Genomic DNA, 208,512 nt, shown 5'->3' on the forward strand with positions numbered 1-208,512 from the left:
GAAAATCAAAAGAAATCAGCCAAGACCTCAGAAAAATAATTGTAGACCTCCACAAGTCGGGTTCATCCTTGGGAGCAATTTCCAAACGCCTGAAGGTACTACGGTCAACTGTACAAATAATAGTACGCAAGTATAAACACCATGGGACGACGCAGCCGTCATACCGCTCAGGAAGGAGACGCGTTCTGTCTCCTAGAGATGAACGTACTTTGGTGCGAAAAGTGCAAATCAATCCCAGAACAACAGCAAAGGACCTTGTGAAGATGCTGGAGGAAACGGGTACAAAAGTATCTATATCCACAGTAAAATGAGTCCTATATCGACATAACCTGAAAGGCCGCTTAGCAAGGAAAAAGCCACTGCTCCAAAACCGCCATAAAAAAGCCAGACAACAGTTTGCAACTGCACATGGGGAGAAAGATCGTACTTTTTGGAGAAATGTCCTCTGGTCTGATGAAACAAAATAGAACTGTTTGACCATAATGACCATAGTTATGTTTGGAGGAAAAAGGGGGAGGCTTGCAAGCCGAAGAACACCATCCCAACCATGAAGCACGGGGGTAGCAGCATCATGTTGTGGGGGTGCTTTGCTGCAGGTGGGACTGGTGCACTTCACAAAATACATGGCATCATGAGGCAGGAAAATTATGTGGATATATTGAAGCAACATCTCAAGACATCAGTCAGGAAGTTAAAGCTTGGTCACAAATGGGTCTTCCAAATGGACAATGACCCCAAGCATACTTCCAAAGTTGTGGCAAAATGGCATAAGGACAACAAAGTTAAGGTATTGGAGTGGCCATCACAAAGCCCTGACCTCAATCCTATAGAACATTGTGGGCAGAACTGAAAAAGCGTGTGCAAGCAAGGAGGCCTCAAACCTGACTCGGTTACACCAGCTCTGTCAGGAGGAATCAAGAGGAGGCCAAAATTCACCCAACTTGTTGTGGAAGGCTACACGTAACGTTTGACCCAAGTTAAACAATTTAAAGGCAATGCTACCAAATACTAATTGAGTGTATGTAACTTTCTGACCCACTGGGAATGTGATGAAAGAAATAAAAGCTGAAATAAATCATTCTCTACTATTATTCTGACATTTCACATTCTTAAAATAAAGTGGGGATCCTAACTGACCTAAGACAGGGAATTTTTACTAGGATTAAATGTCAGGAATTGTGAAATACTGAGTTTAAATTTATTTGTCTAAGGTGTATGTAAACTTCTGACTTCAACTGTATGTCACTCCCTTTGGTTCCTTCCCCAGGTGTCATCTGACCACTTCCGTATTGAGCGAGTCACTGGTACTTCCTGCTTTAGTTTTTGCTTGTAAGCAGGAATCAGGAGGATAGAATTATGGTCAGATTTGCCAAATGGAGGGCGAAGGAGAGCTTTGCATGGATCTCTGTGTGTGGAGTAAAGGTGGTCTAGAGTTGTTTTTCTTCTCTGGTTGCACATGTGACATGCTGGTAGAAATTAGGTAAAATGGATTTAAGTTTGCCTGCAGTAAAGTCCCCGGCCACTAAGAGCGCCGCCTCTGGATGAGCATTTTCTTGTTTGCTTATGGCCTTATACAGCTGGTTGAGTGCGTTCTTAATGCCAACATTGGTTTGTGATGGTAAATAGACACCATGAATAATATTAATGAGAACTCTCTTGGTAGATAGTGTGGTCTACAGCTTATCATAAGGTACTCTACCTCAGGCAAGCAATACCTCGAGACTTCTTTAATATTAGCACAAGCTGTTATTGACAAAAAGACACACACCCCCACCCCTCGTCTTACCAAACGTAGCTTCTCTGTCCTGCCGATGCATGGAAAATCCCCCAGCTCTATATTATCCGTGTCGTCGTTCAGCCACGACTCATGAACTCACGACTCATGAAACATAAGATATTACAGTTTTTAATGTCCTGTTGGTAGGATAATCTTGATGATCGTAGATCATCCATTTTGTTTTCCAATGATTGCACGTTGGCCAATAGAACAGATGGCAGTGGGGGGTTTACTCACTCGCCTACGAATTCTCAGAAGACAGCCCGACCTCCGCCGCCTTTTTCTCTATCTTTTCTTCATGCAAATGATAGGGATTTGGGCCCGTTCCTGAGAAAACAGTAAATCCTTCGCTTTGGACTCGTTAAAGTTATTTTCGGTCATAAAAGACGGTAGGAGCAACATTATGTACAAAATAAGTAAAAATATAAGTTACAAACAACGAGAAAAAACGAACAAAATAGCACAGTTGGTTAGGAGCACGTAAAATGGCAGCCATCCCCCCTGGCGCTATTATAGTCCTGTCTGCAGAGAATAATGGGAGAAACTCCCCAAATACAGGTGTGCCAAGCTTGTAGCGTCATTCCCAAGAAGACTCAAGGCTGTAATCACTGCCAAAGGTGCATCAACAAAGTACTGAGTAAACGGTCTGAATACTTTTGTAAATGTCATATTTCCGGGGGGGGTTTTCTTTGTTTATTTAGCAAAAATTTGGGAAAACCTGTTTTTGCTTTGTCATTATGCGCTATTGTGTGTAGATTGATGAGGGGGAAAACTATTTAATACATTTTAGAATAATGCTGTAACCTAACAACATGTGGAAAAAGTCAAGGGGTCTGAATACTTTCCGAAGGCACTGTATATGTAAAAAATAGGGACCACAATGGAAATAAGTCCCCGACTTTATTCTGCCAATTGACGAATGGAAAGAGACATGTTACAAAACCCCAAAAAGTTTAACAACATTCAGAGATTGTCAAGCCAAGCTTTGATACTGGGTAAGCCTACAAGGTAGGGAGGGATGTAATTTCTAATTGTCAAGATTGACAGTCTATTTATTGTGGTGTTGAAAACGCAAACCATGATATCGAAGTGCCCGAAGTCGGTATGCTTTGTTTATTGGTTGTGTGGTGCATTGGCATAGAAAATGTTGCATATATTTTATATAATTATAATTATAAATATGGCATCACACAAAGTCGTTCAAAATGCATACAAAGGAATCCCAAAAGTTACCAATAAACTTCATCCAAACAAGTCAAACAACGTTTCTAATCAATCCTCAGGTACCCTAATATGTAAATAAACTATAAAATTTAAGACGGAGAATAGTATGTTCATTACCGGAGATAAATAACGGAGTGCACGCCCTCATCCACGCGTGCGACAAGACTACAGTCAAAATGAGAGCCACCTAGTAAAACTACAGATTCTAGCTAATTTTTCAAAATATAAGCCTGAAACTCTTTCTAAAGACTGTTGACATCTAGTGGAAGCCCTAGGAACTGCAATATGGGAGGTATTCCTTTGATTTTCCCATAGACAGCCATTTGAATGGGTGCCAATTCTCCTCGGATTTCCATCTGCCATATCAGTTCTGTTACACTCACAGACATTATTTTAACAGGTCTAGAAACATCAGAGTGTTTTCTATCCAATACTACCAATTATATGCATATCCTAGCTTCTGGGCCTGAGTAACAGGCAGTTTACTTTGGGCACGTCATTCATCCGAATTTCAGAATACTGCACCCTGTCCCTAAAAAGATAAACATTATTTTGAGTTAATTCTATGAGGGAGGGTGTTAAATTTATTTTACAGGACAAGAGGAGGGTCAGGTTAAAATATTTTTTATGTTGGGGAGGGGGGTGCAATTATTTTCTGACACCTTGAGTTGGACCAGCCAGTAAATCTGTCCCTAAACCTTGAGAATATGAGGAAGAAGCATCAAGTTTCCAAGGTGATAGACTTCTTCATGTGTTTCTTATGAGTACAAGGTGTGTTGCTGCAGAACAGAGAATCATGGCATCAGCATGCTTCAGTTCAGCTGGTGCCTAGCCAAACTCGGCTAGCCGAACCAAACAAGTGTGCTCGCATACTCCCTTAAAAGACCTTCGCTTGAAAAACGATAGCAATAGTACTGTTTGTCCATTTTGAGACGCTGTAGCTCAAAATCGTCCGAATTAATCTAAAATAACTCAAGAAATATGTCATTAATTTGACGTTTAGTCAAGCAATTTCACATCTAACTAAGATGTTGGTGCAGTATTTCTCAATGAAAACAATTGCATGAAAACGAGTCATCTCTCGTTGAATGACAACAAAGACTTATTTTAAAATCCCTACAGTCGACCAATCACAGATGAACGTGCGTAGACTTCGGCTCGGAACTTCGGTTTGCCTTCAGAAAACAATGTGTGTGCCCGAACAGACGACAAAATCCTCACCAAAACATCACAAAATGTAGTCATAACAGTTTCAGCTGGGAAGCATGCGGAAGCCTTTATAGGTCTGGAGACAAAGAATGTACGAAGTGACTAGGAGTAAACCTGTAAGGTGTCATTAGCAAAAATCACCCCCAGTAGTGACAATGTGACATAAAAAACATTGACTTCAACATTTACAAGGAATCTAAGAAAATAAGTAAAAATTTACATTTTAAACAATTGTCATATTCAAAGTATACAGAAGCATAATAGGTTGATACTGAGTGAAATAATACCTTCCCAGTAAGTAAAATTATGTTGAAAACACATTTTTTCCGGACGTCAAAAATATGTATTTTTCAGACGTTGAAAATATGTAGTTTCCGGAGGTTGAAAATAAATATTTTCCTAACGTTGAAGTCAGGTACAATTTAGGTGCCGAATGAAAGGTGAAAAGACGTAGTTTCCGAATGACAAAAACGTATTTTCTGCACGTCTAAAAACACTTATATTCCAGACTTTGAAAATAAGTATTTTACAGAAGTTGAAACCAGGTGCATTTTTGGTGCTGAATGTAAGGTGAAAATACATATTTTTCCAGAAGTTGAAAATCATTCATTGATTCTAAAGCCAAATTTCAACTGCATATACAATGCATTCGGAAACTATTCAGACCCCTTGATTTTTCCACATTTTGTAACGTTACAGATTTATATATCCCATAATAACAAAGCAAAAACAGGCATAGAATATATATATTTTTTAAACTAAAATATCACATTTACATAAGTATTCAGGCCCTTTACTCAGTACTTTCTTGAAGCACCTTTGGCAGCGATTACAGCCTTGGGTCTTCTTGGGTATGACGCTACAAGCTTGGCACACCTGTATTTGGAGAGTTTCTTCCATTCTTCTCCGCAGATCCTCTCAAGCTCTGTCAGGTTGGATGGGGAGAGCTGCTGCACAGCTATTTTCAGGCCTCTCCAGAGATGTTCGATCGGGTACAAGACCTGCTGGGCCACTCAAGGACATTCATAGGCTTGTCCTGAGGCCACTCCTGCATTGTCTTGGCTGTGTGCTTAGGGTCGTTGTCCTGTTGGAAGGTGAACCTTCGCATCAGTCTGAAGTCCTGAGCACCCTTCCCCAAATCTGTTCTTCGACACAGTCTTATCTTGGAGTTCTACGGACAAATCCTTTGACCTCATGGCTTGGTATTTGCTCTGACATGCACTGTCAACTATAGGACTGTAATGGAGTGCGTAACTGGCTGCAGGGAAGTCAGGGGCAGGAGAGCAGAAATGGGTAGCAAACGGAGCCCTTTATTGATGCGGACAAAACCCGGCACTCAGAAAACTAAACACACACGGGTTACAATAACCCGGCGCAAACCAGCCTGGAGTACACATACATTTACATATAACAATTCCACACACAGACATGGGGGGAAACAGAGGGTTATATGCAAGACGAGTAATGAGGGAATGCAAACCAGGTGTGCGGGAAAACAAGACAAAACAAATGGAAAATGAAAGGTGGATCGACGGTGGCTAGAAAACCGGTGACGTCGACCGCCAAACGCCGCCCGAACAAGGAGAGGGACCGACCTCGGCGGAAGTCGTGACAAGGACCTTATATATGTAACGGATGTGAAATGGCTAGCTAGTTAGCGGGTACGCGCTAGTAGCGTTTCAATCCGTTACGTCACTTGCTCTGAAACCTAGATGTAGTGTTGCCCCTTGCTCTGCAAGGGCCGCGGCTTTTGTGGAGCGATGGGTAACGACGCTTCGTGGGTGTCAGTTGTTGATGTGTGCAGAGGGTCCCTGGTTCGCGCCCGTGTCGGGGCGAGGGGACGGTTTAAAGTTATACTGTTACATATAGACAGGTGTGTCCCTTTTCAACTCATGTCCAATCAATTGAATTTACCACAGGTGGACGCCAATCAAGTTGTAGAAACATCTCAAGGATGATCAATGGAAACAGTATGCACCTGAGGTAAATTTTGAGTCTCATATCAAAGGGTCTGAATACTTATGTAAATAAGGTATTTTTGTTTTTTATTTGTAATAAATTTGCAAAAAAAGTCTAAACTTGTTTTCGCTTTTTCATTATGGGGCATTGTGTGTATATTGATGAGGATTTATTTGTATTTAATTATTTTAGAATAAGGCTGTAAAGTAACAAAATGTGAAAAAGGACAAGGGGTCAGAATACCTTCTGAATGCAGTGTACATTCTCAATGAAATAAGCATTATATAAAATTAAAAACTTTCAAGCCTCTTAATATAGAGCCAACTGAAGATTGGAACAATATTGATAATTTCTCCCATCTGTCACATGCATTTACTGTTAGCCTTTTCAAAAGCTTTGAAACTGGCAGCAATGATGTTAATGAAGTCTAAACCATAGAATAAACCAACAGACCATTTCAACTACAATAACATTCTCAGTAATGGTTACACATTTTTTTTCTTGCTATGACTGTGATATGTTGCTTTATCTATCTTAGTTGAATGCACTGACTAAGTCGCTCCGGATAAGAGTGAGTGACCAAAATGTAAATGTAATTTTTTAAATATATTTTTTAAATGTAACTTTTATTTAACTAGGCAAATATAGTTAAGAACTAATTCTTATTTACAATGACAACATACTCCAGCCAAACCTGGACGACGCTGGGCCAATTGTACGCCGCCCTAGGGGACTCCCAATCACGGCCGGATGTGATACAGCCTGGATTCGAACCAGGTACTGTAGTGACGCCTCTTGCACTGAGATGCAGTGCCTTAGACACTTGCAAAGCATGCTGGGTATTATTTGAAAGTCAACATTTGGTCGGTGCGGACCAGAGACAAATCTGAAATGATCATAGCTGTCTACGCGATGTTTCACAAGTTTGAACAGCACAGTAGAGCACAGTACAGTAAAGTACAGTACAGTATGGTATGGCATGATACGGTGCAGGATAGTAGTTTTTCAGAATAGTTGAGTACAGTAGAGTACAGTTTAATTCAGTAAAGTTCAGTACAATTTAGTATAGTTCAGTAGAGTAAAGTATATTAGAGTAAAGTAGGGTACAATACACCACACTATACTTTACTTTTATTTATTTTACTGTACTCTACTGTGCTCTACTGTATTGTACTCCCCTGTACTGTACTGTATCGTACTGTACTATACTCTACTTTTCTTTAAGGTACTGTGTACAGTATTATGTAATGTACTGTACTCTGCTGCACTCTACCGTACTTAGGGCTGGGTGGTATACCGTATTTTACTATACACTGCTATTGATGAACGGACAGGTTTGGGTTTTTACTTTACCTTAAATAACGGTATTTGAATGTTAAATGTGATATGACGTGTAATGTCAATTTTTATAGTTTAGACAGCTACTTGAGTCATCCCTCTCCGCTCTCTCTCTCTCTCCATGCCGCTTTCCACAGAGACCTTGCCGTGCCCCCTATCACTCAAGGAGCGCATTTGTTGTTGCTTGACGACGAGACACTTGCCTTCAGTCTGCATGGTCAATGCAGCACATGCAAAACGTCAGTACAGCGACAAAGTGGAGTCGCAATTCAACGGCTCAGACACGAGACATATGTGGCAGGGTCTACAGACAATCACGGATTACAAAGGGAAAACGAGCCACGTCGCGGACACCGACATCTTGCTCACAGACAAGCTAAACACCTTCATAAGACATTTAAGCGTGTTAACCCTCGCAAGACGGCATCCCTAGCTGCGTCCTCAGAGCATGCGCAGACAAGCTGGCTGGAGTGTTTACGAACATATTTAATCTCTCCCTATCCCAGTCTGCTGTCCCCACTTGCTTCAAGATGTACACCATTGTTCTTGTACCCAAGAAAGCAAAGGATAACTGAGCTAAATGACTATCGCCCCGTAGCACTCACTTCTGTCATCATGAAGTGCTTTGAGAGTCTAGTTAAGGATCATATCACCTCCACCTTACCTGACACCTTAGACCCACTTCAATTTGCTTTCCGCCCCAATAGATCCACAGACGATGCAATTGCCATCGCACTGCACACTGCCCTATCCCATCTGGACAAGAAGAATACCTACATCAGAATGCTGTTCATTGACTATAGCTCAGCCTTCAACACCATGGTACACTCCAAGCTCATCATTAAGCTTGGGGCCCTGAGTCTGAACCCCGCCCTGTGCAACTGGGTCCTGGACTTCCTGACGGGCCGCCCCCAGGTGGTGAAGGTAGGAAACAACCCCTCCACTTTGCTGATACTCAACACAGGGGCCCCACAAGGGTGTGTGTTCAGCCCCCTCCTGTACTCCCTGTTCACCCATGACTGTGTGGCCATGCACGCCTCCAACTCAATCATCAGGTTTGCAGACGACACAACAGTAAGCCTGATTAACAACAATGACGAGACAGCCTACAGGGAGGAGGTGAGGGCACTGTGAGTGTGGTGCCAGGCAAATAACCTCAACGTCAACAAAACAAAGGAGCTGATCGTGGACTTCAGGAAACAGCAGAGGATGCACACCCGTATCCACATCAACGGGACCTCAGTGGAGAAGGTGGAAAGCTTCAAGTTCCTCGGCGTACACATCACTGACAATCTGAAATGGTCCACCTACACAGACAGTGTGGTGAAGAAGGCGCAATTCGGCTTGGCCCCTAAGACCATCAGAATTTTTTAGATGCACAATTGAGAGCATCCTGTCGGGCTGTATCATTGCCTGGTACGGCAACTGCACCGCCAGCAACGGCTGGGCTCTCCAGAGGGTGGTGCGGTCTGCCCAACTCATCACCAGGGGCACACTACCTGCCCTCCAGAACCCGATGTCACAGGAAGGCCAAAAAGATAATCAATGACAACCATAGCCTGTTCACCCGCCATCATCCAGAAGGCGAGGTCAGTGCAGGTGCATCAAAGCTGGGACCGAGAGCCTGAAAAACAGCTTCTATCTCAAGGCCATCAAACTGTTAAATAGCCATCACTAGCCGGCTACCACCCGGTTACTCAACCCTGCACCTTAGAGGCTGCTGCCCTATATACATAGACATGGAATCACTGGCCACTTTAATAATGGAACACTAGTGACTTTTATAATGTTTACTTACTGCTTTACTCATTTCATATGTATATACTTTATTCTATTCTACTGTATTTTAGTCAATACCACTCCGACATTGCTCGTCCTAATATTTATATATTTCATAATTTCACTTTTAGATTTTTGTATTGTTGTGAATTGTTAGATACTACTGCACTGTTGGAGCTAGGAACACAAGCATTTTGCTACACCCGCAATAACATTTGCTAATATGTGTATGTGACCAATACGTTTGATTTGATTTGACATGCAACAGCGTTGGTTGAAGTTGAATTGAACAGTATAAAACAATTAGAATGGAGAAAGACCCATTGAAATCACTTAGAATGTACAGTATGTGTTGCCACCGTAGGATCATGCACTACTCAAAGCACATTTTGAACTTTTAATATTCAAAAACATAAAATACTGTCAAACCGATTTTTTATTTTATTTTTTTATACTGTGATATTTTTGGGACATTTTGCCCAGCCCTAACCGTACTGTACTGTCCACATGTGAAACATGGATGTCTATGATTCGTCCAAATCTGAACCAAACATAGTACTTGCCATGTCTGACTTTCTCTGTAATTAATTTCCTGTTGTTGGGCTTTGCACCACAATCAAATCAACCTGCCTTATAATAAATGAGTTTGCGCTTTTGCTTCCTCTCTCCATGCCTCTGTCTTTCCTTAATGGACGACTACACACTGCAGCAGCAATTTTTCACTGTTCCTTTTTCTCCAGTAATGACCAATATTCCCATATGACCACTGATGAGGTTTCCTATGTCCTGAGTCTCTATCTGCATCGCCTCCCTTCACACACAAGAAAGCACGCACACACAAGCACACACTTGTAGACACACACCAAAGCTATCTTATCTGACGCAAAATCTAGGACACAGTCACCATCTAATGTACAGACCTCATATTTCCTGTATTAGTACCTCCTCCCAGCAGACGTGTACAAAGCAGCGGGCATTTCAAAGACGTGTGTCTAGAAACTCACCTACAGCTGCAGCACTGGTTACACAGGTCAGACCAGGTAGGTAATGACAGTGTGAAATGTGGCGTGAAACACATGGTGGCATTAGAGGCAACATGCTCTCAGTAGGTTGACATTCTCCCCCTGCATATCTAACCTCAACAGTCAAGCTTAAAGTTCATGAAAGTTAGAACAAAAAAAAATCTGAAATCATTCATAAAGTATTCATGCGTTACAACAGCATCGTAAGCCATTGGTAATAAAATTCCATGCTTGTAGGGACACCCCATTGTGTTATTTTATCATACACAGATGACTCCATATTTGTACATGATCACGCAGCTGCTGTCTGGAATGTTAAAATAATGTGGTCTCAGACTTTCAATGGCTAATCACAATAATAGAGAGTAGAGAGAGCCCCAAGTTAAATCATTTCCAACCACCACAGGGACTTCAGACCCTCTCTGAGCAAATTAAGATCCTCTCCATAAGGCCTTTGAGGAGTTGACACAATACCAACGACCCTGGTCCCTACTACAGCTGTCCAATTCCATGCTCTGTTTGGGGAGAAGTAAGACAGGCCTGAACTCAGTTTATTTGAAGTCATGTGTCTATGCTGTTTGAATTTAAGGTTGAGCAAATATGGTTAATAAAATGGTATTTTAAAACAGTAATACATGTCAATATGTTTATGAAAGTTATCACACAAAAATGTCACTTCTGTGATTATTTTGGCAGACGACCAGAGTAGTTAGTCTAACTGGTATGCCTAATGACAGTTATGACCTCTTGGCATTGTACAGTGTACACCTTCTCAGATAGCTGTGAATAGTCTGGTGGTTTGGGCTTTAGTCCCTTTACATTCATTATATTACATTGTCTCTTTGTGGCATCTCATACTGCCATTACAGCTGAGCCAAACAAAGGCAAGGAGAAAAAAAGAAAAAAAAACTCATTCATTGCATGATATGAGGGTTATCAAAGACTCCACAAAAGGCAATTCAAACACTCCCACAAAATCAGTCTCTAGTGGTTTCCAAAAGTATACAGTAGACAAATGCAACTGTTACGCTCCACTAATTACCTTGTTTTCAAAGTTCAGGCCTACTCCCCCATTCTGTCACCTCAGCTGCCTACTGCCTGTAAAGAGGATAGGAAATGCGGTTGTAGCGTATTTTAAACATGTTCACATCACTCACAAAGGGTATTAATGACACCGGCATGAATGTAATATGCTGCACTTTTCTTTTATAGCTCTACAGCATCCTGCACGCTCTATAATCAATGACATACACTAACATTTTCTTTAAATATAACCAGTGCTTCAAATGTCAATTCAATCAAGAAAGGTAATTTTATTGAAGGGGCTCAAGACTCATTGTGTTGTCCCACATTTCTATACACTAGTACTTTCAGTTCTACTCTGACTATATTTGCATAGTTTATGAGATAAGAAACAGTCACCAATGCTCAGCTACATTCAGGGCAAGCTGCGATATCCAACACAGCAGAGCAGTCATAGCAAGTGCTGTATTTTGTATTATTAGACATTACTTATTGTAAGCAGGTCAATAAACCACAAAACACATTTCCAAACATTTAAAATTGACTTTTATTGCTTAAAGGAGAGAGCAAAATGTAAAAGTCAGGGTTACAAAGGGACAGCAAAAAAATGGTTTTAGAAGGAATGTTGAGGAAAAAGGTTGAATGTTGACAGGCTGAAAATTCCTGATCCTAATACTTTAGTATTCTTCTCCCTCATCCTCTCCCTCCACGCTATCTGCTCCCACCTCTTCATAATCTTTCTCTAGGGCAGCCATGTCCTCCCTGGCCTCAGAGAACTCTCCCTCCTCCATACCCTCACCTACGTACCAGTGCACAAAAGCACGCTTGGCGTACATCAGATCAAACTTGTGGTCAAGACGGGCCCAGGCCTCTGCCACTGCAGTGGTGTTGCTAAGCATGCACACTGCCCTCTGGACCTTGGCCAGATCTCCACCAGGTACCACAGTTGGGGGCTGGTAGTTGATACCAACCTTGAAACCAGTTGGGCACCAGTCTACAAACTGGATGGAGCGTTTTGTTTTGATGGTGGCAATGGCAGCATTGACATCTTTGGGCACAACGTCGCCACGGTACAGCAGACAGCAGGCCATGTACTTGCCGTGACGTGGGTCACATTTCACCATCTGATTACATGGCTCAAAACAGGCGTTTGTTATCTCTGAAACAGTCAGCTGCTCATGGTAAGCCTTCTCTGCCGAGATCACTGGGGCATAGGTGGCCAGGGGGAAGTGGATTCGGGGGTAGGGCACCAAGTTGGTCTGGAACTCTGTCAGATCAACATTGAGGGCACCATCAAATCGGAGGGAAGCAGTGATGGAGGACACAATCTGACTGATCAACCTGTTAAGATTAGTGTAGGAGGGACGCTCGATATCAAGGTTCCTACGGCAGATGTCATAGATGGCCTCATTGTCTACCATGAAAGCACAATCAGAGTGCTCCAGGGTGGTGTGGGTGGTCAGGATGGCGTTGTAGGGCTCAACAACGGCTGTGGACACCTGAGGAGCTGGATAAATGGAGAACTCAAGCTTGGACTTCTTGCCGTAGTCAACAGACAAGCGCTCCATCAACAGGGAGGTGAAACCAGAACCGGTGCCACCTCCGAAGCTGTGGAAGACCAGGAAGCCCTGGAGGCCAGTGCACTGGTCAGCCTGGAGAGAGAGGGAGGAGACAAGATTTTCAATTTAAGGTAATTATTGAAGACAATAAGTATGCAGGATGTACAATAAAAACACTAAAAAGGTTATTGGAGATTCTCACCAGTTTGCGGATCCTGTCCAGAACCAAGTCAATAATCTCTTTGCCGATGGTGTAATGCCCACGGGCGTAGTTGTTAGCTGCATCCTCCTTCCCAGTGATCAGCTGCTCAGGGTGGAAGAGCTGGCGGTAAGTTCCAGAACGCACCTCATCTGGAGAAAGATATATGTAAGCTTTTCCCAAGACTAAAGAGATAGATCAAGGATATTCAGCCGGAGTCAGTGGCCCCCTATGGGTCTGCGAAGAAACTGCAGTAGGTCCACAAAAATATACAAATTTATTTAATTGTTTTTATGAATATTGCTGGCACAGAATAAACAGATTTTGAATTACATAAATACAGTAAAATAGAATATCTTCTTTCTAATGATTTCAACTTTATTCCTCAATTCCTAATATTGAGTAAATTCCACCCATTGGAGCGAATTACACACTCACTGAAGTATGTGACATAGGCATTGAAAAAGCACCCACGAGTACCAGTCGCAGCAAGTGCCACTGGTAAGCTTTCTTGACTGAATACATCTTTGCAAACACAAAAATGTCTTAGTCTATTTGCTAGAAAGGTAACTACAATGTTAGAGTTTAGTTTACACTTCCTCTTCCAATTATGTGTGGAGGTCAATTAATATCTACCAAATCTATTAATTTAAAAATTCTCCTTGCCATAATCATTCACCTGATGACAAGACATAATTTTTTTTTTAATTGCTAACATTTGATGGGGTTGGGGATTTGCCTGGGTGGGCGTCCCTAGGCAAGAAAAGGTTTAAGACCACTGAGATAGACCAATGTTAAAAGAAAGTAATTATTTCAAGACAAATTGATCTTACCGATGACAGTGGGCTCCAGATCTACAAACACAGCCCTGGGGACGTGCTTGCCAGCTCCAGTCTCACTGAAGAAGGTGTTGAAGGAGTCGTCTCCTCCTCCAATGGTCTTGTCACTGGGCATCTTGCCATCGGGCTGGATCCCATGCTCAAGACAGTACAGCTCCCAGCATGCATTGCCGATCTGGACGCCAGCCTGGCCCACGTGGACGGAGATACACTCACGCTGTGGGAAAAGTACAATCATGTCAAATTGAGTGCTCAGATATTGGGAGTTTTTCCTACAGAAACATATCAGGTAATAGAAAGAGAAACTCCTTTTCAATGATTTGCCATTTTGACTGTGTGGGCTGATGTGTATCTGTGTTTTCAAGTTATGCATAGCTTTGGCTCTAACACCAGCACACCCAGGTCACCTGACTCAGTGATTACATGCAGCTATGGGGGATAAAGGCCTGCTCCTGTTGGTGTCAGAGCAAGAACATGACCTGCAGGCAGTAGGTGTTGGAGTAGAGTAGCCTACTCTCAGCCCTGAATCATTGAAGGGTTTAGCCTTGAGTGATTACATGTCTTCTGAATTGAATCAAGATTTAGACTGAGAAATTTAAGGAGACACTTCCAGACCATTAGTGTATTTCATAGGCTACAACCACACACTTTGTAATAATGGATTTAAATATATACATTTGGCCTAATCAAACAATGACGAAGAATTTACTAATGATTTCAGTGTTATAGGCTATGGCAGTCCTTGCTCTGCTTGTCATCCTTTTAAAATGAAGTCACCATTCGGTGCGCTTGACAATGGGCGCGATTATAGCTGTCGTCTGTGGTAATCCCCGTTGCAAATGCAATTTAAAGTCATTATGTCAAAGATTAGCGATGTATAGGGAGCTGTATAAAATCCCTGATATGGCACAATTGTAACGATGTTATTTTCCGCGGTCAGAAAAGAATAATATGAAATAAGAATAGCCGCAATGGAAATGCAGATCGAGGCAAATATGGCATTTGAATTGGTACTGCCTTTTCCAACAAAACGAAATGTCGTCTTCCAAAAGAAAATGTGTAATACAGGTATTTGGACTATAGGGGGTTTACTATAGGTCTATAAACGGTTTAGAATCATAAACTAGGCTACATCAACCCGTACTTTCCTTTCTCTACACAACATGGGCAAACACCACGTGGTCTGATTTTCCCAGATTATTCTGGTATAATGTTCAGACACCTGCCCGCCCTGGCATTCGATTAAATTCGTACTGCTCATAACATTTCCCACCCCATGAACTTTCACGGGCGTTAGCCTATAAAATGCGAGATTGTGTAAATCACATGATTAAGTCATCTTAATTGTGAGAGATGATTTCCGATTTTACACTGTAGCCTAGCCTACAGTTATGATTGTGACCATGACCGCATTGACACAATGAAACCGCCCTGCTCTTCTGAGTTGACTGCGTGCCACTTTCCGCAATGCAACAATGTAACAAAGCAAGAAGGCTATGGTCAAGGAGCGAGCGGATAGGAGAAGGAAGAATAAGCGCCGCCCTACATAAGGAATAGAAGGCCTCTGAAGCTGTGGCGCAGTAGTAGAAATTAACGAATATTTAATCGACATATGTTAAAGGTCACTTTGATAGGCTAACACAAAGACAATAATATTATGCCATTTTCATGTCGGCTATATGTGTCAAATCGGATCATGTCTGATTGTCACTGAATTTCCTTTCTTTCCCCAAACATAATCATACAAATGAACGGTTTCTTAGACATTAGAAGATATAGGCAAGTTTCACGGTGTCATGTTTGATTGGTATTTCATAACCTACTTGTATTACGTGATGATGACACCACATTTAAAGTACATCACAATTCCAGCCATTTTCATATTCAAACTTACCATGTCTAAGATGAGGTGTTTAAAAGAGCAGTAAAGATAAAATAAGAAACCGTAGATTTACGACCAACTCTCACAGAGGGACCTTAAGGAGTCTAATGTGAGAAGTTTAAGCAATGTGTCAGGGTGGGGCTTTTTATACTGCTTATGACGGTCCACCACATTTGGGCGGGCTTTGGACACAAATTTACCACCCATCTGGCTAAAAGAGGCGTTCTTGATCGTTCTATTGGACCATTTGAACACGTAGGCGTACGTGAATGCCGATGACACGAAAGAAGGAAACCGTTAGGTTTATAATGTAGGCTACAACCAAAGTTCAAGGCAGTTAGGATAAGCACATTCCCATAGCATGATGACAAAGTATGCTACTGTCATACAGTCAAGAACGATATTCTAAAACTATTTTAGATATAAGATAACTGAAAACGATAACAAAGTAATCTTAAGACAATAGCCAACATATTTTTATGTCATCCTTAGATTTATTTATCTTATATGTTTTTGCTTTACATTTAATCATAATTTTGAGATATTTTGTGGAACTGCTTTTGCTAATGGCTTAATAGGCTATAGCCCAAGTAATTCTGCAGCTGAGAATCTTTCTATGGTGACTTTGTAGCCTGTAATTTGGAGGACACTGTTGTCATTTTGCTGGTCTCAAGGAAACACTTACTTTGCCCTAGCTTCTTTGAGACAAGACACTTGGGATAGGTGCTTATGTAAGACTAAAGACTTTGGGGAAAATAACGAATGAATATAGGCCTAGGCTATTTTAGGCACTTCTAATATTAGCCTATTGGTTTGGTAGGCTATAAGAAAATGTAACCTGGTATGTCATGGAAAACTGGAGTAGGCTGTAGCCTATAGGTTTTTTCCTCTATATTCAAAGATGTATAATACCTCAAACATTTAGTGCAATAGCTACAGTGGACACATTAGATACCAACACTGATGGCAACATTAAAGTGGGGTTTACACCATCTTTCAGTCCAAAGATGAATGGATATGCCATTAGCTCCACACACACACACACACACACACACACACACACACACACACACACACACACACACACACACACACACACACACACACACACACACACACACACACACACACACACACACACACATCAGCCACTTTGCTGAGTCATTAAAGTGGGCTATTACACAGTGATTCATGAAGAAAAGAAGCAGAAGGCATGATATTTTGGCCGGTGTAGGCCGTCATTGTAAATAAGAATTTGTTCTTAACTGACTTGCATAGTTAAATAAAGGTTAAATAAAAAATAAAAATAAATATTATATTATAAATGAAAATGTAACATGTTGTTTTGTGCTACACCTGCTTACAAAAACTACTATCATGATCTCCATATATGGTCATAGAATGAATAGGCCTTGCCCTAAAAATGCTAGATTACATAAGGCATGAAAAATGGATAGCATCACTGTTTTTGAAATATACACCAAAAAATGGACAGTGATTTGTCAGTAGAGTATTTCTGGTACAGTGTAGGCCTACTCATGAAACAGCAGATACTACAACCATGCCAAACCACAGGAGGGAGCCAGAACTTTTGATTATGAATATATTGTTTATAAAGCCTTGCACCAGTCCAACTAGCTTAGCAAACTGCTAAGGATAACAATTTGTCAAATTTCCTGCTAAGGCGAATATAACATTTCAAATGTCTCATCAGTATGAAAACTGAGCTTTGCCACATACTGCAAGCAAAATAAGTAATTGAACATTACAGAGACAGACATATAGTCTAGATAAAAGTAATGTTAGCAAAATAAGTATTTTCCTTGGGTATATAAACTTACTGATATCAATTTACTCAGTGCTCACTTATCTGGATGTGATTCATAACATTGTTACAGGATGTAATAACAGAGAAACAGAATAACCTTCATTGATGATTTTATTGGGCTCTCGCCACAAACGCACAGATGAAGCAAGGACATCAGCCTTTGTGAGTGAGCACATTTTAAAAGACTTGTGGACTACACCTTACCATCCTGCTACTTCATGATGCTGGTTGTTCAAGGCAGAATTATAGAAAAAAATAATGAAGTCATTCTTAGCTCTGGTTCACCTAGAACCAGGTGTGAATATGGCATAGGAATTAAGAAATATTTAATACTCCTCACCCTCCTCCTCTCCCTCTCCCTCAATGGAGTCGATGCCCACCTCTTCATAATCTTTCTCCAGGGCAGCCATGTCCTCCCTGGCCTCAGAGAACTCTCCCTCCTCCATACCCTCACCTACGTACCAGTGCACAAAAGCACGCTTGGCGTACATCAGATCAAACTTGTGGTCAAGACGGGCCCAGGCCTCTGCCACTGCAGTGGTGTTGCTAAGCATGCACACTGCCCTCTGGACCTTGGCCAGATCTCCACCAGGTACCACAGTTGGGGGCTGGTAGTTGATACCAACCTTGAAACCAGTTGGACACCAGTCTACAAACTGGATGGAGCGTTTTGTTTTGATGGTGGCAATGGCAGCATTGACATCTTTGGGCACAACGTCGCCACGGTACAGCAGACAGCAGGCCATGTACTTGCCGTGACGTGGGTCACATTTCACTATCTGATTTGCTGGCTCAAAGCAAGCATTTGTGATCTCAGACACAGAGAGCTGCTCATGGTAAGCCTTATCTGCCGAGATCACTGGGGCATAGGTGGCCAGGGGGAAGTGGATACGGGGGTAGGGCACCAAGTTGGTCTGGAACTCTGTCAGATCAACATTGAGGGCACCATCGAATCAGAGGGAAGCAGTGATGGAGGACACAATCTGACTGATCAACCTGTTAAGATTAGTGTAGGAGGGACGCTCGATATCAAAGTTCCTACGGCAGATGTCATAGATGGCCTCATTGTCTACCATGAAAGCACAATCAGAGTGCTCCAGGTGGTGTGGGTGGTCAGGATAGCGTTGTAGGGCTCAACAACGGCTGTGGACACCTGAGGAGCTGGATAAATGGAGAACTCATGCTTGGACTTCTTGTCGTAGTCAACAGACAAGCGCTCCATCAACAGGGAGGTGAAACCAGAACCGGTGCCACCTCCGAAGCTGTGGAAGACCAGGAAGCCCTGGAGGCCAGTGCACTGGTCAGCCTAGAGAGAGAGGGAGGAGAGATGTTTCAGATCATTATGGTTGTATAACAACAATAAATAACAGGCTGTACGATAAGGCATCACTAGATTTTCTTGGAGATTCTCACCAGTTTTGCAAATCCTGTCCAGAACCATGTCAATGATCTCTTTGCTGATGGTGTAATGCCCACGGGCGTAGTTGTTGGCTGCATCCTCCTTCCCAGTGATCAGCTGCTCAGGGTGGAAGAGCTGGCGGTAAGTTCCAGAACGCACCTCATCTGGATCAAAGAAAGACCTGTTAGCTGAAGAAGTCAAGACTGAGATAGCACAGTGTCATCATCATTTTTTCAAGACAAAGTGATCGTACCAATGACAGTGGCTCCAGATCTACAAACACAGCCCTGGGGACGTGCTTGCCAGCTCCAGTCTCACTGAAGAAGGTGTTGAAGGAGTCGTCTCCTCCTCCGATGGTCTTGTCACTGGGCATCTGGATCCCGTGCTCCAGACAGTAGATTTCCCAGCATGCATTGCCCATCTGGACTCCAGCCTGACCTACTTGAACTGATATACACTCACGCTGGTTGAAAAAATAAACAAGTATATCAATCATTAAAAATACAAATGACTTTCCAATTAATTTCCAAATTAATTTATAGGAAATCACAACCAGTCATAATGAGACCTTTGAAGTCTGAGTATGTTATTTTGGTCCGATTTCCTAGACAGAGATTAATTTTAGTACTGGACAAAAAAGGTATTTCAATGGCGATTCTCCATTGACCAGGGCTAATCTGAGTCCAGGAAACTGGCCCTTGAAGTCAGAATGTGTTCTACACAGTCACTCTTAATATCATAGCCTAGCACCTAGGGCCATAACTGCTGATATCATAAAAAAATACATTTTTGAAATGCCAAGTCAGATTTGGTGCCATTCTGCACAGACAATCACATCCCGAGAGACAAACAATATATATACAGTGTGCTAAAATGGTGTGGCAGATGTTAGCTTACCTCACTGAGTCCAAAATGAATAATTAAAGTAAGTGAAAATAATATTCTACACCATAATACATATCTACATTAAATTAATTTATCTTACATTTTAGAATTGTTCTATAAAATACTATTTATCTGATAAATTACACATAGTAGCCTATTATAAATATATTGCAACTGTATCACTTCACATAGGCCTAAATGAACTGTTTGGATTTGGCCAAAACATGCTTTTGCTTTTGTATGACTGAATTCATACCCTTTCCAAACGTTCTTAGGGAGTGGCTTGCTTTGTGTGGCAGAGCAGTTTGTTACAGATGCCTTTCGATTCATTTAGGATGTTCCTATAAAAAACGTGGGTTTGAACACTAAAAACCATCTTTCAACAAAACACAACATCGGAAACTCAGGAAAATATCAAATTCTCTACTACTAAACGCGCGTTTCTTGTAAGAATGCTAGAACATGCACGACCTACAATACCCATGACTTCTTTCTAGCCGCCCATAATCAACATTTCGAATATTTCATTCTAAATGTAACCACTGTCTCATTATGGAACATCTCACAATTTTTATACCCAAGTGTGCAAAACAATTATATACTACTATTTTTTATAACGAAATTAACGGCTCACCATTTTGATTCCTTTATGAGGAAAGAGATGATAGCGGCGTCGAAAAGATGTACAGTGAGTGAGTGCACTCTTCTCTTCCAGAAGCAGCAGATTCAATGCTTTCTCATTGAAAGAGCCAGGCAGCGACACACAGGCACAGTCCACTCCAGAATCGCGGACAAAATACAAAGCATGTTCGCAGATAATTACGTTGTTTTTAGTTGTATTACTATATTACTATAATAAGGAAGTCGAAATTGAACAGGCCTATGTAATACGCATTGTAGTATATCTCAATGAGAGTGAGATAAAGTTAATTGGTATTGACCAATTATTTAATTATGTGAATATGATTGTTTTAGTGTCGATGAAAAACATCCAGGGTTAGCATTATGTGATGTAGTCTCTCAAGCCATTACAGAGGTCTAAATAGCAGCAATGGACACACCCTTTATAGACGGCCTTATGCTGGATGACGCTGGACATAGGCCTATGAAAGATAAATCGCATGTAAAAAACTGGTGCTGAATGATCAAATCTACCCCTTCAAAACACACACAGACTGCATGCGCCACATACAAAATAGATTACAAAATAGAGTGTAAGTCAATGAAGGATTTAGTCCCACATCTCGAGCTTTGGGTGCTGAACTAAATTCTGTGCCAACAATACAGCCCTGTGCTAAAATGCTGAGTAGGCTATCTAGCACTACATTAGACCTATATATTGCCTCTGTCATTAGATGTCATTCAAAAAACATGAGCTGGCGCACACCCAAAATAATAGTTTGTGTGGAGGTGCTGACTAACATCAAATAAACTATAAACTGTCAAAATAAAGAAAGTCGCACACTCCATGTATAAACTCCCAGCAATGTAATGGGTATTTACCAACGTTTCGGCGTCACCCAGACCCGGAGGAAGGCACAGTGATGCCGAAACGTTCGTAAATACCCATTAAATTGCTGGGAGTTTATACATGGAGTGCGACTTTGTTTATTTTGATAGTTTATATTGGATGTCATTCAAACACAGTCAATTCATTGAGATGGAGAGGATGCAAACCAGTATAAAATCTCTCAAAATACTTATTCTTCATTCGTGACAATTTCACATATGCATATTTTAAATGCAAAAAGGGTCACAAAATATAATTCTATCGAAATAAAAATAAAAATGGAAAAGATGAGAAGTTGTGTAGATGCTTGACAGAAATGTTAAGGGCCAGACATTTAGAAGTGCCAGAGTTAATTACATCTATTACAACAGAGTATGGATTCGGTGTAACAGTATAACTTTAGTCCGTCCCCTCGCCAATACCCGGGCTCGAACCAGGGACCCTCTGCACACATCAACAACAGTCACCCACGAAGCGTCGTTACCCATCACTCCACAAAGGCCGCGGCCCTTGCAGAGCAAGGTGCAACACTACTTCTAGGTTTCAGAGCAAGTGACGTAACTGATTGAAACGCTAGTAGCGCGTACCCGCTAACTAGCTAGCCATTTCACATCCGTTACACTCACCCCCCTTTCAACCTCCTCCTTTTCCGCAGCAACCAGTGATCCGGGTCAACAGCATCAATGTAACAGTATAACTTTAAACCGTCCCCTCGACACGGGCGCGAACCAGGGACCTTCTGCACACATCAACAACGGTCGCCCACGAAGCATCGTTACCCATCGCGCCACAAAGGCCGCGGCCCTTGCAGAGCAAGGTGCAACACTACTTCTAGGTTTCAGAGCAAGTGACGTAACTGATTGAAACGCTAGTAGCGCGTACCCGCTAACTAGCTAGCCATTTCACATCCGTTACACTCACCCCCCTTTCAACCTCCTCCTTTTCCGCAGCAACCAGTGATCCGGGACAACAGCATCAATGTAACAGTATAACTTTAAACCGTCCCCTCGCCCCGACACGGGCGCGAACCAGGGACCTTCTGCACACATCAACAACGGTCGCCCACGAAGCATCGTTACCCATCGCGCCACAAAGGCCGCGGCCCTTGCAGAGCAAGGTGCAACACTACTTCTAGGTTTCAGAGCAAGTGACGTAACTGATTGAAACGCTAGTAGCGCGTACCCGCTAACTAGCTAGCCATTTCACATCCGTTACATCGGCACCAACCTCCTCCTTCTAACCCCTGCTTCACCCCTAGTCTGCCAGGCAGCCAGCCTCCGCCCCTCTTTGTTCAAGGTTTTGCAGCAGTGACGTCACTCCTCTGCAGTGGATCGAGTGACCGGTGATGTGTCACTGTGTTCAGTTACCAGCAAACACATGGCCCCTCAGCTGTCTTCCTTCTCCTCTCCCTGTGTCCGGAATACCCATTGACACACACACACACACACACACACACATCATTTCAACAATATTGGTCTGAGGGCAAAGGGATTAAGGAGGAGATGGGGGCTGTGTTTGAAAGAGACAGCTGCATCAGATTGTCCTGACTGCACTTCCCTGCCCGTCTGCCTGACTTGCATGCCATCCCAACTCAGCAATTACAGGCAGATGGACCACTTACACTTTCCTCCCCTTAAGGATTGTCCAGAACATAGATGAAACCCCATAAAAAAAAGATCAAGATGTCGAGCATGAATAAATAAATAGCCTAACTGCTCTTAGTGTATGTTAGCAGGTGCATGCCAATCTTATTTATCGTCAGGAAGTATGCTGTTATTAGGAAACAAATAAAAAAATATATATTTTACTCCTGAAACATGAGGAGACCTATACAATTAATCTATTGCCACCACAAGGCTTTGATGATAATCTATGGGAGAATATGACAGGAACAGTTGAATTTGAATCAATATTTTTTTTTTTACCTTTATTTAACTAGGCAAGTCAGTTAAGAACAAATTCTTACTTACAATGACGGCCTACTCCGGCCAAACTCTAACCCGGACCACACTGGGCCAATTGTGTGCCGCCCTAGTATGTGTATGAATGCTGAACAAAGAGAAACTCTGCATTTGTGGTAGGCCTAAATATGACAGAAGTCAATCCACATGGCAATATAAAAACCAAACTGAGTGATAATGATGAATGTGGGCTAGTGATGTTTATGCATGGCTTTGTGTGAGGCTCTGCAGGGTGTGTGGCAGACAATGGGCCATTGGTAACATCTGCTAGTAGAACCTGAATGTTGAATGTGGTGCCTTCTAATGGCTTAGCAGGGATCCAGAAGAGCTGGGTTTCCCTTGGTTATTTACGTTTACCCATGTAGCCTACTTAACTCTGCAGCAAGATGCTTAAAGGCTAGTCTCGAAAACCCGATCCTAGGCAACACAGTCTCTGGTTTCAATGATGGACTCTTTTGGCATAGAAGAACTACATCACTGCCTACGTCACTACTTTATTCGCTTGAATAAAATACAAAATAGTATCTAGGAAGATGGAGACCTTAAAGCTTATTTTTAATGAGGGTATTTCGCAAGTAGCTTGCAACAACTAACTTAACTAAAACTACTGCAAAGGTTTTGCCTGCAACTTTGGTTCTGGCATGTCTGCCTCGTGATTTGTTGGGAGAGTACCCGGAATAAAACATTTTCCCTTATCGACATAGGCAGTTACGTAGTTCCTCTATGCCAAAAGAGTCCATCTGTCACGCCCTGACCATAGATTGCTTTGTATGTTTCTATGTTTTGTTTGGTCAATGTGTGATGTGGGTGGGCATTCTATGTTGTATGTCTAGGTTGTCTGTTTCTATGTGTTTGGCCTAGTATGGTTCTCAATCAGAGGCAGGTGTCAGTCGTTGTCTCTGATTGGGAGCCATATTTAGGTAGCCTGTTTTCCTTTGGGTTTTGTGGGTGGTTGTATCCTGTATTGTATTCACCATACGGGACTGTTTCGGGTTGTTTGTTTTGTTGTTTGTTATTTCGTTCAGTGTTCTGTTTGATTGATTAAATATATCATTATGGACACTTACCACGCTGCGTATTGGTCCGATCCTTGCTACTCCTCCTCAGACGAAGAGGACGAAACCCGTTACACCATCATTGAAACCAGACCCTAGTCAATGACCACGTTTACATACACACAGTATTCCGGATAGCAGCTCATATCCCGCTTAAAATCTTATTTGGGATAAGCTGTTTACATGCACCTTTGATATCCCGCTCAAGAGTATCCCTGTATCCATGAATAAACAGAATATTCCTAATTTAAGTTAATATGGGTTAAATAAATATTAAGTATTAAGAACCTCTCACATGTAGCATAATATAATAATAACTATATAATAATAACTCCTGCAGTATTATGCATTTCTTGCAGTAAAATTATACAACAAATATTTATTTTGTATTGGGAACAGGAGTGGAGAAATATGATTTCTTTCATTCAGCATTGTGTTACAGCCTGAAATCAAAATATATGTAATTGCTTTTCCCCCTCACCCATCTACACACTACACACTATACAGTAATGACAAAGTGAAAACATGTTTTTATCATTTTTTGCAAATGTATTGAAAATGAAATACATTTTAAATACATTTGTTCACACACCCGAGTCAATACTTTGTAGAAGCACCTTTGGTAGCGATTACAGCTGTGAGTTTTTCTGGGTACCTTGATTATCCAACATTTGCCCATTAAGCTCCTCAAAGCTCTTGGCAAATTGGTTGTTGATCATTGCTAGACAGCCATTTTCTGGTATTGCCATAGATTTTCAAGTAGATTTAAGTCAAAACTGTAACTTGGCCACTCAGGAACATTCACTGTCTTCTTCGTAAGCAACTTCAGTGAAGATTTAGCCTTGTGTTTTAGGTTATTGTCCTGCTGAAAGGTGCATTCATCTCCCAGTGTCTGTTGGAAAGCAGACTGAACCAGGTTTTCCTCTAGGATTTTGCCTGTGCTTAGCTCTATTTCATTTATGTTTTACCCCCCAAAAACTCCCCAGTCCTTAACAATTACAAGCATACCCATAACATGATGCAGCCACCACTATGCTTTAAAATATGGAGAGCGGTACTCAGTAATGTCTTGTATTGGATTTGCCCCAAACATAACACTTTGTATTCAGGACAAAAAGTGAATTGCACTGCCACATTTTTTGCAGTACTGCTTTAGTGCCTTGTTGCAAACAGGATGCATGTTTTGGAATATTTTTATTCTGGACAGGCTTACTTCTTTTTACTCTGTCAATTGGGTTAGTCTTGAGGAGTAACTACAATGTTGTTGATCCATTATCAGTTTTCTTCTATCACAGCCGTTAAACTCTGTAACTGTTTTAAAGTCACCATTGGCCTCCCACTCCGGCAACTGAGTTAGGAAGGATGCCTGTATCTTTGTAGTGACTGGGTGTATTGATACACCAACCAAAGTGTAATTAATAATTTCACCACACTCAAATGGATATTCAATGTATTTTTACCCATCTACCAACAGGTGCTCTTCTTTGTGAGGCATTGAAAAACCTCCCTGGTCTTTGTGGTTGAATCTGTGTTTGAAATTCACTGCTCAACTCAGAGACCTTACAGATAATTGTATAGAGATGAGGGAGTGAGTCCATGCAACTTATTTAGACATGTCATTACAAAGGGGATGGATACTTATTGACTCAAGACATTTCAGCTTACATTTGTGTATTAATTTGTAAAAATTCCCAAAACATAATTCCACTTTGACATTATGTGGTATTGTGTGTTGGCCAGTGACCAAAAAATCTCTATTTAATCAATTTTAAATTAAAGCTGTAACACAACAAACTGTGGAAAAAGTAAAAAATGGTGAATACTTTCTGAAGGTACTGTATATGTTGACCATACTCCAAATGGCACTCCTTTCACTGCAATAAATGATGTGGCAAAATCTTGTGAAAACAACAAACAGGACCAATGCACTGTTTTCCAAGGCTGCCTGCTGCTTGCATCTCTCTCACCATAGGCCTCATGCCTAGGCACGCTGTCGAGATCCTCTCCTCTTCCTAATTTATTAATGTTGCTGGCTCAGCCCCCTTGCGATTCTACAAATACTAGCGCGCCACGGTGTTTAAGATCAGTTACTACATCGACTCTTAACTGTCGGATAAAGTAACTTCTCTCTCAACCGAAGAGAACATTATTTAAACTTTATTTATTTTTTAGATATTTCTCTAAAACTCATATCCATCAGTAAAAATGGTGAGTACAGTTTACATTTAGAAAGTAGTCTGTTTATTTATTTATGTTGTGTGTTCATCTCTCATTTTACTCATGGTGGTGCTAGCTACTCATCTACTCCATCAATGTCGTTACATAGCCTAACATTTTGTTTCATAGAGTATATGGCTACATTCATATTGTGGCTGGATTTTCATATTGTGGCTGAAATAAGTGGTCACTGATGTATTTGACCACCATAATATGATAGGATATGCTTCAAACTGTCGAAGAAACACACTATTGCCTATAGAACCTTATTTTCAGTTGTATGTTTATTACAAATTCATATAGTGAAGGTGCTCATGTCGATTCAATTGAAAAATTCGTTACATTGTGCTTTGTGAAAATGAAAGCTCGGGTGATTGACGTGAATTGATTCCAGTTACCTTTGGCGGGCTACGGACCGAGGACGATACAGACAAATGATCTTAGCCTTAATTGTCATTTGAATATAATTTGCTATTATAAAATACTATCAAGTTCAAGTTTGACTACCGAATATAAAAAAAGGCGTTATCGAACCTGGGATAGAAGAACATTCCAGATCTCATCAACCAAACCTCTGCCGCCTTGATTGACTGCGTTTTCATGATCGTGTGAGGCGCGCCCACCTTGAAATGTAGACTATTACGTTGAGAAGAGATTTATTCTGATAGTTAGCATTTTGACACATTCTGGTAGTTTAATATCTAGTACTATAGCCATCAATGTTAGGCTATAGTCTATAATATGCGGTATGCTATAAACTACTCTATGTACATTTGATGCGTTAATTTGATTTTGACTAGAAGGCACCGGTGGACGTTTACACATTCTGTTGGCCTCTCCATCAAATTCCAAATGGTGCGCATACATTAGCCTTAAAGCGATACAAGGCAAGGTGAATGAAATAGGCAGAAAGGGGATCACATTGATAAAATGTACCGAACAGTTCTAGAAACAAACCAACGTTACCAAACTATTACAGTTACTGTGGAACAGTTTAATCAATATTGACGTTCCAATGGCCATTTAAAATGATCTAACTCTTTATTTTCGGAGGGAAGTAGCCTATATAGGAAAATAACATGGTGAACCTTATTAGTTCATCAATGGGGGCTGGTGGGGAGCTATTTCGTCCTTAATTTCTGCTGGTGCATATGGTCTCCAGAAGGACACCTGATAGGGGGAGGCTAAGGGTTAAGATCTTTCTCTGAGGTGGTCTTTTTCAGATGGATTTGTGTATAGGCCATTGTAGCCAGCTGCACCCTGGTCTTTCCATGTTCATGTTTAGATTAGCTCTCCAGGCAGCTTCTTTCCAACCAGAGAGAAGCAAATTTGATATAACAGTCACCGGTTGAAGTGTACTCGCTGCACATAAAGGCTACTATTTCTATAATGGCATTACTGTTAAATCTATGCACTGTAGAATCTGTAGTGTATTCCATTTTGCAACATGAGATGTGAGTGATTTGCCCTAGAGAGCAAAATCAAATAGCCCTAGGGTTGGTGAAAATATCTGCAGGTAGTTCTGTACAATGACCTATAGATATTATAGAGCGCCATAGCTGTTGAGTGTCCCTGGGTGTATGCACATTATAGACAAATCTAAATCATAATTTTTTTATGGAAAGTGCACAAACCACCCCCTCTTGTGCAAAACCACAAACGGTTTCCTGCCAGTGCCCAGTTGCTTAGCAACGGAATTATGCTAGAAAATCCCTTTGGAACAGTAGGGTGTAGCTGGAGAGAGGAAGGGAAGGGGAGGAGTGTGAGGGAGGAGGGGGGATGGTTGCGTGATTCGTCATGGTTCAGCCCATGCTGCAGCTTTTGATCCTCTCTCCTGCAGACTTCAGTCTCAGGGCGGTACCTCTAAATGGCACAATTCCCATTTTTCCCACTTTCTCAATGCCATTTCTGCTCTCAGAACAGTGGGGATGATTGTGTGGAATAGCTGCAGTGCGGGAAAATGCAACCTTCTGAATTTCAGTTCACCCTTCAGGAAGAGTAGCTGCTGCTTTAGCAAAAGCTAATGGGGATCCTAATAAATTAGTAATATACTAAATGAAAAGATTGCAAGAATCTAATTTGCATTGGATTAGACATTATGGAGAGTGTATACTATTTTGATGCTATAAATGCACATGAGAACGCTTTGGTGACATCATTAACATTTACCTTGATTGTGTGCAGTGGGATCCAATTCAATTGCTCTCTCTCCTCTTTCTCCAGCGTGAGTGTATCTCCATCCACGTGGGTCAGGCTGGCGTCCAGATTGGCAATGCCTGCTGGGAGCTCTACTGTCTGGAGCACGGGATCCAGCCGGACGGTCAGATGCCCAGTGACAAGACCATTGGAGGAGGAGACGACTCCTTCAACACCTTCTTCAGTGAGACTGGAGCTGGCAAGCACGTCCCCAGGGCTGTGTTTGTAGATCTGGAGCCCACTGTCATCGGTAAGATCACTTTGTCTTGAAACAATGACGTTCTGTTAACATTGGTCTATCTCCTTAGTCTTGGGAAAAGCTAACAAGTATTTATTTCTCCAGATGAGGTGCGTTCTGGAACTTACCGCCAGCTCTTCCACCCTGAGCAGCTGATCACTGGGAAGGAGGATGCAGCCAACAACTACGCCCGTGGGCATTACACCGTCGGCAAAGAGATTATTGACTTGGTTCTGGACAGGACCCGCAAACTGGTGACAACTCTTATTAACATACACTCTACATCTCTGTACATTCTCTATCTTTATCCAACCATAATGATCTGAAACATCTCTCCTCCCTCTCTCTCTAGGCTGACCAGTGCACTGGCCTCCAGGGCTTCCTGGTCTTCCACAGCTTCGGAGGTGGCACTGGTTCTGGTTTCACCTCCCTGTTGATGGAGCGCTTGTCTGTTGACTACGGCAAGAAGTCCAAGCTTGAGTTCTCCATTTATCCAGCTCCTCAGGTGTCCACAGCCGTTGTTGAGCCCTACAACGCCATCCTGACCACCCACACCACCCTGGAGCACTCTGATTGTGCTTTCATGGTAGACAATGAGGCCATCTATGACATCTGCCGTAGGAACCTTGATATCGAGCGTCCCTCCTACACTAATCTTAACAGGTTGATCAGTCAGATTGTGTCCTCCATCACTGCTTCCCTCCGATTTGATGGTGCCCTCAATGTTGATCTGACAGAGTTCCAGACCAACTTGGTGCCCTACCCCCGTATCCACTTCCCCCTGGCCACCTATGCCCCAGTGATCTCGGCAGAGAAGGCTTACCATGAGCAGCTCTCTGTGTCTGAGATCACAAATGCTTGCTTTGAGCCATGTAATCAGATGGTGAAATGTGACCCACGTCACGGCAAGTACATGGCCTGCTGTCTGCTGTACCGTGGCGACGTTGTGCCCAAAGATGTCAATGCTGCCATTGCCACCATCAAAACAAAACGCTCCATCCAGTTTGTAGACTGGTGCCCAACTGGTTTCAAGGTTGGTATCAACTACCAGCCCCCAACTGTGGTACCTGGTGGAGATCTGGCCAAGGTCCAGAGGGCAGTGTGCATGCTTAGCAACACCACTGCAGTGGCAGAGGCCTGGGCCCGTCTTGACCACAAGTTTGATCTGATGTACGCCAAGCGTGCTTTTGTGCACTGGTACGTAGGTGAGGGTATGGAGGAGGGAGAGTTCTCTGAGGCCAGGGAGGACATGGCTGCCCTGGAAAAAGATTATGAAGAGGTGGGCGTCGACTCCATTGAGGGAGAGGAGGAGGGAGAGGAGTATTAAAGTGAATTAATTTGCCCTAGTCAAATCACAAGCAAGCTTATCACTGGTTACAAGTTAATATGGCTCAGCTTTCCTTATTAGTGTTGGAAATTGCTAGCAAGCACTGTCACACATCATAGATTGGGCGGCAGGTAGCCTAGCGATTAAGAGCGACCAGGTGAAAGAAAATGTGTCAATGTGCCTTTGAGCAAGGCATTTAGCCCTAAATGCTCTGGAAAATAGAGTCTGCTAAGTGACTAAAATGGAAATGCCATGATGTCCGTTTGCACCGAAAAGGAAAGGAAATGTGCTGTAGTTGTGTTCAGGGAATGTTATGGTGATGCAATGGTTTTACTTTTTACAGTTTTACACTGCAACTTTCTGTCCTCTTCTGACTTTGATATATAATAAATTACTTAATTTTTTAAAACATTTTCAACGAAATTCAATGGATCTTCATCAGCTTCACTCACCAGGACTTATCACAGTATTTCCCAAGAATAAATAATAATAATTATTATTGCAGTGTAATAACCATGTATGTACATATTGTTATATAGTTCTACAACTATCTGTTTGTGTAATTACACATAGGCAATTTATATGCATATAAAATCGCACACAATTTATATGCATATATTTGGCAATTTTTTTAAACTTGCAGCAACGTTATGCTCTTTTCCAGCAGCTTAACAAAATATTTCATGCAGCATTCTGAGAAATGTCAACAGAATCAAAACTAAATAAAATGAACATTTTAATGCAATAGAGTTGTGCCTTTCTTTTTATTTATCTCAAACCGACACATCATTGCATTTTCCCCATGGTTCTTTTTATATACATTTTTATCTGAAATACATAACGTAAAAGCAATAGCTTGTTCTTTATATTTAATCATGTAAATCATATCTTACTTCTGACATCAACTGGTTTACAATAAGAAGAGACAGCTTTAGTATTGAGTATTGATTGTGGTGACAATTAGAGGTTCCTCCTCTTAATTCGTGGCAATGTAACGATAACACCCAAAACAGTTCAATTCTGAATAGACTTCAAGACTCACATCAATAATAAACCACTCAACGCGCTTACATTTCTTGATCTATGGACAGGAAAATCAGTACTAGTTTAGTAAGGGCATGGAGGACAAAAGCAAGAATGCAAGCTTAGATAGGACTAGGAAAATGTGAAGGTATACCGGTAGTTGAAGATTCTTACATAATTTACATTTTAATGCTTATTTTTGGGGTGACATTATATATGTTATATCACAGTGCTGTGATTTTTTGGGCAATTCAAATTAGACCAGTTAACAAAGAAAATGTATGTGTTGAAAGGTTACAAGAGGCAGTCATTCATTGTTATGATTACATTCTAAGGAAGAGTGAGTAATAACAGAAAAAGCACAGCATAAATTGCTACATTTTTGTAAACGTTCATCAGTTTTTATTTTCTTAAATAAAAAAGTATGTGGGTCAAAATAAATATAATATTTTGTCACAAGTGATGCAATGGGAGAAACAAACACATTTATTTAGGCTTTTGGGGTTTCTTTTTTGTTCTGTGTTGAAAATGTATACATTTCTAAAACATTATACTTTTTATTAAAGTTACTTTCAGTGTAATGATACAGAATACAACTGCTTGTTCTTGTTGCATTTTGTCTCTGCATTAGGGTGGCTGTGTGTGTCTGAGTGATATTTAAGTGTTAACATGCATGAGTGTGTGTGTGCTTTATCAGTGCAGATGGTTATGAGTTTTCACACCACCCTTCCCTGAAGCAGTGGGCTTCTTTCTCCTGGTGACTGTCGGCTCAGAAGGTTCCACAGCAGCATCGGCACAGACGTGTTTCCAGAGCTTCCCATGCTGCCGCCAGTTGAGTCCTCCCTCAGTGGACGGTATTGGTTAAACCGCCTGGTTGAAAAACACAAGTTAGCTGCCATTCATGCTACAGTTAAAAAATAAAAAATAAGATGTGCATTATATTGTATAAAACCACACATAATATTTCAAAATGAATAATTTATTTAGATAGAAATGGCATGGGATATAATGTGGAATTATCTTCAGTGGACCACTATGTGTCAAATAGTTTTTGTGGATCATAAATCAATTATCAATTTGGAGAAACCAGGAAGTGTGTGACTTTGTTGACTTGTACGGTGGTTAGAACTGTCTTTCACTCACTTGTAGGTCAAAGCAATGGCACCAGCAACAGAGACAAGGACCATGACACCCAGAACCGCGGCCACAGTGCCTGTTGGGGAGGAGTTGGAGCCTGCAACCACAACACATTTCGAGGAAGGTATGGTACACTCCACGATCAGTGAAATGTCAAATGAAAAGGATTTTACAGTTCATAAAGTTATATGTACAGGTTCGTTAATTTCACTCACCCACAGTCACACTAACTTTAGCACTGGCCACAGCCAGACTAACATCATTGGCCAGGGACACGTTGATGCAGAACACTCCAGAGTCGTTGAAGAACTGGCGAATGATCATCTGACAATCTGGGGAGGGTGTCACGTTGTTACAGATGGTCTCCACAGGCGTGATGCAGTCTGCGTCCGAGATGATGGTGCACACTTCATTGGGCAGGCTATGTAATATGTAAAGAAAAGGTGGAAATATAAAGGTGATGGCAATGTTCAAAATACTAATTTCAATAGGAATGTGCACGGTCCCTTGGGTCCTGTTTCCACTGCTAGTTGGCTACTCACCTCCCCTGGCAGGTGATGGTCAGGTCCACAGCATTCTGCACAACCTCAGTGGCCAGAGACACCACGTTGGCCACCTGGGTGATCTCCACACTCTCAATACCCTCTGAGAAATGAGATCGGTTGAGAGATCATTATCAGCAACCATCACCTGCATTTTACATCTCAACTGTGACTGTATTGAAAATACTGTACATTTACAGTATCTGGACATATGTGGACTTACGGACAACGTCCACGGCGGTCGAGAAGGAGCCGTAGCGGTATATCATACAGTTGTCAGCCGCTGTAAGTTCAGGAGCCTGTCTTTTAGCCACAACAAGAGCCACCTGTGTCTCTGTGTCTGCCTCTATCTCAGCCTCTGCTGCTACCTCACTCTCCACTGGAGCAGTCACTGCTGCTGGTGCTGAAGAGGAACAAAAATACAGTAAGTTAATAATATTATGAAATGGCTCAAATCATGTTTTTGATTGTATACAGAATGACTAAGTAACTAAGTAACTGATTACCTGCAGTGGCATCAGCTGCAACCTCATTCACTGTCTCTACGACCTCTGCTTCTAGCTCTGCCTCGGCCTCAAGAGCAAGTTCAGCTGGCACCACCTCCACCACAGCTGCAGCCTCCGTGGCGGCAAGAGCAATGACGTTAGCTGTAGGGGCCACCGTCTCGACCTGGGCCACCTCTGTTGCAGCCGCAACCTCAGCCACCACCTCAGCATCGGCAGCTACGGTTGCCTCCTCCACGGGTGTAACGGTGGCTACAGCTGGGACCTGTGGGAGGACTGTGGCCGGCAGGTCCACTGTGGACTCTTCTCCCTCTGCAACTGGAGCAACTGAAGCAGCAGCGTTGATGGCGGGCATATCTGCAGCCGTCGCCTCTACCACTGCTGTTTCGGCAGCTGCAACTGCATCAGCATCAACAGTAGCCTCTTCAGTTGCTGGGGTGACGGAGGCAGCTGTGGCTCCCTCCACAGCTGGCACAGGGGCAGGGACCTCAATGGCTGCAGCAGCCGTGTCTTCTGCTGTGGCATCGGCTTCTACTGCAGGGACAGAGGCAGGGTCCTCTGTTGCTGGGATGACGGCTGGATCATCTGCTACTGAGGCAACCACCTCGACTCCCTCTGCGGCTGCGGCTGCGTCGTCAGCTGTGGGTTCTGCTTCAGCTGTGGCACCGGCTTCGACTGCAGTTTCGGCTGCGGCTGTGTCTGTGCTTTCAGCTATGGCTGGGTTTTCGGCTGCAGCTGCATCTGTGTCTGCGGCCTCAGCAGGGGCAACGTCAGAGGCAGGCACATCCAGGGCGATGTCAGCTGGAGCTGCCCTTGGGGTAGAGACCACCACAACAACGGCAGGAGCACCGGAGGGATCCATAGGCATCACTGGTTGAAAACACAAGAAGAAAGGCAACAGTTATGACTGTTATATACACTGAATATGCATTGACTTTTGTAAAGGGAAGATTGGACCCAATAAATGGATTCGCTGTAAAATAGAAAATCGATGTCTCTCACCAGTGGGGCTGGCAGCGGTGGGGTCTGCAGGTGTGTCACAGCCATTGGGGATGCTTGCCATCAGGACCACCTGAGGCCTGTATGTGCCGGTGTTGAGGTATGTATGTGTGACCTGGTGCTCCCTGGAGATGAGGGTGCCACTGTTGTCACCAAAGTCCCAGTTAAAGGTGACGTCTGAGGCGCTGAGGTACTGGCTGGGGTCGTGGAGGCTGATGCTAAAGGCAATGGCCCGATTCTGGATGAAGCTCTGGTCAGCCTCGTTCACATCGTTAATTTGAGTCAGCGACACTGTGAAGGGGATCTGGTCTGGGGAGGCACAAAGCAAAGGCAAAATATGTCACATCGTGACATCAATGCTGTGAATTCAAATTATTTCAAATTATCAATTGAAGTCAAATTAGGGTTGATTGAATATTGGTTTAAATAAGATTTTGTGCACTTAAACCCTGGTTCCAGCTACCCACCTGTGATGGAGAAGGTTGTGGAGGCATAGCCCAGAGGGATGAACTTGTCCTTGCCACGGTAGTGGTAGATGACTACCTCCATGTTGTAAGAGCCCAGGGGCACATTGTCCGTGCCGATGGTGAGAGAGGAGGAGGTCCCATCCGCCACCTGCCAGTAACGTCCTGGGATACAAAGCAGTGGTGTTAGTAGTTAGAAAAACCAGCAGCGCTTATAAAAATGAACAGCCTGATGATCAAATCTTCTGTTGACAAAACTCCCAAGAACATTAGCTGCTTCATTAGTCCTTTCAACCCTCTTATGAAAGGAATGATTTCACAGTGCACACTGTGCACAGCTTTGTAAATACCAGAAATCATTGTGTTATTGTATTAGCATTTTCTCACATGAATGTCTGTAAATGAAAGAGCTGTCCTTACCCCATGTCTTCCATACAAACACGTAGTGTGGTTTCCTGTCTGCTGTCCCATTGAAGGGGGTGCCATCAGGGAAGACTCCGCTGTACTCTCCTGAAGGACCAGAGACCTGGTCGGGATACACAGCCTGGCCTTGACGGTACTGTGTTCCTGTAGCAGAGGAACACGACACCCAGTTCAACATAAAAGGTTAGGGACACTAGAAAAAGACTGTATGCCTATAGGACCAACAAAAAAACTGTGGGATCAGTGGGGTATGGTATAGTGGTTGAATTTGGAAGAAGAGCTCACCATTGACAGTGCAGTTACGCGCCCACACCACCTGTCCATCAGGAAGCACTGTCTGGTTTGATGGGAAGCGAAGGTCGATGTTAAAGGTTGCCTTTGCGCCAGTCAGGGTGGGTGCATCATTTTTCACATCGAATGTAACTTCTCCACCTGATGACAGAAAGTGATAAATACATCAATAGAAAGTAGTTAATGTTTTTATATTAAGTGATTGATCTATAAAAAATGCAATAAAGTGAGAACCCACCAGTCCAACAGTCTCTGTATCGGGAGTCCCCATCCTTCCACACTGGATATATCCCTGAGTTCCATGAGCGGTAGCGTGTAAAACGTGTTTTAGGCTCTGTAAAAAGAAAAGTGTTTAAGTTTTAGGGTAATTTTCCTCTCGTTCTCCTAATTGTTTTTGTTGATCACACTTTGACATAGTGAACTTCTACTACTACATGACATGTTATCCATTCATATGAATCATATTATTGAGATTTTATCAGTTATTTAGCATCTCCAGTAGGTATGGTGAGGTATTGCCATTAGGTATCAGCAAAAACGCTACCGGAAAATCTGTTTGTAAGACCAGTTGATCACTGCAGTACTAAATCTAAACGTAAATCTGAGGTTGAAAATGCTCTTTTATTAGGACTTTGTCTAGACATTGGTCAGGATCAGGATCCTGGCACCCAGAACTCATTACCTACCAGGCTAATTAAATAGCATTTACTTTTATAATGTCTTTTGTGAATGTCATGCGAAGATCTACTACTCAGACCGACTCAAATGCTTATTGAAAATGTTGACAATTTCTACTGTTCTAAAATCTATTTATCTCCAAATCTACAGTATCTGACCCTTCCTTACTGAAATACAGCCGTGGCTATTCTATTTTATGACCACATGATTATACGGGGAAGTGTTCTCTGCCCTGTTGCCTACCCTGGGTAGAGGAAAAGTTATTATCATAACACTACAGTTTGGGATATGGGCGTATGATGGGGTGTGGACAAAGACATTTACCAACATTTTACTGAAAGAAGGACAAAAATAATTGTTTGACATGTAGATAGCGGTGGTGAGTAGTTCAGGTATTTCTTTGATGGTTGTGGAAGGGGGAGGAGGGAGCGAGGTGGGGGTTCCAGGTGGTGTGAGTCACACGGCCCCTGCAATCCCCCTCAATCCCTTTCATGTGACTGTCAGCTGAGCGCAGGCAGCTGTAATCCCAACTGCTGGAATGAGGGGAGCCTCTGTGGTGCTCAGACATCAGGGCGGCCTTATTCTCCTACTGTTGTTCCTGTGTGTGTGTATGTGTGTGTGTGTGTGTGTGCGTGCGTGTGTGTGTGTGCACGAGTTTGTTAAGGATTTAGGAAACCTCAACACCTACATTATCTTCCGTTATTGTGAGCCCCTTGTATTCCCCATATGATACTGTACAGTCACACTCAGCTTCAACAACCTCAGGAATGCAAATTCCAAAAGATCTAATTCATAATGACAAGCCATAATATCATTATCGTGTGCAGTCATTAATCAGATCGTCACACTTCAAACTGATTTCTGATGAAAACACCAGTATCTCCTACCAAGTTACCAAGTTAATTACAGTTTGTGATTTGGTTTGATATCCATCAGATGCAACACATTGCTAGATTGCTAGATAAACTTAGATAAAAAATAATACACTTTGAACTGCATGATTGACAGTGAAATTCCAACATTAGTACTGATGTTCCCTCTTGGAAAAATTGAGTTAATCTATTTTATTGTTGATAGCTGAGATAAAGTGTTCACCTTACTATTTAAACTCCAGGATACACATTAGAGTTTTAGGGCTTGGAGTGCAGATAATGTTTTACCAAATTGTTTGGTAATATGTGATACCAAAATGAACTGTATGATGAGCTCATGTCAAAACTTAGTGTGCGTTTACTCAGGATCTTCATTATGAAATTCTTCACACTTTAAATTTGAACTGATTTGCACAAATTATGTTGTTACTTAGAAGATTGTACTTGTATACTCTTTGAAAATGTTGTTATTTCAGACACTGGTAGTTCTGTAAATTCACCAGGTATTGAAACGCTTTACTATATGCAGATATATGTAGAGTATATATGCAGTGTATAGAGGAGTAATGCATAGATTATTATTAATCCTACAGTGTTCCAAAATTCCGGCTTTAGAGCTCAGGTTTCTACACAGACCCTGAGAATAAAAGAAACCATTCAAACTAAGTTGAAGATATTACAGAAATGAATGATATGAGAGAGACCACTGTTATTCACTATTACTGAATAATTACGTTAGTTGAGCTTGTCCAAGTTCCATTAGTGTGTAAACAACTATACAATTAATTATTGTTTCTTATTAATAACATGATGATTGACGGATCATCAGACAAGTTATATTGTACGTATTGATTAGTCAAATGTACGAGTTTATGGAATACAAAAAATGCAATTAGATGATATTTGGGGAAATATAGAACAACACAAACATTTCACTACTAAAGGGGATTGTTAGCACAAATGTCCTTTCACACGCAGCTGGAAAGCTGTGAACATTCTACATTATTTCTAATTACTCAGTGAGTACTTAGCAAGGCTCAGTGATAATCTCTTCCATTATTTCAATCCGTCCCACCTCAGCCCCATCTCTCCTCCAACACTGCACATAATTCAAGAAAGATGGGATGGAGAAACAGATATTTATCAAGTAGATATATATCAAGTAGATATTTTCATGCAGAAAATAATCCATATACTCACTTGCTCCTAAAGCTGCTGACAAGAGAGCCAACACTAGTACTATCAGTACAGTCTTCATTGTGCGTGGTTGTGTGTGTCCTTCTTTGCCCAGTTCCTAACCCTCGTCCTAGTCTTTAAAACCTAACAACACACCACCCGGAGAGATTTGTGGTAGGATGTCCGATTCCCTATAAAAGAGTCTTGGACCATAAATTACCATAAACTTGCCTCTCACCTCTGACATCATAGGAAGTCTACAAACCAGCCCCTCCCACTCTAATCAACTGTGTGAATAGACAGACACACACTTTGTTAGCAATGCTATTATGTTTTCACATGTTTAATTGGATAATTACAGTAGCTAAAGGGATTAACCTTAACTTAGTGATACCATCCACCCAGAAAACATATTTCCACATGCCAGAATGCATTTTAAAAAATCATCAGTAATGCCATCTTCCCACTGGATAAAGATGACGCATAAAACACTTACATTTATTTTGAAGAACTGAAGAAATTATCAGATTTTGGACATATTATTTTCTCTAACAAGTACAGAACGTTAGGTTTCCCATTTTCATCAGAGAGTGGGAACCTTCTGGAATTAGAGGCCTAGTGGTTGTGGTGTGAAAAAAAGCAATAGCCTCACAAAGTAAGGATGATGAGTGTGTTGGAGTGTTGTCTGAGGATACACAGCATCTGAGGGGCCTATTGCACACGTTACCTGAGTGCTGGAGCATGCTTTTTGCTACAGCCTGTGAGCACTGAGCAGGCTGGCTGTTTTTTTGCTGATGTTGTCCTAGCATATGGAGTTTGCAAAGGTCAAAGGCCTCTCTTTAGGAAATTTAATCAATGGGTGTGTCCCAATAATCTCCGCCAGATTCCATGACTCCAGCATTATACCATATGCTTTAATGTCACTTAATCTAACTTCACTTCAGTTAATAACTTTTCTCATCAATATCGCGTTTTAAATATGACCACCATCCATCATATTCTGACAGAGACTTTAAACAAATGTAATTTACTGTACTGTATGTAATGTCTGTTCCTTATGTGAAGGCCTGGAAGAATTCTCTCAGCTGTAGTCATGCATGCCTGCCCTGACGTCCGACCTTACAGCTGTGTGTGCATGGGGGTCACAAGATGAGTGTGTGGGGATGGCAAATCAATAGCATCCTTTTACTCCTCTCTTTCCCCATATCCTCCTTTCAGTGCCCTAAGCCTCATACCAAGTCAAAGTATCTACGCTCGTAGCAGTCCACACACGCTGGGAAACACTCGTGCTTGCTCTATATTACTGTGGAAGCTCATTGTCCTTCTTCTGCATTCCAGAGCGTTTCAGTCAAACAAGCCTGAGACATTATTGAGCTAATGGGGTAGAAATACAAAGGTCTCAATGGATGAGAACACCGGTCACAATGAAAATACCATAACCTTGGTTTGTGTGGGAAAACATAGTATTGTAATGACCCTGGGATTGATAAGCACGATTATCCTAAGGGAGCTAGCTTGCTAGGAGCAGTGGTAACGTGTCTGGCTCTGGACCCTAGGGTACTGGGATCAAATCCTTCTTGGAACCTCGTGCTACTCCCTTGTTTTGTTACAGCATGCTCAAAGGTTTAAAGGTTGAGTGAGTACAATTCTTCCAATACAATAAAGCAAAATACAGAATGTACTAAAACACCATAAAACAAAATAACATGCATGCAACTCACTAAATACTCAAATAAGGTTAAAAAACAAATCAACAAATTCTTCAGTTATGTATGGACACAGGTAGTGGTATGAGTAGGCCTCTGCATCCTTAAATCCTTTATACTTGGAAGTTCTCATTTTACAGAGAAAAGGGGTTATTAAAATAGAAGCCACATGTTCTTTTTTACACAAGGTGCATTCAATGGGATATATGTATGTAGCTGACAGATCTGACAGATCTTACCATTTGAGTTGCCTTACGTTGGTGGTGAGATTGTTCAACTGCACTACATGTGACCCCTCATGTGCTAACAACATTGCTAATGGCTCACTAAATTCTTCCCACAGAGCACCTGACCGACCACACTGCACAGCACACCACAGCAAAGATGCCACCATAGAACACTGGCTTATACAAAGCCCACACAAACCAGAATGAAACTAGCTGTGCATTTATGATGAGAGAAAAATATTTTTCACAAATTTGGTAAAATAATGTTTCTGAAGACACATTCAACTGAAGAGGCATTAAACTGTCTCTAACCTGGCTTTGTACAGTTACGGTATTACCATTTACACACAAATGAAGGCTACAATGGTTCATTTTCAGCACATGAAATTCAGCACGAGATGGAGGCCAGAATTTTGGATGCAGGTCACACATTGCTGGCCGTAACTGTCAACTATCTCTCGCTCTCTCTCACACACACACACACACACACACACACACACACACACACACACACACTTGGGACAAAAAGTTAATGAGCAAACACCTGAGGCATGTCAGGAATTTGAACATAAATAGGTTCAAATCAACAGGAAAAAGCGTGAAATCTTGTTTGATCATTGGAATAATGTTGCGCGTGAAAGTCTAGAGGTATAATGAGGCAACATGTCTCAGAGTGCAGACAATTGTCACAATGTAACCTGTGAGAGCAAGAGGAGGGCAATTCAATCATTATTTACCAGTTTCCAATGGAATGATGACATAAGCAGCAGCCAGATGTAGGACAGGCAGAGGGGACAGGTTCACAGAAGAGTAAATAGCATTAGCTACTTCCTTGAAAGCAATAACTTACAAATGTCTTGAGGGAAAATCAACATATGAATCTCAACTGGAGGTGATTATAGGCGCCTTAAATGTTTACTTTTCACAGAAATGCCAGACTGACAGACTGTAAAGAAGCGTTTCAAGAGCCAAATGCTGCATTCATAACCAAGTGGGAAGGTGGTATTTACCACTTATGACTGTGAAAAATCCAGTTGAACGTCCCTCCAATTTATAATTACTAACGTCTATCATCCCTGAGCTCTTTCTTCTCCCACATGCTTAACTCTGACGTCAACTACTAAGGAAATTACCTCGATAACAGAATTTCCGGCAGATAAATGTAACACAGCATTATCTATACAAAGATAAATCTATTAATATGGTTTTTGAACACTATAATATGTTTACAAGCATGAAAGCTGTAGTTTTAGTTCATAGTTGACGCAGCTTGTTTGCCATTAGCCAATCTGCGTTTCACAACAAGTTCAAAGCACGTCCCAGTCTGTAATCCCAACATGTTTCAAGCTGACCACCATTGTCCCTGTTCCCAAGAACGCCAAAGTAACCTGCTTACAGTTTTTTCCAACTGCTTACACACGTTTTCAAAACTGTCTCCTTTTTTCAAAACTCTACACACAATTCCCAAAACTGCACACACAAAATGCAAAATGCCTCACATCTCCTTCAAAATGTAACACTGCATTCAAAATTGTAACGCCCAGGGTGTAGTGGGTGAGAAGTCAGGTGCAGGAAGCAGAGCGTTCAGGGTAATGCTAACTTTTAATGCACCACAACGGTGAACATACGCCAACCAAAACAACTGCCCCAAACACGGGGGACTAAAACAGTCCAGCAAAAAACCCAAACACATGGGAAAACCATGACACACAGACGTGTACACATGTACATCGAACAATCCCGCACAACAAACACAGGTGAAACCAATAAACAGAAAAGGGGAAAAGGGATCAGTGGCAGCTAGTAGGCCGGTGACAACGACCGCCGAGCGCCACCCGAACAGGAAGGGGAGCCACCTTCGGTAGGAGTCGTGACAGTACCCCCCCCCCTGACATGCGGCTCCCGCAGCGCGCCGACACCGGCCTCGAGGGCGACCCGGAGGGCGAGGCGCAGGGCGATCCAGATGGAGGCGATGGAACGCCCTCAACAGTGACGGGTCCAAGATGTCCCCCACCAGTACCCAGCACCTCTCCTCCGGACCGTACCCCTCCCAGTCCACGAGGTACTGCAGGCCCCTCACCCGGCGTCTCGAGTCCAGCATGGCCCGTATCGTGTACGCCGGGGAGCCCTCAATGTCCAGAGGGGGCGGAGGGACCTCTGGAACCTCACCGTCCTGCAGGGGACCAGCTACCACTGGCCTGAGGAGAGACACATGAAACAAGGGGTTAATGTGATAATAGGAAGGGAGTTGTAACCTATAACACACCTCGTTTATCCTCCTCAGGACTTTGAAGGGCCCCACACACTGCGGCCCCAGCTTCCGGCAGGGCAAGCGGAGGGGTAGGTTTCGGGTCGAGAGCCAGACCCTGTCCCCCGGTACAAACACGGGGGCCTCACTGCGGTAGCGGTCAGCACTCCTCTTCTGCCGTCCACTGGCTTGTTTGAGGGATTCCTGGACGGCCCTCCAGGTTTCCTTGGAGCGCTGCAACCACTCCTCCACCTCAGGAGCCTCGGTCTGACTCGGATGCCAAGGTGCCAGGACCGGCTGGTAGCCCAACACACACTGAAACGGTGATAGGTTCGTCGAGGAGTGACGGAGTGAGTTCTGGGCCAACTCCGCCTATGGGACGTACCTAGACCACTCCCTTGGCAGGTCCTGGCAATACGACCGCAGAAACCTACCCACCTCCTGGTTCACTCCCTCCACCTGCCCATTACTCTCAGGGTGATAACCGGAGGTCAGGCTGACCGAGACCCCCAGACGCTACATGAACGCCCTCCATACCCGGGACGTGAACTGGGGACCCCGATCAGAGACGATGTCCTCCGGCACCCCGTAGTGCCGGTAGAGGTGGGTAAATAGTGCCTCCGCAGTCTGCAGGGCTGTAGGGAGACCGGGCAACAGGAGGAGACGGCAGGACTTAGAAAACCGATCCACAACCACCAAGACCGTAGTGTTCCCCTGAGACGGGGGAAGATCGGTCAGGAAATCCACTGATAAGTGAGACCATGGCCGTTGTGGAACGGGGAGGGGTTGTAACTTCCCTCTAGGAAGGTGCCTAGGAGCCTTACTCTGGGCGCACACCGAACAGGAAGAGACATAAAACCTAACGTCCCTAGCCAAGGTGGGCCACCAATACTTCCCCCGGAGGCCTCGCACTGTCCTCGCCACCCCAGGATGACCTGAGGAGGGTAGGGTGTGAGCCCACCGAATCAGTTGGTCCCGAACACCAAGCGGCACGTAATTACGCCCAGCCGGACACTGAGGAGGCGCAGGTTCCGCCCGTAACGCCCGCTCGATGTCCGAGTCCACCTCCCATACCACTGGTGCCACCAGCCTCGAGGCTGGAAGGATGGGAGTAGGCTCGGTGGACCGATCCTCCGTGTCATAGAGACGGGACAGCGCATCGGCCTTTGTGTTCAGGGAGCCTGGTCTATAAGACAGAGTGAACCTGAATCGGGTAAAGAACATGGCCCACCTTGCCTGACGCGGATTCAGTCTCCTAGCTTCCCGGATATACTCCAGATTCTGGTGGTCGGTCCAGATGAGAAAAGGGTGCTTAGCCCCCTCAAGCCAGTGTCTCCACACCCTCAGGGCTTTTACCACCGCTAACAACTCCCGGTCCCCCACATCATAGTTACGCTCCGCCGGACTGAGCTTCCTCGAAAAGAAAGCGCTGGGGCGGAGTTTTGGTGGCGTACCCGAGCGCTGTGATAGCACGGCACCCACCCCAGCCTCGGACGCGTCCACCTCCACTATGAATGCTAGAGAGGGGTCCGGATGTGCCAACACGGGTGCATCCGTGAACAGCGCCTTCAACCTATTGAAGGCTCTGTCCGCCTCTGCCGACCACCGCAAACGCACCGGCCCCCCCTTCAGCAGTGAGGTAATGGGGGCCGCTACCTGACCAAAACCCCAGAGGTTTCGGTAGTAATTGGCAAACCCCAAGAACCACTGCACCTCCTTCACCGTGGTAGGAGTCGGCCAATTACGCACGGCCTTAATGCGGTCACACTCCATCACCATCCCCGAGGTGGAAATGCGATAACCCAGGAAGGAGACGGCTCGTTTGGAGAACAAAACTTCTCAGCCTTGACGTATAGGTCATGCTCCAGCAGTCTACCAAGCACCTTGCGCACCAGAGACACATGCGCGGCGCTGGTGGCGGAATAGATCAGAATATCATCGATATAGACAACCACGCCCTGCCCGTGCAGGTCCCTGAGAATTTCGTCTACAAAGGATTGAAAGACGGCTGGAGCATTCTTTAACCCATACGGCATGACGAGGTACTCATAGTGGCCCGATGTGGTACTGATGGAAACTCCCATACACCTTCCTGAACACTCCTCTGACCACCACTGGAGAACCCCCTGTCTCCACAAAATCTTAGGATTGTGACTAGCCAGCCAGGGAATCCCCAGCACCACTGGAAACGCAGGCAAATCGATAATGAAGAGACTAATCCGCTCCTTATGATTCCCCTGCGTCACCATGTCCAGTGGAACCGTGGCCTCCCTGACCAACCCTGACCCTAATGGCCGGCTATCTAGGGAGTGCACGGGGATGGGAGAATCTATCGGCACTAGCGGAACACCCAGTTTGATGGCGAGTCCGCGATCCATAAAGTTCCCAGCTGCGCCTGAATCGACTAGCGCCTTATGCTGGGAAGAGGGAAAAAATCAAGAAACAAAACCAAGACAAACATGTGACCAACAGGGGGTTCTGGGTGAGTTTGGTGCTGACTCACCTGGGGTGACCGAGAAGTGTTCCGCCTGCCCTCTCGACTCCCAGACGGGCCCCCCCAGCACTGATCGGCCGTGTGTCCTATCCGACCACAGCTGGTGCAGGGGGAGCCTCCTCCTCCGGTACCCCTCGACACGGCCCCCCCTAACTCCATAGGAATGGGAGCGGGAGTGCTACGTGGTGGAACGAACAGGACCCTTTCCGAACGTCCGCGGGCAGCCAGCAGATTGTCCAGCCGGATAGACATGTCTATGAGTTCATCAAGGGAGAGAGCGGTGTCCCGACACGCTAGCTCCCTGCGGACGTCCTCCCGGAGACTACACCGGTAGTGGTCTATCAGAGCCCTGTCGTTCCACCCAGCCCCAGCGGCCAAGGTCCGGAACTCCAACGCGTAATCCTGTGCGCTCCTCTTCTCCTGCCTAAGGTGGAACAGTCGCTCACCTCTGGAGGGTGATCAAACACGGCACGAAAGCGGCGGGTGAAATCTGGGTAGTGCTCCTTCGCCGAGTCTGGGCCATTCCAGACCTTGTTTGCCCACTCCAGAGCACGACCCGTCAGGCAGGAGACGAGGACACTCACCCTCTCCGCTCCCGAGGGAGTGGGCCTCACGGTCGCCAGGTACAGTTCAAGTTGGAGCAAGAATCCCTGACACCCAGCCGCCGCTCCATCATAATCCCTCGGGAGCGCAAGACGGGAGCGCCGGAGCCGGAGGGGGAGGGAGGAGAAGGTGGATCTAGCGATGGAGGAAGCGAAAGTGCAGAGAGGAGACCACTCCTCTCCCATCGGTCCATTCTCTCCATCATCTGGTCCATCGCCGATCCTATCCGATGCAGGACGGTGGTATGATGGAGGACACGTTCCTCCATCGATGGGAGGGGGTTGGCAGCTGCTCCTCCTGACTCCATATTGAAGGTGTGGGATTCAGTAACGCCCGGGATGTAGTGGGTGAGAAGTCAGGCGCAGGAAGCAGAGCGTTCAGGGTAGTGCTAACTTTTAATGCACCACAACGGTGAACATACGCCAACCAAAACAAATGCCCCAAACACGGGGGACTAAAACAGTCCAGCAAAAAACCCAAACACATGGGAAAACCGTGACACACAGACGTGTACACATGTACATCGAACAATCCCGCACAACAAACACAGGTGAAACCAATAAACAGAAAAGGGGAAAAGGGATCAGTGGCAGCTAGTAGGCCGGTGACGACGAGCGCCGAGCGCCACCCGAACAGGAAGGGGAGCCACCTTCGGTAGTAGTCGTGACAAAAATGCCATAAACACATGTCAGAATGAAGCATTTGCATCAAATGGCAAACACTGCTTTCATAATAGTACATTTTTGGATATACCATGTAAACACTGTTGTTCTAAATCTAAAGCTCTTTGGTCTTTCATAGGCTTATATCTACATTTCAATACAATGTTCTACAGTGAAAGTAATCTGCTGAGAGGGGTAACAAGTACACTGTAAACACCAATGCAATGTAGAAACAGAAAATATTTATTAGGCCAAACATTACTGTTGTATACAGTAGCATACAACAAAACCATATACATATGTAAACAAAAAGTATATTCTTTAGAATAAGGTAAAGAACACAATTGTGTGTGTGGGGTCCTGGGGGGGCAGTCCAGGAATTGGTAGGGGGGGGGCAGTCACCAGTGCTAAGCTACGCTTCATCTCTTCTTCGGCCTGGGTCTGGCCACAATACTTCGTCCACATCACAAGATACGTTTTCTCTTGCCAAACATCGAGGGAAGTATCTCCTAGCATGGCATATCCAACCTTGGACAGAGGCAACCTCTATGTCCCCACATGCGTCCTCCATTGCCTGGAGAAGCGGCATGCGGGCATAGGGTTGGCGATCATACACTTTCCAGCGCCAGGCTGAGAAGAATTCCTCTATGGGATTTAGAAAAGGTGAATATGGGGGTAGGTACAAAACTACAAATTGTGGATGGGTGGCAAACCAGTTTTGGACCAGAACAGCCCGGTAGAAAACTAATATTGTCCCATAAAACCACAAATATAGCAGGCTCCTGATCTGGATCAGGGACAAGCATTGTGTAAATTGCATCCAGAAAAGTGAGCATATGGCCAGTGTGGCATTGTGATGGAGGACCCCGTTTTGAGTGATGGCAGCACACATAGTTATATTACCCCCACGCTGTCCAGGAACATTGGTAATTGCACGCTGTCCTATTACATTTCTTCTGCGGCGCCTGGTGTTGGGGAGGTTGAAGCCAACCTCATCCACATAAATAAATTAATGGCGAATTACATGGGCATCCAGCTCCAATACTCTCTGTAACAGACAAAAGGATATACAGATGAGTAAATATGGTATGTCTGAAGTACTGGAAGTAGTGTTGAATACATACCTCTACAAAGTCATGTCGCATATTCTTGACTCTGTCAGAGTTTCTCTCAAATGGCACCTTGTAAAGTTGTTTCATCGTCACTCGGTGCCGTTGGAGGATGCGTTGGATGGTCGACAGGCTTACAGCATTGATGTTGTTAAATATGGTGTCATTATTCAAGATATGCTCTCTTATCTTTCGAATCCTAATTGGATTGTTGGCCAAAACCATATATATAATTGCAGTCTCTTGTACATCTGTAAACAAGCGTCCTCGTCCTCCATGATGTCTTTGCCTTTCCACTCTGTACAGAATTCAATTACAGTATGTGTTCATCATAGGAACTGTAAACAATGTACAAAAAAATGTAGTACAGCATGATAACCAACCTCATTCATTCAATGCAGTGCAGTAAATGGATGGCTTAGAGTTACAAATGTTTATGCAATACTATGCAGTCATACGTATTTTACAGTACATTACTGTAATGCTAAAATAGTCATTAGATAGTTGCATACCTGTTCTCATTTCTGAAGGTTCGAATTATGGACGCTGTAAATCGACTCAAGTTGGGCTGGACTCTCAGTCCAGCCTCTCTCATGGTCAAAATGTGGTTGATCACATGATCAACAAGTGTTGCCCTAATCTCATCAGAGATGGCTCTCCTTCCTTCTCTTCTTTACCCTTGTCCTCTTCTTCCTCTTCCTCTCCCTCCTACTCCTCTTGCTCTCTGTCCATTGTTGGCATCCATTGTTCAAAACAGGTAATCTGACCTTTGACCTATTTATAGGCCTATACTACAGTAAAGCAGTGATAGTTAATGACCAGTTAAGCTATTAGTGTTTGCACATGTGAGGAGTGTGTGTGTGACCTGGTGAATAAGTGTAGCATTTTGATTGGTTGTGTTTGGAAAAGGAAAGCAAGTCACTTCCTGTTAGATTTTTGTGTTTTAGGTAGAGAATTGTGTGTAGTGTTTTGAAAAAAGTGTTTTATGCAATTGACAACTGAGTCAAAGGCTGAGAAATAGCTTATGGTTTTGGATATTTGGTGTGTAGTTTTGCACTTTGAGTGAGAGGTTTCAAAAATCGTGTGACATGAAAAGATTTTGTGTGAAAGCAGTTGGAAAAAACTGTAAATGACTATTGTACCTTAGCACTCACAGCTGTAATTATGAAGTGCTTTGAAAGGCTGGTCATGACACACATCAACACCATCATCCCAGACACCCTGGACCCACTCCAATTTGCATACTGCCCCAACAGATTCACAAATGAAGCAATCTCAATTGCACTTCCCAATGCTCTCGCCCACCAGGACAAGAGGATAAATAGCTATGTGAGAATGCTGTTCATAGACTTCAGATCAGCGTTCAACACCATAGTCCCCTCCAAGCTCATCATCAAGCTCGGAACACTGGGACTGAACATCTCCCTCTGCAACTGGATCCTGGATGTCCTGACGGGCCAGCCCCAGGTGATGTGGGTAAGCAACAACACCTTCGCCACGCTGACCCTCAACATGGGGGCCCCTCAGGTGTGTGTGCTTAGTCCCCTCCTATACTCCCTGTTCAACCACAACTACATGGCCATGCACGAATCCGACACCATCATCGAGTTTGCTACCACAATGGTGGTAGGCCTGATCACCGATGGTGATGAGACGGTCTACTGGGAGGAGGTCAGAGACCTGGCAGTGTGGTGCCAGGTCAACAGCCTCTCCCTCAACGTCAGTCAGATTTAGGAGCTGATCGTGGACTACAGGAAATAGGGGGGAGAGCACACCCCCATCCACATCGAGGGGGCTGTAGTGGAGCGGGTTGAGAGCTTCAAGTTCCTTGCGTCCACATCACTGAAGACTTAACCTAACGTAGCAGAAGTAAAATAAATGCCTGAAACTAGATCCCCCCCCTACATACTGGTCTTGACGAGGGAAAAAAAATGGAGGAGCTAAGAGTGGTGTCACCTTGCTCATGTCCAAAAGCAAAAGTCACGTCACAGGCTCTCTTTCCATTTCCCCTGAAAACCGGAACATCCGGTTGTTGGGGACTCGGCATAGGCTACTAAGGACTTAACGTGGTCCACACACACCTGCACAGTCGTAAAGAGGACACGACAGCACCTCTTCCCCCTCAGGAGGCCATAAAGATTTGACATTTGCCTTCCGATCCTCAAAAAGTTATATAGCTGCACCATTGGGAGCATCTTGACTAGCTGCATCACTGCTTGGCAACTGCACCGCCCTTGACCGCAAAGCGCTACAGAAAGTTATATACGGCCCAGTATATCACTGGGGCTGAGCACCCTGTCATCCAAGACCTCTATATCAGGCGGTGTCAGAGGAATGCCTGAAAAACTGCCAAGAACTTCAGCGATCCAAGACATAGACTGTTCACTCTGCTACTGTCCGGCAAACGGTACCGGAGCATTGGCTCTTGGACAAACAGGCTCTGAGACAGCTTCTACCCCCAAGCAATAATGCTTACCCGGACGATCTGCATTGACCCGTTCTTGCACTGACTCTATGCACATTTACAAGACTAAACTGTATATACACTCACTCACTCACACACACACACAAAACTAACACTTCATACAAACCCACACACACTAACACACACACATACACTACATAAGCACACACACACACACACACACACACACGCACACGCACACGCACACACACACACACACACACAGACGCACACGCCACACACACACACACACACACTTTCACCCTCATCATATAAAGCTGCTTCTCTGTTCTTTATTTTACTCTTATTATTATCTATCCTGGCCTTCCGAGTGGTGCAGCGGTCTAAGGCACTGCATCGCAGTGGTAGAGGCATCACAACAGACCCGGCTTCGATCCCGGGCTGTGTCACAGCCGGCCTCGACCGAGAGAATCTTGAGGTGGTGCACAATTGGACTAGCATTGTTAGGGGAGGGTATGGCTGACTGGGATGTCCTTGTCCCATCGCGCTCTAGCGACTCCTTGTGGCGTTCTGGGCGCATGCATGCTGACTTAGGTCGCCAGCTGTACAGTGTTTCCTCCGACACATTGGTTGCGGCTGGCTTCCAGGTTAAGCTCCCCAACTACCAATTTGGGGAGAAACTTTACCCCTGCCTTTATGTACACATCTACCTGAAATACCATGTACCCCTGCACAGTGATTAATTCTTGTGTATTTAAATTCTTGCTTAATTCTTGTGTATTTTATTCCTCTTGTGTTACTACTTTAGGGCTCATAAGTGAGTATTTCACAGTAAAGTCTACACCTGTTGTGACAAATAACATGTGATTTGGTTGCTATGGTGACCAGTGAGCTGAGATAAGGCGGAGATTTACCTAGCAAAGACTTATAGATGACCTGGAGCCAGTGGGTTTGGCGACGAATATGTAGCCAGTAAGTAATCCTTCTAACCCCCCCCCCCCTTAAAAGAGTTAGACGCACTATTGTAAAGTGGTTGTTCCACTGGATATCATAAGGTGAATGCACCAATTTGTAAGTCGCTCTGGATAAGAGCGTCTGCTAAATGACTTAAATGTAAATGTAAATGTAGCGAGGACCAGCCAACGAGCGCATACAGGTCGCGGTGGTGGGTAGTATATGTGGCTTTGGTGACAAAACGGATGGCACTGTGATAGACTGCATCCAATTTGCTGAGAATAGTGTTGGAGGCTATTTTGTAAATTGCATCGCCGACGTCAAGGATCGGTAGGATAATGAGTTTTACGAGGGTATGTTTGGCAGCGTGAGTGAAGGATGCTTTGTTGCGAAATAGGAAGCCGATTCTAGATTTAACTTTGGATTGGAGATGCTTAAAGTGAGTCTGGAAGGAGAGTTTACAGTCTAGCCAGACACCTAGGTATTTGTATTTATCCACATATTCTAAGCCAGATCTGTCCAGAGTAGTGATGCTAGTCGTACGGGCGGGTGTGGGAAGCGATCGTTTGAAGAGCATGCATTTAGTTTTACTAGCATTTAAGAGCAGTTGGAGTGGAAGGAGGGATGTATGGCGTTGAACCTCGTTTGGAGGTTTGTTAACACAGTATCCAGAGAAGAGCCAGATGTATACAGAATGGTGTCGTCTGCGTAGAGGTGGATCAAAGAATCACCCGCGGCAAGAGCGACATCATTGATATACAGTGGGGAGAACAAGTATTTGATACACTGCCGATTTTGCAGGTTTTCCTACTTACAAAGCATGTAGAGGTCTGTCATTTTTATCATAGGTACACTTCAACTGTGAGAGACGGAATCTAAAACAAAAATCCAGAAAATCACATTGTATGATTTTTAAATAATTAATTTGCATTTTATTGCATGACATAAGTATTTGATCACCTACCAACCAGTAAGAATTCCGGCTCTCACAGACCTGTTAGTTTTTCTTTAAGAAGCCCTCCTGTTCTCCACTCATTACCTGTATTAACTGCACCTGTTTGAACTCGTTACCTGTATAAAAGACACCTGTCCACACACTCAATCAAACAGATTCCAACCTCTCCACAATGGCCAAGACCAGAGAGCTGTGTAAGGACATCAGGGATAAAATTGTAGACCTGCACAAGGCTGGGATGGGCTACAGGACAATAGGCAAGCAGCTTGGTGAGAAGGAAACAACTGTTGGCGCAATTATTAGAAAATGGAAGAAGTTCAAGATGACGGTCAATCACCCTCGGTCTGGGGCTCCATGCAAGATTTCACCTCGTGGGGCATCAATGATCATGAGGAAGGTGAGGGATCAGCCCAGAACTACACGGCAGGACCTGGTCAATGACCTGAAGAGAGCTGGGACCACAGTCTCAAAGAAAACCATTAGTAACACACTACGCCGTCATGGATTAAAATCGTGCAGCGCACGCAAGGTCCCCCTGCTTAAGCCAGTGCATGTCCAGGCCCGTCTGAAGTTTGCCAATGACCATCTGGATGATCCAGAGGAGGAATGGGAGAAGGTCATGTGGTCTGATGAGACAAAAATAGAGCTTTTTGGTCTAACTCCACTCGCCGTGTTTGGAGGAAGAAGAAGTATGAGTACAACCCCAAGAACACCATCCCAACCGTGAAGCATGGAGGTGGAAACATCATTCTTTGGGGATGCTTTTCTGCAAAGGGGACAGGACGACTGCACCGTATTGAGGGGAGGATGGATGGGGCCATGTATCGCGAGATCTTGGCCAACAACCTCCTTCCCTCAGTAAGAGCATTGAAGATGGGTCGTGGCTGGGTCTTCCAGCATGACAACGACACGAAGCACACAGCCATGGCAACTAAGGAGTGGCTCCGTAAGAAGCATCTCAAGGTCCTGGAGTGGCCTAGCCAGTCTCCAGACCTGAACCCAATAGAAAATCTTTGGAGGGAGCTGAAAGTCCGTATTGCCCAGCGACAGCCCCGAAACCTGAAGGATCTGGAGAAGATCTGTAGGGAGGAGTGGGCCAAAATCCCTGCTGCAGTGTGTGCAAACCTAGTCAAGAACTACAGGAAACGTATGATCTCTGTAATTGCAAACAAAGGTTTCTGTACCAAATATTAAGTTCTGCTTTTCTGATGTATCAAATACTTATGTCATGCAATAAAATGCAAATTAATTACTTAAAAATCATACAATGTGATTTTCTGGATTTTTGTTTTAGATTCCGTCTCTCATAGTTGAAGTGTACCTATGATAAAAATTACAGACCTCTACATGCTTTGTAAGTAGGAAAACCTGCAAAATCGGCAGTGTATCAAATACTTGTTCTCCCCACTGTATACAGAGAAAAGAGTCGGACCAAGAATTGAACCCTGTGGCACCCCCATAGAGACTGCCAGAGGTCCGGACAACAGGCCCTCCGATTTGACACACTGAACTCTATCTGAGAAGTAGTTAGTGAACCAGGCGAGGCAGTCATTTGAGAAACCAAGGCTGTTGAGTCTGCCGATAAGAATACGGTGATTGACAGAGTCGAAAGCCTTGACCAGGTCGATGAAGACGGCTGCACAGTACTGTCTTTTATCGATGGCGGTTATGATATCGTTTAGGACCTTGAGCGTGGCTGAGGTGCACCCGTGACCAGCTTGGAAACCAGATTGCATAGCGGAGAAGGTACGGTGGGACAGTGATCTGTTTGTTCAATTGTCTTTCGAAGACTTTAGAAAGGCAGGGCAGGATGGATATAGGTCTGTAACAGTTTGGGTCTAGAGTGTCTCCCCCTTTGAAGAGGGGGATGACCGCGGCAGCTTTCCAATCTTTAGGGATCTCAGACGATACGAAAGAGAGGTTGAACAGGTTAGTAATAGGGGTTGCAACAATTTCGGGGGATCATTTTAGAAAGAGAGGGTCCAGATTGTCTAGCCCAGCTGATTTGTAAGGATCCAGATTTTGCAGCTCTTTCAGAGCATTAGCTGTCTGGATTTGGGTGAAGGAGAAGCGGGGAGGGGGAGGGGGGCTTGGGCAAGTTGCTGCGAGGGGTGCAGAGCTGTTGGCCGGGGTAGGGGTAGCTAGGTGGAAAGCATGGCCAGCCGTAGGAAAATGCTTATTGAAATTCTCGAATATCGTAGATTTATCGGTGGTGACAGTGTTTCCTAGCCTCAGTGCAGTGGACAGCTGGGAGGAGGTGCTCTTATTCTCCATGGACTTTACGGTGTTCCAGAACTTTTTGGAATTAGTGCTTCAGGATGCAAATTTCTGTTTGAAAAAGCTAGCCTCAGCTTTCCTAACTGACTGTGTATATTGGTTCCTGACTTCCCTGAAAAGTTGCATTTCGCGGGGGCTATTCGATGCCCATCGCAGTACGCCACAGGATGTTTTTGTGCTGGCCAAGGGCAGTCAAGTCTGGAGTGAACCGAGGGCTATATCTGTTCTTGGTTCTACATTTTTTGAATGGGGCATGCTTATTTAAGATGGTGACAGAAAATGTTGTAGTTGGGGATGGAAATTTCAGAATTTTTGTTGGCCTTCCTAAGCCAGAATTCAGACACGGCTAGGACATCAGGGTTGGCGGAGTGTGCTAAAGCAATAAATAAGACACATTTAGTTTTTTTTTTATTTATTTATTTTATTTTACCGTTATTTTACCAGGTAAGTTGACTGAGAACACATTCTCATTTGCAGCAACGACCTGGGGAATAGTTACAGGGGAGAGGAGGGGGATGAATGAGCCAATTGTAAACTGGGGATTATTAGGTGACCGTGATGGTTGAGGGCCAGATTGGGAATTTAGCCAGGACACCGGGGTTAACACCCCTACTCTTACAATAAGTGCCATGGGATCTTTAATGACCTCAGAGAGTCAGGACACCCGTTTAACGTCCCATCCGAAAGACGGCACCCTACACAGAGCAGTGTCCCCAATCACTGCCCTGGGGCATTGGGATCTTTGTTTAGACCAGAGGAAAGAGTGCCTCCTACTGGCCCTCCAACACCACTTCCAGCAGCACCTGGTCTCCCATCCAGGGACTGACCAGGACCAACCCTGCTTAGCTTCAGAAGCAAGCCAGCAGTGGTATGCAGGGTGGTATGCTGCTGCTGGTTTACCAGTGCTGTGATAAGATATTGTGTAAAACAATGAATGTGAAGAATGTATCTGCACTGTATGTGTGTTAGCTAGCTAGCCAGACAATTTTAGAGAAATTATTCCATAAATGTTTCTAATTAACTGCCAATATGCCAACATTCCATTCAATCAATGCAGAAAAGTTGTAAATGCAACATGTACTGATATTGTATCATATAAAAGCATTCACAGCTTTCCTAGGGTGCATTCTTAAATTCACTCTGCTATCTACTCCGATTTCAGACCACTCTCGTCTGAGCGTGCCAGAGCGCAGAATAACCAATGAATTTATGAAGGTGCAACACCTGTTGAGTATGACAGGTGTCAGTAAACGTCTGCAAAAAAAGTCATTAGATTTTTTAAAGCCCAGACTGCACTCTGCGTGCACTCTGGCAGTCCAGAGTGAATTTATGAACACACCCCAAGAAAACAAAATCTGAGACATTAATGGTCTGTTTACATATATTTTAGAGGCTATTTGTACAGAAAATGTGTAGAAAGCCTGTATAAACTGTATTCATAATTATATTACTATATTTTAGTTTGGCTATAATTCTATTACACAATTGTTGATACATCACATGCCTTACTTTTATTTCGCTCCACAAGTAAAGGCAGGAAATGCATTACCTATGCCTCTAATGCCATTCATTCCAATTAGACAGTTTTTTTTATTTCTCCCTGACCAAGATTGCTGCCATTTTCGCCCCATTCTGGAACTTTGAGGGATCGTGACATATTCCCTCTAATAATTTAATAGGATCTCTATGGCATAAACCCAGCTGATTCTCACTGAAAAACAGGGTCCAATCACAGAGTTTCCAAACCCAGAGGCGCAACATCGTAAGACTTCCGGGAATGCTCAAGAAAGAGACCAAACAGACCAGGCCGGGACTTGAGAAGTCGATGAGAGACATGAAACATTATTCCTAAATTGTTAATTTTCTCAAAATCTAAAGGCACAACCTAGATTGGAGAAGCAGTTTCTGCCAAGCGGCACTGTCTTTGGTCCAATGTTCCATCCATTCACCGTTCATTTCTTTCCTCTATGTGCGTCTCAGTTGTAATATTTTGATCATTGGGCTGTCAGTGATTGGTCGTATATTGAAAATTGGGCGGTTCTCTAGTTCATCCAAGGCGTGGCATAAACAACGCGGGAACTGGCGGGTTCTGTTACTTTTGTTTCGAGTCGAAAGTGTTACAACCCGCTCAACTGATTCCTTTTATTTATTGTGTGATAATCCTGATGGGCTCCTGCTCCAAGTTGTTCCTGGCGAAACACGTTGGAGGCAACGTTGCAAAGTTGCAGATTTATTCACAAAAGTTTAGTTAGTTCGCATGCTAACGTTAGCTTGAATTTGAGGCAGATACTGCTGTTAGCTAACGTTAGCTAGCTAACGTTTTTCTTTGTTTTAAAAAATACAGCGGTTTGTATTAGATGATAGCTCTCTAGCTAGCTAACCAAAACAGAACTTGTGTGACATGGAATCATTTCAGAAAGTGGAAAAGATTGGAGAAGGGACGTACGGAGTCGTGTACAAGGCAAAGAACAAAGTCACTGGAGAGACCGTTGCCCTCAAGAAAATCAGACTAGACACGTAAGTGGTGTCTGACTGACAGCTAGGTTAGCTGGCTATTGTTAGCCAGCTAATTGTCACCTTGGCAAGTAGCTGGCTCCTCCGTCGCTACCTAGTTGGCTATGTCGCTACCTAGTTACTTGACCTGAATTGATAACCAGTGAATCTTGAAAGTAGCCCATGTTATGCTAACTTATAGCTAACTACCTGGATAGCTTAGTTAGCTTTTAAAGCTTTGTACGACAAACAAGTCACTGTCTTCACAGCTACTGCTATCATATGGCATTGGTCACATGGACTGTAACGTTCTCATAAGTAGATCCAGCTATTTAGAACTAGAAATCACATCCAGACACATGTAGAAAAGAAAGGTATTATTAACTGCACCATGTTATACACATTACACAATGGATGGGCCCCATGCAATGTTCAAATTTATTTGGCTGACTTTGTGAGGAATGGGATGATAGTGTGATATTATGTTTTCTTAGGGAAACAGAGGGAGTACCAAGCACTGCCATCCGAGAGATATCACTCCTCAAAGAGCTCAGCCACCCAAATATTGTTGAGTATGTACCATTGAGCTACTTATGTTAAACACCAGCTTTCTCTGTTAAATTGTGATTACTTTGACATCTATGTACTTTCACACCGACAGGCTCCGTGATGTCATCCACACAGAGAACAAACTGTACCTGGTATTTGAGTTCCTACATCAGGACCTCAAGAAGTTCATGGACTCCTCCTCTGTCTCTGGTATCGCTTTGCCACTTGTCAAGGTATTCAGACTGCACTGCACACACAATTTGTTTAGACTGACCAAAAAAACCAATAGGCCTTTAAAGGAATGAGTGATGCATTTGGCAGACACTTTTATCCAAAGCAACTTAGTCACGCCTGCATAGCTTTTTTTCCTGGGTGGCCCCAGGAATTGAATGCACAACCCTGACATTGCAAGTGCTATGCTCCAATTGAGCCATACAGGACAACAGTGCCCCCACTGTGATTTGAGACATGTTTCAATCCCACTTGGGTCTTTGTCAGGTGGGCATATCATCTAGCTACTTTGCATTGTTATCAAGGTGAAAGACCCAAGTGAAAAGTACATGTATGGCAATTGTTTGAATGTTTCTGTATGTGTAATGTTGTGGTTTTGTTTTTTTACCAGATTGTAGCATAACTCTGTTCTGGATTTTGTATGCCAGTGCTACATACATTTTGTCACCTGAAATGAAAACAATATGGTAACCTATCAGGTTGTGTGACTGTCTGTCTCCCTATGAATCTAATTATGGTGTGTGTGCTGTGTGTTTGCAGAGTTACCTGTTCCAGCTGCTACAGGGCCTGGCCTTCTGTCACTCCCACAGGGTTCTCCATCGGGACCTGAAGCCCCAGAACCTGCTCATCAATGCCCAGGGGGAGATCAAGCTTGCTGACTTCGGTCTGGCTAGGGCCTTCGGGGTGCCTGTCCGCACCTACACTCATGAGGTGAGGCATACACCCACCATACACAATACATACACTACACTGTATTTTGCTGTGTGGTTTTTAGTTGGTCAATGGCTAGCAATATTAGTGTTTCACTTGTGTTATGATCCTGTGAGCATCTCATGATTTTTGAGCCCATGATAGGGAAACTAACATGTATTAACATTTCTCAGGTGGTAACTCTATGGTACCGAGCTCCAGAAATTCTCTTGGGCTGCAAATACTACTCTACAGCTGTTGACATCTGGAGTTTGGGGTGCATCTTTGCTGAAATGGTACATTTATTGTCTGGCTATAATATTTTGCAGCTTCAATATTTTATAAAGCAAGGTCTCACTTCATCTCCAAACTTTCCAATTCGTTCTTCAGATCACTAGGAGGGCCTTGTTTCCAGGTGACTCCGAGATCGATCAGCTGTTCCGAATCTTCCGTACCCTGGGTACTCCGGATGAGGCGGCCTGGCCAGGGGTCACCTCCATGCCCGACTACAAGCCCTCCTTCCCAAAGTGGGCCCGGCAGGAGCTGTCCAAAGTGGTGCCCCCTCTGGATGACGACGGGAGAGAGCTTCTTGGGGTGAGAACTCTAACCACATTGACCACTTTAATGATGTTTTGGTATTGGGCTAGTACCAATAAAGTTAATAAAATGTAATTACTTGAAATTAGTGCTCAGAGCTTCACACTTTGCTGTCACTGGCCGATTAAACATTTAATAGATTGTACCTTATTATGACATTTTCTTATTCTTCCAGCAAATGCTGGCCTATGACCCAAACAAGAGGATATCTGCTAAAAATGCCCTCGTCCATCGGTTCTTCCGTGACGTCACCATGCCAATGCCACACCTACGACTGTGAGACATGCAGACTGACAGGGACAATACATAGCGCAGGGTCTTTCCATGAGAGACCTCTGAGCATAAGGACTGCCCCAGCTCTTATCCACACCTGAATAGTACAGTCCAAAAGATGGGAGAGATCACAGGGAAATATGGGTGCCATTGCAAAAATCATTCCAGCAGCTAAAACCAGCATTTTATAAATTAGATGTCCTGTGAGTTTTTTTCTTTCTTTCTTTACAGCCATGAGTGCTTGTTATGTAGTGGAGAATGGATTGGAAAACTCCACAATTGTTTCAGCATTCGATTTGTATTGAAGGGGTTGTGTTAAGATTTTATCGAACTTGTTATGCCAATTTTATAAATGTTTAATGATTATACATAAAGATAAACTTGTTCCAATTCTTCTATTGTCTTTTCAATTAATGTAATTTTGTATATTTACAGGTACTATATGTGGGTTAACATTCACAATCCTGTGCCAACTTTTGGCAAGCTCTTCATTTGAGTTAGGTTAACATTGTGTGACAATATGAAACATATGGTCTGTGTTATTTTGAAGATTTTTCATCAACATATTAATTAGGAAGTTCTATAGTATAGCCACAAACAAAAGGGGGAAAATGAGGGTTAGTTACAAGTAAATTATCTTTGAACAATTGCAACATGTAGTGTTGATCCCATGTCTTGAGCTGAAATAAATACAAAAAATCACAGAAATGTTCCATATGCACAAAAAGCTTATTTCTCAGATTTTTGTGTACAAATGTGTTTATCCCTGTTAGTCAGAATTTCTCCTTCGCCAAAGCCCTTTTGTGGGGAAAAACTAACTCTGATTGGCTGGCTCCCCACTCCCCATGGCTGCAGCCCTGCCCAGCACAGGAGGTTTCTGGCTCCCCTCCCAATGGATGGCCCTGCCCAGCACAGGAGGTTGGTGGCACCTTAATTGGGGAGAATGGGCTTGTGGTAATGGCTCGAGCGCAGTCAGTAGAATGGTATCAATTACATCAAACATGTGGTTTCCAGGTGTTTGATGCCATTCCATTTGCTCCCGTCCGGCCATTATAATGAGCCGTTTCCCTCTCAGCAGCCCCCAGCCAAGTGAAATCCATAGATTAGGGCCTAACGAATTTATTTCAGTTGACTGAGTTCCTTGTATGAACTGTAACTCAGTAAAATCTCTGAAATTGTTCTTTGTTGAGTTTCTATTTATGTAGTATACGAATCACTTAGCTGCTGAGGGAATTACATTTTGATTTGTTAAAATCTAGTAAAGTATCGGCAGATGGCAGCACCACTGAACTTTTTCAGCATTTATACCGTTTCACACGAGAGTAGACAAGCTGCGTACAGCCAATCATCGGTCGTTTTAATACGCCTTTCAGTAAAGCGCAATTCCGCATTGGATATTTTGTTTCCGCTCCTACCCGATACAAACAAGATGGCCGACGTTGTTGAAATCCATAAATTGAAGGTGAGAAAAAAAGAAAAAAAAAATGAATACAATTCAATGTATACGGAATTATTCATAATCTAGCTTTATGTAAAATTGACAAGTGATTGAAAATATGCTTATTTTACGGTTTACAACGCCAGCTAATGTAGTTGTGCGGTAGTAATGCAGTGTGATATGCCTGCAAATGGAAGCTAGCTAAAAGTTATCGGCTGATGTGCTAACTAGTTTCAGTAGTTAACGAGATATATCTTTTGTCAAAATGGACTTTTCGTAGAAGGTTTAGGAGAATTTACGCAACAGGCTATGAGAATTAGGTTAAGGTTAGGAAAATGGTTAGGGTTAGCTAGCTAAATTGCCTAAAATCAACTTTTTTTAAAGTAAAAAAACGGTATCCCCATCTAGACATAAGCACATATTAACGTTAGTAGGCTTACGTTACTGTAAAACACAGAACGTCGTCAGTTTAACAGCTAGCTGTACGAATTAATTTAGCTAGCTAAATACATTCTACCTTGCAAATTAATACGTTCGCTAGCTAAGGTTAGTGTGCAAAGTTTGCTCTATAGTCAACTAGCTTACTTTTATTGGGCTCGTTATTATTGGTTGGATAGCTAGCAGTTATTAACATTATTATTGTCAAAACTGCTCCTGTAACACCGTATACGGCAAGTTATTGTACATTTCACTATCTGTACTTTAGGCCTAGCTTGGTCTGTTGTCAAATTGCTGCATTGAGTTGTGTGCCAAAACTGTTTACTCATGTGGTAGCCATGTGCCTTATTATAGCACTGATTTGGTTCGTTGGTTGTAGTTTACCTTTAAAAAAACAACATTTAATCAATGTTAATTTGCTACTGTATTATATGCATACCCTCTCCACTAACAAAGTGTTATACATTTGTTGACCCTAACTTCACCTTCAGTTGGCTGAGCTCAAGCAGGAGTGTGCTGTGAGGGGATTGGAGGTGAAAGGAAACAAAGGTGACCTTATTGGAAGGTTGCAGGCATACCTTGAGGAGCATGGTATGGTGGACTTGACTTTCTTGCATTAACACGCACTAATTTCTTAATAGCGCTGATTGTACAATTTAAATGTGTATTTTTTTTTTGCCTTGTGCGAATGCGTAATGCCCCCAGCCCTGTGAATGTTGACATGGAGGGTTCACTTCAGTTCCATCTATTACACTATTAGCAGCATGCATTGTCATGTTTAGGTGTCGGTCTGTGGTTTCTTGTTTTTGCATAATAACAAACACGTTCCCTCAGATCTACTTATTCTCTTGTTTTGTTTCTGAACTCACCTTAATTAAAAAAACTACTGCAATATAAGCCTTACTCTTTTTTGGATGGTATCATGAATTCTCTTGATTTTTACAATTAACTGAATCTTAGTTTGATAGATGTACAGTGCATTCGAAAAATATTCTGATCCCTTGACTTTCCACATGTTGTTAAATTGCAGCCTTATTCTAAAATTTATGAAATAGTTTAGTTTCCTCAATCTACACACAATACCCTATAATGACAAGGCAAAAACAGGTTTAGAATTTAACAAATGTATTACAAATAAAAAAAACTGAAATTACATTTACGTAGGTATTCAAATCTTTAGTCCGTACTTTGTTGAAGCAGCGATTACATCCTAGGGTCTTCTTGGGTATGACGCTACAAGCTTGGCACACCGGTATTTGGGGAGCTTCTCCCATTCTTCTCTGCAGATCCTCTCAAGCTCTGTCAGGTTGGATGGGGAGCACAGATATTAAGAGGTATCTCCAGAGATGTTCCATCAGGTTCAAGCTCTGGCTCAGCCACTCAAGGACATTCAGAGACTTGTTCCGAAGCCACTCCTGTGTTTTCTTGGCTGTGTGCTTAGAGTTGTTGTCCTGTTGGAAGGTGAACCTTCGCTCCAGTCTGAGGTCCTGAGCAGGTTATCAAGGATCTCTCTACTTTGCTCTGTTAATCCTTTCCCCTCAATCCTCACTAGTCTCCCAGTCCCTGCCGCTGAAAAACATCCCCACAGCATGATGCTACCACCACCATGCTTCACCGTAGGGATGGTGCCAGGTTTCCTCCAGACGTGACGCTTTGAGGCCAAAGAGTTCAATCTTGGTTTCATCAGACCAGAGAATCTTGTTTCTCATGGTCTGAGAGTCCTTTAGGTGCCTTTTGGCAAACCCCAAGCGGGCTGTCATGTGCCTTTTATTGAGGAGTGGCTTCCATCTGGCCACTCTACCATAAATGCCTGACTGGTGGAGTGCTGCAGAGATGGTTGTCCTTGTGGAAGATTCTCCCATCTCCACATAGGAACTCTGTCAGAGTAATCAGCGTGTTCTGAGTCACCTCCCTGACTAAGGCCCTTCTCCCCTGATTGCTCAATTTGGCCGGGCGGCCAGCTCAAGGAAGAGTCGTGGTGGGTCCAAACTTCTTCCATTTAAGAATGATGGAGGCCACTGTGTTCTTGGGGACCTTCAATGCTGCAGACATGTTTTGCTACCTTTCCCCAGATCTGTGCCTCAACACAATCTTGTCTCAGAGCTGCACGGACAATTCCTTCAACCTCATGGCTTGGTTTTTGCTCTGACGTACACTGTCAACTCTGGGACCTTATCTAGAAAGGTGTGTGCCGTTCCAAATCACGTCCAATCAATTGAATTTACCACAAGTTGTAGAAATGTCTCAAGGATGAACAATGGAAACAGGATGCACCCGAGCTCAATTTTGTGTTTCATAGCAAAGGGTCTGAATACTAATTTAAATATGTTATTTATGTTTTAGTTTTTTTAATACGTTTCAAAAAAACAGTTTTTGCTTTGTCATTATGGGGTATTGTGTCTAGATTGAATATTTTGTTTAATACATTTTAGAATAAGGCTGTGACAATGTGGAAAAATTCAAGTGGTTTAAATACTTTCTGAATGCACTATATGTAGCATTATTCACTCTGACAGGTGAAGTATGCATTCTCTAATGTACTATGCTCAGATAAACATGATTGTTTTTACAGCCAGCTTGTTGGCTTGACAATGTGAGGAAAATATATATTAAGCATGTTATGTTCCAGAAGATGAGGTGAATGAAGAGGAGGTCTTGGGAGAGTTAGAGGTAGGAATACTTCACTATTACAATATTTTGGAATATTTTTAAATTTGTGGAGGATTTGTGGAGATCACGTGTGTATTTACAGGACGATCCTAAAGAGGAGGAAATCAATGAAAGACCTGCAGAAGAGGCCGCAGAAGAGGCAGCTGTACCTGAAAAGTCAGTACTCTATTCACTCACACCCACCTACCTATAGAATATTTTATGTCCTAATGGTTATTATGTGATTGAAGTAGGCCTAATCACTGTTATCATGATTCTCATGGTAAATTCAGCAGTTTTTCAACATTACATCATATTTTCTTAATTCAGTGTTAAGATGAAGCTTGATGTCAGCATGTTATTTTTGCTGTCTATGATTGCAATTCCTGATCAATTTCTTTTGCCATATGTACAAGACGTCTTTGGGGTATTATTTCAATAGACAGGTTTCCAGTGATCCACGTTTGTTCGACAAAAGCAATGTTGCAAAAATCATTGGAAACGGCAGATATAGAAAGCATTTTCTAAAGATCATACATTTTTATCAGTTCTACAGGGGTTGATTTTTCTTTTGTTCAACTTTATTGCGACAAGTGAAGATGGTAACTTTTTCCAATAAATAATCATTGCCGACTAATTTTGAAGGTACGTGGGGCACGTGATGTCATGTATCTAAAGCTCCACACCACATTTAATTCTAATTCTAAATGCCTACAGCTGGCAAAATAAAATAAATCCACTATAAAAATGTTTCTTTGCAGAAAAAGGTTTGTCCTGACTTTCACGAATGCCTGAATTTCTTTAACTTGCTTTTCTGGTTGGCCGACAAGTTTCACCATCCAATTATTTCCCCGATATAGCCTACAGGAGATCAATTTTCAACATGGCACGGACCGTGGCACCGATGATGTACACTATATATACAAAAGTATGTGGACACCCCTTCAAATTAGTGGATTTGGCTATTTCAGCCACACCCGTTGCTGACCGGTGTATAAAATCGAGCACACAGCCATGCAATCTCCATAGACAAACATTGGCATTTGAATGGCCTTACTGAAGAGCTCAGTGACTTTCAACGTGGCACCGTCATCGGATACCACCTTTCCAATAAGTCAGTTCGTCAAATACCTGCCCTGCCAGAACTTCCCCGGTCAACTGTAAATGCTGTTATTGTGAAGTGGAAACGTCTAGGAGCAACAATGGCTCAGCCGCGAAGTGGTAGGCCACACAAGCTCACAGAATGGGGCCGCCAAGTGCTGAAGCATGTAAAAGTAGTTTGTCCTCGGTTGCAACACCCACTACCGAGTTCCAAAACACCTCTGGAAGCAACGTCTAGCAGAAGAACTGTTCGTCGGGAGCTTCATGAAATGGGTTTCCATGGCCGAGCAGCCGCACACAAGCCTAAGATCACAATGCCAAGCGTCAGCTGGAGGGATGTGAAGCTCGCCGCCATTGGACTCTGGAGCAGTGGAAATGCGTTCTCTAGAGTGTTGAATCACGCTTCACCATCTGGCAGTCCGACTGACGAATCTGGGTTTGGCGGATGCCAGGAGAACGCTACCTGCCCCAATGCATAGTGCCAACTGTAAAGTTTGGTGGAGGAGGAATAATGGTCTGGGGTTGTTTTATGGTTCGGTCTAGGCCCCTTAGTTCCAGTGAAGGGAAACCTTAAAGCTACAGCATACCCGACCTCACTAATGCTTTTGTGGTTGAATGGAAGCAGGTCACTGTCGCAGTAGGAATATGTTCCAGCATCTAGTGGAAAGCCTTCACAGAAGAGTGGAGGCTGTTATAGCAGCAAAGGGGGCGACCAACTCCATATTAATGCCCATGATTTTGGAATGAGATGTTTGACGAGTAGGTGTCCACATACTTTTAGTCATGTAGTGTAAATAAACCATTGGTTGGCACATGAGAATTATTAGAATATGGCAAATATTAGTCAGTTATTACATTCTATCCACCCTGGCTTTCACAGGCTACCTGAGACATGAAACAGATAGGTGGGAGGGCGTACAGGCTGTCGCCAATGTATTTATGCGCAACTACCCTAAATGGGTAATGGAAACAGTTCTGCCACTACATTTTTATTTAAACTTTTTTTGGGGGGTGGTGACGTCATTATGTCCAGCTGTTTTTTCCCCCACACAAGTTAGTTAAAGGGTAACGCACCCTAGCAGGCAATTGTCACATTTATTTTCTACGCTAACTTTCGAATACTCGACAATCACTGGACAAGTTAATGGAAACATACTGTAGCTACTGGCTGTGCAGTGGTTTATTTTTGACCAGTAGAGGGCAGGCTAGGGTTACAGTTTTTCACTGGATACTGTATTCACCGCCCTAATGGTTTAATTCAATTCATTTTTTTTCTTGCTTTAGGGATGCTGAGAAGAAAGTTGTGAAAATCACTGCTCCAGCAGATGAGGTATGTAGTAGCATGATGCACAGAATAACTGGTGTATCAATAGATTTAAAATCATTGTTTCCTACCATGTTATTCTCATCAGCTCTAGTAATCCTCACTCGGTATTGGAAACCTTGACAGGATGAATGTGTACCTGCCATATTGGCACTACATTGATGAAGTGTACTTGTATGAATCTTCAACTTGTATTTGTGTCCATCACAGAAGCTGCAAAAGAGGGCGGAGCGTTTCAACCTGCCTGCCGCTGCTGATAGTAAGAAAGAGGCCCGCGCTGCCAGGTGAGCCCCTGGACTGAATTTCACATTATAATGGATCATCTGTTGACTTTGGATAATCTAGTATTGTACGTCTTGCATGTAGACACCAGCAATGTGTCGCACTTTTGACCCTTCTCTTGACCTCTTCAAATTGATTAAATATGGTAGTTAACAATCAATGTTTGGTCATTACTCAGTGAACAATATCAGGTAGTTACGTTAAAAGAATATCGAAGATATTATATGTGGCAATAATCTGCCCCATGGGCAAGTCATATTGGTCTGACTGTTGAAAGCATAGTGAAATGGATGTTGAAAAGATGTAGGTTGTGTGAGTGAATATTAACTGAATTGATCTGATGTTTGTCAGGTTCGGTTTACCAGCTCCAACGCCGGCTTCCACACCAGGTCAGTTGGATTTTTAGCCCTTCATAGGTCCTTCAGCATGACCAGTCCAAAGTGTGTAATTCATTCGATTTTTTTTCTTTGTCTATTAGGTGCACCAGTTGCGAATAGCAAACCAACTGTGAGTATCAAGGGGGGCTATATTCATTTTTTATTTTCCTACGGTGACGGTACATAAAATGGCACCTCACATAATCCGCACATTTACAGTAGGCTGCTATAACATTGTCATGGAATAACAGGAGCATAGAATTAGGAATTAGAATACTAGAATGGACATGAACCTTCTTATGATTGGGCAGCCATTTTGGTCAGGGAGTTGGTCAACTATGGTTTGCCAGTGCTATGATAAGATATTGTGTAAAATAACTTAACAATTTATCTGCGCTGTATGTTTGTTAGCTATGGAACACCGTTTGGTCTTTGTGTGTCAAAAAAGATACACGTCAATAACACTTTGATGCGTCAAAAAAGCTTGTTGACCAATCAGGACCTGAATATGACTGCACGTCACTTAATAATTGCACGTACATACAATTTTTACGTAGTTATTACACATTGATTACACTCACTCGTATTTCATACATTACAGCGATTCACCAATATGTATGCTATGATGCTGGTAAAGTTGTCTTGCACCTGCTGCACGAGGCAGATACACATTTCTCCAAGCTCTGGGACAGTGCTGGTTAGAAAAAAAGCTAGCGAGCTGTTGGATGCAAACAATGTTCTCCCCCAAAAACATAGCAAAACTATATCATCTGTTTCAGTAGCTATAGCTAGCTAGCTAGGTGTCATCTAAAATACCTCTTATTTATAAGCCAGTTTCTGTATTGGTTGATGGTCGGACCTACTAGCCATGCTTACTTATAACGTTAGCTTGGGGCAACAGGGCTAGGTAGCTGGCTAGCTTGTTTAGTTCGTTATCTATCTAGCTAACTAGTTATTTTCATGAACTACAGTTTGATTTCAATAGGAAAACAACAAGTTGCTGCCTAGCTAATACTTAGTCACATGGATTCCTAAATCATTGCTTAGAATATTGAAAATGATAGCAGTTTCTGGTCATTGTTTTCAGGCTAGTTGCATTGGTGCTAGCTAGGTACCAAGTTTAAGCTTGCCAGCTACCCCAAAAGTTGCTAAAAACATCTGTATCAAAGATATTTGTGAATGTCTTTGTCATACTGCAAACCAAAGTCAATGTAGGGAGACAGGCTACCTCTCAGTTTCCAAACTGTCATCAATTTGACAAAATGATTGATTATTATTATGTTTTTTGATTAGCTAGGTTGAATCAGGTGCAGCTGCTTAGGATATGGCTGGCTGGCAGAAGCAGCAGGATCACCATCCCTTCTCCACTGCCTCTGCGATGGTCGCATGTCGGGAATAATGTTAGACAACCTAGCAATTTTTTTTATCCTGCTTCTTTGATCCTGATCTTATTTCAAATGTTCAGACTTTTTCCCCATTCGGTCAAACAAATAATGGCTTATTACCAAAGCGGTATTGTAAACACATCATGGTGTGTGTGTGCTTATTTGCAGACTATTTTTTTATTTTATTTTTACTGCTTTGATAGTACTACTGGCAATAGTGGTGGCGCTTGCACATGCAAGGCATGACACCTGTATAAACTCTATTTATTACAGTATATGACAATATTTTAGATTAACAATTATATTACAGAATTTCTGATATATCGCATACCTTTTAGTTTCCTACTTAAGAAAAATCTGGATTATGCCTCTAATGGCATTGATTCCAATTAAACTGGTTTGGATTTCTCCCTGACCAATGTGGCTGCCATTTTCACCCCATTCTGGAACCTTTAGGGGTTATGACATAGCCCCTCTAGTAATTTTAATAGGAGTTCATCTGCTGTGTTTATTAGAGGAGAAGAAGACTGTATGAAAATGATCAGAACTGTTTTTTGTCGTTATGAATAGAAGTGTGTGTATATGCACACCTGTTACTCTTGGTGGAGCTTGTAACCAACCCCTCTCCTCCCTCTGTGTTGTTAGGTCAGCGTTGAGGTCCTGAAGAAGCGGGCAGAGCGCTTTGGCATGAATGTCTCCCCTGTTGCCAAAACGGTGAGCTGACTCATGAATACATGAAACTTGCATAGTAATTCAAATTACACAAGTATACAGGTAGGGTGGCCAACTGGCCCCAATTACACAAGTATACAGGTAGGGTGGCCAACTGGCCCCAATTACACAAGTATACAGGTAGGGTGGCCAACTGGCCCCAAATACACAAGTATACAGGTAGGGTGGCCAACTGGCCCCAAATACACAAGTATACAGGTAGGGTGGCCAACTGGCCCCAAATACACAAGTATACAGGTAGGGTGGCCAACTGGCCCCAATTACACAAGTATACAGGTAGGGTGGCCAACTGGCCCCAATTACACAAGTATACAGGTAGGGTGGCCAACTGGCCCCAAATACACAAGTATACAGGTGGGGTGGCCAACTGGCCCCAAATACACAAGTATACAGGTAGGGTGGCCAACTGGCCCCAAATACACAAGTATACAGGTAGGGTGGCCAACTGGCCCCAATTACACAAGTGTACAGGTAGGGTGGCCAACTGGCCCCAATTGTGTGGGACAGTACTGTGTTTTGGCCCTTTGTCCCGCATCCAGCAACCACACATGTCCTGTATTTAATATTTAATATTTTTATGTAATTAATTGACAATTTTTAATTTGTCCACTATTTCAGACTCTCCATTCATTTAATGATAATTGACATTGAGTCACTCCAGCCGGTTTCTTTTTCAGTCATGAAGGCAGGTTGCACTTTTGACAAGATACATTTTCGATCATATTGATGAGGTACTGGTCATGTTAAACACTTCTCCAATCGTTGTGAGATCTGATATTCTGTGCAACGCAACTTTAAAAAGATGAGACATAGGCCAATGTCATGTCTACCAATCACATTTAGTCAAATCCTGTCGGGCTCAGTTCCAGCTAAACTTGGGAGAGAGGACAGTTAACAATTTACAAAAAGCATGCTTCTAACCAAGAGCTACAAAAGTAACTAAATAGCTATATTAGATTGAAAGATAAGGTAATTTTGTCAAACTTGTGAGGTTCTCCATTGCTCATTAGGTGCTCATAATTCCTGTACAACGTCCTGCGAATGTCCTGCAAAATCAATATTTTGTCCCGAATTTGGGTATTTAAAAATAAGTCACCCTACAAACAAGCACAGAATCAAACAATAACGTGGTATAGCTTTCCAATTTTATAGAGTCTTACCTTATTTGAATCTAGTAAGCTTAATATAATTCCGTTAAACCCCAGAAACCCATGGGTATCTGAACCTAATTTATCACAAGTGTCTTACAGTTAATCCAGTCAGCTGTTTTCCTTACTTATCCTTCGCTGCTGACTTAACCATGTTATTTAAGAGAACTCTTTCTGTTCATACCATGGTGTTGGAGAATATTATTAAACCCAAACTGTATCTCCATTTGTTTTCGGGGTTTAGACCTGCAAGCAGTTTATGTATTCATTCTTCATCTTATTTGTACTTAGTTGAATCAGCTGCTCATCGAGAGTAGTAGTACACACTCTCCCCCCAGTATTACTAGGAGAATGTGTGTATTGAGGTCAGTACTGCCCAACCCTCTACTGCACCCCTCACCTTTCCCTCTCCCCCGCTCTCTTTTTGACTTTTCTTTTTACACAACGGAAACGGCAGTCCACAGGGGGCAGATATAATAGCCTCTGGTTGGGGGTAGATGGCGTTACCAGTATGCAGTGAGTGAGGAGCAGATTCAATTATTGCGGCAGGGCCTTTTCACTGGAGGCCTTTGTGTGCAGGCGGAAGTGCCCGGCGCCAAGCTCCTGGGGAGATGTGCAACAATGCCTGTTGTGTAATGTCAGCAGAAGTCTCTGTGTCTGTCTGTCTGTGTCTCTTTCTTTCTCTGTCTGTCTCGCTCTCTCTGTCTCGCTCAATTCAAATCAATTTGCTTTATTGGCATGACGTAACAATGTACATATTGCCAAAGCTTACTTTGGATATTTACAATATGAAAAAAAAAAGAGAATCAAAATTGTCAACGTGACAACAATAACCAAGGGTCAAAATAACCATACATTGAGCAATAAGCATACAGTAGAGTACATGTGCAGGTTGATTGGTCTGTCAGACACTGTCAGGAAATGCAGCTCCGTCTCAGGTTCTGCTGTTGTGCAGTGGTTGCACAGCCTTTCCTCTACAGGGAGCCAGGTTTTCATGTGTCTACCCTTCTCAATGGCAAGGCTGTGCTCACTGAGCCTGTACTTTGTCAAGGTTTTTCTAAGGTTTTGATCAGTAACCATGGTCAAATAGTTAGCCACGGTGTACTGTCGATTTAGGGCCAGATAGCACTGCATTTTGCTTTGTGCTTGTGTTTCCCAATAAGCAATATAGTTTTGTTTTGACTGTGTTGTAATTTGGTTTATCCTGATTTGATTGGATGTTCTGGTCCTGAGGCTTCAGTGTGTTAGTAGAACATGTTTGTGAACTCAGCCCCAGGACCAGCTGGATGAGGGGACTCTTTTCTTTTCTTTCTCTCTCTGTCTCTCTGTCTCTCCTCTCTCGTTTTGTAATGGTGTCTCTGTGTCTCTCTCTCTCTGTCTCTCTGTGTCTCTCTCTGTGTCTCTTTCTCTCTTTCTCTTCTCTCTCTCTCTCCTCTCTCCTCTCGTTTTGTAATGGTGTCTCTCTCTGTGTCTCTCTCTCTCTTTCTCTCTGTCTCTCTCTCTCTTTCTCTCTGTGGCTCTCTCTCTCTCTGTGGCTCTCTCTCTTCTCTCTCTCTCTCTCTCTCTCTCTCTCTCTCACTCTTTCTCTCTCTCTGTGTCTCTGTCTGTGTCTGTCTGTCTGTCTCTCTCTCTGTGTCTGTCTCTCTCTGTGTCTCTCTCTCTCTCTCTCTCTGTCTCTCTCTCTCTTTCTCTCTCTGTGGCTCTCTCTCTCTCTGTGGCTCTCTTCTCTCTCTCTCACTCTTTCTCTTTCTCTCTCTCTCTGTCTGTGTCTGTCTGTCTGTCTCTCTCTCTGTGCCTCTGTCTCTGTCTCTCTGTGTCTGTCTCTCTCTCTCTCTCTCTGTGTCTCTCTCTCAAATTCAAGCTGCTTTATTGGCATGAAAAACATTGTCAATATTGCCAAAGCAACAATGTATACAATATACATTGTAATACAATTATAAACAATGACAAATAATAATATAGAATGGCAGTAAATAATAGTACAAAATTAAATATAAAAATAATAACAATAAAATGGTAACAGTCAATAGTCGAATGTAATGTAATAAATATAAAAATATAAATGGAAAATTTAATTATAACTAATTTATAACTAAATAACGGTCATCTTCACCATTACATCGGTACTACAACTACTATCATCATTACCACTACTACCACCACCACCATCACTAAACTGCTATCATTACCATTACCACCCATACCACTACTATTTGGAATGATAAACAACAATAATAATAGTAATAACAATAACAGTAATAACAATAACAGTCATAATAAGTAAGTTACTGCTTACTATGCAGATGTTATTATTCAGTGTCCCTCAGGCTATGGCAGGCAAATACATATTTGGCTGCAAGAGGAGCCATTGCTCCTTCGCCCATGAGTATTTTTAGGTTTTCCTCTGGGTTTAATAAGTTAAAATTTGGAATAAATGTAGTCATTTCTGTGAATAATGAATCTCTTGCTGAGGAATATTTATCACAGTAAAGGAGAAAGTGCATCTCTGTTTCTACCTCCCCTGTCAGGCAGTGACCACATACACGCTCCTCTTTGGGTAGCCATGTCTTTTTATGGCTGTCGGTTTCTATTGCCAATCGGTGGTCACTCAGCCTGTACTTGGTAAGGATCTGTCTCTGCTTCGTATCTCTGACACAGTAGAGATAATCAGCCAATTCATATTCTCTGTTTAGGGTCAGATAGCAATTTAGTCGGCTTTGGGATTTTGTTTCGTTTTTCCAATGTTGTAAATATGAGTCCTTTGATTGGTTCATGATTTTGTCTATTGGAATTCTTTCTTTTGAAGCAGTGCTGGTGTCAGCTTGGTTGGTTAGGTCCAACACCAGCTGACTGAGAGGGCTCGTTTCTGGGCTCAGCTCTTGGGTTTGAAGTGCTTTAAATTGCAGACTCGAATTTGGACTTGAATTTAGATGTAGCCAAAAATGTTATGATCTTTTCTGTATTTTCATTATTACTGGAAAGCGGCCCAATTTTCTTTGAGTGCATTCACTGCCATATTAAAGTTTCCCGATGCAGATATTGTCAGACCAAGGTAGGTGTAATTTTTAGTGTGTTAAATTATGGTGTTGTTCAGGGTGAATGTATATTTGTGTTTCTGACATCTGTTTTTTTTTGTGGAAAATCATGATTTTAGTTTTTTGAAAATTTACTGCCAGGGCCCAATTATGGCAATATTGCTCTAGAATATTAATGTTCTGTTGAAGACCTTCTTTGGTTGGTGATAGAAGTACCAAGTCATCAGCATATAGCAGGTATTTCACCTCTGTGTCAAATAGTGTGAGTCCTGGGGCTGGAGAATGGTCCAACATGTCTGCTAATTCATTGATATAAATGTTGAAAAGATTTGGACTCAAACTACAGCCTTGTCTCACACCTCGACATTGTGAAAATAATTCTGTTCTTTGGTTTCTGATTTTTATTGCACACTTGTTTTCTGTGTACATACATTTTATTAAGTCATACACCTTACCACCAAGCCCACTTTGTAGAATAGCCCTTCGTGCCAAATAGAATCAAATGCTTTTTTAAAGTCAATAAAGCAAGCAAAGATTTTGCCCTCTTTTTTTTGGTGGACGTGTTTATTAATTAGTGTGTGTGTGTGTAAGGTGTATATATGGTCAGTAGTGCGATGGTTAGGGAGAAAGCCAATTTGACATTTAGTTATTACATTTTTTTCTTGAAGAAAGGGTTGAATTCTTGAATTCAAAATGCTACAGAAAACCTTTCCCAAGTTACTGTTTACGCAAATTCCCCTGTAATTATTGGGGTATGATTTGTCTCCACTTTTGTGGATAGGGGAGATGAGCCCCTGGTTCCAGACATCAGGGAAGCAGCCAGACGTTAAAACCATGTTGAACAATTTAAGAACAGCATTTTGCAACTCAGGTGTGCTGTTTTTCAGCATTTCATTTCTGATGTTGTCTAGACCACAAGCCTTCTTTGATTTAATAGATTTGAGCTTTTCATTTAGTTCTTGTTGGGTTATTGGGTAATCTAATGGATTTTGGTTGTTTTTAATGACTGATTCAAGGATGTTACATTTTTATTTAATTTCTAATTGGTTCTGTTTTAAGTCTTTTTGTGGGATGTTTTTGTATAGATTATCAAAATAAGTTTTCTAAATTCCTACTTCTTGTGGCTTTGTTGTGCTTAAATTGTTCCACATGTCCCAGAACTGATTTTGGTCAATTGCGTTTTCAATTTCATCAAGTGTCTTGTTGGTATAATTCAGTTTCTTGCGTTTCAGTGTATGTTTATACTGTTTCAAAGTATTCATATCGTAGCTCTGGGTTGTTTTGCTGCTTATGTGTTTTGTTTGACATTTGTCTTAGGTGTTTTCTAATTGTTTTACATTCATTATCAAACCATTTGTCAGAAACATTTTGTTTTTTGTTTCTGATGTCGCATTTCTTTGGTTTTCTCAAATTTGCTTTCGATGCTGCTTTTTGGAATATGCAGTTGATGTATTGAGTAGCCGAATTGACACCATCTTTATTGTTTTGGTATTGTGAGTTATTGAAAAACTGTATAGAGTTCATAATTTCATTTGAGTTCAATGTTTCAATGAATCTCTCTGCACTGTTTGGAGCCCATCTATACAATTGGTTTATGTTGTAGAGTTTATTGGGCAGTTTTTTTGAATGAATATTGCCGGTTAATTTCTTCAGAAACACGTTGATCTGACTGTGATCTGACAATGGTGTCTGTGGTCTGACAGTGAATGCACTAATGGAGGAGGGGTCAATGTCCGGGATGGCATAATCGACTACACTTGTCCCAAGAGCTGAGCAGTAAGTAAACTGACCTAAAGAGTCCCCTCTGATTCTACCATTAAGCATGTACAGGCCTAAGGCTCGACAGAGATGCACTAACTCCTTCCCATTTTTGTTCAGTATTTGGTCAGGACTGTTTCTATTATTTATAATAGGGCTACTGTACAAGGAGGGGTGTCCAAATATATGGTGGTTACCTCCCGCATCAGTGTAGTCAGGCTCAGAACCTGTTCTTGCATTGAAATCTCCACAAAGAAGCACTTTACCCTCTGCCTGAAATGTAATGATTTCTGTATGGAGATTGTCAAAAAACTGATCATCATAATATGATGAATCTGAAGGAGCATAAGCTGCACATATGTATACATCTTTGTCACAATAGATTGTACCTTTGTTAAGTTTTAGCCAAATGTGACTGGTACCTTTTTTCATTTCAATCAGTGCTAAGTCCTGCTTATGCCAAATGATGATTCCACCTGAGTCTCGGCCCCGTTTAACATTTTTATGTTTGATTGATGGTAGTAAACTTTCTCTGTAGCCTGAGGGACACTGAGTATCTATGTCTCCACGACACCATGTTTCCAGTAGGATTATGATGTCCTGTCCCTTGATGTTTTTAATCAATTCTGGATTTGTTGTTTTATAACCAAAATGTGAAGAGTATAGGCCCTGGATATTCCAAGAGCTGATAGTTAATGATCTCATTTATAATAGGTGATATTCACTGGTTTGAGTAAAGTACATTGAAAAAAAACTAAATAATAATTATATATATATATACACACACACACCATTACATATAATTATTAGTATAATACCAGTGCCAATAAAATAAATAATAGTTGTAAACAAATTAAGAATGGAATAAGATTGCAAAAAAAAAAAATGCAATGCAATCTGCAACCCTGTGTGTGAATTAAATGGTCTGTCTAGCACAGTAGTCTGCATATTAGATGCAGCAGTTGGCGCACTTCTCCTATTTCTGATTGTTCTAGGTGTCTTTTGCCAGAGGTTACCTCAGCATATGTAGGCTGATGATCTGAATGATACATGGTGTGGACTGCATCATGTGGTGTACTTCTCTGAAGGACAGTGTTCTGCCCGTCCCTAGAGTAGTGGTCAGTGATGGGCCGGGTCCAGTAGAGCTGTGGTATGATGGGCCGGGTCCAGTAGAGCTGTGGTGTGATGGGCCGGGTATGTGTGTGTCTCTTTCTCTCTCTGTGTGTCTGTCTCTCTGTCAGAGAGTAATGCCCTCGCCAATTCGTTGACATATATGTTGAAGAGGGTGGGGCTTAAGCGGCATCCCTGTCTCACCCCACGGCCCTTTGGGAAGAAATTTGTGTTTTTTGCCAATTTTTTCCGCACACTTGTTTGTGTACATGGATTTTATGTCGTATATTTCCCCCCCACTTTCCATCTATTTGTATAGCAGACCCTCATGCCAAATTGAGTCGAAGGCTTTTTTGAAATCAACAAAGCATGAGAAGACTTTGCCTTTGTTTTGGTTTGTTAGTTTGTTTTCAATAAGCGTGTGCAAGGTGAATACGTGGTCTGTCCTACGATAATTTGGTAAAAAGCCAATTTGACATTTGCTCAGTACATTGTTTTCGCTGAAGAATTGTACGAGTCTGCTGTTAATGATAATGCAGAGGATTTTCCCGATGTTGCTGTTGACGCATATCCCACGGTAGTTATTGGGGTCAAATTTGTCTCCTCTTTTGTGGATTGGGGTGATCAGTCCTTGGTTCCAAATATTGGGGAAGATGCCAGAGCTAATGATGATGTTTAAGTATAGCCAATTGGAATTTGTTGTCTGTATATTTGATCATTTCATTGAGGATACCATCAACACCACAGGCCTTTTTGGGTTGGAGGGTTTTTATTTTGTCCTGTAGTTCATTCAAGGTAATTGCATAATCCAGTGTGTTTTGGTAGTCTTTAATAGTTGATTCTAAGATTTGAATTTGATCATGTATATGTTTTTGCTGTTTGTTCTTTGTTATAGACCCAAAAAGATTGCAGAAGTGGTTTACCCATACATCTCCATTTTGGATAGATAATATTCGTGTTGTTTGTTTAGTGTTTTCCCAGAAGTGGCTTTAGAGTCTATGGATTCTTCAATTACATTGAGCTGATTTCTGACGTGCTGTTCCTTTTTTTCCCGTAGTGTATTTCTCTATTGTTTTAGTGATTCACCATAGTGAAGGCATAAACTCTGGTTTTCCGGGTCTCAAACCATTTGTCATTGTTGTTCATTATCTTCGGTTTTCTATTTGAATTTTTTAGATTTGATAGGGAAGCGGGGAGGTCAAATATACTGTTAACGTCTTCTACTGCCAAGTTTACACCTTCGCTATTACAGTGGAACTTTTTATCCAGGAAGTTGTCTAAAAGGGATTGAATTTGTTGTTGACTAATTGTTTTTTGGTAGGTTTCCAAACTACATTCCTTCCATCGATAGCATTTCTTAATATTACTCAGCTCCTTTGGCTTTGATGCTTCATGATTTGAGTATTGCTCTGTTCAAGTAGACTGTGATTTTGCTGTGGTCTGATAGTGGTGTCAGTGGGTTGACTGTGAACGCTCTGAGAGACTCTGGGTTGAGGTCAGTGATAAAGTTGTCTACAGTACTACTGCCAAGAGATGAGCTATAGGTGTACCTACCATAGGAGTCCCCTCGAAGCCTCTCTCTGTCTCTCTGTCTGTGTGAAGCTGAGAGGGGTTTTTCCTTTTTTTGGTACACACCTGCTATATTATTGAAGTTTATTTTGAAGTGACATACGGCATTCTGATAGCTTTAATACTGTGATCTCTGTGGCATCTCTGTCAATTGATCTGTTAACCCTTTACAGTTGTGGGAACTGGCTTCAATGGATAGGGCTAGCCTAAATTGAAATGTTTCTTACAGAAGAAATATGAAAACAGTGTGCATAACCATGGTAGCAATTGAAAGGAACCGTTTGGAGATGATGGGAAAATTATTAGACCAAAAGGTGAGTACACAACAGTTCACAGTACTTTTGCCACATTTTGTTGATTAGGAAATTGGAAAATGTGGGGTAGGTGCAACAAAATTACAAGGGTTTGATTGAGGACTAACTGGTGTCTCCAAGTGGCCACACCTCTCCAAAGTGTGCAGGGTTCCCTAAACAATTTCAGTGCTCTTTTATGACTCAAAGAAGAGTCTTCAACTATAAGGTACTTTTTTTGAACTCACCTAGCTGTGCCGTTGAGGATTATACTTAAAACAATTTTTTAACTAGGCAAGTCAGTTAAGAACAATTTCTTATTTGCAATGACGGACGATGCTGGGCCAATTGTGCGCCGCCCTATGGGACTACCAATCATGTCCGGATGTGATACAGACTGGATTTGAACCAGGGACTGTAGGGACGCCTCTTGCACTGAGATGCAGTGCCTTAGACCGCTGCGCCACTCGGGAGCCCACTCGGGAGCTAGAGCAAGCACACTTGTAGTTGTTTAGTTTGGAACACTACCCTGCATCCCAGCCATCACAGTTACTGTTAAAGCAATTCAGAAACGGTCCATTATAAATCATGATCTTGGTCAGGTGGGCATGGTTTGAAAGCTTGTTCTATTGCCAAGATGACTTTCTAAGTTATAAAATACAATCTTAGTGTTACGCCTTCACAAGGCAATTCAGAGAAACAGATGGTAATGTTGGTGGAGTCATGAGTGCATTCGGGTGCATGTTGGAAGTGAAGCTAAGGCTGTTAGTAGTATACAGTCATGTGTAGCGTGCTATTGAAAACATTGTCACCGTTTGGCAGTCAATTTGTTTATCATCTGTTTTGACCTTGACGAAAGGTAATCAATGAACCTGCCTTAACCCTTACCTCACCCCTTTGACACATTTGAATCCTCCCTTTTGTGTTTTGTGTCGTCGTCCCTCCAGTTAAGAGGCCTATGCTGTGAGGGGAGGGGTTCATCAGATTTTTGTCAATACCCCCTCGCCCCCTGCTCGAACCCACCGTCCTGGTGGATTGTCCTTGAGAGGCTTTCTCTGGTCAGGGATAATGGCTAGTGACAGGACAGAGAAAGGCCCTGGCAGCCATGGTAATTGTTACAGAGAAGGGGACTGTCATTGCGGTCGGCCGGCCACCCCTTCAAGGAGAGAATGGACCCCGCTAGTCCACCTCAAAGCTATTGTGCCAGAGCGGCAAGGCCAGGCTGGGGAGAGAAGGCCACAACAGTAGCACATGGGAGCCGGCTCTAGGGGCAGCAGAACACCTCATTGTTCTGTCAGGACTGAGGTTCAGTAGTTAGTAGAGCAGGGAGATTGAACTGCCTTGCCTTCAGGGCTCCCTCCGTGTTCTATTCTGTGGACTCTTTGTGCTTTATTGAAAAAGCTTTGCTCTGTAACAACATGATGTGCTGCTACACTCATCGTCACAGTGGAGAATCTTGTCCATTCTCATCTGCTCAGAATCGATTTTGATGCCATCACCCTATTGGTGTTGTTTTCCCTCACGTTCAGTTCAACTTATTATTTTTATTATTGCTGCCTTGTTGTTCTGTCAACGGAACGCTACATTCCTTTCCTCCAAATATGTGCTGTCTCACTCCAATTGAGCTGGTTAAACGTAAAAGCCAGTGAACGGAGAAACCTCAATAGGCGAAAATAAACAATTGCATTGGTCCAGGAGTACAGCAGGGGAGAGCGGAGGGAGAAAAGCTCCCCCTAACGTGGTAAGATTCCCATGGCGACTTACGCACTTAGGTCTCTCTCTGTTTAATGGACGATCTCGTAAAGTACTTCAGAAGTAGATTTATTTTCTTTTAATGCCGTTTTTATTTGAGGGGCGGGGTTGGACGTGGGTTCACATATTCACTAACACACACACACAATTTGTTCTTCACTTGTCCAGCGCTAGCCCTCAGAAAAGCAGTCCATTGTTTGCAAGTGAAAGGCTCTTGTTTCAGCTGTGTAACTAAATCAAGAGCTCTTTCCACACAGAGGCCTGCACAGCCTCACTCCTCCAGATTGTGTCCGTCCGAGTGGCCGGGGTATTAACTGTGTTCCCCCATTGTTAGGAGAGCACCCCCACAACCCTAAACCACTTGCCCCCACGCCCAATTTCTCCCGTGGTCCAAGTTTATGCCCCCGCATCTCTATGTTTCTAATTCAACCCTTTTAGAAAGAGAGCAGTGAAGAAGCTTGGTCAGTGATCCCATTAGAAAATGAGACAATTTATGGTTCGAATTTAAAATAAATGAATGAAAATGAGCAATTCCAATCTACTATTTATATGATCATAGAGCCATAGGCTATATATTTTCTATGTATCAGTAAGCTTATATGAAGGCCTCCCACTGACATTTTTTTTAACGTATTGAATGTTAGTTATTTTTTATGGGTTAAGGTAAACAAGTCCTGGTGCCTTGTTGTAGAAAAGCCTGAGCCCTGTGAGAAGTGCACATGGGATTTACAAGGTTGGGAGGGAGTACCCATGGGTTCCTAACCCTAGGACCTGACCCTCAGGCTGGGTCAGTGGCTTTCACTCTGGCCTGCTGTGAGCAAAACCTTCTGGTGCTTACACAACACACACACACACACACTCTGCTCTCTATCAAACCCTCCCTCTCGTTCCTTTCTATGTCTTTCCATGTATCCCTTTTTGTATGTCATTATGGCGGTTCTCTGTCAGCTAACCCACTTTGCAGTTACGCAGGGACATGAGGAGCCTTTTTTAACAGGGTTTGTTTTTATTCTTGTTTCAATTGGGTAACCCTTTTAAGTTTGCTTGTTTGGTAAGGCCTTCATACACCATTACTCAATTGCATCTGCTGTTGGTATTGAATGATCTATTAAATGGTCTCCCTCAGCACCCTTATTGTTTTTACTGTTGTTTACTATGAAAAGGCCCCATCTCTTTGTCTTGTTACATTACGTTCACTGTTTTACGCCTGTATAACAATTTGTACCAATTTGAAAGTTGGTATTGTCTTTTTAAGCAAAGTAGAAGTCAAATGATAGCCTTCTGGTAATGATGTTCCTGTGATTTAGTATTAACAGATGGTGATTGTAGTGTTAGATCTGTTTGAGGAAACTCATTATTACTTCAGTAAATAATGAGCAAATCAAATAATTAGCTATGCAAATCCCTGCTCCTGAATGATGAACCAACCCATCACTGCCCCTCTCCCCCCGCACGCCGCGGTACAGTAGGATGTTCTCCAGCATTATGTAATTGCTCAAAGAAGCCTAGTCACTGAGCTATGCATGGTTAGGGCCAAGGGAGCTTTAGTTACCAGTGATCCCTCACCCCCACTACCTTTTCATATCCAAATCTAATTTCCTTGCGGACTTGTTTACGACAAAAGCCTCATTACTCCACCTAGGCCTGATGCGGAGCGACCTGGAGAGAAGGGGAGCGGCTCTAATGAGGTTGCCCCCGGGGGCAGGGACCCAAGGGCTGGTGACCCTCCCGTGGACCTGGCAGTGTCTGGGGAGGCCTGCATGGACTAACACAATTGTTTAAATGTCTAATTAGGAAACCAGCTGGTGTTGGGGAGGGAAGTGAAAGGTAGAGGTAGATTAGCTGGAGAGAGAAAAGTAACAATTGAAAAGGTAAAGATCTGTGAAGGAACAATGGTTTACTCTTCAATTAGAGGTTTTTATGTCATGGCTTGGCAAGTGGAATACCAGTACTGGCAAAATGTTTTATCTGAGGGTGTTTTCATTAATTTGCTCTCTGAGGTTACAACAAATTGTATCAATTTAATTGTTTATTAATTCTTAGTGCTCCACTCTTGTTGCATTCAGACCAGCAGGATTCGACACTGCTCCCAAAACAGACGCATTTGCGACCGTTTGACTTGGCAGTGCAACACACATTTTTAATTGGTTGCAAGGGTGACAGTGATTAAAAAAATATATATATATATTTGAACCTGGTCACATTAGTTTTTGGTTCACAATTTGCATTTTTTAAATCATGATTTATTCCAACTAATGTGCAATTGACCTAAAATAAACACACTTTCTGAAGAGGCAACAATGGCATGGGAATGCAGGGGAGGTTTTGGAAACACTCCGGGGCTGTCGATCAATTGGGCCATTGAGAAAAATTGCATTTTTAAAAATCTATAATTGATTAAAAAAAAACGGATGGATTCCCGGAGCTGTTTTTATGTTGATTAGTTATCGCACACATATAGCATATAGATAATCTCTCGGGCAGAGGGAGCGCGCAGCTCTCAAACAGCTGGTTGTTGCGTGGAAGAAAGCAGTAGGAAAGATGTAAGTTATATCTACCAGTAAATGCTAAGGCAAGAAAAGGTATTCAAACCAGTTATTTAAAGCATTCAACGTCTTGGTTGAATATTAGCGATGCGGAATACAGTCATCATGGAATAGCCTACCTCGAAAATCAGACATTTCCTCTAGGCTATTTGGTCCTTGAAATGTCATTGGTTATGGTAGCCAATTTAGAACTTCTACTACTCCAAAATAAATATTCTGTGATTTAATTTCGGATCAGTTTTTATAATGGATGTAGCTGCTTTACCGCCGTTGCTATTGAAGGGTGTTGCGCTAGTCTGTTGCGGTAAAACCATGTGCGAGACAACATCGAATGTTGGCTTGAACTTGGTTTCCCATACAAAGGGACACGATATTTGGTCGCTTTCTCGATTTTAAAACACAATACAGTAACCCCTCAATAACTCTCCATCTCAAATGTCAAGACTGACTAGCTACCACATGGACAATTCATTAGTGTTTGTTTTGGGAGCATGCTGTCTATTTAGTCAGACATTGCACACATTATTCTGACAGAGTATTTTAGAATGTAAAAATATTGTGACTGTTAATGCATAATACGTACCATTGGATAGGCCTTTTGCAAAATGCATTATTCTTAGTGGTGATGCATACATTTTGGGGGATGTTTTCTTTTGATAGGTAATTACAACAATTAAATATAAAATGTAGGTCCATAAATTACAATTTAAGTGCTTGAATTTGACTTGCCAATGTCTGTATGAACCCTATGTAGTCAACTTGCTCAGCCCACAAATTAATGACATGTTGTACACATCATTCGCGTTCCTGTTAGATCTTAATGCGGGCCAGTATTATTTTCATTCGGGACAGTGGCTTTTAGTTGGTACTGGCCCAGTGTGTCACTGGCAAATGTACCTGAAGGTCGAGCCTTGCGATGCGCGTAGGGCCTATGTCTACCACTTTGTGTAGCTGTCTTCGGGTAGATGGCAATTAAAATGAAACTATACTGAACAAAAATATATGCGCAACAACGTCAAAGATTTTACTTAGTTACAGTTCATATAAGGAAATCGGTTAATTGAAATGAAAGAATTAGGCCCTCGTCTATGGATTTCACATGACTGGGAATACAGATATGCATCTATTGGTCAAAGCTACCTTTAAAAAAAAATGGGCCTCAGGATCTCGTCACGGTATCCCTGTGCATTCAAATTGCCATCGATAAAATGCAATTGTGTTCGTTTTCCATAGCTTATGCTTGCCCATACCATAACCCCACCGCCACCATGGGGTACACTGTTTATAATGTTGACATTAGCAAACCGCTCGCCCACATGACGCCATACACTTAGTCTGCGGTTGTGAGGCCGATTGGACATACTGACAAATTCTCAAAAACGATGTTGGAGGTGGCTTATGGTAGAGACATGAACATGACATTTTCTTCAGTCAGCATGCCAATTGCATGCTTCCTCAACTTGAGACATCTGTGACATTGTGTTGTGTGACAACTGCACATGTTAGTGGCCATTAATTGTCCCTAGCACAAGGTATACCTGTGTAATGATCATGCTTTTTAATCAGCTTCTTGATATGCCACACCTGTCAGGGGGATAGATTATCTGGGCAAATAAGAAATGCTCACAAACAGTGATGTAAACAAATATGTGCATAGAATGAGAGAAATATGCTTTTTGTGCTTATGGAACATTTCTGGGATCTTTTATTTAATCTCATGAAACATGGGACCAACACTTGACATGTTGCATTTATTTTTATTCAGTGTACAACGTAGCCTATGCCTACCTGGCAGAATCATGACTATTTGCATCAATCCAGTGGTCATTGTTTTGAAAACTCCTACAGAAGTGCGCTACAGAAACACCACTAGCCAAACAACTGTCTGGCTGGTTGGTGCACAACAAAAAATCGGGGATGCAAACTAGTCACCTTCTGGCGAAATTTGCCAGAAGGTGACCGACGTGATTCGTGTAGATCCGATAAGAGACGTTTGGGCTGGGGGCTTTGGATCGCTACTGGCTGTAAGCGAATGAGTGATGCGCGTTTGGAGCAATACTGGCTGTATCCAAGGCTCAGCCAATCGACCACATTACAGAATGCAGCGCAGCACGCGACTGAAGGAAGAAGAGACAAACAATGTGCTAGTTACAGCATCAGCACGCGCTGAAAGAGCGGAGAGTGGAATGACAGTTACCAGCTACAGCAGCGCGTCCCCTGAATGATAACGGAGAGGTAGGCGAGGAGGTGATGAAGCGTACTTCATGAGCTGTAACCTAAAAACTGGCATTTGGAAAGTTTGAGGTGAGGGAGAAAGTGTGGTGGAACAAGCATTGTAAAGTATCTTGCTACAGTAGCTGGATAGAATTCTTAGCTAGCCAGAGAAATGTTGAGCAACATTAGTCAACTGATAAAATAATTGAGTTTATGGTGTGAAAATTAGCTGGCTAATAACGTCAGACAGCTAACGTAAACGCACTCACTTTTGTACATCGCCTTGGTCCGTACAATTGACCTTATTTTAGCGCCCCCAAAACGTAATACTTCCAGATCAACTGTAATGTCAATACCACTGTAAAGCACACCTTCTCCCCCCCGTCGGGGGGTGGGGAAGCGAAACTAATGGTGATAGTGAGAAGGAGAAATGTGTGGGAAAATTGCTTTTTTTCACTCGATCTGTCCAACTTATCACCTTATCGCCTGTAAATAAAACACTATAAAGAGTTTATATAATGTGTGATTACATACCTATTTGAAGGTTTGTGTCGAATTTGAATCGGGTTTTTAGGACGGTGCTAAAGCGATCTTCAGAAGGATTTTCAGAAGTTTTTTGAGTCGTTATCGCTTGCAGTGACGATGCAAAATATGACTCGGTGTCCCCCCCATATCCCGTCACTGTCCATTTCTTGTTTTTAAACGATGAGAGAAGTGCTACACCTGGTGGAGAGAGATTGTAACATGCTGACCAGACCGGACACGTCGCGTGCGCGAGCGTTGCAAAATACATTTAGAAATCCATGTTATTCAATTATTGCACCCACACTGCTCGCGCGCGCCAACGAGCGTCTGCGACGCCAATAGAACTCATTCCTATTTCTGACGCAGATCGCACTGCAAGTCCTGCCTCTCCCATCTCCTCATTGGTTTATAGAAGCAGGTACCCACGTGCCATCTCCTCATTGGTTATACCCACATGGGTGATTGAAAGACAAACTGTTTTGCCGGTAGTCGTGGTAATACAATGAAAGTTTAGATGCGATCACCATATAAGTTCAACGATGAAAAAGCCTGGAAGAGGAGAGATGACTAGAAACGAATCGGTTGGCCGTTTTATGTGTGGATTAATTGTCAGAGTAGAGGTCCTTGTGCATTTCAGGTAAAATAACAACTGAATGTTTATATCCCAGGACAAATTAGCTAGCAACAGCAAGCTAGCTAAATAGGACAAATTAACGTTAGCTAGCAAGTGCAAGCTAACTAGCTAAATTGCCATACATGTTTAATGCTTTTCGACCTGTCCCCAAATTAATGTCATTGGTTCAGAGTTTGTTTTGATATTTTAACCTGCGTGTCGTGATTGCGTTTGGTGTGGGGGTGCAAAATAAATTTATGCACGATAGCGCACGATGGCGCATGCGCGCAGCCAGTTTGGGTTCCGTGTAATACAGAAATAGTAGCTTTGTGTGCTGTACGTTACGGCATGACACGTCACGATGTAACGAAGGGTCCGTTTTTTTCAACTATTCTCCAATACTATAGAGCCATTACCATGTCGATCAACGCTTGAATAGAAGCGTAGTTCATACCCCAGATTTTGAAGTCAACACAGTCGCTACAGTCCCATTAGTTTTCTTTGCAGCCTAGTTTGAATGTCGCGGTTGTGCACATTTGTACGGAATGGGGTGAGTTTACGTTACAACATCAATGAGTTAACGTTAGTAACCTAACCATTCGCTATAGTATTAACTGGCATACGACTCCTTGCTGTTCCTGAAGTTATAACGCGTTAGTTGCTTACTGGACCCTGGCAATTTGTGTGAACTGTTACGTTAACTTAGTTCGTTAACTAGAGTACCATCTGAACTAATGTTTTCACTTTACAGTATGGGGTTAATTTTCAGAACGAGAGAATTAGGTGAAAATGAGGCGTTGCTTGTTAAACAAGTGGATTCAGGGATCAAGTGTAGCTGGAGCTGGAAGCCAATATAGAGTTGAAAGGAACACCACACACTTTCCCTCATTTTCAATACCGTGGGGAAAAAAGGGGTATGCCAGGTGTACTCTGCCTGAAAGAGATCAATTATACCAACAAAGGGTATCATGCTCTGCTGGCACATTGTAGAATAGATGTCCACAGGCAGAAGTGTACGATGTAATAATGTGCAGTGTAGGCCAAATATATTGCTTTTGTTGTTGAATTTGAGAGTAACACGTGAGTGAGGGGGGTTTATTACATTTATTTTACTCTGTGAATGTTATTTTTGCACACGTAGTATTGTGCTTTTGATCGACGTCTACCATAGTGACCACTATAATAGAGCAAAATAGAATGCCTGTTTCATTCTATTTCTACTTCAAGGTGTTTTTTTCACAAGTGCAATAGTTAGATGTGTGTGTGTGGTCACAAGCGTTCTATTATAAAGGCTATTATGGCTAACTGCAATATCAGTGTATTTTTTTTCTCTCGACTTGAGTGTCGTTTGCAGTAAAATCTAGGCAACAAATGACATTGGATTGCTTTCTTTACATTTTTTAGCTGTGAGTTAGGTTCACATTAACCACTTATTTTACACACACAGACTGATCATGTAGATCATGTTTGTTGTTTTAATTAGTTAACCTGCATTTCCCCCTGGCAGGGATTTTTTTTGCATGTTTCAGTGTAAAAGAAAAAAGTGTATTATTTTTGGGCCCTCAGCATTTTGCATCCCTGAAATATAAATTTCTAATTTTTCCAGGCCTAGGAAATGGTCCCCTGATGTTGCTTAAGCATTGTTGTGGACTTAGAACAAATTTGGTTGTTTTTATACAGTGGGGAAAACAAGTATTTGATACACTGATGATTTTGCAGGTTTTCCTACTTACAAAGCATGTAGAGGTCTGTACTTTTTATCATAGGTACACTTCAACTGTGAGAGACGGAATCTAAAACTAAAATCCAGAAAATCACATTGTATGATTTTTAAGTAATTATTTTGCATTTTATTGCATGACATAAGTATTTGATACATCAGAAAAGCAGAACTTAATATTTGGTACAGAAACCTTTGTTTGCAATTACAGAGATCATACGTTTCCTGTAGTTCTTGACTAGGTTTGCACACACTGCAGCAGGGATGTTGGCCCACTCCTCCATACAGACCTTCTCCAGATCCTTCAGGTTTCGGGGCTGTCGCTGGGCAATACGGACTTTCAGCTCCATCCAAAGATTTTCTATTGGGTTCAGGTCTGGAGACTGGCTAAGCCACTCCAGGACCTTGAGATGCTTCTTACGGAGCCACTCCTTAGTTTCCCTAGCTGTGTGTTTCGGGTCGTTGTCATGCTGGAAGACCCAGCCACGGCCCATCTTCAATGCTCTTACTGAGGGAAGGAGGTTGTTGGCCAAGATCTTGCGATACATGGCCCCATCCATCCTCCCCTCAATACGGTGCAGTCGTCCTGTCCCCTTTGCAGAAAAGCATCCCCAAATGCTTCACGGTTGGGATGGTGTTCTTGGGGTTGTACTCATCCTTATTCTTCCTCCAAACACGGCGAGTGGAGTTTAGACCAAAAAGCTCTATTTTTGTCTCATCAGACCACATGACCTTCTCCCATTCCTCCTCGGGATCATCCAGATGGTCATTGGCAAACTTCAGACGGGCCTGGACATGCGTTGGCTTGAGCAGGGGGACCTTGCGTGTGCTGCAGGATTTTAATCCATGACGGCATAGTGTGTTACTAATGGTTTTCTTTGAGACTGTGGTCCCAGCTCTCTTCAGGTCATTGACCAGGTCCTGCCGTGTAGTTCTGGGCTGATCCCTCACCTTCCTCATGATCATTGATGCCCCACGAGGTGAGATCTTGCATGGAGCCCCAGACCGAGGGTGGTTGACCGTCATCTTGAACTTCTTCCATTTTCTAATAATTGCGCCAACAGTTGTTGCCTTCTCACCAAGCTGCTTGCCTATTGTCCTGTAGCCCATCCCAGCCTTGTGCAGGTCTACAATTTTATCCCTGATGTCCTTATACAGCTCTCTGGTCTTGGCCATTGTGGAGAGGTTGGAGTCTGTTTGATTGAGTGTGTGGACAGGTGTCTTTTATACAGGTAACGAGTTCAAACAGGTGCAGTTAATACAGGTAATGAGTGGAGAACAGGAGGGCTTCTTAAAGAAAAACTAACAGGTCTGTGAGAGCCGGAATTCTTACTGGTTGGTAGGTGATCAAATACTTATGTCATGCAATAAAATGCAAATTAATTACTTAAAAATCATACAATGTGATTGTCTGGATTTTTGTTTTAGATTCCGTCTCACAGTTGAAGTGTACCTATGATAAAAATTACAGACCTCTACATGCTTTGTAAGTAGGAAAACCTGCAGAATCGGCAGTGTATCAAATACTTGTTATCCCCACTGTATAGAAAAGGAAAGTTTGATATGATTTTGACAGCGAAAACATAACTGTGGTATTGTTTTGCTATCAAGTATAATTTTTCAAATTTTACCCTCTAGAGCAGTGGTTCCCAAACTTTTTATAGTCCCGTACCCCTTCAAACATTCAACCTCCAGCTGCGCACCCCCTCTAGCACCAGGATCAGCGCACTCTCAAAAAAATGTTTTGCCCACACATACGATACATTTATTACTCATAAGAATGAGTGAGTTTTTGTCACAACCCGGCTCGTGGGAAGTGACAAAGAGCTCTTATAGGACCGGGGCACAAATAATAATAATAAATAATTTTGCTCTTTATTTAACCATGTTACATATAAAACCTTATTTATTGAAAATTGTAAATAATTCACCACAGGTTAATGAGAAGGGGGTGCTTGAAAGGGTGCACATAACTCTGTAATGTTGGGTTGTATTGGAGAGAGTCTCAGTCTTAAATCATTTTCCACACACAGTCTGTGCCTGTATTTAGTTTTCATGCTAGTGAGGGCCGAGAATATACTCTCTCACATAGGTACGTGGTTGCAAAGGGCATCAGTGTCTTAACAGCGCGATTTGCCTTGGCAGCATACTTTGGGCACAGCCCAATTGAGAGATCTGGCGGTGGCTTCTGATTAAATTACATTTTCACAGAACCACTTGTTGCAATTTCAATGAGGCTCTCTTGTTCAGATATCGGTAAGTGGACTGGAGGCAGGGCATGAAAGGGATAATGAATCCAGTTGTTTGTGTCATCCGTTTCGGGAAAGTACCTGCGTGATTGCGCACCCAACTCACTCCGGTGTTTCGCTATATCACATTTGACGTTGTCTGTAAGCTTGTTCATTTGCACACAAAGAATCATACAATGATGTAAAGACATGTGTTGTCCTTGTTAATGCAGACAGAGAAGAGCTTCAACTTCTTAATCATAGCCTCAATTTTGTCCTGCACATTGAATATAGTTACGGAGAGTCCCTATAATCCTATATTCAGATTATTCAGGCAAGAAAAAACATCAACCAGATAGGCCAGTCGTGTGAGAAACTCGTCATAATGCAAGCGGTCAGACAAGTGAAAATTATGGTCAGTAAAGAAAACGTTATGCTTGTCTCTCAATTCAAAAAAACGTGTCAATACTTTGCCCCTTGATAACCAGCGCACTTCTGTATGTTGTAAAAGCGTTACATGGTCGCTGCTCATATCATTGCATAGTGCAGAAAATACACGATAGTTCAGGGGCCTTGCTTTAACAAAGTTAACCATTTTCACTGTGGTGTACAAAACGTCTTTCAAGCTGTCAGGCATTCCCTTGGCAGCAAGAGCCTCTCGGTGGATGCTGCAATGTATCCAAGTGGCGTCGGGAGCAACTGCTTGCCCACGCGTTACCACTCCACTATGTCTCCCTGTCATGGCTTTTGTGCCCTCAGTACAGATACCAACACATCTTGACCACCAAAGTCCATTTGATGTCACAAAGCTGTCCAGTACTTTAAAAATATCCTCTCCTGTTGTCCTGGTTTGCAGAAGAGGATATCTTCCTTAATTGACCCCCCCATAAACGTAACAGACATAGACCAGGAGCTGTGCCAGGCCCGCCACGTCTGACTCATCCAGCTGTAATGCATAGAATTATTTGGCTTGTACGCGAAGCAGTAATTGTTTCAAAACATCTCCTGCCATGACACTGATGTGTCGTGAAACGGTGTTGTTTGATGAAGTCATTGTCTGTATATTTTATGGGGGCCTTTTCCCCCAGCATTGTCCCAGCCATATCTGTGGCAGCAGGAAGAATTAAGTTCTCCACAATAGTATGGGGCTTGCCTGTCCTAGCCACGCGGTAGCTCACCATATAAGATGCTTCTAGCCCTTTCTTATTAAATGGTATCTGTTGTTTTTATACATGTCTTACTACTTGAAAGTCGTCTTAATTCTCGCAAAAAACCCTCCTGTGGCCTATTTTTCAAATTGGCATGTTTTGTTTCTAAATGTCTCCGCAAGAGTGAAGGTTTCATTGAGTTGTGAGAGAGTACTTGTGCACATATAACATAATGTGGCCGAGGAAAGGCACTACTTCCAATATAAGTGAACCCCAAATCAATGTAGTTCTCATCATATTTGCGCCTCTTCGATGGTCCAACGTCCCTGTCTGTTGTTCAGTGCTTTCCCGGGTAAGGGGGCAATAGCTCTTCGGTTGCATCATATTCATAACTGTCAGTGTCCATGCTAGCTGGGCTAACAACAAATGTAGAATTACTGATGCTAGCATTGGATGTGCTCGTAGAAGCAGAACGAATTGTGTCGTCGACAGGTGCAGGTGTAGTTTCGCCGGTAGTAGCAGTACTACCAGTAGAGCTGGTATGTGTCTCTATGTACGCGGGCCTTTTTTGAACCATTTATCAATTTTCGAGCAAATGGAATGAGCAGCAGCTACCTATGGCTACATACGGACCGTTAGTGGAATTCCCGTGAGTAACGGTTAATGTGATTGGATGTTAATTATTTGACTAGGCTACCTGTATTTGACATTGTGTTGTTATTTCGCTGAACACTAGATGGTTGAATTTTATTTTTGGCAGTGAAACGAGGCTACTCAGGCGTTTAAAAAAACCTCACCCAAATGTATAGCCCCGTTGGAAAATATAAATGGACTGTTTGAAAATGTGAAGATTTTATTTTTCAAAAACAATATTTATTTTATTTTAAATGAGAATCACATTTTTATTTGGCGTATCAGCCACAAAGGTTTAAGTCTCTTTGCTGTTACAGTACATCCATCCAAATCAATGTACAAACACAAGGGCATGCTAATTTAAAAGATGGCTAGTCATTATTAGCATGGTTCTGTAAGGAATGCAGGCACATTATGGGACACAAGGTCAGGTCATTAGTAAATATTTAAAAAAATTGGTGCGACCAAATCGTGCTGGTGCCACCAACTGAAAAAGTTAGTGTAGAACCCTGGGCCACTCTGTTGTCGTGACTAGTAATTTACAGACTGATGCTAATGCTAGTACAGGTCTCCAAGCTAATGATGGCTAGCTCCCTAGTGGTCACTGCAGAGTACACTCACTAAGCTCATAGTTGAGCAGCAAGATGGTTAAATGCCAAATTGATTAGTTGGTTATTATGTAGTTGAAAATGTGCAAAGAATGAATATTAGTAAGATTATCTGCCCAATCAAACATAACACGATTGTACCATTTTACAAAATATTTCAGTACTCTATAAAAAATATGAATATAGTGAGATTGCGTATGGGTGACTAACAAGTACACCTTTCATGGCCTTAGTTTTATAGAACTTGGCAGCACATATTGCCTCAGCCTTTAGCCGCCAGACTGTTCCACACTACTTGAAGTTAGCACCATTCCTGGGGCTGATAAGTGTTTGACGTTGCTCTGTAGACCTACCCACATCGGGAGTGTTATAGGTCAGTGGGTCAGAGGCTAGGCCCCCTAACACCTGAGGGACACAGAGCACAGGTTAGGGGGAGTGCCATCAGAAAACTGGTGCCAAACGTTTTCTTCCAGATTTAGAGATCCACTCCCCTGATAAGAGATGGGGCCTTTTTGGTGAGTGGTCAAGCTGGTTTGTGGCAGGTTTAAGTGTGCGCCTATGTTTTAGGCCGGAGGTGTAGCCTAGTTGGGCACGGCATTTGTCTTTGTGGTTTTCCAAGATGGATGTGTGACTGGAGTGGTGTTGGAGGGAGGCGTGTTTGGGTGGGGGGGCTGAGATGAGTTTGACAAATGTCTCGATGCTGGCGTTTTGATTGAGGTAATTTTGGCCTGACATGACCCAGGCTTTCCCGCGAATCAAAATGTGCCGCCCATTATGGCACTGACACCCACGTGAGGGGCCGAGGCTGCTTGGGGTCAAGTGTTCTCTCATTAGAACAATATTGATTTAGTGAGGCCACAACGCAACAGACCTCTTCCGATGGGGTATTGGGAGCGTTGGGGTAGCGATGGGAGGGACATGAGGCACTGGACAGAGAATGGGGCCTACTGCTCTTCATCAGTAGGGTAATCAGCTGACAGCTTGCAAATCACATCCCTACCTTTTTCATTTATTTGAAATATGTATACGTTTAATATATAAGGTAGCTAGTTTCACAACTGTTTTCCATAATGTGTTATGTTTTGTAGTATTGTTTTTTATGTGTGCTGGTCTGTTTTTCAGTTGATGCCTCCCTCCCTGTCAGAATATCATTGAGCTTTCACCTTTGGTCTTTGGGGTAGGATTTGTTCTCTGTTCTGTCAAGATTAGCTTTGACAATCTGCAGTTGTGCTTTCAGGTCAAGTGAAAACTGTTCTTTGCGGCGGAGCTTGTAGAGAGGCCTTGCAGGTTTTAGGAATGGGGGTGGAAAGGGCTGAGCACATATTCACGTTTGTATATCTTTGTTTTTTATAGCTCCTCCCCTGAATGATTTGTGGGTAATGGTGTATCATTCCTATTTTCTCTGCGAAGTCCATCTTATATAGGAACATGCTTTTTTTGGATAAACTTTCAGCTGTTAGTGCTTCTCACAATTGTAGGTTAATTAGACTGAACTAAATTGAATAGTTTAAGTTTTTATATTAGATTTACAGATACTGTATATTATACAGCCTAATCTACAGTGAGCTCCAAAAGTATTGGGACAGTGAACATTTTTTGCCACTTATTTTTGGCCCTTTTAAGTTATAAATGACGGAGGTTAAAGTGCAGACTGTCAGATTTAATTTGATGGTAATTAGAGGACTCTTTGTAAATGGACCAAATTATTGGGACAAATTCACGTGTGTATTGAAGTAGTAAAAAGTTGTAAATAAGAATGGAATGTTTCTAAACACCTACCTTTGCCATTTGAGTGACAGCTAGCAAGATGCACGCACACAGCAGAGCAAGGGCAATGATGTGGTGCATGTATCTGCATGTACATTGCCTTCAGAAGGTATTCATACCCCTTGGCTTATTCCACATTTTGTTGTTACAGCCTGAATTCAAAATTGATAAAATACACTGCTCAAAAAAATAAAGGGAACACTTAAACAACACAATGTAACTCCAAGTCAATCACACTTCTGTGAAATCAAACTGTCCACTTAGGAAGCAACACTGATTGACAATACATTTCACATGCTGTTGTGCAAATGGAATAGACAAAAGGTGGAAATTATAGGCAATTAGCAAGACACCCCCAATAAAGGAATGGTTCTGCAGGTGGTGACCACAGACCACTTCTCAGTTCCTATGCTTCCTGGCTGATGTTTTGGTCACTTTTGAATGCTGGCGGTGCTTTCACTCTAGTGGTAGCATGAGACGGAGTCTACAACCCACACAAGTGGCTCAGGTAGTGCAGCTCATCCAGGATGGCACATCAATGCGAGCTGTGGCAAGAAGGTTTGCTGTGTCTGTCAGCGTAGTGTCCAGAGCATGGAGGCGCTACCAGGAGACAGGCCAGTACATCAGGAGACGTGGAGGAGGCCGTAGGAAGGCAACAACCCAGCAGCAGGACCGCTACCTCCGCCTTTGTGCAAGGAGGATCAGGAGGAGCACTGCCAGAGCCCTGCAAAATGACCTCCAGCAGGCCACAAATGTGCATGTGTCTGCTCAAACGGTCAGAAACAGACTCCATGAGGGTGGTATGAGGGCCCGACGTCCACAGGTGGGGGTTGTGCTTACAGCCCAACACCGTGCAGGACGTTTGGCATTTGCCAGAGAACACCAAGATTGGCAAATTCGCCACTGGCGCCCTGTGCTCTTCACAGATTAAAGCAGGTTCACACTGAGCACATGTGACAGACGTGACAGAGTCTGGAGACGCTGTGGAGAACGTTCTGCTGCCTGCAACATCCTCCAGCATGACCGGTTTGGCGGTGGGTCAGTCATGGTGTGGGGTGGCATTTCTTTGGGGGGCCGCACAGCCCTCCATGTGCTCGCCAGAGGTAGCCTGACTGCCATTAGGTACCGAGATGAGATCCTCAGACCCCTTGTGAGACCATATGCTGGTGCGGTTGGCCCTGGGTTCCTCCTAATGCAAGACAATGCTAGACCTCATGTGGCTGGAGTGTGTCAGCAGTTCCTGCAAGAGGAAGGCATTGATGCTATGGACTGGCCCGCCCGTTCCCCAGACCTGAATCCAATTGAGCACATCTGGGACATCATGTCTCGCTCCATCCACCAACGCCACGTTGCACCACAGACTGTCCAGGAGTTGGCGGATGCTTTAGTCCAGGTCTGGGAGGAGATCCCTCAGGAGACCATCCGCCACCTCATCAGGAGCATGCCCAGGCGTTGTAGGGAGGTCATACAGGCACGCGGAGGCCACACACACACTACTGAGCCTCATTTTGACTTGTTTTAACATTACATCAAAGTTGGATCAGCCTGTAGTGTGGTTTTCCACTTTAATTTTGAGTGTGACTAAATAAGTAGTGAAACACGTATTATTGAGTAGAACTTGTAAGGTAATGATAAAAAGTAAGTTAGGTTTTTTCATGCGGATGTGGCGGTATACTGCCTTCTGGTGGCGACTAGAAAAAAAATCGTAATAGGAACTATTACAAATTGATGCTCCTTGGAAGTAAATATTAGTGCTTTAAAAAGTACTTAAGTCCTTGAGTTTTACTTGCCACGGTCTGTACGAACCCTGAATACCCCATAATGACGATGTGAAAACAGGTTGCACATTTCTTTTAATGAAATACATAAGTCTAATTTACATAAGTATTCACACCCCTTTGCTATGACACTCCAAATTGAGCTAAAGTGCATCCAATTTCCTTTGACCGTCCTTGAGATGTCACTACAACTTGATTGGAGTCCACTGGTGGCCAATTCAATTGTTTGGACATGATTTAGAAAATAAACACGCCTGTCTATATAAGGCCCCACAGTTGAGTGCATGTCAGAGCAAAAACCAAGGTATGAGGTTGAAGGAATTGTCCAATGAGCTTTGAGATGGGATTATGTCGAGGCACAGATCTGGGGAAGGGTAGCAAAACATTTCTGCAGCATTGAAGGTCCTCGAGAGTTTTGAATCACCAAGATTGTTGCTAGAGCTGGCCTCCCAGCAAAACTGAGCAATCGGGGGAGAAGGGCCTTGGTCAGGGAGGTGACCAAGAACCTGATGGTCACGCTGCAGAGTTCCTCTGTGGAGATGGGAGAACTTTCCACGAGGACAACCATCTCCGCAGCACTCTACCAATCAGGCCTTTATGGTAGAGTGGCCAGATGGAAGCCACTCTTCAGTAGAAGGCAGACAGCCCGCTTGGAGTTTGCCAAAAGGCCCCTAAAGGACTCTCAGACCATAAGAATCAATATTCTCTGGTCTGATGAAACCAAGATTGAACTCTTTGACCTGAATGCCAAGCTTCACGTCTGGAACCATCATGGAGGAACCATCATGCTGTGGGGATGTTTTTCAGTGGCAGGGACATTGGAGACTAGTCAGGATCAAGAAAAAGATTAACGGAACAAAGTACAGAGAGATCCTTGATGAAAACCTGCTCCAGAGTGCTCAGGACCTCAGGTTCACCTTCCAACAGGACAACGACCCTAAGCGCACAGCCTAGACAACGTAGGAGTGTTTTCGGGACAAGTCTCAATGATCTTGAGTGGCACAGCCATAGCCCGGACTTGAACCCGATCTAACATCTCTGGAGAGACCTGAAAATAGCTGAGGATCTGCAGAAAAGAATGGGAGAAACTCCCCATATACAGGTGTGTCGAAGTTGTAGATATACCCAAAAAGACTCAAGGCTGTAATCACTGCAAAAGGTGCTTCAACAAAGTACTGAGTAAAGGGTTGGAAAACTTATGTATGTAAATTCAGTTTCTTTTTATAAGTTTGCAAAAAATTCTAAACCTGTTTTTGCTTTGTCATTATGGGTATTGTGTGTAGATTGAGGGGGGAAAAACTATTTAATACATTTTCTAACAAGGCTGTAATGTAACGCAATGTGGAAAAATTCAAGGGGTCTGAATACTTTCCGAATGCACTGTAGCTAGCAGTATGTTTGGAACATCAAATCACTTTATCGAATCAATACATATGCAGTGAACAAATATCAATGCAACATGCAACAATTTCAAAGATTTTACTGAGTTAGTTCACATAAGGAAATCAGTCAATTGAAATAAATTCATTTGGGTCTAATCTATTTCACATGACTGGGAATACAGATATGCATGTGTTGGTCATAGATACGTTAAGGTAAGGGCGTGGATCAGAAAACCAGTCTATCTGGTGACCCCTATTTGCATTATGCAGCGGGATCCTTTACAGAGTTGATTAGGTTGTTGATTGTGGCCTGTGGAATGTTGTACTACTCCTCTTGCTGGATATAGGCGGGAACTGGAACATGCTGTCGTACACATCAACCCAGAGCATCCCAAAAATACTCAATAGGTGACATGTCTCGTGGGTATGCAGGCCGGGGGCCGTGCGTTATCATGCTGAAACATGAGGTGATGGCGGCGGATGAATGGCACGACAATGGGCCTCAATCTCATCACGTTATCTCTGTGCATTCAAATTGCCATCAATAAAATGCAATTGTGTTCGCTGTCCGTAGCTTATGCCTGCCCATACCATAACCCCATGGGGCACTCTGCTCACAACGTTGACATCAGCAAGCCGCTCGCCCACACGACGCCATTCTGCCATCTGCCCAGTACAGTTGAAACCGGGATCATCCTTGAAGAGCACACTACTCCAGCGTGCCTGTGGCCATCGAAGGTGAGCATTTGGTTGTGCAAACCCAGTTTCATCAACTGTCCGGGTGGCTGGTCTCAGACGATCCCACAGGTGAAGAAGCCGGATGTGGAGGTCCTGGGCTGGCGTGGTTACACGTGGTCTACGGTTGTGAGGCCGGTTGGATATATTGCCACATTCTCTAAAACGATGCTTATGGTAGAGAAATTTACATTCAATTCTCTAGCAATAGCTCTGGTGGACATTCCTGCAGTCAGCATGCCAATTGCACGCTTTATCAACTTGAGACATCTGTGGCTTTGTTGTGTGACAAAACTGCACATTTTAGAGTAGCCAGTTATTGTCCCTAGCACAAGGTGCACCTGTATGATCATGCTGTTTCATCAGCTTCTTGATATGCCACACCTGTCAGGTTGATGGATTATCTTGGCAAAGGAGAAATGCTCACTAACAAGGATGTAAACAAATCATGTAATTTGCAGTATAAATGTTTATGATTGCTTTGTTTCAGCCACAGTTACAAGGATGACATGCCTGGGTTGTCCTGAACAGAATTAAGAAACATATTGTGACGAAAACGAGCCGCGGAATACGCACTTGAATGCACTCATGACACATTCTATGTGCACCAAAATTACAATGTTTGTCTGAAGTGCCTTTTGAAAGCCTAAGATCGTATTTTATAGAATAAGCTTTAAAATTATGCCCACCTGATCCAGATTGTGATGTATGTAATGTTTCTGGATTGCGTAAACACCAACAGTAATTGTGTGATGGTGGGGATGCAGGGCTGTGTTCCAAACAAACTGCAAGTGTGCTTGCCTCAGTTCCTCAATGGAAAAGCTAGGAGAGCTTAAAAAAAAAACATTTCCATTTCCCAATGATGGAAATCACTGTGCTCTTGGAAACTTTGAACACTAGAAATTGTTTTATACCTTTCCCCAGATATATGCCTCATCACATTTCTATCCTGGAGGTCTATGGACAATTCCTTGGTATAATTTCTGCTCTGACGTGCATTGTCAGCTGTGGAACCTTTTATATAGACAAGTGTTTCTTTTAAAATCATGTCCAAACAATTGAATTGGCCAAAGGTGGACTCCAATCAATTTGTAGTGGCATCTCAAGGATGATCAAAGGAAATTGGATGCACCTGAGCTCAATTTGGAGTGTCATAGCAAAGGGGTGTGAATACTTGTGATTTGTGCATTTCTAAACATGTTTTGACTTTGTCGTTATGGGGTATAGTGTGTAGATGGGTGAGAAAGAAAAAAAATGTTTGAATTCAGGCGGTAACACAAAATGTGGAATAAATCAAGGGGTATGAATTATTTCTGAAGGCACTGTAGACAAGGCAATTGTCTACTCATCTGAAGGACCATCATTTACATGGGATTTTTAAGGAGAAGGGGGCTTGGCCAGACTCTCAGCTCTATGTGCATTTGAATCTGGAATGATAATACCCTTTTCGCCCACAAAGTGTATGGAACCACACACACTCAAATGTACGCACACACTTTTGTATAGAGGGCCATCTGTCCTCTCTGGCCATACAGATCTGGGAAAACAATGAAGGCTCCTTGACATGTCACAATTTCATCTCCCTCAGAATTTCAGATGTCATCCCTGTCTTTCCCAAAGGGAACTACAGAGATGATCGTCAACTCTGTCAGCTTCTATTAATCAGAAATAGTGATGTCTGAAAACGTTCGTATTTTTGTGTTTCTGTGGGCATGGTTGTTATTGGTGGATAAAGTGACTTTATACTAAAAGAGTTGAAGTATTATACCCATCATCTTGCCTCTGACCGATTCCTTTCCCCCCCACTTCTTTGCATTTAGCTAAACTGTTGTATCCTCTGAGTTTTTACTCATTAGTCTGAATAATAACTGTCACTAATTCAAGCTGTTCTAGAATGGCTTTGTGAATAGAAAGAGAGAGGGAGGATAGAGAGGCCTGGGGGGGCACAAAAAAATAACACCGCAGCCTGAGAAATGAACTTGATGATCTCAAGGGGGTGAAGGGGGGGATCGCCATTCCCTGCTCCTGACAATCAAAATTAGATTGGCCAGCACTATGTCAACACTGGCCTCTGCTTAAGGCATGACAGGGGCAGGGGGACAACCCCCCCCCCCCCCCCACACACAGTTTTTGAGAGTTTGCCATGTGAACTATGGAGACCCCACAGAGCCTTTCACTGACTGTGCAGGCCTTTAAGAAATGCACAACCCTTTTCATAAACCAACCCCTTCCCTCTACTCAATATTTTGACAAACATATCCTCTCAGTCCATGATTGTGTTCTTTAGTAGTATTTTGTGAAAATGTTGTGTCAAGTAACTGGAAAGGAAAAGTCAATGTGCAAGCAAAGATTCGTTTTTTTAAATTCTCCAATCTATGGTAAAGACTAACTAATTTCTATGAATAATTGTGTGTGGCTGTACATCCACAATCCTGATTTGAGAATTGCATGTGTAATCCCACTCTTTTGGACATAACTTGAATGGTAAATCAAGTGGCAACTTAAATTGTCAGTATATTAGGCTCCGTAGAGAAATATTTTTCATCTGGGTGCCATACTTTTTAGTCTGGGTTTCGGCACCAAAATGTAGCTTTTATATATTTCTGCTTCTAATCTTTGCCTTGTAATCTTCACTTGAAACCACAGTGCACAGAATTGTAATTGCAATGACATGCAGTTGAATTAAGCAAAGCAGTATATCGGCCACAAATGTAAACTTCAGAAAATAATGGAACTTTGACAAACTTAATTTTCTTATTTCAACAATTCTGGTGGTAGAGCAACCTCCTTCGTATCCATCTTCAAAAGCAATTATTCACCTTGGTTAATCTTTTAAGCTACGCAGAAAATTCTCCAGTGTTAAATCAACACAGACAGTGTTAAATTTAAGGCTGTGGCTGGGGATCCAACTTTTTCCAGATTTTTTTATATGCGGATCACATTCTGCGCATGTTTCTTTACCTCTACTTTACGCACACATTTTTGTGGTCTCCTTTCACATTTCTCACTGTCGATTTGTGAATGATAATTCAAGTTTTACTGGTGAAACGTCCATGCAGCGTCAGCATATCAACCATTTGATCTCAATCAGTTTCATGGGGATATGCATTTAGATCTTGAGTTATACAGTGTTTCGAACTAGTCTACAGTGTTTTGAAGGATGTACAGTGAGTGAATTTCAGAGCAGATGACGTTAACAAGGTGTAGCATAGCCCTTCTCAAACCCTGGTCCGGGGACCTGCGCCAGTCCGTGGAGGAATGCTTGTCAGTCCCCGGAATATTTGTCTTGACTAAATTCTTGCCATAGGCCTACTTAACTATGCATGCTGCAGTAAACAAATTGTGTTGCCATGACAAAGTATAGCACACCAAACACACACACACACACACAAGCTAGCCCTGCTGTGCAGCCTGCATGCTCTTGCTCTCCCTTTTAGTTAACCATGGCTTGCTCTAAACAAAAGCAACTAGATTAGTATTTTAATGTGAAAGAAGGTACATTTTTTAGGTCCACTGAGGCAAAAAAGTATCATCCATTCACTTGATAGTACGCCCCATGCTACATCAAGTTTGGATTTGTTTCAAATAAAAGCTGCCTGCCAAAACCAGTCTGTGTGATGTCAGACTTGCCTCTGCAACATGCTATGAAGCCAACAAATGTGCAGACATTTAGAAACAAAGCATCCACATCTCAAGGTTAAACGAACGAGGTGAGCTGACCAACCAATCAAAAATGCTGTACAATATTTTCACAGACAACGAGAGTTTACTGAAGGCTTCATACTTACTCTCTCATAACATTTCCAAGTGCCAGGCTTCTTTCATTCTAGTTGAAAAGTTGGTCATGCCTTCAATCGTTAATGCTTGCCAAGAGATTTTGGGCCCAATTGCTGCTACAAAGATCAGTGAAATACCACTTTTCAATGACAATGTCACGTGTAGAATCCAGGATATGGCAGATGATATTGAAGCACAGGTTTTAGACCAAGCACACGCATCAAATTGCTTTGCAATCCAATTAGATGAGACAGACATTTCAAATGCAGCCCAACTTCTTCTATATAAACTCAGCAAAAAAATAAATGTCCTTTCACGGTCAACTGTGTTTATTTTCAGCAAACTTAACATGTGTAAATATTTGTTTGAACATAACAAGATTCAACATCTGAGAGACAAACTGAACAAGTTCCACAGACATGTGACTAACAGAAATGGAATAATGTGTCCCTGAACAAAGGGGGGGTCACAATCAAAAGTAACAGTCAGTATCTGGTGTGGCAACCAGCTGCATTAAGTACTGCAGTCCATCTCCTCCTCATGGATTGCACCTCATGCCACCTTGCAGCATGCCTAAGGCACGTTCACGCAGACGAGAAGGGAGCCTGGGTATCTTTCTTTTGGTGTTTTTCAGAGTCAGTAGAAAGGCCTCTTTAGTGTCCTAAGTTTTCATAACTGTGATCTTAATTGCCTACCGTCTGTAAGATGTTAGTGTCTTAACAACCGTTCCACAGGTGCATGTTCATTTAATTGTTTATGGTTCATTGAACAAGCATGGGAAACAGTGTTTAAACCCTTTACAATGAAGATCTGTGAAGTTATTTGGATTTTTACGAAATGAAAGACAGGGTCCTTGAAAGACAGGGTCCTGAAAAAGGGACGTTTCTTTTTTTGCTGAGTTTAGTTGCCACTTTCCAAAAAAAGCTGGGCGTCAGGAGAGACCAAGTGTGGATAGAGGCATTTTCGATATGTTCCCCCCTATTCTCAACTCTGGCTGACGAGGGGGATGTGGACATTGATCACATGTTTTAAATTGATGGGGTCACATCTGAGCCAAACTCTGATCAAATTCGAGGATTACTTCCCCTCACAATCTTATCCCCGCTCGGGAAAGCGATGGATGAGTAATCCGTTCACCAACACTGAAGAGACTCAGCTTGTCACCGGTACTTTAGGATAAACTATTGGAGCTGTCCTGTGACCAAGGCATACACGCTCATTTTAATGAGACGCCTTTCCACATTCTGGCTGTTCAGCAACTCAGCAAGATGGGAGTGAAGACGTTAATCCCTTTTCATTCCACATACTTATGTGAGACCAGCTTTTCCTCTCTTGCTGCAACAAAATTAAAATATCGCAGCAGACTGGCTGTTAAACACTGAGAGTATCCCTCTCCTCCTTCCCTCCGAGGTTTGACAAGTGTCCAAGAGACAGGCACACCCATCTCAAATTGATTAGGTGAGTCAAACATGTTTAACTATTATATTTTTTAAATAGTGTATATATTGAAAGAATGCAAGATTATTTGTTTACAAAAATTGAATTGTGGTTACATTGTGTATAATTACTAAACATTTATTTATTTATTGTTTTGTCATTTAGAATGTCAGCCTCTGAAGACAGCCCATACAGAAGGACAGATACAGACAGCCCCTGAAGAAAGCACAGAGAGAGACACTTCCCATGAGTACAAGACAGACCGACAAACCATGAAGGCAGCCAAGTATATACAATGTTCATTAATTTAGTGTAAAGTAAAAATAAATGCAATAAAATTGGTGTTCATAAACATGCGATTGTCAAAAAAAAATTACCAAAGAGTTAAAAAAGGCCATGCCTTGCTGGTCCTTTGCACAAAAAAAGTTTGAGAAAGGCTGGCATAGCCTACCTGTGTACTTAGCTGAGTGGTGCATGTTGTTGAGTTTTGGCCCTGTGAGAGAGACATGCAGTGTTTTTGTCTTACAGTAACCTAATACTATGCCATTATATTCGATTCTGTTATGTAGAATACTATCATTATGTGATCTTATAGACATTGATTCAGTTTTGATCCAACTTTATTAAATGAGCAGCATTCGCTAGAGCAGAGTGTGCGTAAAGTAGAGAATAAACACACATGCAGAAGAAAAAAAGGTTTGAGAAAAGTCGGATCTGCCGCCATTGCGTAAATTTAACACTGGTCAAGTGTCTATACTTTTCACTTTTAAGATAACACATTACTTAGTGTAAAGCCTTATTTGCATATTTCTTATATATGTTAATACATTTTTGTATTATTTAACGCAATACAACAAGTATTTAGGAAGGCCTTAAATTCATGGTTTTCAGGCCTGCAAGTCACATTATCATGGCTTGCAAGTGATATGTAATTCCTATTGGAATCCAGCCAGGGTGGGGATATCCAACATTTTAAATTTATATTCACCTGCAACCTGCATTCAGAATAACTGCCAGGTTGGGACTAAGACTAAGATATGAGACTACCTAAACCATCTTAACTGGAACAACCATTTCAGTAACCGGTGCAATAAGTACAAGTAAGAGATTGAACTACAGTGCATTCGAAAAGTATTCAGACCCCTTGACTTTTTCCTAATTTTGTTACGTTACAGGCTTATTCTAAAATGGGTTAAATATGATTTTTTTCATCAATCTATACACAATACCCTATAAAAGCAAAGCAAAAACCGGTGTTTAGAAATGTCAAAAAAAAAAAAAAACATCACATTTACATAAGTATTCAGACCCTTTACTCAGTACTTTGTTGAAGCACCTTTGGCAGCAATTACAGCCTTGAGTCTTCTTGGGTATGCCTTTTGGCAAACTCCAAGCGGGCTGTCATGTGCATTTTGCTGAGCAGTGGCTTCCGTCTGGCCATTCTACCATAAAGGCTTGATTGGCGGAGTGCAGCAGAGATGGTTATCTTTCTGGAAGGTTCTCCCATCTCCACAGAGGCACTCTAGAGCTCTGTCAGAGTGACAATTGGGTTCTTGGTCACCTCCCTGAGCAAGGCCCTTCTCCCCGATTGCTCAGTTTGGCCAGGGGCCAGCTCTAGGAAGAGTCATGGTGGTTCCAAACTTCTTCCATTTAAGAATGATGTAGTCCACTGTGTTCTTGGGGACCTTCAATGCTGCAGAAATGTTTTGGTACCCTTCCCCAGATCTGTGCCTCGACACAATCCTGTCTCGGAGCTCTACGGAAAATTCCTTCGACCTCATGGCTTGGTTTTTGCTCTGACATACACCAGGTCCCACAGTTGACAGTGTATGTCTTTCCAAATCATGTCCAATCAGGTCCACCAGGTCCAAACGATTAATTAATCAAACAGTGTACATGCAAAAACAGATATTGAAACAAACAATTCAAAAAATCTACCTGCAATGGAGCATGAGGAAATATGATTGTGTAGTTTTGGTTTAATACTGGTTATTTTACACTGAGTGTTAATTTAACAACTGAATCAACACTAGAAATGTTACACTGAAAATCAACACAAGGTAACACTGGCCAATTTGCTGTCTAGTATTGTTGCAGAACAAAGATCATGAACTTCCTTAATTCCGTATATGCAAATTCTTAAATCCATGATAGTGAGTGTGCAAGTGCACACTTTTGGAGAAGGGTGGAGAATATCTGGATGCAGCCTAAAGCTGGACCATCACTGTTGCAGCTGTATGGGGCATCCCACTCAGCCCCTCCTGCTCCTCACTTTGGTTTTTGGGATGGAGCCGACCTCGGGGTTGTGTTTTTGGAGGTTTGACCAGTGACCTGGAATCTGTCAGTTTGTTCTAGTTGGCAATCTCTTGCCAGAACGCAGTGTGTGAGGAAAGCTTGCTGTGTCCTCGCATAACCTTTTAAAATTATTCACCAGGCCACCAGATTTTCAGCCTTTTAATCTTAGAAATTCACACCGAGAATTTGTGGGTATTTTTCTCCACCCTTATTCAATGTAATGTCATTTGTTTGTTGCTTTTTCGAAACGCCATTTGGAAGTCTCCTCATCCTTGTCTGATGTTGTGTTGCAGGTTGAAGTTGACGAGAAACTGAAAAAGAGGAAGGAGAGGTTTGGGATTCTCACCGCTGCTGCTGCAGTTGGGGCTGAAGATAGTGAGGTACAAAAGGTTTTGTTTTCATGTTCCTGGGCTATGACCTGTTGTTGCCAAAAGAGCTGGTCGGACTGACTTTCAAGTGATCAAACACTGCTGTGAGAAACATTCAAAATAAGTGAACGGAATGTTCACATTGTTGTGGATTGGGGAGGGAGGGGGGTGTTAGAATGTTTTGTAAGTCGCTATTAGAATGTTCTAGAACAGAAAGAACGAAGAATTGCCTTGTTCTGAAGGAACTGTAATTGGGCAATACCTCAATATTTAGCCAGTGTTTCAAAGGCAAACATTTAATTGATATTGTAAACCTATTTTGAGTCAATAGATGTGAAAATCTGTTGGGTAAATGTATTGCGAGTCATCGTTTACAAGCGTATATTATGGCTTTCTTTCCACAGAACCAAAATCCATATTTTGGAAAATGTCCATAGTTCATAGGGGTATACAAGCCTAGAGTCTACCTTTACAGTTCAAAGTTTTTACCTTGATAGTTAAAAAAAATTAAAATAATGGAATGATTGTGATGTTTCCTTGAATATACACAAATGAATTCCAGAGAATATCTGAGCTTGTCGATGACCTATATAGTCATCCAGCAATGACAAGCAGTTACAGTATTTTTGCTTAGTTCTGCTGTTATGTTGTCTAGCATGCAATATGGTTATGAATTATTATGCATAACTAAGTCATCAAATGACTAGATCTCATATACACTACTATTCAAAAGTTTGGGGTCACTTAGAAATAGTTTTTTTAAAGAAAAGCAATTTTTTTTGTCCATTTTAAAATAACATCAAATTGATCAGAAATACAGTGTAGACGTTAATGTTGTAAATTACTATTGTAGCTGGAAACGGCTGATTTTTAATGGATTACCTACATAGGCGTACAGAGGCCCATTATCAGCAACCATTACTCCTGTGTTCCAATGACACGTTGTGTTAGCTAATCCAAGTTTATAATTTTAAAAGGCTAATTGATCATAAGAAAACCCTTTTGCAATTATGTTAGCACAGCTGAAAACTTGTTCTGATTAAAGAAGCAATAAAACGGTCCTTCTTTAGACTAGACTTGAGTATCTGGAGCATCAGCATTTGTGGGTTCGATTACAGGCTCAGAATGGCTAGAAACGCGTCAGTCTATTCTTGTTCTGAGAAATGAAGGCTATTCCATGCGAGAAATTGCCAAGAAACTGAAGATCTCGTACAATGCTGTGTACTACGCCCTTCACAGAACAACGCAAACTGTCTCTAACCAGAATAGAAAGAGTGGGAGGCCCCAGTGCACAACTGAGCAAGAGGACAAGTACATTAGAGTGTCTAGTTTGAGAAACAGACGCCTCACAAGTCCTCAACTGGCAGCTTCAACCTCTGCAGCAATGCTGGCAGCACTCATACGTCTATTTCCCAAAGACAACCTCTGGATATGACGCTGAGCACGCGCACTCAGCTTCTTTGGTCGACCATGGTGAGGCCTGTTCTGAGTGGAACCTGTCCAGTTAAACCGCTGTATGGTCTTGGCCACCGTGCTGCAGCTCGGTTTCAGGGTCTTGGCAATCTTCTTATAGCCCAGGCCATCTTTATGTAGAGCAACAATTCTTTTTTTCAGATCCTCAGGGAGTTCTTTGCCATGAGGTGCCATGTTGAACTTCCAGTGACCAGTCAGTATGAGGGAGTGTGAGAGCGATGACACCAAATTTAACACACCTGCTCCCCATTCACACCTGAGACCTTGTAACACTAACGAGTCACATGACACCGGGGAGAGAAAATGGCTAATTGGGCCCAATTTGGACATTTTCACTTAGGAGTGTATTCACTTTTGTTGCCAGCGGTTTAGACATTAATGGCTGTGTGTTGAGTTATTTTGAGGGGACAGCAAATTTACACTGTTATACAAGCTGTACACTCACTACTTTACATTGTAGCAAAGTGTCATTTCTTCAATGTTGTCACATGAAAAGATATACTCAAATATTTACAAAAATGTGAGGGGTGTACTCACTTTTGTGATATACTGTATGTAGATATTCCATTAAAAATCAGCCGTTTCCAACAACAATAGTCATTTACAACATTAACATTGTCTACACTGTATTTCTGATCAATTTTATGTTATTTTAATGGACAAAAGATATGCTTTTCTTTCAAAAACAAGGACATTTGTTTTGATATTTACAAAAATGTGAGGGGTGTACTCACTTTTGTGATATACTGTATGTAGATATTCCATTAAAAATCAGCCGTTTCCAACAACAATAGTCATTTACAACATTAACATTGTCTACACTGTATTTCTGATCAATTTTATGTTATTTTAATGGACAAAAGATATGCTTTTCTTTCAAAAACAAGGACATTTGTTTTGACCCCATACTTTTGAACGGTAGTATATGGATGATGCTTGTAGTTTTAATGTTGCAGGTATCAGGCCTGGTAGTCTTCATACCGACTTGATACTCTGTAATGTTTGTTTCCTCACCACCACTCATCATTCAAGTAATAATTCACCAATTTTAAGAAAGATCTATTTATTGTTACACATGCATATACCACAAATAGAAATCCTGATTCTGTGGAGTCACAATTTACAATGAATTCTGTATATGCTCTTCTGTATACATTTGGCACACATGACAACATTTATGTAGAATGTTCCTTACATGTTCAGTTTTCCCCCCCATTTCAGGCAAAGAAGAGGAAACGCGCAGAACGATTTGGAAATAATTGATTCAATTTGACGATTTTTTAAACTTTTTTAAAAATGTCATTGTATTTTTTTAAACTTGTAACTCTTGTTTTACAGTGGTAAAATACCAACCTATGCTGTTTAGTAAGAACAAATATTTACAGTATGTAAAAGTTTGGAAATTAAAGATCTTTTCCAATTTCCCACAAGTGTCCCTTGAGTAAACTTGTTCCTATAGCTGTTGCGGAATAAGTTAATGTAGAGTCTGGATAGACTTTCCTATCAGGGCTTAATCCTTGAGAGTCGTTTGACGCATAATAAACAAATCCCTATCAAAATCCATCTGTTTTAAACTGGAGATATCTGAATTTTTGTTTGGGCTGCGTCTCAATCCACCACATCTGCCTTCAGCGTCTGCGGTGGAAAGTGGAAGATCTACAGCACTGTTTGTCAGACCAAGGAGACATCCCAAAAATCGGTCTTCTCGCGAAAACGTCTTAGGGACTCCACCAGGGGAGGGATGGTCCTGTTATAGCACAATGTATGCTCTCTGCTCTGGGGGAGAAGCGGCTGACGTGCCCTGGTAGGGATTTGGGTGTGATAATGTTGGTTTGATTTGGTTTGAATTGGGTTGGATAATGGCTAAGCAACCTTAGCTAAACCTGGCAATAGTCCCCTGCGAACCAGGTGGTAGGGTACCACTGCTCCTGGTTTGTGACATTTCTCACTCAATGGACATGCTGTAACAAGTGTGGAGGCACTAAGGTAGTGTTCAGTTGAGAATTTTATATCAAATATCTTCTTCAATAGTTTGCCCGTTTAGATTCCTGGTTGCACACTTAAGCTAACTTCATAACAAGAAATGCACAAATCATCTTAAATTAACTTAATTGTGCTACACAAATTTCAGACACTTTGGGATGATTTAGACATAGCATTTCAAACATGCTATATTGACTTGGCATTGTTTTTTGGACAGAAATGCTAGTTGGCATTTGGTGGCAGGAGCCAGGTAAACAAAACCAAAGCATGGATTGGTCACTGCTTGTCCAAAGACTACTTACAGTATAAACAGTTCATAATTAGACTGTTTATAAATATGTCATACGTTTTTGGGACTTATTGGACTTCCGACAAAATGTTCTTACTACATTTCACTGTATAATTTAAAATTGAACTCCTACTTAATTTTTTTATTTCATCTTTATTTAACCAGGTAGGACAGTTAAGAACAAGTTCTCATTTACAACTGCGACCTGGCCAAGATACAGCAAAGCAGTGCGACAAAAACAACAACAGAGTTACACAAACAAACGTACAGTCAATAACACAATAGAAAAGAAAAATAGAAAAATCTACGTACAGTGTGTGTAAATGCAGACGAGTAGGGAGGTAGGTAATACATAGGCCATAGAGGCAAGATAATTACATTTTGGCATTAATACTGGTGTGATAGATGTGCAGATGATGTTCAAGTAAAAATACTGGGGTGCAAGAGGGTAAATAATAATATGGGGATAAGGTAGTTGGGTGTGCTATTTACAGATTGGCTGTGTACAGGTACAGTGATCGGTAAGCTGCTCTGACAGCTGATGCTTAAAGTTAGAGAGGGAGATGTAAGACTCGAGCTTCAGAGATTTTTGCAATTCTTTCCAGTCATTGGCAGCAGAGAACTGGAAGGAAAGGCGGCCAAAGGAACTGTTGGCTTTGGGGATGACCAGTGCAATATACCTGCTGGAGCGAGTGTTACGGGTGGGTGTTGCTATGGTGACCAGTGAGCTGAGATAAGGCAGGGCTTTACCTAGCAAAGACTTATAGATGACCTGGCCAGTGGGTTTGGCGACGGATATGTAGTGAGGGCCAGCCAACGAGCGCATACAAGTCGCAATGGTGGGTAGGATATGGAGCTTTGGTGACAAAACGGATGGCACTGTGATAGACAACATCCAGTTTTCTGAGTAGAGTGTTGGGGGCTATTTTGTAAATGACATCGCCCAAGTCAAGAATCGGTAGGATAGTCAGTTTTACAAGGGTATGTTTGAGTGAAGGAGTCTTTGTTGCGAAATAGGAAGCCGATTCTTGATTTAATTTTGGATTGGAGATGCTTAATGTGAGTCTGGAAGGAGAGTTTACAGTCTAACCAGACACCTAGGTATTTGTAGTTGTCCACATATTCTAGGTCAGAACTGTCCAGAGTAGTGATGCAAGTCGGGTGGGAGGGTGCGGGCAGCAATCTTTTGAAGAGCATGCACTTAGTTTTACTAGCATTTAAAAGCAGTTGGATGCCACGGAAGCAGGACTGTTGTATGGCATTGAAGCTCGTTTGGAGGTTTGTTAACACAGTGTCCAAAGAAGGGCCAGATGTATACAGAATGGTGTTGTCTGAGTAGAGGTGGATCAGAGAATCACCAGCAGCAAGAGTGACATCATTCATACATACATAGAAAAGAGTCGGCCCGAGAATTGAACCCTGTGGCACCCCCATAGAGACTACCAGAGGTCCGGACAACAGGCCCTCCGATTTGACACACTGAACTCTGTCTGAGAAGTAGTTGGTGAAGCAGGCGAGGAAGTCATTTGAGAAGCCAAGGCTATTGAGTCTGCCGATAAGAATGCGGTGATTGACAGAGTCGAAAGCCTTGGCCAGGTCGATGAAGACGGCTGCACAGTACTGTCTTTTATCGATGGCGGTTATGATATCGTTTAGGACCTTGAGCGTGGCTGAGGTGCACCCATGACCAGCTCGGAAACCAGATTGCATAGTGGAGAAGGTACGGTGGGTTCGAAATAGCTGGTGATCTGTTTATTAACTTGGCTTTCGAAGATTTTAGAAAGGGAGGGCAGGATAGATATAGGTCTATAACAGTTTGGGTCTAGAGTGTCTCCCCCTTTGAAGAGGAGGATAACCGCGGCAGCTTTCCAATCTTTGGGGATTTCAGACGATACAAAAGAAAGGTTGAATAGGCTAGTAATAGGGGTTGCAACAATTTCAGTGGATAATTGTAGAAAGAGAGCATCCAGATTGTCTAGCCCAGCTGATTTATCGGGATCCAGATTTTGCAGCTCTTTCAGAACATCAGCTGTCTGGATTTGGGTGAAGGAGAAGTGGGGGGGAGGGTTTGGGCAAGTTGCTGCAGGGGGTGCTGAGATGTTGGCTAGGGTAGGGGTAGCCAGGTGGAAAGCATGGCCAGCCGTAGAAAAATGCTTCTTGAAATTATAGATAATCGTAGATTTATCGGTGGTGACAATGTTATCTATCCCCAGTGCAGTGGGCAGCTGGGAGGAGGTGCTCTTATTCTCCATGGACTTTAGTGTTCCAAAGCTTTTTGGAATTAGTGCTACAGGAAGCAAATTTCTGTTTGAAAAAGCTAGCCTTTGCTTTCCTAACTGACTATGTATATTGGTTCCTGACTTCCCTGAAAAGTTGCATATCGCGGGGGCTATTCGATGCTAATGCAGAACGCCACAGGATGTTTTTGTGCTGGTCAAGGGCAGTCAAGTCTGGGGTGAACTCAGGGCTATATCTGTTCTTAGTTCTACATTTTTTGAATGGGGCATGCTTATTTAAAATGGACAGGAAAGCACTTTTGAAGAGCAACCAGGCATCCTCTACTGATGGGATGAGGTCAATATCCTTCCATGATACCCGGGCCAGGTCGATTAGAAAGGCCTGCTCGCTGAAATGTTTTAGGGAGCGTTTGACAGTGATGAGGGGTGCTCGTTTGACCACGGACCCATCACGCACGCAGGCAATGAGGCAGTGATCGCTGAGATCCTGGTTGAAGACAGCAGAGGTGTATTTAGAGGGCAAGTTGGTCAGAATGATATCTAAGAGGGTGCCCGTGGTTACGGATTTAGGGTTGTACCTGGTAGGTTCCTTGATAATTGTGTGATATTGAGGGCATCTAGCTTAGATTGTAGGACGGCCTGGTTGTTAAGCATGTCCCAGTTTAGGTCACCTAACAGTACGAACTCTGAAGATAGATGGGGGTCGATCAATTCACATATGGTGTCCATGGCACAGCTGGGGGCTGAAGGGGATCTATAACAAGCGGCAACGGTGAGAGACTTGTTTCTGGAAAGGTGGATTTTTAAAAGTAGAAGCTGAAATTGTTTTGGCACAGACCTGGATAGTATGACAGAGCTCTGCAGGAGATTACAACTCCGCCCCCTTTGGCAGTTCTATTTTGTTGAAAAATGTTATAGTTAGGGATGGAAATTTCAGGATTTTTGGTGGCCTTCCTAAGCCAGGATTTAGACACGGCTAGGACATCCGGGTTGGCGGAGTATGCTAAAGTAGTGAATAAAACAAACTTCTAATGTTAACATGCATGAAACCAATGCTTTTACGGTTACAGAAGTCAACAAACGAGAGCACCTGGGGAATGGGAGTGATGCTGGGGGCTGCAGGTGTTAACCTCTACATCACCAAAGGAACAGAGGAGGAGTAGGATAAGACTACGCTTAAAGAACTGATCGTCTAGTGCGTTCAGAATAGAGAGTAAAAGGAGCAGATTTCTGGGCGCGGAAGAATAGATTCAAGGCATAATGTACATACAACGGTATGGTAGGATGTGAGTACAGTGGAGGAAGCCTAGGCATTGAGTGAAGATGAGAGAGGTTTTTTCTCTAGAGGCACCATTTAAGCCAGGTGAGGTCACCGCATGTGTGGGGGTTGGAACAAAAGGACTAGCTAACATGCTGACCAGACCGGACACGTCGCGTGCGCGAGCATCGCAAAATAAATTTAGAAATCCTTGTTATTCAATTATTGCACCCACACTGCTCGCGTACGCCAACGAGCATCTGCGCTACTAAGGGCTAAAATAGAAGTCATTCCTATTTCTGACGCAGATCGCGCTAAAAGTCCTGCCTCTCCCATCTTCTCATTGGTTTATAGAAGCAAGGACCCACGTGCCATCTCATTGGTTATAGCCACGTGGGTGATTGAAAGATGAACTGTTTTGCCGGTAGTCGTGGTAATACTATGAAAGTTTAGATGCGATCACCATATAAGTTCAACGATGAAAAAGCCTGGAAGGAGAATAGATGACTAGAAACGATTCGGTTGGCCGGTTTATGTGTGGATTAATTTGTCGGAGTAGAGGACCTTGTGCAGTTCAGGTAAAATAACAACTCAATGTTTATATCCCAGGACAAATTAGCTAGCAACAGCAAGCTAGCTAAATAGGACAAATTAGCTAGCAAGTGCAAGCTAACTAGCTAAATTGCCATACATGTTTAATGCTTTTCGACCTGTCCCGAAATGAATGTCATTGGTTCAGAGTTTGTTTTGATATTTTAACCTGCGTGTTGTGATCGCGTTTGGTGTAGGGGGACAAAATAAATGTATGCACGATGCAGCCGGTTTGGGTGTAAGGCATATTGAGCAGGGCTGGAGGCTCTACAGTGAAATAAGACAAAAATCACTAACCAAAACAGCAATAGGCAAGGCATATTGACATTAGGGAGAGGCATGTGTAGCCGAGTGATCATAGGGCCTAGTGAGTAGCTAGGCGAGCCGGAGGCACGGCGATTCAGACAGCTAGCAGGCCGGGGCCTCAGGGGGACGTCAGCTAGACAGCTAGCAGGCTGCTAGCTGATGGGCCTCAGGGGGACGTCGCAACGGGAGAGCCTGTTGAAACCCCCTCGGATGGTTACGTTGGCAGATCAGTTGTGATGGATCGTCGGGACTCTGTGTCGGCAGCAAATGGTCCAGCCCAGTTGGCAAAAGAGGTATTGAAGCCCAGGACTTGTCTGATGGATCTCTTCGGCTAGCCGGGAGATGGGGCTAGCTCCAGGCTAGCTGGTGCTTGCTTCGGGACAGAAACCCCCTCGGATGGTTACGTCGGCAGACCAGTCGTGATGGATCGGCGGGGCTCCGTGTCGGCAGCAAAGGTTCCAGGCCAATTGAAGCCCAGGAATTGTCTGATGGATCTCTTCGGCTAGCCGGGAGATGGGCCTAGCTCGAAGCTAGCTCCAGGCTTACTGGTGCTTGCTTCGGGACAGAGACGTTAACCAGGAGTATCCACTCGGATAGCAGCTAGCTAGCTGCGATGATCCGGAGTAAAGGTTCAGAGCTTGCGGTAGGAATCCGGAGATGTGGTAGAGAAAAAGCCGTCCGATATGCTCTGGGTTGATTTCGCGCTGTGCAGACTGGCAGGAATTGACCGGGCTGAGGCTGGCAGATGTCTGAGTTAACGGTGATGACTGCTAGCAGTGGCTAACTGACTAGTAGCTAGTTAGCTGGCTAGCCTCTGAAGGGGGTTCCGGTTCTAAAGTATAAAAAATAGCAGATCCATACCACATTGGGCGAGGTGGGTTGCAGGAGAGTATGTTCAGGACGGGACAAGACAAACACAACAGACATCCGACTGCTACGCCATCTTGGATTGCTTAACTTCAGCTGAAAGTCAGCATTTACTACTTATTTTTCATGTTTAAACAATCTAACCAAAACACGTGATTATTGCCTGAGACAGTCATTTGGGAGGGAGGCAATTATCACTTGAAGTTGAAGCGTTCCTGAAATGGGTGAACAAGTGTGATTTTTCCTAAACCAACCTCCCTCTCTGAACACTGGTCAATTATTGAGCCGTACGTACACTATAGTGTTACTGATTACTGTGTCCAACAATCAGTCCTATTGAGTGCTTCCCCCAATTTACCTTCCCTGGACCTTTCTTCACTTAATGGCTATTGCTACAATCATAAACTTCCCAACCCCCTTTCAATCATAAATTTTCCCCTCGTACATTTCAACAGGTATTTTATAGTTCAAATCAAATTTTATGTCACATGCCTAGTTAAATAAAGGTTAAATAAAATAAAAAATGCACTGAATACAACCTTACAGTGAAATGCTTACTTACAAGCCCTTAACCAACAATGCATTTAAGAAAAATATGTGTTAAATTATTTACTGAAATTAACTGAAGTAAAACATTTAAAGAAAATGGAAAAATAACAAATAATTAAAGAGCAACAATAAAATAACAGTAACGAGGCTATATACAGGGGATGTGTGAGGGCACAGATTAGTTGAGGTAATATGTACAGTACCAGTCAAAAGTTATTCTACATTTGTAGAATAACAGGGAAGACATCAAAACTATGAAATAACACATATGGAATCATGTAGTAACCAAATGAAAGTGTTAAACAAATCAAAATATATTATAGATTTTAGATTCTTCAAAGTAGCCACCTGTGGCCTTGATGACAGCTTTGCACACTCTTGGCATTCTCTTAACCAGCTTCACCTGGAATGCTTTTCCAACAGTCTTGAAGGAGTTCCCACATATGCTGAGCACTAGTTGGCTGTTTTTCCTTCACTCTGCGGTCCAACTCATCGCAAACCATCTCAATTAGGTTGAGGGCGGGTGATTGTGGAGGCCAGGTCATCTGATGCAGCACTCCATCACTCTGCTTCTTGGTCAACTAACCCTTACGCAGCCTGGAGGTGTGTTGGGTCATTGTCCTGTTGAATAACAAATGATAGTCCCACTAAGCGCAAACCAGATGGGATGGCGTATCGCTGCAGAATGCTGTGGTAACCATGTTGGTTAAGTGTGCCTTGAATAATTAATAAATCCTGACAGTCACCAGCAAAGCACCATCACACCTCCTCCTCCATGCTTCACGGTGGGAACCACAAATGCGGAGATCATCCATTCACCTATTCTGCAGTTGTAACCACAAATCTCAAATTTGGACTCATCAGTCTAATGTCCATCATGTTTTTTGGCCCAAGCAAGTCTCTTCTTCTTATTGGTGTCCTTTAGTAGTGGTTTCTTTGCAGCAATTCGACCATGAAGGCCTGATTCACGCAGTCTCCTCTGAACAGTTAATGTTGAGATGTATCTGTTACTTAAACTCTGAAGCATTTGTTTGGGCTGCAATTTCTGAGGCTGGTAACTAATGAATGTATCCCCTGCAGCGGAGATAACTCTGGGTCTTCCTTTCATGTGGCGGTCCTCATGAGAGCCAGTTTCATCATAGCGCTTGATGGTTTTTGCGACTGCACTTGAATAAACTTTCAAAGTTCTTTAAATGTTCCGCATTGACTGACCTTCATGTCTTAAAGTAATGGACTGTCGTTTCTCTTTGCTTATTTGAGTTGTTCTTGCCATAATATGGACTTGGTATTTTACCAAATAGGGCTATCTTCTGTATACCACCCCTACCTTGTCACAACAAAACTGATTGGCTCCAACGCATCAAGGAAACAAATTCCACAAATGAACTTTTAACAAGGCACACCTGTTAATTGAAATGCATTCCAGGTGACTACCTCCATGAAGCTGGTTGAGAGAATGCCAAGTGTGCAAAGGGTCTACTTTGAAGAATCTCAAATATAAACTATATTTTGATTTGTTTAACACTCTTTTGGTTACTACATGATTCCATATGTGTTATTTCATTGTTTGTCTAAACTATTATTCTACAATATAGAAAATAGTAAAAAATAAAATAAAATAAAAAAACTTGAATGTGTAGGTGTGTCCAAACTTTTGACTGGTACTGTACGTATAGGTAGAGGTAAAGTGACTATGCGTGGTAGAAGTTGTTAAGAAGCCTTTTGGACCTAGACATGGTGCTCCGGTACCGCTATGACTAGGGTGGCTGGAGTCTTTGGCAATTTTTAGGGCCTTCCTCTGACACTGTCTTGGATGGCAGGTAGCTTGGCCCCAGTGATGGACTGGGCCATACACACTACCCTCTGTAGTGCCTTGCGGTCGGAGGCCGAGCAGTTGCCATACCAGGCGGTGATGCAACCTGTCTGGATGCTCTCGAGGGTGCAGCTGTAGAACTTTTTCAGGATCTGAGGATCCATGCCAAATCTTTTCAGTCTCCTGAGGGGGAATAGATGTTGTCGTGCCCTCTTCACAATTGTCTTGTTGTGTTTGGACCATGATAGTTCATTGGTGATGTGGACACCAAGGAACTTGAATCTCTCAACCTGCTCCAGTAAAGCCCTGTCGATGAGAATGGGGGTGTGCTCGGCCCTCCTTTTCCTGTAGTTCACGGTCATCTCCTTTGTAGCCATTATTGGTTTAATATTTTATGCAATAAAGTATAGTGACAAATTTAGCTGTAATGTTTGTGGTACCAATGAAAATGACTAATGATAATAAGGGGTAGATGTGCAAGTTGGACATAAAGTGTTAGTGGCTAAACAATTGCCACTTTAACCAGTGCCTGTTACTTGTAGCTTACCTGAGGTGATCTGATTGTCCTTTAATAGCATGAAGTTGAGTGCTCTCTATCAAATTATCTTTGCACTGCTAGTTTGATGGTTTTTCATGGAACACATCACAGAAAACTGTGGCTTTTAGTGGTCCTTCAGTGGAAGCTCCTCAGAGGAAGGGGAGAACCATCCTACTCGTTGAATATTAGGGGGGAAAAAGTGAAACATTTAAGTTAATTTTTTTAGATTAAACTATTCTAAATATTCACATCACCAAATAACTGATTTAAAAACACAGTTTTGCAATGGTCTACAATAGCCTCAACGGCACCCTCTAGAGTAGCTAGAGGACAGCTGTTTTCCGTTCTCCTCTGGGCACATTGACTTCAATTCGAAACCTTGGAGGCTCTTGGTTCTCACCACCTTCCATAGACTTACACAGGAATTATGATGACTTCCGGAAGACATCCTCCAACCTATCAGAGCTCTTGCAGTATGAACTAACATTTTGTACATATAATAAAAGGATCAGAGAATGAATCTAGTACTGAAAGCATAAGCTAGTAGCTAGCACTGCAGTACATAAAGTGTGGTGAGTAGACAATAGTTGAACAGTTTTGAGAAGCAGCAGAGCGAGAGCTAGCTATATTTAATTTATATTTTTTTCTTCATTTACCTTTCACCTCCTTAGCTAATGCAACTAATTTAGCCTACTCCACAACCTGACTCAAGCAGAGATGAATGCTGTTTATGTTAGCTAGCTGGCTAAGGCTATCCAACACTGCAACTCTTTCAAGTCAAAGTAAGCTTTCTGTTTTATAAATTTATTGGCACCAGGCCCGCCGGTGTAACTGCTAAACTGCTTGCTGTACACTGTACTTCGTGATTGTACACATGGAGTGGATTGTGGGTTTACTAGTTTGTTGACCATAACGTTAACATGGGTATGAAGGTTTGGCTTGTAGAGGTTTTTGCGACTGGTCACAGACCGCTGTTGTCTTGTGCACTGAAGTCAACAAGTGAAGGGAAAACGTGAGAGGAGAACTCGTAGGTACGAGAAGGAATTATACAACTAGCAAAGTGATTATGCTGTATGTGCCTGCTATGAAAGTGATCAGGGTGATCAGGGGTTTATTCATTCCACCAATTCTGTTGCAAAACATTTCTTAAATGGAAGCAAACAGAATGAAACTGGGAGAGATGTACCTGAATTTGTCCAATAGAAACTTACATTTTAGTTGCAACTGTTTGGACTAATGATTAGACTCTAGATCGGCTAGATTCGGGCAAGAGTGGCGATATTGAATGTCTGTCTCACCTTGATTACTCCAATTTGTCTCTCGACCTGTGCACCTACATTTTTAACTTTAATTTGTAGGCTAGGTTGTAGCAACCTCGTGATGGGTATTATATAGAACAAATTCGAGTACCATGTAGTAACCTAAACCTATTGATGTTACATTTAGCTAAGTGAATGGAATATGAATGACAGTCATCCAATATGCTGCAATAGAAATAAGGCCATGCTTATATAAAAAATACTTCCTCCCTAATCTTGAACGGCATGAACCGCGGCTGTGGTCCAATAGGCCAGAAATTAGTCTTGAATATGTAGCTACAGTGTATGTGTGCATAGGTGGGAGTTTGTGATTATGTCAGTGTGTGTGATTATGGGTAGAGGAGTGTGTGAATGTTTGTTTGGTAAGGTTTATGTCATTGGTGGTGTCCGTGTTCTTTTCTCTGTGGTGGGTGGTCTGTGCATTTGCATCAGTAAAGAGCTCCGTGTTCAGTCTTATTTGTCCCTCATTGCTGCCCTAAATTAGGCTGATGAGAGGCCCTCCTATCAGGTGACATATTAATTGGGTCATACTGCATCCCATACGAAATCCAAACAATGGCCTCCCAACACTAAACCTTTCTCTTCGGGCTGGTTGCTCTCCTCTCTCTCTTCCACCAATTAGACTCAGAATTAATCTGTTTCCTGTCCCCCCACCCCCATCCCAAGATTCAGGGCACCACCAGGCAGTCACTGACCTCCTAAGCTCATTTTATGTGAGCCATTACAGGCATGTGGACGAGTTAGGAGCCGGATAATGCTTTTCAATTAAGGTGTGGCAGTGGGCTAGGGTAGTGGTAGCCAGAGATAAGGAGAAATTACGACCAATCAGCTGTGAATTTCGTAAGCTAAATAAATGATTTATTGTACAAAATAAGACAGAAAATAAAACAAAATAACAATGGAACAGTTATTCATATGTAAAACCATTAAACTACAACATTGGGTTGAATTTTATCTACATAACATGAACAAATGAAAGAGAAATAAAAGTGGGCAAAAACATTAGAAGCGGAGAACCTGTCCAAAACATTATAAAATTTGGGTATTTATTTACATAGATTTTTTTCCTCTCATATTTAAATATATGAAAACACTTTCTCATACAGAGCCTTCAGAAAGTATTCACACCCCTTGACCTTTTCCACATTTTGTTGTGTTACAGCCTGAATTTAAAATTGATCAAATTGAGTGTGTCATTGGCCTACACGCAATACCCGTTTTTTGTACAAATGAATTAAAAATGAAAAGCTGAAATGTCTTCAATCAATAACTATTCAACCCCTTTCATGGTAAGCCTAAATAAGTTCAGGAGTAAAAAAGTCACATAAGTTTTGAACGACCACCTAATTTCTGTACCCCACACATACAATTATCTGTGAAGTACCTCAGTCGAACAGTAAATGTCAAACACAGATTCAACCATGAAGACCAGGGAGGTTTTCCAATGCCTTGCAAAGAAGGACACCTATTGGTAGATGGGTAAAAATAAAAAAAGCAGACATTGAATGTCCATTTCAGCATAGTGAAGTTATTAATTACACTGGGTGGTGTATCAATATAGCCAGTCATTACAAAGATGCAGGCGTCCTTCCTAACTCAGTTGCCGGAGAGGAAGGAAACCGCTCAGGGATTTCACCATGATCAACAAACTTGCAGTTACTCCACAACACTAACCTAAATGACAGAGTGAAAAGAAGGGAAGCCTGTACAGAATTTAAAAAAAAAATCCAAAACATGCATCCTGTTTGCAATAAGGCACTAAAGTAAAACTGCAAAAAATATGACATAGAAATTAACTTTATATCCTGAATAAAGTGTTATGTTTGCTGAAAACAAAACACTACATATTTTCAAGCATTGGCGGTGGCTGCATCATGTTATGGGTATGCTTGTAATCGGCAAAGACTAGGGAGTTTTTTTTATATAAAAAGAAATGGAATAGAGCTAAGTACGTAAAATCCTAGAGGAAAACCTGGTTGTCTGCTTTCCAATAGACACTGGGAGACAAATTCACCTTTCAGCAGGACAATAACCTTAAACACAAGGCCAAATATACACTGGAGTGGCTTACCAAGACAACATTGAATGTTCCTGAGTGGCCTAGTTAGTTTTGACTTAAATCAGCTTGAAAATCTATGGCAAGACTTGAAAATGGCTGTCAAACAATAATCAACAAACTTGACAGAGCTTGAAGAATTTAAAAAAAGAATGTGCAAATATTGTGCAATCCAGGTGTGCGAAGCGCTCACTCACAGCTGTAATCGGTGCCAAAGGTGATTCTAACATGTATTGACTCAGGGGTGTGAAATACTATGTAAATTAGATATTTCTGCTTTTCATTTTCAATAACTTTGCAAACATGTCTAAAAAAAATGTTTCACTTTGTCATTATGGTGTATTGTGTGTAGATACTGTAGGTGAGAAAAAAATATTTTATACATTTTGAATTCAGGTTCTAACAATGAAATGTGGTATAAGTCAAGCGGTGTGAATACTTTCTGAAGGCACTGTACATACCAGTATACATACACAAAGTCAAGATGCAACTTTATCCACAGCATTAACCAGAGTTAACCAATGGTCCTGGGCACAGATATTTATTATTCTTTTGTCAGTACAAATTACCTTTAGCTATTTGCTTCAGTCACTCTTTTGAACTCCACTGTAAATTTCTCAATCTGGATCTGAGATCAAGGTGACCCTGTGGCTTTAGTCTACGTTTTTGGGTTTACTATTCTGGTTACATGTTTGTACATATTAACTCATAACAAAACCTAACTGTCAAATTTTTAAGCAAGGTTTCACAATGCTAAAGTGAGGTAGACATACTTTGAAATTCATTGATTTGATCTGAATAAATATACACTTGACCAGTTGAATTGTTTCCAACCACTGCCCATACCACATTTTTTTCTCCCTTTGAAATTGTTTAGCATATTCCTGCAGTTACAAAAGTTACAGCACACAACATGTCATCCTCTACTTTGGCTAACGATCCCTGGATACTTTTTCCCATTCTAATATGGGCACTCTCACTCAAAACACACAAAGGCAAAACGTGTCTGTGTTAGACAGTCAACACAAAAAGTAGCTCAAATTCAAAAGGACAAAAGTCTGTCAAAGTTGATAACAAATTGATTGAAGTTGATGGAGGGACATTTCCAGTTTAAAGCGTTCTATGTTCATCGGTCCAGACACTTGTTACACACATGACTTATCACCCCGGGAGGGCGATGAGGCCTTTTGGCCGCTGGTCAGTCCAGGCTTCTGGGTGTAAGAAGAGCGTGAGAATATGGACAGGCCTCCGCTTCAGACGAAAAGGAAGTCAGGAAAGCGTGATGGTAACAAAAGAAGTGAGAGGCTGACTAGTTTATCCACACGGTGTATTGCCAGAAGCTTGGACAGTTCTTTTTTCAATTGTAAACGCTCGTGCTTGATTAGGTAAAATACAAACACAAACAACAACATGACTCCTCACGCTATGAACGTCCCATAGTGCAAAATTTATTGTTGGTAAGGTAGTGCCCAGAAAGGATTTTTTGTACCCCTTTTAATTATATACATATATTTATGTCAGAAGGCTTTTCCTTTTCCCAACAGCGTAGTGCTTTCGTTTACAACAAAGGGATATATTCACTTTGACATCCAGGAAACAAGACAGACTTCAAGCTTCTTATCTACAGTCTTTCAAGCACGTCCAATATTTACTGCATATTACAGGTGGGGATGGGGGCTCTGGGATATTCAATCAAAATATGTTCTCTAAACTAGAAATGGCATTTCAGCTGTATTCTCATCTGTATCAGTGTTTTCCTTATTTTTATGATGCACAACCTAGCTCTTCTTCCCTTAGTAGCACAAAGGTGTATATCAATCAAGCATTTTAGTTTCTTTCCAACACAAGGTTGTCTTCTTTGCCACAACCATCATAACATTCCCACCATAGCAACTTGGCAGAATACATTTGGTCCTCTACTCATTGTGTTTGTGTAAATGAATGTGGAGGATAGTAGTGGGAATGGTAATTGCACAGTGTGCAGAGTGAAAATGACAAAAGTATATAAGTAAGCTATATTCATGTGGACCACATTTGTCAAGGTACTTGTGGGGTTCCCTTTCACTCTGAATTTACTCCATACAAAATAATCTGACAATTACAGTAGTGTAAACTGGCACCCTTGCATGATTCCCATATTGTTGATTTTAAAATGCTCTTGGATTTAGTCTATTACATATAAAAGATGATCTATACAAAGATCTAACCAGCCAAAACCTGCATTTTTTTATTGTGTGTTCTTAATCTAGACCACACAAAGTTTTAAGAGTTACTTTGACATAATGTTTGTCTTAGTTCATCTAAACTTTGTGCACAGGTTGATATTGAGGTCATCTGAGCTGTTATGTGAGCCTCTGCAGTGAAACATAGGGAGAAAGTGTATAACAAACCCTTTCCTGTTCACTTTAAGGTAGTGAAACTATTTTCTTATTTTAATGTTTTACAAGATTACAGGTAAAATAAGATCAAAGTAACTGTGAAATGGTTCTTGGATTCTGAAGAATTTCACACTGGGGTGCTAGTTACATCTACAGAGGGCACACAGTTTGCTTTTGGATCTCAACACTAAATCTCTAGATAATGACTATTTTCTTAAACAACATTTTGGATTCATTTCATGAACTTTTAGTCTAAAAGTAGACAAGGTTTTTTGTTGTTGTAATGATGCTAAAAGTGAAAGTTGTAGAAAAATGATAATATACTGTAACTGCTTAGGAATGTCTCCCTCCATCAGCCTTGATCCACTATCCAGGACATCTCAATAAAGACACCATCTTTTCAAAGAAAAAAACAAAACTAACAAAAACATAGTTGTCTTATTTACCATCAATTTTTTAAGCTGCTCCACAGATACACCCCCTTCATAATCGTCAATATATATATATTTCTACCACTCAGCCTCACTCCTATCTTCATTTCATATTACATGTTTGACTAAAATGAATAACTAAGAGAATGGAGGTCCAGTGGGATGTTTTGTGGCGGAGTGAGAGGGGGGAATAAAGTCTGCTGCCAGAGGAGGTCTCAGTCAGGGTTCTGGGTGGAAATAATGCAGAGTTGGGTGTGCATGACTTCCTTTGGGCCTAAGAGCAGCCACACCTGTCCACCACCATACCAGGGATCTTGCCGTGGATGATCTGCTGCTTGTCGTTGAAATAGAGCATGTTGATGGGTGACATCTTGGTGGGGGTGCAGCAGGGCCCTGCTGAGCCTCTGGGGTTGGCGTGTTGTACCAGGTGGGTGTGTGGGTACTTCTGCATGAACATGTATTCACACTGGCCCGAGCAGTAGTTGGCCTTATAGCGCTTGGGAGCAATGATCCAGTCCCAGCCAAAGGCCTCAAAGTCCACCGTCAGCGGGTAGCGGCAGCAGCGGGACTCGGTGGAGTGCTCGTCACAGTCCAGTCCCAGGTTACGTCGGGAACGTTTGGTCGTCTCAAGAACCTTAACCTCCAGGAACGGCTGCTGGAGTCAGGGGAGGGGGAACAGGAGGAGAATGGAGGTGATTAAAAGAGAACTCAAACAGTGAGGCGAGTAACGCTTCTAAGAAGAATCTTGGGGTACTGGGACCAATTAACATCACTGGAGGGAAGAAAATAAAGATGCACTCCTCTAAATACCCCTTACTAACTTTGGTTTCAAAGACACAGAGTACTGAGAGGAAGATGTGAGTAGTATTAGTTGATGCAAAGCTGACCTTTTTAACATCAATGGAAATGCCAACATTCTATACGGTTAGCTTGATCTATGACCTCTGAGGTGATCCGCAGGTTACCATAACCTTGAACCTTATGCACTGCAAGAGCAGTGAATATTTTACTCCAGCATTGTAACGTGTACGCTGGGAGCCGGGAAGCAAGTTCAGGGAGTGACTTTAATAATAAATAACACAAGGAACAAAACAAGAAACACGCGTACAGACATGAAACAACAGAACAGAAACAATAAATCCTAGGGAAAGAACCAAGAGGGAGTGACATATGTAGGGAAGGTTTACCATCAATTTCTTAAGATGCTCCACAGATACACCCCCTTCATAATCGTCAATATACACTGCTCAAAAAAATAAAGGGAACACTAAAATAACACATCCTAGATCTGAATGAATGCAATATTCTTATTAAATACTTTCTTCTTTACATAGTTGAATGTGCTGACAACAAAATCACACAAAAATTATCAATGGAAATCAAATGTATCAACCCATGGAGGTCTGGATTTGGAGTCACACTCAAAATTAAAGTGGAAAACCACACTACAGGCTGATCCAACTTTGATGTAATGTCCTTAAAACAAGTCAAAATGAGGCTCAGTAGTGTGTGTGGCCTCCACGTGCCTGTATGACCTCCCTACAACGCCTGGGCAGGCTCCTGAAGAGGTGGCGGATGGTCTCCTGAGGGATCTCCTCCCAGACCTGGACTAAAACATCCGCCACGTCCTGCACGGTGTTGGGCTGTAAGCACAACCCCCACCTGTGGACGTCGGGCCCTCATACCACCCTCATGGAGTCTGTTTCTGACCGTTTGAGCAGACACATGCACATTTGTGGCCTGCTGGAGCTCATTTTGCAGGGCTCTGGCAGTGCTCCTCCTTGCACAAAGGCGGAGGTAGCGGTCCTGCTGCTGGGTTGTTGCCCTCCTACGGCCTCCTCCACGTCTCCTGATGTACTGGCCTGTCTCCTGGTAGCGCCTCCATGCTCTGGACACTACGCTGACAGACACAGCAAACCTTCTTGCCACAGCTCGCATTGATGTGCCATCCTGGATGACCTGCACTACCTGAGCCACTTGTGTGGGTTGTAGACTCCGTCTCATGCTACCACTAGAGTGAAAGCACCGCCAGCATTCAAAAGTGACCAAAACATCAGCCAGGAAGCATAGGAACTGAGAAGTGGTCTGTGGTCACCACCTGCAGAACCACTCCTTTATTGGGGGTGTCTTGCTAATTGCCTATAATTTCCACCTGTTGTCTATTCCATTTGCACAACAGCATGTGACATTTATTGTCAATCAGTGTTGCTTCCTAAGTGGACAGTTTGTTTTCACAGAAGTGTGATTGACTTGGAGTTACATTGTGTTGTTTAAGTGTTCCCTTTATTTTTTTGAGCAGTGTATATATTTCTACCACTCAGCCTCACTCCTATCTTCATTTCATATTACCTTTTTACATGTTTGACTAAAATGAATAACTAAGAGAATGGAGGTCCAGTGGGATGTTTTGTGGCGGAGTGAGAGGGGGGAATAAAGTCTGCTGCCAGAGGAGGTCTCAGTCAGGGTTCTGGGTGGAAATAATGCAGAGTTGGGTGTGCATGACTTCCATTGGGCCTAAGAGCAGCCACACCTGTCTACCACCATACCAGGGATCTTGCCGTAGATGATCATCTTCCTCTATTCAGCCAGGTGATTGAGTCCAGGTGAGTCTGATGAGGCGCTGATGCACATAACGATGGTGACAGGTGTGCGTAATAATGAGCAGCCTGATGACCTGGAGCGTCGGAGAGGGAGTATACGTGACAGTACCCCCTCCCTGACGCATGGCTCCAGCTGCAGGACGCCGACCAGAGAGATGATCCCGGGGACCAGGAGCGGACCTGGCGAGGCCGGCTGAGGCGCGGGGACCTGGTGAGGAGCGGGAACCTGGCGAACCAACCGAGTCTTTGGAAGCCGGTCACGCCAGCCAAGGCATGGGAGCCTGACCAGCTAGCTGAGGCGTCCTCAGTAAACACGGCAACAGACGCTTGACAGGGCAACCGAGTCTTGTAAATCTGATGAACCAGCTGAGGCATGGAAGCATGACGAGCCAGCTGAGGCATCCCCGGTTGCGGCATCCGGACCCGACGTCACCTACAGTCACAGAAAACAAAACAAAAAAACTCCGATGCTCCCCTTTGGTGAGGCGTTATTCTGTAATGTGTACGCTGAGAGCCAGGAAGCAGGTTCAGGGAGTGACTTTAATAATAAATAACACAAGGAACAAAACAAGAAACACGAGTAGCGTACAGACATGAAACAGAACAGAAACAATAACGCCTAGGGAAAGAACCAAAGGGAGTGACATATATAAGGAAGGTAATCAGGCAGGTGATTGAGTCCAGGTGAGTCTGATGAGGCGCTGATGCGCATAACGATGGTGACTTGTGTGCGTAATAATGAGCAGCCTGATGACCTCGAGAGTTGGAGAGGGAGTATATGTGACAAGCATGTTTATTTTACAAAATCCTCATCTCTCCACACAGAAAACCCAGCTGGACTTGAGCACAGTTTTTTGTGACGCTTTCAACAGAAGAAATAAACTGAGAGGCCAGAAGGGTCAACCCACGTCAGCTTAGGGCTTTCTTTGGGGGGCAAAGGATCGGGGGGTTAACCTTGTTCTTAGATTTGTGTTTTGTTTTATTTTTGTACACGGGCCTCTGTATCTCTGATCTTTTCTTTCTTCTCCTGAAGGAAAACAGAGCTTGCTGCTGTGCAAGGATTCATTGGCCGAGAGGCCAGAGTCAACCCCTGGGCCGTGCTGTGAAGAACTGACCCAAATGAAATGACCAGTGAGATACCATTTCATAATGCTTAATGAGGCCAATCATGTGGCCTATATAGTGCTGTCATACACATGACACTTCATATGCATTCATGACAGTGTTACGTTCCACAGCAAGGAAACCAAAAATTGTTGCTCAAACTGAAGGGGGAACTAACAAAGAGTCACTGACAACAACTAAAATGAAATAGGTGGGGTTTTAGAAAGGTTTCTGATTGACACTCAGGGGTGTCCACTGAAAGTTGACTAGCAACAACAACTGGGATCTGAGACACCCACCATGAGTGTCTTTCAGAAACCTTTCTAAAACCCCACCTATTTCATTTTGATTGTTGTCAGTGACTCTTTGCAAAGTCAAAATAAATTGTGAGCCAGGGCTACACACTGGCTGAACACAAAACGTAATGACTGCCCACCCTCGAAAGACAATCAGCAATGAAGTTGTCCTTACCACAGACATGTCTGATTTCAAGGGGAAACTCCTGCAATATCCATAGTAACTTTCCCCTCGTGATTTTCCTCAGTGGATTGGCCTCAGGAAAACGATTGGCAGCACACATGATGGTTAAGAGAAACTGGTTACCACTCTTGGCTTTGGGCAAAGGACCAACACAGACCACCAGAAACCTGCGGAAATGTTTGTCAAAAGCAGGAATTGGCTGTAAAGGTGCAACCAGTGCAGTTTGGTTCAGTTTACACATCCGCTGGTAAACGTGACAGGATTTACAGTAAGACACATCATGTTTTAGACCAGGCCAGAAGAAGTTACGCAAGATACGGTCATACGTCTTTTTGACCCCAAGATGACCTGCCATACTACCATTGTGAGCCAACCTCAGTATCTCTTGTTGAAGCGTAACTGGAACGACAATTTGAGGTACACTGGGCCAATCGTTTTGCCCAGAAGTGGTGCGAGAACACCATTTCCTCATTAGAACACCATCTCTGTCAAAGTAACCCCCACAAACTTAATCAAACTCCTCCTCTGGATGTATCTCAGCAAAAAGAGAGGAGAGGGAAACTGCGTTTCTCTGTTCAGCAATCAGCTGCTTCCTAGACATAAGTGTCAACTGTAGGGACCCTCTTCCTTCAGCAGTCCTACAAACTCACTCACCTTTGGGGTTTTCAAAGGAGAGGTCAACTCAGGAGTTTTACCGAAATCAGGATCACCCATAAACGTCTCAGAGAGATCAACCATGGTGGGATCGTTGACAACCTCCTCAACACTAAACTTGCTCCCAGCAACTTTCTTAGACATAACGCGTGTAACGGCACACGCTGGGAACATGCTAGGGTACTTTTCTGATAACCCATTAGGTTCCTCTACTCTGTGTTCCTTACAAACGACAGGTTTTGGCACGACCTTCCCTCCAGCCAAATTATTTCTCAAAATGAATGAGACCCCTTCACCGGTAGGCTAGACCTCACTCCAACGGAACCAGAAATAAGATCAGACTTGAGTTCCACATTATACAAAGGAACTTCCATGCAACCAATCTCCACGCCCTGTACTAACACACTCTAACCAGTTGCTGAAGTATCAGACAAAGGCAAAACACCCTCCAAAATGGACTGGGCTGTCACAGTACCTTCACTGGCTGCTTAACAGCATTGCCACTCTACAGAGACAAGAACACATCTGAAACAAAGGGTTTCACATCTGATCCAAAATCTTGTTAAGGAGATACACCAGTCCCAACCAGAGACTTAATGGGCTGGAGTGGGGCAGCCCTTCATTTTGGAGGGTGTTTTGTCTTTGTCTGATACTTCAGCAAGTCACCGGGGTCTGACAACTTGGATGGAAAATTACTGAGGATAATAGCGGACGATATTGCAACTCCTACTTGCCATATCTTCAATTTAAGCCTACTAGAAAGTGTGTGCCCTCTGGCCTGGAAGAAAGCAAAAGTAAAACTGCTGTCTAAGAATAGTAAAGCCTCTTGGCAGCAGCTAATGGAGATCCATAATAAATACAAAACATTTATTTTTCCTCACTCATTTAGGACAATGTGTCCTTTCTCACGGAAATAATGACAAACTGGCGGATACGACAAAACCAGTTTTCTGCCGATCATTGTGCACTGTAAAAAAGGATTGAAACCTCGTGGTAGGAGGTGACTTCTCTGGTTTTGCGTAGGTATAACTACTGGATGCTTTGTTTATCAAGGTAGTTTTATGTGTCAACACAACTCATCTGCAAGGACTGCAGCTTTCTCAAGAGCGAGATCCTTGTGCTCAAATGTAGGTAGCAACCCTTTCGTGAAGGCAATTCTTGAACTGCTCGAGAAGTATGAGTGTCTTTAAATCATCAAGGTTTTAAGTGTCAAAATCTGAACTCTGGTCAAGAGAAAGTGGCGTACACTTTCTTTTCCCACAAGAACACTTTGGAGGAGCAGTGACTAAATGTCTCGCGGACATTTTAGGGATGTGGCAATCCGCTCAAACAGAGTAAAATATACGTCCACCTCCTTTTCATAATCGCCCACCATCAGTGCCCGACCTCACTAATGTGGTACAAGTCGGCTGTTCCGACCAAGATCAAACTGAGGGTGCAGGATGGCCTGCCTGGATTCAAAATGCTTCCAATGCTTCCAGATCCAATCTCTTCACAGTTGCTTTCATTTTCAAGCTCTCAAGCTCCCATTTTGCTTTTAGTTTTACCTCTCGCAGGTGCACATCTATGGGGTGTACTCTACCATCTTTAGGACATATTTCATCATCCCCCTCTCTCCGGACATATTTCATCATCCCCCCTCTCCGGACAGATTTCCTCCTCCACCAAAGCTGATTACTGCTGTCGAATCAGCATGTGCAACTTTTATGTCATGCTTTGCAATGACGAGCTGATTTGCCTTCATACATTTATAAGGCATCTCCCATGTAGAGTTTTCCACAAACACTTCCAACTTAAAGTCCATGGCTCTTTTTTTATTATCTTGTGTGTTTATGCAACTTTCAAAATTATTCCACCAATCTTAACCCTTCAGGGTTACCCCTCAGTAACACTTAAATATCTGGACACAGCAGAGCTTCAGAGTAGGGGATTAGAGCGACTAGCATACTCATGGGAAACAATATCCTGGACGAGCCCCCATTTTGTTACGTTCCCCAGTAAGGAAATCAAAAATTGTCACTCAAACTGAAAGGGGAGCTAACACAGATTCATTAACAACCAAAACAAAACAGGTAGGTTTCAGGAGGGGTTCAGAAAGACACTCAAGGGGGTGTCCACTGAAGTTGACTAGCAACAACAACTGGGATCTAAGACACGCACCATGAGTGCCCACAAAGAGGCAAACAAAATAAAAACCCACACCAAACTTAGTCAGGAAGCAAAACGAACACAGGGAAGATCAGATAAAGGATTGTTTTTCTAGAAATCAAATAGGGAGCTCCAACTAATGGTATTATTAACTCTCCACATCTCTCAAGCCAACTGGAGCACTGGGCCAGCCACTCTTAAATATCACCTGGGACAGCACAAGTGAAACAGCTTCCGACTAACGATATGGACAATTCAGCACAGATGTAACGCATACTGACTAACGAGGTGACACCAATCTGTGCGCCTCACGTCCTAACGTGCTAATGTCCAACCTCTAAAAAATAAATGGAAAAACAAAAGCCTGTAACAGACAGTTCATGTGTTTGTATTACTAGCATAAACTTGACATACTGTATGTAGTAATTTGGGTTTGAGATTGGCTAGCTCATATCAAATAGAATTGTATTGGTCGTGTAAGCATATTTGTAAGATGGAATCACAGGTGCAGCAAAATTAAAGAATGAGCAATGTCAGAGTCCAGAATATATACATTGAACAAAAATATAAACACAACATGTAAAGTGTTGGTTCCATGTTTCATGAGCTGAAATAAAAGTGTATTTCTCCATTTTTGTGCACAAATTTGTTTACATCCCTGTTAGTGAGCAGTTCTCCTTTGCCAAGATAATCCATCCACTTGACAGGTGTGGCATATCAAGAAGAGAACTAAACAGCATGATCATTACACAGGTGCACCTTGTGCTGGGGACAATAAAAGGCCACTAAAATGTGCAGTTGTGTCACAAAACACAATGCCACAGATGTTTCAAGTTTTGAAGGAACATGCAATTGACATGCTGACTGCAGGAATGTCCACCAGCGCTGTTGCCAGAGAATTTAATGTTAATTTCTCTACCATAAGCCGCCTCCAATGTCGTTTTAGAGAATTTGGCAGTACGTCCAACCGGCGTCACAACTGCAGACCACGTGTATGGCGTCATGTGGGTGAGTGGTTTGCTGATGTCAACGTTGTGAACAGAGTGACCCATGGTGGGGTTATGGTATGGGCAGGCATAAGCTATAGACAACGAACTCAATTGCATTTTGTCGATGGCAATTTGAACGCACAAAAGTACCGTGATGAGATCCTGAGGCCCATTGTGAGCCCCATTTCAAGGTTTCTGTGACCAACAGATGCGTATCTGTATTCCCAGTCATGTGAAATCCATAGATTAGCGGCTAATGAATTTATTTCAATTGACTGATTTCCTCATATGAACTGTAACTCAGTAAAATCAATGAAATTGTCGCGTTTATATTTTTGTTCTGTGCATTCGGAAAGTATTCAGACCCCTTGACTTTTTCCACATTTTGTTTACGTTACAGCCTTATTCTAAAATAGATTCAATAAATAAAAATCCTGAGCAACCTACACACAATACCCCATAATGACAAAGTGAAAACAGGTTTAGAAATGTTTGCTAATTTATTACAAATAGTCCAATTAAATACCTTATTTACATAAGTATTTGCTGTAAGACTCAAAATTGATCTCAGGTGCATCCTGTTTCCATTGATTATCCTTGAGATGTTTATACAACTTGGAGTCCACCTGTGGTAAATTCAATTGATTGGACATGATTTGGAAAGGCACCATTTCTAAACTCAGCAAAAAAAGAAACATCCTCTCACTGTCAACTGCGTTTATTTTCAGCAAACTTAACATGTGTAAATATTTGTATGAACATAACAAGATTCAACAACTGAGACAAACTGAACAAGTTCCACAGACATGTGGCTAACAGAAATGGAATAGTGTCCCTGAACAAAGGGGGGGGGGGGGGGTCAAAACTAACAGTCAGTATCTGGTGTGGCCACCAGCTACATTAACTACTGCAGTGCATCTCCTCCTCATGGACTGCACCAGATTTGCCAGTTCTTGCTGTGAGATGTTACCCCACTCTTCCACCATGGCATCTGCAAGTTCCCGGCCATTTCTGGGAGGGAATGGCCCTAGCCCTCACGCTCCGATCCAACAGGTCCCAGACGTGCTCAATTGGATTGAGATCTGGGCTCTTCGCTGGCCGTGGCAGAGCACTGACATTCCTGTCCTGCAGGAAATCACGCAGAGAACGAGCAGTATGGCTGGTGGCATTGTCATGCTGGAGGGTCATGTCAGGGTGAGCCTGCAGGAAGGGTACCACATGAGGGAGGAGGATGTCTTCCCTGTAATGCACAGCGTTGAGATTGCCTGCAATGACATCAAGCTCAGTCCGATGATGCTGTGACACACCGCCCCAGACCATGACGGATCCTCAACCTCCAAATCGATCCTTCTCCAGAGTACAGGCCTCGGTGTAACGAGCAGTCCTTCGACAATAAATGCGAATCCAACCATCACCCCTGGTGAGAGAACCACGACTTGTCAGTGAAGAGCACTTTTTGCCAGACCTGTCTGGTCCAGCAACGGTGGGTTTGTGCCCATAGGCGACATTGTTGCCGGTGATGTCTGGTGAGGACCTGCCTTACAACAGGCCTACAAGCCCTCAGTCCAGCCTCTCTCAGCCTATAGCGGACAGTCTGAGCACTGATGGAGGGATTGTGCGTTGCTGGTGTAACTCGGGCAGTTGTTGTTGCCATCCTGTACCTGTCCCGCAGGTGTGATGTTTGGATGTACCAATCCTGTGCAAGTGTTGTTACACGTGGTCTGCCACTGCGAGGACGATCAGCATCCGTCCTGTCTCCCTGTAGCGCTGTCTTAGGCATCTCACAGTACGGACATTGCAATTTATTGCCCTGGCCACATCTGCAGTCCTCATGTCTCCTTGCAGCATGCCTAAGGCACATTCATGCAGATGAGCAGGAACCCTGGGCATCTTTCTTTTGGTGTTTTTCAGAGTCAGTAAAAAGGCCTCTTTTAGTGTCCTAAGTTTTCATAACTGTGACCTTAATTGTTATTGTCTTAACGACCGTTCCACAGGTGCATGTTCATTAATTGTTAATGGTTCATTGAACAAGCATGGGAAACACTCTGAATATCCTTGAGTGGCCCAGTCAGAGCCTGGACTTGAACCTGATCGAACATCTCTGGAGAGACCTGAGAATGGGAGAAACTCCTCACATACAGGTGTGCCAAGATTGTAGTGTCGTACCCAAGAAGACTATGCTGTATTTGCTGCCAAAGGTGCTTCAAAAAAGTACTGAGTAAAGGGTCTGAATACTTATGTAAATGTAAAAAAAAATTGTTTGTAATAAATTAGTATATTAGTAATAAATTAATAAACAAACCTGTTTTCGCTTTGTCATTATGGGGTATAATTTAATACATTTTAGAATAAGGCTGTAACGTAACAAAATGTGGAAAATGTCATGGGGTCTAAATACTTCCCGAAGGCAATAAATACGTGTGTGTGTGTGTGTATATACAAAAGTATGTGGAAACCCCTTCAAATGAGTGGATTCGGCTATTTCAGCCACACCCGTTGCTGACAGGTGTATAAAATCGTGCACACAGCCATTCAATCTCCATAGACTGAAGAGCTCAGTGACTTTCAACATGGCACCGTCATACTACTTTCCAACAAGTCAGTTCGTCAAATTTCTGCCCTGCTAGAGCTGCCCCAGTCAACTGTAAGTGCTGTTATTGGGAAGTGGAAACGTCTTGGAGCAACAACGTCTTATTCGCGAAGTGGTAAGCCACACAAGCTCACAGAACGGGATCGCCGATTACTGAAGCGTGTAGCATGTAAAAATTGTCTGTCCTCGGTTGCAACACTCACTATCGAGTTCCAAACTGCCTCTGGAAGCAATGTCAGCACAAGAACTGTTCATCAGGAGCTTCATGAAATGGGTTTCCATTGCGGAGCAGTCACACACAGCCTAAGATCACCATGCACAACGCCAAGCGTTGGCTGGAGTGGTGTAAAGCTTGCGTCCGATGGAGCAGTGGAAACGTGTTCTCTGGAGTGATAAATCACACTTCACCATCTGGCAGTCCAATGGAAGAATCTGAGAATGCTACCTGCCCCAATGCATAGTGCCAACTGTAAAGTTTGGTGGAGGAGGAATAATGGTCTGGGGCTGTTTTTCATGGTTCGGGCTAAGCCACTTAGTTCCAGTGAAGGGAAATCTTAACGCTACAGCATAAAATGTCATTCTAGATGATTCTGTGCTTCCAAATTTGTGGCAACAGTTTGGGGAAGGCCATTTCCTGTTTCAGCATGACAATGCCCCTGTGCACAAACCGAGGTCCATACAGAAATGGTTTGTCGATCGGTGTGGAAGAACTTGACTGGCCTGCACAGAGCCCTGACCTCAACTCCATCGAACACCTTTGTGATGAATTGGAACGTCGACTGCAAGCCAGGCCTAATCGCCCACCATCAGTGCCCGACCTCACTAATGCTCTTGTGGCTGAATGGAAGTAAGTCCATTCAGACATATAGACAGTACGGACAGTTTATGAATAGTAAAGCTGACTTCAGATGCATAGTGCACAAAAAATATGTTTTTGCATTGATAAAAGGATTGGCTATTATAGAGAGGAATCGTAATGGTGTATTTTTGTAGGCACTAACTCTGCCATGGTTCGTTGAACAAAGCCTATGGGGAAATTCATGTAATTTTTGTAGGGTTATTTGATAAACGCCGAAAATAAGGTCCGTGGTAAACATGGGCTTTTTTATACGTTTAGTTCTATGAGATAATCTTCAACAGCTAATGTCACTTTTAGCTGTTGAAGATTATCAAGCTACAGGGGAATCCACACCTGCCTACCTTTCTTTCTTTTCCACCCCAGTAGCCAGACGCCGCTCTGGCCTGGTGGAAGTGTCGCCACCGTTGTCAGATCTCCGCAGCCGACTGGCCGGTACTCTGCAGGGATCCCTCCCCGAAGGGGTCCCCCCTGCCCTGGAGAATGGAGCTAGTAGGATGTTCCTTGATGACTTGGTGGATGTTCCTGTTCTCGATCCTACCAATCTGCCATGGAAATATGTCACTTGCCGTGGAAGTCGAAAACAGCGTTCTCTGGCAACGGGGGCCTCCTTGGAGTTGTTCAGCTCGGACCGGACACAGATCAGAAATAGCTTCGCCGCCCTGGATCCAGAGGTTCCGGCACCTTCTTCTCTGGGGGCTTCCGATTCGAGATCGTATCCAGAGGTACCTGTGCCTTCGTCCTCTGTTCTGTTTCCCTCTCCGGTGGCTTCTACCTTGGGTTCAGATCCTCAGAGCTTTCACCCTCATCAGACCGTGAGGCTGTCCAAGACTCCGGCCAATTCATCATCCATGGTGGATACTACAGCTGGCTCGGGTCCATCTGGCCCCACCGCCCTTCGGTCCTCGAGGGGTTTTTCGAAACCACTTGAGGCGAAACAACGGCTGGACCTCCTCAGCCATTGCACCAGCTGTCATCATTGGCAGTTCTATGGTAAGAAACATCATGGTTCCCGGGGCAAAAATCCTGTGCTATCCTAGAGCACGAGTACAGGATATTACAAGGCTGCTTTCGACCATTCTACGACAGATGCCGGGAGCTAATGCTGTCATAGTCTATGTGGGGTCAAATTATATTAGGAGGGCTAGCTCGGAACTGCTGAAAATTGATTTTAAAGAACTGATTCTAGCAGTGAAAGATTTTTAAAAAGCGGCCAATTATTTCAGGTCCGGTACCATCGTTGGGCCGTGGGTGTGAAATATTTACTGGCTACTGGCATTACACACATGGCTAAAAGATTACGCTAGCTCTGTTGGAATCACTTTCATAGATAACTTTGACAGTTTCTGGAAACAGAAGATGCTCTACAGGAATGACGGAGTCCATCCAAATCATCTTGGCTTCTGTCCACACATTTCAAGGCTGCGTTGAGACAAATGACCCAAGCCCAGCTCAGATGATCCCTACCATTGTGTCGCTAAGTTGTTGTAGTGCTGCTGCTAATGTACATTGTCCCAGGGGTGTTGGCAGACACAATGTAAGTAACTTAATTTATGTCCCTCTAACTGCCCTGAATGCCTCTGTTGATCCTACAGTTATTGTATGCAGTAATCATGTGCCTATAAACCAGAGTTTTACTAATACCACGGACGCGGTGTGCCCTACTAGGAAGTCCACTGTGTGCAGCTCACCCTGCACTATCAGCTCGAATATAAATAACATTGTCATGTCTACTTCTGATAAGCTTCCCAGTAAAGCAATAAAAACAAGCATCCCAGAAAAGTTCTAAAAATAGCCCACATTAACAGATGTAGCCTAAGAAACAAGTTTCATGAAATCAATAACTTGCTCGTAAAAGATTACATTAATATTCTATTTCTGAAACTCGCTTAGAGTCCCTTCATACCTGAAAGATAGTGTATAAGAGGAAATTCAATACATTTTGTAGTGATTCCTATGTTGATGTAAAGAATATTTTCTGATCTGTGGTGTCATGAGGCACAACCAGATGCTGCACTTGACACTTATGAAATTGCTTATTCCAGTTACTAATAAGCATGCACCCATTAAGAAAATTACTGCGAACTCTTTAATCCCCTTGGATTTATGAGGAATTGAGAAATTGTATAGTTGAAAGGGAAGAGGCAAAAGGAATGGAATAAGTCTGGCTGCACAACCGATTGGGAAAACATACTGCAAATTGAGAAATCGTGTGACTACACTGAATTTAAAAAACTATACTATGAAACAAATTATAGTAAAAAGCTTTGGAGCACCTTCAACTACATTTTGGGCAAAAAGGCAAATTCAGCTGCATCATTCATTGTATTAGATGGCTCATCCATCACACAACCCACTGATATTGCTACTTTAATGATTTCTTTTCATTGGCAAGATTAGCAAACTTCCACTCCTGAGTGGGGCAGCGGTCTAAGGCACTGCAGCAGTGCTGAGGTGTCACTACAGCCTCTGGTTCCAGGAGACCCATGAAGTGGTGCACAATTGGTCCAGCATCGTCCGGGTTAGGGGAGGGTTTGGCCAGGCACCTGCAAGCTAAACTCTGTCGTCAGTTGGATAGTGTATCCACCGACACATTGGTGCGGCTGGCTTCCGTGTCAGCTTGTGTCAAAAGTAGCGCGGCATCGCAGGGTCGTGTTTCAGAGGACGCATGGCTCTCGGCCTTCGCCTCTCCCAAGTCCGTAGGGGAGTTGAAGCGATGAGACAAGACTATCAATTGGATACCACGAAATTGAGAAAAGGGGTAAAAGTAATAAACAAATATTTGCAAACTTAGGCATGACATGCCAGCAACAAACGCACACTATACATCCAAGCATAACTGACCATATTATGAAAGGCCAGCATTGTAATTTTGAATTCTGTGTGGAAGAGGTGAAAAATTGTCTATCAACCATGACAAGCCACCAGGGTCTGACAACTTGGATGGAAAATTAATGCGGATAATAGCGGACGATATTGCAACTCATACTTGCCATATCTTCAATTTAAGCCTACTAGAAAGTGTGTGCCCTCAGGCCTGGAATGAAGCAAAAGTAATTATGCTACCTAAGAATAGTAAAGCCCCTTTACTGACTTTAAATAGCCATCCAATCAACTGGTTACCAACCCTTAGTAAACTTTTGGGAAGGACATTCAACAAGCACAGCACTTACACTGATAATTGGCTGAGAGAAATTGATGATAAAGATTGTGGGAGCTGTCTTTTTAGACTTCAGTGTGGCTTTTGACATCAGTCTGCTGATGGAAAAACGTATGTTATGGCTTTACACCCATCCACTATATTGTGGATAAAGAGTTACCTGTCTAACAGAACACAGAGGTTGTTATTTAACGGAAGCCTCACAAACATAATCCAGGTCGAATCAGGAATTCCCCAGGGCAGCTGTTTAGGCCCCTTTTTTCAATCTTTAATGACATGCCACTCGCTTTGAGGAATTTCAAAAACTAAAAGCATTGTATTTGGGACAAAATATTTCCCTAAACCTCAACTAAATCTTGTAATGAATGTGGAAATTTAGCAAGTTGAGGTGACTAAACTGCTTGGAGTAACCCTGGATTGTCATGGTCAAAACATGTTAATACAACAGTAGCTAAAATGTCTGTTCACCACAAAGAGGGATGGTGAATTGGCTTACACTTGGCACAGAATAGGGTAGCACGGCTGGCCCTTAAATGTAAACAGGGAGCTAACATTAAGACATGCATGTCAATCTCTCATGGCTCAAAGTGGAGAGATTGACTTCATCACTACTTGTTTTGTAAGAAGTGTTGACAAGCTGAATGCACTGAGCTTTCTGTTTAAACTAATAGCACACAGCTCAGACACCCATGCGTACCCCACAAGACATGCCAGACATGTCTCCTCACAATCCCCAAGTCCAGAACAGATTATGGGAGGTGCACAGTACTACATAGAGCCATGACTACATGGAACTCTATTCCACATCAGGTAAAAACAGATAAAAATGGAACAGTGGGGACTGTGAAGAGACACACACAGGTACAAACACACGCATACATAAGCTAGCACACACGTACATTGAAATATTGTATGGTGGTATTATACACTTTATTGTAGATATGTAGTGGTGTAATAATGTTATATGATGTACTGTTATCTTTTGTTTTATGTGTGATGTAAGTGCCTTAATGTTTTTGGACCCCAGGAAGAGTAGCAGCTAATGGGGATCCCTAATAAATACAAACGTCAATAACTACAGTTGAAGTCGGAAGTTAACATACACTTAGGTTGGAGTCATTAAAACTAGTTTTTCAACCACTCCACAAATTTCTTGTTAACAAACCATAGTTTTGGCAAATCGGTTAGGACATCTACTTTGTGCATGACACAAGTAATTTTCCCAACAATTGTTTACAGGCAGATTATTTCACTGTATCACAATTCCAGTGGGTCAGAAGTTTACATGCACTAAATTGACTGTGCCTTTAAACAGCTTGGAAAATTCCAGAAAATGATGTCATGGCTTTAGAAGCTTCTGATAGGCTAATTGACATTTGAGTCAATTGGAGGTGTACCTGTGGATGTATTTCAAGGCCTACCTTCAAACTCAGTGCCTCTTTGCTTGACATCATGGGAAAATCTAAAGAAATCAGCCAAGACCTCAGAAAAAGAATTGTAGACCTCCACAAGTCTGGTTCATCCTTGGGAGCAATTTCCAAACGCCTGAAGGTACCACGTTCATCTGTACAAACAATAGTATGCAAGTATAAACACCATGGGACCACGCAGACGTCATACCACTCAGGAAGGAGACGCGTTCTGTCTCCTAGAGATAAACATACTTTGGTGCGAAAATTGCAAATCAATCCCAGAACAACAACAAAAGGACCTTGTGAAGATGCTGGAGGAAACGGGTACAAATGTATCTAGATCCACAGTAAAACGAGTCCTATAATTGACATACGCTCAGCAAGGAAGAAGCCACTGCTCCAAAACCGCCATAAAAAAGCCAGACTACGGTTTGCAACTGCACATGGGGACAAAGATTGTACTTTTTGGAGAAATGTCCTCTGGTCTGATGAAACACAAATAGAACTGTTTGGCCATAATGACCATCGTTATGTTTGGAGGAAAAAGGGGGAGGCTTGCAAGCCGGATAACACCATCCCAACCTTGAAGCACGGGGGTGGCAGCATCATGTTGTGGGGGTGCTTGCTGCAGGAGGGACTGGTGCACTTCACTAAATAGATGGCATCATGAGGGAGGACAATTATGTGGATATATTGAAGCAACATCTCAAGACATCAGTCAGGAAGTTAAATGGGTCTTCCAAATGGACAATAACCCAAGCATACTTACAAAGTTCTGGCAAAATGGCTTAAGGACAACAAAGTCAAAGTATTTGAGTGGCCATCACAAAGCCCTGACCTCAATCCCATAGAACATTTGTGGGCAGAACTGACAAAGCGTGTGCGAGCAAGGAGGCCTACAAACCTGACTCAGTTACACCAGCTCTGTCAGGAGGAATGGGCCAAAATTCACCCAACTTATTGTGGGAAGCTTGTGGAAGGCTACCCGAAACATTTGACCCAAGTTAAAGAATTTATAGGCAATGCTACCAAATACTAATTGAGTGTATGTAAACTTCTGACCCACTGGGAATGTGATGAACTAAATAAGATGAAATAAATAATTCTCTCTACTATTATTCTGACATTTCACATTCTTAAAATAAAGTGGTGATCCTAACTGACCTAAGACAGGGAATTTTTACTAGGATTAAATGTCAGGAATTTTGAAAAATTGAGTTTAAATGTATTTGGCTAAGGTGTATGTAAACTTCCAACTTCAACTGTATCTCAAGTGGACTTTCCTCAATTCCTTGCATCCTATCTCCCTGCATAATTCTCAACCGTATTGGAGGAGAAGGTCCAAGGTCCCTCCCTTTGGACCTACATCTCCAATGCATTTTGAATAGGAGGTGTGGAGAGAGGATGCCAGGAATCGAGGACAGATTCATTGACAAAGTGTCAGTGTGTAAGGCTGCGACAGGTCTGAGGGTCCTTACCAGCCCTTCCTCCCCTGGTCTCAGCGAGGTCACTGCCAGGTCGTTGCCGCTCTCGTCGAAGGCATTGATGTCGATTCCCCAGTTGGTGTGCGGCTGCTTGAACCAGTTCTGCAGCACGTGCTTGAAGTCGATACTTTGCCAGTGGCCCACACGTGAATTGAGCTCGATCTTCAATGAGCGGATGCGGATGTGGCGGCTGCCCTGCTCCGTGACAGGCTTCAGCCTGAGGATCTGCAGGTAGACGGTGGAAGTCTGCTGCAGTGGCCGAAGGTACACCCACAGCTGAGCCTTCAGCACCTTGGTGAACATCAGTTTGGGGCTGAACTTAAAGAAGCAGCAGCTGGGCTTGCCGTCCACCTGCACCAAGGGCTCCGCTGTGGGATAGAGAAAGACAGACAGGGTTTCTACATTAATAAATGTTTAACCTCTACAGGATCGGTGTTCCCCCACGGGACGGTTGTGCTAACGTAGGCTAATATGATTAGCATGAGGTTGTAAGTAACAAGAACATTTCCCAGGACATAGACATATCTGATATGGACAGAAAGCTTAAATTCTTGTTAATCTAACTACAAAAAGCATTGCCCAATTTACAGTAGCTATTACAGTGAAATAATAGCATTCTATTGTTTGAGGAGAGTGCACAGTTATGAACTTGAAAATGTATCAATAAACCAATTAGGCACATTTGGGCAGACTTGGTACAACATTTTAAACAGAAATGCAATGCTTCATTGGATCAGTCTAAAACCTTGCACATACACTGCTGCCATCTAGTGGCCAAAACCAAAATTGTGCCTAACCTGGAATAATACATTGACCTTTCTCTTGCATTTCTTTTCAAATTGTATCAAGAATATGCATATCCTTGCTTCAGGTCCTGAGCTACAGGCAGTTAGATTTGGATATGTCATTTTAGGTGAAAAATGAAAAAAAGGATCTGATCCTTAATATCTGTAGAAATATAGCTCTACATAAGAGATCAAACAAGGTGTCAATACAAAGGATGATCAATGGGGCAGCAGGTAGCCTAGTGGTTAGAGCATTGGACTAGTAACCGAAAGGTTGCAAGATCGAATCCCCGAGCTGACAAGGTGAAAATCTGTCGTTCTTCCCCTGAGCAAGGCAGTTAACCCACTGTTTCTAGGCCGTCATTGAAAATAAGAATTTGTTCTTAACTGACTTGCCTAGTTAAATAAAGGTTAAAAAAATAAATTAAAATGACACTGGACTGGAGCATGGCTTTACAAATATCATTGCTTCAATTGTAAATTACCTCAATAAGAAACAATATTGTTGCTTTGAAGACATCATTCCCGTAATCTCCAAAATACAACAACTTTGTTTGGACGTTGTAAAGGACCATTCACCGAAACTGAAGAAATATATTGTAACTAACTAACTCCTTTTGCATGTGGAAAAAAACAGTGGACAGAGACTTGCTAGCTAGGTTAGCTAGCTAGCTGGGATTTTCTACATGGTATCTGCCTCCTGAACAAAGCTTCTCCCAAGCGGGTGTAACACCTACTCCCGTTGCCTGCTGCACTGCTGCTTGGATTCCACCTGGCGATCTGTTCACCGTCTGCCTTGGCTTGTCTGGTACAGGTACCCCCCCCCCTTTTTCCGAGCTTTCGCTTGCCTCCAGCACACACACACTTACACACACACACCGCAGACCTTGGACTGATCAGAATTTTAGGTAGGCTAATTAACTTGAAGCTTATTATGTGAGCTTACTCAGAAATGCTTGAATTAACTAGTATAGGCCTACTATTTATTTAAATCGCATACTTTTATAGCCTACTGGACTCAGAGAGCTACTCTCGCAAGTTAACTTGTTGGGGCGAGTGACTCTTTGAACTTACAATGGCTAGCCCCAAGTCGTTATATTTTTTCTTGTGTTTTATGCTATTTGCCTCATGACTCCTGTGTGCCTTGTTGACTATGAACGTTCTTGTTTACCCAACCGTGGGACAGACGGTTTGGTCCTATCCTCGGGACTCTGACTCTATTGGTTACACGGCCTCCCATCCTATTCTAACCACCTCCTGCCGGCTTTGTATTCATGTTACCTGATGAAATTTCTGTACAATATTATCTTGTTTCCATCTGATGCACATTCAAATGTCATTAAAAAACACAGCAGTGCTCTCCTTGTCCTCTGCCGTGGCCTGATTGCATTACTGCTGATGATATCTTCAAATGTGCATATACACCCTGGCCCCAATTCTGACTTGTGCTCTGATATCTGTTTCACAGATTTCTGCTCTCGTAAAAGCCTGAGTTTTCTGCACGTTAACACTAGAAGCTTATTACCTAAAATGTATCAATTGAAAGTGTGGGTTCACAGCTCCAATCGAGATGTGTTGGTCATTACTGAGACGTGGTTAAGGAAGAGTGTTTTGAACACTGATGTTAACCTTTCTGGTTATAACCTTTTTCGGCAAGACAGATCTTCCAAAGTGGCAATCTTTACCAAGGATCACCTTCAGTGCTCGGTTGTCTCTGCCAAGTCTGTCCCCAAACAATTTAATTTGCTGGTTTTAAGCATTAAACTTTCAAATAGCTTTTTGTTGGCTGGGTGTTATCATCCACCATCATCACTGGCCTGTACCCTAAATTCTCTCCTGGCCCCTTACAGTAAGTCTGAATTTGTCCTGCTAGGTGACCTAAACTGGGACATGCTTAAACCCCCTGACCAAGTCCTAAAGCAATGGGACTCCCTAAAATTTTCTCTGATTATTACCAATCCCACAAGGTATGACTCCAAACACCCAGAAAAGGCTACTCTCCTTGACGTTATCCTCACAAATAATCCTGATAGGTATCAGTCTGGTGTTTTCTGTAATGACCTTCGTGATCACTGTTTTACAGCCTGTGTTTGTAATGGCTGCTCAGTGAAATGACCTGTCCTGATTTGTCATAGACGCTTGTTAAAAAACTTTAATGAGCAAGCCTTCCTTCATGACCTGGCCTCTGTAAATTGGTATAGAAGCTTGATCCCCTCTGTTGAAGACACTTGAACCTTCTTTTTTGCTATTTTCAGTGGTATTGTTAACAAACACGCCCCCATAAAGAAAATTATAATTAAAAACAGGTTCAGCCCCTGGTTCGACTGCTCGGCACACGCATACTCAGGCTGACTGGCTATCGTTCAGGCAAATGTGAAATAAGTGCACTCAGGCTACCCGGAAGGCCAAAGTTAGTTACTTAAAGGAGCGGTTCTCTCTCTCTCTCTGTGGGTCTAACCCCAAGAAGTTCTGGAAAACGGTTAAAGACCTGGAGAATAAACCCTCTTCCTCACAGCTGCCCATGTCCCTTAATGTTGATGATGTGGTTGTTACTGACAAGGAGCACATGGCTGAGCTCTTTAAATCACCACGTCATTAAGTCAGGATTCCTATTTGACTCAGCCATGCCTCATTGCCGTCCAACATTTCCTCATCTCCCACCCCTTCTAATGCAACTACCTCTTTTTCCCCTGCCCCGCTACAAAGCTTCTCTCTGCAGGCATTCACTTAGTCTGAGGTGCTAAAGGAGCTCCTTAAACTTAACCCCCAAAAAACATCTGGGTCAGATGGTTTAGATCCTTTCTTCTTTAAGTTTGCTGCCCCTATCATCGCCAAGCCTATCTCTGACCTTTTTAACCTTTTGTCAATAGGGGGAGCTGTTAGCACTATCTTTCTTTTTACATTTCCAAATTAAACTGCCTCGTACTCAATTCTTGCTCGTACAATATGCATATTATTATTACTATTGGATAGAAAACAATCTCTAGTTTCTAAAACCGTTTGAATTATGTCTGTGGGTGAACCAGAACTCTTTCTACAGCGAAAATCATGACAGGACATGCGAAGGTCAGAAAACTAGGCTCTGTTCTCAGCTCAGTTTAAAGCTCTCTGTGTGCCCTATGGGTCGAAATGAACTGCACCCGCCTTCCCCTGGATGTCAGTAACCAATGAGAAGTGGAATGGAGTCTCTACGTATTTCTCAGAGTTTATAAAAGGCCATGGAGTGACATGTCCGTTCTTTTGGACGCTCGTCAATGCGCAAGAGAGGACATCAGAATGGCATGCTCAAAAGCTCTCGTTATCGGCATAAGATATATCCGTCTGTGATTTAATTCGATATAGGTGTTAGAAACATCATAACGAAGTTATTTTAAACCGATTTATATCAGTTTATGCGAGTATATTGCTATTTTCTGAATTTTCATAGTATTGCGCTTTGAGGATTTGGACATGTGTGTGCCACGTAGCTATTGTTAGCTGCTAGTTCCGAAGTTGAAGAGGACGTTTTACAACAAAGCAACGATTCTTTTGGACAAAGGACAACTTGCCCAAGATTCTGATGGAAGCTCGTCCAAAAGTAAGAGCTATTTATGATTTTATTCCGTATTTATGTGGAAAAATGTAAACGCATTTGTCGGCCATTATTGCGGCACTAGTCTGGCTGTAACGCACACTGTATGTCTAGTAACGTTAATTTTAAAAATCTAACTCAGCGGTTGCATTAATAACTAATGCATCTTTCATTAGCTGTCCAACCTGTATTTTTTTAGTCAATCTAATCGATAAATAATCGTAAACTTAGGTGCCTTTCCAAGATGGCGCGGGCCAGAATGCATGCCATGTTTTGACTGATTACATTGCATAACCACGATTTGTGATGCTAAATATGCACATTTTCGAACAAACTCTATATGCATTGTGTAATATGATGTTACAGGACTGTCATCTGAAGAATTCTGAGAAGGTTAGTGAAAAAATTTATATATTTTGGTGGTGATAACGTTATCGCTCTTTTTGCCTTGAATCAATGCTGGGGTGATGTTAGCTCATGTGGTATGCTAATATAACGATATATTGTGTTTTCGCTGTAAAACACTTAGAAAATCTGAAATATTGTCTGGATTCACAAGATCTGTGTCTTTCAATTGCTGTACGCTGTGTATTTTTAAGAAATGTTTTATGATGAGTAATTAGGTAATACACGTTGCTCTCTGTAGTTATTCTAGTCGCTTTGGTGAGTTTTGTGATAGTGGCTGCAATGGTAAACTATGATTTATACCTGAAATATGCAAATTTTTCTAAAAACACATATGCTCTACAATAAATATGTTATCAGACTGTCATCTGATGAAGTTGTTTCTTGGTTAGTGGCTATATATATCTTTATTTGGTCGAAATTGTGATAGCTACCTATGCAGGAAAAAAATGGTGGGAAAAAAAAGTTGTGTCTTTTGCTATCGTGGTTAGCTAATAGATTTACATATTGTGTCTTCCCTGTAAAACATTTTAAAAATCAGAAATGATGGCTGGATTCACAAGATGTGTATCTTTCATCTGGTGTCTTGGACTTGTGATTTAATGATATTTAGATGCTAGTATTTACTTGTGACGCTATGCTAGGCTATGCTAGTCAGCTTTTTTACTGTGGGGGGTGCTCCCGGATCCGGGTTTGGGAGGAACTAGAAGTTAACCTGTCTTTCCTCTCTGGGGAGGTTCCCATTGCTTGGAAGGCAGCCTCAGTGCGTCCTTTGTCAATAATCAACTGACTGGCTTTCTTGATGTCTATAGTATTCTCTCTGGTATGCAATCTGGTTTCCGCTCAGGTTATGGATGTGTCACTGAAACCTTATAGCTCCTAAATTATGTCAACATTGCTTTTGATTCTAAGCAGTGTTGTGCTCTATTTTTATTGATTTGGCCAAAGCTTTTTATATGGAAGACCATTCCATTCTTGTGGGCTGGCTAAGGAGTATTGATGTCTCTGAGGGGTCTTTGGCCTGGTTTGCTAATTACCTCTCTCAAAGAGTGCAATGTATAAAGTCAGAACATGTGCTGTCTCAGCCACTGCCTGTCACCAAGGGAGTACCCCAAGGCTCGATCCTAGGCCCCACACTCTTCACAATTTACATCAACAACATAGCTCAGGCAGTAGGAAGCTTTCTCATCCATTTATATGCAGATGATACAGTCTTATACTCACCTGGCCCCTCCCTGCATTTTGTGTTAAACGCTCTACAACAAAGCTTTCTTTGTGTCCAACAAGCTCTCTGCCCTTAACCTTGTCCTGAACACCTCCAAAACAAAGGTCATGTGGTTTGATAAGAAGAATGCCCCTCTCCCCACCGGTGTGGTTACTACCTCTGAGGGTTTAGAGCTTGAGGTAGTGACCTCATACAAGTACTTGGGAGTATGACTAGATGGTACACTGTCCTTCTCTCAGCACATATCAAAGCTGCAGGCTAAGGTTAAATCTAGACCTAGTTTCCTCTATTGTAATCGCTTCTCTTTAACCCCAGCTGCCAAACTAACCCTGATTCAGATGACTATCCTACCCATGCTTGATTACGTATACGTACGTAATTTATAGGTCTGCAGGTATGAGTTCTCTCGAGCGGCTAGATGCTCTTTACCATTTGGACATTCGATTTGCCACCAATGCTCCTTATAGGACACATCACTGCACTCTATACTCTATACCGTCGCAAGACCCACTGGTTGATCCTCACTCCCCCCTATCTGAGGTACCTACTGCAGCCCTCATCCTCCACTGCAGCCCTCATCCTCCACATACAACACTCACATTCTGTTAAAGGTCCCCAAAGTACACACATCCCTGGGTCACTCCTCTTTTCAGTTTGCTGCAGCTAGCGACTGGAACTAGCTGCAAAAAAACACTTTAAATGTTTTGTGCTGCTACCATGTTGTGCTGCTGCTATGTTGTCATGTGTTGCTGCCATGCTATGTTGTTGTAGGTCTCTCTTTATGTAGTGTTGTGGTGTCTCTCTTGTCGTGATGTGTGTTATGTCCTATATTCATTTTTAATCCCAGGCCCAGTCCCCGCAGGAGGCCTTTTACCTTTTGGTAGGCCGTCATTGTCAATAAGAATTTGTTCTTAACTGACTTGCCTAGTTAAATAAAAGGTTCATCCTTTTTTTGTCTATGTTGTCAATATCTTTCATACTTTAAGATGAAAAAAAAAGTATTGCCTTTGAAATAACTGCTTAAAAAAAACATTTTTGAGAGACTACAAAATATAGTAAATGTTACAGCTAACTAAGAGGACTGGTCAAACGAAGCCTCTAAATCCAATGAGTGGATTTGCCAGACATCATAATAAAGATATCAGATATCATGGTGGAGCACGGGAGATATTATCGCATTGCTTTATACCTATCCAATTCTTTCAGTTCTACACGGTGCCTAGGGGGAAGTGGCTAGGGCCGTTTTTAACATTTTGCAACTGACTTATATCACTGAATCCACTCTCCAAATCCAAGAGCTGCCATTGGTTTACATCAGTAAATGTCTGATGCAGCATGGAGATCTTGCCTAATGTGGGGTTCACAGGTCAAAACCGATCTCTGCACAGCTGCCACCAAAATCACAGGCAGGAGGAGTGAGGGGGAGGCAGAAGAGGCAGGAAAACAGCTAAGCAGCACTAACCATAAAATGGTTACTAGATCCCCTGAGCAAACTCATGATGGAGCCATCAGTTCGAAATAATTAGCCGTTTTGGAGCCACTACCAGCCTAGATTAACTAACATGTGTGGAGATTTTAATGGGCTCTGTAGAGCTGAGCTGTATGATAAAGTAATTTGGGGACATTACATACTCTCTGTAACACCCAAATGACAAGTTATGGTTACTGTTGCAGTCTCAGAAGCAACAAAAAAAACATTTGAAAGAAAAGAGAGAAGCTTTTAAACCATTGGATATCCATTGACTATTCATATCTTAGTCCTTAGCCTTCATTCAGAGTATTTCACTGATGTATGCTATCACTTATGTGACTGGCTGTGGCTGTGTACAACATATGTCATTCGCATTCTGACTCATTTGCATAGACTGCCCATCAAGAATAATGACATGCACCCAACGCCTATTTCAATGTAAAGCATTCTGTCTATCATGAATTAGGTGAAAATGTATGCCGTCAAGATTTATTAGCAGATAATCTTGTTTTTAACAAAACCATACCAGATAACGTGTTTTTTATTTTATCTTTATTTAACTAGGCAAGTCAATTAAGAACAAATTCCTATTTTCAATGGTGGCCTAGGAACAGTGGGTTAACTGCCTTCTTCAGGGGCAGAACAACAGATTTGTACCATGTCAGCTCGGGGTATTCGATCTTGCAACCTTTCGGTTACTTGTCCAGCGCTCTAACCACTAGGGTACCTGCCGCCCATAAATGGAAGCACGTTGTTTTTAAAGGAGGCATGCATATTTAAAAAATGCATTTATTGTGTTGACATATTTATTTCAATGCATTGAAGGGCCCCTTCCTAAATCCAGTTCTTACATTTAAATGGAGCCAAATATTATCAATGAGGTACTGTACATTCAACATTGACAGCAACTTTCCACCGAATTCACCAGTTGGCTGCCGATTGTTTGGTTTTGAAGCAGACAGTGTTAATGATCTAGAGACTGAGCTGAATTGAGGCTTGTATTCCCGCTTATTGTTCTCTGCTGAGAAGTGTGTTGCTGCCTCATTTTAAACAGAAAGCGCAGGGACCTGCCAATCATTGTTAAATCTGAGGTTGCTCAGGCAACCTGCAAAGGCTTCCTGGGTCAAAAGGTCATTTTGGCACCTCGGCCTAGTTAAGAAATGGGATCAGGGGTCAAAACTGTCAGCCTTTTACATCCCAGGGTGCTGGGGAGGGGCAGTCCTAATAGCCAAATTGAGTTTGAAGGTCAAGGTCGACCCTATGGCGATGCTAATATATGTTTTTCTTCACAACAGTCCTTTCACCTATTCACACCCATTTGATATTTCAAAGATATACAACTCAACTTACTCAGCCGCAATTTGTTTTTGTTGAGTTTGGGGCGGGGTTTTAGCAGCCAATGGTGATTTGTTTACCAGAGTGTTGTAATTGATTTAGCCGGCATGCATAGAGGGATATGAATTCAATGAGGTAAAGATAAAACCATATCCATTAGAAGAGTCCAGAGGAACATTGAATAAGTGCCAAGGTCCTTCAGCCAGTATTATGAGGGCCAGTCATTAGTGAGTGTAAATTAAACAGTGTCTCACGCTGGACAAACAATATGTCAATGTTCCTTTTTGTAGGTTGCTGGGGTCGCAGCAATTAACGTGTTGTTGTGTTTGCTCATCAGCACCACACCGGGAATTAATGATTCTGCAATTTTCTACGGGTTTACTTGAGATTACTATTTGTTGTTGTTTTTCTGCTGCATAGTGAATGGTGAAACTATGACAATGCCTTTCCGCACTTTCTTTTATTCACATGAACATCTAACCAACAGCTGAATTGAAAGACTCACTTGAAGCAACCGGTTTGAGTTGCTTTGGCAAATCACTTTCTCCTATATGTTGCCTGCAATAAGATAAGACCTACAGTTTCCTACGTAATCTGAGATGCAGGTTTCTGCTGGTCATGCTAAATTTAGTGCAATATAACAGGAAGTTATTAAACACACATGCACAACATATGAGCTACATCATGCTAAACAATGAGAGCATCGATGGGTAATATCAATTTGTGCCTTCATAGAGCGTGAATGGGAATAAAATGGAGGGGAACTCAGTGAAACGTGCATACCTGCAGCCTAATTATGCCATATATCTTGGCAGAACTATCCACCCATATTAAATGAGGGAGGCTTGTAAAGATCACTCAAAACCAAGGGGATTTTAAGCTCTGACCTGAAATAGCTCAATTCCCGTTGCCAGGAAATATTACTGATGAAAAGAGTATTTTCCTGCCCGTGGGGTGTAGTAACATTTATGTGTCTTCATTTCCTGTACCCATTTCTTTATAACAGAAGACCCCTCCCCAATCCCTTTACCCCTTTATCCAAACCTGGGGGCACAAGCGCAGGTTTCGCATACAGCACCACCTACTGGTGCAATGACAACCCCTCTCTCATCAGAGTCCCTCCTAACTACCTCCTCTCAGAAACACAATTCAATTGTTGATTGAGATATCAACCTTCACCTACTTCTTGTTACAAAGACAACCAAGAAGGACGCATACATGTGAGCAGTGTTTTTCCTATAGGACATGTGCCTGTTTTGTTCTTCTCTCCTGTTTCCACTACTGCAGTGTGGAGTGCTGCTCTGCTTCATTACTGTAGCAGCTTATTTCCCTACGGTGTGATGGGAGCATATGTAGCACATGAGTTTTAACGGCCAAGGCACAGCAGGTCTGCAGGTGGGACTACTGAACATCTGGCCCACTCCCTGGGTACATGTTTTCCAACGCTAGCTCGAGGCGCTCTATGTGTTCATGTAAGGGAACACTTATTAAGTGTAAGGGTTTATTCACCATTGTCATCTGTTCATTCAAATACCTCTGAGGCCATTTCAAAGCATGCCATGTTTTAATGGTTGGCAGTAATACTACCAGGTGGTGCTGCGTGAACATGGCAAGAGAAGAATGAACGTGATGACCACACACAGTATATATGTTTTACACAGAGAGAGAAGAGTGTAGGCTATATTATTCACACCATATGCTGTGATGCAAAACACAACACATCAGAATATTTCACCATGAGCTGACCTCAGAGAGTGTCCCCGAACCAGACACAAAAAAAAACTAGGCTGACATTAGATTGAAAGATGGAAAACAGACAATCCCATTGCTTTGTTATGCACAGTTCACAATGGAGCCTTCTGCTTGGTCTGATAGGAGGCACATTGAGAATGTAGATTAAGTTGATGGAATATTTGATGGAGACACCACATCCAACCTGTCCAGTCCTATTTGTATGAAGGCACTCTGGGCTGTGTGAGAGTGTGTCCGTGTCCACACGTGCAGTAAAAAAGGAACAGCATGCCAATCAGGTTCAATAGATAGACTGCCAATTTTTTTTTGAAAAAATAAAGAAAAACGGTCATCCATTGTGAATGTCCGAAACGATAGAGCATAATGGCATAAACCAAGATGGGGATTGCATTTGCATATATATATCTGTATTTTCTTTTCTTAATGGGAAATGCAAATGTGCCATTTTGTGGCGAGTGTGCGTTTGGGAGCCCTGGCGTTAGATAAATGTGACTCTAGGGTATCCCTGCGCACCTCGGCAAATTAATCATTGTGACACGTTCACGACCCTTCTAATAAGACAGAGGCCACAGTGCACCCCCTCAACCATCCCAGCCTCACTCCCTCTTTGTCTCTCAGCCTGTCCCAAAGGGGGAGGAGAGTGGGGGGGTGAAGTTGGACCCCTCATTCAGACCCCCTCCCCTGGGACAACGGCAGGCACAAGACTCCTATTAGGACTGAGCACAGGAGCCCCCCAGGAGCAACAAAAGACACCTCCTAATACTCCCTGTTCCAACCCAGTGAGGGCACGCACACACACACACACACACACACACACACACTCTCTCTCCCCAAGACAGCGATAGGAGTCTTACAATAATAATATAACCCTTACACAGAAAAGAACTGAACCACAGAAATGCATGCAGAACTGCAGGAGGGAGAAAGAGAGAAAGCAGTGAGCTGAAATAAGCCGGACAGCTGGACAGCAGGAAACGACCAGGGGTTTGTGTGCGTGCGTGCGTGCGCATGTGTGTTCTGATAGATTCTGACTGAGAAGGGGTATTATGATCAATTCTGCAAAGCAACTGATTCTACAAAGAAAAATAGTTTGGGTTTTACCTGCCAGATCCTTTAACACCACAATGTCCATTCATTTCAGCTACATTCTGTCTCCTGACAGAAGCGTGGTGTCCTGAATGACATCTTTTTAATCTCTCCTACATTATACCCTGCATTATGTCCTCATGGCGTCCTCTATGGAGTTAGTAAGATTAGCTGTTGAATGTAACCCATAAACTCCTGCTTGGGAGATTCTCACCTAAGTGAATCACACCAGTAGTGTCACTAATGAAATTAACGCTTTTGAGCCCACAGGCAATCTGCGTCATATACAGCGTCATACTTAGAATTAGAAAGTATTCTGCACCAAAATCCATAATTCATTACATTTTATTCATTTAGCAGACGCTCTTATCCAGAGTGACTTACATGAGCAATTAGGGTTAAGTGCCTTGCTCAAGGGCACATCGACAGATTTTTCACCTAGTCAGCTCTGGGAGTTGAACCAGCAAACTTTTCATAACTGACCCAATGCTCTTAACCGCTAGACTACCTGTCATCCTACTGCATGAGATGATATATCAGTTACAGTTCCTTAGTGAGTGCATGAGGTGAGCTAAGTCAGTGTACAACACAAACAGAGAAGGACTGATGACATAGACAAAGCTTTGCTTTAGTGTGTGTCCTTTTATCCTTTTGCTCTCTCCCCATATCCCTCTATCACTCCCTCTGCCCGTCCGTCTCTCCTGCACCCAAATGGGCTGAGGGGTTGCAGAGGCCAGAGGGACCCACAAAAGGCAAGATGTTTTGATGCACTCCCTCCTTGCCCCCTGTCTTTGGGTGATGTGAGTTTGGCCTCTCTGTTTGCCTCACTGAGCTATTGAGGCCTCCCTGAAGCACACTCAAAGCCCAAAGCCTCGGCCAAGGATTTTCACTGTGGACAAAGTCAGCGTGACCAGGCCTTGTCAGCCAGAGTGACGTTCCCCCCCTCCTTTGAATCCCTTTTCTGTCCATACTATTCACTCGACAATGTCCATACAATGTGGGAGTATCTGTTATCCCATTCCAAATCTGTCACAGCTCTTTTTTGTCTCCACCAGCACTGTACATTAATAAAATCAAACTTGGCTCCAGGCCTAAAGAACATTTTGACGTTTGGACAATGTGCTGCTTCCATATAATGAACTTCCTGAGTTGATCTCGGCTCTTGGCATACTGAAACTGATGTGCAGGCAGCCATAGGCGATGGATGAATACAGTACCTCAGTGCCACTTAGAAGGGCTCTAATTAACATTTAATTTAGATATTCATCAGCTGTGGCGCCAGCGATCCACTCAATGCGCACCATTCAAACCTCGAATCCTGGTGGGATCCGTCATTGTGTCCACGCTGTATTTCGTCTGATCAGAGACGCCTTCATTTAGGATTAATGCGCTCCTCCATAAACGTCTCCGCAGCACAGCCCGACTCGCCAGTCAGTAATTTCCCCTCAATGCTCTCCATTTTATATTTTCTCTCCTCCTCTCCTTTCTTCCCTTGTGTCCCTCCTGTACACAGTGCTTAATTACTGGTGGGAAGTAATTATTTCCTTTATTAGTGAGACATAACATCTGTTTCAGGTCTTTTTAAGTGTACCTATAAAAGCCCCTCCGTGATTTTGTCCCTTAAGAATAGGACGAGGCTGCTTGTTGCTCCCTGTGGACCCCCTCCCCAACACTCCTCCACGAATCCCTCCATCACTGCATGCCCACGCACTATGGGGCACATACAGCGCAGCAAGCTGGATGCTAGCTCCCTGAATCCCTTTTAACAGGCACTCAGCAGCATTCCAGCTCACTACACACACACGGCAGGAGGAATTTATGCATTTATTGGTCCATAATTGTGACAATGATCCAGGATCTCATAAAAATGTCCCTTTTTATACTGCTATGCACATCAAACTCTTAATGTATAGTTGATATTGGTGCAATGTACTGTAACATGTTATCTGCTGAGGTAAGGAAGGTGTATTATAAATGTGATTCCTGAATGTATAGTGTGTGTGTGTGTGCGCACGGGACCCATGTTTTAAGTTAAGTCTCCCAGAAAAAGGGTGGGCACTAGTTGGTGTGGTGGGGACATGGGAGCGTGGGAATACGGAATGAAAGGTGGAGGGAGTGAGATTCCTGAAAGTGCTGGTGAAATTTCGCCCCTCGTATTAAGACTTTGGCCCTTTGAAATTTTATTAGCCATATAATTGACAGCGTGTTGTGCTATTTCAACAGGCCTAGAAAGTTTTATTTTCTTCTTAAACAAACCAGTAATGACCAGGCGTCCCAACAAGTCATCACAAGTTTATCTTTCCCTTCTGTGGCTCCGTCAGTGGTATGTCTTTCCCTTCTGTGGCTCCCTCAGTGGACGGGAACAGGTGTCAACATCAAATATAGCCTTCCATGGAATGGATAAAAACCTCACATACTCATCGACTTCCCGCAAACACTGGCCAGTAGGCTGAAGACAGTCCAGCTTCTTCTGGCCTGTTCTTTTAGCACTCTCCCTCTTAATGTTTATGGTTCCTGCACCTTCAGGAAATGACCCTTTTATAGGGTCAACACTATAAAATACTTGTTTTTTTTGGTGGGAGTGGTTGGTGTGTGTGTGTGCATGGGGGTGGGGGTAATGCTGTGTAAGCTACTACCAGTTTCCTTTGCTGCCAAAGAAAGAGGCCCGATGAGGTTAATTGGCTCCTCGTCCAATATATCACATAGCTGTGAACTCTGACCCTTTTTGTCAAAAGGGAGACAGTTGTCCAGTGTGTGTGTGTGTGTTGCATACGTTTACCTGCATGTGCCCACACGTGTGTAGACCAGATTACCTATTTTCTTATGTTTCTCCATTGTTAATACTCACTGAATAAAAGTATAACACACAACAATTTCAAAGATTTTACTGAGTTACAGTTCATATCAATTTATTTTATTTAACTAGGCAAGTCAGTTAAGAACAAATTCTTATTTACTATAACAGCCTACCCCGGACAATGCTGGGCCAAATGTGCACCACCCTATGGGACTCCCAATCACAGCCTGATGTGATGCAACCTGGATTTGAACCAGGGACTGCAGTGACGCCTATTGCACTGAGATACAGTGTTTTAGACTGCTGCGCTACTCGGGAGCCCATATAAAGAAATCAGTCAATTGAAATAAATTCATTAGATCCTGATCCTAATCTATGGATTTCACATGACTGGGAATACAGATATGCATCTGCTGGATATCATAAGGTGAATGCACCAACTTGTAAGTCGCTCTGGATAAGAGCGTCTGCTAAATGACTTAAATGTAAATGTAAATGTAATGCTGGTCACAGATACCTTTAAAAAAAGGTAGGGGCTTGGATCAGAAAACCAGTCAGTATCTGGTGTGACCACCGCCTCATGCAGCGTGACACCTCTCCTTCACATAGAGTTGATCAGGATGTTGATTGTGGCCTGTGGAATGTTGTCCCACTCCTCCTCAATGGCTGTGTGAAGTTGCTGGATATTGGTGGGAACTGGAACACGCTATCATACATGTCGATCCAGAGCATCCCAAACATGTTCCATTATCATGCTGAAACATGAGGAGAAGAAGGTGGATGAATGGCACGACAATGGGCCTCAGGAGCTCGTCACGGTATCTCTGCGCATTCAAATTGCCACCCATAAAATGCAATTGTGTTAGTTGTCCGTAGCTTATGCCTGCACATACCTTAACCCCACCATCACCATGGGGCACTCTGTTCACAATATTGACATCAGCAAACGGCTCGCACATACGATGCCATACGAGCTGTACAGTTGAAACCAGGATTCCACCGTGAAGAGCACACATCTCCAGCATGCCAGTGGCCATCGAAGGTGAGCATTTGCCCACTGAAGTAGGTTAAGACGCCGAACTGGTCAAGACCCAGGTGAGGACGACGAGCACGCAGATGACCTTCCCTGAGACTGTTTATGCAGAAATTCTTCGGTTGTGCAAACCAACAGTTTCAGCAGCTGTCGGGTGGCTGGTCTCAGATGATCCTGCAGGTGAAGAAGCCGAATGTGGAGGTCCTGGGCTGGCATGGTTACACGTGGTCTGCGGTTGTGAGGCTGGTTCGACGTACTGCCAAATTCTCTAAAATGACATTGGAGGTGGCTTATGAAAGAACAATTAGCATGAAATTCTCTGGCAACAGCTCTGGTGGACATTCCTGCAGTCAGCATGCCAATTGCATGCTCCCTCAACTTGAGACATCTGTGGCACTGTGTTGTGTGACAAAATTGCACATTTTAGAGTGGCCTTTTATTGTCCACAGCACAAGGTGCACCTCTGTAATGATCATGCTGTTTAATCAGCTTCTTGATATGCCACACCTGTCAGGTGGATGTATTATCTTGGCAAATGAGAAATGCTCACTAACAGGGATGTAAACAAATTTGTGCAATCTTTTGTTTCAGCTCATGAAACCAACACTTTACATGTTGCGTTTATATTTTTGTTCAGTGTACAAAAATAGAAAGAACTTAACATTACTAATACGGCAACTGAAAATGCAAGTGTCAAATGAGAGAGAGAGAGAGAAGTTCTGCACTCTGCTGGATCCCCTGTCAATAAGCTCTGATGAAACTTGTGTCATGGCACTGAGGATGACTGATAGAGCAATAACTCCATTCAAATAACTCCATTCAAATGTTTGATGCACAGATGCTAATGAAAAGAATGAAGAGGATTGTTCGTCATATCCATACATACTCTCTACACGCGCACACACACACGCTCTTTCCATAACAGACTGACCAGGTGAATCCAGGTGAAAGCTATGATCTCTTATTGATGTCACCTGTTAAATCCACTTCAGTCAGTGTAGATGAATGGGAGGAGACAGGTTAAATTAGGATTTTTAAGCCATGAGAAATGGGTTGTGTACACCGAGTGTACAAAACATTAGGAACACCTTCCTAATATTGAGTTGCACCTCCTTTTGCCCTCAGAAGAGCCTCAATTCGTCGGGGCATGGACTCTACAAGGTGTCGAAAGCGTTCCACAGGGATGCTGCCCCATGTTGACTTCAATGCTTCCCACAATTAGCTGAATGTCCTTTGGGTGGTGGACCATTCTTGATACACACAGGAAAGTGTTGAGCGTGAAAAACCCAGAAGTATTGCAGTTCTTGACACCTGACACCTGCGCCTGGCACCTACTACCATACCCCGTTCAAAGGCACTTAATAAATAAACTTTGATTTGATTGTTCTCGAGTCAACGGAGAGAACCTGTTTAAAACTCAAACTGTTTGCTCTGTGGTTGTGAACCCTGCTTAAGAGTAGCGCTAGAATCGCAACTTAAACAGATGTTAGACTTAAGTGTTCAAATTGCAATAAGATGGGCCAATTACTGAAACAATTCAGAGACGGGGACTGACAAATTATCAACAAACGTTTTCCAAATGTACACAGTTGTAGAGAGACAGAGAGAGATCTGGTCTCGATGCTATGGACAGGTAACAAATGAGGGCCTATTGGGGTCCAACCTTACCCCAGGCAGACCATGCACCAACACACACACAGCCTGTTTTTACAGGACTCAGCTCAAGTACAAAATCAGACAGCTTTCTGTGTATCAAACCAACAAACATATACAGTTTCAAATCCTTTGCACTGTGATTCGCAATGTTGTGATACAAATGAACCACATAGGACCAATGCAGTTTCTATGTGTGCAGCTTCGCTCCACGTACATGGGTAGTACACTGCATCGATATTCTTTTCAACACACGGTATGGGGAGGGAATGCTACAGTACGTTACAGTGCCGCACTGGGATATAAATAGCTTTTCCATGAAATTTCATAGTGTAATTAGCGACCAGAAAGCATGGACCCTCTCAACCCCCACTGCGGCACCCACGTACCTTGAGCGAATACTAAGAAGCAACTCTGGCACCGGTCCAGTTCAGCATGTACTGTGTGAACCTGCACGGCCCATTAAAGGCAGTGTGCACGCCCATGTGAGGGTGATTGGGTTCGAGGTGCGCAGAGAATAGCGTTTGAAGTCCTCCCTGGCTTTATCTGAGACGGAAAAGGGGCTTTTCATCTTGTGGGATTGCTGAAGCGCCACAGGCAAGAGAGATACAGTCCTTCTCCTCTCAATGTGAACACCAGAGGAGAGTGATGATGGAGGGAGTTCAGAGGGAGAGGTAAAGAGATGAGGAATAAATAGAGAAGAGAGCCAAGTGAGAAATGAGAAAGGATAAAATGTAGAGTGGGAGGAAGAGGAGAAAACAGAGGAGAAAAAAAGAGAGGGAAAGATGCTAATGTAGCCCCATGGTATCCTGCTAACTGTGCAGAGCAGAGTAGCACAGTACATGTTTCTTGCACCAGTGTCAGTGAGTGCACTCCCATTCATTCAAAACAAAGCAGCAGCTCCCACGCCTGACATTTTAATAGAGATATCTTATGGACCTATCAATAACCACGGCCCACAACTGTCTAATAAACAAGCCATTGAGAAACAGAAACATGGGGTTTCCATCCATCCCGCTCAAAGCCCATTCCCCAGCAAAACAAAAGCCTCTGCTAAATGCCCAGTCCCATCATATCATATGTCTCCTCTAACGGAAAGGAGCAGCTGTGTCATGTCATGTCCGGCCCGAGGAAGAGTGCAGAGACAGGTTCAACACGTCCATACACAAAAAGAGAACAACCCTGGATAGAACATACTGGAAGGGAGGCACCACAGCTTTCTAACCCTCAAACACAAGATACAATGTTACGCAGGTTCGGTCATGAGAAGAGGGGGAAAAAACCTTGCCGGTTTGTCTCACTAACAACATACATGCAGAGTGATGGGGAAAACAGCTATGTTGTCAACTGGTTGAGACAGCTGGACATACTAATCCCGGAGGAGAGCCTACATTGACCATTCCACGTCACATTGTTGACCTCAAAAACCTGAGCCATGACAATCACATAAAATAATCACATAAGTCATATCATTATATTGATAAATGCTTCTATCCTACAACTTTATGATGCTCTGCATGAGGCTCAGTTTATGTAAATGGTAATGCATAGAATTTGATAAAGGCTTCAAAATGTGCTACCTTTCTACAATTGTGCATGTTTCCTCCACATCTCCATTCTCTAACATAGACTATAGGCACTATTTATTTTAAAGAACATTGCCGTTGATCATAGGAATCATTTTCCACAATGGTGAGCTGCCTGCCAGCATGCAACAGCCGTCAAGATCTCATGCCTGGCAAGAACATCATGCATCCCTCAGAGGACCAAACCAAAGGCTGAACTTGCTTAGAGGGTTGTCAATAGCAACTGACACTGAGATATTCATTACCATGGGCCACAGTTGTTTTGGTAGCAGATATTCAAGAATAGGTCATTCATCACAAAGTAGGCATATGTGCATAACGAGGATCATTCATGAACGATCAGCTACCATCACAAGGAGTTTTGATGAGTAAAATTGGCGATTAATTGGAGGGGACAGTCTATTAACCCTAACGGATAAGGGCGATTAAAAGTAATTGCTTGACGTTTAAACCGCTGCTTATTTGAAGAACGAACATTGACAATAATAGCCAACTGAAAAATCATCTCACATGCGTTTGGCGCTCACCAAGCAGCAGTTACACTGGTGAAGTTCATTATGCCGCGAAAAGAAAGGGCACGACGTGGGCTGTATGACAATTGACGGAGGTTAGTTAAGGCAACACAAACATATCTTTGGCTGCGTCTACACAGGCAGCCCAATTCTGATATTTTTTCCACTAATTGGTATTTTGACCAATCACATTAGATCGTTTCACATCAGCTCTTGTTCAGAGCTGATCTGATTGGTAAAAAGGCCAATTAGTGAAAAAAATAGCAGAATTGGGCTGCCTGTGTAAACGCATCCTTTGTTCCCTCTTGGAAAAAAACGGATTATTTGCACGGCTTTTCGTCCGCCTTGTGCGGAATACATTACGTGTGTAAATGTTGTTGAACCCCAGCAATTCGCAGCGAAAAGGTCACACTCCCCTCGACCCCAACTGTTTCTCTGGCTTTGTGTTCTCACAGGGAAAAAACGAGCTGTGCCTATAAACCTCGCATTTAAAAAGGCAAGTGCGGTCTAGGGGGATAGCTGCATGCGGGAAACAATGGCAGCTTTTTTGGACACACTTTTTCTCACTGCGATGAACAGCAGGGAATCCGATAGAGCCCTCATATAAAGGACCGATAGAGAACAGCTGCTGTGGCTCTATAATTTTAGGGAATGTTGTTAGGATTTGTTCAGTAGGCTATAGGCCTACCTTCCTGTCCACATTGAACGTGATATGTTATACTTATTTGATAGGGCATATTAGGCCTTAACGGTCCCTCTGCTATGTAAACCATATAGGCCTATTAGGATTGCCTATACTTTGGCCAGACAAATGCAGGATATGTAAAATAAGGGATCATGTGCATAGGCTCGGTGCAATGCATCTGCCTACCAAATGTTACATTATCATTATTGATTTATGCACTCCAAACGGTTAATGAAAGTCAAATCACAAAACATGACTGAAATTTCAAATAGAAGTCACCGAATTGTCAGAAAACCTAAACGACGATTTTAAAATAGTTATTTATATGAACATGATACAGAGTTACTTAAGTATACCACAAGAAGTATGGCCCTGAAATAATACGAAAAGTAAGAACATATGCTATCATTTGGGGTAGGCTATACTTCCTCGGTCTATGTTCATAGGCACACAGTAGGCTAAAGCCGCGGTGTACGAGCTGTCAGTGCAGGCTATCACAGCTGTAGCCTAGAAGTCCATCCTCCAACAAATCACCCTCTTCATGCACATAGGCCTAGATAGAATGAGCAAGAGTTGCATTCATGCATCATATGAATAATAATAATAATAATGGCTTGACTTACTCAAAGTGAATTACTCTGGTTCTGTCATATAGTGACGAGGCTCTTTATTGACTTGAGTGATATATCAAATTCACACTTAATCCATTGGGATATTTTGACAGCCGTAACAAACAGCTGACAGTGCATCATTTGTCCTATTTAAACGGTTCTGTGGGTGGATTGTCACATTTTACTTGAGTAAAAAGATGGTCATAAAATCATCAGCAGTATGTTCAGAAGTCCAAAGTGCCGATGTTGTTACCAGGATATCCTCTGTCCAAGCATGTCAATAATAATAACAATCACCACACATTTGACAGCGACTTGCTGCTCACTCTCAGTATTGGTTTACAAACTAATTAATCATTTTCAGCAGCTATCGGGCAAAGTTGCATTACTCACGCTCCGAGGCCATAGTGATGACGGACTCTGTAGTGGCGTGATATTCGTCCTCCTCCATAAACTCATCCTGGGAGGACGCGTCTCCCTGGAAGTCGTGATGGTCCAGAAGCTGCTGGAGCGGGGGTGCCTTGGGGAGCAGCTGGTTCACCACCTCCCGACTAATGTTAGGAGCCTGCTTGAGCCGCAGCTTGCTCAGGATCTGAGATTTGATGGTCTCCAGCCTCAGGACTTTACTTTGCTCTCTCCAAACGCATGCTGAACATTCGTGAGCGCCTGCCTCCTCATCAAGGAGCGACAGCCCGGCGTCCGTGGGCATCTCGCTCGTTGGTGGCAGAAAAAGGTTAGGTTCGTCACTCCCAGACAGTCCCAGACAAACATAAACCATCAAACACAGAAAAAAGTTATACCTCGGCATGATGATGACTGGTGAGGCTATAGAACTTTCTGACGCGATATCCCCTCCTCTGAAATGTTGCTTGTCTTAACCTGTGTTTCCTTACCTTGCAAAGGTACCAATGATATGCAACTACTCAAATAGTCGCCTCTTAAAACGGTTGTATTGTAGAACTAGCAGTAAACGTGGGAAGGTGCGTCCGTTCTAGTGGGTTTTCTCAGTATTTTACTTTAGCCTATCTATCGATTTTAAGCATAAGCCGTTTTTATGCTATGGTTGTTGTTTTGGTTGCCATATCTGATAACAATTAAGTCCATAGGTGCGAATGTTAAGATGTGTCATTGAAAAGTGTGCAAGTACGTCCTAAAAGGGCTCTTTATATATCTCTGCTCCTCCGTGTCGTAATCCATCTCCATTGGCTGAGATTGCAACAAAAGGCTTTTAGGTCTGTCACCAAGTCAAGAGAGAGAGGGAGCAAGAGGGAGGGAACAAGGGAGAATGCAGAATGGACTGGAGGGTAGTTTGTCCAGTTTGCATTTTATTACTGTATTCAGACAAGGTTTCGAACCTGCAAGAGGCCATTTCAAGTCATTACATATCATTAGTGATTTGGAGCTTACATTTATTTTTATTTTGATGGTGTTGTTGATAAGCAGTGAATGGACATTTCCACAATGAATTATCCTCCTCTTTCTCTTCTCTCACTTCTAATATGCCCCTATTTTATATCATGCGTAAAAGGAGTCAGATGTATGCATAAAAGGATCAATGGAATCTGTCCTGCACCCATAGAATTGTGAAACTTTCAAAATTGACTGATGAGTGACAGGTTGTCCTAAATGACATTCGCAGGGGTGGACATTTCGGGCAAATGCCAGATGGGCTGGTCCATGTTTAACCCAGTTGTGCCTATCTAACTAGGGTATTTTGCACAAAATTATCATTAACTGGCAAAAAATGGGGTCCTCAAGAAGAAAAACAATTCCGGTGTGGGGGCCTGGGCCAGTGTGGGCTGGTGTGTTAGAAATGCCAGGGCCAATTTCTGGTCCCAGTCCGCCCCTGGGCATTGGGGTCCCGTCTTTGGAATTTAAGATGAATTTAAGATGCATTAATTTGACAATAGTGACACTCATTATCCCTGAAGACTTTTAACGCAATGATTTTCACATCCAGATGTACAAATGTAGCAGCAACAACATGCAAGGCAATGCATAATTTATCATTTAGACTGTCAAACATATAGGCACTTATGATAAACAGTGGAATATTTCAACAAAAGAAAACAATGGAGCAAATGCATCCCATGACATTTTCAATTGCACCTACAAATGTGACATTATGGGAGTAATGACATTAAGGGAGTATGCCCTTAGTTCTTTTTTTTATTGAGATAACTAGAAATATCTGTGGTTTTAACAAAATGGTCAAGTAATGTGGGTCTGGCAATTAGTGATCTATCACTGACTTTTGTTGTAGCCTAAAAATTATGATTTGCTGTCAAGCCTTACCATATTTATCCAATAAGACAATCTATGATTACTTGAACCATTATGTGCATGGTCAGTGCATTAGGAACAACTGTTAGATTTAAATACAGTATCTCAATTTGAGTGACAAATGCCTGTTGTCAATGTTTTGGTCTTTCTAAAGAATATTCCAAACTAGCAATGGCGCTAATCAACCAAACCACATCAATCAATAAGTCAACCAACCAATCAATCAATCTATATACTTTATGCATCATTCTTTTTAAATGAATCCCTTTTATTATTTCTAAAGTCCTCATTTTCTCAATAAACATTGAAGTTATATTGTTACTCAATCCTGGAATACACAATTGATAATTATCACTTTAGTGAGGGCTCTATGTGAAGCCACACAATTGAACGTCTACAGTAGGCTAACTTCAATTCACTTGTAAATTAAGTTCATTACCTCTGCCTGCCATAAAGAACTCCCAGCTATTACATGCTAAATTCTCTGAATCAATGTAATGACTCTTAATTAAGTTTGTGATTATCTCTGGCTAATTCCTAATGGTAAGTATTGCACCACTTATGGTAATGACTTGTTCATCAGTTGAGTAGTCAACCATGTAGTGTAGTGCAGAACTAGCTTACTACTGTCACCTACTGGTTGAATATACAGTTGCAGTTGAAGGTTCAGTTGAACAAGGTATATTCGCAACTTAGTAAGATTCCATATGCAAACGTATCCTTGGTAGAGCATATTCACCATAAGTCTTCTGTAGAATTTTGGATTTCTGACACTTTAAAGAATTCTACACAATAGGTAGAATTCTACTTGATATGTAATGGTGCCTAGTGGCACTTGTTTTAATGAATCCTAAATTAACCAACAAGTAATTGATAGATTAATACTGTAATTTTACCATGTAAATTCTTATTAAATACATGGCCATTTCAATATCATGACATAAAGTGCTATCCAATTATTTTCCTCAAAACGGTCTCTGGAATTGTCAACGTATTAATTGGTTTGCATGCGAAAGTAGTAAAGGAGTCTGTGGGCCACTGTATTTCAGACTTCCACAAAAATTTGCACAGGTGAACTACACTGAGTGTACAAAAGATAAAGAACACCTGCTCTTTCCATGACAGACTGGCACCTACTACCATACCTTGTTCAAAGGCACTTAAATATTTTGTCTTGCCCATTTACCCTCTGAATGGCACACATACACAATCCATGTCTCAATTGTCTCGAGGCTTGAATCCACTTCAATCAGTGTAGATAAAAGGGAGGAGATAGGTTAAAGAAGGATTTTTAAGCATAAAGACAATTGAGACAATTGTGCCAGGCGCACCAGTTTGTGTCAAGAACTGCAATGCTGCTGGGTTTGCTCAACAGTTTCCTGTGTGTATCAAGAATGATCCACCACCCAGACAACTTGACACAACTGTGGGAAGCATTGGAGTCAACATGGGCCAGCATCCCTGTGGAACACTTTCGACACCTTGTAGAGTCCATTCTCTGGCAAATTGAGGCTGTTCTGAGGGCAAAAGGGGGGGGGGGGCAACTCAATATTAGGAAGGTGTTCCTAATGTTTGATATACTCAGTGTATAGTGGTGATTGAAAGTATCCACCTGCTCATTTAATAGCCTACATGATCAAACTAGTAACTATACCAGTGCTGCTCAAGCAGATACTGCTGCTGCGCAATTCCATGGTAACCGAATGATGCAGAGACTCAGATTTCTCACTTTAAAATGTCAAACAAAAACCAATGACTGCAAAGTTAAACCATACAACTCTATGAAGAAGGACTACTTTTAACAATTTCCACAGAAAATGTTACAAAAACACATTTACTTAAAGAACAGTGCAGAGTTAAAGTTTGGTATGGGCATTTCCATCAAAAAGGATCCATGAGCACCAACATGTGAAGTTCCTTGGAGTATATCAAATTTGGTGTCAAATGAAAGCGAACAGTATATTTTTGGGAAATGAAGGCATAGATACATGTTTCAACCATTTTCCATCTTAAAAAGTAAGCGTAACTAAAGGCTTTGATTTCTGGATAAACAGATGGAAAAGGGGTCTTAGAAAACATCTACCAGAAAAACTCTTAAAAGGTATCAGAAATGCATCAAAACACAATAATGTTGATGTAAAGACCCCTACCAACTAATCTCAACACTAATATTTCGTTTTGGAGAAATTGTTTACCTTCTGTAAGTTTAAGAAATATTGCTTTAGTTAGTGATTTTACTGATATCAAATTGATTTATGAATTATTAAGTGATCAAAGCTCGTAATTATGTTACCAAATTGGTAACGGAATTACCAAAATATCTGTAACGGAATTACTGCAAGTGAATTGGCTACAAAGGAAAACCATAATAGTCACAAACTACAGTTGGGTCACCTGCTATGACAATCCAGAGAATGCCAGACTCAAAGTTTGATGACAAAATTTCCCCATGAAGGACCTCCGCACCACCTTCCTGTTCAAGTGAGCACAAAAATATATTGCATGCTTCTGCATAAATGATGTAATATGCCAGGGAGATATGTATACTGCAGCTAAGAAAGTAATACTAAGTGTATGCTGTGTATTAAGCTGTTAGTAGTCAATGTGCCAACCCTAATCATTTGGTCCCGTTTCCCCTCCTAATTTTGCCTACTGTTTTGCTGCCAGACAAGGCTCCGCTAAGGTGTTTGGATTGCTGTTGGGACTCTGCTGTTGGGACAGCATTATGTAGGCCCTAACAGTGTGTGGGCACCGTTTGTCACCGTTATAGTGCAATTAATGTATTGTTTGGTGTTGTGTAGTGGATTTGCTGGCATGCAAAATTGCCTCACCAAGATTTACATGCTTAAGTCGCCACTGATCGATGCACGTTTAGATGCAGTATTTGGCTGTTTTGGCTTCTTCTTCTTCTTTGGTATTATGGAGGTCCGCAAACAAATGTTATAGGTGCATGCCGCCACATACTGTATTGTGAAAAGATTGCCCTACCAACTAACACTACACCCATTAAAACGTCATCACTATTCCGCTACTTTGGCCCTGTCTGATCCTGCACCAGGCCAGCAACCTGGGAGGACGGGACACTATCGTTCAAAACACCTTCTCTGCAGCTGTCACATCTATCCTCTGTGATTTACATTCCATTCCTGCGGTATAGTCGAGATCCATGAACAAACCGTATTCCTGTTATTCCAATCACTCTCTACTGACCTCGGCTTACTCACAGGGATCTTCTTAGAATCCCTCACCCTGGACCCATCTTCCTCTACTACTCTATTCACTGCTCTGATTCTGGCAACCTCAACCTGCCTTTCTCTCACTGGACACCTCTGATCCTCAGCATCATGGGTAGCCCTTCAGTTTACACACAGCACTTTTTCTACTGATACTACACATTCCTTTTTCCCATGTCCTCCTGCACACTTCTCACATCTACAAATCTCCTTCCTAAACACTGCTGCCACATGACCATAAACTTGACACCTAAAACACTGTAATAGGTTCGGGAAAAAAGCTTTCACGGGATAACTGACACATCTTAACTTGACTTTATCTGGTAAAAACTCTGCATCAAAACTCGACAGTATCTTCTCTGTTTCACCACGCTGTCCACCGGGTCTGCGTCGCACCAAACGGTGGGCGTCACAGACACCGGGAATCTTCAACTTCAGTTGACCCTCCTCAACACTTAACGCCACTCCAGTTATCACTCCTTTCAACGGGGCCCTGCTCCGGAGAGGAAAGCAAGTCACAGTTCTTGTCCCCAGTCGCATGGTGCGGAGTGGACACTTCCTCTGGATGACAGAAACACAAAAAAACAACACGATTCCACCTCGAGTCACTTTCACCTACCCAACATTTCCCAACCTCTTCTCCACCCAACCTGACACCACATATGGATCAGCCAGAAGGCAAGCATCCATTCTCCCCCCACTCCCACTGGGCAAAGAACATCTTTGTCACCATCAAGACAAGGCTCAAACTCTGCGTTCTTCACCACACCTGCCACCGCAGTGAATTCATCCTCTCTCGTCATGTTCAATTTCCTTATGCAGCACTCCATATTTACTCTTAATATGTTCCACCTCCGACTTGCCTAGTTAAATAAAACATTTGGAAGCTATAGAAATTAATTTACTAATTTGTTTTTGCCATGTTTATTATATTACAGACACCTTAATGCATACTTATACATTATATTATGTGAGCTAAACATTAAACAAATATGAAACATTTTCCTTCAAGTGTAATTTTACTGTCTCCACTACAAAAACAAAAATACTTGCATACATGTAATTTTGTCCTTGAAACATTAAAATGAAATACTGTACAATTCCATTCATTTCTATGGAAGACTGCTTTTCTGAGGAGTGCCAATACAGCCGACCATTGGTTTCATAGACTCTATGTCCAAAACATACTGTGGGGAATAGCAATCCCAGGTTTATGTACGTCATTGGGAGGCAACCCTTGAGGCAACCCAGAGAAAAAAAACATTTCGCTCACGTTACAGTTTCTCCTCCGCCCACAATCTGGGCGTCAGTTCATTCTGTCGCCATCCCTTCATCCGCACAAAACAAAACATTACTCGTTGACTACAGTACTCATTTCTTGTAGTTCTTAAGAAAAGGATTTCTATTTTTTTTTGTGTATCGTAGGTCACTATAAAAATGCATTCCGGGACTTTGGAAAGAATCGGGTCGCCCATAAAAAGGACGCTTTCTCGGGGAGTGAGTGAGGACGAGTCACTTCGCAACATTATCAAAGAGGTGAGCGGCGAGCAATCACGTCGTTATTGTATATTGCGACATTTACAAGAGTCATGCAGTCTATTATCTGTAGGCTATTATCTACTTTTATAGAGTCTAATTTGGCATTACTAGGCTACAGTGGTTACAGTCGAGAAGATTCATCCTCGAGCGTTACAGTAAGCCACTGCATGTGTTTTATATTTTTAAGATGTTTACTTTGTTTTTTTACTGTTGTGTAGCCTACTCATTTTCATTTAGACTCTCACCCCAATGTTACTGTAGCATGTGGTTTTACATTGTTTCAAGTTCACTTACGGAAAACGTTAACATTGTTACAATGACTTCCTTTCGAGCAGTGTTACATTGTAGCCAGCCTACCCACAACTGAATTGCCTTCAAATGGCTTTACGTTTAGCTAGTTACTTAAAACACCAGAGAAAAATGGCTTCTAATCTCTGACTAACCTTAGTGTCTCCCGTTAGGGCACAAGTAAAACAGAATGGCTACTTCGTTACAGTGTGCATAGAATAGGGATGACACATTGACATTGCATGACTAATGTAGTTAGAATTCAGTCATCAGTGGTTCATCATAAGTAAAAAAATAAATAAAATAAAAAACATTGGTAGAGTACAGTAAATTTACAGTCCATGAGAACTGGACCTAGAGGTTTGCCAAATTGTGTTGATATGTATCCTAGGGGTAGGCCTAAATCCATTTTAATTAAATCACTTTTTGACAGCATCCCTTTTGATTTAAACAAAACTTTCCATACATGTCTGTCCATGGAAGTGGTTAGAAAATCGCTTTTTGGACCTGAGTGTCAAAACATTCACGAAATAAATGTGCTCAAAGTTGAACATTTTGCATACCCTACCATACCATAGACATTCATTACTGGAAAAGATAAATGGTTGAGTTTTATATAAATGTTTAAAAACTATTTTATTATTTATTGCCATTTTTTACATTTTAAACCTTTAATGCCAATGATCTAAAAACGGATTTCTGATTGTTTTCATATTCGCATATGTTGTAGCTTAGACCCTATTTCACATCATTTGAGTTTGTTGTGCCTGCCATTGGTTGAGACACAACATGCTCTTGAATACAGGGTGGGTGACATTTCAATCATAGAAATATAATTCATAGAATGGACCTATCCCTTCAGACCACTGCAATTTAGCTAGTACACCATTGAAATTGAATTAAGATTGTACATTTTAATTATTACCACAAAGATGACCGCCAGTCCATCCACTGTTGAATGTTAACTTAAATGGTAATGTCTATTCTATTATCTATGATTGCATTAGGTTTCCTATGGAGGATTGCCAGTATGATTTAAAACAAATATTCCCATTAAAGTCAACATTCTCATCTTTGCGGTACGATTTGAAAGTTTAAATTTCAATTGTATTTTTGTATTTATTATGAATCCCCATTAGCTGCTGCCAAAGCAGCAGCTACTCTTCCTGGGGTCCAGCAAAATTAAGGCAGTTTATACAATTTTAAAAACATTACAATACATTCACAGATTTCACAACAGTGTGCCCTCAGGCCACTACTCCACCATTACCACATATCTACAGTACTAAATCCATGTCTACGTATGTTATCGTGTCTGTGCCAATGTTTGTTGCTTCACAGTCCCTGCTGTTCCATAAGGTGTTTCTTGTATCTGTTTTTTAAATCTAAATTTACTGCTTGCATCAGTTACCTGATGTGGAATAGAGTTCCATGTAGTCATGGCTCTATGTAGTCCTGTGTGCCTCCCATAGTCTGTTCTGGACTTGGGGATTGTGAAGAGACCTCTTGTGGTATGTCTTGTGGGGTATGCATGGGTGTTCGAGCTGTGTGTCAGTAGTTTAGACAGACAGCTCGGTGCATTCAACATGTAAATAGCTCTCATAAATAGAAGTAATGATGAAGTCATTCTCTCCTCCACTTTGATCCAGGGGAGATTGACATGACTATTATTAATATTAGCTCTCTGTGTACATCCAAGGGCCAGCCGTGCTGCCCTCTGAGCCAATTGCAATTTTCCTACGTCCTTTTTTGTGGCACCTGACCACACGACTGGACAGTAGTCAAGGTGCGACAAAACTAGAGGCTGTAGGACTTGCCTTGTTGATAGTGTTAAGGCAGAGCATCACTTTATAGACAGACTTCTCCCCATCTTAGCTACTACTGCATCAATATGTTTTGACCATGACAGTTTACAATCAGAGTAACTCCAAGCAGTTTAGTCATCTCAACTCAATTTCGACATTATTTATTACAAGATTTAGTTGAGGTTTAGGGTTTAGTGAGTGTTTTGTTCCAAATATAATGATTTTAGTTTTAGAAATATTTAGGTATAACTTATTCTATGCCACCCACTCTGAAACTAACTGCAGATCTTTGTTGAGTGTTGCAGTCATTTCAGTCGCTGTAGTAGCTGACTTGTATAGTGTTGAGTCATCCGCATACATATTCACATTTTAGTAGATTTATCAGCCAAACCATTACACCCACCCTCTATTCAAGAGCATGTTGTCTCAACCGATGGCGGGCACAACACAAAAACCTTCAATTAGCTGTTCCAGGCGACTGTGTGATCACGCTCTCCGTAGCCGACGTGAGTAAGACCTTTAAACCGGTCAACATACACAAGGCTGCAAGGCCAGACGGATTACCAGGACGTGTGTCCGGGCATGTGCTGACCAACTGGCAGGTGTCTTCACTGACATTTTCAACATGTCCCTGATTAAGTCTGTAATACCAACATGCTTCAAGCTGACCACCATAGTCCCTGTGCCCAAGACCACAAAGGCAACCTGCCTAAATGACTACAGACCCGTAGCACTCACGTCTGTAGCCATAAAATTTGATTTGAAGTGCTTTGAAAGGTTGGTCATGGCTCACATCAACACCATTATCCCAGAAACCCTAGACCCACTCCAATTTGCATACCGCCCAAACAGATCCACAGATGATGCAATCTCTTGCACTCCACACTGCCCTTTCCCACCTGGACAAAAGGAACACTTACGTGAGAATGCTATTCATTGACTACAGCTCAGCGTTCAACACCATAGTACCCTCAAAGCTCATCACTAAGCTAAGGATCCTGGGACTAAACACCTCCCTCTGCAACTGGATCATGGACTTCCTGACGGGCCGCCCCCAGGTGGTGAGGGTAGGTAGCAACACATCTGCCACGCTGATCCTCAACACTGGAGCTCCCCAGGGGTGCGTGCTCAGTCCCTTCCTGTACTCCCTGTTCACCCACGACTGCATGGCCAGGCACGACTCCAACACCATCATTAAGTTTGTAGACGACACAACAGCCTGATCAACGACGAGACAGCCTATAGGGAGGAGGTCAGAGACCTGGCCAGGTGGTGCCAGAATAACAACCTATCCCTCAACGTAACCAAGACTAAGGAGATTATTGTGGACTACAGGAAAAGCACACCCCCATTCTCATCGACGGGGCTGTAGTGGAGCAAGTTGAGAGCTTCAAGTTCCTTGGTGTCCACATCAACAACAAACTAGAATGGTCCAAACACACCAAGACAGTTGTGAAGAGGGCATGACAAAGCCTATTCCACCTCAGGAAACTAAAAAGATTTGGCATGGGTAATGAGATCCTCAAAAGGTTCTACAGCTGCAACATCGAGAGCATCCTGACTGGTTGCATCACTGCCTGGTATGGCAACTGCTCGGCCTCTGACCGCAAGGCAATACAGAGGGTAGTGCGTACGGCCCAGTACATCACTAGGGCTAAGCTGCCTGCCATCCAGGACCTCTACACCAGGCGGTGTCAGAGGAAGGCCCTAAAAATTGTCAAAGACCCCAGCCACCCCAGTCATAGACTGTTCTCTCTACTACTGCATGGCAAGCGGTACCGGAGTGCCAAGTCTAGGACAAAAAGGCTTCTCAACAGTTTTTACCCCCAAGCCATAAGACTCCTGAACAGGTAATCAAATTTTATTTTCATTGTGTGCCCCCCCCCCCCCCCACCCACCCCTCCTTTTACGCTGCTGCTACTCTCTGTTTAACATATATGCATAGTCACTTTAACTATACATTCATGCACATACTACCTCAATTGGGCCGACCAACCAGTGCTCCCGCACAGTGGCTAACCGGGCTATCTGCATTGTGTCCCACCCGCCAACCCCTCTTTTACGCTACTGCTACACTCTGTTCATCTATGCATAGTCACTTTAACCATATCTACATGTACATACTACCTCAATCAGCCTGACTAACCGTTGTCTGTATGTAGCCTCACAACTTTTATAGCCTCGCTACTGTATATAGTCTGTCTTTTTACTGTTTTATTTCTTTACCTACCTATTGCTCACCTAATACCTTTTTTTGCGCTATTGGTTAGAGCCTGTAAGTAAGCATTGCACTGTAATACCTGTTGTATTCTGCACACGTGACAAACTTTGATTTGAATTATGTAAAATATGAAAAAATAAGAGTTTACACGTTTTTTTGATAATTGAGGTTAAGGTAAAAAAAAAAAAAAAAATTGTTTTATCTTTTCCAGTGATGAAGACATGGATGTCTCATAGTATGGTGGGGTATGCAAAATGGGTCAACTTTAAGCATCTTTATCTCTTGAATGTTTGGCATTCAGGTCCAAAAAGTCATTTTCTGAGCACTTCTACAATGGCCAAATATGTATGGAACTTTTCGTTCAAATCAAAAGGGGTGCTGTCAACCTGATTTTAATTCAAATGGATTTACCCATAGGCTATTATGCAATAACTCATTCATTTGATTGCGCTTCATTCATGAATCCATCTGTAAAACAATCTTCTTTCATCATTATCAAGCCTTTTGCCAAAAATGCTAAAATTCAGTAACAGTGGGTAGGCCACTCATTTGATTGACCATCACAGAAGACTTCATACCTTAGCAAGTGATAATTCCACATCAATCAGTGTAGATTAAGGGGAGGAGACAGGTTAAAGAAGGATTTTTAAGCCTTGAGACAGATTGTGTGCCATTGAGGTTGAATGGATAAGACAAAATATTTAAGTGTCTTTGAATGGGGTATGGCAGTAGGTGCCAGGAGCACCGGTTTGTGTCAATCACCGCAACGCTGCTGGGTTTTTCATGCTCAAGTTTTCCATGTTATTCAATAAGGGTCCACCAACCAAAGGACATCCAGCCAACTTGTCACAACTGTGGGAAGCATTAGAGTCAACATGGGCTAGCATCAAGGTTTCCGTTAGGAAAATACGGTGCCGGGCAATGTGACTGGACAGATTTTAATTTGCCGGACATTTGAGAAATTTGCCATATACCCATATGCATTGGGTGCATAACGCATTAGGGCGTACACCCACTGCTCAAAATCACATTTAGATTATTGTAATTCATTTTAACAGAATAGAATTTACCCTGTAAAGTTGAACGTTGTTCTTGTACCAAAATTACAAGTTTTATTAAACTTTACCCGTTGCGTCGTCATCCCTGCTATAAATCATAAATGATATATTTGTATAATCTAATTTGCGAGAATTAAAGTAGCAGGTTAGGAAAATTAGGTTAAGGTTAGCTAAAATGCTACAAAAAAAACTGGGTCCCTTCTAGCCATGACCGGGCTGGCCTGCCCCACTCCCCCTTCCCCCTGCGATTCAGCACCAAAGCAGTGGAAAGAGGACACTCTTTGGTGGCTACAAAATTAAGAAAATATAAAACTGATGTTGGACAATCAAATTCGATATGTAAATGAACTAAATTCAGCTGGTTCATTGAGAAAGAGCTTATTTTACAATACTCCTGTGAAACTAGGCCCGCGCCGTGCATTTATGAAAGCACGTGCTTCGTGTCATGTGTGATGTACATGACTTATTGATAACAACTCTGTTTCCTACTATAGGCAGTTGGCTGCCTAGTGATTGTAACTGTCCAATGTAAATATTTGGCAATGCTGTTTAGTTTCCAAGTGCTACTGAAGAAGCTCAACTGAAATACACATCATTACTCTACTCTAGTCTATCAATCCATTCCATATACCATACATGACACACGGGTGGCATTTTGGTGATCTTACCTAGGGCTGTAGCATCACTGCTTGGACCAAGCGAGATGAACACAATAATTTGCCTCTAATTTACTTGCGTTTGTGCGGCGGACTTTGGTCTGCTCATCCACCTCTGGCCTGCTCGCTTCCCTACCTCTGAGGAAGTACAGCTCCCGCTCAGCCCAGTCAAAACTGTTCGCTGCTCTGGCACCCCAATGGTGGAACAAACTCCCCCACGACGCCAGGTCAGCGGAGTCAATCACCCCCCCCCCCCTTAAAAGAGTTAGATGCACTATTGTAAAGTGGTTGTTCCACTGGATATCATAAGGTGAATGCACCAACTTGTAAGTCGCTCTGGATAAGAGCGTCTGCTAAATGACTTAAATGTAAATGTAAGTGAGCTGTCAGGAATTCAAAACTGGCCAACTCCTTGGAGCAGCTTGCTATGCGCATCAGCCTTGTCACTTTGTCCTCGAGGCCGTCTTTACTCTGTTTTGGAGAAAGAATCCCCACTTGGCAGGCACACTGGAAACTTGGATAATCAACACAATCTTTGCCAATTTTCTAGTCAGGGTACACTCAACGGAACCCAAACCGACTGCGCTCGTGCACCATCGTGCGCTATCGTGCATAAATTTATTTTGCCCCCCCCAACACCAAACGCGATCACGACACGCAGGTTAAAATATCAAAACAAACTCTGAACCAATGACACATTAATTTGGGGACAGGTCGAAAAGCATTAAACATGTATGGCAATTTAGCTAGTTAGCTTGCACTTGCTAGCTAACATTAATTTGTCCTATTTAGCTAACTTGCTGTTGCTAGCTAAATTGTCCTGGGATATAAACATTGTTGTTATTTTACCTGAAATGCACAAGGACCTCTACTCCGACAAATTAATCCACACATAAAACGGCTAACCGATCCGTTTCTAGTCATCTTTCCTCCTTCCAGGCTTTTTCATCTTTGAACTTATATGGTGATGCATCTAAACTTTCCTTGTATTACCACGACAACCGGCAACAAAGTTCGTCTTTCAATCACCCACGTGGGTATAACCAATGAGGAGATGGCACGTGGGTACCTGCTTCTATAAACCAATGAGGAGATGGGAGAGGCAGGACTTTCAGCGCGTTCTGCGTCAGAAATAGTAATGACTTCTATTTTAGCCCGCAGACGCTCATTGGCGCAATAATTGAATAACATGGATTTCTAAATGTATTTTGCGATGCTCGCGCACGTGACGTGTCCGGTCTGGTCAGCATGTTACATTATATTACTTGCTTGTTACATGCTGACCAGACCGGACACGTCGCGAGCGCGAGCGACGGAAAATAAATTTAGAAATCCATGTTATTCAATTATTGCACCCACACTGCTCGCGCGGGCCAACGAGCGTCTGTGACGCCAAGGGCTAAAATAGAAGTAATTCCTATTTCTGACGCAGATAGCGCTGCAAGTCCTGCCTCTCCCATCTCCTCATTGGTTATACCCACGTGGGTGATTGAAAGACGAACTTTGTTGTCGTGGTAATACAAGGAAAGTTTAGATGCATCACCATATAAGTTCAAAGATGAAAAAGCCTGGAAGGAGGAAAGATGACTAGAAGCTTTTCGACCTGTCCCCAAATTAATATGTCATTGGTTCAGAGTTTGTTTTGATATTTCAACCTGCGTGTCGTGATCGCGTTTGGTGTGGGGGGACAAAATACATTTATGCACGATAGCTCACGATCGCACACGCGCGCAGCCGGTCCGTGTCATGAGGACCTTGTGTCTTTTGCGTGAGTAAAAATAGAAACACACACCGACACTAATTTTCAAGCAGCTTGAGAATTTATTAGCCTATGAAGTTTGCCTTTTGCCTTTGAAGTTGCAGCACATTGACTTGTATTTCCATCAATGAATAAAAAACATGATTTTGCCATTTGGCCTGAAACAGTTTTATTTATCAGCTTTTCATTTTTTATCGGCCAAAAGCCGGCATCTTTCGACACCTTGTAGAGTCAATGCCCCGAGGAATTGAGGCTGTTCTGAGGACAAAAGGGGGTGCAACTCAATATTAGGAAACTTTTCCTAATGTTTGGTACACTCTGTGTATACCAGCTGACTATGGGATGTGGGAACAATGTAAAAAGTATGCAAACAGTTATTCCCACATACTTTGTAGACATTATTATTATGGCTCTGTCTGATATGTCTTTTGTTATTTTGTAAGACGGAGAGTTCGGCCAGGCGTCTGACACGCAGTGAGAGCAGAGGGGGAACCCTCAAGAGGAGAAGTGGGAGTCAGGTATAATAAGAGCAATGGATGAAGCTACTGGTAAATTTATTATGTGTCCCAAATGGCACCATATTCCCCACAGGGCAGCCCTACACTGATCTGACATTTAAACATGATTACCTCTGATTCTATCTGTGCTATAAACCATACTAAGAGTATGCTTGAACTTCTTATTATATTACTTGTTTGAGTGTTGTTGACCTTTCTCTTTGTCTTGTTCCCACCAGCAGTCTGAGGATCAGGAACTAATGATGGAACTCCCTGAGATGGTGATTATCTGCGAAAGCTTTTTTTTTTTTTTTATGTCAGATTACCTTTTCTCATATTTGAGCAGTATAACCAGTTCGACTGGATGTCAAACCTTCTCACTGCCTGTGCTGCATATTCAGAGGGTGCATACTTTTTATGAAACTCACACAAAATAACCCAGGAAGAAATAATGTAGCTCCAGTGCAATTATGTGTTGTCATGCCAGCAACTTGTTGCTTTATAAAGAATAAGAAAACCTGGTATGACTCAAATAAGGACCATAGACCAGCAATAGCTATCAAAAAAATTACATCTCCATGAAGCAATATCCAACAGTTGAATATCAAATTACATGTTAATTAAACCAGTATTGTTGTTAGTGTGACTAGATGAAGCTGCCCACTGCCATGCCTGTGTTTGTTGGGAGCGCGATGACTAATTGGATCTTCCCACGGATATTCCTGTGTTTGTCAGCTTGATCTGCAGGCGAGCTACGACGATGTGTTGCAAGAGCTCCGTGGGCTGGAGCTGCAGCGGGAGACTGTGTTGTTCCAGGTGGACGTTCTGCACGACGCCCTGGAGGGGGCCGAGGAGATGCTGGCCGAGGCTCAGAGAGAGGCCAGCCATGCCACCATGGTACATCCAGTCATACACACTTGCAATGACTGAGATATGTGGTTGTATGACCTATCTTAGTGAAATGCACTGACTGTAAGTCACTCTGGATAAGAGTGTCTACTAAATTAATAAAATCTAATGAACATGTAAAAAGATCCTGGAGGAGCAAAGCAATGTTTATAGTAGGAATGTGCTATTTCCTGTGACCCAACTGTGGTTCTCCTACTGTTGAAGAATCACTGCTCTAAAACAATTCACAACCCTCAGCTGCATTGAGTCATAAATGGATGTGTCTTTCTGTATTTGAAGGAGTTGGAGCAAGAGAGAGAAGCCAAGAGGAAGTTGGAGGACATGGTCAGCTCTCTGATGCAGGAGGTGGAGAGGCTAAAAGAGGTAATGAAGTATGACGAGGAGTGGCTTACATAAACATACAGAGAGAGGCACAAGTTCAGCAGGATTCCTGGTTTTGGACATATCCACGGCAGGTAGCCTAGCAGTTAAGAGTGTTGGGTCAATAACCTAAATGTCACTGGATCTAATCCCTGAGCTGACTAGGTGAAAAAACAGTCTGTGCTCTTGAGCAACCCTAATTGCTCCTGTAAGTCGCTCTGGATAACAGCGTCTGCTAAATTACTAATATGTCAAATGTGAAAATAAAGAGTGACTAATAGCTTGTAGCTTCATGCCATCTCTGGTTTATTGCGTATCTCTTTCCTTTGTCAGGGGAGTTTTCTCTCTGCCCTGTGCTTTGCTGAACTTGACAGAATGAAGTGTTTCCACTGCTGGGAAATTTCAGCCTGGGGGACAACCTCCCACCATACCTGTTATTCTCAGTGTGTGTTGTGTACATTACCCTTCCTAAAATGGGGCAATGTAAATGATTGATAGATATTTGTTCTGTCCCAAAGGATATGTTTGATAAAGGTGTTATGCTTGCTACATGTTGACTAATGTCATGTGGAGTACATTTTGTGTTCTAATGAGAACATCACATTTCACTCGGTTACATTTTAACATTTACATTTTAGTAATTTAGCAGACGCTCTTATCCAGAGCGACTTAGTTCGTGCATTCATCTTAAAACAGCCAAGTTGGACAACCACATCACAGGCATAGTAAATACACTTTTCCTCGGAATAGCTATCAGCAAAGTCAGAGCTATCTGTTTGTTATCTGCTACTGAGGCTTGTGGCAGGTTAGAAGGGAGTCGTCTGTTTGCAATTAAATGGGATAATCCATCTCAAGCCTACGAAAGTCCAGAGGGCATATGGAAGAAAAATGTATTCCCATGTTATGTCGAGCACAATTTATTTATCTCATGGTCACTACATAACAAAAGTTGTTTTGTCGACCATGAGATGATTGTCTCATGGTCATGACATTTAGGGCTCCCAAGTGGCGCAGCGATCTAAGGCACTGCATCGGTGCTAGAGGTGTCACTACAGACCCTGGTTCGATTCCAGGCTGTATCACAATCGGCCGTGATTGGGAGTCCCATAGGGTGGGTACAATTGGCCCAGCATCGTTAGGGTTTGGGCGGGGTAGGCCTTCATTGTAAATAAGAATTTGTTCTTAACTGACTTGCCTAGGTAAATAAAGGTTAAAATAAAACAGTTGTTTTGTCTAGGTCAACTCTATAAATAGGAATGTACTTACTAAAGATAGATTGACAGTATGGTTGAGGCGGCAGAGCCCACGGTGGATCAGCTCATACGTTTTTATTGATTGCCGCACTGATGGATGGTACATTTTCATGCTTTCATTCGTGTTTGGAGCTCATTATCAGTTTTAAGTTAGAATGTTAGCAAGTTAAATGTCCATTACCTTGCGCTAAGAGCTTGTGGGGGATTTAAGCCTTGAATGATGCCTGACAAGCAGCTTGATCTCTCAGGCTGTATGCCACCCCCAGGACCACAGCCAATCGCATGCAAGCAAAAACGCAGCTAACTTGGCTGGCTAGGTAGTCTTGCTAGCTAGCTAGTTGTCTTTGCCGGTTGTTAGTTTGCATAACTGATATGTGTATAATTGCAAGGGACACTTCATGTTTAAAGGATCATATAAAAATGTACAGAGCGGGTGAGCTCCATTCCTGACAGGCTGATCAGATTCAATAGCGGCCTCAGAGGCTGATGTCAGGATGCTCTAATATATTGATAAATGTCACATTGTATTTACCCCCTCAAAAAGGAAATGCTAATTAGCGGCTTATGTGGCTATCATACAGAACTACAAATGCCCGTCTCCAGCTTCACATCACTTACCATGACCATGATGATCTGGACGAGACTGACGAATCGAGGCAAAAGTAAGTTTATCCTGAGATTCTATCTAATGTTAGCTAAATATGGTAATTTATCATTTGTTTTAATGAAGAAGTCTGAACTGTATTGGGCAAGTAAAAAATGTGCACATACCTGATATCTAGCTAGCTCGTGGTTAGCTAGTTAGCAATATTAGCCTGGCTAGATGGCTACATTAGAAGTCTATTTGGCTAGCCATTTAAATGCATGAGAAGTTCATAAAAACGAGTTAAACTTTCTTTGGCTTTCATAAACCAACAGTTTAGCTTGCTACTGAACTAGCTAGCTAACTTAGTTTTACCATCTAACATTCTAGATCATGTTTGTTTGTGTCTGTGGGTAATACTTGACTTGCAGCTATCCTAGCTAGCAGTATTATTTTGGTCTGGCTTTTTAGAGGTTTCAGAGATGGACTGATTATCATCCTAATCATTAGCAAGTGTACGTACTTTACTGCGAGGAAACATTGACCTGTTTGCTGTTTCCCCTCTAGACAGCATATCATTAGTATAGCTAGTAGGGAAGGTTGTAACTTTATTTAGTCCTACCAACTATGGTGGGTTTTAAATTAATAGTTTTTTAAAAGTGTGTGTGTGTATATATACTTTTTACCCCTTTTTCTCCCCAATTTCGTAATATCCAATTGGTAGTTAGTCTTGTCCCATCGCTGCAACTCCCGTATGGACTCGGGAGAGGCGAAGGTTGAGAGCCATTCATCCTCGAAACACGATCCCGCCAAACCGCACTGCTTCTTGACACACTGCCCGCTTAATTCGGAAGCCAGCCGCACCAATGTGTCTGAGGAAACACCGTACAGCTGGCAACCAAAGTCAGCGTGCACTGCGCCCGGCCGCCACAAGGAGTCGCTAGAGCAAGATGGAACAAGGACATCCCAGCCGGCCAAACCCTCTTCTAACCCGGACGATGCTGGGCCAATTGTGCGCTGCCTCATGGGTCTCCCTGTCACGGCCGGCTGCGACACAGCTCGGGATCGAACCTGGATCTATAGTGATGACTCTAGCACTATGATGCAGTGCCTTAGAGCGCTGCTCCACTCTGGAGGCCCCTAAGTATAATTATTAACCTTATTTGCTCCTTCTGTATTCCAGAATCAATAGGTCTTATCACCTCTCAACTAGGAAAGCTGTTTCGACCTGCTTTTGTCTGTTTCAGTCATTGCAGGAGTGTGTGAAGGGTTTTGTCCCAGCCCAGCCCTAACACCTGACTTAAATGATCAACATGACGAATCACAGCGATAGGCTATGATTTGTAATCAGGCATGAGCTGGGCTGGAACAAAGGCTTATACACCCTTTTAAGTCATTATTCAGTACGGGTACAATTGGGGGGGGGGGGTTCAATTTCACAGTATTGATATATAACGCATACTCCACTCCCAAGTGGAAGTGGAACTTGTTGACTAATGCCAACGCGGCGGCTGCTAAGAAGGTAGCAGCTGCGGACCAGAAGACTACAGCCAAGGCAGCACTGGTCCACACCTGCCCTGTCTATCGGGAAAGTAGTATTGGTTGGTTGTACTGACCTGTTTGGTACTCTTTCATATGAGTAGTAGTGTGGCATCACATTGCTTAGTTTATCATTTGTGTCAACTTTGAATTCAATCTAAAACACAGATTAACTTCCTCCATTTTGTCTTTCACCTTTTTATAGACACAGACCTGAAGACATTCAAGCAGCACTTTGAGAACAATCATCCCAAGTCCCCAAAGGTCCCAGTACTGGTTGATGTGCAGGCCTAAGTGACCACACACTCAAATGGACCTACAGCTGGGATAAGATTCTTCCATCATTCACACACAGTAGACATAGTATAAACCATGTTGTCAACAAATGTTGTCCTCAATGCTTAAGTTGTATTGTGTATGGCTCAATTGGTGGAAATGCTGTGATCACTCATTGTCTTTAATTGTGATTCACAGACACAAATTGACCACGATTTGAATTCTGCAACTGAGACGGAATGATGTCGAGGGACCCGCTGAGACCCCATGTATAACTGGACCTGGGCCGGATATTTGTGGCAACAACCTATAAGGGATGCAGAAGCACACCAACACAATTTGATGTTTATTCCATGGCCAACCATCCCTCTAGCAACCCCTTATTCCAGACTATGCCTTTTATGCCCCATGGTCCCTCAACTTTGGACACTTTGAAACTCTCCATCTCATCTACCTTCACCCATTTTCCGTATGCTGCTTCCTTCACTACTCCTGATTTGATAACATCTAGACTCAGTAACACGTTTAAAAGTGTTGTGGTGTACTGTTTTTGCCAACTTTTTAAAACTCTGGTAATGCTGTCCTGCTTATTCTGAGGTTCAGATTGAATGCAGTGGTAAATGTGCTGCTCACAATTGATAGCAGAAACATTGACCTGTTAAATTGACAAGAAAGCTGTTGATATAGTTGCGTTTTCGGCATGTGTTTCTCATTCTGCTGGAGTTGACCAAGTATTTATATTAAACCGACCTTATGCATCCAGTTGGTTCTCCGTTTAACTCACCCACCAAAAATCACAATATGCTGTTTTACATTTTGTTATTTTTGCTGATCTAATTTCTAAAATTTAAAAGCAGAAGAATCTGTGCGCTCTCTGGTAGAAGAGCACCATATGAACTATTATTACTATGTCCCAGGTTTGTGGCATTGATTAATATAATTATAATTACATATGTTATGTTTACAAGGCATATGTATGCATTGTTTACTATTTTGATTTCTTTAAAACAATGTGATTGCTGGAGTTCAGGTGTTTGATGTGATTGATGGAGGACTAGGTGCATTCTTGTCAAATAAATATGCTCATTCATGATTGTGGATACATTCTGCGATTAGTTAATCTGGCTTTGAATCTGCAACAGAAGATGTCAAGAAGTTCTGAATTGCTTTAATACAGCAGTGTATTCTGACATCATACATTTCAATAGGTTTCACCTCATTCATATAGTTGGCAGAAATGATAAGGTATTAAATATACACCTCCACTGGCTGTAGGAGAAGAGCATCTGGTAAAGTAAGGGTATGTTGCTAATATCAACTAGCCTGGTATTCATGGCACATCGTAAATATCTGACTGCTACTAGGATAGTATTTTGTACAAGACACGACCAAATGCATAAATAAGCAACAAATATTAGTTAAAATGTGGAAATGAAATATGTTTTGGATCAAGGTAGCTATAGCTAGCTGACAGCAAAGGTGTCAGCTAGAGATGAAATTAGGAGCTCTTTTTTTCACCTTTTATTTAACCAGGTAAGCTAGTTGAGAACAACTTCTCACTTACAACTGTGACCTGGCCATGGCAAAGCAGTGCGACATAAACAACACAGTTACACATGGAATAAACAAGTGTACAGTCAATAACACAATAGGAAAAAAAGTCTAAATACAGTGTGTGCAAATGGTGTGAGGAGGTAAGGCAATAAATAGGCCATAGTAGTGAAGTAATTACAACTTAGCAAATTAACACGAGTGATAGATGAGCAGATGATGTGCAAGTAGAAGTACTGGTGTGCAAAAGAGCAGAAAAGTAAATAAAAACAATATGGGGATGAGGTAGGTAGATTGGTTGGGCTATTTACAGATAGGCTATGTACAGCTGCAGCGATCGGTTAGCTGCTCAGATAGCTGATGTTTAAAGTTAGTGAGGGAAATATAAGTCTCCAGCTTCAGCGATTTTTGCATTCCATTCCAGTCATTGGCAGCAGAGAACTGGAAGGAAAGGCGGCGAAAGCAGGTGTTGGCTTTGGGGACAACCAGTGAGATATACCTGCTGGAGCGCGTACTATGGGTGGGTGTTGTTATCGTGACCAGTGAGCTGAGATAAGGCGGAGCTTTACCTAGCATAGACTTATAGATGACCTGGAGCCAGTGGGTCTGGCGACGAATATGTAGCGAGGACCAGCAGACTAGAGCATACAGATCGTAGTGGTGGATGGTATAAGGGGCTTTGGTGACAAAACGGATGGCACTGTGATAGACTGCATCCAGTTTGCTGAGTAGAGTATTGGAAGCTATTTTGTAAATGACATCGCCGAAGTCGAGGATCGGTAGGATAGTCAGTTTTACGAGGGTATGTTTTGCAGCGTGAGTGAAGGAGGCTTTGTTGCGAAATAGGAAGCCGATTCTAGATTTAATTTTGGATTGGAGATGTTTAAAATGAGTATGGAAGGAGAGTTTACAGTCTAGCCAGACACCTAGGTATTTGTAGTTGTCCACGTATTCTAAGTCAGAACCGTCCAGAGTAGTGATGCTAGTCGGGCGGGCGGGTGCAGGCAGCGAACGGTTGAAAAGCATGGATTTAGTTTTACTAGCGTTTAAGATCAGTTGGAGGCCACAGAAGGAGTGTTGTATGGCATTGAAGCTCGTTTGGAGGTTAGTTAACACAGTGTCCAAAAAAGGGCCAGATGTATACAGAATGGTGTCGTCTGCGTAGAGGTGGATCAGGGAATCACCCGCAGCAAGAGCAACATCGTTGATATATACAGAGAAAATAGTTGGCCCGAGAATTGAACCCCGTGTTACCCCCATAGAGATTGCCAGAGGTCCGGACAACAGGCCCTCCGATTTGACACACTGAACTCTGTCTGAGAAGTAGTTGGTGAGGCAGTCATTTGAGAAACCAAGGCTGTTGAGTCTGCCGATAAGGATACGGAGTCGAAAGCCTTGGCCAGGTCGATGAAGACGGCTGCACAGTACTGTCTTTTATTGATGGCGGTTATGATATCGTTTAGTACCTTGAGCATGGCTGAGGTGCACCCGTGACCAGCTCGGAAACTGGATTGTACAGCGGAGAAGGTATGGTGGGATTCGAAATGGTCAGTGATCTGTTTATTAACTTGGCTTTCGAAGACTTTAGAAAGGCAGGGCAGGATGGATATAGGTCTCTAACAGTTTGGGTCTAGAGTGTCTGACCGCGGCAGCTTTCCAATCTTTAGGGATCTCAGACGATACGAAAGAGGTTGAACAGACTGGTAATAGGGGTTGCAACAATGGCGGTGGATAGTTTTAGAGAGGGCCCAGATTGTCTAGCCCAGTTGATTAAACGGGTCCAGGTTTTGCAGCTCTTTCAGAACATCAGCTGTCTGGATTTGGGTGAAGGAGAAGCCTGGGAGGCTTGGGCAAGTAGCTGCGGGGGGTGTGGGGCTGTTGGTTGGGGTAGCCAGGAGGGAAGCATGGCCAGCCTAGGAGAAATGCTTATTGAAATTCTCGATTATCGTGGATTTATTGGTGGTGACAGTGTTTCCTAGCCTCAGTGCAGTGGGCAGCTGGGAGGAGGTGCTCTTATTCTCCATGGACTTTACAGTGTCCCAAAACTTTTTGGAGTTAGAGCTACAGGATGCAAATTTCTGTTTGAAAAAGCTAGCCTTTGCTTTCCTGACTGACTGCGTGTATTGGTTCCTGATTTCCCTGAAAAATTGCATATCGCGGGAACTATTCGATGCTAGTGCAGTCCGCCACAGGATGTTTTTTGTGCTGGTCGAGGGCAGTCAGGTCTGGAGTGAACCGAGGGCTATATCTGTTCTTAGTTCTACATTTTTTGAAAGGGGCATGCTTATTTAAGATGGTGAGGAAATTACTTTTAAAGAACGACCAGGCATCCTCAACTGACGGGATGAGGTCAATATCCTTCCAGGATTCCCGGGCCAGGTCGATTAGAAAGGCCTGTTTTAGGGAGCGTTTGACAGTGATGAGGGGTGGTCGTTTGACCGCGGACCCATAGCAGATGCAAGCAATGAGGCAGTGATCGCTGAGATCCTGATTGAAAACAGCAGGGGTGTATTTGGAGGGCAAGTTGGTCAGGATAATATCTATGAGGGTGCCCATGTTTACGGATTTAGGGTTGTACCTGGTGGGTTCCTTTATAATTTGTGTGAGATTGAGGGCATCTAGCTTAGATTGTAGGGCTTCCGGGTGTTAAGCATATCCCAGTTTAGGTCACCTAGCAGAACGAACTCTGAAGATAGATGGGGTGCTTGCAAGGATTTGTAGTCTTGCATGATGTCTACTTTGATGATAATTACCATTTTCGAATCTGAGTTAATAGAGATGGCTATACACTGCTCAAAAAAATAAAGGGAACACTAAAATAACACATCCTAGATCTGAATGAATGAAATATTCTTACTAAATACTTTTTTCTTTACATAGTTGAATGTGCTGACAACAAAATCACACAAAAATGATCAATGGAAATCAAATTTATCAACCCATGGAGGTCTGGATTTGGAGTCACACTCAAAATTAAAGTGGAAAACCACACTACAGGCTGATCCAACTTTGATGTAATGTCCTTAAAACAAGTCAAAATGAGGCTCAGTAGTGTGTGTGGCCTCCACGTGCCTGTATGACCTCCCTACAACGCCTGGGCATGCTCCTGATGAGGTGGCGGATGGTCTCCTGAGGGATCTCCTCCCAGACCTGGACTAAAGCATCCGCCAACTCCTGGACAGTCTGTGGTGCAACGTGGCGTTGGTGGATGGAGCGAGACATGATGTCCCAGATGTGCTCAATTGGATTCAGGTCTGGGGAACGGGCGGGCCAGTCCATAGCATCAATGCCTTCCTCTTGCAGGAACTGCTGACACACTCCAGCCACATGAGGTCTAGCATTGTCTTGCATTAGGAGGAACCCAGGGCCAACCGCACCAGCATATGGTCTCACAAGGGGTCTGAGGATCTCATCTCGGTGCCTAATGGCAGTCAGAGCACATGGAGGGCTGTGCGGCACCCCAAAGAAATGCCACCCCACACCATGACTGACCCACCGCCAAACCGGTCATGCTGGAGGATGTTGCAGGCAGCAGAACGTTCTCCACGGCGTCTCCAGACTCTGTCACATGTGCTCAGTGTGAACCTGCTTTCATCTGTGAAGAGCACAGGGCGCCAGTGGCGAATTTGCCAATCTTGGTGTTCTCTGACAAATGCCAAACGTCCTGCACGGTGTTGGGCTGTAAGCACAACCCCCACCTGTGGACGTCGGGCCCTCATACCACCCTCATGGAGTCTGTTTCTGACTGTTTGAGCAGACACATGCACATTTGTGGCCTGCTGGAGGTCATTTTGCAGGGCTCTGGCAGTGCTCCTCCTTGCACAAAGGCGGAGGTAGCGGTCCTGCTGCTGGGTTGTTGCCCTCCTACGGCCTCCTCCACGTCTCCTGATGTACTGGCCTGTCTCCTGGTAGCGCCTCCATGCTCTGGACACTACGCTGACAGACACAGCAAACCTTCTTGCCACAGCTCGCATTGATGTGCCATCCTGGATGAGCTGCACTACCTGAGCCACTTGTGTGGGTTGTAGACTCCGTCTCATGCTACCACTAGAGTGAAAGCACCGCCAGCATTCAAAAGTGACCAAAACATCAGCCAGGAAGCATAGGAACTGAGAAGTGGTCTGTGGTCACCACCTGCAGGACCACTCCTTTATTGGGGGTGTCTTGCTAATTGCCTATAATTTCCACCTGTTGTCTATTCCATTTGCACAACAGCATGTGAAATTTATTGTCAATCAGTGTCGCTTCCTAAGTGGACAGTTTGATTTCACAGAAGTGTGATTGACTTGGAGTTACATTGTGTTGTTTAAGTGTTCCCTTTATTTTTTTGAGCAGTGTATTTATAAAAGTTACGTTGTCCGATAAGTGTAAATCTCTATGAAAACATCACGGCAGGGAGAGCCTACATGAAACACAGACCTTGTTTGAAGTGGTTCTGAAATACCCTATGGAAAAAACGATTGGAACCATTTCTGTGTTTCACCGCTATGTTTTATGGGTATTATGACACGTCCACTGTGGAGCTCCATAGAGCTAACCCCCTGGATCAGGTATGCATCTGCCTATAAAGCACTTTGACAGCTAATCTGCCTGCGGCCTGCAAGGCAGCATCCTGATTTATCAGCCTCAGAGGCTGAAATTGAATCTGATAAGCCTGTCAGGAATGGAGCTCACCCACTTCAAATGTTCATATCCACAAAACATGAAGTGTCCCTTAATTATACACATATCAGTTATGCAACGCAGCTAACAACCAGCATTGATAACGAGATCGCTTGCTTGCCAGCTAGCTAACAAGACTACCTAGCTCACGAGACTAGCCCAGTTAGCTGCATTGTTTCTTGCGTGAGATTGGCTGTAGTCTTGCGGGTGGCACACAGCCTGGGAGACCGCACTGCCTGTCAGGCATTGTTTAGGGATTAAATGCCCCACAAGCATGATCAACGCAGCCACAGGGTCTCTTAACAAATTAATGGATGATCCGTGGTGCTTAGATTTTCTTGCAATCTTGACAAAACTTTTATGTAGTGATCATGAGATAAATAAGTTGTAATCTCGACGTAACAGATTTTTTTTCTTCTGGACTTCCATACAAACCACATTGTTATGATTAACAATGTTAAACAGTGTTAAATAACAATAAGAAACACCCTCTCACTGTCAACTGCGTATATTTTCAGCAAACTTAACGTGTAAATGTTTGTATGAACGGAGGATTCAACAACTGAGACATAAACTGAACAAGTTCCACAGACGTGAAAAAAACAGAAATTGAATAATGTGTCCTTGAATAATAATGTGTCCTTGAATAAAAGTAACAGTCAGTATCTGGTGTGTCCACCGGCTGCGTTAAGTACTACAGTGCATCTCCTCCTCATGGACTGCACCAGATTTGCCAGTTCTTGCTGTGAGATGTTATCCCACTCTTCCACCAAGGCACCTGCAAGTTCCCGGACATTTCTGGGGGGATTGGCCCTAGCCCTCACCCTCCGATCCAACAGATCCCAGACGTGCTCAATGGGATTGAGATCCGGGCTCTTCGCTGGCCATGGCAGAACACTGACATTCCTGTCCTGCAGGAAATCACGCACAGAACGAGCAGTATGGCTGGTGGCATTGTCAGGATGAGCCTGCAGGAAGGATACCACATGAGGGAGGAGGATGTCTTCCCTGTAACGCACAGCGTTGAGATTGCCTGCAATGACAACAAGCTCAGTTCGATGATGCTGTGACACACCGCCCCAGACCATGACGGACCCTCTAACTCCAAATCGATCCTGCTCCAGAGTACGGGCCTCGGTGTAACGCTCATTCCTTCGACGATAAACGCGAATCCGACCATCACCCCTGGTGAGACAAAACCGCGACTCGTCAGTGAAGAGCACTTTTTGCCAGTCCTGTCTGGTCCAGTGACAGTGGGTTTGTGCCCATAGGTGACGGTGATGTCTGGTGGGGACCTGCCTTACAACAGACCTACAAGCCCTCAGTCCAGCCTATTGCGGATAGTCTGAGCACTGATGGAGGGATTGTGCATTGCTGGTGTAACTCAGGCAGTTGTTGTTGCCATCCTGTAGCTGTCCCGCAGGTGTGATGTTCGGCTGTACCGATCCTGTGCAGGTGATGTTACACATGATCTGCCATTGCGAGGACGACCAGCTGTCCGTCCTGTCTCCCTGTAGCGCTGTCTTAGGCGTCTCACAGTACGGACATTGCAATTTATTGCCCTGGCCACATCCGCAGTCCTCATGCCTCCTTGCAGCATGCCTAAGGCACGTTCACGCAGATGAGCAGGAACCCTGGGCATCTTTCTTTTGGTGTTTTTCAGAGTCAGTAGAAAGGCCTCTTTAGTGTCCTAAGTTTTCATAACTGTGACCTTAATTGCCTACCATCTGTAAGCTGTTAGTGTTTTAACTACCGTTCCACAGATGCATGTTCATTAATTGTTTATGGTTCGTTGAACAAGCATGGGAAACAGTGTTTAAACACTTTACAATGAAGATCTGTGAAGTTAATAGGATTTTTACGATTTATCTTTGAATGACAGGGTCTTGAAAAAGGGACGTTTCTTTTTTTGCTGAGTTTTATGTGAAAACAATATTTTTTGTGAACAAGTTTCATTTTGTCATTATAGCAAGGTTGGTAGCAACCAATGATGTATATCAACCATGGATTGCTGATGCTACAGTATGTATTGGCAAATGAGAGGCTTTGAAGTCAACAATCGGTCATATTGGCACTCCCCAGAAGAAGCAGTCGTCCATAGGATGAATGGAATTCCACAATATTTCAATTAAATATTTCAAGGACAAACTTTGGACATTTTATTGTACTTTAAGGACATTTTACTATAAGGAAAAAATATACTTTATGTTTAGCTCACATAATACAATTTAAAAGTATGCATTAAGTTGTCTGTAATAGAAAAAATGTTGCAAAAACAAAAGATTTCTTACTATGGTGGTAGGGGGGGGGGGGATAAAAATGGCGCCCCCTCTCTGTCATCTAGTTTATATATAAATCATTGGTAACAACATGTGAAAATTATTGTGGAAATCTGTTGCAGCTCAAGTCAACTACAAAACCCTAGCAAATGTATCTACACACAGTAATACCAAAGTCAATATTAGCATGTGAATTAGCTGGCTAACTGCACTATCAATTTAGGAATCTTATCTCACCGAGTTCGGCTTACAGTTCCTCTCTGCCCAGAGCGAGTGCAGAGTATGTTGCTTTTCGGCTACTGTCCCAACGATCTTACCGCTAGGCTATATGCCGCCCTTATAGAACTTTCCTACATGATTTCCTGATTTCATAGATGGAAGTAAAATTTTACCCACTGATAGAACATAGGTTTTCACCAAATTGACAGGAGTTTCATGATTTTTATTTCTGGGGCTGGATTATCCCTTTAAAGCCCTAAGAAGTGCTAAACAATGTATTCTAGCTGGCAGTCTATATCCTCCTCACTTTAAGAAACCTCAGTAGATTTTCAAACAAATAAATATTTGCAGTGACTCAGAGACTGTGGTCGTAATAATTTGGTCATCTGATCATCAGTATGGTCTTGTGGTTGGGCAAGTCCTGTGTGACCCAAGGCTGTGTGTGTGTGTCTTGTCAAATGGCATTGGCCTTGTACCCAGCACGCAATCTGCTCTGCAGTAGGATGGCTTGCCCACAGCCCACTTACTGACAGATATGCAGATGCTGTCTGTTTCCTATTGTAATCGGGAAATGGTAATGTGACAATTGGCCTGGCTACTTTCCCAGCCCATGTCTCAAACCTACATTGAAAAAATACAGGTGAAGACACTGGGATTCTAATATCCCATAACTTTGCAACAATGGGACTAACTATGCTAGTTAACAACCGCGCTAGTAGTTAGAAACGGCACTGGTCCGAGATTAATGACGACGTTGTCTTAACCTGTATATTTTCGACTTAGCCTCAAACCGTGCAAATAGAGCTATGAATATATTGATAGTATAGCACAAGATGTACTACAGGCTATAAAATGTATTTGACAGAGATTTGGACTCATTCGTAATAGTAACAGCCCAGACTCTGTAAGTCATTATAATACGACTGTTCTTGTTGAATTTGGTTTTCATATCACCCACTTCTAGCCTGGAGTGTCCTGTTGACTTTTGCATCTAGTTTTACAGTATGAGAATCTAAGGTCTGTGAGCTTCAAGATGTAACACCTGCCTGTTTCCCTGCTGTAATGAGGTCTGTACAGGGTTTGCATCCCTAATGGCTCCCTATATAGTGCACTATGTGAAAATGGTTAATATAGCTGTTATATCTTCCTGTTCCACAGGAGAGGAAGACCATTCCAGCAGTACCAGTGTACACACTCGTCAAGGAGCAGGAGAGGGAGGAGGAGATGGCTAGACAACAAGCACAAGAGATGAAAATAAAAAAACAAACACAGGAACAAGTCAGTGATGCAACAAGGGATGAGGACAATTCTACCAAAGATGCGCCTCTCTCTATTATCCGATTGGACAGTGAGAGCCCCGGGCCCAACAACGGACTACCATTGGAGACCAGCGTTGGGGGGCTGCTCGCCGCCTCCTTCAAAAAGGAGCGGGGGGAGCAGCCCTCTGACAGTCCAAACCGGCCCCTTCCTCTCCACGTCGCCCGGCTGTGGTCCTCTGTGGACTCTGAGGACATAGAAGAAGGGGCAGAGGACAGCTTCACCAAGTTCACTAAGATGGTCAACAAGACCTTGGGACCGTTGATGTTGGGTAGCCAGACCCCAGGGAACAGTCAGGAGGAGAACAGGCGTGGCATCTTTCCAGATAGGAACAACGACACAGACAGCATCAGCGCCTACGAGGATGCCTGCACTGACACGCCCGAGCTGGATGAGGGAGACGGGCCAAGGCTGCCCCATGATGAAGGATCCCCGGTGGATGATAATGAGGGAGAGCCATCGAATGGCAACGATCCCAAGAACCCCAAAAACACCAATGATTCTTGCATTCTGTCATAAGAGCTGCAGAACTGTTGTGGTACGAAAGGTCAAATGTGCTCTCACTCTGTCTGCCCTCTTGATAATATAATATATGCCATTTAGCTTTTATCCAAAGCAACTTACTCATGCGTGCATACCTTTTTTTACATCTTGAAAAAGGGTTAAAAAAAAATCTGTTCTTGGATCAGTGCGCTCATACAATCCATCGACACTTTTTTTTTTAATATATATATATTTTTTTAAATGTACCTTTATTTATACAGGTTTTTCTCATTGAGATAACATCTCTTTTCCAAGTGAGACCTGGTCCAATAGCAGCAGGGGGAACAATGTTTCAGACAAAACAACTGACTAACACAACATTAAACAAAACTATAAACCCACATACAGTACAACAAAAACATTTTACATTAAAAACACAAAATTCTTGACTAAAAACAGCTGGCCTAAAGACAATTACACTCTTCTATGATATATACATCGATCAAATGTTTATAAAAGGGTATTGTCAACATTGGGAGTTGTCTTAGCGCAATCCGGCACGGGGGAATTCCAGTAATGTCTACAGACGTCTTTCTCCCTCGGCATGACTTGCAAGGTCGCACTTACGTGTTTAGTTTTCCTGCCGTTCGGCACAAAAGGCAAATGACCTCCCTCTGTTTATTAGTGACTGATGATCACTTAAGACTGTTTGCGTACACTGAACTATCAGATATGTTTCAGGACACACCACAGACCTCTAGCATTCTAAACAGTCAAATTATGTGATTTATAGATCACATACTGATAGTGCTGAGCGATTAACAAAAATGTTTAAAGTTCAATTATTTGAATTCCATTTCATTCAGTTTTTTTTCTATGAGCTCAATGCGCAGTTTCTCTAGAGATAAATCCGATCAAGCCGAACTGTGCGATGTAGTAGGGAGTTGTAGTTTCCAACAGGCCAATATTCTACTTAGTTTTGCACAGAAATGTGGTAATTAACTACAATGACCATAACCCATTTTGCGCATACTTGGCCAGTCTGTGTGGGGCAGACACAGACAGAGAGAAGAGACAGAAGAACGTGTGATTGAGAGTGATAGAGCAGTTGTTTCGCAAGGTATCTCTATCTGAAAATACATGATCTAAGCGATTGATAGTTTGTATTCAGCAGTCATAAAAATATGCCTTGTTTACTTTGAAGAACTACTAAAATAGTGATTTTGTCAGACGGCATATACAGCAGCTCTATAGAGATGAGATGATGACATGGAATTAAATAATAATAATCTTGTAAAATACACAACTGAAATATTTTATTAAAGTCATGTGAATAAATGATGGTTAATAAGTGATAAGCAGTAATGGGCAGTCACTGCCATCATGGGACTTTATTCATTGTTTTGTTCTGTGTTGCAGAATTCAACCCACATAGTGCATTTAATGTCTAAAGAAATGATCTAAACCAAAATCGAAAACCGTGATGATTTTTTAAATAATCGAACCAAAACCAAACCGACCTCAAAAAGCACTAATTGCTCAGCTCTACATACTTTAGAGTTGTAAGACGATAATAGCTGTTTTTGTGCTCTTATAAGATCAGATGCTGGCAAGATTGTAATCACAATAGCAGGCAGCCAAGGAGCTAGCTACTATACTACAGGGAATGTTTTTAGGGAATTTATGGGTGTTAAACCATCATTGTCTCACGTCGACATTTATTTGATCTAAGAAGTACTTGGTGCCTTTCCTGCCTCACCTTAAGGCATTTTATAAATATGAAAGATGAATTTGAAAGATTTAATATGAATTTCCTGAATCTAATCTAGCTTTAGTTATTATCAGACATCCATCATTTGAAGTTAGTATGATACTAGCATGATTGACAAAGGGAACAATCCATTTAATTGTAAAACTTTAATGATACCTGATAATATTTTCTATTTACACATACAGTAACAGTACTGCATGCTACTCGGTGCTTTTAAGGTCATGCTTGCATGGTTGCAGTGAAACTACTGAATTGGGAGAAACTTTACATGTTATCTTTTTGTATCTGACATTGCTGGACAATATATCCTTTGTTTTTATAATTTTTCTACCCCTAACCATTAACACAAGACCTGATGATAATCTTTTGACTTGGAGTTGCTACCTATACATTTTCTTATGGCCCAAAATGAATCCCAAATGGCACCCTATTCTCTTTGTAGTGCCTTATAAAGGGAATATGGTGCCATTTGGGACGCATACTTTATCAACATTTCTGTCCATATTTTAAGCTAGCGAGGTCAAATGGAATTTATCTGTTTTCCAATCCTCACCTTTTGAAATTGGCTAAGTTTCCATGGCTACCTAGAAGTCTTTTTTACTGCGTGTGTAATATGAATGTGAACTTGGGTGCAAATCTTACACTGCCTTCAACACTAGGTTTTGTGTATTGTTGGGGCTTTGTGTGTATCTCAAGTCAGAATGGAGCTCTTAGTGGAAGGGATGTGAAGTTAGGAATAAGATTTAAATATGTTACTTTCTAACTTTGATACTTGTGATTTACATGTTAACTACTTCTATTCTGTTTCTGTTGCCTGAATTTCTCTTTCTGCTGGAGATATACTGAACAAAAATATAATCGCAACATGCAACAATTTCAAAGATTTTCCTGAGTTACAGTTCATATAAGGAAATCAGTCAATTGAAATACATTCATTAAGCCCTAATTTATGGATTTCACATGACTGTGCAAGGGTGCAGCCATGGGTGGGCATAGGCCAACCTACTTGGCAGCCAGGCCCACCCACTGGGGAGCCAGGCCCAGCCAATCAGAATGAGTTTTTCCCCATAAAAGGGCTTTATTACAGACAGAAATACTCCTTAGCTGATGTGGAGGTCCTGGACTAGCGTGGTTACACGTGGTATGCGGTTGTGAGGCCTGTTGGATGTACTGCCAAATTCTCTAAAACAGCTTATGGTAGAGAAATGTAAGTTATATTCTCTGGCAACAGCTCTGGTGGACACTGATGCAGTCAGCATGACAATTGCACCCTCCCTCAAAACAAGACATATATGGCATTGTGTTGTGTGATATAACTGCACATTTTAGAGTGGCCTTTTATTGTCCCCAGCACAAGGTGCACCTGTGTGTAATGATCATGCTGTTTAATCAGCGTATTGATATGCCACACCTGTCAAGTGGATGGATTATCTTGGCAAAGGAGAAATGCTCACTAACTGGGATATAAACAAATTTGTGTACAACGTTTGAGAGAAATAAGCTTTTTGTGCGTATGGAACATTTCTGTGATTATTTTTTATTTCAGCTCATGAAACATGGAACCAACACTTTACATGCTGTATTTATATTTTTGTTCAGTATGTACTTAAGGTTTCTTAACACGCAATACAGTACCTGTTATGTTGATGAACGGTTATGTGTCTTATATCTCTAATGCAACTTGATGTCACAATTTATCTTGAGGAACATTTAAGTATTTTCTGAAAAACTACTAATGTACAGTTGAAGTCGGAAGTTTACATACACCTTAGCCAAATACATTTAAACTCAGTTTTTCACAATTCCTGACATTTAATCCTCGTAAAAAAATTCCCTGTCTTAGGTCAGTTAGGACCACCACTTTATTTTAAGAATGTGAAATGCCAGAATAATAGTAGAGAATTATTTATTTCAGCTTTTAATTATTTCATCACATTCCCAGTGGGTCAGAAGTTTACATACACTCAATTAGTATTTGGTAGCATTGCCTATAAATTGTTTAACTTGGGTCAAACGTTTCGGGTAGCCTTCCACAACCTTCCCACAATAAGTTGGGTAAAGTTTGGCCCATTCCTCCTGACAGAGCTGATGCAACTGAGTCAGGTTTGTAGGCCTCCTTGCTCACACACACTTTTTCAATTCTGCCCACAAAATTTCTATAGGATTGAGGTCAGGACTTTATGATGGCCACTCCAATACCTTGACTTTGTTGTCTTTAAGCCATTTTGCCACAACTTTGGAAGTATGCTAGGGGTCACTGTCCATTTGGAAGACCCATTTGCGACCAAGCTTTCACTTCCTGACTGTTGTCTCGAGATGTTGCTTCAATATATCCACATAATTTTCCTGCCTCATCTATTTTGTGAAGTGCGCCAGTCCCTCCTGCAGCAAAGCACCCTCACAACATGATGCTACCACCCCCGTGCTTCACGGTTGGAATGGTGTTCTTCGGCTTGCAAGCCTCCCCCTTTTTCCTCCAAACATAACGATGGTCATTATGGCCAAACAGTTCGATTTGTGTTTCATCAGACCAGAGGACATTTCTCCAAAAAGTGTGATCTTTGTCCCCATGTGCAGTTGCAAACCGTAGTCTGGCTTTTTTATGGCAGTTTTGGAGGAGTGGCTTCTTCCTTGCTGAGCTGCCTTTCAGGTTATGTCGATATAGGACTCGTTTTACTATGGATATAGATACTTTTGTACCCGTTTCCTCCAGCATCTTCACAAGGTCCTTTGCTGTTGTTCTGATTGATCAGAAGGATCAAGGACCAGACTTGTGGAGGTCTACAATTTTTTTTCTGAGGTTTTGGCTGATTTCTTTTGATTTTCACATGATGTCAAGCAAAGAGGCACTGAGTTTGAAGGTAGGCCTTGAAATACATCCACAGGTACACCTCCAATTGACTCAAATTATGTCAATTAGCCTATCAGAAGCTTCTAAAGCCATGACATAATTTTCTGGAATTTTCCAAGCTGTTTAAAGGCACAGTCAACTTAGTGTATGTAAACTTCTGACCCACTGGAATTGTGATACAGTGAATTATAAGTTAAATAATCTGTCTGTAAACAATTGCTGGAAAAATGACTTGTGTCATGCACAAAGTAGATGTTCTAACCGACTTCCCAAAACTATAGTTTGTTAACAAGAAATTTGTGGAGTGGTTGATAAACAAGTTTTAATGACTCCAACCTAAGTGTATGTAGACGTCCGACTCAACTGTATCTTTAATACAAACTTATTTCTATACTTGGCACATACTTGGCTCAAATTGTGTGATACATTAGCAGAAGCATGCTGCAGTAAGTTTGCACAACTAGTTTTGTGGTTTGCACTTGCAAACAGGATTTGCTGCTAACCACTAGGTAGCCTAGATCGAATCCCGGAGCTGACAAGGTAAAAATATGTTGTTCTGCCCCTGAACAAGGCAGTTAACTCACTGTTCCTAGGCCGTCATTAAAAATAAGAATTTGTTCTTAACTGACTTGCCTAGTTAAATAAAGGTAAAATAAAAATCATATGACATGCTCTAAAATGGCACAAATAAATGTTTCACAAAAAAACAGCTATATTCCTTCCTGAGTGGTAATGCTTATGCTTTATCATCATGTTTTCACCAAATAGTTACCTAATAAGAAATTGTATGTATTTTTAGAATGAATTTGATTATTTTAAAGAAGAAATAGAGAAATGTGCAGGTGTATAAAATATTTCATCTTACAACATGTTATCTTATCACATCAATTATGTATTATCAATGTCACGCTGCTTTGTATGTTTATATTTTTTGTTTGGTCAGGGTGTGATGTGGGTGGGCATTCTATGTTTGTATGTCTATGTTTTCTATTTCTATTGTGTTTGGCCTGGTATGGTTCCCAATCAGAGGCAGCTGTCAATTGTTGTCTCTGATTGAGAACCATACTTAGGTAGCCTGTTTTCCCACCTTTAGTTGTGGGTGGTTATTTTCTGTTTAGTGTTTTGTTGCACCTTGCAGAACTGTTCGTTTGTCGTTTTTGTTCGAGTGTTCATCTTTATTAAAAGTATTATGAATATGTACCACGCTGCACTTTGGTCCTCTTCTCCCGACGACAATCGTGACAATCAAATTGCACATGAATGGACCAACAAACAATTAAAGATGAAAAAAGAAAGGCACTTATTTGTAAACATTTTAAAACAAGAAATTGAGACTGCGATATAGGATATGCATACATGGGCAATGCACATTGTTATAAAAAGCTTGGGCATATAGTGCTTTTATGATGCTATATTGGAACACCATTAGACAAATATATACTTTGTGTTTATAAAACAATACACACACAGGGAATTCTATGAAACTATAACACAGTAATATTTGCAGTGAGCAATGCGTCTGTGGTAATTAAAACAGGACAGAAACAAAAGAGGCAAATCGGATAAAGGACATTGATCTTCTCATTGTCTTAGTTCCACTGTTTTTATCACCATCTCTTTGCAATTGGCCAATAATTTTGTTCAACCATCACCGGTGAACAGTCTGTAACATTAGGGTTACCTGTACTGTACATGGTTCTATACATTCTATTTATAACTGCAACATAGAAAACGTTCCTATAGTACAGGCCAACTGAGTACACCTTAGTATTGCACATTTATTAGTAAAGGAGATGTGGTAAAAAAAACATTTATTGTCACTTCCTCTTTTAGGGACTACATAGTACTGGTGAGAGGCTCAGAAACTGTACAGCAGAGCTGATAATATAAATGTCCAACTAAGATAGAGAGGCAAATGAACATGGATAAAAGCAATTTGATATGCAGTCATAGGAGGGACTGCTGGGAGCTTTGACCATGTGTTCTCAGAGAAATGATCTGTGTGCTTTTTGCAAACAGACATTTGGCCTCCGCCTCTGTTTTAATCGCTTTGGCCTAGTGTGTCCGCACCGCCTGAAAGACCAATGTGATGTCACTTCCTGTTTGTGTCCTCAGATTGGCAGCATTTGCCAAGAACTTCATAACCCCACACCACGTGTTCAATTGGCCTTAGTTTCTAGCCTACTGGGAGAACTGCTGAGTGTAAACACCGAGATGGGACAACGCAGTCTGTATCTCAACATCATTTCATTTATTTTCATAATATCAAATAAACCCACGTAAATGTGGAAAGGTTAGAGGAGTGTTATGATAATAGCTAAGACTAAAGAGCATAAAGATCACGTACAGACCATACAGTAAGTGTATTTTATCTGGCTGGGTCAGTGGCTGTCCAGTAGTGCCGAGTTGACAAAAACATGTTGGGAAGTGATAACTTTAATAGAAGTTCATCTTATTGTAGTGCGTGTTTTCCTCCCATTGATCTACATACACTGAGTATACAAAACATTAAGAACACCTGCTCTTTCCATGACATAGCTTGACCAGTTGGGTGGGTGCAACTCAATATTAGGAAGGAGTTCCTAATGATTTTGTACACTCAGTGTATTTGTCCCTCATCATTCCTTTAACTCATTTGCATGCTACACTCTCTTTTACGCTCCTTTCTTTTCTCTGGAAAATCTCTTTAAACTTCCCTCCTCCCTCAGATGTGAGCTTGCTTCTCTTCTCCCCCATCCCTCCTCAGTTTCCACAGCACTGGGCAGGGCTGGTCTGGGTAGGCTGTCTGAGGTCCATTGGAGGTCCTCCTCGAACCCCAGCACTGCCAGCTACTCCACCCAGTGGCTCACTCTTGGGCAGTTTCTTGGCTAGAAAAAAGAGAGACAACAAATCATGGTACTGTATACCACATAGAACAATTATAGTATGTGTTGCTTATAGTTGAGATGGCAACGGTATAAACAAGGAGATCACTGCTCATATTTGGGTGTACAGTGAGGTGTTATCACCCTCTTGTGGATACAGAGGGACATTATCCCTTAGATGTGTCAAGGTAAGGAGTAAACTATCCATAGCAAAAACAAATGCTCTGTTAGGAATTGTGTTATGATTAGTTTTGACTGATAACGAGTACATAACATTAAATATGGAAGCCCTCGAGAAAGAAAGTCAGTGTCATCTCCAACAGCCCATTTCAACACTATGAATTTGGATGATGGCGTGTCAGATGTGACTCACCTATGGCCAGGAAGAGGTTGTTGACATTCATGGCTGTCTTGGCAGAGGTCTCCATGAAGAGAAGACTGTTGTCAGCAGCATAACCCTGACCATCCTGAAAAAACACCACAGACATACAGACCTGCTACACACACACATCACTGCACAAGCATTTGGCCATTATCTCACTATCTTGGGTGTGAGGTATGCACACAGGAGCTTACCGTATACTCCACCGCTCTGTTAGCAGACCAATCGGCTTTGTTGCCCGCTAAGGCTATCACCATGTTTGTACTGGCCTGTTTCTGGAGCTCGCTCACCCAAGCTTTGGCCCGTACAAAGGTCTCCTATCCAGAGCAGAAAATAAAGATGAGATATGGCCAGAAGGAACAGGGAAGATATACTAGCCTGAAATGCATGTCCTTCTCAAACATCTGGCTCAAACCTGTGCACAAGTGGTATAGTGTAAATGTAGGATATTTGCGAAATTTCTGGCAAGAATAATTAACAGACGCTAAGCATTGTTGGTGAAAAACTTCACTACATATGAGTGGAAAAAGTGAGAGGAAGAGATAGGAGTCATTGTGCAGGAAGGAGAAGGGCTTTACAGGAGGATTGTGAGAGGGGATGAGAGAGAGAGCGAGATGAAGGGGGAGATGGAGCATTTGATAAAGGAGAGGGACATGTTATCATCTAAGATGTACATACTGTGTTGGTAATGTCATAGACCACTATGGCTGCCTGAGCTCCTCTGTAGTACATAGGTGCCAGGCTGTGGTAGCGTTCCTGACCAGCCGTGTCCCAGATCTCAAACTTCACCATGGCACTGTCCACACTCACCATCTGAGTCAGAAAGGCCGCTGAGAGAAGAGAACATGGGAGATGCTTTAGCCTACAAAATAGTAGTGAGAGGAGTTGACTGATACGTAGATTGAGGAAAAAGAAAACCTTGTGGGTCAGATAGAAAAGAACGATAGAGGAAAAGTGTGCAAAATGTGAACAAGTCTCTGTGGGAAATGTTATCATATGGACAAACAGAAAGGAGGAGGTCAGATGACCAGATGTAAAAGTCTGAATAAAATGACTTGAAGAAGAAGTCATATTGGTCTACAGAGGAGAGTATTCTGGTGTATGGTTGGTACTCTACCCCCAATGGTGCTCTCCCCGAAGTCCTGGTACTGGCCTTTGACAAACTGCAGCAGCAGGCTGGACTTCCCCACAGATGTCTCCCCCAGTAGAACCAATTTAAACTGGCTCACCTTACTGGACTGGGGCTGGCCACTGGGTCGTGATGGGCGCCCTGCCATCGGGGCTGTGTGTCCGTGAGGGGGTTGTTGGGGAAATTGGGGGTGGGGGGTGTTGAGAGTGGGGGGACAGAAGGAAAAGGAGCTTCAAGTGACAGCTGGAGAGAGGAGCAGTGTGAGGGGGGGGGGGGGGGGGGGGTACCGCTCTCAAGGACAATGGGACCCGTCTGCCAGATGAAAAATGGAAATCTATAAGACAAAAAACAACAACAGATGTATCCCAGAATCTGGACTTTTATCATAATGGCAACCTGTCACACAATCACCCGTGAAGCACATATTATATCAAAATATATCTACACTAGTTTGCATGCTGCTGTAATCAGTTTTCATCTAGGGAATAGCCACTAGTACTTAGGAAGCATTACAAGCCTGTGCTACTTACTAAAACCTGATTTATAAAACCATCTCTTATTTGTTAGCCTACAACTGAACAATGAGTGAAAATAAAATAATTCAATAGCATCAATAATTACGTTGCAAATGTAGCAGACAATAACTTTCAAAACAGACTTGATCTTCTCATCTTTTTCTGCAACACTGAGTTGACCATTAGGCTTATAGGTACCCCAGCATGCCCTCGCCTCAGAGACTAATTACGTTGACTATAGGCCCCACGTCGACCGCGGAGTCCAGGTTGGCTACCCCGCAACAATGTAACATGTTACTTACTATTACCTACTAGGAATAGGCCTACAGATGGTCGGTTGACATAAAGCCTATATGCTATACATATTTAATAACCATTTAATAAGTTATCAACCCCTCCCCCACTTCTTCAGTCCACTCATTAGTGATTAACCCCATTCCTGTCCCTAGGTCATATTCCGCAAGTCAACACGACCCCGTCCGTAAGGAATCTGTCGACAGCGCCCCAGAGTGGTCACATCAGAGCGTCGTTCCACACAAAATAACTTCAGATTTTGTTTGTTTTAAATTGCATTGCGACTATACCTGGCAAATGTTGCTGTTTATCCTTTGTCTTTTTAGTTGAGATACAGACTGCGTTGTCCCATCTCGTAATTCCGGTGTTTTGGGGCGGTAACAGATTGACAGCTTTTTACCCAATTGTCTACTGGTAAAAGTCTATCCTTCCCCCACAGAAACTTTCGGGGAAGAGATGTAAGCTATTGAGTGCAAAGTAGTCTCGTCCTCCAGAGTAGTGTTCTGAAATGAAACCCCCAGTACAAAACTCCTATGGTCGAGGTAGTGAATGTTTTGGTGGGCAAAAATGATCAAATGCTCCACAATAGAATAGATCTGAGCAGAATATAATAAAATATCTATCAACTCTTACTCGCATCATAAACCCTTGTCCTTTGAAACAGTTATCAAAATCCCATCACTTAATAGTGGACGAAAACGCTAGAAAAGAATAGGACTATATCTGAGCATAATAAAATAGAAAAGCCACGCAAAATAGAGCTGAGCAAAGAATAGAATAGGCTAGATATGAGCAGAATAGAGCTGAGGAGAAAAAATATATAATATATTTGCTTATTTTTGTCTTTTGACATCATTTGAAACTAAAAATGTAAGTCCTTCATTTGTTTGTTATGATGTGGTAAGACAAAACTAATTAATGCTTTAAACTCATAAAGGCATTAAAGGGGAAATATGCATTTAACAAATTACGAAGTGGGCACCCCACCACTGTTCTGGTAAACAGCTGCCGGCTGGGACTGGAGAAATGTAACCACTCTCAAATCATGGGCAGAGCTATGGATAAAAGGGCAGACCATCCATGATATCAAAATTATAGTTTTAACCATGTTTTGAGTCTCTACAGGGTTGGTTTACACTTACATTGTTTTCAAACAAATGAACAAGTTTATATTTTGGGTTCTGATGGGCTGCAACAGTAGAACTAATTTTATGAGGCATCTATAAATTATATTCTTGAAGAATCAATGGGTACACTACTGGTCAAACGTTTTAGAACACCTAGCCATTCAAGGGTTTTTCTTTATTTTTACTATTTTCTACATTGTAGAATAATAGTGAAGGCATCAAAACTATGAAATAACACATGGAATCATGTAGTAACCAAAAAAGTGTTAAACAAATCTAAATATATTTCACCCTTTGCCTTGATGACAGCTTTGGACACTCTTGGCATTCTCTCAACCAGCTTCACCTGGAATGCTTTTCCAACAGTCTTGAAGGAATTCCCACATATGCTGAGCACTTGTTAGCTGCTCTTCCTTCACTCTGCGGTCCGACTCATCCCAAACCATGTCAATTTGGTTGAGGTCGGGGGACTGTGGAGGCCAGGTCATTTGATGCAGCACTCCATCACTCTCCTTCTTGGTCAAATAGCCCTTACACAGCCTGGATGTGTGTTGGGTCATTGTCCTGTTGAAAAACAAATTATAGTCCCACTAAGCCCAAACCAGATTGGATGGCATATCGCTGCAGAATGTGTGGTAGCCATGCTGGTTATGTGTGCCTTGAATTCAAAATAAATCACAGACAGTGTCAGCAGCAAGCTCCCCCACACGATAACATCTCCTCCATACTTTACGGTGGGAAATACACATGCAGAGATCATCCGATCACCCACACCGCGTCTCACAAAGACACCAAAAACCAAAATTCTCATATTTGGACTCCACACCAAAGGACAAATTTCCACCGATCTAATGTCCATTGCTCATGTTTCTTGGCCCAAGCAAGTCTCTTATTCTTATTGGTGTCCTTTAGTAGTGGTTTCTTTGCAGCAATTCGACCATGAAGGCCTGATTCAGACAGTCTCCCCTGAACAGCTGATGTTGAGATGTATCTGTTACTTGAACTCTGTGAAGCATTTATTTGGGCTGCAATTTCTGAGGCTGGTAACTCTAATGAACTTATCCTCTGCAGCAGAGGTAACTCTGGGTCTTCCATTCCTGTGGCAGTCCTCATGAGAGCCAGTTTCATTATCACGGTTGATGGTTTTTGCGACTGCACTTGAAGAAACTTTAGACGTTCTTGAAATGTTCCATATTGACTGACCTTCATGTCTTAAAGTAATGATCTACTGTCGTTTCTCTTTGCTTATTTGAGCTGTTCTTGCCATAATATGGACTTAGTCTTTTACCAAATACGGCTATCTTCTGTAAACAAAACCATTCTTTGGTTTTGTTTAACTGGCCACTGTCATTTAACTTTGGTATTTAACTTCAGATGCCTACCTAGCATATTTGTAAATTAACATGTACAATGATGTCAGGACAGTGGAATGCACTGTAGTAGCACAATGTCCTAATTTCCTGAAGTCAGGTATTTTTAGGCCTCAGACAGGGGTAAGTGTTGACCCTGTCGCTCTGAGAGGAAGCCAGAATACAGTGTATCTGTTTCCTGTTTACGGAACCTTGGGACATCTGTCCTACTTATGGAAATCACCATTATAAACATCAACCACTACTCACATTGGATACTGTGAAAGACTGCTACTGTGTCCATCACAGCCTTACTGTGTTGCAAACCTGGGTACTGATAATATTTGAAATAATAAAAAATATTTTAGCTGTGCTTCATTTGATTTTGCCTGTTGCAATGGAACAATAGAAAAGTCTTAAAGGTAAAAACCCTGCTCACCTGGCACTCCAGGCAGGCTCAAAGCTTTTAAAATATTTAAAATAGTATTTGAACTGAGGTCTGCTGTGATGTTGGTGTGCCGGAGCCTGTTCCCTTTTACGTCACATGAGGTCGCCTTAACAAAAACGGCTCAAGACTGTATCATTTCGACTCAGGACATATTGCATGCATGCTGGACCTGTTGTTAACAGTTGTTGTGAAAGTAAGCGGTATCTGGGAAGTTGATGTACTTCCCTTGTTTTTATTCCCTTGAGGTTGATTAGACACATATGCTGGGTAGTGGTTATTAGTGGTTATTCTGGAGATGAAAGGATGCAGGATGGGAATAAGTGTGTCCTGTTATTGTATGGGGAAAATGCCATTAGGGACTAACTAGCCCAGTGGAGGCTGCTGAGGGGAGGACGGCTCATAATAATGTCTGGAATGGAGTCAATGGAGTGATATCAACCACATGGAAACCACGTCTTTGATGTGTTTGATGCCATTCCATTGTCTCCATTCCAGACATTATTATGAGCCGTCCTCCCCTCAGCAGCCTCCACTGGACTAGCCATAATAAAAACCTTATCCTACCTCTTATATCCCCTCCATTTCTAACTCTCTCAAAGCAGTCAAGGGATGTAGCAAACTCCCTTGAGGCTTGAGTAGGTTCATAATGTACATGATATACAATTGTGCATCTACATCAAATCAAATTTTATTTGTCACATGCGCCGAATACAGTGAAATGCTTACTTACGACCCCCTAACCAACAATGAAGTTTAAAAAAATACAGATAAGAATAAGAAATAAAAGTAACAAGTAATTTAGAGCAGCAGTAAAATAACAATAGCGAGACTATATATAGGGGGGTACCGCTTCGATACCACTTGCCGTGCGGTAGCAGAGAGAACAGTCTATGACTAGGGTGGCTGGAGTCTTTGACTATTTTTAGGGCCTTCCTCTGACACCGCCTGGTATAGAGGTCCTGGATGGCAGGAAGCTTGGCCCCAGTGATGTACTGGGCCGTTCACACTACCCTCTGTAGTGCCTTGCAGTCAGAGGCCAAGCACTTGCCATACCAGGCAGTGATGCGACCAGTCAGGATGCTCTCGATGGTGCAGCTTTCGAACCTTTTGAGGATCTGAGGACCCATGCCAAATCTTTTCAGTCTCCTGAGGGGGAATAGGTTTTGTTGTGCCCTCTTCACGACTGCCTTGGTGTGCTTGAACCATGTTAGTTTGTTGGTGATGTGGACACCAAGGAACTTGAAGCTCTCAACCTGCAGCCCCGTCGATGGGAATGGGGCTGTGCTCGGTCCTCATTTTCCTGTAGTCCACAATCATCTCCTTTGTCTTGATCACGTCGAGGGAGAGGTTGTTGTCCTGACACCACACGGCCAGGTCTCTGACCTCCTCTCTATAGGCTGTCTCGTCGTTGTCGTGATCAGGCCTACCACTGTTGTGTCATCGGCAAATTTAATGATGGTGTTGGAGTTGTGCAATCATAAGTGAACAGCGAGTACAGGAGAGGGTGTTGAGGATCAGCGTAGCAGATGTGTTGTTACCTACCCTTACGCAGCCCGTCAGGAAGTCCAGGATCCAGTTGCAGAGGGAGGTGTTTAGTCCCAGGGTCCTTAGCTTATTGATGAGCTTTGAGGGCACTATGGTGTTGAATGCTGAGCTGTAGTCAATGAACAGTATTCTCACATAGGTGTTCCTTTTGTCCAGATGGGAAAGGGCTGTGTGGAGTGCAATAGAGATTGCATCATCTGTGGATCTGTATGCAAATTGGAGTGGGTCTAGGGTTTCTGGGATAATGGTGTTGATGTGAGCCATAACCAGTCTTTCAAAGCAGTTCATGGCTACAGACGTGAGTACTACGGGTCGGTAGTCATTTAGGCAGGTTACCTTAGTGTTCTTGGGCACAGGCACTATGGTGGTCTGCTTAAAACATGTTGGTATTACAGACTCAGACAGGGAGAGGTTGAAAATGTCAGTGAAGACACTTGCCAGTTGGTCAGCGCATGCTAGCAGTACACGTCCTGGTAATCCGTCTGGCCCTGCGGCCTTGTGAATATTGACCTGTTTAAAGGTCTTACTCACATCGGCTGCGGAGATCGTGATCACACAGTCTCCCGGAACAGCTGGTGCTCCCATGCATGTTTCAGTTTTATTTGCCTCGAAGCGAGCATAGAAGTAGTTTAGCTCATCTGGCAGGCTTGTGTCACTGGGCAGCTCGCGGCTGTGCTGCCCTTTGTAGTCTGTAATAGCTTGCAAGCCCTGCCACATCCAACGGACGTCAGATCCAGTGTAGTACGGTTCGATCTTTGTCCTGTATTGACGCTTTTCCAGTTTGATGGTTTGTCAGAGGGCATAGCGGCATTTCTTATAAGCTTCCGGGTTAGAGTCCTGCTACTTGAAAGCGGCAGCTCTATCCTTTAGCTCAGTGCGGATGCTGCCTGTAATCTATGGCTTCTGGTTGGGGTTTGTTGGTACGGTCACTGTGGGGACAACGTCATCGATGCACTTATTGATGAAGCCAATGACTGATGTAGTGTACTCCTCAATGCCATCAGAGGAATCCCGGAACATATTCCAGTCTGTGCTAGCAAAACAGTCCTGTAGCTTAGCATCTGCTTCATCTGACCACTTTTTTATTGATCTAGTCACTGGTGTTTCCTGCTTTAATTTTTGCTTGTAACAAGAATCAGGAGGATAGAATTATGGTCAGATTTGCCAAATAGAGGGCGAGGGAGAGCTTTGTATGCGTCTCTGTGTGTGGAGTAGAGGTGGCCCAGATTTTTTTTCTTCTGTTTGCACATTTAACATGCTGATAGAAATTTGGTAAAATGGATTTAAGTTTCCCTGCATTAAAGTCCCCGGCTACTAGGAGCGCTGCCTCTGGGTGAGCATTTTCTTGTTTGATTATGGTGGAATACAGCTCATTCAGCGCTGTCTTAGTGCCAGGCTCTGACTGTGGTGGTATGTAAACAGATACGAAAAATACATATGAAAACGCTCTAGGTAGGTAGTGTGGTCTACAGCTTGTCATGAGATACTCTACCTCAGGCGAGCAATAGCTTGAGACTTTCTTAGATATCGTGCACCAGCTGTTATTTACGAAAATACATAGTCCGCCACCCCTTGTCTTACTAGATGCCGCTGTTCTATCCTGCCGGTACAGCGTATAACCAGCCAGCTGTATGTTGATAGTGTCATCGTTCAGCCACAACTCTGTGATGCATAAGATATTACAGTTTTTAATGTCCCGTTGGTAATTTAATCTTCCACGTAGGTCATCGATTTTATTCTCCAAAGATTGCACGCTTGGTAGCAGAATGGAAGGAAGTGGGGGTTTATTCGATTGGCTATGAATTCTCAGAAGGCAGCCTGCCCTTCGTCTCCTTTATCAATGCCTCCTCTTCACGCAAATCATGGGGATCTGGGCTTGTTCCCGAGAAAGCAGTATATCCTTCGCGTCAGGCTCGTCAGACTCGTGAAAGGAAAAAAAGGATTCTGCCAGTCCGTGGTGAGTAATCGCAGTCCTGATGTTATTTCCGGTTATAAGAGACGGAAGCAGCAACATTATGTATGAAATAAGTAAAAAAATTAGTTGCAAATAAACAAAAGAAAAAACACAATCGGTTGGGGACACGTAAAACGTCTGCCTTCCTCTCCAGTGCCATTTTAGTTCAATATGTGCACAGGGTCAAATGATCAAACCACAGACTTCTATTTGTCAAAAGTACACTACTGTTCAAAAATTTGAGGTCACTCA

The 208,512-nt window shown here is 42.6% G+C and overlaps 8 protein-coding genes and 1 pseudogene across 18 annotated transcripts; 4 read left to right on the top strand and 5 right to left on the bottom strand.

Moving 5' to 3' along the window:
- Window positions 1-11,860: 11,860 nt before the first annotated feature.
- Window positions 11,861-15,959, bottom strand: LOC139535915 (tubulin alpha-1C chain). Its single transcript, XM_071335866.1, has 4 exons — window positions 15,823-15,959; window positions 13,923-14,145; window positions 13,093-13,241; window positions 11,861-12,983 (listed from the first exon to the last, which is right to left on the bottom strand). The coding sequence occupies exons 1-4, from the start codon at window positions 15,823-15,825 to the stop codon at window positions 12,009-12,011; spliced, it is 1,350 nt and encodes a 449-aa protein (XP_071191967.1). The 5' UTR covers window positions 15,826-15,959; the 3' UTR covers window positions 11,861-12,008.
- A 1,772-nt stretch (window positions 15,960-17,731) lies between these two features.
- Window positions 17,732-20,672, bottom strand: LOC139535916 (tubulin alpha chain-like; annotated as a pseudogene).
- A 5,857-nt stretch (window positions 20,673-26,529) lies between these two features.
- Window positions 26,530-31,171, top strand: LOC139535918 (tubulin alpha chain-like). Its single transcript, XM_071335868.1, has 4 exons — window positions 26,530-26,656; window positions 28,889-29,111; window positions 29,205-29,353; window positions 29,452-31,171. Exons 1-4 carry the CDS (start codon window positions 26,654-26,656, stop codon window positions 30,424-30,426), a joined length of 1,350 nt encoding a protein of 449 aa, XP_071191969.1. The 5' UTR covers window positions 26,530-26,653; the 3' UTR covers window positions 30,427-31,171.
- Window positions 31,172-31,173: 2 nt separating this feature from the next.
- Window positions 31,174-38,710, bottom strand: LOC139535917 (melanocyte protein PMEL-like). The gene is made up of 12 exons (XM_071335867.1): window positions 38,559-38,710; window positions 36,047-36,142; window positions 35,803-35,949; window positions 35,515-35,661; window positions 35,098-35,259; window positions 34,634-34,939; window positions 33,635-34,501; window positions 33,352-33,531; window positions 33,129-33,231; window positions 32,802-33,007; window positions 32,593-32,683; window positions 31,174-32,319 (listed from the first exon to the last, which is right to left on the bottom strand). The coding sequence occupies exons 1-12, from the start codon at window positions 38,614-38,616 to the stop codon at window positions 32,166-32,168; spliced, it is 2,517 nt and encodes an 838-aa protein (XP_071191968.1). The 5' UTR covers window positions 38,617-38,710; the 3' UTR covers window positions 31,174-32,165.
- Window positions 38,711-56,018: 17,308 nt separating this feature from the next.
- On the top strand, window positions 56,019-59,420 carry LOC139535919 (cyclin-dependent kinase 2). Of its 2 annotated transcripts, XM_071335869.1 has the most exons (7): window positions 56,019-56,711; window positions 57,182-57,259; window positions 57,349-57,469; window positions 58,008-58,178; window positions 58,352-58,453; window positions 58,548-58,751; window positions 58,930-59,420. In XM_071335869.1, exons 1-7 carry the CDS (start codon window positions 56,596-56,598, stop codon window positions 59,032-59,034), a joined length of 897 nt encoding a protein of 298 aa, XP_071191970.1. In that variant the 5' UTR covers window positions 56,019-56,595; the 3' UTR covers window positions 59,035-59,420. The 2 variants fall into 2 exon arrangements, with proteins under 2 accessions (XP_071191970.1, XP_071191971.1); XM_071335870.1 differs by lacking the exon at window positions 57,182-57,259 and having other exon boundaries at window positions 56,250-56,711.
- Window positions 59,421-60,110: 690 nt separating this feature from the next.
- On the top strand, window positions 60,111-108,087 carry LOC139535920 (SAP domain-containing ribonucleoprotein-like). 2 transcript variants are annotated; one of them, XM_071335871.1, is made up of 11 exons: window positions 60,111-60,489; window positions 61,395-61,494; window positions 63,533-63,573; window positions 63,656-63,729; window positions 65,938-65,983; window positions 66,188-66,261; window positions 66,611-66,648; window positions 66,738-66,766; window positions 68,667-68,735; window positions 105,115-105,201; window positions 107,884-108,087. In XM_071335871.1, the coding sequence occupies exons 1-11, from the start codon at window positions 60,301-60,303 to the stop codon at window positions 107,923-107,925; spliced, it is 789 nt and encodes a 262-aa protein (XP_071191972.1). In that variant the 5' UTR covers window positions 60,111-60,300; the 3' UTR covers window positions 107,926-108,087. The 2 variants fall into 2 exon arrangements, with proteins under 2 accessions (XP_071191972.1, XP_071191973.1); XM_071335872.1 differs by having other exon boundaries at window positions 60,333-60,489; window positions 63,536-63,573.
- Window positions 108,088-119,248: 11,161 nt separating this feature from the next.
- Window positions 119,249-162,430, bottom strand: LOC139535921 (growth/differentiation factor 11-like). 2 transcript variants are annotated; one of them, XM_071335875.1, is made up of 3 exons: window positions 161,655-162,430; window positions 140,749-141,122; window positions 119,249-123,929 (listed from the first exon to the last, which is right to left on the bottom strand). In XM_071335875.1, exons 1-3 carry the CDS (start codon window positions 162,067-162,069, stop codon window positions 123,552-123,554), a joined length of 1,167 nt encoding a protein of 388 aa, XP_071191976.1. In that variant the 5' UTR covers window positions 162,070-162,430; the 3' UTR covers window positions 119,249-123,551. The 2 variants fall into 2 exon arrangements, with proteins under 2 accessions (XP_071191976.1, XP_071191975.1); XM_071335874.1 differs by having other exon boundaries at window positions 119,249-123,932.
- Window positions 162,431-168,061: 5,631 nt separating this feature from the next.
- LOC139535922 (leucine-rich repeat flightless-interacting protein 1-like) lies at window positions 168,062-192,181 on the top strand. Of its 7 annotated transcripts, none has more exons than XM_071335878.1 (6): window positions 168,062-168,313; window positions 176,547-176,621; window positions 176,840-176,881; window positions 177,336-177,497; window positions 177,789-177,872; window positions 191,390-192,181. In XM_071335878.1, the coding sequence occupies exons 1-6, from the start codon at window positions 168,215-168,217 to the stop codon at window positions 192,065-192,067; spliced, it is 1,140 nt and encodes a 379-aa protein (XP_071191979.1). In that variant the 5' UTR covers window positions 168,062-168,214; the 3' UTR covers window positions 192,068-192,181. The 7 variants fall into 7 exon arrangements, with proteins under 7 accessions (XP_071191979.1, XP_071191980.1, XP_071191981.1 ...); XM_071335879.1 differs by having other exon boundaries at window positions 168,077-168,313; window positions 176,843-176,881; XM_071335880.1 differs by having other exon boundaries at window positions 168,116-168,313; window positions 176,547-176,651.
- Window positions 192,182-198,881: 6,700 nt separating this feature from the next.
- On the bottom strand, window positions 198,882-202,268 carry LOC139535923 (ras-related protein Rab-5B-like). Of its 2 annotated transcripts, none has more exons than XM_071335884.1 (6): window positions 202,128-202,268; window positions 201,017-201,362; window positions 200,578-200,729; window positions 200,094-200,216; window positions 199,891-199,984; window positions 198,882-199,520 (listed from the first exon to the last, which is right to left on the bottom strand). In XM_071335884.1, the coding sequence occupies exons 2-6, from the start codon at window positions 201,174-201,176 to the stop codon at window positions 199,396-199,398; spliced, it is 654 nt and encodes a 217-aa protein (XP_071191985.1). In that variant the 5' UTR covers window positions 201,177-201,362; window positions 202,128-202,268; the 3' UTR covers window positions 198,882-199,395. The 2 variants fall into 2 exon arrangements, with proteins under 2 accessions (XP_071191985.1, XP_071191986.1); XM_071335885.1 differs by lacking the exon at window positions 202,128-202,268 and adding an exon at window positions 201,650-202,026.
- Window positions 202,269-208,512: the final 6,244 nt, after the last annotated feature.

Source organism: Salvelinus alpinus, chromosome 12, assembly GCF_045679555.1.
Source record: "Salvelinus alpinus chromosome 12, SLU_Salpinus.1, whole genome shotgun sequence".
Taxonomy (NCBI): Eukaryota; Metazoa; Chordata; class Actinopteri; order Salmoniformes; family Salmonidae; genus Salvelinus; species Salvelinus alpinus.

What these genes read in the sequence shown, in the direction of transcription:
- LOC139535921 (XM_071335874.1), bottom strand. Translation starts at nt 162,069, where the DNA reads ATGCCGAGGTATAACTTTTTTCTGTGTTTGATGGTTTATGTTTGTCTG. An exon ending in CATCACTATGGCCTCGGAGC is followed by an intron (nt 141,123 to 161,654) that starts GTGAGTAATGCA and finishes TCTATCCCACAG; the next exon opens with CGGAGCCCTTGGTGCAGGTG. An exon ending in GACCAGGGGAGGAAGGGCTG is followed by an intron (nt 123,933 to 140,748) that starts GTAAGGACCCTC and finishes CCCTGACTCCAG; the next exon opens with CAGCCGTTCCTGGAGGTTAA.
- LOC139535917 (XM_071335867.1), bottom strand. Translation starts at nt 38,616, where the DNA reads ATGAAGACTGTACTGATAGTACTAGTGTTGGCTCTCTTGTCAGCAGCT. An exon ending in CACAACCTTCTCCATCACAG is followed by an intron (nt 34,940 to 35,097) that starts GTGGGTAGCTGG and finishes GTGCCTCCCCAG; the next exon opens with ACCAGATCCCCTTCACAGTG. An exon ending in GACCGCCGTGGACGTTGTCC is followed by an intron (nt 33,232 to 33,351) that starts GTAAGTCCACAT and finishes CTCATTTCTCAG; the next exon opens with AGGGTATTGAGAGTGTGGAG.
- LOC139535923 (XM_071335884.1), bottom strand. Translation starts at nt 201,176, where the DNA reads ATGGCAGGGCGCCCATCACGACCCAGTGGCCAGCCCCAGTCCAGTAAG. An exon ending in CGGGGAGAGCACCATTGGGG is followed by an intron (nt 200,730 to 201,016) that starts GTAGAGTACCAA and finishes CTCTTCTCTCAG; the next exon opens with CGGCCTTTCTGACTCAGATG. An exon ending in TCTATGACATTACCAACACA is followed by an intron (nt 200,217 to 200,577) that starts GTATGTACATCT and finishes TGCTCTGGATAG; the next exon opens with GAGACCTTTGTACGGGCCAA.
- LOC139535920 (XM_071335871.1), top strand. Translation starts at nt 60,301, where the DNA reads ATGGCAGCACCACTGAACTTTTTCAGCATTTATACCGTTTCACACGAG. An exon ending in TTGCGAATAGCAAACCAACT is followed by an intron (nt 66,767 to 68,666) that starts GTGAGTATCAAG and finishes CTGTGTTGTTAG; the next exon opens with GTCAGCGTTGAGGTCCTGAA. An exon ending in TCTCCCCTGTTGCCAAAACG is followed by an intron (nt 68,736 to 105,114) that starts GTGAGCTGACTC and finishes GTTGTGTTGCAG; the next exon opens with GTTGAAGTTGACGAGAAACT.
- LOC139535915 (XM_071335866.1), bottom strand. An exon ending in TCTGGAGCCCACTGTCATCG is followed by an intron (nt 13,242 to 13,922) that starts GTAAGATCAATT and finishes ATCTTTCTCCAG; the next exon opens with ATGAGGTGCGTTCTGGAACT. An exon ending in TGGACAGGATCCGCAAACTG is followed by an intron (nt 12,984 to 13,092) that starts GTGAGAATCTCC and finishes CTCTCTCTCCAG; the next exon opens with GCTGACCAGTGCACTGGCCT.
- LOC139535919 (XM_071335869.1), top strand. Translation starts at nt 56,596, where the DNA reads ATGGAATCATTTCAGAAAGTGGAAAAGATTGGAGAAGGGACGTACGGA. An exon ending in TCGCTTTGCCACTTGTCAAG is followed by an intron (nt 57,470 to 58,007) that starts GTATTCAGACTG and finishes GTGTGTTTGCAG; the next exon opens with AGTTACCTGTTCCAGCTGCT. An exon ending in TCCGCACCTACACTCATGAG is followed by an intron (nt 58,179 to 58,351) that starts GTGAGGCATACA and finishes AACATTTCTCAG; the next exon opens with GTGGTAACTCTATGGTACCG.
- LOC139535922 (XM_071335876.1), top strand. Translation starts at nt 168,367, where the DNA reads ATGCAGTCTATTATCTGTAGGCTATTATCTACTTTTATAGAGTCTAAT. An exon ending in TGATGGAACTCCCTGAGATG is followed by an intron (nt 176,882 to 177,335) that starts GTGATTATCTGC and finishes TGTGTTTGTCAG; the next exon opens with CTTGATCTGCAGGCGAGCTA. An exon ending in AGGCCAGCCATGCCACCATG is followed by an intron (nt 177,498 to 177,788) that starts GTACATCCAGTC and finishes CTGTATTTGAAG; the next exon opens with GAGTTGGAGCAAGAGAGAGA.
- LOC139535918 (XM_071335868.1), top strand. An exon ending in TCTGGAGCCCACTGTCATCG is followed by an intron (nt 29,112 to 29,204) that starts GTAAGATCACTT and finishes TTATTTCTCCAG; the next exon opens with ATGAGGTGCGTTCTGGAACT. An exon ending in TGGACAGGACCCGCAAACTG is followed by an intron (nt 29,354 to 29,451) that starts GTGACAACTCTT and finishes CTCTCTCTCTAG; the next exon opens with GCTGACCAGTGCACTGGCCT.